The sequence below is a fragment of the Haemorhous mexicanus genome, chromosome 8, assembly GCF_027477595.1.
Source record: "Haemorhous mexicanus isolate bHaeMex1 chromosome 8, bHaeMex1.pri, whole genome shotgun sequence".
In the NCBI taxonomy this organism is placed as follows: Eukaryota; Metazoa; Chordata; class Aves; order Passeriformes; family Fringillidae; genus Haemorhous; species Haemorhous mexicanus.
The window spans coordinates 15,673,548-15,932,488 of record NC_082348.1 but is presented as its reverse complement, the minus strand read 5'-3'; the positions used below and the strand labels follow the sequence as shown (position 1 = coordinate 15,932,488).

General features: G+C 58.2%; 19 protein-coding genes across 39 annotated transcripts; 11 read left to right on the top strand and 8 right to left on the bottom strand.

Annotated features, from left to right (window-relative positions):
• Positions 1-39,044: 39,044 nt before the first annotated feature.
• LOC132330291 (rac GTPase-activating protein 1-like) lies at positions 39,045-43,545 on the top strand. Its single transcript, XM_059852355.1, has 15 exons — positions 39,045-39,129; positions 39,253-39,455; positions 39,535-39,671; positions 39,871-39,949; positions 40,148-40,201; positions 40,829-40,906; positions 41,261-41,381; positions 41,607-41,797; positions 42,008-42,169; positions 42,313-42,408; positions 42,479-42,680; positions 42,757-42,862; positions 43,007-43,139; positions 43,214-43,316; positions 43,424-43,545. The coding sequence occupies exons 1-15, from the start codon at positions 39,045-39,047 to the stop codon at positions 43,543-43,545; spliced, it is 1,872 nt and encodes a 623-aa protein (XP_059708338.1).
• Positions 43,546-44,569: 1,024 nt separating this feature from the next.
• Positions 44,570-49,579, bottom strand: GMPPA (GDP-mannose pyrophosphorylase A). 2 transcript variants are annotated; one of them, XM_059852918.1, is made up of 12 exons: positions 49,263-49,420; positions 49,097-49,194; positions 48,905-49,008; positions 48,312-48,504; positions 48,085-48,144; positions 47,813-47,943; positions 46,954-47,088; positions 46,663-46,760; positions 46,482-46,528; positions 46,292-46,384; positions 46,032-46,200; positions 44,570-45,943 (listed from the first exon to the last, which is right to left on the bottom strand). In XM_059852918.1, the coding sequence occupies exons 1-12, from the start codon at positions 49,303-49,305 to the stop codon at positions 45,843-45,845; spliced, it is 1,272 nt and encodes a 423-aa protein (XP_059708901.1). In that variant the 5' UTR covers positions 49,306-49,420; the 3' UTR covers positions 44,570-45,842. The 2 variants fall into 2 exon arrangements, with proteins under 2 accessions (XP_059708901.1, XP_059708900.1); XM_059852917.1 differs by lacking the exon at positions 48,312-48,504 and having other exon boundaries at positions 49,263-49,579.
• Positions 49,580-50,349: 770 nt separating this feature from the next.
• Positions 50,350-88,618, bottom strand: SPEG (striated muscle enriched protein kinase). The gene is made up of 41 exons (XM_059852915.1): positions 87,804-88,618; positions 76,218-76,307; positions 75,576-75,957; positions 73,009-74,534; positions 71,928-72,071; positions 70,909-71,091; positions 69,008-69,219; positions 68,661-68,749; positions 68,283-68,464; positions 65,934-66,194; positions 64,517-64,675; positions 64,187-64,376; positions 63,812-64,041; positions 63,515-63,634; positions 63,014-63,118; positions 62,696-62,902; positions 62,447-62,570; positions 61,878-62,050; positions 61,030-61,142; positions 60,677-60,845; positions 60,499-60,592; positions 59,952-60,152; positions 59,743-59,803; positions 59,466-59,543; positions 59,134-59,306; positions 59,002-59,028; positions 58,535-58,687; positions 58,273-58,315; positions 58,110-58,178; positions 55,782-57,975; positions 55,524-55,676; positions 55,335-55,451; positions 55,088-55,255; positions 54,713-54,835; positions 54,361-54,525; positions 53,506-54,178; positions 53,175-53,414; positions 52,879-53,102; positions 52,320-52,395; positions 51,913-52,062; positions 50,350-51,682 (listed from the first exon to the last, which is right to left on the bottom strand). The coding sequence occupies exons 1-41, from the start codon at positions 88,210-88,212 to the stop codon at positions 51,475-51,477; spliced, it is 10,458 nt and encodes a 3,485-aa protein (XP_059708898.1). The 5' UTR covers positions 88,213-88,618; the 3' UTR covers positions 50,350-51,474.
• Positions 88,619-90,618: 2,000 nt separating this feature from the next.
• DES (desmin) lies at positions 90,619-96,029 on the bottom strand. Its single transcript, XM_059852916.1, has 9 exons — positions 95,378-96,029; positions 93,870-93,930; positions 93,599-93,694; positions 93,348-93,509; positions 93,136-93,261; positions 92,235-92,455; positions 92,051-92,100; positions 91,688-91,770; positions 90,619-91,566 (listed from the first exon to the last, which is right to left on the bottom strand). Exons 1-9 carry the CDS (start codon positions 95,926-95,928, stop codon positions 91,525-91,527), a joined length of 1,392 nt encoding a protein of 463 aa, XP_059708899.1. The 5' UTR covers positions 95,929-96,029; the 3' UTR covers positions 90,619-91,524.
• A 6,204-nt stretch (positions 96,030-102,233) lies between these two features.
• DNPEP (aspartyl aminopeptidase) lies at positions 102,234-107,343 on the top strand. Its single transcript, XM_059852914.1, has 15 exons — positions 102,234-102,262; positions 102,394-102,469; positions 102,546-102,634; positions 102,709-102,822; positions 103,145-103,270; positions 103,401-103,531; positions 103,891-103,975; positions 104,403-104,510; positions 104,738-104,815; positions 105,145-105,228; positions 105,516-105,676; positions 105,829-105,868; positions 106,214-106,315; positions 106,665-106,832; positions 107,228-107,343. Exons 1-15 carry the CDS (start codon positions 102,257-102,259, stop codon positions 107,276-107,278), a joined length of 1,419 nt encoding a protein of 472 aa, XP_059708897.1. The 5' UTR covers positions 102,234-102,256; the 3' UTR covers positions 107,279-107,343.
• A 765-nt stretch (positions 107,344-108,108) lies between these two features.
• PTPRN (protein tyrosine phosphatase receptor type N) lies at positions 108,109-119,721 on the top strand. 2 transcript variants are annotated; one of them, XM_059852908.1, is made up of 23 exons: positions 108,109-108,261; positions 109,906-109,956; positions 110,148-110,261; positions 110,496-110,601; positions 110,721-110,919; positions 111,078-111,402; positions 111,613-111,729; positions 111,856-111,890; positions 112,011-112,297; positions 112,763-112,849; positions 112,957-113,036; positions 113,258-113,322; positions 115,603-115,815; positions 115,945-116,154; positions 116,247-116,394; positions 116,560-116,633; positions 116,934-117,011; positions 117,145-117,264; positions 117,377-117,543; positions 118,627-118,680; positions 118,793-118,857; positions 118,946-119,019; positions 119,120-119,721. In XM_059852908.1, exons 1-23 carry the CDS (start codon positions 108,165-108,167, stop codon positions 119,189-119,191), a joined length of 2,838 nt encoding a protein of 945 aa, XP_059708891.1. In that variant the 5' UTR covers positions 108,109-108,164; the 3' UTR covers positions 119,192-119,721. The 2 variants fall into 2 exon arrangements, with proteins under 2 accessions (XP_059708891.1, XP_059708890.1); XM_059852907.1 differs by having other exon boundaries at positions 111,856-111,935.
• Positions 119,722-119,888: 167 nt separating this feature from the next.
• DNAJB2 (DnaJ heat shock protein family (Hsp40) member B2) lies at positions 119,889-125,408 on the bottom strand. 5 transcript variants are annotated; one of them, XM_059852912.1, is made up of 10 exons: positions 124,968-125,125; positions 124,354-124,442; positions 123,107-123,216; positions 122,617-122,670; positions 122,354-122,473; positions 122,089-122,178; positions 121,860-121,965; positions 121,655-121,725; positions 121,207-121,428; positions 119,889-120,277 (listed from the first exon to the last, which is right to left on the bottom strand). In XM_059852912.1, the coding sequence occupies exons 2-10, from the start codon at positions 124,416-124,418 to the stop codon at positions 120,267-120,269; spliced, it is 849 nt and encodes a 282-aa protein (XP_059708895.1). In that variant the 5' UTR covers positions 124,419-124,442; positions 124,968-125,125; the 3' UTR covers positions 119,889-120,266. The 5 variants fall into 5 exon arrangements, with proteins under 5 accessions (XP_059708895.1, XP_059708896.1, XP_059708893.1 ...); XM_059852913.1 differs by having other exon boundaries at positions 122,354-122,470; XM_059852910.1 differs by lacking the exons at positions 119,889-120,277; positions 124,968-125,125 and adding an exon at positions 125,290-125,408 and having other exon boundaries at positions 120,284-121,428.
• A 10,451-nt stretch (positions 125,409-135,859) lies between these two features.
• On the top strand, positions 135,860-139,817 carry LOC132330501 (tubulin alpha-4A chain-like). The gene is made up of 4 exons (XM_059852904.1): positions 135,860-135,965; positions 138,075-138,297; positions 138,431-138,579; positions 138,763-139,817. The coding sequence occupies exons 1-4, from the start codon at positions 135,963-135,965 to the stop codon at positions 139,732-139,734; spliced, it is 1,347 nt and encodes a 448-aa protein (XP_059708887.1). The 5' UTR covers positions 135,860-135,962; the 3' UTR covers positions 139,735-139,817.
• Positions 139,818-141,563: 1,746 nt separating this feature from the next.
• Positions 141,564-145,486, top strand: LOC132330500 (tubulin alpha-5 chain). Its single transcript, XM_059852903.1, has 4 exons — positions 141,564-141,691; positions 143,307-143,529; positions 144,073-144,221; positions 144,433-145,486. The coding sequence occupies exons 1-4, from the start codon at positions 141,689-141,691 to the stop codon at positions 145,402-145,404; spliced, it is 1,347 nt and encodes a 448-aa protein (XP_059708886.1). The 5' UTR covers positions 141,564-141,688; the 3' UTR covers positions 145,405-145,486.
• A 1,073-nt stretch (positions 145,487-146,559) lies between these two features.
• On the bottom strand, positions 146,560-149,445 carry STK16 (serine/threonine kinase 16). Of its 2 annotated transcripts, none has more exons than XM_059852905.1 (7): positions 149,128-149,445; positions 148,014-148,233; positions 147,808-147,941; positions 147,613-147,733; positions 147,443-147,538; positions 147,251-147,372; positions 146,560-147,162 (listed from the first exon to the last, which is right to left on the bottom strand). In XM_059852905.1, exons 1-7 carry the CDS (start codon positions 149,286-149,288, stop codon positions 147,024-147,026), a joined length of 993 nt encoding a protein of 330 aa, XP_059708888.1. In that variant the 5' UTR covers positions 149,289-149,445; the 3' UTR covers positions 146,560-147,023. The 2 variants fall into 2 exon arrangements, with proteins under 2 accessions (XP_059708888.1, XP_059708889.1); XM_059852906.1 differs by lacking the exon at positions 149,128-149,445 and adding an exon at positions 148,935-149,081.
• Positions 149,446-149,492: 47 nt separating this feature from the next.
• GLB1L (galactosidase beta 1 like) lies at positions 149,493-154,797 on the top strand. 2 transcript variants are annotated; one of them, XM_059852902.1, is made up of 16 exons: positions 149,493-149,703; positions 150,106-150,278; positions 150,589-150,739; positions 150,988-151,048; positions 151,308-151,402; positions 151,792-151,972; positions 152,055-152,113; positions 152,238-152,359; positions 152,526-152,566; positions 152,848-152,966; positions 153,069-153,143; positions 153,222-153,311; positions 153,444-153,557; positions 153,809-153,940; positions 154,271-154,486; positions 154,563-154,797. In XM_059852902.1, exons 1-16 carry the CDS (start codon positions 149,650-149,652, stop codon positions 154,779-154,781), a joined length of 1,902 nt encoding a protein of 633 aa, XP_059708885.1. In that variant the 5' UTR covers positions 149,493-149,649; the 3' UTR covers positions 154,782-154,797. The 2 variants fall into 2 exon arrangements, with proteins under 2 accessions (XP_059708885.1, XP_059708884.1); XM_059852901.1 differs by having other exon boundaries at positions 152,830-152,966.
• A 191-nt stretch (positions 154,798-154,988) lies between these two features.
• On the bottom strand, positions 154,989-161,801 carry ANKZF1 (ankyrin repeat and zinc finger peptidyl tRNA hydrolase 1). Of its 5 annotated transcripts, none has more exons than XM_059852898.1 (16): positions 161,661-161,801; positions 161,273-161,398; positions 160,873-160,982; positions 160,381-160,483; positions 159,798-159,982; positions 159,405-159,520; positions 159,140-159,293; positions 158,700-158,922; positions 158,419-158,520; positions 158,076-158,231; positions 157,886-157,984; positions 157,212-157,476; positions 156,632-156,743; positions 156,357-156,524; positions 156,177-156,247; positions 154,989-155,597 (listed from the first exon to the last, which is right to left on the bottom strand). In XM_059852898.1, exons 2-16 carry the CDS (start codon positions 161,391-161,393, stop codon positions 155,477-155,479), a joined length of 2,106 nt encoding a protein of 701 aa, XP_059708881.1. In that variant the 5' UTR covers positions 161,394-161,398; positions 161,661-161,801; the 3' UTR covers positions 154,989-155,476. The 5 variants fall into 5 exon arrangements, with proteins under 5 accessions (XP_059708881.1, XP_059708880.1, XP_059708883.1 ...); XM_059852897.1 differs by having other exon boundaries at positions 161,273-161,422; positions 161,661-161,792; XM_059852900.1 differs by lacking the exon at positions 161,661-161,801 and adding an exon at positions 161,584-161,654.
• A 118-nt stretch (positions 161,802-161,919) lies between these two features.
• Positions 161,920-172,042, top strand: ATG9A (autophagy related 9A). Its single transcript, XM_059852895.1, has 14 exons — positions 161,920-162,072; positions 162,299-162,342; positions 163,682-163,746; positions 164,036-164,197; positions 164,301-164,442; positions 165,333-166,081; positions 166,379-166,532; positions 166,749-166,928; positions 167,716-167,961; positions 168,253-168,473; positions 168,892-169,009; positions 169,182-169,404; positions 169,525-169,667; positions 169,774-172,042. Exons 1-14 carry the CDS (start codon positions 161,970-161,972, stop codon positions 169,777-169,779), a joined length of 2,556 nt encoding a protein of 851 aa, XP_059708878.1. The 5' UTR covers positions 161,920-161,969; the 3' UTR covers positions 169,780-172,042.
• A 512-nt stretch (positions 172,043-172,554) lies between these two features.
• Positions 172,555-179,240, top strand: ABCB6 (ATP binding cassette subfamily B member 6 (Langereis blood group)). Of its 4 annotated transcripts, XM_059852885.1 has the most exons (20): positions 172,555-172,634; positions 173,276-173,807; positions 174,350-174,487; positions 174,762-174,951; positions 175,159-175,251; positions 175,506-175,698; positions 175,787-175,908; positions 175,992-176,101; positions 176,169-176,234; positions 176,375-176,500; positions 176,589-176,665; positions 176,770-176,833; positions 176,926-177,011; positions 177,101-177,158; positions 177,327-177,431; positions 177,834-178,008; positions 178,290-178,402; positions 178,494-178,588; positions 178,767-178,835; positions 178,925-179,240. In XM_059852885.1, the coding sequence occupies exons 2-20, from the start codon at positions 173,292-173,294 to the stop codon at positions 179,049-179,051; spliced, it is 2,523 nt and encodes an 840-aa protein (XP_059708868.1). In that variant the 5' UTR covers positions 172,555-172,634; positions 173,276-173,291; the 3' UTR covers positions 179,052-179,240. The 4 variants fall into 4 exon arrangements, 3 of the variants coding, with proteins under 3 accessions (XP_059708868.1, XP_059708869.1, XP_059708867.1); XM_059852886.1 differs by lacking the exon at positions 172,555-172,634 and having other exon boundaries at positions 172,703-173,807; positions 175,787-175,890; XM_059852884.1 differs by lacking the exon at positions 172,555-172,634 and having other exon boundaries at positions 172,705-173,807.
• A 1,227-nt stretch (positions 179,241-180,467) lies between these two features.
• On the bottom strand, positions 180,468-185,362 carry ZFAND2B (zinc finger AN1-type containing 2B). Of its 4 annotated transcripts, none has more exons than XM_059852891.1 (10): positions 185,213-185,362; positions 184,372-184,466; positions 184,035-184,126; positions 183,812-183,965; positions 183,070-183,221; positions 182,522-182,629; positions 182,283-182,352; positions 181,668-181,744; positions 180,985-181,066; positions 180,468-180,718 (listed from the first exon to the last, which is right to left on the bottom strand). In XM_059852891.1, the coding sequence occupies exons 1-10, from the start codon at positions 185,265-185,267 to the stop codon at positions 180,680-180,682; spliced, it is 924 nt and encodes a 307-aa protein (XP_059708874.1). In that variant the 5' UTR covers positions 185,268-185,362; the 3' UTR covers positions 180,468-180,679. The 4 variants fall into 4 exon arrangements, with proteins under 4 accessions (XP_059708874.1, XP_059708875.1, XP_059708876.1 ...); XM_059852892.1 differs by having other exon boundaries at positions 180,985-181,063; XM_059852893.1 differs by lacking the exon at positions 184,035-184,126 and having other exon boundaries at positions 183,812-183,943.
• Positions 185,363-185,759: 397 nt separating this feature from the next.
• On the bottom strand, positions 185,760-199,917 carry RETREG2 (reticulophagy regulator family member 2). The gene is made up of 9 exons (XM_059852889.1): positions 199,617-199,917; positions 197,309-197,415; positions 192,531-192,561; positions 191,660-191,795; positions 190,246-190,330; positions 189,354-189,491; positions 188,945-189,039; positions 187,930-188,065; positions 185,760-187,217 (listed from the first exon to the last, which is right to left on the bottom strand). The coding sequence occupies exons 1-9, from the start codon at positions 199,829-199,831 to the stop codon at positions 186,493-186,495; spliced, it is 1,668 nt and encodes a 555-aa protein (XP_059708872.1). The 5' UTR covers positions 199,832-199,917; the 3' UTR covers positions 185,760-186,492.
• A 100-nt stretch (positions 199,918-200,017) lies between these two features.
• On the top strand, positions 200,018-205,715 carry CNPPD1 (cyclin Pas1/PHO80 domain containing 1). Its single transcript, XM_059852890.1, has 8 exons — positions 200,018-200,260; positions 200,443-200,545; positions 202,184-202,265; positions 202,828-202,948; positions 203,033-203,161; positions 203,342-203,403; positions 203,654-203,771; positions 204,284-205,715. Exons 1-8 carry the CDS (start codon positions 200,192-200,194, stop codon positions 204,914-204,916), a joined length of 1,317 nt encoding a protein of 438 aa, XP_059708873.1. The 5' UTR covers positions 200,018-200,191; the 3' UTR covers positions 204,917-205,715.
• Positions 205,716-205,860: 145 nt separating this feature from the next.
• On the top strand, positions 205,861-211,167 carry SLC23A3 (solute carrier family 23 member 3). 2 transcript variants are annotated; one of them, XM_059852887.1, is made up of 12 exons: positions 205,861-206,759; positions 207,026-207,186; positions 207,608-207,702; positions 208,037-208,110; positions 208,407-208,588; positions 208,742-208,865; positions 209,181-209,328; positions 209,409-209,662; positions 209,856-209,961; positions 210,036-210,203; positions 210,406-210,501; positions 210,669-211,167. In XM_059852887.1, the coding sequence occupies exons 1-12, from the start codon at positions 206,652-206,654 to the stop codon at positions 210,998-211,000; spliced, it is 1,848 nt and encodes a 615-aa protein (XP_059708870.1). In that variant the 5' UTR covers positions 205,861-206,651; the 3' UTR covers positions 211,001-211,167. The 2 variants fall into 2 exon arrangements, with proteins under 2 accessions (XP_059708870.1, XP_059708871.1); XM_059852888.1 differs by lacking the exon at positions 210,406-210,501.
• Positions 211,168-212,549: 1,382 nt separating this feature from the next.
• On the top strand, positions 212,550-254,878 carry NHEJ1 (non-homologous end joining factor 1). 2 transcript variants are annotated; one of them, XR_009487327.1, is made up of 8 exons: positions 212,550-212,846; positions 213,411-213,596; positions 214,417-214,662; positions 217,070-217,208; positions 218,676-218,734; positions 253,903-254,097; positions 254,265-254,368; positions 254,652-254,670. XR_009487327.1 is itself a non-coding variant. In XM_059852883.1 (8 exons), exons 2-8 carry the CDS (start codon positions 213,411-213,413, stop codon positions 254,730-254,732), a joined length of 933 nt encoding a protein of 310 aa, XP_059708866.1. In that variant the 5' UTR covers positions 212,555-212,846; the 3' UTR covers positions 254,733-254,878. The 2 variants fall into 2 exon arrangements, 1 of the variants encoding a protein (XP_059708866.1); XM_059852883.1 differs by having other exon boundaries at positions 212,555-212,846; positions 253,903-254,020; positions 254,652-254,878.
• The last annotated feature ends 4,063 nt before the right edge of the window (positions 254,879-258,941 follow it).

Sequence of the window (258,941 nt, the reverse complement as noted above, 5' to 3'; positions counted from 1 at the left end):
CAAAGAACAAAGCATGAGCTAGGAATGGCTGGTGCTGTCTGCAGTTGTCAGTGTTTGCTGACACGTCTGCAGGTCCCCAAGGTTCCACACTGGAGCCTCTCACCTGTGTCTGAGTGCCTGCACGTGGAGGCATGAGGCCACATGGGGGGACTCGGTGGTGTGTAGTGGGGCTCATCTGCCCCTTCACATGGCCACATGCAGCTACAGAGTCTGTTCACCCCCAACAGTCCCTCATCCAGTCCTTGGATATGATGCTAACAGTCAGTAGAAGCACAATGCCCTGGGCTCCTGTGGTGACTTCACTAGCCCCCATGCAAGCAAGCCAACAGGATAGGAGAGCCAGCCAAGGGCTTGCCAGCAGTCTGGGAAAGTGGAGTCTCTCTTGGTTACCCTGTGCCCCCCAGACAGGGGAATGCTGATTGTCAGGGACTTGGCACAGGGCCCATGTACTACACTCAGATGATGGGGGGAGGCTGCGGGTGCCAGGGAAGACAGGACTGGAATTCGAAATGATGTTGACAAATTGGAGAAATGGCCTGAAAACAATCAGATACAATTCAAAAGGACAAGAGCTGGGCTGGGGCGGGAAGCAAATCTGCCCGGAAAGCAGAGGGCGAGCGGCTGTAGGGCAGGGCTGCCAAGTGGGCAGGAGGGCAGGACAGAGCCTGGCTCAGCAGTGGGCAGCAACATCAGCTTGTCTGAGTTTAACACCAGACCCCAGGACAATCCCAGGTGGATAAACAAGGTATGCAGAGGGGTGAAACCCTCAGGCAGGACATATTCTGCGGGTGCAGTTATCTGTGTGAGCAGGAGCTGTTTCCAGATGCCCAGCAGCCAGGCAGATGCTTGGAAAAGCAGCTGGGAGTTTGGAGAATATAGGAGAAACCTCCTTCATTTGGGATATGGGATCTATCAGTTTAATATGGGATCTCTGGCAGCCCTGCAACTGCACTGAACTCAGTGAAAAGGACAATGTTGCTCATGCTGCGTGAGAAGGAGAATCATCGTGAGACATCTGAAGCGTTTCCTGGCAGCAAGGCCTTACTGGGAGCCCTGTGTCAGGTCTGGGACACACATCAAGAAAAATCCAAACTAATTTGTAAAGAGTTTAGAGGATGGCAGTAACAGAGAGCAGCGATGGAGACTGGCTCTAGACTCTGGAAGTTTGGGTGGGAGCAGAGGAGGTTAAGAGGCTGTATCCATGGACCAAATAAAAGCACAGAAGGAGGGGGCTTTCTACAACATCAGGGCTCTGACACACCCACAGAACACAGCAGGAGACAGGTGAAGCCTACACATGGCAGAAGCTGGCCCTACAGTCTGGAGGGATGCTTGGTGAACCTAACCCTGCTGTGGGCACTCCAGCGCCCTCATGGTGATTCATCCCCTCCAAGACACAGGCACTGGCTGTTTCTATTCTTAGCCCAGTCCTGAGGAGGGTTTGGATGTGATTTCCCTTTCTTGTCACCCAGCCGAGGGATTGACTCTTCCATACCAAGACCCAAACTCCCACTGCACTCCAGCACTGGTGCTGAGCCATGGTGAGCTCACCCTCCCAGCCAGCCTGTGGGACTGCAGCTGCTCAGGAGGGATGCAGGGGATCAGCTCAGGGGACCAAGAGTGAGTGGCAGGGGCAGTCCTGGAGGGTGGCAGACATGGGTGACCAGACAGTTACAGACCTGGGTGGTCAGCAGGCAGGTGTCCAATGGGAGATCCCCATCAGGGAGCTCCCACCTGATACTCTGCTGGCCAAACTGGCCAGGATATGGATGCAGCTTGCTGAGTGCTTCTGCTGCCAGCCCAAGCCCATGAGCTGGCTGCTGCATCTTCCTCGCCAGCTCCTCACACTCCAGAGCTGGCGCTGGCCACGGCCCCATGCCCAGAGGGAAGTGGATCTGGGGCAATCATTACTTTTGATCTAATTGAAGGGAACGTGACTGCGGAGCCCAGCTGGCCGCAGCACTCAGCTCTGCCTCATGCAAGTTGCATCCTCTGAGACCCTTGCAAACACGTTGGCTTAACAAGAACAGCCTCCTTCCATGGCCTCCCCGGCACGCTGCCGGCGCCTGCCCAGCAGGTCAGGCTCCGCAGCAAGGACGGCAAGTGCCTCGGCTGTGGGGAGATGTGGGATGACAAGATGTCCACTCCAATTACAGGAGAGCAGGGCTGGCGACAGTGTGATGAGCTTTCCAGGCATCAGTGCCTGCTGTGGATCTGCTGGGGGGTGGGGGGGGGCACAGGAGCAGTAATGCTGCCTGCACCCCACTTGCTGAAGCCTCTGCAGCATCCTCCTGCACCCACTGGGATTGGTAGGGCTGGGAATAGTGGGAAGGAGCTGTACGCACCAGGGTAGGAGCAGAGCCATTGGTTTGAGCGCTGTTACCAGCTGTATTGTGCTGGGACGGGGAAGATGGCAGCTCCAGTGCTGCACACCAGCCTTACCGGTGGCCCTGGTCCCCAGTTTGGCCCGCTGTGACAGATGATGGGCCCGCCAGGGTCAGCAGACACATGGGAGATGCAGCACCCCATTAACGCACTGACCCTATTTACGTAAACTACCCCCATTAAACACAATACCTTATTAAATGCTTTACCCCAATTAAGTGCAATACCTTAATTAATGCAACACCCCAATTAAAGACAACACTCCCATTCAATTTATTCCTTCATTAAGCACAAAACCTCAATTACAAAGTCTCTTTTGTAAGCTGTGTGCATGAGCTCACACAAGGTGCCCTGGACACCTTTTGCTGCTGCTGGGAAAGCAACACTGAGTTCATGTGGCTTTTGAGGTCCTGCCTCCAGAAATTTAAGGAGTGGGTTTCAGTAGGATCTGGGTGTAGGAACTTCTGTTTGATGGCTGAGAGGACAATGCCTGCATCAGAGCTAGGTTAAATCCCATGGACACTCAATGGGATGATGGGTCCAATCCCTGCCTGATCATGGGAGAAAAGGGTTTAGCCCAGGCTGATTCCATTTATCCTGGTGAGCAGTGAGATCTCACTTGTCACCCTCCTGAATTCCTCTTCCCAGAAATGCTCACTCAGCCAGCTCTTGCCCCAGTGCCCAGGAAGAGACACCAGGCAGTGGACACTGTGGAGTTCCCACCCATGTGCAGCAGCCCCTGCTTCTGGTCTCCCCCTGAGACACCCCACATGCCACGGACCTGCACTGCCCTGGCTCTGCCAGGCTGAAATCCAGCACCCCTGTCCATGTTTTTCTTTGACCCTGTCAGTACAACCACCCCCAAACTGAGCCAGCCACTTGATCGCACTGCACAAACATTCTCACAGAAAGAAAACAAATCTAAAAGACTCCCAAATCTATGCAGAGGAGCAAAACTGAGTATCCTCCCCAGGAGGATGCCCAGATGTCAGTACAGAGGGTGTTCAGCTTCCCCAGGAGGATGCTTAACCCAGCACCCATCTCCTGACTCCGGATCTGGCAATGCTCGCTGGCCCGTGACCAGCAGGAGGTCAGGCTGGGCTGACGCTGCCCTCCAATCCTGCGTGGGAGGAGTGGAGGAAATGGCCTCATCACCCTCAGAGCATCCCCCACGGTGGGAAGGGCTGTGGCAGACGTGACCAGGGAGCGGCTGCATGGCAGCAGGAGCCCTGGCTCTGTGCATGGGCAAGGGGATGTGCACAGTCCCTCCTGCCCTCAGGACTGCTAGGAAGGGGAAGACAGCCTGGGAGCCATCACTGCAGTGTGTAGAGACAGTCATTTGGTTTTACAGCCTTTTATTGCTGCAGCTGGTTGGTCCTCCCTTCTCCCTGCCATCTTGAAGAGGGCGGCAGGGCAGGCTGGCACATGGTCACACTGTGCTGAGCAGCTCGGCAGTGGTGCACCCTCCTGGGGTGCCACTGGGCTTCCACTGCTATCAAAAACACCAGCACAGCAGGGAACATGCTCAGCACCTTGCTGGGACAGTCCCCAGCACTATTTCCCTCACAGCCCCTCTGTCCACAGCCTGAGACCCCCCACCTCCACCACTTGTCACCTGCCTGGCGGTTTATAAAATTTTAAAGTTAATGGTGTCATAAAACTCCAATAATTATATTGCAGCTGCAGCGGGGCATCCTGGGATGAATACATTATGGGAGCTGCAGGAGTTGGGCAGAGAGGGCAGCACTGGGAGATGCTCCAGCCAGGCAGCTGGAGATGGACAAGCTTCACCCAGGTCCTCCTGTGAGCGGGGCAACCCCTTGCTTAACTCCCTCCCAAGTGACAGCTGAGCAAAGGTGACTGGAGGGTGGGCAGAGTGGAAGGGTGATGAACACAGCAGTGTCAGGAAGCCCATCACCAGGTTCTTCACTGGAGAAGTGCAGCCTGCAAGTAGCCCCAGTGCAGGGCACAGGAAATGCTGGCACTCCAGGAGCACTCACACTGGGCAGCAGGGTTGCACCCCACTCTTCCATCCTGTCTCTGGCCCTGAGGGATGAGAGAAGCTGGATGGGAGCATGCCCAGCCAGCAGAGCATGTGGATCTGCCCTGAGAGGCATCATTCAGCCACTCCCTCACGCTCAGCTGTGCCTGCAGGACCCATCCTGCCCCAACCCCTGCAGTCATTGGTATGCAGTGCTGGGTCAAGCACCCTGTGGCTCCTCCTGGCCCTGGACTGCTCCTCCTGTACCATCTGCTGTACTTCACCAAGGCAGCTCCTGCTTCCCATTTGGCTTTCCTAAAAACAACAGAGTCATAAACTGCCAGCAGAGCTGCCTCAGCACAGCAATAGGGCTGAGGTTTTAAATGCACCCAAGTCAGGAGGCTGGGAGTTATGGTTCCCCAGACAGCCATAGCTCAGCTGCATGGTGCCCATGACGGTCCTGCGCGTGCACAGCCGTGCGCCACGGGCAAGGGGCAGAGTTAGTGTTACCATGGGAACCATCGCTCCCCATTTTCCAACATCTGTGTGATTAAAACCTCAACCTTAATGCCATAGCTCCACTGATGGCATATATGGTAGGGGCACCCTGCCTGCCCTCTCCAGGCTGCTGGGCAAAGGGGCTGTGAAGCCCAGGAGTGCCCCTGTCCCCTGATGGCTGATGCAGATGTGATAGACAGACTGGGTCTGCAAGGTGAGTGGGAAGCTGGAGACAGTCCTGGGGAAGAGGACCCTGGACTGAGTACAGCATAGGCACAGCACACATGTGGCCACTGAGCACACTGCATGGGCCCTACACTGGTCATGAGTGCTGAGGGCAAGGCAAGTGCCCACCTGGCTGTAGAGCACATGGCAAACATGGCACATGCGCTGTGCCAGGGACTGAGGAACTGGTGCCTTCATCACCCTGTGTGCTCCAAACCCCAGGCACACTGCTGGTACCAAGTGCATGTTGCAAACTCCAAACACCTCATTGGTCTTCATCTGCAGTATTCTGCAAATAGGGAAAACATCCGACTGTGGAGCATCCTGGAAACATCGACCTCAAAGGTGAGCTGGGCCATTGCAAACATGTCACCATCAGGCACCAAGTGCCATTTCCCTGCAGACTGGCAGTTGCCTCCGACCACAGAGGGCACGGCTGGTGCCACACGTGCCATAGACACTGAAAACTGCGCTGTGAGCATGGGATTCATGATGGACTGTGAGCTCTGAGTGCACTGGAGTGAGCCTCAACAGGGACAGCACAGGCTGGTGGCACTGCTGATGCAAGAGCTGGTGCTAGCAGTGCACACAGACTGTGCAGCTGCTCCAAAGCGGGCCAGTGCCCAGCACCAAGCACAGGCTGGACAGCAGGAACACCACTAACACTGTGCAGCAAGTTCTGTAAATGGCAAAAGCATCAGGAACCTTGCTGTCCTGATGCAAAAGCATCAGGAACCAGTGCAGCCCATGATGTGCTGACCACATCACGGGCTGCACTGACAGAGCATGCTGCGAGTGAGCAGTACACTGGGCACTGGGGCGGGATGCAGGGCACGCGCTCACACCTGCGGGAGTGAGCAGAGCAGCAGGAGCATGCTGCGGGCACCCCACAGCGGGCATGAAGGCTGAGCCCACCGTGGGCACCAAGGCTGAGCCCTCTGGGGGCACGAAGGCTGAGCCCCCTGCAGGCACTGCACGTGCACTGGGGCTGGACACCAAGCACAGTGCCAGCAGTGTGCTGTGAACACCGATCACACCACAGGAACCAAAGCAGCGAGCACAGCGTGGAGAGCCGGCTGGTGCGAGCACGGGCTATGCCGCAAATGCCAAATCGAACAGACGCAGGGCACACCTTGCATGGAGAGATTGCTGAGCACTTGGCAAACACAAAACCGCAGCTGACACCAGATACTGAAGGTGCTGCAAACATCATCAGCCGCGGGGTGCACATCCTGAGCACACTGTATGCCGAGTGCTGCTGACACTGAGTGCAAGGGCTGTGTAAATAACAATGATGCCACAGGTATTAAGTGCTGAGCACTCTGCAATTATCAAGCAAACTGTGGGCATCAAGCGCTGCACACGCCATGACTGTAAACACACTGCAGGCACCAATTTGACAAATACACTCCTGATAACAAGCATGTGGCTGGTGCTGAGGGCACCGAAGAGCGTGCGAATGTGGGTACAGAGTGCCACGGGCTATTGCAAACACCAAATCTGGCACAGGCACTGGGTATGCTGCACACATCAGCTCAGGCATTGTGTGCGTTGCAAATACCCAATATAGCACGGGCACTGAATGCCAACCAAATCCTTCACTGGTTCCCAGCTATGTGCTGTGCTATAAGAAATGTGCCAAGTCACCCCCCTCTAAATGCTAGTGCAAACACCAAATGGATGCAGACACCACACAGTCTCACGCTGACCATCGAGAACTGGTCATGCTGCAGCCAGACCTCTTCCTGTGCCAGCCTCAATGCCCACTGAAAGGAGAAGCCTCCCCAGGTGCTCCGAACACCACAGTTGGTAGCACCTGGTGCTGACCACATGTCACAAATCCACCCCAGGTTAGCACCAGCAACTACGGTGAAGGCAGCTCAGCCTGGAGGCTGTGCCAGCCCTGTGGTTCTCCCACACCAGGGTGCGTGGGGTCCTGCCTGTCTCTTGGGGAGCGACAGCCATGCAGTAGTGCCAACAGTGCGGCGTGTGCCGGTGTGCTCAGGGCCTGTTATTTCATTTTCACTTGTCCCATCCCATTAGCACAGCTGTCTGCCACCAGAGAAGGGAAAATTGATGCTAAACGGGATATCAATTTATCATGGAGTGTGTCACCCGCCGCACGGCTCTGCCAGCCGAGCAGCAGAGACGCTGCACCAGCCAAGCAGCACCTGTAATTAACAGCTCGTCAGCCTCCCCCACACGCTGCAGCCTGGGCACCAGCTGGTGGGTGTGGTACGGGGAATCCCAGCTGCGGTGCCACCCTCCACCCCTGGCCGGGACCCGGCATCAATCCTCGGGGCCGTGTGCGCCCACCTCCCAGCCAGGGACAGAGGCAGTCAGCAGGTTGCATGTGGATGTACCGGGGATGCCAGCCTGAGGAATGGCTTGGAGAGCTGGCTTAGAGAGAGAGGTATGCCCCCTGCCCCAGCCCTGCCTCAGCCGTTTTCACCCCTGCCCTGATCCCTCCCAACTGAGGTGTCCCAGCACAAGGCAGAGCTGCAACTCAAGTGGTGACAGTGCCCAGTGAGTAACGAGCCAGGAGCCTGGCTCCCGGGCATGAGTTACAGCCGCTGCCTGTGCTCAGTGAGACATCAATCCCGTCGGGTGGTGGGGACAGAAATGTAGAGTTCAGCGTGCCGGGAAGGGGCAGCAGGATGGGCCATCAATTCTGGGCAGGAGGGTGAGATGCCAGCACAGGGAAGGCTGGAGGGCACTCACTGAAACAGCCTCTGCCCACATCTCCATATTTACCCCTGGTGCCCCTGGGTGCTCCCCAGCCCCAGGAGAATACAGGCTGTTGTGCCCAGTCCAGACTGCCCAGCTGAGGGGCCACAGCAGGAGGGATGGGCCAGATGTGGCTTCCCCCAGCCCGGGGATGCCAGTGGCCATACTGTGGGAACAGAAAGAGGGGAGGACCCACTGGGACAGCCTAGTGCAGAGCCAGCAATGGGGTCCCAACCTGGTGCCAGAAAAATCTGCAGGTGTTTTTGTATGAGCAAAAACATCTCCATCTCTGCTACTCCAGGCTGCTCAGCTGTGCTTCCACCTCCCCTCAAAGCCCCTGCCATAGAGGGGTGCAGCAATCACTCAGGCCCTTCCCCACTGGAGATGGCAGGAGCAGGACCGAACCCTACCCAGTCTCAGCTGGGCACTACTACCCCTGCCCTGCACCCTGTGTGCCTGACTGGCGCAGCAGTGGCAGTGGCAGTGTCTGTGGCTGTGGCTGTGGCATGGCGGGAGGCAGCAGGCGAGCACGGAGGCCAGCTGAGCTGAGGCTGTTTGCAGCTTTGATGTTAAACACCCAGAGATGAAATGCATGGCCCGGGGCTGGGTCCCTTGCAGCCAGCCGCTGGCCAGCCTCTGGCTGCGAAGCCGCGCCAGCAGCGCTGGGGCCGATAATTGGATGCATGTTTCTTCCAATGAGTTTGTATCATTTTTATGTAAATTTGACATTTTCCTGATGTTCTGTAATGTGCACAAAGCAAGTGCCGCTCCTGCCGTCGGCAAAGCCTATTTCCTTCCTGTCTGAAGTGCTGTGTTGATTTAAGGGCCTGCTAATACGCACAGCCAGGGCCCCCCCCTCCGTGCACACACACGTGCTTACACGTGGCTCGTGGCTCGCTGGCTCCGATCTGTCTCCACCAGTCTCACATGCGGCTCCCAAGCACCTTACCTCGTGTCCAGCTCAGGGCTGTCCTGCACTGGGACACCATGGAGCTGGGATCCCCAGGAAAGCAAAGCACCTTTATCCTTCTCATGTGCCACCAAATGATGCCACTTGGCTCATCCTCATGGAGGTGAAGAGGTTTCCCTATGCCCTGCATGGAAGAAATGCCGCCAGCAGTCCCTCAGGATTCTTTCATCTCCTGTTAGAAAGTAGGAGGAGTTCCGAGCCCAGGAGCCAGAGCAGGAGGAAAGGAAACAGTGACCAAGAGTCACCTTTCTGCCAGCACAGGGAGGTGCTGCCAATTAACCACTTTCAGGGGACCGTGTGGTGGGAGCTTTGGACATTGCTGCTTGGGAGCTGCCAGAGGGGCTGGGTGCATCTGCCCAGGCATCCCATGGCACTTCTGGGCAGGGCTCCCATGTCCGGGCCACAGACCACCTGCCTACGGGCAGCAGCTGTGGCACTGGGGGTGCCTTCCTTGGGGCGGGGGCACCCAGCTCCCACATTCCCGGTTTCTTGTGCCGCACACTTTTCCCGGGCTCTGTCTGTGGCGCAGGCGAGTGGGTTTCAAAGGCAGTGCTGCTATTTAAAGCCCTTATTGTTCGCGTCCTTGACACCGACAGCTACATCCTGCTGTCGTTCGATGTGAGCGCATCCTGGCCCGGCCAGCCAGAGGAAGGCAGCTAATGAAGAGCAAGTGCAAAGACGCCTCTTCTTTGTCCTGTTCACAAAGCAGCTTCCCAAACAGTCCCCCTCCGCCCTTCACTGAGCAGCTATTTATAGTTCCCCTTCCCCAGGGCATGCTGGGAGTTTCCTCCAGACAGTGATGCCCTGGGATCCCTTCAACGGGCCGCAGGGATGAAGGCTTTGTGACTCCTCATCCCTGAGAGCTGATAGCAAATCCCATCCCATCCTTGCATGTTCCCCTTCCAGAGGCAGCCATGAGGACAGCTGGGTCAGCCAGGGCTAAGGAGAGAGTGGGCTTCCCACAGGGTCATCTCCCTACCCAGCCCTGGCAGACAGTGGTCCTGGGGGAGCTTCTCCATCTGGGCAGCATAGCTGCCTCTCTCCTCTTCATTCCTGTAGGCAAGCACACATCTGCTGCTGCTGCTCCCCTGCCTTCCTCAGGCACAGGGCTGCGCAGCTGTGGGACCCAGCGGAGGGCTGAGTGCCCCACCTGAACCCTCCGTGCCCGGGGCAGCCTGTCTCCTGGCCCCCCATCACAGCGGGCAGCTGCTGTACCCCCGTGCCAGGTGCTGCTCTCTCTAGCGAGAGGCTTTGACAGGAAATTAAAGATTAATGTTCCCCGCGGCACCTGTGCCAGCGGCACCCACGGTGCTGAGGACGTGCCCAGCATGGCAGCCTGGGGGCTTGGGGGAATGGTGGGCAGGCAGGGGTGCCTGGGGCATTTGACCAGAGAGCAGGGGGGCTATGCAGGGGGCAGAGGTGGGATGAGGAGGGAAAGGATGTGCCCTGTCACTGCATTGAGCATCCAGAGCCAGCCAGGGAAATGTCCCTCTGCAGGCAGGGTAGCGTAGGGGTTGAAGGGGCTAGAGAGGCAGCTGCAGAGTATCACAGGTCTGGAAGTTCTTTGCAGAGCCCCCAGCCCCTTCCCTACCTCCTTCAGGGTGGGGAGCCACCAGTCCCTTGAGGGAACACCTCAGGGCAGGCCAGGGGATCCAGCATGTAGCTAACTGGCCACCTGGCACAGTGAGCAGGCCATGCAGCTGAGCAGGCAGCACGATGCCAGGAGCATTTCCTCCCTCCCACTGGGAGGGGATTAAGCTCAGCCAAGCTCTGGCTGGCAGTGGCCATGCCCGCACAGCTGCATGTGTGGCTGCAGCTGCCTCCTCCACTCCGGGTGCAGCCGGGCATCGCATCCTGCTGCACCCACTGCCTGCTTCTGGGGCAAGCCCTCCCTCTGCTCCCAAGACACCAGTCTGTGCCAGATCCCATTGCATCCTGTACTGTGCTCCCATGGGCACATACTGAGGTCCACAAGGGTGGTGGCACCTGGTCCCCCACTGCCTGGCCTGGACACACACCCACCACAGCCATGGGTCTCTCCCCGCAAACACCGGGCACCTTGGTGTGCAGGGCTATGGTTTTGTGAAATATGGCCCCTATAAATCCCATCGTGTGCGTGCCATAATTCTCAATATATTTTCAAATATAGTTCAATTATTTTTCCCATATATCATGGGGAAATTGCATTGGCGAGTGGCGGCACTAAGCAGGGAGCGCGTGGCGGGGCGGCATTAATAGGATTGTGCATGGTATTATGCATGAGGTCGTTCAGGACACAGTGGGGAACCTCCCGTGCTCCAGAGAGACGGGAAGGAATAAATCAGGCTATTAGCCCAGCACCTTGCTCAGGTCTGCAGGGGATTAATCTCCACAGCGTGTAGAGATCCCAGCTGGGCTGTCTCCCTGGGAAGTCTCCCTGGGCTGTTCTCAGGTGCTCTGTCCCACTCTCTGCCCATGTCTGCCCAACGCACCAGGGAGCAGAGGCAGTGCTGAACGTCTTGGACTCACCAAAGTGGATGTGACATCTCTCTGGGGAGCCGTTTGCCATGACCACATGCAGGGCAGTCCCTGGGCTGTGTGTGAAGACTGGTGTGACACTCTGGGAAAACCCTGGGTATCTTGGGACTTCTCTGGAAAAGCCTCATCCTTGGCTTGAGCTTGCAGCCCTTGTTCCAGCCCTGTGTGAGGCCCTAGCAGCCTCGTGCCCCACGCTGCAGGTGGGCACCATGGGCACCCTTGCTGTATCTTGCCGTAAGGCAGCAGCTGGGCCAGCAGTACCTGAGAGAAGCCGCAGCCTTCAGGACAGGCGCGTATAATCAGCCAGGACAGTCACATTTCCTTCAGCTCGCCATGAATATTTATGCAATTTGTGCAGAGCTGCCAGAGCTGATCTACTGAGCCAGAGGGGAGATGGCAGCCTGGGCCCCCAGCTTCCCCTGGGTCCCATGGGAGCTCCCTGGGGCTGGTCCCTCTTGTCTGGGCTGCTGCACACATGTCCAGGACACCACTGCCAGCAGTGAGATGGGACGTGAGGGTCCTGGGAGCAGTGTCCTTGGGAATGGATGTAAGGAACCTCAGTGTCCAAGGTGGAGCTGGACACTGCTGTGCTGGTTTTGCAGAGGGAACATTTGAACTAGCCACTAACGCCATGAACAGCACCAAAAACAGGTCCTGATAACTGGGCTTGTGGACTACTCACCTCCTGCCTGTTCATCTGGGAGAGCCTGGAAGCATTAGCACCACATGAGCTGCTGCCAGCTGAGGGGGAGCCCAGCAGGCAAGCAGCAGGAGAACTTGTTTCTATCTCTCCTGGGTGTCTCTGTGTGAGGGCAACTGGAATTACTACAGGGGCCAGACATCCAGGGCTGCCTGTAGCTACTCTGGTAGCACACAGGATATCCATTCCTGGGCATAGGGTTTGGCCCATTAAGAGCAATGAAGAGGTTCCTGGTGCTTGGCAGATGCCACCCTGGCTGGATCCTTGGGCGTACCTGGCCCTGCAGTGGGGGCCCCAGAAGAGGCAGGAAGGTGAAGGACCTGCAGGGCCAGGGCATGGGTGCTTCCCAGCAGCGACAGAGCTGGCAGTGCCAGAGCAAGCAGCGAGTGCAGGTGAGGTTTACAGTAAAGGGAAAAACAAATTATTAATCATGAGAGCAGCCCCAGCCGGGCTGTCAGGGCCGCATGGGCTCATGAATATTCAGCATCGGGCTGAGCACTAAATCTCATTTAAATGTCAGGGACCATTAGGCAGACAGTGAGGGGGCTGGGATGGCAGCTCCCCACTCTGTGCCAAGCCCTGCATCAGACAGAGGGGCTGGGACTGGGGTGCTGGCACCCTGCTGGCATGGCTCACACCAGTGCTTTGTGTGTCCTTAGTCCAGCACCTGAGTTCTCCTTGGGGGTGTCTGAGACCCCCTGACACCTCTGTTGACCCCACATATCTTCTGATTTCTGACAGGGGCTGAAAATGCACGCCAAACACCCTACAGATGCAGACACTGTGAACTGCATGCTCTGCTTCCTTCTGGCAGAGGAACAAACCCTAAAGGATCAGCAACCAGGTCAGGTTCAGCCTGGCAAGACAGTTTCCTGGCCCCTGGCATCCCAGCCAACCCTCCTTACTCCTCAAAGCACACACAGGAGCAGCTCCATGTTCTTTCCTGGACACAGAGCTGGTGGGTGTTGGAGGGATGCCAGAGGAGCATCCAGAGGGATGTCTGGGAGGACTGAGGCCATGCCAGGGAGGTGCAGGCAACACAGTCAGGGCTCTGCACTCTTGAAATTCTCCTTTGGAGCCCATTCTTTGTCAGTGCCTGGGCACCATCTCTCTCAAGCCACCTGCCATCCATACTTAGGGTGGCTGGTGGCTCTCGGTGGTGCCCGCAGTGGTGACAATGGTAGGAGGCAGCAGCAGGCAGCAGGAAGGAGCAAGCACGCCTGGGCACTGCCTCCCTGTGCTGGCACTCACACTCTCTCCAGCTCAGCAGGGGCCTGGCAATTACACGGATACGTTTAAGCTCTTAATCCCACTGAAGATTATTCCAAGGTCGGGGCACTAGACAGGTCCCCATGCACTTCCAGGCTGCGACGCATCCTTGCTGCCATCTGCCGGGACAGCCCAGCTCAGGGCATGCTGGCACCCTGGCACAGAGCAGCTCTTCCCACGCCTGGGCCAACAGCATCCCTCCATCCATGGAACTGGCCAAAGCCTTCATTCAGGAGATGCCAGCAGCCTTGAGCCTGCTGGCATCTCCTGAAGGCTGGTGTGGGTGACCCTGCCACTGGTACCTCCCCCGGCTCTCCAGCCTCCCAGCTCCGTCAGCTCCCTGATTTTGTCTCATGGTGCTCCATGGGAAGCATGGGTGGCCTGAAGAAGAGATCTCTCCAGCAGGGCACAGGAAACATCTTGGACCTGTCATGGGTGCGGCTGAGGATCCAGAACTGCTGTGTGCCCATCCAGGGTAATACTAAAGATCAGAGCTGCAGAACAGTGCCTTAGCCTGGGTCTGAAGAATCTTGGCAGCCAAAGAGATGGCTCACAAATTCTAAAACTTTTGTAATTGCTGGCATTGGCAGGTGATGTTCTGAGAGCAACAAGAGGCTCAAAGATGATGCAAACAAACCTGGGAGCAGATCTGAAGCCCACTGCAGAGCAGGACCATTAACTGCAGCAGTTCATGGCCCTTGCTGGGGTCTCCCCCAGACCCCTCCAGATGAGCAGGTATGCTTTATGGGGCCATGGCCCCAGGCCCAGGCAGGTAGTGTGATTAACTATAACTAAAAGGAGGGAACGTGCCCAAGACAGGGAATAGGTACTCAGCCTGGGCACTGGCACACGGGATTCCCCCTCCTGCCCTCTGCATGGATCATTGCAAATCAGCACCCACTACTCAGCATGGCCTCGATTCCTTCCTGCCCACTGCTGACAGCTGATGGAGCCCTGCAGGACCTGGCATTTCCTCCCTGGGAAGAAGTGTAAATGCTGCAATCCATCACTGTCCCATCTCCTGTGTCAGGCCAGCTGGCCAAGGACAAGGCTCTGGGATGGGTGTGGTGTCTGGCATTACCAGCTGGAGACAGTGGGACCCCAGGAGACAGTGAGAGAATGATACATGCTGTTTGTTTGGGTGCTGTGTGGGACCAAACTGCACCATTTGGATCCACAGCTGACATCAAGCTCACCCTGCTGGGCAGGGGCAGAGCCCAGAGCAGCATTTTCTCTGACTGTAACCTCCAGAATCACAAAATCTCCTCAGCAAGGTGCTTCTCCAGCTTGGCACTTGGTCCCTCCCACTGCGGGGTGTGCTGGTGGCCAGGGCTGGGTTGCCCTGCTTTCCCCTCCCAGCAGGGCAGCCATCCCACACACCACACACAGACACAGCATGGCACACACACTGCACCCCCTCCTCTCACACCCCCAGCCCCTGCAGCTGCTGCGCCCCAAAGCCCTGCATCTCCTCCTACCACTGCTTGGGAAGGTAAAAGAAAATATTAATGATTATTAGGAAGAGCTAAAGCAGAATTGCAAATGTTATTTCTCTGGTAGATGGATGATAGCAGGATGGATGATAGATAGCTGGATGGATGGATCTCTTTCCCTCCAAGCTGTAACCCCCTTCCAATCGCTCCCTCCGGAGCGCTGCTGTCACCTTGTCTCTGCTCAGAAGGGCTTTTACTGGCTCACTGGGGGATGCACGAGAACAGGTTATTAATACATGGAGAGGGGGATGGAATCCATTTGACTTGAAAATAGCTGAGAAACTGAACGGCACTTCTAAAATCTGCTTTTAATCAGAAGGAAAAGAAGAGAAGTTTGAACAATTAGGGAGTAATGAAGAGCTTTGGAAAAAAAAAAAAGCTCTCTGAAGATTAGCTAAGATTTTTACAGCACTTCAAGCATTTAAAGAGCTATGCTGGTATTGAGCAAAACGATGCAAATATTCCCTGTGAAAATCAGAGGTGGTGGGATTGACAGCAAGTGCCAGAGCCTGGATGTCCACAGGCAGGCACAGCACTGGTTTGCTGCAAGCAGAGATACTGTGCTGTCTGCAGGGCACCCAGGGCAGGACAGCAGGTGACAGCAGCAGGGCTCACCTGTGCCACTGCCCGTGAGAGGAAATGGGAGCGTGGCCAGGAGGCAGCCCCAGCTTGGCTGTGGATGGAGAGCCATGGTGGAGTCTCAAGCAGAAGTGCAGCCACCATGGCAAGGCTGGACCCATCCCAAGCCCTTGGCAAGAGTAGGAGGGGTGATCCCCTATGGGTTTGGCTTTTGTGGTCCAAGGATGCCATGGGTAGGGACTGCTGACAGCACATCCCTGAAGGAGAGCACGTGGAAAAGCTGCCTCAGGTGCTCCCTGAAGCTCAGAGAGAGGATGGGCAGCCGTGACACCGTCATTCCCTGCCCTGAGCCAAGCCCTGGCCTCCGGCACGTGGGGAAGCCGCCAGGCAGCCCGTCCGTCCCAGCCGAGCTGGCGGCTGCTCCTTGCCAGTACCTGCCAAGGGCCCGTCACCAGGAGGTGAGCGCGGGGGCTGCACAGCCGTGCAAAGCAGCAGCTGGGTAATTTTCATGCTAAGTGAAAAGTAAAGTGCACAGACTCTTTATTAGAGCGAGCACGGTGCGGGGAACAATGAAGGCAGTGATGATCGTTAACTTTCTAATCGGAGGAGAAAAGTCCTCAATGCAATTTTTATGGTAATAACATCGACACTAAAGATAATTGCTCCCCGCGTCGCGCTTAGCGCCAGGAAACTGTTTGGGAAAAAAACATTAATTTGCAGGAACTGAGCCAAAGTTTCCTTAAGGCAGCTGTTCCCTGTGCCACCCTGTCCCCAGCCTGGCCGCTGACCGACCCCTTGCCCTTCCAGCTCTGCCCGCGGTGACACCCCTCATCCCCTGTGCCAGCCAGGCTGGTGCTGCCTTTTACAGCACAGGTTCCTGGGGCTCAGCTCAGCAGGAAACGCTGGAGACGGTGCAGCCCACCTCTGCGGTGGTGGAAGAGGGCCAGAAACATTTTGGGTGATGTGATCGAGCAGCTCTCATGCTGCAGTGAAGGGGACGGGCAGGGCTGCCCCGTGTGCCGGGACCACCGCGAGCAGGGAGGAATGGGAGCTCGCGCTCCCTGGGGAATAATAAACACAGGAGAAATTACAGCCAGGTGACATTTTAACGAGCTGGCGTCCTGTGTGGCATTAATATTCCAGGGGCTGCAATTCCCTCGTGGGTGTTTGAGAGATGAAAAAAAAATCCCAGCCCAGTAAAATCAAATAAATAAATCTCTGCCTAAGCGTGGCGTCTCCCCCGCCCCCGGCACGGAGCGGGTGGCACGCGGTGTGATTTCCCCTGTGATCCCCTGCCGCCGAGCAAGCAATCGTCTCATCTTTGAGCGTGGCGGCAGGATGATTTATCCCGGCTCCTGGCGTCCCGGCTGGGGCGAGAGCGCGGGGCCGGGAATGATGCATTGGGCAGGAGCAGAGGTGGCAGTGGGGGGAAGGCAGGAGAGCAGGGTGCGCACACAGGCCACCACTCAATTCCAAATTAATTTTAATATTTGACAAATCAAATCTACTTAGGTGAGCCATGGGCCATGCAAAGGAGATTTATGAGGGTTTGGGGCTGTCGGTTGCACGTGCAGCCCTCATTGGCCGCTCTGCCTGATGGGGTTCCAGCGCTCACAGCATCACTAGCTCCCCCCTCCCCAGGAGCGGGGATGCACACAGTGAAACACCATAGCAGTGGCGAGAAAAATGTCCCAGAATCTAAGTCCTGGCTTACTAGGCTGGCAAGAGTGACAGACCCTTTGCCTGCTCCAGCTCTAAGCTGGCAGACAGGGCACAGTCCTGGCTATAGCTGGATGTGGTACCTGGTGCCCAGGATGTCCCTGGGAACTCCAGCTAACCTAGAGAAGAGCAGCCAGTTCCAGCCTGCCGGGGAGGATGCTGGAGCAGTTTCCCATGGGTTGGGGGGACTATAGGTCTGCGGAGGGAAGAGCCGTGCAGGGAGCAGGTGGTGGTGTGCAGGGTGTGCAGAGCCATTCGCCTGCAGGACCATTTCAGTCCCAGCTACATCAGGCCCACAGATTCATGGGCCCTGGGAGGTGACAGGAAACCTGATAGGTTTTAAGACAGCAACATGCCCTGAATCTGCAAGGTGCCTGAGCAGGCGAAGCAGGGAATCCAAAATGTTTACAGCCTCAAGGGACTGTGGAGCAGTGAAGGCAGGCTGGGCTGCCTGGGATGAGATTTCCATGCTGGGGACAGACTGCTGCCATCCCTAATGTGCTGTTGGAAATCTCTCCCTCCACATGGGCAACCCTTCAGCAGCTCTGCAGAACTGGTACCTGATGTGAGACCAGGGGAGACTCAGGGAAGCCCATTGCCCCTGAGCTGAACCCATTGCTGTGGCAAAACCCCGGCATGGGAGCTCCCCTGGATTGCAGAGGTCTCTCACAGTGGTGCTAGAGAGGGGTTTTTAGTGCTTTCTGCCCCAGAGCCCCTCACACCTGCCTGTGGGCGAGGACCAGCCTGTACTTGTTTCTTCTTGCTGGTTACTTGGCACAGTCGGGCAGTCATGCCCCAGTGCTCAGGCAGGGAGATCAGGGCTGTCCTCCACCAGCCCTCTCATGCAGTATGCTATTACAGAGATGCAGCACTGGGCTCAGTGCTGCAGACCAGCCCCATGTCTGGCTGCAGCCTCAAGCTGGAATATCTCAAGGGACCTCCAGCATATCCCTGTATTGAGGGACACACAGTGGTCCATAGCCCGTGGCAGGGCAGGCAGCCTTTCCAGCTCCTCCAGCAGCAAAGAGGCAAGTGGTGCACAAAGCTCAGGCCAGCCCAGAACGCCAGGTGGCTCCATTTCCTGTTCTGCCTGAGCCTCCCCCAACTCCCACTCTAACAATGGCAGAGCCCTCCAACTGCCCCAGGTCTGCCGGAAAACAGCCAAGGGCCAGGGCAGAGATGTGAGGTAGAGCAGAGACAGCCTGTATGCAAGGATGACATGTACACCTACACCTTGCAAGTCTTACAATATAAAACAGAGACCACAAAAGTCTCAGAGGACTTTAAGAAATCTCTGCAAGTTGCCTGGGCCAGTAGGGACCAGCTTTAAGAGGTGATGGATGTAAGGAGAAGGCAGTTTCTAGCCCCTGCTGGCCATGTGCTTGGTCAGCCTCCCAGCTGGGCATAGGTGGCAGCTGCTGCATCCCAGCATATCCCTGCACAGTGGGATGAAGAAGGATGGATGGGAGGACCATGCCTCTGGGGCCGTGAGCTTGCAGTGAGCTTCATCCCCACAATGGCACACAGTTCCTGATGGCCCTCTACAGCCCACCTCCAGCCCTACAGCTGCCCCATCCACAGCAAACAGTGCCAGCCCTGGTGATGCACAGCCCATGGGAAAGTGGGCACTGTGTTACAGCTCCAGCTCTTAGCAGAAGCGTATGTTCCCATAAAATATCTACATTTGGATGCAGAGATTTTCAGGGATCCGAGAACGCTGTGCTGATAATTAAACATCTGCTCTGCATTTGTCTGTCTTCCTGCCACAATGTCGCTCCAGCCCTCATTCTCCCCTCCCTGTCCTCTGGCAATCAGTCTGGACAGCATTCCCTGCTCAGTGCTCTGTCCTGGCCCTGAGCCACAGCATCCTGGGCCATGGGTGCTGGAAGAGAGATGGCAGCTCTGGGCACCCTCGGAGCAAACAGCAGCTTCACTGCCAGCACCCACAGTCTTTGAGAGGCTGCAGAGCCAACAGCCTTCTCTGTGGCTTGCACCAGCCCAAACAGTTTCTCCGAGCCCCACCAAGCACTGCCAGCCAGTGCTTGTCCATGCACAGTTCCCCTGGGCTGAGCAGGCAGCTGCCACCGCCATGCTGCAACAGGAGAGCATCAAAACAAGCTCCAAATTGATCCAGAGATTCTCCTGCAAGCCCCAGTCATGTCCTGCTAGGAGCAAGCGTCTGCTCTAGTTACTGTCTCCTAGGAGAGCACCAAGGCCTTCAGGCTGTCACAGGAGGAGCAGACCCAAACATGACATCTCCATGGAGCCCGGGCTATGGCAGGCAGGGCCACAGCACTGCTGAGCAGATGGCACCAGGACCTGGATCGATGGGAGCTGGCTGGGTCCCATGGGGACTCTACCAGCTCCTACAGGGCTGGGCTGGTGGTGGAATGAGCTCGGGAAGGGGCTGGGTCCCTTTCCTAGCTGTGGTACCCGGACCCCAGCTCTGCCCCTGCCTCTGGCCAAATACCCAGCAGGGCTGAGCTGAGGCAGCCGTCCCTGCCCACACTGAGAGCTGAGAGCTGCATCCTGCCTGCCCTGACTGCACTCCCTGCCTGACCACTGGTGGCAAGCTGGGGCACCTGCAGTGCCGTGCCACATGGGCACTGCCAGCAGCCACGCCACCACCTCTGCCCTGGCACCCAGAGCCCTGTGGGGTGCTAGCATCTGTGGGGACAGCACCCTGCTCAGCGTGGGGTTCCAGAGCCGAGGTGGGCACAAGGATGGGGGAGGCTGTGGGTGGTGCACTGCAGAGCACCTGGTGCAGCACTCCAGCCTGTGCCAGCAACACGCCCCCCTTCACCAGGGCTGTCCTTCCTGCCATCCCTTGTCCCCTGCCTGCTCCCTGCCCTGCCTCCCGGCCCACACACTGTTTGTCACACTTGTCACCATGGCAAGGGAGAGATTAGCTGTGGACCCTCCGCTCCTGCCCCAAGCCACTGATTCATATTCATGAGACTTCAAAGCATCTCTCTGGCTCTCCTGCACCAAACCTAATCCTCTACTGCAGCACTGTGCCAGCAGCCCCAGCCCTCGCTCTCAGCTCCAGGCTGGGAGCTGGCAGCTCTAGGCTGGGAGCTGGCAGCCCCACAGCCTTCCTGCCCTGGCTGGCCATGGCCATGTAGCCACCCACCAGCCCACAGTCATGGGGGAATGCTCTGCACCATGGGGTTGCTGTCATGGGAGCCACAAAAAACAGGGGTTAGGAGCACAGAGGCAATAGCTTTTGTGTCCTCACCTGCTCCTGCCCATCCCTCCACCCCTCAGGGCTGTCCCTGCAGTACCCTGGCTGGACCGCCAGCCCAGCAGCATCCCTGCATGGACTGCAGTCATGCCAACAGTCCTCTGCAGGGGATGGTTGATACAGGTGCTCCACAGCCCCCTACAAACCTGCCACAATCAGCAAGCAGCAGGCCTCGGAGGGGCAGTGCTGAGGGGCAGCTGGGTATTCAGAGCACAGCCTTGCTGGGCAGTCTTCCTGCACCCACCTGTGACAAATCCTGCAGCCCTGTAAGAGCAGAGAAGTGGCAAGGAGCGTGCTGGAAGCATTTGGAGGTGCAGGCAGGACCACAGTGAGTACCTGCTCCCAGCCTGCCCCTGCAGAGTCGTGGGGCACAGGATGGGAGGAAAAGGCACCCAGGAGTGCTCTCCCCCACTCACCCCGCTGCGGTGTGGGGGCAAGCAGGGCTGCAGGGCCACCCTAGGGCTAACTGGGCCACCTGCAGGTACAGCTCATGGGCTCCACAGCAGGATCACATTGGGGTCAAACACGGGCAGCCCCACACACAGAGCCAGTGGTACCATGGCACCTGCAGGTGCTGGCAGCCCCATGCCAGCCCTGGTGCTGGTGCTGGGAAGGTTCTAGTTCTGCGTGCAGGTCCTGGCTGTGGGCGGGCAGCGGGCGGCAGGTCCCCCACGGAGCCATCTCCTCCAGATGGTGAAGGCCATTAGAGCCGCTCTCATGCGCATGGAGCCATAAAGTTTATGGGGCTCATCATTTAGCTGTAATGGAAATAGTTAAATCTGTCTCTGTTTAAGCAAACTCTGCCCTCCTGGGAGCGCTCGGCGCAGGCAGGCAGAAGCCTCCAGTGGCCAGCGGGTGCCTCCGCTCCCATCCGTCACCCGCACACCTGGGACATCCAAGCCTGGCACTCCCACCTAGCACCTGGGACATTCCTGCCATGTCAGGAAGGGGACAGGCAGTGATCCCTGCACTACCAGCCCCGGTGCCTCAGTTTCTCCTCAGTGCAAACAATGCTAGAACCAAATTTGGGGTGACCAGGCAAGATTTGGGACTGCATAAATTCCCTGAGAGCAGAGGCTGAGAGGTAATGTGCAGACAAGCAGGCAGAGAGGGCCGGGAGCTGCAAAAAGATGACGCCTGTCTGCTTCAGGCAGGGCACCTGCAGCTGTGTCGGGGTGAGCTGGATTTGGCCAATGCAGAGCTGCCCCACAGGGCTTTGGCCCAGGAGCCCCCAGCAGGACTCAGAGCCTGCCAGAGCACACTGCACAGAGCAGAAGAGCAGGTGACACACCAGAAGCCACTTTCCATTCCTCACAGGCACCCACAGAGTGGGCAAGGAGATATGACCCCAGCACAGCCCAGGTTGTGAGCCTTGAAGCAAGATCTGGTCAGTGAGAAGGGTGAGAGCAACTCCTCAGTGTGCCTCACAGCACACCTCAGCCCTGGCCTGGGGATGTGGGGCTGAGTGCCCAAATATAAGCTGTCAGTGTGTTTATGGAGGGCCAGATTCCCCCATGGGGTGGGTGGGGGTGCTGACCTGGCATGGGGTGAGACCCTGGGGTTGCTGCCACTGCTGGAGCCATCCATACTTAGCCAAGGTGGTGCTAGGAGCTGCCCCCCCAGCATGCAAAGCATGATTAATTACAGAGTAAGTCATTAATATTCACAGCTAATTAAAGATCCTTATCATGAATAATGGAAATCACTCTCCAAATTATGGGACAAAGATGGAGGAGGGGGGAAAAAGCCCTTTGAGGGGGTCTACAGAGTGGCAAAGCTCTCAGGCAGGGGCATATAGGGTAGGGGTCATACCCTCCTAGTGAGATGCGTGGGTCTGGCAGTGCCCTGGTTGGGATGCAGTGGTGGGCAGAGGCCAAGGCAGTGGGCACTGGAGCTGGTAGAGGATTCAGCCACACTGGAACAGGGCCCAGGAGGCCCCAGGGGCACCAGGCAACCCTGCCTGTGGATCTCTAACCTGCCAACCCATCATGTGCAGGACCCAGTCTTGCACACTTTGTGCTGGCCCAGTGTTGCACATCTCCTCCTGGAGCAGGGATTGTCCTAATCCTGTCTCATACCATCTCCAAGCCAGCTGGCCCCAGCAGCTGCCCAGAGTGAAGCTGGGATGGGGCTGCCCGGTCCTTGAGGGGCAGGTGGGAAGGGAGGGCACCAGCACTTTGCCTGAGCTCCTGTTATACAAATGAAAGGTTTTTAGTGGGAAAGTCTCTGGGAGAGTAATACATCTCCCATATTGATCGCAGGCCAGGGACCAAGGCACGGCTTAAACAGTAATTGATTTCTAGCCGCCGAGATGTGTTGGGGAGCATTGATTTAACAGCACTGCAGACACACTGCTACTAATCTGATTAAAGTATTTAGCAGAAATGTTATTCTTTTAAAAAAAACAGAGGGAGGTGACGGTGCTGCCTGGGGCTGAGGCAGGCCCGTAGAGCAGGGACAGCCTAGCACCCTGCCAGCAGGGAGCTGGGGACAGCTCTGTGCCTGCACCCTGGTGGGGGTGGCACTGCCTAGGCACACATCCCCAGCCAGTTGTGCTTGCAGCCATTCCTGACGGAGCTGCCAAGGATTCCTGTGAGCCTGGCAGGATACAGGCAAGGCAGAGCCAAGGACGTATGCTGGGAGTGTGGACAGCACATGGACGAGCGCCAAGCCAGTGACCCTGCCAGTGCAGCCACCAGCTGTGCTGGGGACAGGGCAGGAGTGGGAGGAAGTAGAGGCAGCCTGCAGAGGTAGCCCTGGGTGCAGGCATGCTTGGCTGGTGGAGCAAACACATGGGCCACACCAGAGCTGCAGCAACCAGGGAGATGCAGGAGCCAAGGCCGAGCAGAGCCTGGGCTTGGAGGAAATGCTGAGCAAGGGGGACCATGAGGGGATCTTGTGCACTGCTGGCCTACTGGCCATGCAGCACCCCCATGTTCAGCTTTTCCCCACGTTGTGCCCTGCCACAGCTGGTCAGGCCATCACCAAGAGCTCTTGCACGCTGTCCCCTCCTGCCCCTGTTCTGCCCCACTGCTGAGGGTGGGGATGGATGCTGGGCTACTAAGAATGGAACTCCCTCAAGCCATTCCCAGCCCTTGTGGAAAGGTACCAAATGAGCAGGTGGAAGGGTTCCTGCCACTCCCCATCACACTCATCAGCCCAGTTAATTAACAGGCGATGTCAAACAAATAAATTATTCCTGCTTCCTATTGATTCTAATTTACTGGCCCCTGGAGAACCCAGGATTGTTTATCCCACCTGTCACCCCTGCACAGCAGCTGCACTAACATCTGCCCTGCTCCCTTCACCTCTCCTGCCCATCTACCTTCAGGGCAGAGCTGGGCACAGCCATGGGGCCCATAGTGCCCCACATCACTGCCTTTGTACCCCAGAACACAGCTGAAACCAGGTCTGCTTCTTCTGCTGGGAATGGCAGATAGACCACTGCCAGGAGCACGGCAGAGAAACTGTCTGCCTATTGTTGTGGCACCCCTGCTTGCCTGGGGTTCAGCATCATCCAGGGGTTCCCTGGCTCCTGCCAGCCCTTTCCCCTCCCCAGCAGCACCAGAAAAGGTGTGGGTGTGGGTTGTGGCTACCTGAGCATCCAGGCCCGCAGCCCAGGCCATGCCCACCAAGACAACAGCAGGATTTCCCAGTGTCCCAGAGCGGGGTCCCTGCTGCCCACACAGCAGCCTTTGATGCCTGTCTCCTCTGCAGGAGGCTGATCAAAGCCTGAGCCCCTCCTTGCTGCCACCCCTATGGATGCTGGATCAATAAATCAATGCCAGCTCAGCTGCTGACTGCACAGTAAGCTTGGTTGGGAGATCCTAGTGAGGAACCTCCTGGCATCCACCCCTACCTGCTTCAGGGCCTCAGCTCATGGCTGATGTCACACTGGGCTAGTGATGCACCACACCAATCCAGGCTCTCCAGCAGGATGGGGATGGCTGCCAGCCCTCGGCAGCCAATCCTGTCTCCTGCTGGGGTCTGGGCAGCACCCAGTGACACGTCCTGGTCCTGCCCTGGCCAGGGCACCACTGCCCAGTGCTGTCTGCAGCAGGAGGCTGCAGGAGCCTCTGGGCTCACAGGCACTGGTGCACAGCGTATATGCCCTTCTCTGGCCATAGGGTCATCAGCTGGCTCAGCCGAGGGATGCTCTGGGCTGTAGCCTGCCAGCACAGAGCAGCCCTGGCCTCACCACACTTCCCATAAATGACAGGCCACACTGTACTGGGGCAGCTGGAGCCTGGCCAGGGTCATGGAATGGCATTGTGGGTGCAGCCTGCCTACCTGCCCACCTGCCTGCCTGCTGCTCCAGGAACTGGTGCTTTCCAGATCTGGATGAGCTGGATTTCCTTGGATTGGAGAGATTAAATTGATCCCGGCCAGACGCCAGTAGCAGGCTGCTTGCCACATGCCTTTAGTCTGAGCCTGCCTGGAGCATTTGCTGCTTGGATGGGGGTCACCTGGCATCTGGCTTGGGAAGGGACACACAGGGCACTGGAATCACTATTGGCAACCCTGCCATGTGTCTTGGGCTGCCTGTTCTTCCACAAGCCCTTGGATATCTCCTTGCAGCTCTTCCCTTGCAGCAAGAGCCCTGCCGCTGTGCCAAGGGGAGGGTGAGGAAGTGTAGTGGATGCTGCTGCCAGGCTCTGCTGCCAGTGTGGCCAAGGCCAGGGGGCTGGCAGATGACTCACTTGCCCTGGGTGATTCATCTCAGGTGGCTGGCAGGAGCAGCAGGAGAGCCAGGGTGGCTTCAGCTGTTTCAGGATGTCTGCCCAGAGCCAGTCCATCATCCTGGCCTCCAGCCTTTGTCTGAATCCGCATGCCTGCTCCCGCAAAAGTGCTCCTCATGGATGCAACCGGGCTATACCAGCCCTGGTAGGTGCCAGCCTCTCCATCCCTGACCCAGCCCTCACCTGGCGGGGCGGGGGCGCAGCTCCCACCCGGCCGGGCTGCTCCCCCGGCAGCGCCTGTCGGAGGAGCGGCTGGCAGCCCCGCAGCCAGGAGATGAGCTCCCTGCTCATCCTCATCGCATGTGACGGGAGGGAGATTTATGGCTCCGAGCCGCGATTTGTGCGCGGTTCCAACACACCGTATTGATCACTCCTGGTCGCTCCTGCTGCTCCCTCACCTCCCAGCCCCTGCCTGTTAACTCTTGCAGACCTGCGGGACCCCGCGGCCAGGCACCCTTCTGTGCTGCAGCAGCTGGTGCAGCAAGGAACATCCCAGGTCCAGGCTGGCTGGGATGCCAGGGCCCATCTCCTGGGAGAAAAGCAGAGGTTTTCCTGGCTGGGGCACAAAGCAGAGCAGGCAAGGGGAGTCTGGCTGGGTCGGCAGTTAGGACCACCCCCTGGAAAGGAGAAGGGCCAAAGGGGCAGAGAGGTGCTGGAGGAGCCAAGGGCACAAGGATGGCAGTCAGTGATAAGGGAGCAGTGCAGAGGGGATGAGGCATCGTGCCAAGTATTAGTGCTGAGCGTACGGGGACAGCAGGTGGTGACAAAGGAACGGGTCCCAGGGGACAGCATGCGATGGCCATGGGCAGTGCCAAGGGCACATGGACAGCAGTGTGCAGCAAGCGGTCCCAGAGCCAGCTGCGGGGCTGATGCCAAGGGGATGAGGATGGGGGCAGCCGGGGGTGGGGGGGACGGCGATGGGGCTGCAGGTGGCTCTGCAGCAGCAGCAGGAAATGGTGTGTGAAATGAAGAGTTCCTGCCCAGTGCCCAGAGGGAGCGTGCAGCATACTGAGCAGGGCTGGGGCTGGGGAGGGGGCTGCAGGGGGGCGCACAGCTGAGGGGGTCCCCAGCCTCGTGTGGGGACAGAGAGGGCTGACAGAGGGGGCTGCTCTGCAGCACGGGGCTGCGTCCTTCCTACAGAAGTGGGAAGGGGGCTCTCGGCACGGGACTGCTGAGTAGCTGCTGTGGGGCTGGAGGCTGCGTGGGGCACAGCCTTGCTAGATCAAGCCCTCACCGCTCCCCTGCTGCGACGCCCCAGCACCGTGTACCCGCCACCCCCTCCCTGCTCGCTGGTTTCCCGCTGCTCCGCGGAGATAATTAAATCCGCTATTTCGGCAGGTTCCGCATCCCCTGCCAGGCGGATCTGCAATCAGCCTCGAGAGGGCCGGGGGCCACCCACCTGCGTCCCTCCACCTCACCGCCCCCACACTGGGGCACCTTGGCTGGGCCTGACACCTCTGCCTGCCTCGGATCCCTGTCTGCACCCTTGGGGAGAATCCTGGGTGTTGTGGGAGGGGTAACACGCTCCTCTCCTGTGTTAGTCATATCTCCTCTCCAGCTCCAGGGCCGCAGTCCCATGCCAGCTGCTCCTGAGGGGTGACTCCTGTCCCCAAGGCCAGCCTGGCTGCAGAGGGACGCTTCCAGGGGTGCCACAGACCCTAAGCATGGGCAGGAGCTGCTCCCCACCAGCTGTCCAATGTCTCCAGCTTCCCATTCTTCCCCAGTTACGATGTTATCATCTTCCTGCAGCACCCGGAGAAGCTGTAAATAATTCACGGAGGTGAGCTGGAGCACAGGTGCTCCCGCAGGCAGCTGGTGCGAGGGGCAGGCACGGCTGGGTGGCAGAGATAGCGGTGCTGTCCCCGCCGGCTGCCCAGGGCCTGCTGCCACCTGCCAGCTGGGAAGGAAGGGCTTGAGCTGTTCACGGAGGAGAAGCACTGAGCGTGTCATTGTGAGAGAGTTTAGCAGAGTCAGGAGGTGAGCAGGGCTCCCAGGCAGCCCCACACTGTGCTGCCCCCACCCCCAGCCCCACGCCATGCCCCCTGCCTGGCTAGCTGTCCCTTCTGCCCCCAATCCACTATGCAGGATGCCAGATTGATTCCTGAAGGTGGCAGCTCTGGCTGTAAATTTTAATCAATAATTTAACGGGGTAAAACTATTAATAGAATATTAAACTATCTGCTCTTGAGTGATGCATGAAGGTGGGAGTGAAGCTGAGGCTACCTGGATGACCTGCACAGCTATCTCCTGGTCCAGCCAAAAACCCCACCACTACCTTTCCAGTGCAGTGGGGAGAGTGGCAAGCATTGCTGTAACTAGTTGTGGGCCGTGCCAGGAGAGGGGAGGGCGGCATCCATCAGCGAGTGCAGTTATTGATGGACTCCCGGGCTGCTATTACCTGCCAGCCCTGCTATTACACACACCATCACTCAAAGCGCGGTTGCGGCCACCACGCCCGCCCCTTGGTGGTGCCTTGCACCGTGCTGGCCGGGAAAACCCCTGGAAGCAGGTATAATTACAGAGACAGTGCCCACCAGGAGTGTTTCCAGCTGTAGCTCCACTACCTGTGCTGCTGGCTACACGTTGCATTGATGCCGTTCAGTGCTGCTTGAATTTTCCTCTAAGTCTTGTGTGCCCAGCCCCACAACAAAACAGCACCGTGCAAATCCCATGGCACATATCTGCCCCACCCCAGTGCCCTCTCCACCTTTTGCAACCAGGTTGGCCCCTCACACACAGCCTGGCTGAGCCACGGAATGGAGGCAGCCCCTGCCATCCTGGAGCGAGGAGCTGGCCGTCCCCACCAGCAGGTGATGCCCTTGGGAGCCACCGTGCTGTGATGCCGAGAGCCCACCGCAGCCTGACTCATTCCGGGAGGATTAGTCCCTGATCCCCCGCTGCCCAGACCCAGGGAGGGCAGCTCCGGGAAGCGAGGAAGTGAAATCAGGGAGATTAACCTTGTTTCCCAGTGGGATGGAAAATGGAGGCACATCTACTTATCTGGATGGAAGGAACAGCTGCCCTAAGGGGGAGCAGATAAAAATAGGCTGACATTTACCTGCCAGCCCCAAGCAGGGCAGGCAGAGGGCACCACGATCAGCCTGTGTCCACAGAGGGATGCAGGCATCCACTCAAGTGCCAGGCACTCTCAGCCTCTGTCCTGCTCAGGCTGCAGATACAGCATTGGGCATTCAGCAGTGTGGCTGTGTGACAGCAGGACGGTGGCCGAGGGCAGCACCAGTGATGGGGAGTCCTGCCAAGGCAGGAGTGCCACACACAAGCACGGATGCCGGGCAATGGCACAGCAGGTTGTGTGAAGAGGACTTGGCGTGTTCAGTGCTGCCTGTGCGTGGAAGTAGGCAGCAGGGCAGCTGGCAGTGAGGTGGGAAGCTGTGGCATGGGAAGGGCAGTGAGCTCAGACCAGGCTGGTGCCTGAGCCTGGAGCCATTGGGTACTCTTAGGGGTGGTGGTGAGAAGAGCAGGCAGAGCTGAGATCTACAGTAGAGCTGCTCAGGCAGATGCTCAAGGATGTTGAAGGAAACCTTTTACCTGGGCATCCTTCCCTACAACCAGCGGGAAGAAACCTTTTCACCTGTCCAAAGCCCTACAGTCTGGGCTGCCAAGAAGGACTGATGGCACTCTCTGCTCTCCTACGCAGCCAGGGGATGCTACAGCATCTGTTAGCACCTCTGCACTTGCCTGTAGCAGCTCTGTTTTCCCATGCACAGACCAGAGCTGGGCATCCTTCTACAGTGGCTTTAACATTTCCCAGCAGTGCTGGAAGCATTTCCTTGGGATGACACTTGCCTTTTCACAGCCATCTCCAAGCAGCAGCAGCCACCCTACAGTCATAGAGGTCAGGATGCCTCCTCCAGTATTGCCAGCTTGGCATCACCTCTGACAGGGTTTTACCTTGCTGTGTGCCCAGAGGCTGAGTGCTTGCCCAAGCCAAGGCACAGCCCCATCCAGCCCAGCCACAGTGAGTCCAAGTCGAGGCACCAAGAAGCCAGTGCCTGGGTGGGAAGGGTTAACTGCTGTGAGAGCAGAGCCTCCCCTTCCTCCCCCTGCACTGTGTTTTACAGGCCGGAGCTATTACCAGGAAATGTTCCCATCAGCACCATTGATCCCCTTGTTTACAGCCCAGTAATCCTCCGATGTTGACTCAGGAGCAAAAAGGAAAGAAAGGAAGGGATGGCTCCCACTAGGGCATTGCCTCTGCCCTGCCTGCATCCCTCCCAGCCCGCCTGATGCACTGGGCTCACCCAGCCACACCCGGCTGGGCACCAGAGTCTCTGCAGCCAGTGGGAAGGCTGTGGAGGGTGGCACAGTGGCAGGAGTCCTGTGAGAGCAGGCATGGCCCCCGTGGCTCACAGGGGCGGCTGCAGGTCCCCCCTCACAGCATTGCCCTCCTGGCACACGGCTGTGTCCCCCGCTAGCTGCCTGACACCTGGTGGAATGGGCCAGTGTGACAGCCCCGCTTAGTTCTCATTAGGGTGACAAGGAGAGGCGTCATGCTAGAGACCCTCCCACCTCACAGCTCTGCATATGCCAAGCTGGAGCAGCTGCCAGCTGGGAGAGCCAGTGGCAGTGGGCACTCATGCACAGCCAGGAGAGGCTGCAGCCTCCAAGGTGCCCACCAGGCAGTGGGATGGCAGGGCCGGCAGGACTCTTGGTGTGGGCACTGGCCTTGCACAGTCCTGCCCACTATTCCCCTGTGTGCCAGCTCTCCCCAGCCCAGGAGGGCTTGGAGCCCTAGGCCAGGGCTGTAGTTCTCCCTCACCTTTGGCCCCACCAAGATCCCACAAACCTGTGCCAAGTGTCTGTGCCAAGAGCACTTGCGTGGTGTCCATCAGTGGGACTTCCATGAGCTTTTTACTTCTAGCTCTGATAACACCAAGGGCTCAGCCACCTCCCTGTGCCCACATCCCAGACACGTCCCAATTATGACTGGAAAGGCAGGATTGTGCCTTCCTCTGCTCACTTTCACTATTGCCTGGATTCAGCCCATCTCCTGGTACCTGCTCTGCCAGGAGGGGATATGCTTTGTTCCCTTCTAAAACCCTCTGGGCCCGGATTTACCTCCCCTCCCTGTGCAAGCCCTCAGGAGCCTGGCTCTCCCCCAGAGCCCATGGTAGAGGTAAGGAGCCAGGCTTGCCAGGCAGGCTGGTGAAGGCTGCGGGTCACAGCCTGCCTCTGCTGGGGCTGATCCAGTTTGTGCTAATCCCAAGGCTGGGCCCCCAGCCCACCCTTTCTTGGTGCCTCTCAGCCTGGCTTCATAGCACAAGCACTGCCAGAGCCCAGCCCAGCCTAGTGCACCCCAGCTCTGCACGGGGCTCTGCCCCAGCCCCAGCAAGCCCACCAAAACTGGTGCCTGACATCTTTCCCTTCCCTGATCCCTGGTCACTGGGGGCTAGGATCTCCTTATCAGCACCACAGCAGTGCAGTAGGCTGTGGGTGCCAGCCCAGGGGCCATGCCTAGCCCTCCCACCCCCGGAATGTCCCACCCCTGGCCACTCACCGTCTGGAATTCGCTGCTGTTGCAGTCCTCCTTGGCAAATGTGCAGCGGACAAGCATCTCGCCCAGCTCCAGCTGGTGGCCCACACGCTCATAAAGCTCCTCCAGGTGGAAGGGACGGCTCTTCTCCTCCTCACTCATGGCCAGCGCCCCCAGCAGAGCCTCCAGCCTGCTCCTCTCAGGGCTTTCTGGCACCCCGGGCCGGCCAGCGCTATCCAGGAGCCCCAGCATCTCCCCTGCCCAGTACAGGTCGTGGCTAGAGAGCTGCGAGAAGCGGGCAGGGTTGACGTTGCAGATTGTAACGGCGGGGAAGATCTTGTTGTGCTCCGTCTCCTCCTCCAGCTGGGTGCTGTGGGGGTACTGGAAGTACAAGTCCACACATTTGGCATAGGCGTGAATCAGGAGGGCCAGCGAGCCCAGGAAGGCCAGCAGCCACAGCAAATTGCGGACGGTGTAGCGCCGGTGCCGGAAGATGTGATGGATGCCGTGGAGGGTGGAACGGCTGGCAAACTCCTCCAGGCTGCACGGGGGCTGCCGTGGGGCCGGGGCATTGCGTGTTGGCTGCCTGTCAGGGCAGTCCCCAGCAGGAAGGGCTGCAGAGGGCCAGGGATGACCCCAGGTGCGTGCGGGAGGCCTCTGAGCTTCCTCCAGCCACATGCTGCCGGCCGGCGCTGCCTCTCCCCGCTGAGTCCAAGGTGCCAGACGAGGTTCGAGGCGTGGGTGACCGTCCCAGCCCCGGCGGCCGGGCTGTGCGGCTGTGATGTGCAGCAGAGCCGGGGCGGGACTGCTGCGGGGTGGTGCCGCCCGCACCCTGCCCCGAGCGGGAAGCTCGCTGAGTGCCGAGATGACAGATGTACTTAGCGATCACCACATCCTGCAGGAACTGGAGCCAGAGGCTGAAACATCCTGGAAAGCTCAGGGCACTCACTGCCTGTCCCCCGGGGTTGTGGGCAATTACTTGGAGTCCTGCTCTCTTCCACCCTCTCCGTGCACTTAGTGTGGGTTCCCCAGGGAAGGGGGAGACAGGCAAATTCCTCATTTTCCCCTGCCAGGACATGTAGATGCCACCTGGGCAGGGAGGCGTGGCCCTGGGCTCAGGAGGGATGCCTGGCCAGGCATGTGTTGGGGGTCAGCCTGTCTTTGGCATGGAGATGTGGGAGAGCCCCAAGCTCTGCACCAGCGTTGCAGAAGCACAGCTCTGAAGCACAGCTCGCCAGCCTGGCCGAGGAGTAAAGATGTGAGGTGTCACTCTTGCCGCAGCTCCTGTGCCCTTGGACTCAAATACCTCCTCTGGGATCCCCAAAAGCTGAAAGGGCCCAGGCTGCCATGAACACAGGCAAGAGTGAGGGCTGGCAGAGCACATGGGAGCAGTGACGTAGACCTCAGGGGCGTGCCAGGTGCTGGCACCACCTGCATGCCACCACAGGGATAATGCCAGGCTGTCTAGTATGGTGCTACCTCGAGGCCAGGACATCTGACATGGTGGAGGGGACAGCACCACTCAGCATCCCTCACCTTCACAGTGTACAGGAAGATGCAAAATCTTTTATGAGGCCAGCGTTGAAGCTGAAGGAAACAGTTGCTTGTGAGCGCTGAGAAGCACTTGTGCACCCAAAAGCTTGTGTCCCTTTCTGAACAATCTCAGTTGGTCTAGTAAAGAATGGTGCTTTCTCTTACTGGGCTCGCCACTAATGGGCCTGTCTGAGCAGATCACCCAGCCCCAGTTTGCTGACAGGAGGCAGAGCAGAGGCACAGGGCAGAGCTATGTCTGTGAGGCCAGGGAGGGCACACAAGCTGGCACAGCAGGGTGTGCTCTCCAGCCTCCCAGCAGAGATGGTGGGGAAATCAGAGGTAAGGATGCTCAGGTGCAGGGAAGAGGTGTTTCGCAGGCCCAGTGGGGCTGGAGGGGAGCAAGAGGACTGGGCTCTCTCCTGTAGATGTTTGGCCCTGGCTGGGCACCCACAGAGCTTCAGAGTGCAGCAAAAGGCACTACAAGACTCTGGTGGTGTCTGTAGGCACAGGCGGGCGACACTGGCCCTGCCCAGCTGTGCTCCCCTGGCCTGTGCTCCCCAGCACAGCTTTAAATCCATTAGCTTTGCATAATTAGATTTTTCTCAATTACCAGATTATGATAATTAACAGCTCATTTGTAGGAGGCAGTGCCTAATCCCGGCATCATGCCTGGCTGGATGCCAGCCTGGCTCTTGGCTGCTGGTGCTGGGACAGTGGGCAGCAAAGCAAAAACCAGGACAGAGGAGCCTCAGGAATGCTCCCAGAACCCCCAAAACCTCTCAACCACTGCTGACCTAGACCTCCCCTTCACTGTCTGGCCAGCACAGGCTGCATGGAGGGATTGGTCTCCAAAAACAAGGAGAATGAGAGCCCAGGCTTGAGCAGCATCCTCTGGCAAAGGCAGTCAGCAGGGTTTTAGAAATGGCTCAGTCACCCACATGGCTCCAAAGATGCAGAAAACATCTAGAAAACATCCTGCAATGCCTCCTCCTACAAGCAGCCACCAAGGCAAAACATGGGAGAGGTTAGCATTGTGGGCTGGGCTGGCACGGCTGCAGTCATTAGGAGTCTCATTAATGAACTTTCCTAGTCAATAATGTTGTGATGAAGGACAGGAGAGCAGGGAGGCAGCTGCTGGTAAGGTACCAATCTTCATCACGGGAAGGCAGGGCAGTTCAGGCAATTACTGCCCATCAACAGAGCTTCATCCCTGGTAACATAATAGAGCAAATATTAAGAGAAAAATGCTGCTGAGGACCTCGAGGGCAAGGGAACAGGGAGCAATAAAGATATGCTTGGAGCTCCCACAGAATAAATCTACCCAGTCCATCTTCATAGCATTTTTTTTTTGTAAAATTGCTAAATAAATGGATAGTGAAGAGACAAGAGGTATGAAATATCAGGCTTTTATTAAAGCATTTGATATAGCATCTCAGGGAACTAATTCCAGTTGGTGGGGACAGCCATCCCCCACTTGGGCTGGGTGCAGCTGAGGAGGCGAGGGAGATGGGGTGGCCCTGGGCACAAGGGGAGCATGGTGGCATCCTGTGCAACCAGTGATTGCAGTGCCAGCAGGGGAGCCCCTCTTCTCCCACCCAGGAGAATGTGCTGCATCTTCTGCTCCATGCTGTGCCTCCAGGGGTGGCTGTGACAGGAGCACCAGTGTTACATATGGATAATCTGGATGCATCCCTATGGCACAGTGACCATAGCCAGCCCAGTGCCCCCACTGCACTTGTTTAGGGCCACCATCTCCCCACGCCTGGGGCTGCTTCAGGGCTCGTCCGCCCCTGCCATGGGCTCTGCTTGCAGAGCTCTGGCTGGGAGGAGGCACTGAGCGTGGGTAGCAGTCATGCCCAGCCAGGCATGACTGGATGGGATGTCTCAAGCTGTTCCCATGTGTCTACTATGCGTGGCATTTCTGCTGTTCTGCAATGAGCCTCTCTAGGCAGGGGATCTGGTCCTGCCTCTCCCCCCCAGCATGGACTGCAATTTTGGCTCATGCAGGGAATAAATCAGCCTGCTTGCCCTGAGGTGGCTGTGTGGCCCCTGCTGCTTCAGCTCGCATTTCCCAGCCTCAAATTACCCCAGGCTGCCAGAGAGCTGGATGATTTTGTGCCGCTCCTTCAAACACCCCCTGCTCTGTTTTTGTTGCCAGATTTTGCCAAAGCCCCTCGAGTATCTGCATGTCCAGGCACAGCATATTCCAGCACATGATCCCAATTGGCAGTGCTTCTGGGGAGCAGAGCTGCACCAGCCCCGACTGCTCAACACCATGGGGAGTAAGATGAGCCTCGGCAAGGCAGCTTCATTCAACCACAACGGCATTTGCTTCTCGACTAGATCAGGGTCAGAGGTCTCCTGCCAAATTTTGACATGTTTTTCTCAGTGGGGGAGCAGCCCAGAGTGCAATTTTTGCTGGAAACCACCTGGAGCTTTTCTTCTTTAAAACAGTTTTTCTCAATGGGGTTCCTTTGATGCTCACACTGGGAGCACCACATGCAGCAGTTACACTCCCAGCTGGAGTCTCCTTTCCCCTCACTGACAATGGGAGGCGATGGCAAGCTCTCTGATGGAAAAAGCCCTGCCATGGGGCGGTGAGTGAGAGAATCCTTCTGCTGGCAGCACTCACAAAGTGTTGGAGATCATGAGATGCTGGGGCAATCTCGTGGAGAAGGGGGTCATGACAGCACAGCTCACCCCAGTGTCAGGCCAGCCAAGCTGCCCCATAAGAAAAGCACTAAATCCATGAGACTAGTCAGACATCTCAAGTGGGTGTAATGAACAAAACACAGTGATTCAGGGGCCAAGCAGAGAGGAGATCTGTGTTTGTGCAGCATCAGCAGATTTCCTCACAGCCCCCATTTTTGGGGCAACAGAGGAAGCTATTAAATGAGGCGAATCCACAGTGGTCCCAGCAGGATCTGCTCCCCTGCCTGCTATCTCTTCCCTCTCTCTACAGCCTGGCTTCTTCCCACACCAGCATTTTTCCAGCTCCTTGCACTGGTGCTAATCCCCTAATCTGTGCAAAGCAATAATTTTCTGCATGGCACAGTGGCTGCTTTTAGATCTGCATCCCTCCTCCTCCAACAGCCAGTTCTCTTATCAGGAGCAGGTATCAGGTGAGCCAGGCACCATCTACTTCTGATAAACCCATGTTGTATTTTGCCCTATTTCCATTTATCTCCAAGCTCGTAATTATCCCTCATCTCGCAGCGCTTTGCGCTGCCTTGTGTGCCGAAGCGCGGAGGTGATGTGTGCTTTGCCGGGCAGCCCTGAACCAGAGCCTCCTGCCAGCGGGGTGCAAGAACCCCGTGGGATGATACAGGGGGATGGGTCCTGCCCACCATGCTGGCTGCAGATCTGTGCTTCCCTTTCTCCACAGCCGAGCTGCCTTGCCTTTCATCTCGCACAGCGGTGGAGATGGATTTTCTCCCCGTGAGCCAGATGTGTTGCACGGAGCATAAACACCCGCGACAGTTGTTGTGCTCCTCGGTGCGAAGGCATCAGATGTCTGCATTAAAACAAAGCTCTCCACTTAATTACTCAGGCTGATAATTCAGCGCGTGGAGGCGGCTCTGGCTGAGAGCAGAGGGCTGGATCACAGCTGGGACTGGAGAGCCTTGGAGTGCACATTAATCCTGGCTCTTGCAGCCCTGATTAACGGTGCTGGAAACTTGCCCGCCCCATACATCCCCAGGGGAAGGGTCTGTTACTGCCCCACCAGAGGGGGCCCAGAGTCGTGCCCAAGAGGCCCTGCTGACCCTTCACCGGGCCAAGACACCGCCCTCCCAGTGCCTTCAGGGTGAGGTGGCTTAGGATGTGAGGCACCATTCCTCTGAGGGTACTGTGCTGCCTGGGGAGCACCCACCCACTACCTCTGAAGGCCACGGAGCTGGGTCCAGGACAGTGAAGTTCAGGCAGGATCCGAGGATCACCTTGTGCAGGAACCTGCTGCCAGAACACAGCTGGAGAGAGCTGGAGACAGACCACGACTGGGCTTAGAGCAAGTCCAGGCAGACCACCCACGGCTTTCTCTTTGTGGCCAAGGCTGCTTGCTCCTGCTAACCTGAATTTCTCCTTCCAGGACCAGCAAACACCTTCTGCAAGTTATCTTTGCTCCCCTAAATGATCACCAGGGCCTAGGGGGACTCCTGGGGGAGTTCTTCACACAGCCATGTGCCCCTGGCCCATGAGCACCCATCTGGCTCTGCCAGTCTGTCTGGATGTGATGCTCCCTTGGACCTCTCTCCCTCCTGCCTGTTCTCCAACCCAGCCCCTCCCTCCTTCCATCTCTCTATCCCTCGCAGTGCCTGGGCATCCCTCTCCCAGCAGAGCCCCAATCCCAGAGCACCCCATGGATCTGCCTGTGGGGTCCTGCCTGTCCACAGAGACTGATTACTTCCAGCCCAGCTAGAGCCCTCTTATCTCTCCTCCCTGGTCTGCACACTTTGCTCTGTGGCTGGGCTGAGCGGGAGCGACAGACCGCATCCTGCCTGGGCTGAGCACCCATGCTGGTGCTGGGCACGCAGAGCAGAGGGGCCCAAAGCAGGCAGCGGTCAACTGCAGGCAGCACATCCCAGCGGGGCCCCAAGAGTTAAATTGTCTTGTATTCAGGGCCACGCGCTGGCCAGGAATTACACTTTTATCGGCATGCGGTGCTGCCGCCACTTGAATTGGGACTGGGAACTCTATTTCCGAGCTCACCCAAATTATTCTCCAAGAGATAAAGCGCGGTGCAGAGCAGCGCCGGCGCTTCATTAACATTCCCCAACCCATTCAGCTTTAAACGAAGATTGCCTGCCTCAGAAAATGATAAAATTGAACATGTGAAGCAGGGCATTATGTTCCATCAGCCGATATTATTTCCCACGCAGGGGCCGAGTGGAGACACAAACAGCTATTTATGCAGTACCTGGCCAAGCCAGGGTGGCTTAGGAGGGGGTAGCAGGCAGTGACGGGGACAGAGGATGGGTGGCATGTGCCCCCCACCCATCCCTGGGCATAAGAGGGGATACCTGCCTGTTGCCAAGGCCACTCTGCCCTCCTGGGGGTTCTTGTGCCCAGGGTCAAGGTGGGTCCGGGACCACAGACCTGCTCTATGCTTTCAGTGTGGAAAAGGGTTTAGGGGTGTGTGTGTGTGTTCCCATGGGCATCACTTGCAAGGCTGGGGCATCTCCATCTGCTGCCCTGCTCCAGGAATGCATGTCCCCTACTAGGGCTGAGCAGGTCGGGTGCTGGCTCCATATGCAGGATGGGATCTTACCCCCCATGGCTGGGTGCTGGGCCAGTGGGATTGAGGAGCATCCACAGAGAGGGAGCACGTGCCTCCCCAGAGGCAGGCAGGGAGGGCTGAGTGGGCAGGAAGGGCTGAGCAGGCAGGCCCCCGGGGCTGCAATTGGATTTTGCTCGGCCATGCTGAGCCTATCGATCCAGTAGTAATTAAAGTCGCTCCAAAACCTGACTCATATTCAACCTTGGGAGGAAGGAGCTTTGCTGAGAAGCACCCTCTGTTCCCCATAGCCTGGCACAGGATGGAGCAAAGCCTTGCCAGGGTGCTCCCAGCCTGTCACAGGGGTCTCTGTCCCAAAGGGGGACCGTGCCTCGGCACTGTCTGGGGCCCAGGCAGCAGCAGCCATCCGGCAGTATCCTGGCCAGTGTCACCAGTGCCACACAACCTCGGTCACAAATGCTGATTAGCTTCAGCCCTTGGAGTGACACGAGCCCTAAAGTTTTTTTACAGATCCCAGCTATTTTCTCACCGAGTGCCTGAGACACATCCCTGGCATGTAATAGTACTCTCCCATACCCCTTTCTTGTCACTATCTAGGCTTTCATTGAGGGACTGGCACACAGAGAGGAGCATGTTGAGCCCACAGCCACTCCTAAGAGTCACCGAGGTGCTGGGATGGACCTGGTGCTGGGCGTCCACAGCGTGCAAAACCTCTTCTCCAGGTCAGTGTCAGCCGGGGAGGTGTGAAGGCCCGCGAGGATTCTACGAGCTATTCATGTGGATTTGTATGTGTGTGTGTGCCTGTGTGCGCAGGGACTTGCACGCCCAGCCCTGCCGCCAGCCCCGCTGCTATGCCCGGTATTCGTAGCAGGTCGGAACAGGCACCGGGGAGGGGGAGCTGCCTTTCAGCGGCGCCCTCCGCACCCTACCCCGACCCTCCTGCGAGAAAAGGGCCGGGGGCTGCGGCAGGGAGGGGGCACGGGCCGGGGCAGCCCTGGGCACTCCCGGGCAAGGGACCCGGGGGCAGAGTACGGGCAACGCGCGCAGCGACGGGGCTTTGCTACGGGGAGGTGGCTCCATCTGCAGGACGCGGACCAGGCCGGGAGACCCGGCGCGGGGGATCCCCGCCGCCCCCGCCCGCCGTCGGCATGCGGGACACAGCGCTGGGGGACAGCGGACAAGGACATCGGCTCCTCCGGCCATACCCGCGTCGTTCCCGGGATGCGGGCGTGGGAAAGCGGTGCCCCCTCCAGCATCCCTGCAACCCCAGCGCCTCCCACGCCCGCTGGTCCCCTCGATGCCCCGGCAGGCCCCGAACACCCCGCACCTACTGCCCCTGCACCCCTTAAGTGCTCTCATCAGGTACACCCAGAGCCTGGGCATCCCCCGCCCCCAAAGGCAACCCTCACCCGGCTCCGCAACACTGCAGCCAGTGCTGCCACCCGCACCCCGGGGCATCCCACGCCCTAAGATCCCGGGAATGCCGCACCGAGCCGGCAGCCGCCGGGCCGGCGGGTGGGACCCCGGTGGCGGCGGGAGGCGGAGGCGGGGCCGGGACGGGCTCCACCCCGGCCCCCGGCCCACATAGGCCGGCCGGGAGAGCCCCTCGCCCCCTCGCCTGCGCCGTCCCGGGGCCCCACGGAGTATCCCGGCGGAAAGCGTGGGGTAGGAGCTGCGGCTGGAGACGTGCAAAGGGGGTTCCTGGCTGCAGGGGCCCGGCCCCGTCCCGGGCGGCGGGATGCTGCGGCAGCGTTGCGGGCGGCTCCTGGCCCGGCTGGAGCAGGGGCTGCAGCTCCTGGAGCTCGGCGGCAGCGTGGAGGAAGGTGGGTGTGTGTAACCCTTCAGCCCGGGGCACACTGGCACTCTCTCTCTGCCGTCGGCGTGGTCCGGGGAAGCTGAGGGCTGGCCCCCCGACCCGGCTGACCACCCGCTGCTGTTGTGCCTAGACTGCATCCGGATCGCTCGGTGCTTTGAGGCGACGCGCCAGAGATGCTGCCGGCTGGAGCAGGATGGGCGTCGTGCCCGCGAGCAGCTGGCCCGTGTGGAGGCCGAGCGGGCAGCACTGGAGGTGAAGCTCAAGCACGCCCGAAACCAAGTGGAGGTGGAGATGAAGAAGCGGCACCGGGCAGAGGCTGAGCTGGAGAAGCAGGTCAGGGGCTGGCTGCAGGGGTACCCTGCGAGGCTGGCTGCGGAGCCCTCAGCCTGCTCACCCCCAGTTTCACTTGCAGGAGCGAAAACTTCAGCTAGTCCTCGAGTTGCTGATGCGGGAACCATGGGGCAGCGAGGTTCTGAGCAGAGAGCAGTGCTCTGTTCTCAGTGCCCTGGCTGGCCGGGGCCTTGGGGCAGCCTTGGCACCCGTCAGGAGGTGAGCAAGGGGTGGCAGTCCTCACCCCGAGCCCTCGGGCAGCCCTGGGGTCGGCTGTGCCCCTCTCCCCCTCATCCCTGCTGGGCTTGAGGGCTGGCTGGGCAAGGAGGTGCCTGGGCTCTACAGAGGCATCAGCTGTGGGTTCCCAGGAGCAGGTGCTGGCTGGGGGGGAATTGCTCCAGCTGAGCTCACTCTGCAGGTCATCTGCAGTGGACGAGTCGTGCCAGTCCCTCCTGTCCCACTCGGATATCAGCTATGACCGCACTGAGGATGATGTGGTAAGAAATGTTCGGCTGTGAGTCTTGGTGTTTACCCCAATAGTGAGGGGGTCATTTTGCCTCACTTCTGCAGAGGCACAGCCCCTTTGTATATCCATGGTTAGGGGTGGGCTGCTATCAGACCTGGAGATGAATGCTGGGGATTCATCTGGGAATGCCCCAGCCTGATGCAGCCCCAGACTCTCTGCTGCCTTTTAGGATGTTGATATGACGGCGGTGCGGACCCTGAAGCGCAAAGCCCCGGACAGGCAGGTATGAGGAAATGCTGGATGTGGCAGTTTTGGGGGCTGGTGTTGAGGTGGTGTCTGTGCCTCTGTGTGGGTGAGGATCCCCCAGCTCTGATCACACTCCTTCAATGTGCCCTTTGGGTTCCTCTGCCCACCCAGGTCCCAGTGTGCATCCCAGACTGGGCTGCTGGCCCTGTGCCATGCAAGGTGAGGACACGCAGATACATTTCCATCCCAGTACAGGAGGCTGCAAGGAGCCTGGCAGGGAATTTAATTTATTGATGCTGTGTTGGGAGCATCGTCTCTCGGCAAACCTCCCACAATCAATAGAAACTCCATTACGCTCCACCGTCACCCAGCTGGGCTCCTCAATAATTCATCACCATGTGCGGGCACCCCGCACCCCACTCTGCTCACACCTCTGCATTGCAGGCCTGACCTGCCTTCCCCCAGCCCCAGGGCTGGCTCTCACCTGGTGGAGAAGCCTCAGTCCCCATGATGCCCAGTGTGGGGCAGGTAGTACTTGTGGAGTAGGGTGAGGCTGGGACTTTTTGTTGGGCTGACGCCACTTGGCTTGGGTATTCTGGGGAGTGGGGAAATGTCAGGGAGGGGAGCATCTCTGCCTGCTCTTCACGCTGTCTTCTGTTTCCAGCGTGTGTCCCTGGCCCCTCAGGTTGGCCCTGTGGTGATGGCAAAGCGGCACCGTTCTTCTGTGGTACCCCATAATGCCGTGAGTAGGGACCCCAGAGTGCCCTGGGCAGGGATGGGGTGCATGGGCTTTCCCAGTGCCAGAAGGCAATGCTGCAGCCCTCAGTCCTGTGGATGCTGTGGGGACAGTTCTCATCTGTCTCCTCTGGGTGCCTGTGTCCTTCAGCCTGTATTACCTTGATCCCAGTGGGGACAGCATCCCTGGCTATGCTGGACCACTGTCCTGAAGCCTGCATCCCCCTGTACCCATGGTGACAGCATCCCTGGCTGAGCAGGACCATAGGGATGGGGATCAAGTGGACCAGAGATCATGTGGGAGATGCTAGAGAACTGTGGGGCTGCAGTCACGTGTCTTATTGGTCTCCCATTTTGACAGATGAGTGTCCCCTCTATGCCCCCTCCTGCTGAGGTCCCAGGCCCTGCTGACAACCTCCTGCCTGCTGTTCTGGTGCCTCAACGCCGCTCTCGCCAGGGACATCGTGTCTCCACACATGCAGGTCACAGGAAGGGCTGAGAAGGGGTTTGATGGGTAGTATGGGACCAGCCTCAAGGTGCTGCTGTCACAGGGGAGGGAGGGGATCTGTTGGGGGATGCTTGTTCCCACCGTGGAGGTACTGGGGCCCTCTGGACATGCCAAATGCCACTGCCTCATGTAGAGACTCCCTGGGAGATGGGAAGCCTCCTCACATCCTAGCTGGTAGATGGAGTGGCTTGCCTTTCAGGTCTCCCTCCACGGCCTCCTCCCTCTGCAGAGCTGACCACTGTTTGGGGCACCAATGAAGGTCTGGGCTGCCGTGCTGCGGGGCAGGAGAGCCACACTGAGGGCAGTTCAGTGGGACAGCCAGCACCAGCTCCCTTCCCCTCACCCCCCCGGAGTCTCCCACCAGTCCAGCACAAGTTCACCTCCAAAACAGTGAGTGACCCACCCTCTCTCTCCTCTGGGGAGGTGGGCAGGGGAGAGAATTATGGGGTCAGGGGCAAAGCTGTCCTTCATTCCCTAGCCCCTTAGCTCCACCTGCAAGGGGAGTGGATGGAGACAGTGGGACCTGGCTGGGGGAAAATAAAGGAGTGTTACTGGGTATCTGTAAGAAGGGGAGCCCCTGATACTATTCTCCCTCTCCAGGTGATCCGCCCTGAGCCATGTGGTGTCTGTGGCTCCCGCATCCGCTTTGGGAAGACTGCCATTAAGTGCTGCCAGTGCCAGCTGCTGCTACACACCAAGTGTCAGGAGCAGTGCCCCAGCCTCTGCACACCCAGGCCTCACCACCACGCCTGGCCCCAGGAGGTGAGGGGGCACAGCAGTGCTTGGGGGGCCTCTCCATGTCCTCATGAGGCTTCAGGGCTGCTGGCTCTAGGATGCTGAGCCTCTCCCACCCTGGCTACAGGGCTGGCTGGTGGCACAGCGCAGGTTGGCATTGTTCTCCCCAGGGTGTGCTGGCTGACTTCGCGCCCTCCACGCCACCCCTGGTGCCCACGCTGGTGGTGCAGTGTGTGACTGAGGTGGAGAAACGAGGCTTGACAGAGGTAGGGGCCAGGATGGTGAAGGTGGCAATGCTGTGGTTCCCAGAGCTGAGCCCTTTTCCCTGTGCCCCAGACAGGGCTGTACCGGGTGCCAGGCGCGGAGCAGCTGGTGCGGGAGTGGAAGCGGAAACTGCTGCGGGCTGGGAGAGTGCTGCCTGCCCTCAGCAGTGTGACTGACATCCATGTGGTGTGTGGGGTGCTCAAGGATTTTCTGCGGGGACTCAAGGAACCACTGGTCACCTTCAGCCTCCACCCTGCCTTCCTGAGGGCTGCTGGTGAGCAGGGGTCCCAAGGTGAGGGAGGGGAAAGGGACTGCTTCTCCCCTGACACTGCTCCCTGGTGCTGCCACAGACATCCCTGATGATGCTGCCAGTGACACAGCCCTGTGCCATGTGGTGAGCAAGCTGCCCCCAGCCAACAGGGATACCCTGGCCTTCCTCATGCTGCACCTGCTCAGGTGAGTGGCTCATCCTGGCACAGGTCTGTCCCCATATCCCCATCTCTGCCCCTCACCCAGGCTTTGTGCCTTAGAGCGGGGAAGCTGCAGATGAGGAGCCCCTGGGCTCAGCAGCATGCTCACACCCTCTGTCCCCCCTTGCAGGGTGTCACACAGCCCTGACTGCAAGATGGATGTGTTCAACCTGTCCCGTGTGTTTGGCCCTACGCTGGTGGGACACAGCTCAGCCAACCCCACACCGCTCGCCATCATGGAGGACACGCCTCGGCAGTGCAAGGTGAGGGGTCTCTGAGGCGTGGGGTGTACCCTGGGCACTGCCAGTGTCCCCATCCTACACCTCTCTCTGCCCAGGTGGTGGCTCGTCTCCTTTCACTGCCACCCAGCTTCTGGAGAGGCTTTGTGGAGACAGAGCAGGAGAACCTGGTGCCAATGCCAGCCCTGGGAGGTGAACGTGGTGAGCACAGGAGCCCCAGCCCCCACCCAACATGGCCTTCGGCATCCTTGAACGGTCCTGGTTGTCCATGGCTGGGGTGAGATAGCTGTCCCCAATTTGTTCTGCAGAATGCTTCTTCCAGCCCATTGCCTCTCTGGAGCCCAAGTCAGGCCAGCTGAGCCCAGCTGGTACCTGCTGCCTCCCCAGTACCCTAAGGAGCTGCGTGGGCAAGGCCAGCCGGCCCCCGTGAGTGCTGTCGGGCGTGGGTGGAGCCCAGGGGAGCTCGCTTTGTACCCCTGACTCATCTCTCCCCACGCAGGCAGGGGCCAACCCCGAGGAAGGTGGGCCGGTTCTTCCCTTCTCCTGTGTAGCCTGCAGCAGTGGCTCCCTCGGGACGCAGAGCTGGCACTGGAGGAGGAGCAAACACTGCAAGACCAGGCAGCTGCCTGTGGGATGACAGTGCCGAGCTCAAAGCTCTGCTCTGCTTCCCTGGGAACTGGGGAGCAGAGCTGGCTCTGTCCAGCTGTGGTGGCAGGGACACTACACTAGTGCTTGTACTTTGAATCAGGTTTGTATTAAATGTTTGCAGCAAAACACACCTGTCTGTGGCTGCTGTCTGTCCTGCCCTGCTGCTGCCAGGGGTTGAGAGCCTGGCTGTGCAGCAGACAAGAGCTGAGCAATGCTCCACAGAACCTGTGCTTTGGGAGGGCAGGCATACCCCCTCCCACTCGAGCTGAAGCCCTGTTCTTCTGCTCTGGAGCCCCGGATGTGGGAGGCCCCTCTCTGAGCCCAGATGTTGGCCTCAAGTAATTGGAGCTGTTGCCGCTCAGGGCAGGACAACCTTAAAGTGTTTCCAGACTTCCTGGCACCTCAGTAGAGGCCTCTTTAACTCCTTCCTCCCCTCCAGCTCAGGCAGTGCTAGAGGTGCACAAAGCCCAAGCAGGGCTGGAATGTACAGCTTTCCCTCCAAGAGAAGGAAGCAGGATCATGCTGTAATGGAGCAATGTCCCAGGAAGGGCTTGCCCTCCTGATAACTCTGCAGAAGGGGCAACCAGTGCAGAGGGAGTTTAGGGAAAAGAGGCATTACACAACAGGGATAAGAAATGCCCCTGTGCCACATCAAGCAGCCAGTAAACCTTTGTCCCTCCTAAAACCCAGACCAGATGGGGCACATGAGAAAAAATTCATGTGCAATACTGAAAGCAAGTACTTTGGCTCAGTTTTCTCCAGCGCAGGAGTGTACACCAGAGGGCAAGGAAATTAACACATCCAAGGCAGAGGCAAAACTGAAGGAGTTTAATGTGCTTAAAGCTAGGGAACAGCTAATCCCTGCCCAGGACCACAGGAGAACTGGCACAGGAAGGCACAGGGCTAGGAGCAAGGATTTACTCCAAATCCATCAAATTGGGATGGTACTGGATGGATGGAGAATACCTAATACAGTGCCTTGCTGAAAATGAGAGGCATGATGGGGCCCTTGGTGGAGTGCAGGGCTTTAGCACAGAGTTCAAAACCAGGGAGGTAAAAGGATAAAGGGCAGCATTGGTTACTGTAGACAATCTATACCAGGCTCAGGAAGAAACTGCCTTCCATAAAATCAGGTTTTTGAGGCAAAGTGAGGTGCTAAATCTCTGCCACTTGCACACATGTAAGTTGGTTGCTCTGGTGCCCAGTGGATGTGGCTGGTGATAAGAGGAGATATGCAGTGAGCCCCTCCAAGCTCCAGCTATGCTGGTGTGAAGGAGGCTGTTGGCCCACCAGGGTAGCAGGGGCTTGCTGCCCTCACTCTGAGCCCTGCCTAGGCAGCAGGCACAGGTCTCAGCCTGACAAGAGACCTTGGTAGGGCTGGCAGCTCTCCTGGCATGCACTGAGCCCAGGGGGCAGAGGTGGTACTGGGGGAAGGGGTGTTCTTGCAGCTCCCTCCAGGGCCAGCAGGCTGCTAGTCTGACCCAGCCCTCATGTGTGTGCCAGTGCCCTTAGCACTGCCTGGCACTGCTGTTTTCGCAGCAGTAGGCAGGAGCCCAGCTCAGGCTGTTGCAATCATACTGAAATCAAGAGCCTCAATCTGTTCCTGTGGGGTGAGCTGCCTACACATGACAGGCACATTCAAAGCTCCCAGGTCTTAGAGATGGGCCAAGACCTTCCAGGGAGTTGCAGACAGCAAATAGTGCAGGGATAGCCTTGTGAGGAGAGCCAAGGTGGTGCTGGTAGTGCCCTTTGGTGGAGAAACACACAAAGTTGGACCCAAGACACTGCAGTCAGCATGTGCTCCCTGCATATGCACACAGGCTTGTACCAGGGTCACATACTGTCCCCAAAGCCTTCACCCTGGCCCAGGGCTGGTCCCTGGGCTGCAAGAGAAGCAGCATGCAAGGCTGATGCTCATCAGCTTTAATGTCTGTCTGGAGCAGTAGTCAGGCACTTGCAGGGCTCCTGGCCTGCACCTACCCCTCTGGGGGTGCTGAGAACCTCCCAGGATGTGAAGTCTCAGTGCAGGCTCTTCTTGTGGGGCACAGCAGGGAGCAGGGGGCTGGTGCTGCCCATGACTCACAGGATAATCTGGTTTTTGTAGCTTCGGCTCAGCTCCTTGTGAGGAAGGACAATGGAGTTGAGGATAACAACCTCAGCCGGAATGGTGACACTGCAGCCTGGGAGGGGAACGCAAAGGCTTTAGCTGGAGGGGAGAAGCTGCCTCGGTGAGCAGGCCCAGGGTGATTCCATACAGCAGACACGTACCCAGGATTGTGATGGATGGCGTGAGGCGCCCGTCCCGGAACAGGGTCTCGCTGTCGATCTTGGCATAGGGATCGTTGGGGTTAGGGTCGCTGGGTGTCCCCTCAACCCGCGCCCAGCGCCCAATCGTGCTGTCCCAACCCACAATGGTATTCAGGACACAGGTGTGATCCTTGGATGAAGGAGAGGAGAATGCAGGGTGCTGCTGCCTCCCTGCACGGGGTGGGGCTCAGCACGTACCCCCTCAGGCAAACCCCACTTACATGGAGTGAGGCGCCGTGCAGGACGATGGACTCTCGCACGCGCACACCAGCGCCCACCGTCACACCCTCCCCAATGGAGACGTTGGGGCCCAGCTGTGAGGACAGAGGTGGGTGATGAGGACAAGGACAGTCATGCCGTTGGCACCCCTGAGCACATCCCTGCCCCAGGGCCCCCCCAGCCTGCACTCACCACTGCAGTGCTGTCGATGGAGGCTGTCGGGTGGATGTACACATTCCCTGCAACACAAGGCAGTGGATTCAGGGGAGGCAGCCCACAGGAGCACCTGCCTCTCAGATAAAGGGGAGTCCCACTCATGGGTCCCACTGCCTCCCTAGGCAGCCCCAAAAGCCTTAGTGTGTTAGAATGGTACCTCGGATGACAGGTCCTCCAGGTTTGTTCTGGGCCAGTCTCTCTGGGTGGCTTTTGCTGTACTGGTTCAGGTAAAGGCGGCTGGCATAGATAGCAGAGCTGGGGGAGGAAAAGCAGAAGATTGTTATTGTCACTCTGGCACTACCAGGGCAGAGGAGGATCCAAAATCAGCACCGCCCACCCACCCCCACGGCTCTGCCTGATCACCCTGCACTCCCAGCCGTGATACTGATCACTCCCATCCCTGGTACAGATCACTTGATGCTCCTGCCACAGCAGCTCCAGCACTTACCCAGCTGACTTGATCTGACTCCAGAAGCCATCAGTTTTGTAGACATAGAGTTTGCCACTCCCAGCCAGGGCTGTGAAAACATCCTGCTCTAGTCGGATCACTTCTGCACGCTGCCAGCCATTGGAACTTTCCTCTCTGGAAGCAAGAGTCCTGTTAGACACCCACCCCAGCCATGGCCTCACCTAAGGACCCTAGAAGACCTACCCTCCCCAAATTCAGGGACTCTGACAATCCCAGATTCCTACCTAGCCATGTGCTTCTCCCCAAAAGTGGGGAGAGGGCCAGCTGCAGGCTAGGTTGGGACAGCCCCCCTGAGCAGCAGAGGGACAACCAAAATAAGCTCTGAGCCAGAAGCTGATGGTGTAAGAGCCCCACCTAGTCCAGGTGGGTGTATGATCCTGTCCCCAGTCCAGAGCCTGCACAGCTGGATTTTGACTTGGGTGGTGGCAGAGAGGTGAGGTGACAGGCTGGCTGGTGCAAAGAGCTGGAGAGGGGAGGAGAGCATTCCCAGGTGAAAGGCTTGCTCAGCCTCTAGTCCAGAGCTGAATGAGAATGGGTGGGAAGAGAGGAAGGGAGAGGGAAAGTCTCAAGCTGACCAGGAGCAGAGCAGAGGAAACAGCAGCCTGGAGAAGGGAGGGAAAGCATGCATTATCACTAGGATCAATCCAGCCAAGAGAGCAGCGACTGCAGACACAGAGGGAGACTTACCCAAGGTAAGGACAGCTGGTGCAGGACCAGGAAACAAGTGAGTGATGGCAGAGGAGGAGAAAAGACAGAGAAAGTATGGAGGATGAGCGTGCTGCTGCAGCCCCAGGAAGCAGGAGGGTGGGAGGGAAACAGAGCAGAGTCAGGCACTCACAGTGCTAGCTCCTGTTGGTTCCTCTGGAAGACTTCACCAATGTGCTGGAAGATGGCAGGTGTGAAGAGGTAGATGCCACAGTTAATGATCTCACTGACAAATGTGCTGGGCTTCTCCACGTAGTGCTGAACCTGGAGGCGAGGGAAGAGATATGAATCCCAGGGTGCAGCCCCTCCCTCCAGCACCACACCCTCTGGGGCACCAGAGACCCACGCAGGCAACACAGCACCTGCTGCCCACAATGTGCTCCACTCCCCAAGGCCCTCCAGTACCTCCTGTGTGCCTGCATTCGCCACGATACAGCCATAATTCAGTGCCTGTGTCCTGTTGGCCTAGGAAACAAGGACAGTGTTAGCGATGGCGGAGCAGTAGGCACAGGGAGGCAGAGCAGATGAAACCCAGACCTCACAGTCTGGGACCCACCCACCACAGGAGCTGCTGGCTTCTAAGCCCACGGCAGAGCACTGCAGCTCTTCTGCTCCCCAGCACTGCCACTCACTGTGGTACCCAGAATGACAAAGCTGTGCATGTCCCCATGCTGCTGCCAAAACTCCAGCATCTCCTGTAAGGGGAACTCTGAGCACACGTCTGCGTTGAGGACAAAGAAGGCCTCAGCACCACCTGACAGGATCTGGTCTCGGAAGTGATAGATGCCACCACCCGTGCCCAGGGCTGCGTACTCCTGCAGATACCTACAAGCCAAGCAGGAAAAAGGGAGCGCTTAGGGAAGCAGGTGTCTAGTGGCACCAAGCGGCAGCAGGGCTGGGAAGGGTTGGGAAGGACTGGAGAGACATAATCCTGCCATCCAGTGATGAATTTCATGCACACATTGCACAGTAGGAGGCTGTGGCAGCTTAGAGCTGTGCTAGAGAGGCATCTCTGGAGCAGGAACCATCCAGGGCAGGGGCCAAGGCAAAGGAAAGGTGGCGGAATTAATGGGGGAACCAGGCTGTGCCCATCCACGGTAGGACAGAGCCCACCTGCCCAATGCCAGTGCGCTGACTGTGGGCTGCCAGTCTGGGGCAGGCAGGTGAGGGCTAAGCCAGGCTGTGCCACCGTGGGCGCCCTAGGGGTGAGACAGCCACTGCCCACCTTATGGGAACCTTGAACTCTTGCTGCGCCGATACGAGAAAGCGGCTGAGGGCCTCGTTGGGCTGGTAGAAACCCATCAGCAGGATCTCCTTCATGCCGGGCACCTGGGGAGGGACGCAGGAAGGGATCAGAAAGAAAAGGAATGGCACTTCTCCCTTGGCTCCACGGCCCCAGCCTCCCGGCCTCCCGTACCTTGGCGCAGGCCTCGATGTGGTGCTGCACCATGGGCACTCCGGCCACGGGGAACAGCGGCTTGGGCACCTCGAAGGACAGCGGCCGGAACCGGGTCCCTGCGGAGCAGAGCGGGGTCGGCCGGGCACTGCGCCGGCGGGACACCCCGCGGGCCCGGCGCACTTACCCTTTTGCGGGCCCCCGATGAGGATGACGGCCTTGAGCGGCATCGCGGCTCGGCTCCTCTCCGGCTGTTCCGCACCGAGCCCCAGCTCCGTAACCGAGCCCCGCAGCCCGGCCCGGCCCGGCCCCGCCGCCACTTCCGCGCACGTGGCTAGGACACGTCAGCGCCGGGCCCTCGGCCGCCCGCCCGCCGCCAGGGGGCGGCCGCGCTCGCTGTGAGGGCCCGCGAGCCCGTGGGGTGGCTGCGGCCGGGCGGAGGCCACAGTCCGGGCGGGGGCCATGGTTAGTGTGGGGAGCCGTGGTCATTGTATGGGCCATGGTCAGTGTGGGGAGCCGTGGTCAATGTATGGGCCATGGTCAGTGTGGGGGTCCATGGTCAGTGCGGGGGCCACGGTCCATTTGGTTGTGCGGGGAGCGGCTGTGGCCGTGTGCGTCCGTGCCGGGCAGCGTGAGCGCGCAGAGCAGGTGCTGTGGCTGTGTGTGTGTCCCAGCGCTTCGCTGCGCCGTGCGGGGTCACCACGGGCTCTTGACACGCCCTTGGACACAGGGCCTGCGACAGGCACGGGCCTGCAGCTACGTGTGTGTGTGTCGGGAGCGTGTGACTGCCCGCAGGCACCGGGCGGTACGCGTGTGCCCCTGTCCGCCGCGGCGGGCGCGGCACCGAGGGGCTGGGGGGGCAGCGGGCTGTAACCGGAGCGGTCCCTGCCGGCACGGCACGGCACGGCCTCTTAAGGATAGCAGATATTTTTAGCTAGGCATCAGGTCCCTCAGCGGCACCTGCCATGCCCGCAGCAAGAGCCCTGCCCTGCTGTCCCGCTGTCCCAGTCACCATCGGGCCCTTTGGCACTTCGTATTTTCACTCCATGACGTGAGAGCCATGTGAATCAGTGAATCAGCCCTGTTGCACCCGCCCCAGTGCTTCACAGCTTCTCTGACTTTTTCACCAGGTTTCCAACATGGAAGCCCAGCCTCACATGGAATCCTTCCTGGACTCAGGTCCTTAGGTTTTGGAGCAAGGACCCTCCCGAGATACCAGGGGCTGCATTTCACACTTGTGCAATTCCCTCCCAGGAAGGCACTGAAACTGGAGGGGCTGCTCAGGGTCTTTATTGCTGCTCTGGCACGTTGCTTGCTCCAAACCATGGGGACATTGGCAACTCCAGAGCCCGGCAGAGAGGAGGGGACAGGAATGGGGACTGGAATGAGCAGACGCCTTCTCCCCAAAATCAATAAATAAAGCCCTATCACTACAGCAGCATGAGGAAGGTGAGTGCCCAGCCGCTGTTCCTGTCTCCCTGCTCAGGGCACCCTGCATTGTGCCACCAGCCAGGGAGGGCTGAGGAGGGGGCACGGGGCAGGGCACCTCGGGGTCAGGTGGGAAGAGTGAGGGGTCTGGGACAGGTGGGCAGGTGGGTACTGGGGCACAGGGCAAGGTCTGGAGCTGGGTGGACAGAGCACGAGCAGCGTGGGCCTGAGCAGACACAGGAGGTGTGCATGGCACCTGGCTGCCCCCCTGCAAAGAGGGGGTGCCTGCCAGTCCCCCATCCTGGCAGGGGGCACAGCCGACAGCCCCAAGGAAGGCACCGGCATCGGTCCTGGAGCCACAAACCCACTTGCCAGGACCAGGGCTGGGAGGAGTGGAAGGTGGGAGGCTGGCAGCCCCCCCTCCCAGCTGTAAGGACTGGGGCTGTGCTGGCTGGCAGGGGATTGTGAGCAAGCCCCTCTCTGTAGGAACCTCTGGAGCAACCTCAGTCTTCTGGTGCTGGTGTGCAAAACCAGGGGGAGCACGAGAACTGCCACACCGTGGCCAGGGGCAGCTGCAGGCTGCAGTGTAAGGCACACGGCTGATGGGACCCATGTGGCCAGGGCTGGCTAGCAAACTGGCAGCTCTTCCCCTCTCACCAGGGGCTTCCCGTGCCCCTCTGTCTGCATCCCATTCTTCCCCCGACCCTCTGCCACATTCTCTGTTCCTTGCAGCAAGGCTTCCCATCACCCTCCCACTGCCGGACCCCACTGCTGGTCTGGCTGTGGCAGCACCTCCTCTTCATCGGCACTGCCAAAATGATGCTGCTGGCCAGCAAGACCCCTGACAGCAGCATGTGAGGTCCATGGAGTCATCCTGGCGCGTCCTGGCTCCTCCTCAGCCGCCCTGTACTGCGGCCCATGGAATGTTCCTCTGGCTCCCCGGCCCCTGGTGGCCGTGGCCAAGGCACCAGTTACTGTGGCCCTGGTGGCTGGCAGCCCTGGTAGGAGCGCAGTAAGACCTTGTGCTTTGTGACGGCCTCGCCGCGGCGCCTCTGGTGATCCACCAGGAATTCCTTGAGGCGGTTGGTGGTGAAAGTCAGGGTCTGGCGGCGCAGCTTCATCAGGTAGGCGTCCTGGAGCCAGGCATTGGCGAAGCAGTCCTTCACCGTGGGGCGGCTCCTGGGACAGAGCCAGCTCTGAATCAGGGACTGTCGGGGGTGCTCCACCCCCTAAACCCAGCCACCACCCTTGCCCTGCAAGACCCAGCGGGTCCCAGCCCTCTCCAAGAGCACTGATGGACTCCAGGCTCCCACTGATGATATCTGGAGGGGTCCCATGTGACAGGGCCTGGCTCAATCACATGCACAGTCTGGTGCCATGTGTCTTCCCTGGCTGGGCCGGGCACTCACCAGGGGTGGACAGTGAGGACCTTGCGGATGAAGAGGGCAGCAGTCTGTGAGACATTGGGGTACAGCTTGAAGGCATCAAAGCGCCCTGCCAGGATGCGGTTCTCCGTCTCGATGGGGTCCAGTTCAAAGAATGGTGACCGCCCGCTGAGCCTGTGGTGGTGGAGGGGGGTGATGGGCTGGGGGGACAGTGATGGGAGGGTAGTTTCTGTCCCACTTCCTCCCCATCCCTAGTTTGAAAAGCCACAGCTACCCAGGGTGTCATCATCTCCCCGTGTCCAGCTGGGAAGGGTCTGCTGGGCAAACAGCATCCCTCAGCCCATTGTTAGCTTGGTGTCCTCCGTGGCACCAAGCCCTGGGTGGGGCTGACTACACTTCAAGGTTCTCATCCCCCTGACCCCTTGTCTTACATGATGTAGGTGAGGACGCCAACACCCCAGACATCTGCTGCAGAGCCCACCGGGTCTCCCTTCACCACCTCTGGCGCTGTGGGCAGGGGAGCAGGTCTGTCATACACACAGAGACAACCAGCCCCAGCATCCCAGCACACACAGCATCCACAGTATCCCCAGCACTTACAGAAGTCCCAGATCCCCAGGATTCCCAACACCCACAGCATTCCCAACACCCATAGCAGCCAAGCACCCCTAGCAGCCACAGCACTCCACTGCTGCACCCTCCAACACCCCTCCTTGACACTGCAGCACCCCGACAGAGCCCAGCCAGCCTCCAAGGACATCACAACTGTCCCACAGCACCCGGACTCTCCTGCTGACCCCAGCAATGCTATAGAAATTCACAGGCACCCCCAGCTGGAGGCCCAAAGGCCTCCCACCTTCTCCAAGGACACAGTTCCTCCCCATTCTCAAGTCCCCCAGAGCATAGGCATACATGCACACCTTTGGGAATAAGCATGCCCCAGTTCTGTCCCTGTCCCCCACACCACTACACCCGTGGTGCCTCACTCACACATGTACTCCAGGGTGCCAGCACGCCGCCCCAGCTGCCGCAGCACAAGTGGGTTGTAGGTCTGGGCACTGCCAAAATCGATGATCTTGAGGGCATTTGTGCCTGAGACGATGATGTTGTCAGGCTTGATGTCGAGGTGCACAATGCGGCGGCCATGCAGGTACTCGAGGCCCTGCAGGAGCTGCATTACGTAGCTCACCACGTCGTCCTCCGAGTAGCGAAACCTGGGGGCAGGTGCCATCAGCAGATAGCCCCATACTAGCCACTGTACCCGGTGGCCCTGTGTCCCCCTCTACCTGTCGACGATGCTGTAGAGGATCTCCTTCCCAGCACAGTTCTCACAGATGAGCACCAGGTAGCGGGGGGTGATGTACGCCTCATGCAGGGCCATGATGCGCTCATGGTGCAGAGCCTTGAGGATCTCGTACTCCTGCAGCACGCTCTGCTTCCGCTCCGCCTCATAGGGCACAATCTTGGCCATGAAGTGCTTCCCTGTGGCATTCTCCTTGCATAGCCGGATCACCCCAAAACGGCCTCTGCAGCATAAGGCAGGATTCAGCATCCCTGGTGTGGGGTGCTGCAAGAACACCCCTGGAAGAGAGAGCATCTTGTCCTACCACTACTCACCTTGCTTTCTCATCCAAGAAAGTGTATGGCTTCTGGGGGACACCCTGCCGCAGTGCTGTGCTGTCTTTTGCCCCTGGGACCCCACCAGCAGCTGAGGGCTCCTTGGAGGGTAGGGGAGTGGTCGTGGGCTCCAGCGCAGGGGGTGATGTGGGGGGCATGGAGATGAAGGAAGTTACCATGTAGGGAGGCATCTTCCGTGAAGGTGTGGTGTTGGGGGTGGGAGATGGTGTGGGGGCTGAGCTGGGCGTGGTTGATACCGGGGTAACGGTGGGGGACTTGGAAGGAGACAGAGCCTGGGGCGGGGGGGAAGTGTCCATGGGGGGTGCAGGGGAGCCCGGAGTGGGGGTGTCTGTATGAGGAGAGGCAGCAGTCCGAGGAGGGGTGAACATCAGCTCAGGAGGCACATAGACAGTGATGTTGGGGGGAAGCTCAGGATCTGGTGACACTCCCTCTTCATGGAGGGCAGGAGGTGGAAGGGCCCCTGTGGGGGCACCCTCCTGTTGCGCTCCAGCTGCCTTCTGTATCACTCCCTTGTGCTTGCGTGGTGGTGTGGTGGGAGGTGCTCCTGCAGCCACTGGCTCCAAGTGCTCCTCGGGTGTCTGGGTTGACCGGCTGGAAGCCACCTTCTCAGGAATGGGGACAGCAACATCCTTGGCTGGGGCAGCTCCAGCATCTACAGGGAGCAAAGGGAGGTGTGAGCCAGGTGGGGGTAAGCTAGGAGTGGACTGTAAGTGGAACCTCATTTCCCAAAGCCCTGGGGGGAAGATGCCATGGGACTCAAGGATCCCCAAAGCTCCTCAGAGGTCACAGATGGCCCCATGGACACCCCACACCCATGGGACAGGGCTTGCTCACCTGCTGCCTCAAGATGCACCTTTACTGAGGAATTGCTGTAGGGTCCCTGCCCAGCTTTGTTGACACACGCCACACGAAACTTGGCAGTGCTCCCAGGAGGCAGCTCAGTCACATTGAAGTAGCAGTCAGTGATACCAGTGCTGACAATCTTCCACTCGTGCTCCCCTGCCAAAGCAGAAATAAGGTAATGAGAGGGCAGAACAGGGACAGGGGCAGCCTACTGTCCCCTGTCCTTGATTCTGCCACGCCACAGGGGACAACGAGGACATTGGGCACTTTTTTCCTAGGTGCCCCTCCATGAGCCCATATTCCTGGCTGTGGCTCCCAGAGGATGGGAGGCAGCCCCACAAACCTTCCAGTCTGCGCTCCAGTGTGTACGTGCAGGGGGCTTTGCTCTCAGCGGGCTTCCACAGAACCAGCACCGTGTTCTTGTACTTCTGGGGGATCTCCGGGGTACCTGGCCGCCCAGGGAGCCCTGCAAGGGTACAGACAGGGTGGGCGGGTGTCCAGCTAGGGGCAGAGCAGAGCAGCTGCAGTGAGAGGGCATAAAAACACATGGGTTCAGAGATGCTGGAAACGCTCATGTAAAACCAGCCTGTCCTCTTTTAAAAGCCCCAGTCTCTTGCAGATGTGGAGAGCAGTACTCTAGTGACCTGCACAAACTGATCCCCAGCCATGTGCCCGACTTGTGCCCTTCCTGTCTCCTGAGGACCCCCAGCCTCCTTACGTGCCACAGCCAGCGTGCAGGAGCTGATGGCTGTGCCCAGGATGTTGGCGGCTGCACACTCATACAGCCCTGCATCCTTCCTGGAGACCTTGGCAATGGTGAGCATCTGACGTCCGTCCTTGCAGGAGACGACGTTCAGCCCACTGTCCGGCTGCAGGGACCTCTTGTCTGTAGGGGGAGAAGAAGAGTGGCATGATACCGGGCCTGTCAGAGCCCACCCACTGAGGCAGTGCGGGCAGCGCCCCACCTTTCATCCAGAGGATCCGTGGGGTTGGGCTGCCGGCAGGAAGGCAGCAGAGGGTCAGCGCCTCGCCCTCCAGCAGCACCTGGTCCTTCAGCTTGATGTGGAAAATAGGGGGAAAATCTGGAAAGCAGAGTGGGGGTTAGGTTGGGGTGGGGATACACACCCCCCATCCCGTCCTGAGGCTGCACCTACCCGATTCACTGGGTGTGTGTGGCCGGCCGGCGGCGAGTCCCTCCTCCCGCAGAAGGCTGGAGGGGATGCTGGGCTGTGAGGCCATCTTCTCCTTCTTGCCCCGGGAGAGCCCCCAGCGCTCCCAGCGGGACCTCTTCTGACTGTCACCCCCACCTGTGGGCACCCAGGGCAGGTGAGAGAGCGGGGCCAGGCCAGGGCGGCCGTACCCACAGCGACTGGGCCGTGGGTTGCCCGGCGGGATCGCCCCTCATCGCTCACCTTTGGCAGAGGCAGAGGAGCCTGTGCTGGCCTCGGAGCGCAGGGACTCGGAGGAGGGCGCGGGGGCGGGGGCGGGCCCCGGTCGCAAGCTCTCGCCCTCGGAGCTGGCGCGACGGAGTTGCCGGGACCCCTCGCCCTCCGACCGTTCATCCGACACGCTGCGTAGCCGCGCGGAGACGCGCTCCATTGTGGCACTGATCTTCCTCCGCACAGCCACCGCCGGTGACTCGCTCGCTCCACCACCCCCCGGCTCTGACTTGAGGCTCTCTGAGTCCCTCCGCTCCCTGGAGCTGGCCAGAGCCATGCTCCAGGAGAAGCGGCGCCCACCAGGTGGGGTCTCAGTGCCCCCGTCCTCGCCCATGCTCTTCTTCCTCTCAGCAGGCGGGGTCCGCTTGAGGAGTATGGACATCCTCCGGAAGAAGCCCCCATCCTTCTCCACCTCGTGCAGGTCCTGTACCGACTTGGACTTGGCTGCCAGCCCGGTGGGCCGGTCCCTGCGCAGCTCCAGGGGCACGCCGGCCGGTGTAGGACGGTAGATGCCCTCGTCAGAGGCTGGGGGGCCGGCCAGGTGCCGATCCTCGGAACGGGAGCGGGTGAGGAGCTTCAGCCCCCGGGTGAGGGATGATTCGCGGCCCCGCTTGAACTTGGCCTCAAAGACCTCCTCCGAATCGATGTCCTGGATGACCAAGGAGCTGGAGGAGCCGGTGGGTTTCACCTCCCTCCTTGCTGCTGGTGCTGGCGTAGGGGGCTTTGCAGGGCTGGCTGGTGGGGTCTCCTTGATGTTTGGTGGAGGCTCGTTGGTGGCTGGTGGGGGCTCCTCGGTGGCTGTCTCCCCACCTTGAATACCTCCCATGACTTGCATCATTTTGGCATAGGAAGACTTTATGTGGGTTTGGGGAACAGGGGTTGTGGGCTTTGGTGGGGTGGGAGCTCCTGTCCTGGCAGCCCCCTCCCCACTGGCTCCAGCAACCTTGGTGGGTGTCTTCTCTTCCTGTCCCCCGTCTGTGGGCTTCTTCCCTGTGGTGGTGGCAGCCTTGCTGGTCACAGGTGGGCCATGTTCCTCATGGATGTGCCTCCTCCCTGAGGCAGCCTTTGCAGGGCCGGCCTGGGGAGCAGGGATCTCTGCTGGAGGGGGTGTTGGTGTGCTTGGAGTGTCTGGTGGCACTGTGGGCCGAGCATCAGAGAGGGCAGAGAGAGAGGGGGACTCCTTGAGCCGTTGGGCTTCCAGGCAGGCCACTGGGATCTCCAGGGGCGCACCGGAGCGTCGGTGCCGGATGACAGGCTCCGCGTCCCCATGGCTGAAGGAGCTGCTCTTCTGCAGCCGGCACTCAGCGGGGAGGAGGCGCGGTGAGGTGGCTTCACTGGAGGCTGCCCGCACCAGCCGTGGCACTGCTGGAGCCTCCAGGCGGGCTGACTGTGAGACTTTCTTGTCAGGGCTGACCCCCAGGGTCTCCAGGAGGGGACCCCGCAGACCACTGACCTTGCTGTCCCCAGAGCTTCCCCGCAGCAGCCGCTGGCGCATCAGCTCCAGGCGCTGGGCATGATTATCCTCCCCCCAGACCACCCTTCTCCTTGGCAACTCCATGGAGGCTGCCTTGGCTAGGGCCCCACGGGGGTCCCGGGTTGCCTCAGCCCCCTCCTCAGTCCCCAGGAGCTGTTGGAGCAGCAGGGCGCTGTCAGCAGAGCTGCCCCTCTTCAGCTCTCCCCGACGGGCACTCCCTGGGGACTCCAGGCTGGAACCCTTCCTCATGGCTTTGCGAGGATACTCCGGCCGCTTCTGGGCTTCGGGGGCTTCCTCATCAGAGGAACCAGGCGCCTCCACCTCTGCGCATGGTCGCCGTGGCCCAGCACTCCTTGGCCGCTTTCCCAGGGCCACCCCAGGCTTCCCTGTGCCCTGGCTCTGCCACTCCATGGCAGAGGCATCCCCCTCTGGCTGCAGCCCCTCGGATGTCCCAATGGTCTCATCGTCTGTGGGGATCTCATTGAGTGACATGCGGGAGCCAGAGAACTCCACCTGGTGTGGCATGGGGATGAAGGGCAGTTCATCCAGGTCATCTGAGTCTGAGGAGGATGACAGCGCTGGTGACTCTTTGAGATGCCGGGGCACAGCGATGGAGAGGTGGTTGGACGTGTCCTCCAGCAGCTCTGGGATCGGCCGCAGCACCATGTTGCACTTGTAGCTGATCTGTGAGCGCTGCAGCCAGCAGAGAGGGCTGGGTCAGGCTCAGGTGTGTGGCATAGCATCATCCTGCCATTACACATCCCCCCATTCTGCCCAGGACACAGTCCCACCTGCCCCCTCCGTCCCTCCCCAGCCCCTGCCTTCACCTGCCATTTCCGGCGGGAGATGAAGAGCTTGAGGTGGTCGGTGCTGATGACCTTCCCCTTCGCCAGTGTCTGTGGGGTGAGGGAACAACGGTGTCCCTTGGAGCCTGCAGCAGGCTCAGGGAACCCCGTGGCCTCTTCGCATTAGTTCCAAGCCCAGGCTCACCTTAAACCAGGGATGCTCCAGGGTCTGTTCTGCATTGGGTCTCCTGTGAAGCGACACCATTGGGTGAGAACACTCAGTCTTAGAGGCTTTGGCCAGGGGAAAAAGGGCAGGAGAGTCTGGCTGCCCATGGTGCACCCCAGCAGAGTGGTGCAGCTAGCCTTTCCCTTGGGCACCCCGATGCATGGGGGTCCCCGTCCTCCCTTGAGCACAAAGCTCATGCTGAAGGGGCAGAGGATGGGGAAGGGGACCCTGCAGTACTCACAGCTTGTCATTGACCAGCACTTTGATGACAAAGCCCTTGGCTTCCCGGGTGAGCCCCTGAAACATCCTCTCCTCAAAGGCCACATTGTAGTTGCGGATGTTCATCAGCGTTGTCTTGTCATTCTCCCCCACGAAAGGGGAGATCCCTGTCAGGCTGCCAAGGAGGAGACACTGTCACTGGGCCATGGGGCCATGAAAAACAGCATGGAAAATACAGAGAACTGAGGACATGACCCCAGACCCCACCTATGGGGTCATGGGGACATGAGAAACAGCATGGCAAGTGTGGGAGACTGAGGACAGGACCTCAGACCTCAGCCCTGGTGCCATGGGGAGGGCAGAGGTAGGAGCAGCCGGAAAGGAGGCTGAGTCTGTAAGGAGTCATGTGTATGGTCACAGCCTCAGCTCTGGAACTGGTGAGGGGGTAGAAAGGGTGTCCCTTTTGTGAAGACACACCAGAGCACTTACCAGAGGTATGCGATAACCCCCACAGGCCTGCAGAGAGGAGAGCACAGTTACTGCACATCACAAGCCCTCCAGGGTGCTCAGTCTCTCCTGGCATAGCAGGGAGCCCACCGACCACTCAAGAGCCACCCTTACCAGATGTCAGTGACGCTGGTGACAGGGGTCTGGTTGACAATCTCAGGGCCCACAAACTCAGGGGTGCCATACTTGCAGTACTGTGGCTCCTCAGACGTCAGCTCCTGTGCATTGCCGAAGTCACAGATCCGGACCTGCTCGCTGCTCAAATCTGCCATCAGGAGGTTTTCTGGCTACAGGACAGTGCAGAGCAGAGGGAAGCTTGGCAAGACGCAGGGGTTTTCCTCAGGGAATGAATGTTCCCTCTCAGCAGGACCACTCCCTGCCCAGTGCATCAGGAGCCCTTCACTGGAAGCACTGGGCAGGAGGAGTCTGTAAAGACTCTCACTCACTTTGATGTCCAGGTGCAGGACACTGTTCTGGTGCAGGTAGCAGATCCCTTCCAGGACCTGCCGCATGTACGAGCGGACCTGCAAGAGATGGAGTGAGGAGAGTGGACAGCCTGAACGAGAGTCAGTCACATAGTGGCCCTGTGCAGAGGAGAATGTGGGCCGTGGCCGCCTTAGTAGCCTGATACATGAGCACTACACATCTCTAGGCTGGGACAGACACCACTGTCCCCAGGATCCCTCCCTTCCGCATCACTTTGCTCCCACAGCGTTCACTCACCTCCGACTCACACACTGAGGGCTTCCTCACCATCCTGTCCAGCAGCTCTTCTTCAGAGCAGCTGGACCCCAGTCAAGGAGCATAAAAATTCCATGCTCCATTGTGCCCCACACCCAGCTCCTCTGCACCCACTCTGCCCACCTGTTCCCTGCAAAAGCCTCCCCTCCTCCCCTGTGCTGTGCACCCATGGAGTAGTGCCCAGAGGATACAGCTCCATGACCATGATGACAGCATTCTTCTTCTCAAAGGCATCGTGGAAGAAGACGATGCGCTCGTGGTCCAGCTGAGAGAGAATGTGCAGCTCCCGCCGCGCTGACTGCTTGGCCTTGGTCCTCCCAGGGATGAACTTGGCGGCGAAGTCCAGCCGGGTGCTCTTCTCTGTCACCCTCCGCAGATAGGAGAAAGCCCCCCTGCAATTCAGCAGTAGGGGTAAGGGAGGATAAGAAGGTGCGTGAGCAGGAGACCTCCCCCTTCCCTGAGCAGCTGGCACAGGCACCCACTCTGCAGGGAGCTGCTTGCAGCCTCAGCTGCCTGTGTTACAGAGGCACAGAGACCCCAAGCCTGGCTTTCCTCTGACCACGCCAGGTCCCCACCCTAAGCTGGCACAGGAGCATCCACTGACAGCTGAGAGGAGCCCCAGCACACCAGGATCTGGCATATAATGGAGCCTATGTCGGAGCCCCAGGGTGCAGCCTGGCTCCAGTGCCCCAGTCCCTGCAGTGCCCAAGATGCCCCACCATGCCAGCAGCCACCTACCTCCCGATCTCCTCGTGCACATCATAGTAGTCAGTCAGGCGTCGTGCCTTGTGCAGCGCATCCTCCTCCATGGTGGCATCAGCAGTGGGCTGGGCTGGGACAAGGAAAGGCGCTGGCAAGGGGCAAGCCAGACATCCAGGCTCTACCCTCAGGGGCTGGGGAAGACAGTCAGCCATACCTGCCCGCACCACCAGCTCTGCTTTGCAGGAGACCTCCCCAGCCAGATTCTTGGCTGTGCAGGTGTAGACACCACTGTCAGGCTCAGCAGCACCCAGCACCACCAGCGAGCACTCATTGTCTTCATATACGAAGCTCAGGTGGCTGCTCTCCTCCAGCAGCTCCCCATCCTGGGGGAAGCAGGGGTATTGGGGGCGTCCTGTCCCATCCCTGACCAACTCCCACCACCCTTTCCCCATGAGTAGGGCATAGGACATATCCTTTATCACCAGTGCAGCAACCCCAGTGAGGCTGTGAAATGTGTGGGTCTGGTGGGAATATGGTTCAGGAAGGGGCTGGGGGCTCCCAGCCCACCTTGTACCACATGATGTCCGGCAGCGGTTTCCCCTCTACCACCACAGCGAATCGTGGTGTCTCCCCTTCCTGGGCATCGATGTCCTCCATGATGGACTCAAAACGCGGTGCCTCTGCCGAGAGATTGGACATGGGGCACCATGGGGCAGTGCCAGCCCCCCGCCAGTGGCACAGAGTGTACAGCTGCAAGGTGCTGCAAGTAGGGTAGGGGCATGGAGTGACGTGGGGCAGTGCCACTCCAATGCACGTGGAAGTGGGACACCTCTAGAGGGCAAACCACCAATGGCATGTGTCTGCAGCAACATTCGGCAGTTCCCCATTGGAGTGGGGCACTGTGGGACAGTGCCACTCACAGCACACAGGCATGGGGCACTGTGGGAATCTCTCATTACATATGGATGTGGAGTACTGTGGGGCACTGTGGAGGTGTCCCTTATGGTTCTTGCCTATAGGGCACTGGCAGCAGTGCCTCCCAATTATACTCAGGGACGGGACACCCTGCAGCAGTGCCACCCATGGCATCCATGGCTAAGGGACACCGTGAGGCACTGCCTCGCCATATACGCAGTTATGGGACACCTCTGCCCAAGTCAGACATGGGTATGGGACACCAGGCAGCAGTGCCAATGTTCTTGGTTTATCAGTCCCATGATTGCCACCCTACAGATCGGCATCGCCACGACATACGAGTGTGAAGGACTGAGGAGCAGTGTCATCCTATGGGGCAGTGCCCCCATGGCACATGGGCATGGGGCACCATGGGGCAATGTCCCCCCAGCATATGGGCCTGGAGCACAATAGGGTGCCACCCCCGCAGAGGGACACCCTTCCCATGCGGGGGCACATACCTGCGAGGCGGAGGCGGAGGGTGCAGCGGGCAGTGCCGTGGCGGTTGCTCACCTCACAGGCCAGCAGCCCCCCAGCCCCCCGGCCCACGCGCAGCAGCTGCAGGCAGTGCTGGTCATCATCTGGCATCATCATCTCGCATGTGCCCTCCAGTTCCCCCAGCACCTGCCCACCCCTGCAAGCACACAGCTGTCACATCACAGCTCCACAGGCAGAACCACTGCCCCATTGATAGATCCCACCCCACAGCCCCAGGACCACCTCCTCACCCACAGTCAGCACCAGTTCCCACCCCGCAGCCCCCACAGAGTGCTCACATCCCGTTGCTAGCTCTGCCTCCTCAATGGCTCTTGCCCCATAATAGCCTACAGATAGCACCCCACAACCTGCCCCCATAACTCTTCAGAGCCCTGGACATCATCCTTGTGTGCACACCCAGACCAGCCCCAGAGAAGGAGCTCCCCCCAACACACACAGTGGGCTGCATGGAGAGGTGGAAGTCCTTCTATATGCATCCTGTGGGGTGATGCTAGGCACAGGGCAGACAACAAGGCACAGTGCCATGTCCTACCTCTTCCAGGTGACAGTGGCCTCCACGTGGTTGATGGTGATGGTGATGGAGGCTGGCTGGCCTTCTACCACATACACCACATCTGGTTTGTCCAGGATGACTGGGGCCTCCTCCAGGTAGGGACCTGCCAAATGCATTTTCACCAACCCCTGCCCACTCCATGCCACCCAGTCCTGGGCAGCTTACCACCGAATAAGGGACAGAGACGTCTACCCCAGCTACCCACTCCCTCCCCACTGCCCTTCTCACCCCGGTCCAGGAGCTGCACGGGCCCCACAGGTGGGGAGGGCTTGCTGTTGCTCTTGGGAGTGGCAGTGATGACACGGAAGAGGTACTGGGCACCCTTGGTCAGCCTGTGCACTGTGTAGGTGGTGTCCTGCACGCCAGTCACCAGCACCACCCACTGCATCGTGCCCAACACTTGCATTTGCACCACATAGGTCACTGAGTTAGGGTCTGAAAGGGGAGAGGGTCAGTGCAGAGCCCCTGGCATGGAGCTACCCCAAGCACCCCATCATGGCACTGCCCACCCCCTGCCATCTTCCTGCCCACAGCCTGCCCCCTTACCTATGGCAGCGTCCAGCCACTTGGGCTTGTTCCAGGTCAGCGTGATGGCTCTGCCAGTCACTGAGGCCACGGTGGGGGGCCCGTCTGGGGGGGTTGGCACCACATCTGCAGGGGGAGGTGGGCAGGGATATAAGCATAGCCACCACCCCAGCTTATCAGGGCATCTGCTCTGGGAGACACTGGCTGAGGGGATGGATGAGATCAGTAATTCTTTTTGGTTTCCTGGTGGGGGCTCAGCCCCCACTGTCAGTGGGCCTGGCACTGCCAGCAAGCTTCATGCAGGACCTAGTGGTCCAGGGATGGCTCCTGACCACACAAGATGAGAACTGCACTGCTGGCCCCACTTTTAGGTTGGATTAAAGACATCCTGAGGTCCCCTCCAACCTAAACTGCCCTGTGATCCTATTCCCCTAGGACCTCATGACGATCCTGGGTCACAGCCTCGCAGGGCAGCTGTGAGTGAGTGGCCACACATCCCAAGTGGTGTCTGCTGCTGCTTACCGGTGACATAGAGGTGTGCATAGCACGTGGCCTTCCCCACTTTGTTGGCAATGACACTTTTGTAGACACCAGCATGTGCGTGGCTCACAGCCGTGAATACCAGACGATGGATGTCTTTATCTGGTGGAGAACAGGGGGACACAGGTAAGACCCTACCAGCTAAGTGGCACAGAGTTCCCTTTCCTGCCTCATGTGGTGTAAAGGTCTGGGGGGTGATGCCTCCTCCAAAGGTGTTTCCCCTTCTCCCACCCCATGTAGAGGGACCCAGGGGATGGGGAAGGCAACAAGGAGTCCTACATTGCATCATCTTGCGGTCATCAGTGCTGTCAATTCGGGAGCCATTGTGGTACCAGGTGATGGAGGGGTAGGGCATCCCGGCCACCTGGCACTCCAGCACGGCCTCCTTCGACTCCACCACATCCAGGTTGTGCAGTGGCTTGAGGAAATCAGGCATGGTGAAGCACTCTGTCTCTGTCTCCACCTGCTCTGGCTCCTCTGGGATGGATGGCATCTTCTCCAGCTTAGAGCTGCAAGAGCCCACAGATGCTCACGATGGGAGCATGGTGCAGTGCCCCCAGCTCAGCCCCAGGCCTAGGCTTTGCAGAAGCCTGTTGTATACCCAGAGGGGAGCAAGCAGGGGGAAGCAGATGACAGTGACCATCCAGTTCTTACATCTGGGAGGCTGCAGATGGCCGTGGCTCCTCCACATAGAGCTCAGCAGAGCACTCCACATGGCCATGGATGTTCCTGGCGGTTGCCTTGTACTGCCCTTCATCTTCACTGCCCACATGCACAATAACCAGTGAGTGCAGCCCTCCATCCTGCTGAATCCGCACGTTCTCCCCCTCCTGCACTGGCAGGCCTGTGCAGAAACATACACCACCATCAGCAGCAGCATCCCCTCCAGTCCCAGCCAGGTGCAGCCTTAGGGTGCAGCCCCAAGGAGAGGAGGAGAGGTCTCCCTGTAGGGCCCTTGGCAAGCTCTCTGAGCTAGGGGGTTACCAAAGTGAGTCCAGGTAACCGTCGGAGGGGGAGTCCCACTGATCATGCAGACAAAACGCGCTGTCCGCCCTTCCACCACGTCCACATCCTCCAGCTTGCGGGTGAAGAGCGGCTGCACAGAGGGCTGCACCGTCAGCCGGGCACTGCAGGTCAGCTCATCTGCGAGGAGAGCAGGCACTGCTGAGCCCCCACAGCACATGCCTGTGCAGGGCAGGAGGTAGCCCATGACACCCCCTGGCTGCAGCCCAGCAACCAGTGTGGCTGTGGGTGAGCATACCCCACACATGGTGTGGGTTGAGTCCGGGTGTGTGGGGTTCCAGGCTCTGTCCCTGTGCAGGGCAGGGGGGCACAAATGTGTGCAAGGTCCCCATGCCCAGAGCTGGGGCTCTGATGGCAGCAGGCACCTCTTTCCTTTCTGCACAGTACAGGTACCAGAGCGAGCTGGGTGGGAGGATGGCCTGTCCTCCTCACAGGGCAGAAGACCACAGCTGGCCTATCCCCTTGGGAATGGGGCAGCAATGCTTAAGCAGGTAGTGCCAGCACAGGCAGCATCCAAGGAGCAGCGTGGGGACATGAGTAGGCTCGATGCTCCAGGTGAGGGGATTTCCAGCAGGGACCACTTTGCAATGATGGTGTTGTCACCCACCCTGGGTAAGGATGGGCAACACCATTCTCAGGCACACCCTCACCTGCCTGAGCCCCAAACTGCTGCTGCCTGCAAAGCCCCATGGGAATACAGCCTCCTTCATGGAGGATTGCACAGGCACCAACCGCAGGGTGCAGGGAGTGCTGCTTCTCCCTGCAATGCCCCCCCAGCCCTGCTGCCTAGGTGGGCAGGAGAGTGGACTCCGTGTGGGTCAGAGCTGCGGGCAGCATGCACAGGTGTATCAGAGTCACGGGACAGAGGCCCATGCAACTCTTGCTGAGCCAGTGATATTGGGAGAGGTTGGGAAGCCCTGACTCCCTGCCCATTTCCCCACCACCTCCCAAGCCAGCAGAGACACATCAATACTGGAGCAGGATGCCCAGAAGCTTTGAAGCCAGGGGACAGGGACAGCTGGACTTCAGGCCTGCATCCACCTGGCGCACCCATGGAACAAATGCATCCTCCCATGTCTCAGGGACCCACATGCATGCTAGCAGAGGAGCTGAGTGGAGTGTGGTGGGACAGAGCTGCAGCGCTTGGGGTACTGGAGTCCAAGAACTAATGCACACCATGTCTCCCTGAGAAATCTTCCCAGCACCTGGGGCACCACCCACTCCCTATCCCCATGTCTCCCTGTACCCCGTCTCCAGCACTCACAGCTACATCCCTGGGAACAAAAGCCCTGAGCCCAAGGTAGGGGGGTCTTTCCCCCACTAGGGCCAAGCCCTGAGTGAGAACCCCCCCTGGGGGAGCTGCATGCCTACCGCTTACCTTTGGCAGTGCTGAGCTTGCAGGTGTAGATTCCGCTGTCATCTTCATGCACAGAGGTGAGCAGCAGCTTGCACTTGCGCCCATCAAAATGCATCTTGCATTTGAGCAGTGCAGGCTGGAGCAGCCGGCCCCGGGACAGCCAGTCTACGTCCATGTCTGGCGGGCCGGCCACCATGCACTCAAAGACCGCCAGCTCCCCCGCCCCGACCACCAAGTCCTGCAGGGGAACCACGATGGCCAGGGACTGGCACTCGGGGCGAGCTGCCCGGGGAGGGGGGAGAGAGAGAAAGAAAGAGAGAGATGCATCTCAGCAACTGAAAAGCAACCATGAGAGGTAGCAGGGATGGAATGGGAGTACATGCAGGGCAGTGGTTCATGCAGGGAGGGGGCCTGGTGCAGCGGGCAGGGAGTGCAGCAGGGAAGGGTGGGATGGGAGGCGAGATGTGGAAAGCAGAGCTGAGCAGGGAGGGGCTGGGGGTGAAGGGGGGGAGGTGTCCGTGCGAGGAACACACCACACAGCGCTTTACCAAACAGATTTTATTAGAGCTACAAAAAAAAAAAGGGTCACGGCCTCGCAGCCCGCCCCCCCATCAAGCCCCCTCCCTGGGAAGAAGAGACCCACAGCCACGGGATGCTCCTGAGGGACCCAAGCCCTGGGGCTACAAGGGACGTGTCTTGGTGGCCAAGCTGGCACCTGAGTGGCCACCGTGAGCCGAAGGGGCCAATGATCGCCCTCCCGCCTGCACCTCACGCAGGGTGTTCCCCTGAGGGGTCCCTGGGGGTCTCCTGTCGCCCGTGCTCCAAGGTGACTGTCACAGAGCTGCCACTGCACTGCAGCTCCTTCCCTACAGCCCTGGCCGGCCCGGCAGCAACCGTGGGCTCAGCTCCCTGCTCCCTTTCCCTGGGCAGCAAGAGAAAGGCAGCAGAACACACAGACAGGGACAAACGGATGGAGCAAGAGACAAGACCGCATCATATGGGCACCCTGGCCCCGCAGAGGGGGCGCCTGCTGCTCCCCTGCTGCTTCTCCCGCCCCGCCTCAGTGACGCCTGCCCCGGCCATCTGGCGAGCCCCGGCCTGCAGTCGAGGGCCCGCGCGTCCCCGCGGTGCGTCCAGGACGAGGCGGCGGATGGAGAAGGAGGTAATAACACAAGGTGAGGTCCACTGCCTAAGAGGTGTCCAACTAAGAGCCCCGCAGCGGCGGCTCTGAGAGATGCACCCCCTTATCGTACTCCCCCTGCGTACAGACAAAAACCGCAGTCAGCAAGCCAGAAGGGTTAGTGCAGCAGCGACGGGACCGGCACGGACACACATACCAGCGCCAGCACGAGGGGTGCGAGTGGGCAGCAAGGCACGGAGCCATCTGCTGAGCCCCCCAAGAAGGGCTGGGCTTAGGCCATCACCCCTGCAGCCCGGCTCCTGCCCGTCGTGGGACACTGGGACGGCTTCCGCTCCCGCCCCCGTGCCGCCGCGCTTTGCTGTAGGCTGGGAGCATTATCCCGGCAGCGTACAAGCAGCGCAGCCAAGGCCGGGATGGGATCGGCACAGCTCAGGGGGGCTCAGGCAGCCATCAGCAGGGAGGGCTGGGGGGAGCAGGGCACACACAGCAAAGGGCAAGAGGAGGGAGGCAGCATCATTCATCCCCACAGACCATTTCCCTGGCCTTGGGGATACCAGGCAGAGCCTGGCTATCAGTCCCAACTCCCCCCTCACCCCCTCAAAACTGCACACATACTTTGGGGTCCTAGGAGGACCACAGCAGGGCTGGGGAGTGATAGCAAGAAAAGGGGAGTGGACAGTGAAGTCCCATGCATATGGGACACTGCTGGAAATGGGCAGGGAGGGACTCCTGCAAGTTGCCCTGTGGCTGGTACAGATCTTGCAGGTAGCCTGGGGCAAGGAGGGAGCAAGCTGCAGGGCATGAGGACATTTCCTACAGAGCCCCCAAGGCCAAGGGGGCCCTGGTCAGCCAGGGGCAGCACTTCGCCCCATAGGTGTATGTGGGGGGACATGGGGTTAAGCTGGGCTGTGAGAAGCAGTTGGGTCTGGGTCAGATCAGTGGGGCTCTGGAACAGCAGGCAACAGGTGTGACCCAGGGCTGCACATCTGGATGAGACAGCAATGCAGACTGCCTTCTGCTGCAGGGCCAGCCTCTGCAGACAGCCCCAGGCACACAGGTCCACCTTCCTGTTCCCCAGTTGTGCCACCACAGGGGGAGCTGGCTTGTCCCCTTCTTATGTCACACCACCAAGTGGGGGGCCTGCAGTGGTCCCTTCCCCCCAGCTCATGCAGGGCACTAGAGCCAGCTGGCCTCTCAGGATCTTGGGTGACATACTCAGGGAGTTTTACCTCTGACCTCCAGCTTGGCCTCGCACTGCTTGGTGCCATACTCATTGACGGCCTTGCAGGTGTAGAAGCCAGTGTCAGTGTGCTCTGCCGCCAGGATGTGCAGTGTGAAGAGCCCCCGCACTCCCTCTGCCTCCTCCGCGTGGTGCCGGCGGCCATACTTCACTGGCTGCCTGTTTCTCAGCCTGCTCCAGACAGAGGCAGAGCATCATGGTCACACCTGGCCCTGCACACACAGCCTGGCTGTCCCCAAAAAAAACCTTCTCCAACACTCTCTGCTCAGGATCAGAGCTCCATGCAACCATCCCCAAATGGAGAGGTGACTGTGCCAGTCCCCTCCTTTTCTGCCCAGCTGTGACCCCAGAGAGCAGCAGGACTCACCAGTAAATGATGGGCTTGGGCTCCCCACGGACACGAACGCTCATGCTAACATCCTGCCCCTCCAGCACCGACTGGTCCGACAAGGATACCTAGGGAAAGAGGGGTCAGAGAGCAGCAAGCACCATCTGCACACAGGACCATGCATCCCCACCACTACACCCAGGGCTGTCTGACCCCTATCACAACAGGAGCACCAGGAAAGATGGTGGGGTGGAGCCTGCCCAGGTGCTGCGAGGACCCCTCATCAGGTCAGGAAGACCTGACCCAGCACCTCCTGGCACCAAGGACCACGGTACAGGAGTCACAGGGCACTGTACCCCTCTACCCAGGGGGATTTGCTATCTCACCTCAAAGGTGGGTGAAGCCTTGAAGGTGGTCTCAGGGGAGCCGCGGGCAGCCCCATGCTCGGCTCTTGGCTGCAGCTTCATGGCCGGTCGGTGCTGGGGGGTGCTGGACTCGGGGAACTCTTCCAATGGGCTCAGGTACTCCTCGTCAGATGTGATGGGGCTGGCCTGGCCAACGGTGGGGGGCAAGTTCCCATGCCGCTCCACAACGGGTGCTAGCACAGGAGAGGCTGGATAAGGAGCTGGCAGCAACCGGAGCCGGACAGGCGGGTTGGAGCACCCCTTTCCACTACCCTGCATTACAAGGGTGGACACCCACCCCGCGGCACATCCTCGGCAATGGCCAGCAGCGAAGGGGTGCGGGGCCGCGCCGGGGGAGGGGGTGAGCAGCAAGCACGCCGCGGGATGATAAGGGGACGCGATATTCCGCAAGGCGACAGCAGGGCTCAAGTGGCTCTTACGCAGCAGCCCGCGCTCCCATCCTTAAGCCGCCCGGATTCCCGGGATGGCTGTCCCTGTCCGGGCCGGCACGGCTGAAGGTGACATTGGCAGCTGCGCTCCCCCCTGCAGCCCGCCCGCCCGCCGGTCCGCGCCATCGGGGGCCGGACTGGGGGACTCGCGGGGTGCGGGATACAGGGGCCGGCGGGGGACGGGATGGGGAGCGGCATAGCCCAGGGGGGACTGACACAGCCCAGTCGCCACCATGGGGGTGCCGGTCCCCTCCGGCCGGGCGCCGGAGCGCCCTCAAGCTCCCTCCCCTGCCCCGGGGGTGGCGGGCGGCCTTCCCGATACCGGGCAAGGGCTGTGTCCCCGCGCCTCCGTGATACCCCCGGGCAGCTTCCAGCGGACTGTTGGGACCCTGAACCCGACTTTCCCCTGTCCGCACCCTCCCCCCGCCCCCGAAGCACCCCGCACTCACCGGGGCCACGGCGGCCCCGCGAGCCGACCCACGCCACACCGCCGAACCGCCCTCGGTGCCCGCGGCGCTGCCGGTGCCGGGCGCCTCCAACCCGCAGCGCCGTCGGCCCGCTGAGCCCTCCCCGCCCCAGCGCCGGCCGGCCCCCGGGGCTGGGCCAGCAGCGCGGGGGAGGGCCCGCGGCGGGCCGGGGTCTGCCGGGGCCCCTCCCGGCCCCCCACCGCTGTGCCCAGGTGGCCCTGCCAGGCCGTGGCTGCCCCTGGGTGTCCAGTCCCGCCTAACGACGGAGTGGGGAAGTTTTGGGTCCTTCCAGCCCTCGGGGCGGCTCTGAGCCTCTGCCTGCCGCCCAGAAACACTCTCTTGGAATGGGGAGGGCTTTGGGGCTGCAGCGGACTGGCTAGCCCCATGGCCAGCGGGGGGGGGGGGGGGGGGGTCAGGGGGGTTCTCCCCGTCTAGCAGCTTGGTGGGCAGGTAGGGTGTCCCCGCAGGTAATGGTTTGTGGGGCGGGGGTCTTCCCGCGGCTAGCCGAGTGAAACGCAGGGATATACCCACAATTTGCGGGTTGGGGAGCAGGCTGGGATATCCCCACGGTGCACGTCATGGAGGTAGGAGTACCCACATGGTTTGCAGGCTGAGGGCAGGGGTACCCACATGGTCTGCGGGTGGTAGAGCAGGCTGATGTACCCTCACGTCTAGCGGGACACGGGGCAGGTGTGGGGGCCGGACACTGGGCTGCTTGCTGGGCGCCAGGGGATGCTCACAGCCTGACCCCGCTCCCCCCACGGTAGGATCCTTCCATGGCTGTCGGGAGCACGTCAACTGCTTTGGTTCAGACAGAGCCTTGTAGGGTAAGGAAACCGGTTTCTTCCCAGTGACAGCAGAGGCAGAGCTGGCAGCCAGCCTGCCGCGGCGCCAGCCCTCGCTCCCTCCCTGTCTGCCTCCCTCTTTCCCTCCCGGCGCCCCTCCATCCGCCGGCCGCGGTACTCACCGGGCCGCACGCTGAGGATGGCACTGCAGCAGGTGGCCCCCACCTCGTTGGCCGCGGTGACAGTGTACAGCCCGGCGTCGGCCACCCGGGCACTACGCACCAGCAGCGTGTGGCGCTCGCCCTCCGCCTTGATGGGGCGCGTCGTGCTGCTCCGCAGCGGGACCCCGTCCTTCCTCCAGGACACTGCCAGCAGAGGCGGGGGTCACGCGTGGGCAGGACAGTCCGAGCTTTCCCGGGGCCCTCGCAGGGGCTCAGGGAGGCCAGGCGCTCCTTTGCCTGGCCTGAGGACCCATTTGCTATTGGGAGCAGCCCCGGGATCCCACGGCCCTCTGACGGAGAGACCGTCGCTATCTGGTCCCTAGGGACCGTGGTCCCTATCTGCTTCCTGACATCCTCCTGCCCTCCAGTGGAGGCTGAAATAGGGAATTAAAGTGGCTTGGCTTCTGCCTGGTTTTGGCGACCGGCCCTGGATGCCCAGCTGCCTCCGCGCACTTCCTGGATACAGCGTGCCCGGAGGCCGTCAGCCCTAAGCTTCTGGCCCCGGGAAACCACCTGAGCTGCCTCAACAGCAGCCCAGAGCATTAGAGAATCATAGAATGGTTTGGGTTGGAAAACACCCTGATGATCATCTAGTTCCAACACCCCCCCCCCCTCCCCCCCGGCATGGGCAGGGACGCCACCCACTAGATCAGGTTGCATCACCGTCCCTGCCTGCGCAGCGCTCAGTAGCCCTTCTCCCACTTTCCCAACAGCCCTGCCCAGAACTGGGGGACAGCAGGCAGCCTGTCCTCTGCCCCCTGTCCTCTGCCCCCTGTCCCGGCTGGCAGCGCCCAAACACTTCACTCCTGTCTGAAGGGAGGAAGGGCTGAAAGGGTGCTCCCAGGGAGGGCACATGACCTCCCCTGAGATACCCAGCTCTGCCTGGGTGTCCCACTAACTCCGTGCAGGTGAGACATGGACCTGCAGAGAGTCCCTCTGCCACGCCCGTGCCCCTGACACCCCGTTCCAGGGCGGCTCACCTTCTGGTGGGGGGTTGGCCGTGACAATGCACTTGAGCAGCACCTCTGCCCCCACAACAACGGCCATGTCCTGGATGGGGATCTCAAAGATGGGGGCTTCCAGGGGGTCTTCACCCGCTGAGACATAGGAGTCATCTGAGGACTCTGCACAGGGAGAGATGGGCCCCGTGGCTGTCAGCAGGGTGAAGTGGGTGGGTGCTGTGCCATGCAGGGCTGCATGCAGGCAGACCATGGGTCTCCCAATCCACTGCTCAACCACACCCTCTCTGGGGCATTAGCAGGTACCCTGCCCATGCAGTGGATGAAAAGGACACATCAGGATCCACCATGGCACAGAGCAGGAAGTAGCGACAAGACAGGGGACCAGGAAGGGGCAGGACGCTTTTTGTACATCCCCATAGGGCATAAGAAATGAGGTGACAGTGGGGTGTGGAAGAAGGAGGGTCATGTAGCCTGCTGCATCCCCTGCCCTGAACTTCCACAACCCTCTTGGGATGGTGGCTGCTGCACCCCAATACATCAACAAGCACCTCCCAGCTCCCTCCCCTCTCACGGCCCCAGCACATGCACAAAAGTCCTGGGGCTGTGCCAGGAGCCTCAGATATGTGGGCCTGCCATTTTTCTGGCTAGAGCAGAGCCTAAAAGCTCCCAGTCCAGGTATAGTCTGGTCTAACTGCTGCATGCTGGGATGGGCAGGACACCTGTCGCCCAGCCAAGCCACCTTCCCCTGGGGAAGCTTGGGCTGCATGCCCTGCCTGGGCCACTGAGCATGGCCCAGACAGGACAAGTTGCAGTGGGTGCCCTGTGCCTCAGACCACAAGTCAGTGTGCTGTATCTTTCCTGTGCCAGACAGGAGGTATGGAGAAGATAGCAAGCGTTGTAACCTCAAGCCCCGGCAAACTGGCAGCCAGGCTGGTCTTATGGCACTGCTTGGTGCCAACTACCCCAGCCTCCAGAGTCTCGTCCCTCCATCCCTGGGCTCACCACACCTCCCAGGGGCAGGCTGGAGGTCCCCCAACCCACCCAGGGGCTTGCCAGGCCAGCTCTGTGCCTGCAGGAGGGCAGAAAGCCATGCCCATACCTAGCTCTGGAGAAGTGGGCCTGGCTCGGCGTCCCTTCCCCTTGCTCCGTGTGCTCCTGCCTTCTTGAGCCATCCGGCCACTCTCCTTCTTCTCTGACACTTTCATCTGCCTTCTCTCCACCTCCCTTCCCACACCGTGCTGTCCTGCCCAGCTTCGTTCCAGACGAGCTTCCTGCTCCATCCCCGGCTTTGCCCAAGGCAGGAACCGCACTTCTGTGGGCGTCTCTGGCCGCCGGTACAGTCCATGGGGCACAGCTAGCCGGGCAGCCAGAGCCTCGCTCAGTGCCCCCGGGCCACGGGCAGGGCCTCCATCTGGGTACAGACTGCTTTCGGCAGGCCCTGCCTGCGAGAGGGCCACCCTTCCCTGCGGGCTGGCTTGTGTCAATGGCCACTGCTCCTTCTTCTTCACTTCCCCAACGCCTTCTTGATGCAGGTGCAGACCCTTCCTGGCACCTGCATCCTCCACTGAGCTGGGCTGTCCAGCCGCCCCACCCCCCCCCACCGGGGCTCTCTTCCCCCGCTGCCCCCCTGGCAGTGGCTCCCCATCAGGTCCCACCAACGCCACGCTGGAAAGTGCCAGGTGCTGGATGACGTGTGTGCTTTCTGCTGGCGGGCAGCTCTTGGGTGGCAGTGCCTTGCGTCCGCCGGCACCCTGAGAGGAAGAGGTGCGGGGGGCACGGGGTGCAGGGGGCTCGCTGGTCGCTGGGGGTGAGGGTGCCGGGGGCAACCCAGCTTTGCAGAGCTCCTGGGAGCGCCGCAGCTGCTGCTTGGACACTGTCCGCTTGATGCGGGTCAGCTCCTCTGCAAACTTGTGCTCGATGGCGTAGACGCGGTTGGCGAACTTGCCCCGCTCGTCGAAGGACGCGGCTTTCTGCCGGAAGGCCAAGCGCCGGCACGCTGCCGTGCTGCCCGGCTCCCAGCGGCCGCCTTCCCGCAGGTCCTCCCGCGAACCACCCGGAGTGCTGGCACGGCGCGTGCCGGTGCCGGGCTGGTCGAAGGAGCGTGTCTTGCGCAGGGGCAGGTTGGAGCGCGCGGGAAAGGGACTGTCCTGCTCCAGGCTCCTCTGCCGCTCCTCAAAGTACTGCAGCCTTTCAAAGATCCTGGAACCAGCACGCACCAGCTTGGGGGATGCCCGGACAGAGATGCGGCCAGAGGTGTCGCTCATGGGTGTTTGCGGACGGGAGTCCTGTGTGCTACCCTGTGAGTACCCAGAGGACTTGGGCTTCTTGATCTTCTCCTCGTACTCCTCAGGAACGATGTCCTGGTACTCTTCCGGCACTGAGGACTTCTTGCGGGGGGTCACGGGTGTGAAGGAGGGGACGCCAGGGCCACGGGCAGCAGGCTGGGATACGGTGCCAGTGGGCGGCTGCAGACACGTGCCAGCACGAGGAGATGGTGAGCGGATGATGGGTGGCTTGGCAGTCAGTGGCAGAGCAGCGGGGGATCTTGGGGGCTCTGCACCAGGCTTTGGAGAGACAGGGCCTCTGTGGAGGTCATCTCTCCGGTAGCCTCCCTGGGGGATGCTGCTGTAAGGGCAGAGACAGAGGAGCGTGGCTTAGAGAACACCCTTGTACCTGCCTGGCTGCATCCCAGCTTCCAGCCTGCATCACAGTGCCCAATGGGGCATGGCAAAGGGGTCAAACAGTCAGGGCAGCCTGGGAGACTCAAGGGGTCCCAGCAATGGCATCTGGTCACCCCAAGACCACTGGGAGCTGGCTGGGTTAGGTGGGAGTCCTGGGCTGCTAGGACCCCTTGCCCAGGGGTACTCATGTGAAGCAGTAGGGTGATGCTGGGTTACCCAGTGAGTCCCCTCCCCAGGGCCACCATGCAGAGAGGACCAGGGGCTGGGGGGGTGCCCCAGTTTCCTGGGGTGTCCTGGTGTGTTGAGGCAGTGCAGCCTGGCCAGAAGGAGTCCCCAAGGCTGCAAGCCCTGCCTGTGCACATGCTGCTATGGGCACATCTTCCTATCCCACTGCCCCCAGAGGGGCTCAGCAAACGCAGAGTGGAAATCATAAGGTGGAGATGAGGTTCTGGTGGAAGAAGCAGCCTTAAACAAAAAATAGAGCAAGATGGAGGTCAAAGGAGCAGGCCTGCAGATATGGGAACCAAAGGCGGCAGGGAGGGACAGGGGCTCTGAGCACATCAGCAGGATCGGGGGAGGCAGCACCCCTGTACCATGAGCAGACACTGGCCTATATGTGTCCCAGGCTACTGTGCACCTCCAGTTCCCCACACTGTGGGCTGCACCCCACCATGGTGGGGTGGAAGAGGAAATGCCCATGGTATAATCTGCAGGTGGGGTACTGCAGCTGAAGCAGTGGCACAGGGGATACACCCAGCCTCAACCTGGCCACAGCAGAAAGGGACCCCACTCTACATCACCCCCAGGCTGTGTTGCTCCCACCTTCTCACAGAGAACAGGCTGCTTACTGCTCAGAGTCCCCACTCCTCATCGGGGAAGATAAAGGCAAAGAAAGCCCGGGTGGAGGGAAGGAGATGGCTGCAGGGGTTGGAAGGAGATGGCCCCAGCGCAATGTCCCCTCCGTGCGCTCCCCCGGGCTACTTACACGTGGAGCGAGAGCGCCCGTCCTCGGTACAGGCTGAAGGCGCTGCCGTACGGGTCGCTGGCCACCGAAAGGCTATCCTCTGACCCCCAGCTCGTGCCCACCAGATTAGCCCGTGATGCCCGCACCAGCGGCTCCACGCCCAGGTGCCGGACCTCGGCGCCACGCGGGGCCGGCGTGTTTGCTTGCCTTGGGGTTCCCTGCGGTTGTGGCCAGGCAGCGGGACGGAGGTAGGGTCCCCGTGCAGAGAGGCTGGCATCCGTCTCCTTCTCCACCACGGTCTGCTGGCTGCCTGACCAGCTGGAGCGCTCCTCTGCCTGTGACAGGGCCAGCACCGAGGTCGGCGTTGTGTTCATGGAGGCGTCCACGAGGGTGTCAGACCCACCTGAGAGAAGAGGGATGAGCCAAGACTGGGTGCCTGTGGGACAAGCTCAGCATCCTGCTCAGAGAGGGCTGAACGACCATGGGATGTTCCAGCATGTCCTGAGCAGCACCCTGCTGCCTCAAGCCCTCCCCCCTTTGTATGGGTGGATCACAGCTCCCTCTCCACATACACCCCCAAAGCCTGGCCAGCAGAGGCCTTGTGGGGAGTCATGGCCAGCAGCCATTGTCAGGGCTCAGTGCCAGCCACGTGTCCCTGCTCACCCGTGGGGGTGCTGAAGGCCGTCTCATCCTGGAGATCACTGCGCTGTGTCACCTGGGGGTCGCTGGATTCATCCTCACCTGTCTCCGAGTCTGGGGTGGGAGGGGAGAGTAGGGAGTGAGGGTACAGACAGACAGCAGACCACACTGCTACTGCCTGTTGCAGACCCATTGTCTCCAGAAGCATAAGAGCAGTGCCCAGGCAGCTCCAGGGCAGGAGGCATGGCTGTGACCTGCAGGGACAAGCTGCTAGTAGGGAAAGGCAGGACTAGGAGTGGGAAAGTCCAGCAGAGCAAGGGCAGGCAGGAACAGTGTTAGATGATGGGAGGAAGGGAGGCAGTGCCAGCAGTGGGAACACAGCTGGCAGAGGTGGCACGGGGACAAAAAAGCAGAGCAAGGGGACAGTGGAAGTGACAGAGCAGGGTGGCAGGCTGGGGCACAGGGTCCACTATGAGGACAGTGATGGCATTGGGAAGGCGTCTTCCTACCGTAGCTTTGTTTCCTGCAGGAGCGGAAAACTTCGCTTCCATAGGGGCAGCAAGAGAGAGAGAGACATCAACACCCGGTTATCGGCCCGGCCTGCGGAGACGCGGGGGGCAGCCGGGGGGGCCCTTGTCCCCAGCACTTCCCCACCATGTCTCCACTCTGCATCACAGTCACTGCACACCACTCCAGCGCTGCACACAGACCGTCTCCTCGCACACACCGTCCCACCTGTGAGTGCACAGCACCATTCCCTCCCTGTGCCACAGCCACATCCGGCCCAGCAGGACAGCCACCCCCTCATCCTCGGAGCTGCTGGCCTCACTGCTGCAGTATCCTCACATCCCTCTGTGCCTGCAGGGCATCTCAGCCTGGGGCTAGACCCTCCCAGTCTGTGCCCCAGCTGGGCACTCCTGGGGGTGCAGGAGCACACGGACACGTGTCCATGTGCACACAGCCTCCCCCTGGCACGTACAAGTCCATCCTCTGTCCCACCAGTGCAAGTGCTGTCCAATACAACTGTGCTCCACAACACAACTGCGGTTGAGAAAGCCAAAATTCTCAGGGCAGGGCATCACTAAGAGCTGCTCGCCACCAGGTAGGATGTGGCAAGGCCATTTCAGTATCACCCTAATGTCCCATTCCAGGAAAACTAGTGCCATGCTTCCAAGGAAGGACTGACTTTCCTCCTTGCCACTGCCCAAGTCCTCAGCACCCACAGCAACAACCCCTGCAGTGAGAAACATGTCCCCAGCCCCACCACTGCTCCTCTCCATCGCACTCTCGAGGTGTGTGGGGAGCCACACTGCTTCGCCCCACTCCAAGCCACCCTTCTGCAGCCCAGCACACAACCAACTGCTTCATGAACTGCTAGTGTATCAGATTCCCAATCCTAGGCACAACAGTCTGGCAGCCCCTGAGCAAGTAGAGCTGCAGGGCCAGGAGCAGACCAGCTGCATGGGGGACACTGTGAGCTGCTGGCTGACTGGGACCCTATTTTGTGGCTGGCAAGATGCAATCCAGCCCTGCCCAGCCTCTGCTCACTGCCCCTTGCAGCATGGTGGTGGGCCCCATCCCGGCACACTTGGGGCAGTGGGGGGAGTCGGGTCCTGGTAACTCAACGCACCATGCGTGAAGCGCCCGAAGCGCCGCGAGTGGCCGGTCTTCTGCAAAGGAAAAGAGAACAGAGCATTACCCGTGGCATGGTGTTATATACCTGCCGTGCACTCACACCGCTGCCACACCACGCCTCACACTCACACACATACACACACACACACCCCCCCCATCCCAGCACACGCAGCAATGCTTACACCCACAACCTCTCACACGCACTCTGGCATCACATACGACATACTTCACCCCACTCACACCCTCCCACAGGCAGGGCACACCTGCCAGCGCTCACATGCACCCCCGCTGCACACCCACGGGCCCCACAGGCACACGCCCCCATGCACACTCAGAGATGGATGGCTGTAGGTGGGCACGTGCAGCGCATGCCCGGCCACGCACGCTCACACACCTGTGCGCACGCGCGCACGCGGAGTCCCCTCGGTGATGGCACTGTGCACCCCAGCCCTGTGTTGCAGCCCAAGCCCAAGAGTGACAGTGGGGCACCCCAGATGCCCCAGAATTGCTGCTTGCACCTGGCATAGCCGGCACTGAGTCTTTGCCTGGGCTGCTGCCCAAGCACTCTGCAGCCCCTTCAAAGCCACCCAGCCAGCATGGGGATTTGGCCAGCAAAATGTCTTCCAGGCACTGGCCCAGACTCCACCATGGCCACTGTCCCAGCACGGGGACAGCATCCTTCTTCCCCTGTTGAGGCCATGCCAGTTGAAAGAGAGGCTGCTTGGCGGCAGGGGACTGGCCTATGGTTGCCGGGTTGGAGGCACAGGGGCTGCGCTCACCCATGCCGTCTGGGCGGGCAGGTGGGGACAGAGCACGGGCTGGAAGCACCAGGAGCTCCCTGCCAACTTGGCTGCCCTCTGTCCTGCAGCCCAGGCCTGGGCACTTGCGTGCCAGGGAAGGGACCAGCTGAGGGCAGCCTGTCTGCCAGACCCAGTGTGCACTGACGCCATATCCCAGGAAAGCAGAGGGATGGGGTGATCTCCAAGGCAGGCAGGAGTGGGAATGTGGAGTGCAGACAGGCAGGGTTGGGCTGCCAGGACTGAGCATCCTTCCCAGCCAGTCTGGATGACAGGGTCTCCCCAGTACACTGATGGCCCATGCCCTGTCTCCCCAGTGGGGAGCCCAGGGCTGGACACCCAGCTGTCTCAAAGTCTTTTGCTCCACCAGCCCCTCCTGCCCCACCATCCCTCCAGCTCCAAAGCAGGTCACGGACAGCCAGACCCCAGGGACAGCCAGCCACCAGGGATGGACAGCCAAGCATGGCAAGCAGCTAGTTGCCCTTGAAGGGCAGCAGGCTCATTTCACAAGCCCCAAAGCTGCTGCCACTGCTGTGGCAGACCCTGCACGTGGGCAGCACTAGGGTTCCCACCAACTCCCCTGCCTGCATGCAGTGCTGGCCAGAGGGCAGCGGCTGCACGAGACACATTTGTATTCAGGCTGAGCCAGGCTTCACCTCCCCTTCTCGGCTGACTCTGCTGGTTCTGGCTGGCAGCCCATCTTCCAGGCCAGGGAAAGATGAGTGATTAACTGCACCATCGGCGGATAATTCCCCCATTAAAAAATGAAAATGCAATTGAGTGCCATTATCGGGTACTCTTGTGGCTTCCCCAGGGACAGGCGCCATCGGCTCCCCATCAAATATGGTGAGTGTACCCAGAGAGCTGGGCTGCATTGCCCAGAGCTACAGAGGGGCTGAGCCCTCTCCCCTTCACCTCTCAACAGGTCCCTACAGGATCAGGGCACCCTGAGGGATCAGGGTACCTTGTAGGATCAGGGCACCCCAAAGACTGGACCCACCTCAAGCACAGCCCACTAGGGAGCAAGTGCTGGGTGATGCAGGGTCAGCCCCAGGCCAGGAGATGGAAAGGGGGCAGAAGCAGCTCAGGGCCTTGTGTGGGATCAGAGTCTGCACAAAGGGGACAGACAGAGAGTGGGGGTAATCCTCCTGCATGGGATTTCATTTGCATGTTGGGAAAAGGGGTGGAGGAGCCCCAGGAGCACACTCTGTGCCACCCAGCCTGGAGTAGAGAGAAGAGCTGGCTGGGATCCACACCCAGCTTCTGCCCTGCACTACGAGGCAGCTGGGTGAGACCTGGAGGTGTTTCCTTCCCCTATGCCAGGCACAGATCCACCTGTCCATGTTGGTGTCCTGTGCTGGCCCAGGCATGGGGCATCTCTCACCATGGCCACGGGGCCTACAGGGAGTGAAGGATCTCCTGGGACTGTGGAACTTGCCACCACCTAGCACATGGAACCCAGCACCACATGGCACTGCTGCCTATTGTGTGAGACAGGCAGACAGGAGCAAGGATGGAATGGGGTTGAGAGGGAGTGAGTAACTTGCCTGGTGCAGATAGGCAGCCTCTGTGGCTGTTCTGATAGCCCTCCCGTGCTCAGCCAGCGCTGCAGGACCTTGCCCTGCCACACGGGCAAGCCCCTGGACTTGCTGCCCCCAAATGCAGAAGGGGCAGCCAGGCTGTGCAAACCACCCTGCCCCAGAGGGACCCTCAGCACCTTCTCTCCTTAGGGACCTATGTCCCATCGTGCATCTTCCACCCCTGGGAAGGTGCTGCGCGTGTCAGCCCCTTCCCAGTCCCCTCCGGGCCACCAGGCAGAGTGACGGCGGGGAGGCTGTGCGTCTGCATCAGGCTCGTGTGCCCCGGGGAACTGGGGGCGGGGGGCTTCCTGGAAGTATGCTCCCCATCCTCCACCACCCGCTGAGGCCAAGTGACGTCCTTGTTCCTTGCTCGGCAGCGGAGCGTGCGGCGGGCCCGCGAAGGAGCCGTGCCTGTGCCAGGCATGCTCCTGACGCGGAGGGGATGACGCATGCAAAGCCTCGTCTCCAGCTCCGTGACCACCGGCAGCGGGGCTGGGGGAGCCATGCAGCAGCCTCCATTTGCTGCCCCGACTACAGAGGGAACAGAGGGCCTAGGGAAAGCCCCAGCGGGGGTCCCAGCCCGGGTGTTGGCACAGGAGGTGCTGAGCCCCTGCCCTCTGCCCCTCCTGCCAGGGCTGGCGAGGCCAGGCAAGCAGCCGGCAGCTCTGCAAGCGGGGCTGAAGCTGGCGCTGTGCAAAGCCCCGGGTAGCCCCAGGGGGCAACGGAAGGGCTGGAGGGACACTCCCATCCCCATCCTTATTCGCATCCCAATTCCCGTCTCCATCAGCATCCATTCCCATCCCCGGCCGCTCTCGGCACTGCTCCCTTCTTCCGGCACCCGCCGGCACAGCAGCCTGGAGTCCTTACCTGGAAACGCTTCTTCACCCAGATCTTCTTCATGCTTCTGCAGAACCCTGCTGGCCCGGTGACACGGACTCGGGCCCGGCAGGACGGAAGCCCGCTCCCGGCGGGGTCCCCGCTGTCAGCACGTCGCGGCAGCAAGCGATGCTCCGAGCATCCTTCACCACCGGCAGCCGGGAGCGGTGGAGGGAGAGGAAGGGGCTCGCCAGGTTGGGCTCTCGGGAGGGCTGGAGCTGTGAGCCTGAAGCATCACTGGAGTGCTCCTCCCTCCATCCTTCCCCCGCCTGCCTCCGCCTCCGCCTCCCCGCCAGCCCTGGCACACAGTGACAGCGGTGGGGGACAGGCAGGGCACAGGTGGTGGGGGGCGAGGACCACCGTCGTAGAGGGGAGGGAGGGGGCGTGTCTGAGGCGGGTACGTGGTTTCTCCACCTCTGGCTTTGTCTACACGGCTGGCAGGGGTCCGAGTCCCCTGCCAGGCAGTGCAGCTGTACCACTGTCCCCTGTGATCTGTGCATCCTGCCCCACTGCCCAGGACAGGGGTTGCACTCCCCTCTTAGGACACAGCTCCCCCACCACAGCCCCCACATGCAGACCAACTGGGATGGAATCAACACAACACAGCCATGCTCTGTGTGCTGTCCCCAAAGTGCTCTCAAACAGGGCAGACTCAGTGCCACAGCTGCCACAAGCCTGCACCCAGCAGCAGGTTTGCAGTGTGCCATGGCACTGCCCAGCCAGGATACAGGCTCACCATCACTCTGCCAGCCTCTGCTGGCACACCTTCCCCAGCTGACCATCCTGAGCCCTCCTGCCTGTCCCAGTTTTCTGGGTGATGCTACAAATAAGCCAGAGGGCAACTCCCAGCCTCACAGCCCCAGCAGATCCTGTCTTGCATGCCATGCCCCTCACAGCTCTTGGTGCCCCATAGCTTGATACCTTCCCTCATCAACTCACCAAGCCCTGCAGCATTCACCAGACCCATTTCCGGGCCCTTGGAGAGGCTGCCAATGTCCTGGCCTCATCATCTGTTTGAGCTGCCCCATCCCACTGCAGAGCATCCATGGAGACCCTGCTGGAGGCCTCCCCACCCGGTGCTTGTCCCCATGCTGCTCACCTGTCCCCTGGGGAGCCAGCTGCTCCACAAGGAGCTGCTCACAGGCATCACGCTCCCCATGGTGCCTGGCAGCCCTGGTAGCTTTTCTCTGCTTCCCCGCCCAGCTCATGACTCCAAACGTGAGGCTTTTCATGGCTCCATAATAACTTGCAAATTACCCAGTACAAAAGGAGCTGTTTATACAACATTTCTGTCAGTCCCACAATTCGAGTGATGCTGCGGGGTTTCCGTGGAGACCCTGCACGTCAGACAAGTCCTACAAATGCTACAGCTGGCATTAAGGGAATCTCCTGTCAGAGACAGAGGTCTCTGCTGTCCCCCACCAGCCCTGGGTGGGGACAGAAATGGGTACCCTTGAGCCAGAGCTAGGTAAAGAGGTGAACTGTGGGGGTCGTGTGTGTCAGGGTGCCTACACCCAGGGCTTCCCTGCCAGGTACTCTCACCCTATCTGTGCATGCCTGTGGTCCTGCTGCAGCCTGTGCACTCTTTTCACACTCAAGTGGGATTAAAATACTCATCAGAGATGCTGGGAAGAAGCACCAAGGTTTGGACGTGTCACACAGTGGTGCCAGGGCAAGGATGCTGTCACCAAAGCACCCACAAGGACAGCGTCCTCCAGCTATCCTACATCTGCTGCCCATTGGTCACAGCTCCTGGCTGGCTGGGCACACAGCTCTTCCCAGCAACTGTGTCTCTGTGGCCATTCCTCAGCAAAAGCTTCAGGAGTGACTCTGGGCTGTCCCAGAGATGCTGAACCTCTGGAAACAGCTGGGTCACCTCCAAGAGGCTGTGCCTATTGCAGGCACCAGAATTCACTGCAGAAGGTGGGAGGTGATGGTCACCTGCAACTAGGGCTGCCCTTCTGCCCTGCCCCAGCCCAGGGGCAGCCCTGACAATGCCCTGCTCCTCTGCAGGTCAGGGACCTAGGACAGAGAATGGCAGCCAGTGCAGCTGTGGCATGGACAAGAAGCAGACCTGGAGTGGGTGGCCCCACTGCCGCCCAGCTCCAGCTTTGCCTGCTGGACACACATCAGCCTCAAGCAAAGCAGACAGCAAACACTTGCTCAAACTGCAGCATTAATTCCACCTTTCCAAGAACCACAGCCCTCCACACCTTGCTGGCCTCCTGACTGTCCTGCACAGATCCTGACCGGTCCCACAGCTCTGGCCTAGCACCAGCCCCCTGCCCCTGGTCCCAGGCAGCAGCCCCTTGTCTCAGTGCTTGAATAATTGATGGTGGTGTGTGCATGCGGCGCCGCAAGTAGGAGGAGGTCTGGCCATGAATCTTTCATGCGTTTGCACCTCCTGGAGCTGCTGGGGATGGTCGGCGGGAGGTGGGGATGTGCTGGGAGCCTGGGTAGGTGGCACCTTCCGTAGCTCTGTCCCCAGGGAAAATAAATACAGCAGCAGAATGTCCCTAGTCACCCAGCAGGGCAGTGCCACAGAATCCTTGTGAGCCTGTGGAGGAGCAGTACTGTGCTGTCCCCCCTCTCCCAGGGGCTGGGACACCCCAGTGCCCTCTCCAGCTCTGCCTCCCTTTGCTGCCACAAGAAGGATGCCTGAGCACACAGTGCTCACTGCAGGCTGAGAACGCAGGGATGCAAAGCAGCAATGTGACCTTGGGCGTCTGGACATGGAGCGGGATAGCACAAGGCATTACATACATCCCTGGCCTGCCAACCTCTGGCATACCCCCCAGCTGGGAGAGGGACTGCATGCTGTGGGGGAAAGAAGGCAAGAGTGCAGGCAGCAGGGTGGAAGCAACCAGCCCCTTCCAGCAGCCTGGTGTCAGGAGGCAGGAAGGGCAATGGGAGTGATGGTAGCCCTGGAAGGAGGAAGGGGCTGTCGTCCCCTCATGCAGTCCCGAATATTGGTGCTATATTTACCCAACTGCAGGCCTGGGTTTCAGCCTCTTGCCTGTAACACAAGCCCTGCAGGCTGCCAGAATCCGAGGGGATGGCACATTCCTCAGCAAAAATAACCCTCCAGCAGCAGGCGAGAGGGCAGGGGTGGAGGTGACTGACTGGACAGCTGCACTCACCACCCCGCTCACCGGGGGCAGCCGTCTCGCTCTGACAGACCCTGGGATGAGAATCTGGCACATATGGGCACCACAGCAGACCCCTGCCCAGGTGGATGGGGGCAGAGGTGGGAGCCACTCTGGGGCAGCTGGCATTAAACACAGGCACAGTGCTGCAAACTATGGGACTAAAATTAGGCACTGAGATAAAATGGCCAGAGATGCTGAGCCACCAGGGACACTGTCAGCACAGCCATCCCCAGTGGGCTCCATTGTCACTGCCATGTACCATCAGCTGAAAAATTATGCCAACGTCCCCACACGGTAACTCCTCGCACAGCAAGGGTTTGTGCAGGGCCACCACACACCGGAAGTCTCTGCCCCCTTTCCTGCCCCAAATCCAGGCAGGTGCAGGCTGTTTCCTGGACAGAGGGAAGGCTCCAAGACAGTTTGATTGCTGAGTGCAGGTGGAGGAGAATGGAGCAAGGCCCTGCACTGGGAACCCAAGATGGACACATCCAACCTTGAAATGAGAGGCAGCCTGGGTGGGGAGGATCAGGCAGTGCTGGCACAGTGAACGAGGGCTAGGCTCTAAAAGGAGATTAGCTCAGGTTCTTAAGAGGTGATTTAATCCAGTTTACAGGGAAAAAATTCAGGAGATGCAGCTGAGAGGTGATAAAGACTTTAGCAAGTCCAGGAGCGGTGGAGCTATGGTAGGGGCCAGGGCTCTCTGGAAGGATCTGGAGGTTCCCTGGGAAGCCCCTGGACTGGCCTGGTGCTGCTGGGAGAAGGGTCAATGCACTCTACCTGCACCTATGGAGCTGGGGCATTAGGGAGGGCCTGCAGCAAAAGAGGGGGCAGTGCACTGGGACATGGGGGGACAGCATGGGACAGTGGGGATGGTGTGCCCCAGGTAGCACCTGCACCAGCCTGGCCAGCCCCACACATGCTCTACCCACTCCCCTCAGTGAGCACTGACGCACTCAGGGAACCTGGGAGAAGAGCAGGAGAAAATCATTAGTGGGGTGGAGCGACAGATTCAGGGCAAGAGATTAGAGAAGCTAAATCGGGCTTGTGTGAGCAAGGGGGACTGCTGAGCTGGTGCAGGAGGAGCTCCCCAGGTTGAGTACAGAGACAGGCAGCATGGAGCCCCCCCAGGCCACCAGCAGGGACCTGAGTCACCCTGGGGAGAGTCAGTGCTGGCCCCACAGAGATCTTCAGCCTGGCAGGGCATCAGGGAGAAAAGGGGCTCTGTGCCCACCAGAGACCACTACCGGAGAGAGGCAGATGGAGCAAGGACAACACAACACCTCCAGACACAGAGAACCAGGACCCCAAGTCCAGAGAAACAGCTGATCTTGCCAAATGGTGCAAGGGCATTCCAATACCTCCAGACACAGGGGCCTGGGATGCCAAGTCCAGAGACAGACTTTATCCTGCTCAGGGACCCTGCACACATCCCTCTTGCCCTAGACGTGGCCGATGACCTAGCTCAGAGTGCCCCAGTGAACAAGGATGGGGTGTCCCTTCCCCGTACAAGGATGGCAGAGCTATGAGTGGAACTTCTGTGATCCCTGGAGACCTGTCCAGCACCTGGCAGGATGTGGCACTCTCTTGGCACTACCACAGCACACCACAAAGACAGCTCTGTGCCACCAATGTAACAAAGCCACTCCAGGGGCTGTCCTGCTCCTCACTCAACTCAGTGCCCCAGAGCCTGCACATCTCCAGAGGTGTCTGGCCCAGGGATGCCTTTTTGGGAGGCTGTTTGCTCAATGGCGGTGCATCCATGGCCAAGAGCCTGCTGGGAGGAGTGCCCAAGGCAGGGTGACATTCACACTGCAGGTTAGGCAATCCTGGCTGCTCAGTTCCTCCCTCAGCTGCCCCAGAAAGGCGGTGGTGAGGGCTGGCAGCTGGGAATTGGGAGCAGGGAAGACTGCGTCAGCACAACGGGAACGGGCACCTGGGGAAATCAGACTGTGCTGGTGCTGGGCAGCAGCAGTGGGGCTCAGACTGGTGTGGCCACAGAGAGGTGCAGCTGCACACCAGAGCATGGAAACAGGGTGACCCAGCTGCTGCCTACCCAGGACAGTCTGCCCCTCCCCTGAGGCAGTGCTTGTCCCCCATTCTGCACACACTTCACCCCACACCCAGCTGCACCAAAGGTGAATCGTCCCCAAAGGACCACTGTGTGATGCACAGCGACTCCACACAGACTCACTGCAGGGCAGAACCCCTGCTGCACACTCCTCTGCTCCTCCTGTATCCCACCAGGCTCATGATCTGCACATAAACCTTCCTCCATCCTCCAAACACCACTTCTCCAGACTCCTGGCTCAGTGCTCCCCTTCAGCGTTGTGAAGGCTCCTTCTGACCTGCCACAGTCATCCAGCCCCCTGCTCAAGGTGCAGCATCTCTGGTGTGCCTCCTGTGCTGCAGAGTCCCAGGTGCAGCTCCTTCCCTGTAGCCTCAGGGCTCAGTGTTGCCTCCCTCACTCCCTGTCCTCACTGTCCCATGCAGACAGCACATCTCACATCTCAGAGCAGTGCCACCCGCCTCCACACTCCCCAACACTCAGGCCTTCAATGTCCTAGGGAGGGGGCATCCATCCTCCACGAGGAGGAATTTGTTCACCAAAAGGGTTGTCAACTACTGGAACAGAATGACCAGGGAAGTGGTGGAGTCGCCATCACTGGATATTCAGAAAACACAAAAATGTGGCACTTAGGGAGATGGTTTAACAGTAGGCTTGGCAGTGCTGGGTTAAGGGTTGGATTGATCATCTTAGAGGTCTTTTCCAACATAAATAACTCTATGATTGCATGATTCCATGATGATGAGGCAGAGGGGGCTGAGCCCCAAACCTGCAGGAGGAAGCCCACCCATGCAAGGGCAGCAGCCCCCATGCACTCCCTCTCTGACTGCTACATCTAGGGGTGATGGTGATGAGGAGAGAAGCTGCCACTGGGATGAGCAAATGCTTGTCAATTTGCCTTGGCTAATTAACTACCTGGTCTCGCACATTGAAGGGGCACAGGCTCCACCTACTTGTCAGCCCCACCTCTCACATTAGGCTCCTCCTCCTAGGCCCATCGGGGTTCCAGTTCACCCAGTGCATTTCCAATGCCTGCTAAAGCTATTATGGTGACCCTACGGGTATTCTGCCCGTGGGCAGCTGGTGGGGGGGTGCTGAGGACCGTGTTGGTGACTCTGGTGGGTGGTACTACCAGTACCATGTGCCCAATCCCCATCTCTCTCTCTCTCGCTTCTCTCTTCTCTCTCTCCTTTCTCTCTCTCTCCTCCTGCCCGGAGCAGGCTTGGCATCACATGCTCCCAACACCTCTGTGCCCAGTCCTGGCACCCAGCCTGGCCTGGCAGCGGGTACTGCAGCCACATGCTTGCTCCAGGCTGGAGAGCCACCCCAGTGCTGCCGGCACCGGGCAACACAGCCGGCAGCAGGGTGGGCACAGCAAAGCCCAGCAGCCCTGTCTGGCCCCAGGGCATGCACTGCAGCAAGAGCCTGCAAACACTGCTGCTACGCTCAGCAAACCTGTGCCAAGGTCTGTGCCAGCACGGCTGTGCTGGTGGCCACGTCACCCTTACCTTCCATGTCAATGATGGCCAACACAGCACTGGTCATGGCCTCTCCCTGCTCATTCTCAGCGATGCACGTGTACACACCGGCATCCTCCTTCTTGCTGTCCCGGATCCAGAGCGTGCCATACTCCTCCCCACCCTGGGCCAGCTGCTCCTCGTTTCGGTACCAGCGGAGGCTGGGCCGGGGGTTGCCCACCACCACCACTCGCAGCCGGATGTCACAGCCGGTGCCGATCGCTGCATTCTTCAGTTTCCTCACAAAACTCGGTGCTGCCAGGCGAGCTGAGCCCTCCTGGGGCGGCCCCGGCTCTGCTGTGACCTTGGCGCGCTTCGGGGGGATGCCGGGGCTCGGCGGGGCTGCCCGAGGCTCCCCAGCAGCCCTACTCGTGCCGCTGCGTCCCTGTGCCCGGTGCATGGTCTGCAGCTCCCCCACCACCACCCGCGACCCCTGTCACCCCAAACCCGCACGTTGTGCCCTTCTTCTCCCCCTGCCTGCAGTCTGGGGGTGCCGGGTGCCTGACTGGGGCGCTGGGGCAGTGGCGACCCCCCAGTCCGAATGCCCTCCGGTTCGGTGCCTCCCCCCACAGGCTGCAGCCCCAAAGGTCGCAGCACTGTGGGCAAGCGAGGGACTATATTTAGGCTGGGACTCGGGTTCCTGCTCGCCCAGACGCCACTCACCAAGCGCCCGGTGCAGTGTGGCACTCACACCCCGCGCTCTGCTGCAGCCCCAAGCCCGCCCAGCGCCTCGGCACCTGCTCCTCGCCGGCCCGGGTGCGAGTCCCGCGGGTGCTGCCCGCTCGCTGAGCCGTCCCCGTGCTGGGGCCGTGGCGTCCCCCCCCTCACCCGGCCCGTCCCGTCCCGCGCAGCCCCCGGCGAGCTGCGCTCCCTCTGCCCCCTCTCCTGAAGTGGCAGCTGCCTCTGATATGTCACATTCCTTGGCTGAGCTCCCCCTCTCTGCGCCTGCTGCCCCGTCCCTGCAGCCCAGCTCCACTTGCAAAGATAGAAAAGGGCCAGCGCCTTTCCATATTAGCTGAGAGGCTCGGGGGGGACCCAGCCTTCCTCCCCCGCTTCCCCTTCTCCGGCAGTGTCATTGGATCGGGGCAGAGAGAGACCCTGACGGCATGTGGAGGGAAAGGACACCGTCATGCTTCCTGCAACGCAAGACCCGGGGCAGGAGCCAGCCCTTCAGGGCCCCTTCGCTCCGTTCCCGGCAGACAGCAGAGGTGGGGCTCCCAGCATCCCTGACCACCACAAATCTTCCCTGCCCGGAAGGCTGCAAACACAGCAAGATTCCAATTCTCTTACTGGGCCCCTACCTCTGCCCTGGGCAGTGTGGCTCCCGCCAGCCCTGCTGGAGCTGCTCGGCCTTGGGGCATCCTGTGGGAGCTACCACATGGCGGGCTCCGGGCAGTGAGCAGTCAGGCACGGTCTGTGCCAGATGCTGCCTGGCCACCCCTGGGCATGGCAGGGCTTCCCCATCTCCTGGAGCCAGGCAACGCCTCGGCACCTGGCCTCAGCCGCCTCGCCAGGGGCTGTAAATCTGCGTGAGCAGGAGGCCAGCGACATGACACAGTGCTTCCCAGCTGCAGGCCAGCCCCGGCGGCTTTGGCACAGCCCACTGCCACCAGCCTAAGGGTGCCAACATCAGTGGAGCATCACTAGCAAGGAGAAAATCCCAGGATTTCCCGGCTTGGATGGCTGCGGCAACAATGGAGTGGGGTGCCTTGCTAGACCCACAGCCTGGCTGCAGAGTGGCTGAGCCAGCCCCAGAAGAGGCCTGGGGGCCTCTTCCCTGCCCTGCAGGCAAAGGAATGTTTTGTCCCCAGCCCGCCCCCAGGGGCTGAACTCCTGCACTGCCTGAGCCAGCCTGGGCCGGCAGGGAGGGAGGTGTCATCCCAACACAAGACAACCTGGGGACTGTCCACGATGTCACAGGGCCACCTGCTGGAGATATCCCCTGAGATCTAGCACCTCTCAGCTGGGGTTTGCCACGCTGGCCTCTCCATCAGGGACACCCCCAGACCACTCCCCACTGCTGGCAGTAGCACATGCCTTGTCCCTAAAACATCATCCCGCGCCAAGTCCTCTGCCCCCCTGGCATCTGCTGCCTGGCAGAGTTTTGTGGACCCTCCAACATCTCCCAGGGCAGAGCAATCCTGAATTGCTCTCCCACATGGGATGCTCAGCTCTGGGCTCCACTGCTGCATCCCCCATTGCTGGCATGAAGGAGTGAAGCCAAGATGCCCAACCTGAGCACAGAGAGAGGGGCATCTGGTGTTGGCAGGCTGAGGCTGGAGGCTTTGCCTGGGATATAAGCATAGGGTGGTGGGTCTGATGCTCACAGGGTATGGGTCACTTGGGGATGAGGATGGCTCTGCTTGCTGGTTGGTGACACTTGGAGGGGCTTGGAAAAGACCCAGACAGATGTGTATTTGGGTAGGTCCCAAGCTGGGGTATAAAGGAGGTGGCGGCTGTGGAGCTGAGCTTCCAGGTCATGGTATGTGACCCCGGTTGTGTGGGGGAGATACAGGACCACCACCCAGAGCCCCTTTCTACCCACTCAGGGCTTAGCTGTCACAGTTCCCCATCCCAGCAGGACTTTGCCACCCAGTGCCACTGGGAAACCCACCACCCCAAGCAGCAAAATGCTCACACCTTCAGTGTGAGAGACACACAGCTTCTGGGGGCCCCAGCAGCCTAAGGAGGAGACAGCCCAAAGAGCTGCTGGTTTATCCATCCACCTGGCTCTTGTGATGCCTCCCCCAGGTGCTGCTCCCCCCCCACCCCCTCTGCCCCAGAGATGCACTGAGACGACAGGGTTATGCTCCGCTGTTTATTTCAGCCGCCTGAAGAGTCTCATACACGTGGTGGGGTGGGGGTGCATTGGGGCAAGGGTTGGGGATGCCTGCCCTGGCCCCCCGGGCCTCTCTCCGGCTCCTCTCATCCTCTCCCCCCTCTCTCCCATTCACTCACTCCTCCTCTCTCCTGTGTCCACCTACGGGTACCCTCTCGGCTCATGAGCCTGGCCCCGTGCAGCCTCCTGCTGCCGGGGGTCCCCGCCACGGGGAGGGGCGGGCACTGCCCTCCTCTGCCCCACGGGGCTGCCTCTGGGGCCGGGGGGAGCGAAGGGCCTGAGCCCTCCTGGGCTGGGGGGGGGACACGCAGGTTGGGGCCCCCCTCTCTGAGCTGGGCAGAGAATAGGGGGCTCAGCCCAGAGCATGCCTAGCTTCTCCCCATCCCTAGCGTCGCCGCCGTGCACCTGGAGAAGTGCCAGCTCCAGGGCGGCCGGCGGTGCCGGTGGAGGGGGATGGGTCCCCACTCGTGTGGGATGAGCCCCAAGCCTGTGCCCATGGTGGGAAGGGGACTCTGGGGGGATCCAGAACCCGCTGCTGGGACCGTCCGGCTCTCCGTGGAGCTGGCCCAGGCCACCACCTGCTCCCCCCAGCCCCTGCCACCTGTCCCGTCCCTCCCTCCTGCCGCCCCCCCGGCCCTGGCCTGATCCTGACGCTGGCGTTGCTGCTGCGAAGCTGCGAAAGCAGAGCGAGCCTTTAGAAGCCGGAGGAGAGAGCCCAGGGGGTGCGGGGGGCCCAGAGGCAGTTGCATGGGGGAGACTCCTCAGGCAGTGCCGGGGGAGCGCCGAGAGGCGAGCTGGGGGGCAGGAGGGGGCCATGGCGGAGGGACGGAGGCAGGGACAGAAGGTGCCAGTGGGCTGCTGGAGCAGCCTCCTCTACAGCACTTCATGCTGCTGCTGAGTCGCCTCACTCACCACCTGTGGGAGAGAGGCACCGTGAGACGTCATGCTGTGCCACACCAGAGCCCCGGGTGCGGGAGCAGGCGCCATCCTCGGTCCCCTGCCTCCCAAGCACCCTCCGGAGCCACCCTGCGCTCACCTCCCCGTCACGGGTTTCGATGGTTTTGATCATCACGGTCTTTTTGGTGTGCACCTCAGAGCCCCGCTGCTCTGGGCTGGTCTCTGCAGGGGGAGAACACAGAGATGGCACCATAGGGACATGTGATGTGGGGACACAGCTGTGGGGTCTGGTCACCTAGGAGCTTCAGCAGCCTTGGTTTAACCCCCCCTCGGCTCACAGCAACACCCTAACAAGTGCCCCATACCAGGGGGGCTCTCTGTGGCGCCTGTGTGTCCCCAGCCTACCAGCCTGGCTACAACCCCCCAGGAGGGACATTCGCCCCAAAAGTGGGGAACACAGAGGGCTCATCCCAGGTCCCCCTCCTCATGGAGTGATACTCACCTCGGAAATTGAGTGCAGAAGCAAAGGTCTGGTGCATGGGAATGCTGATCCTGTGGGAAAGCAGAGGGGAAAGCTTAGTTCCAGCCAGTCCTAGCCCTCAGATGTGTCCTCACAAAGTTGGACCCCCAAAAAACTGCTGACCCTGCCGATCCCCCCAGTTTGTCCCACCCCCCCTTCCACTCACCGGTTCTCCTCTCCCTCCAGCAGCTTGCGGTATGTGGCAATCTCCACATCCAGGGCCATCTTGACATTGAGCAGGTCCTGGTACTCACGCAGGTGCCGAGCCATCTCATCCTTCAGGTGCCGGATCTCCTCCTCCAGGCGGGCAATGGTGTCCTGGTACCCACCGGCCTCCCCTGCAAAGCGCTCCTCCATCTCCCGCATCTGCCGCATCAGCGAGTCATTCTGGAGAGATGGGGGTGCTCAGTGAGGGGGAACCCAGAGGACACAGGGGTCACCTGGGGTGGGAGCTGGGGATGCCAGGGTATCCTGGGGAGAGCCCTGGTCAGCCCTGTGCTGGGTTCAGCTGACGTGGGACCATATGGGTGACTGTAACCCTCCACCTGCTCAGCACTAGGCACCAGGGACTCACAGGTCAAGCTGGGCATGCACTGGGCAACCCCAGCACTCTGGTGCCCAAGTCCCCCAGAAAAGCCATCCTACCCCAGCAAGAGGGCATGGAGAGCTGCAGAAGCACTGGATAGCTGCCTGGGTGAGGCACTGGTAGCTGCTGGCTGGCTCCTGTGACCATGACTGTGCCAGAATGGGACTGTTGGGCCCTGTTTGTTTGCAACCACCTTGCCAGCCTGCAACCAGACACCCTGAGCCCTGTGCCCGCCTGCCTGGAGCCTCCCAGGCTGGGTCACATTTTACAGTCTGCACTTTGATTCCAGGACTCTGCCAAAACAGGAGCCCAGGCCACTGCTAGGGGAGGTGCAGCCCAAATGTGGGGTACAAGGCTCCCTGCAGCAGCAACTCAGAGAGCTGGGAAGAGCCCCCCCAACCCAGAGATCTCCCTGAGCAGCCTTGGAGCAGCAGGTCCCTGCAGGGAAGCTGGGGATTTCTCAATGCTGCCTTTAGCTCACCGTGCCCTTGAGGGCATCAATCTCGCAGGTGTAGGACTGGATCTGGTGCCGGTACTCCAGCATCTCCTGTTTGGCCTGCCTTAGCGCGTCGTTGTTCTTGTTGGCCGCCTGCGTCAGGTCAGACACCTGGGGAGAGAGCAGGGTCAGTGGGGATGGCTCCCGAGGTGGAACCCGCTGTGCTGGGGCCAGCCCGAGCCCGCTGCCTCCCGCACCTTGGACTTGTACCACTCCTCGGCCTCAGCGATGTTCTTGGCAGCAATGCTCTCATACTGAGCACGGATGTCCCGCAGCGCAGCTGTCAAATCAGGCTTGGAGATGTCCATCTCCACCTGGATGTGCTGCTCCTGCAGCTGTGCCTGCAGCTCCCGGATTTCCTGCGTGGACAAGGTGACATCTCAGGGCACCCACTCCATTTTCGCTGCCCCATGAGTGCCATTGGAAAAGGCTGCCACTTCTGACCTACCTCTTCATGCACCTTCTTGAGGAAGGCAATCTCCTCCTGCAGGGACTCGATACGTCTTTCCAGGTCAATGCGTGCTAGTGTGGCTGCATCCACATCCTGGGAGGGACACGGAATGAAGGATAGTGAGGGGTTGCTGGGAGAGCACGAGGGCTGGAAGGTGCAAAGCTGTGTCTGGGGCCTTGCCCTGGTGCTGGGGCCAGGCTGCAGGGGGGAGATGGGGGTGGGAAGGAGGGTAGGGTTCCCATGCCACACTCAGGGGACAGGTACTCACAGCTCTGAATGCAGCGAGGTTGTTCTCAGCCTCCTCCTTCAGCTGGATCTCCTCTTGCAGCCTGTAGGCAGAGAAGGGAGGCTAGGGGGGGTCTGGAGGAAGCTCCCTCCCTCCGTTATGATGTCCCCCCAAGCTGTCCTTAAGCCTAGCATGGCCCGGTAGGAAGAAAACAGATTGTCCTGTGTTCCCGGCAGGCAGCAGGGGACTGGCGGGGGGCCAGGGGCTCTTCCTCCCATTCCCTATTATAGTCAACACCAGAGAGATCACAAAGACATGAGGTCAGCTCAGTGCCACGCACACTGCCCTAGCCCTTATAGGGGAGAGTGACCAGCAGCTGGGGGGACAGAGCGCAGGATCCGACACAGGGAGTCCAAGAGATGGCCACCAGCTGAGCTATCCCAGGGAGAGCAGGAGCACAGACAGGTTTCAGCAATGCTCTGGGATGGGATGTGAGGTGGGGACTGCTGTGTGGGAAGCTCAGGTCAGGGCTGGAGATCCAGGCTTGTGTCAGGGAAGGGAACAGTACTGCAGGCTGCATGTCAGTGGAAAGGCAGCGGGGAGGAGATGGAGGCGCCCAGGTGGTGCTGGCACATGAGGTGGCAGAAACCCAACACCCGTTTGTTCTGGGCCCTGCTCCTCCCCTGTCACTGAGAGTTCCTCCATGCCACCACCCCCAGCTCCCCAGCATCAGGGAGGACCCCAGCGCTGACCGTCTGTGGTGGTGGCTGGTGTTACAGAAAGGAGCAGCAGGCTGTGTCACGCCGAAGGAATGGTGTCCCCAGGGCACAGGGTCCAGGAGGCAAGGTGCAGACCATCATCAGAACACACAGGTCCCCTTGAGTACCTGCCCCTACTGCCAGGTTCCCCACACTCATCAGTCCCTGGGTGTTCCCTCAGCCTGGCCACCCTTGTGGATAATCCCCACTCTCTTCCCCAGCACCACCCAGGTCCACAGCATCTCTGGGGTGTCCCACTGCTCACAGGGCACCATGGACACTCACGCAGGCCTGGAGCATCCCTGGCCTGCGGACGTGCAGCTGCTTCCTCCCCTACCTCCTTCACTTCTGGAGCTGATGGAGCACCTTCCCTGAGTTGTCCATCTCCTCACTTCTCCCTGCCTGACTGCATCTATCTGTCTATCTATCCCACAGAGCTCAGCTCACCCATGGGCCCAGCAGCCCTCCCCCGTGTGAGCAGAGATGGGCACCCCAGGGTGAGGTGCACTTTGATCTCCCAGTCCTGTGGTGTTACACCCCGGCTTCAGCCTCACTGCAGGGGACAGCATAGGGGACATCCCTGCTATGGGAGCCACTCTACCCTCTGGGTGCTGCCCAGAAAGTGGTCAAGGGGGAGAGTACTGTGGTCATGGTGGGCTCTGAGCACGAGACACGAGCATAGCAGAAAGCACCTGAAAAGCTGCCTGGGCAAGCTCTGCTCCCACCCACCCCTAGGGATGGAGATGCACAAAGCGATGCCCATAGGAACTCTCCAGGGCCCCCCCTACTCACTTCTGCTTGAGCTTCTGCAGGTCATCCAGCAGGTTGTCACGCTCCACCTCCACACGAGCCCTCTGGCTGGTGAGCACGTCGATCTGGCGCCGGAGCTCCCGCAGCTCCTCCTCGTACATCTCGGCCACACGGGTGGGCTCCTTGCCCCGCAGGCGGTTCACCTCGGCCACCATGAGGGCGTTCTGCTGCTCCAAGAAGCGCACCTTTTCGATGTAGTTGGCGAAACGGTCATTGAGCTCCTGCAGCTCCACCTTCTCGTTGGTGCGGGTCTGGAGGAATTCCTGGTTCATGGCATCAGCCAGGCTGAAGTCCAGCAGCTCCCCAGAGCCCTGGTAGGCACTTTGGTAGGTGCGCAGGGGCGTCACACGGGTGGTGCGGAAGGTGGACAGGCTGGGGACGGCCGAGGTGCGGGACACCTGGTAGACGCGGGAGGTGACGGAGCTGCCGCTGCTGCCCTTGCTCCCGAAGGAGGCACGAGGGAAGACCGGGGAGCCGCCAAAGGTGCGGCGGTAGGAAGAGACCCGCTGGCTGGAGGAGTAGGACTGGCTCATGGTGGCGGCGTGGGGAGGCGAGGCCGGAGCAGGGAGCAGGCAGAGGGCTGGCGAGCGGCCGGCACAGCTCGGAGAGGCGTCGGGAGGGGACCGCGCGCCGCTATTTGTATCCTGCTGACATCACCCGCCCCTCCTGCTGCCGGGCAGCTGGGGGATGCTCCCGCGGGGGAGATGGCCGGCAGCCCCCGCCCACTGCCCCTCACCTGCACACACCCCCCGGCAGACGAGGAGCCCTGGGCACCCCCGGAGTTCCCTGGGAGGCCTCGACACCGGTCCCCACTGCTCTTCCCCGTCCCTGGGGGTGCGAGGGGAGGAAGTGGGGCAGACTGGTGGAGAACCCCCTGTCAGGATGTAGTGTCACCCAAAGGGGGGCCCCGGACAGACAGACAGAGAGCCTAGGCTGACGCCTTGAGGGGAAAGAAGGCAACCTTCACTTGACCCCCCTTGAGCCAAACTCCATGCCATGTAGCTGTGGTCCCCAAATTGGTCTTGAGCACCCCAAACGGCCCTGATGATGCCCTGACGACCCCCTGGCAAGAGCACCAGGCTCAGATCTCCATGTGGGGCCTGACCCCCATCCAGAAAGTGAGCAAGGAAGGGCCTGGAGAGGGGCTGATGTGGGGGCACCTCTGCCATGAGTGTGCTTGTACTGACCCACCACCTAAACCCTCTTTTTGACATGGGGGGCTGAGCACTGGCCAGGGTCTGGGTGCTTTTGGAGTGCTGCTGAGTGACCCCGAGCAGGTGCTGGGTCCGAGCCCCAGTGACGGTGACGTCAGCCCCTGTCCTCGCTCCGGCACATTCCCAAAGCAGCAGGCACTCAACCAAAATAGCCTTCCCAGCTCATACTCGTGGGGTGTGGGACATACAAACGTGGTATTTATAGTGGGGGAGGCACTCTGTTAACCCTTCTTGCTCCAGGCACATGGAGAGCACAGCTGGATGGGGACCCTGCCTGGAGCAGCCCTAGCCCCTCTCTGATCCCCATCACCCTAAGAGCAGAACATGGTCCCCAGGTTATCCCAAGGCACATCAGGCTCTGCCCACGACAGCTGGAAAGGACATCCTGAGGGAGGGCACCTGTGTTGGGGGATACCCTCATGAGGGCTCCCCTTGCCTGGGCAGCACCCCCTCCTCCCCAGACCCCCCAGCACACCTGGTGACCCCCAGCTCTGTCCAAGATGGGCTGTTTTGGCTGACGTCAGCTGGCTCAGCCCCAGTGCCTTTGTCCCTGAAGGCCCTGGTGGAGGGGACCGCTGTGCCACTGGGCACAGGGTGACTCAGCAGCAGGACAGCACTCAGACCTGCCTGGCCCTGCACCTCCCAGCCTTCAGTCCTGGCTGTAACACAGAAGTCAAGCAATGCCATGGCTCACCCATGGCAGCATCAGCATCGGGCAAAGGCTTGGTCTTCTTCATGGAAGCATTCTCCACTGCCCTGCCTCTGGGAGGAACTCCCCCCCGCTGCCTCCCTGCTCCATGTCACTTGGGCAGCCAGCTAAAGTCTGGGTCCCACAGACAGGCAGGTGGGCAGATGCTCAGTGCCCTGCATCCCTCCTGCTCCTCCAAGCCCCCATCCCTGGAGCCTCTCCCAGCCTCCCAATTGCAGAGTGATGTAGCGTCTTCCCAGAGAGTACAAGCTGCCTGGAGGAGCCTGCCTTTAAAAGGGAAGGTATTTCCAGATGAGGTTGTTTCATCCCAGCTCAGGGAGAGAATGGAAGAAAGGGGGGGCTTGTGGGGGGAGAGTAGATGGAAAAACAGACAGCATCCTTCCTCCTTCTGGCCCCATTCCGAGTATGCCCTGCACATCCCATAGCCCTGCACGTGTGCCCTGCCCGTGCTGCAAGTTCCAGCAAGCGGCCCTTAGCTGGTGTGCAGAGGGGCAGGTGGGTACCCTGTGAGGGGGACTCGGGGCAGCTGAGACAGCACACCACCAGGAACAGAGTTCAGCCATGCCTTTACATGACCCCACCCCACTGGTGTGCCAGCTGGGACTGTGGGGAGGATGGACTCCTCAGGAATACTGTGTCCAGAAGTGCCTGGTAGGTTTCAGGTAATGAAAAGATGATGCAAATCCCATCTCAGGCCTGGGTAGCCCTTGTTCCCATCCTCATCCCACAGAGCAGGTGGGGACAGTGTTGGAGTGCTCCAGAGAGGGGAAATGCACTCTTGGGCACTGCTGCTTGGAGGGGAAGCAGCTCAGAGGGGTTAACTAGGAGTATCCTCCTGACCCTGCTCTAGGGCAGACTGCTTGAAGTGGCCTTTCCTTAGCTGTGGTGACAGCCTTCCAGTACGGCTCTGAGCAAGCAGGGGCCCCACGTCTCGCAGAGGGTGGACAAGCCTCTTAGGAAATCCATGTCTGCTTGGGGGACCCAGCATGCCAGGAAGGAGGGGTGAAGAGCAGGACCCAGAGACCCTGCCTGAGTCCCAGGGACAAGATGCCAAACATTCTGTGCCAACTAAAGACCCAGAGGCTGCAGAAAGTGAGAAGGCTGCGGAGGCCAGAAGAGCAGGGCTGCCTCCTGTCCTGTCCAGCCCGTGCAGCCTCCCCACAGCTCCATCCCAGGCTGGGCTGACCCAGACCGGCGGAGCCTGGGAAGTGGCTCCTGAACCCCCGCACTGGCCTGGTCCCAGTTTCCAGCAAATCTTGGATGAGACTGCTGCCGGGAAGGCATTTGGAGCTGGAATGTCAAACAACTCCCTCTGGTCATGACATCCCCGTGAGCAAAGCCAGCTGCATCCTGCAGCTGCCCCTCCTTCCTGGCCCTCCCTCCCTGTCGTTCCCCCAGGATTTAAACCCAGCACAGCTTCCCTGGGCTATGGGTGTCTTGGGGCTTGAAGCTAGACAGGCTGTGGGGACAGGGTGCTGGCCCTTCCTTGTCCCTATGCCCTGCCACCAGGACCCAATGCCCCCTTATGCCTGGTGTTAGCTCAAGGGTGAGCTGAGAAATGGGAATGAGAATGGGAATGAAGCAGCGGGGGTGTCCATTCCCCTCCCTCCTGACCCCTGGCTGTCTTCCTTCATCCCTCTCCTTTTACAGCCATGAGCCTCCCAGGCGCCTTTACCCTAAGAGGGAAGGACTGTGTGGCCCATTCCCCAGTGCTGACGGATCCATGGTGCACGCTATTGTCTAAATAGGAGGTGGATCTCCCTCCCTGCCTGGACCAAGGCCCAGCATGGCCTGCTGGGGTCCCAGGAGCTGGTGGATAAGTCTACAGTCCCCCCACATCCACTGCTCATCCCAGCTGCCCCCATGTCTTTGCCCATTCCAGAGCTCAGGACTAGGGGGTGCACAGACTGTTTGTTTGCTCCTGGTCCCCCCCGCAAAGTCCCCAGGTGATGGGGATGCTGAGGACATTGTCCTGTCTGTGAGTGGCACAGAATCCTGGGGGTGCCTGGATGCCCCCACGGCAAGCATGGATGCCAGGGGTGTCCAGATACAACCTGTATAGATGCTGGGAGGTGTTTGCTCACCTCCCTCAGTCTTTGTATGTCCTGTGGGCAAGTTGTTGCCTCCATGTTTCATGAGCATGCTGGGGGTGAGCTGTTGCCCTGAGTTGTGTAGGTGATGGGCAAGACCAGCTACTTCCATGTCCATGCGGTTGCTTGACGCATACCCCTGCCCCATCGCTCCTCTACAGCTGGCCCTGTGGCCCATGGGGATGTTGGGGATGTTCCCCCATCCCTGATGCCTAGAGGCAGGCTAAAGCGTGTCCTGCCCTTGTGGTCCATGGGGACATTCACCTGCCCAGTGGTGTGGAGATGCTAAAGTTTCCCAGCTGCCCTTGTGATCCATGTGGACGTGGGGATGACGGAGTGGCTGAGTGTCCACGAGGATGCTGCAGGCCTCGATAGCATCAGCCATGCCAGTGAGATGAGGTAGCAGTACTCGCTGCATCGCTGGTGGCTCACGTAAGGCATGGCGGCCGCTCGCTCAGCCTCCAGCAATTCCTGGGTGCTGATTTCACTTTCCCATGCTCAGACACGTGGGCCGGGATGTGGGGGACCGCCTCGATGGATGCCATCCCTTTGCTCATCCTGGCAGGGCTGGCAAGGGGGGGTCCAGGCAGCCTGGCAGGCAGTGGGAGAAGGGGGTGGCACTTCCTGGATCTCTGCTGTGTTTACAGTCTTTGTCCTGGGCCATCTTTCCATTAACCCCTTCCTGCAGGCAGGGCTAAGCACTGCCTGCCCATCCCCAGAGCCTGCTGCTAGCAGGGAACACTTGTCTTACAGAGCCTGCCCAGAACGCCACCTGGGCTGCCAGGGGACGTAGGAAGGACCACAGTGCCCTGTCCCTACTGGCCCTTCCCTGCCAGGCACCCCTGGGCACACACATGAGCCCAGCAGCAGGGTGCATACATGCGGAGGAGGAGCTGATGCCGTTGTGAAAGGGCTGCCTGTGGCTCCCCGCTGCACTGGATGATCTGTGGGGCAGCACGGGATGGGGGACAGAAGCACTCTCTTCCCAGGAGCACGGTGATGGGGTAGGGGGCAACTATAGCAGGTGCTGTGCAGCCCTTGGCACCCAGCCAGGGGTGAGTCAGAGCCCACCCGGATATAGCCATCAGGAGCTTTTTCTGGAAGTCCCACTGTGCCGGGAATAGCTGTGGCACGCCAAGGCACTGCCCTTTGCTCGCAGCAGCAGGGCTAGACTGAGGCCACACCCGGCCCTGCCACTCACTCCTCCTCTGACACCCCCGAGCCCGAGCCCGGCACACCCTGCTCCGCACACACGCACCCTGAGAGCCACCCACCCTGAGCACCCACTGGGTACCCAACTGCTCCGGGCATCTGCCGACTGGGGAGCCAGGGCTCTAAATGTCCTCAGACGTCCCTCAGGCACAGCCTGGGAACCATTCAAGAGCACCTGGCCCTGAGCTGGGTTCTGGCAGCAGGGGGGTGATGCTGACAGGAGGAGTGTGGGGATGGTTGCCTGGCATACAAGTCCCTTTGACACACATATCCCAGCTCTGGGCTGGAGTGCTGGGTGCTCCCAGCCTGGCCCCAGCCCGGTTCCAGCCCTGTGTTGTGCTGTGGTTGACATGGAGACCCTCCAGCTGTCTGCTTGCAGGGTGCCAGGCAGTGGGAGTGCTCGTTCCCATTTGGTGGTGGGGAGAGGCAGGTGCTGGGGGCTGGGACCATAAACCCAGAGCTGTCAGGAGCTCTCAGCACGACAGGTCACAGGGTCAGGGGCTACAGGATCACCAGTTTCCAGTTGTCAGAACACGGACAGCGTCTCCACCTAACAGGGTGCCCACACGGGTGACTCAGGGGCTGGGAATCCAGCTGGAACCCAACACCTGGGCCCCGTGCAGCACTCACAGGCTGCCACGTCCAGCTTCCAAGGCCACATACCCATTGCTAGGAAGAAAGGATCCTGCTGGGAAATGATGCACGACAACTGATTGAAACCCATAACCTTGCTGCTGCATCCAGCCCATGAAGGGAACCCAGACAAGGGCAGGAGGCATCCTAATCCATGCAAGGCCAAGGGGTCCTATCCCTTGGGAGTGCCCCTGGGGCTTACAGGCAGCTGACAGCCCTGCCACCATGCCAATTCTCCCAGTACATTGCTGTCACTCAGAGGCATTTGTCTCCAACATGGCACCACGGGTTTGTGCCTTGTTTCCTGTGGAGGCCAGGCAGTTCCAAGGCAGGGGAGCAACAACAATGGGGGGGCTGCAGCTTGGTGGTGATCCATCCCACTCCAAATATACCCAGTCTTGGGGAAGCAAGTGAGTTTTCCTGTGCACCTGCACCCCTCTGCAGGCAGGCCAAGCCCCATTTTGGGGCAGTTCCTGCTCCCCCAGTTAGTCCTAGAACTGTGGCACACCGAGGCAGGATGGGTGACCATTGCTGTGGAGCCTGTCCCTGCCCCTTGCTTCCCAACCCCGTCCCTCCTGGCTGCATCCCTCTTCCACCCACCCTTAATTCAGCTGTACCCCAGCCTTGTCAGGCTCTGTGTTTGCCTGGCCTGGACCAGGGTGCGGGGTGAGGGGTGTATGGTGTGGATTGCACAGTGTGGGATGCGGGGTGAGTGCGAAGTGCATGGCGGGGATATCGTGCAGGAGGTGCAGGGTGTGGGTCGTGGCGTCGCAGGGTGCACATTGCCGATTGCGGGGTGTGGATTGCGAGATGCAGGGTGTGGATTGCGAGGTTCAGGGTGTGGATTGCGGGGTGTGGATTGCGAGGTGCAGGGTGTGGATCGCGGGGTGTGGATTGCAGGGTGTAGATTGCAGGGGGCAGAGTTCGGAGTCCGGGTGCAGGCCGCGCGTTCCTCCAGGCCCGCAGGGGGCGCTGGGCGGGCCGGCGCGGGGCGGTGGCGGCCATGCAGGTAGCGGGCGGGCGGCGGGCGCGGGAACGGGGTCGGGTTGGTGCCGCCCGGGACGGGGTCCCCGGTCCTGCGGGGGTCCCGGCCTGGGGCGGGGTTTTGCCGGCACTGTGCGGTGACGGAGGTGCCCACAGGCGGCGGCGCAGGGTTCGAAGGCGGCGGCGCAGGAACTGGTGAAGTTCGTGAACCGCAGTCCATCGCCGTACCATGGTGAGCACCCGCCCGGTCCCCTCCCCGGCTCTCTTCCTCTTCCCGCGGGCGGCCCTGACGGCTCTTCCCCCCGCAGTGGTGGCCGAATGCCGCAGCCGGCTACTGCAGGCTGGCTTCCAGGAGCTGAAGGAGACGGAGCACTGGGACGTGCGGCCGGCGCAGAAGGTGGGCCCGGCTGGGACGGGGCAGCGGGAGCCGGGGGTGGACGGGGCATCTCACCTCTACCCCTCTGCCTCCAGTACTTCATCACCAGGAACTACTCCACCCTCATCGCCTTCGCCGTCGGCGGCCAGTTCCAGCCCGGGAATGGCTTCAGCCTGCTAGGAGCCCACACCGACAGCCCCTGCCTCAGGGTAAGGTCACTCGGCTGGGTGCTGAGTCTTTCTCTGGGGTCCTCCAGTTTCATGCCACAAGCAAAAACTATCCTGACTACCCCTGTGCCCTGCGGCATCATTGCTGGCTCCCTACACCTCCCAAATCTGTCACCCAGAGCAGCCCCTGCATTGCTCTGCCTCTGCTGTCTCCTCTGTGTCCCCAGTCCTGCAAAGCCCCTCACAGCACTGTGTGCTGGCAGCATCAGCAATGAGGCTCTGGGCATGAGCTGCCCAGTTCCCATCAGCTGCCCGTTCCCCAGCGCTTCATGGTGCCAGCAGTGACACCTCTGCTATTGCCCAGGTGAAGCGTCGCTCTAAGCGGGGACAGGTGGGCATAGTGCAAGTCGGAGTGGAAACCTATGGAGGGGGCATCTGGAACACCTGGTTCGACCGTGACCTCACCGTGGCCGGGAGGGTGATCATAAAGGTGAGTCTGATTTAGGGCATGCATGATCGGGTAGCTGTGTGTCTCTGGCACTGACCCCCACACAGAGTGGGACCTGCTGCAGCCTCTCAGCTCTGCAGGCCTGGCCCCAGAAGTCCTCCTTGTGTTTCAGGACCAAGCCACGGGGCGCCTGGAGCAGCGCCTGGTACATGTGGAGCGGCCCATCCTCCGCATTCCTCACCTGGCCATCCATCTGCAGCGCAGCATCAATGAGAACTTTGGGCCCAACACCGAGCACCACCTGTAAGGCCTGGCTCAGCCCCGACTCCTGGTCAGCCCTTGGGAGGGCTGGGACCCAGCTAGAGCAAAGCCCTGCCTTAGCTCTCCCTTTGGCAGCCACTCATTGCAGTGGGGAGATCTGCAGTGGCTTTGAGCCCCATAGAGTACTTCCAGGAGATGCTTCCATGCATGTGGGAAAGGACACTGGATTGTCCTGAGGTGGCACAATAGATTTGTGTTTAAAATGTGCATTCTTCCTCCATTTGGCATATCAGTCATTCCCTGCAGGAGCAAGGCAAACACACCAGGAAGGGTTGGCATTGTGTGACCCAAGCAGGTGAGGTGAGCAAAGCTCCGGGAGCTAATGTTGCTGACCCCCACAGGGTTCCCATTCTGGCCACTGCAGTGCAGGAGGAGCTGGAAAAGGAGGTGCTTATGGAGTCCACACCCTGCAGTGCTGCAGCCCAGGTGAGCTGTGTGCCAAGGATCAGCAGGGACACTTGCAAGGACCTCAAACTTGTCACCTTTGATTTTGAGTCCTCAGGAACCTGCCACCAGGTTCCCCTTCTCCCTGTGGACTGCTGGTAACCTTCCACTCTGCCTCACAGCTCTGTACATGGCACATCTGTTCAGCCATCTCTCTCTTCTCACCCTTCTTCTCTCTCTAGCCAATGTGGAAGGGGTGCATCTCCCTGAGGAGGCAGGGCAGGGAGTGGGGCTAGCACAGGGCCACAGAGCTGTCCTGGGTGAGGTGGGGGCTTGAACATGGGAGATGTTAGAAGGAGAGGGGACTCTGCCAACATAAGCAGAGTCAGGCACAGCTTTGCAAAGGGAAGCCAGGAGTTTCTCCTGCCATCCACTGCCTGCCCTGCCCACAGCTCTGCTTTCTTCCCAGGCAGAGCGGCACAGCCCTGTTCTGCTTTCCCTGATCTGCCCCCAGCTGGGGGTGAAACCAGAGCAGATTGTGGAGCTGGAACTATGCTTGGCAGATACACAGCCAGCGGTGAGTAAGGGCAGGAACCTCCCTCTGCACACAGCCTATGGGCTGGCACTACACAGGTGTTATCTGCTGCATGTCCTTTGCCTGGGACGTGCCAGGGCTGGGAGCTGAATGGAACTAGAGGGAGCTGCTCCTGAGGGGCAGAGATAAGGGTACTGAAATGGGAACCCAGTGGCAGGTACTTTTTGGTGACCCAGAACTTGTGCCCTACTCCTCTTGGCTCTCTGCAGACGCTGGGTGGTGCCTTCGATGAGTTCATCTTCTCCCCACGTCTGGACAACCTGCACAGCTGCTACTGCGCCTTGCAGGTGAGAGGGGAAACAACCTGGAGACTGCAGCGTGGCTCCCATGCACCCCATCTCAGCTTTGGGCTGGCCAAAGGCTCTGCAGGGAGTTGTGTTCTCATGAAACGTGTCTAGATTGTTGGAGGACCTGGGGTTGGCTGCCCCCTTTGCTAGGTGTGTGGGATTCCCAGCAGTTCCCAAGGGTTACTGTTGCTGTCACTGGGCAATGTGTGTGCCCACAGCCTCTTCCTCATGCTTTGGGCTCTCCTGGGGTATTTCCTGATGGCTCAGTCCTGAGATTCCCAGGATGCAGTGGCACTCATGCTGGTGTCCATTCCCTCCTAATCCTGCAGGCCTTGATTGACTCATGTGCAGCACCCTCGTCCCTCTCCCAGGAGCCCAATGTGCGTCTCATCGCGCTCTATGACAACGAGGAGGTGAGCGAAGGGCACAGCCGTGGGGTGGCTGGCACCAGAAGGTGCTCGATGTTCTCTGCTCTTCCCCATCAGTGCTTAGCATTGGAGAGAGCATCCTAGCAGGAGAGAGATCCCACACCCCAGTGAAGGAAGCAGGGATTTGCTTACAGCTATGTGGAGCATGGCCCAGGCAGGAGTGGGAAGCACTGGTGTGGCAGGAAGCTGCTTTGCTGGCCTTAGGGAGCACCCTTGTCACTCCTCTGGCCCCTGTGGTGCTGCGGGCTTGTGCTGATGGTGATCCTTGGCAGGTAGGGTCAGAGAGTGCACAAGGTGCAGAGTCCTTGCTAACGGAGCTGGTGCTACGCCGGATCTCTGCATCACCACACAACCTGACAGCCTTCGAGGAGGCAGTGGCCAAGTCCTACATGATCAGTGCTGATATGGCCCACGCTGTGCACCCCAATTATGTGTGAGTAGTCTGAGCCATGCCACAGGCCTGACAGCCTGCCCTGCCACCTGTGGGATGTATCCCCATCACTCCCCAGGTAGTACAGACAGGACAGTCCTTGTTGCAGCAGAGTGGGAGGGCTATAGTGTGAAACTCTTAGTTCTCTTTTGCAGGGACAAGCATGAGGAGAATCATCGTCCAGCCTTCCACAAGGTGAGGGCAACCCTCTGCTTGGGTCTAGGATGGTTGCTGTCTGTCTGTCCTGCAGCGCTGCAGCCCAGCATGCAAATGGAAAGCATTTATCCTGCAATGGCATTTGACTATGCCGCATGTGTGATGTTAATCATTGGGATCCCAGTCTTGTCCATAGAGCTCCTCCCAGCTCTGAGCTGGGGCTGTCCCCATGGAAACACTGTCCCCATCCCCATGGGCTCACCCAGGAAAGGGAGAATGGATGATATGTTGGGGTGGTACGGCATTGCCTGGGCATGGGTGTTTCCAGGGTCACTGACTATTCCTGGGTCCCATCACGGGCCTGCGGTGCCTTCCTTTGTGCAGGGCCCTGTCATCAAAGTGAACAGCAACCAGCGCTACGCCTCCACAGCTGTCACTGAAGCTGTAATCCGGGACATTGCTGCCCGCGTGGGTGTCCCTCTGCAGGTGAGCAGGGCTGGGTGAGCCCTCCTTGAACATCAGGAGTTTGGGCTGCAGCTGGGTTCATCAGAGGGAACCTCTGCCAAAGCTCCCACCCCTGTTACCATGTCTGACCCCACTGGGGTCTCTGTTCTGCCTGTTGCTCTGGAGCTCCAGCTCCAGGACTGCCTCAGGGAGCAGGCTGGTGAACAGAATGGAGCTTGGCCTGAGTGTGTCCTATCTCTGTAGTGTTCTTTGAAACCTAGCATGGGTCAGTGCTGCTTCCCTGCCCCAGGTCACCTCCCTTCTGGGCTGAGGGCCATGTGGGAGGCCGTGGGGTAGCATGTAGAGCTGCTGAGGTCTTGCCCCCATGCAGGAGTTCATGGTGCGCAATGACACACCCTGCGGCACCACCATCGGCCCCATCCTGGCCTCCCGCCTGGGGCTGCGTGTGCTGGACATTGGCTGCCCACAGCTGGCCATGCATTCCATCCGGGAGATGTGCTGCACCTCGGGGGTGCTTCAGAGCATCACCCTCTTCAAGGTGAGCCCTGTGTCCCCCATCCTGTGCTAAAGCTCACTCCCTGCTCCTCTACATCTCCCACATCCCCATGTCTCTGTCCAGTCTCTGCTCTGGGGCTGAACCCAGCCGTCCCACAGAGCTCCCTAGCTCTCTGGAGCAGCTCAGGTACTGGCTGCTTCCGGAGGTGCCCCCTCTCATCCCAGCCTTCCCCAGTGACTGCCATTCCTATGTAGTTCCTATGGCAACCAGTGCTAGCCTTGAGTCAGCGATGGGTTACTATGGCGACGTGGTCCTGCTCTCTGCAAGTAGCTGCCTACTATGACGCTGTGACAGGGAGCTGCTGCCTTCCCCCACTGCCTGTCCCCCCACCCCGCACCGCCTTGCTCAGCCCACCCTGACAGCCTCTCTTCTTCCAGGGCTTCTTCGAGCTCCTGCCGACGGTCAGCAGCAGCCTGGTGGTTGACTGAACATGGTGGGGAGGGAGTAGCAGTGGATTTAGTCCTGAGGCCATTAAAGCATTTCTGTCTCACCAGCGAGTGGTCCATGACTTTGGCTGGGGCTGACGTACATGGCTCCCCCTGGGGACTCCCATGGCTCCCACCTGTACTCTCCCCTGGAAGCGTGAGCGGGACCTATTCACCCATCCACAGTCCCTTGTCGAGCGATGCTGGGGCTCCCAGCTAAGGGGCCGAACAGGGCTCGGCTTTTGCTCAGGGAGAGCTGGCGGGAAGATGTCCCAGTCTCGTGCAGCGCTGGGGCCATCCGTTTCCCCAGGAACGAGCCTGCCGTGTGCGCAGGGATCTGCCGGCACCAGACCTGAAGCTGCTCGCCGAGGCCGGAACAGGGGGTCCCTGCCCGGCCCGGGGGCTGTCTTCCGCCCGCGGCCAATGCCCGGGCGGTGCCGCCGGGCGGGGTACGAGGGTGCGGCTCCGTGCTCGCCGCTCATTGGGCGGCTCTCAGGGGCGTGTCCCATGTGGGAGCCAGTGCGGCCGCAGGGCTGGGAAGGGGCGGGCGCTGATTGGCGGGTGCACTGCTGGCGCTGTGGCACACCCCCGGGGGGGCGTGACTCGCCCCCGGGGACGCAGCGATTGGCGGGGCGCTCCACCGCCTCTCCCCGGAGCGAGGCGTGATTGGCCCCGCTGGACAGCGCGGGGCGTGAGCGCGGCGCTGAGGGCAGCCGCGAGGGTCCCTGATTGGCGGCGGCGCGGAGGGGCGGGGCGCCGCGGCAGCGCGCAGAGCGCCATTGGCGGGGCTGCGGCGGCGGGCGGAGCGCGCGGCGCGGCGGGGCGCGGGTTGGCGGCGGCGGCGGGGGCGCGGCCGGCGGGTGCGCCATGGTGCGGCCGTGAGCGGAGCATGGGGCGGCGGCTCCTCCGGGCGCTCCTCTGCCTCCTCCTCCTGGCCGGCCGCGGGCAGCTGCGTGACGGCGCTGCCGCCGCCACCGCCGCACACGGTGAGATCGCGACCCCGGGCAGGGAGGCTTTGCCCCGGGCTGCGCGAGGGCCGGAAGGAGATTGCCGGGGAGTGGCGGGGCACGGGACTCCGCGGCCGGGGCAGTCGTCGCCGCTGTAGCGTGCTGTGACGGAGTGCAGCGGCGAGTCCGGCCCCTGGCGGATAGCGGGACTGGGCGGCCCGGGACCGGCACCGCGGGTGCGCCATTGGCACCGGGGGCCCCCCTCTCCCTGGACTGTCGGGCCGGTGGGTGTGCTAAACTCGGGGCACCCCGCCGGCTGTAGAGGTGCCGCCCCGCCGGGCCCGAGAGCCAGCAGCTACGGGATGGGAGCAGAACGGTTATTGCTCATACCCGGGGCAAACCGGTGGCTGGTGCTGCCGCAGGGATGGGGAGCCCGGGCCAGCGGCCCTGAGCGTGGCTTGCTCCCTAGATCACGCCGCCCTTTAGCCGCCCTCCGCCTGTAAGTGCGGCCCGCCCGGGCCGTTGCACCCGCTCTTCCCCAGGTCGGTCCGTGTGGTCCGTGCTTGGGGCTCTCGGGGACCCGAGTGTCACTGTCGATAGCAGGGCTGCAGCCCACCGGCACGGCACGGCCCCGGCTCCGCTGACTCACTACCGGGCGCCGGAGGCTGCTGCGCCCCTCGTCCTCGAGCGGCCCGGGAGTGCCGGGATGGATCCGGCTGGACCGCGGGGGCCTGCTACCCCCGGGAGCAAGCAGGGAATGGTGCCGGTGCGGCTGCGGCCGAGCACCGTCCTGGCCGGGGGAGCCTCCCAGATCTGGGGCCACCGCCCCTCCCGGCGGAGCGCGGCGTCTCGGCGGGAGAACGCTGCGCCGCTTCAGCACCGCGGACAGCGCCGGCCTTGCCGCCCCGGCCCGGCCCCCGCTGCCGCCGTCCCTGGGGTCTCCCCCGGCAGTGGGGTCCTGTGCCCCGTACCTGCGGGGCCTCCGCCCCTGGGGACGGCGGCCCGGGGGTGCCGGGGTTTCGAGGACCCTCATCCCCACTAGCCCCCTTCCCCCGCGGCGGGCTTGACGGGCCCCTCCCTCCCCTCCCCCCGGTTGTTTTCTCGTTCCTTCCTTGCCATCCGGGGCTGAGTCATCGCCTGCTGCCGTCTCGCTGCTGACGGTCTTGGACCGAAACGGGGGGGGAGAGGAAGGGGGAAGCCGCCCCCTGCCCAAGTACTGCCCCCCGAAGGGATTGGAGAGGTACACACCCCACACCCCCAACACCACTACATCCATGCTTTGGGGTCCGCCTCGCTAGGAGAGTGGATTCCTGTGTCACTGGGTTGCATCCCTGCCTCGTAGTACCACATGTAGGAGGGCAGCAGATGTGGTTTTGCAGGTCTCTGCTGCCTCAGTCTTACCTTCCTAACTGCCAGCACCCCAAAAAACTCTAGGCCTTCCCCACTCTCCAGAGCCAAGGGCATACTTTCTACACAGCCCTCATCTTGTCTCTGAGGGGCAGAAAAGACTGGCACCGAGCCTCTGCCTCGGGCTACAAAGCTGTGTCCCCTCCCACCATCACCACATTGCATCCCTGTGCTGCTTTTCTGGAGCGTAGGGATCCCCCAAACAGCTGGTGATGAGCAGATTCCATTGGAGTCCCCCTTGAATGCTGTGCTGACTGGTCTGTCTGTCTGTCCCAGGCTGCCTGTTTGACCGAAGGCTGTGCTCCCCACAGGAAGTGTGTGTGCAGGGTAAGTGGCTAGCAGGGGTGCAGGGATCCCCTCTCCCTTCCCAAGTGTGTGTGAAGGATACAGGGATGCCTTGCAGGGGAACCTAGGGTGCAGTGCAAGGAGGCATGGCAGGAGAAAGCTGGGGCTGTGCCTGGAGAGCCTCACATCGGGGTGTTTGTTCATCCGGTCCCACTCTCTTCCTTCTCTGGCAGATGGGCTGTTTGGGCAATGCCAGGTGGGCTCCGTGCAGGACAGACCCTACTTTCAGGTCACATCTCCTGTGCTCCAGCGTCTGCAGGATGTCTTGCGGCATCTCATGGCACAAGGTGAGCGGGAGAGCATGGGAGGCGTCCCTGCGACCCTGCAGGGAGGGGATGTCAGGTAGAATTGCCTAGTGGCTCTAGAGCTGTCTGTGGTCCTGCTGGCCCAGGGTGGGCTGAGGAGGAGTGGGGTCAAACCAGGCCATGGGACACAGGGTCAGAATACCAGGACGGCATCCCATGCACTCACACCACAGTTCCCATGCTGTCTCCATGTCTCACAGCCTCTTCCCATGGCAGGGCTTTCGTGGCAGGATGGCATCACCCAGTACGTGATCTCTCAGGAGATGGAGCGCATCCCCCGCCTCCGCCTGCCGCCCTCACTGGAGCCGGTGGCCAGGGACAGGTAGGACAGCGCCGGCAGAGCTCAATGGAGCAGCAAGGGCTTTGTCCCTCAAATGGGATTTAGGGGAGGGACCTCCCCCTTTCCCCAGGTGAGTTACCCCAGCGCTGTTTGCCTTCGAGGTTCCTGCCTCTCCGCAGCGAGCCCCGGCGAGCCCCACTAGCCCCCGACCCTGGCCTGCCAGCAGCTCAGCATTTGGAGCAGCCCCCACCATTGCTGCTTTCCCCTCTGGTGCAGCGGTACCTGGAGCACGTCCTGCTGCCCTCCCCACCCCAGCTGGCCTACGAGGAGGCTCTGCTCAATCCCTACTCCTACCACAAGGTGAGCTGGGGGGTGAGCACCTTCTCCTGGGCAGAAAAGTAGGGATTGGCAGGGAGCTGCTGCACTCCCAGCACTTTCCTGCTGGTGCTGGCGTACCCCCTGCCTTCACCATGGGGTGACAGGGGACCTGTGGGGTTTGACATGTGTTTTGGTTGCAGTTCGGCTATCAGGATGGTGCTCACCAGCATCCCAGCGCCTCAGCCAGGCAGAGCTCTGAGACCTCCTCGCTGCTGGGCCGGGTCCCTGCCCAAACCCTTTTTGGGGCTGGCCCTGTGCCCTCCTATGGCGGGCAGCCAGGAGTGGATGGGGGGCATCTTTTCCAGGACTTGGGCATGCTTTCCCTGCCCAGAGAGAAAGCTGGCCGCCCGGACCCTGCCAGCACCAGGCTCCAGCACAGCTTGCGGCTCCCCAGTGACTACAGAAACATAGAGGAGAGGGAGCAGCAAGCACCCCTGGCTGCCCAGCCACCCTCTGCACAGACGGGTACCTTGTTCTCCAGCCAGGCACCAACCCTTGTCCCTGTCCTGTGCCCACAGCCACGAGTTCCTCGTGGCTCACACTTTCCCTCCTCTTTGGGTTTATGCCCATGGGCAGAATATACCCGCAACCCCACCTGCTCCATCTGCTTCATCCCTGGCCCCTGGTCTCCCTGCAAATGCAGAGCATCCAACCTGATGCTACATCCTCTTGCAGATGCTGCCCTGAAGAGATTGGCTTCTCTGCTGGCCAGCTATGGCCTGGGGCTGCCAGAACTGAGTCCCCAACAGATAAGCAGCCTATCCACCCTCCTCCAGCTGCTCCAGAGCTCTGGTGAGCTGGGTGCAGGGATGGGACAAGCAGGGACTGGCAGCAGCAGATGCTAGCATGCCCTGTTTCAGGGCAGGGAGTGTTACCTTTCGGGGTGGTGCTGCAGGACCTCTGTCTCTCTCTTTCCAGGTATTACTGGCCCTGAAGTGCCCACAGTGAAACGGGTGGGTTTGCAGCAGGGTGATGCTGGAGGAGGTGCCATGGCACAGGTGGGATGAGAGGGAGGAGACATTTCCCCAAGGCTCTCCTCAGAGATTCCAGCTTCTCCCTTTTTCTCCCTTCAGGTGATGGAGGGGGACATGCAGCATGGAGAGGAGCCAGTGCCCCCTTCTTCCACAGTGCCACCCCCCAAAATCCCAGCCAGCAGCTCCCCAGGGAATGGAATGAAGGGCAGGGTAGCATCCTCACCAGCTCCCCGGACTGAGCCACAGCAGGGACACAGTGGGGATGCCCTCAGCCCTGGAAAGCACATTGTGGTGGAGAAGAAGAGCTACACAGAGATGAAGGACAGTGGGGCACACCAGGGCATGCGGCCACTAGACGAGTATGGCTACATTGTCACAGACCAGAAGTGAGAGCTGGGGTCATGCAAGGGGGTCTGCATGTGTCAAGGGTCTGTATCTCCCCACCAGCAGCTGTCACAGCTTCACATGCTTGACTGAACCTGTTGGGTCTTTGGTAGGGTCGGGTTTCTATGGGGTCAGCTCCCACTGATCCATTGTCTACCCACAACCCTTGTTCCACCCCAAAGGCTTCCTTTCCCAGCCCACACCAAGGCCAGAGCTCGCTGTTGCAGGATGGAAGGCTGGGAGTGTGTGTGCACGAATGTCTCTATGCACACTCGTGTGCAAAGGGGGTCAGCTCACCCCCACCACCACACATGGCCATACTATCACCTCCTGCCCAACCTGACACTTGCTCTTGCTGTGTGCTTGGGACTCCCTGAGCCTGCCTGTCCCTGTTCCCTGACTGTGGGGAGCACCGGGCTGTCCTCTCACCCCTGCCACCCCTCCTCACCCTGACACTGTCCCCACAGACCCCTGGGGCTGGCTGCTGGCGTGCAGCTGCTGGAACTCCTAGCCAAGCACCTCCACCTCTCCACCGCCAGCTTCATCAACATCAGGTGAGGGTACTGGTGCCATGGGGACAGGAGGGACTGGGCTCTGGTGAGGGTGGGTAGGGGGTCTGCATTTCCAGCTCTCACACTGTGTCCCCTCCCATCCCTGGCAGTGTCGTGGGTCCTGCACTTACCTTCCGCATCCGACAGAACCCGCAGAACTTTTCCCTGGCAGATGTGGCCAGCCAGACTGGTGAGTTGGGCAGCGCCCCCTGATCTTGTTCCTCTCTTCCCCTCCCGGTTGTGGGGTGCCCTTCCCAGGGACCAGGGAGAGAGGGCTCCTGCTGTACATGCCCCTGCCTTTGGCTGCAGTGGGGAGCTGCAGTGGGCAGCTGTCAGAACTATCCCTGGCTCTGTTTCGGGGGGCTTTTTTATGGAGGGGAAGCATGCCTCTGACCATCTCCCTGTCCACAGAGCAAGTGAAGGGAGAGCTGGAGCACGAGCTGGGCCTGAAGATTGTGCAAACAGGAGTGGGAGAGGTAGGAGTGAACAAGGATTCCATCCCTTGGGGCTGGGGGGGCAAGGGTAGGGGAGTGGGGATGCTGCCACTGGGTACAAGCCAGGAGCCCCCAGCCCTGGGGTACAAGGGCCTTTGTGAATGAGCTGTCCCTGCAGGTCTGTGGGGCAGCTGGAGAGTAAGGAGACTGGGCAGTGTTTGGCAGTGGTTGCTGTGTTGGAGATAGACTCCACTCCTGTGTCAGAGTACTCCTGTTGGAGACTGCTCCAGTTCTGTCTGTCCATCATCCCCCTCCACTGCCTGCCAGCACGATCCTGCCCAGGGCTCTCAACTCCTTTCAAAAAAAAAAAAAGTGTTTTAAGGTGGTTTGAGAGGGATTCCCAGAGGCTTTTCTTCCCCCCAAGACCAGGGGGCTGCAGGCTGTATCCCTCAAGGCTCATTCTCACCCTTGCCTCCCTCCAGCCTGCACACCCATCTCAGTTGTGGCCTGGGCACTTGAACACTGGGCTGTTCCCAGGGCACCCCACAAACCATAGCTAGGCAGGCAAAAAGCCATCATGTCCCCAGAGAATGGCAAAGCAGCTGGAGGCAGAGATGTAACAGGAGCCATCTGTTTGGAGGGGGGTTACCCCTCCTCATGCTCCTCTGAGGAACGACAGGAACAGTCTCCTGGGGTGGGGAACAGGGATTGGAGATAGGGACCAAGCCTGGCTCCCATGTTTGCAGCCTGAGGAGGAAAAATGGTGTAGCACATCCCCAGCCCAGTGTTCCCATTTCTCACTTGTCATGCGGCTGTAGTTGTGAGCAGGGAGGAAGGGAGGAAGGGGGAACTTTGGAGGAGGCCATGAAGAAGGGGTGGACTGGCCACTGAGGGAGCCTGTCTCTATCAGCAATACGCAGAGTGTGTCTATGGCAATGCCTTTTGATGAGGCAGGTGGCAGGAACATGGATAGATGTGAGAGATGACAAAGATGGAGCTCAGAGGAAGCTGAGGCAGCTTTGCAAGCCCCCTTCTGCACTGACCTTCCCAGTTCTAACCAGCTTGTGCTTTTCCTTCATTCCCTCCTGGCTCTGGACTTGGTGGAACTGGTGCAAGATTTGAGGAAGAGGGATGTAGGGAGGCGGGGAGACAGCAGGGCCTGGGCAGGCCTTGGGAGAGAAATCCCTTCTGTACCCCCTGGCTCGGCTGACACCTCCAGCAGCTGCAGGGCTGCTCCTGCCCTAGGGAGCTGGGAGGTGCTGTGCCTGGTGGGTGCCCTGGCTGCAGGATGGGCTGCACCCTGATGGCAGTCGGGTGCTGGGGGGTGGGTGGCAGCAGGGACACCCAGGCTGGGGACATCCCCAGGCGATGACGAAGATGATGATGATGTAGTTGATGATGGTGCAGTGTTCCCTCGGTAACCTCATCAGGCTCATAGCCAATGGGAGGCTGTGGCAATGAGGTAATGCAGAGCTCTGGCAGCTCATTGGGCACAAGATGTTTGAATTGGTGATGCCCCAGTATCCCTATGCTGCCCTAGCTGGACCTAGGCAGCTGTGGCATTGACAGGAGGGTCTTGTCCAGCAAGGCCTGAGCAACATCCTGTGCCAGCATGGGACTGGCATGGATTGGGGTGTCTCCCACAGTCACAGGGAAGGAGCCCTAGAGACACTAACTGCAAGGTGTCAGGGGCTGCTCTGTGTCCTAACTGAGGAGGGCAACAGGGAGGACTTGTCCCCTAGCTGCTACAGCTGGGATGGTACCGGCAGTGCTGGCCGTGCTATTGCCCACCCTGCCTCCCTCAATGTCCTGTTGTGGAGCAGTGGCTGCAGGGGACAGCCAGCCTCAGTTGGGAAAGTCCCCTGGGAGTGGCACACCCAGTGCTGCAGTTGCCTATCCAACACCATTAACTCCTTGGGCTGAATTCAGCCCTTGTTGATCTCCAGAAGGAGGTCACGGAACCAGAGTTCTAAGGGGCTACTGCCTGCCTTGTAGAAGAGCAGTCCGGGCTAGGTTTGCCTCAGGCAGCAGCCCTCAGTGCTGGAAGCAGGTAGTCACTGCTACCTGGACTTGGCCAAGCTCCTCCAGCTCCAGGGACACCTTTATAGCAGTTCCCCATGTGACATATAGGTGGATGCACTGTTTCTCACCCCAGTGACATCAGCTCTGCCCCAGCTGAGTGTGCTGGAAGAATCAGCACCCTCAGGAAGGGAAGGAAGAGCCCTTGCTCTGTTTTAACCCCCAGCAACCCCAAATGTGCAGCAGAATAGGGTCTCTGTCCCCCCCAGCCCCATGCTAACTAACCCTTGGCTTGGTCCCCAGCGGAATGAGGCTGCTGCCTACTCACGCCCGTCCCGCTTTGGGGATGGCTTCCACTCGGTGCTGCTGACCTTCATCGCCCTGGCCTGCGTGGCGGTCCTTGCCATCGCAGTGTCCGCGGCACTCTGCCTCCGGCGCCACGCCAAGCAGCGGGAGAAGGAGCGCCTGGCTGCCCTGGGCCCGGAGGGTGCTGCTGACACCACCTTCGAGTACCAGGTAGGGCCCTGCGGGATGCGGGACCCTGCGGGATGCATGGCTGCCACGTGTCAGCATCGCTCGGGGTGCGTGGAGCCACCCCGTGGCGGCGCGGTAGCCAAGGGACAGGACTCCTGCTGCCTTCCCCAGGAGCTGTGCCGCCAGCACATGGCCGCCAAGTCTCTCTTTGGCCGTGCTGACACACCGGCAGCACCAGCGGAGACTTCGAGGGTCAGCAGTGTCTCGTCCCAGTTCAGCGACGCGCCGCAGCCCAGCCCCAGCTCCCACAGCAGCACACCCTCCTGGTGTGAGGAGCCTGTCCAGTCCAACATGGACATCTCCACAGGACACATGATCCTGGTGAGCCAGCCTGGAGGGAGGGGTGCCAGCCCCCTCCCCAGCCCTCCATCTGCCCCTCTTCTGCTGGGCTGACTTCCATCCCTCTGCCCCAGGCCTATATGGAGGACCACCTCCGCAACCGGGACCGGCTGGCCAAGGAGTGGCAGGCACTCTGTGCCTACCAAGCTGAGCCCAGCATCTGCTCCATTGCCCAGAGCGAAGCCAACCTGAAGAAGAACCGCAACCCCGACTATGTGCCCTGTGAGCATCCCAGCCACCCTGCCCCAGGGATCAGCCCCAGGGACCAGCTGTCCTGCTAGAGCAGGGCATGGGGCATGGGGATGCTCAGGGCCACGGCTGGTTGCAGTATTACCGTGCCTGCAGCTCCTCTAGCCACTCAACAAGTCTCCTGGCCTGTTCCCTCAGATGATCACGTGCGGATCAAGCTGAAAGCCGAGAGCAACCCATCCCGCAGTGACTTCATCAATGCCAGTCCAATCGTGAGTGATCACTGGGGGCTCCTGCCCTGCCACCCTGCTTCTTGATGTGCCCCACCCAGGTGAGGTTTTCAGTCTGGGATAGAGCTGGATTGAAGTTACATTCCCTCAAGTCTACGGATGTGAGATTTGTGCCTGCCCCATTGCTCAAACAATTATTAAATCCCATTTTCATCCTGGCTGGGGCACCTGACTCTCCCTTCCCAACCTTCCTATCACCCGTGGAGTAGCCCCCTACTCCTTCAAGTGTAACTAACCCCTGGCCAAAGAGTGTGAAGTTTGATACCCTCTTTCCTGCTCCAGATTGAGCATGATCCACGGATGCCAGCGTACATTGCCACGCAGGGGCCACTGTCCCACACTATTGCTGACTTCTGGCAGGTGAGTGTCATGCAGCTGTGCCAGCACATTGGGGTCCCTTTGTGTGCTGCCCACAAAATGGGTCACAGGGGCTTTACTGCCCTCCCGCCTGGGCTGTCCCCCAGCAGTGAAACCCTCCTTGCCTTGCCCACAGATGGTGTGGGAACATGGCTGCACTGTCATTGTCATGCTGAGCCCCCTGGCTGAGGACAGTGTCAAGCAGTGTGACCGCTACTGGCCAGACGAAGGCTCCTCCCTTTACCACATTTATGAGGCAAGTGTGACAGGTGGCCTGGGGCATGGAGCATCCTCCAGCCTCTGTCCCCCTGAGCATCAGTGCAGCACTTGCCTGGCACTGATGCCCACGGTCTGCCTCGCTTGGGCAGGTGAACCTGGTGTCAGAGCACATCTGGTGCGAGGATTTCCTGGTGCGCAGCTTCTACCTGAAAAACGTGCAGTCGCAGGAGACCCGCACCCTGACGCAGTTCCACTTCCTCAGCTGGCCTGCCGAGGGCATCCCCACCACCACCCGGCCCCTCCTTGACTTCCGCAGGTGAGCATCCACCTGGCACTGTGCCAGCCCTTGGGGAGCCGGCGGTGATCCCAAATGCAGGCCACTGATGGGCGAGGTGAGGACATCGCTGCCACAATGATGAGGGTTGGGGCCATGGCATGGACCAGGTGCAGGGACTAGGAACTGCCGTGGATGGGAGGGAGCAGAAAATACAGGTTTTGGCTAACTTGGGATGAGGCTCAACAGAGTTTGGTGAGCAAGAAACCTCTGGCTGACATTGCCAGGGCTCTCCAGCCTTTACAGTGAGGGTGGGAAAAGTGCTCTTCCCCTGAGCTGGCATGGAGGGCAGCATTGACTGGCACCTTCACCAGCCACGGGTGCAAGAAGAAATCCCCAGAGCTAGCCCTAAACTGGCTGGGACCCATTGCTCCCAATGCCCTATAGCCAGTGGTGGATCCCCAGCTAGCCCAGAGCAAGGGCTGCGGGACTGGGACTGCCCCCAAGAGACTTGCCTGCCCAGGTCTTTAGGTCCCTGATGGTGGTGGGCTCTTGGCAGGCACAGGCTACTCACTGTCCCTGGGTTGTGTGGGGCAAGGGACCCAGCCTAGGGCAGCGAGGGGGTCTCTGAGCATGTCGCCCTCCTCTCAGTCCCGCTCACGCTCTCTCTCTCTCTCTCTGTCTGTCTCTGTCTCTCTCTCGCAGCTGCCGGCGTCATTTTTGTGATTTGCAGCTAGTAATCTGGCTCCAGTTGCATAGTCACAAAAGTGATCGTTGGCAGCCGTGCCTGCTGCATGGAGCATGCCAGGAGCCCCACCGGCGCCTGGCCTGCAGCTTCACGCCCCACCGGACCAGAGCCGCTCCCTGGGGATCCTGCCACTGCTCCCCTCCCCAGGCTGGGCACCTGAGGAACTCAACTCCTTTCCCTGCCCCGGCCACTTTCCACTCGTGGTCCCCATCCCATGTCCAGCACCATTGTGGAGGCAGGAGGAGCCATGAGCAGGACCCCCAGGGCCACATCATGGTGTGCTGCTGCCCTGCCCCACTGAGCACAGCAAGGGACACCTAGCACAGCCTTGACCCTGGCACAGCAGGGCACTGATCTGTTCCCTCTTATCCTTGCAGGAAGGTGAACAAGTGCTACCGGGGTCGCTCCTGCCCTATTATCGTGCACTGCAGGTACTGCAGGGGATGGAGGGGCATTTGGGGGTGACTGAAGGCTGGGGGACCTGCTGCCCAGGACCCGTCCCATGGAACCAGCTCCCCTGGACCAAGCATCTGTGTTTTGCAGTGACGGTGCAGGCAGGACTGGGACGTACATCCTTGTCGACATGGTCCTCAACCGAATGGCCAAAGGTAGGTACAGGGAAGCACCATTTCTGCCCCGTCCGTGAGCTTGGCCAGTGAACTCCCCTCCTAGCACCCCTCTCTCCCTCTGCCCTAGGGGTGAAGGAGATAGACATAGCTGCTACACTGGAGCATATCAGAGATCAGCGGCCCGGTATGGTGCAGACCAAGGTACGCCCCTAAGTGGGGATCCTCTCCCTCCACATAAGCATACATAACCCCTGGGGCTGAGGTGGCAGGGACCCTCATGTCTCCTGCTGTGCTCCTGCAGGACCAGTTTGAGTTTGCACTGACGGCCGTGGCCGAAGAAGTGAATGCCATCCTGAAGGCACTGCCGCAGTGATGGCAAGGAGCCCTCCCTCCCCTTCTGTCTGCTCCCTGCCCTGTGCTTCGCACTCTCCTCACTGGCCTCTGGGGCTGCTCTCCCTGTAAAATGGTGTCTGTGCTTCTGGCTCTGCTCCCCTTGCCCCCAGGCGCCCCTTCCCACTTCCCCAAGGACACTGACCTCAGGTCCTCTGTGTGCAGGAACCCCATCACACCCACTGTCACCTCAGAGGGGACAGGGCTTGGTGGCCTTTAAGCCCTGTGGAGGGGGACACCAGGTGGTGCTGCCGGGAACTGGCAGCGGGACTCTCCAACCTGTCAGTTCTTTGTCAGCCCTCTTCCTGTACCCATGTGGGGGGCAGAAGTGGGGGCAGGGGTCCTCCACAGTTGGGGGGAGCATGGGGTGCAAGGGGGCCTGGCCCAGCCCTGCTCCAGGTCCCCTTTGTGTGCTCCCTGCCTAGTCACTCAAGCAGAAGAAAAATTTCTAGAGAACTATAATTTTGTATCTTGATGTGAATAAAGTTCTTGTGTCACGTTCGTGCAGCTGCAGCCAGGCCTGGCCTCTGACTGTGTGTATTGGGGTGGCATAGGGAGGAAATAGGACGTTCATCCATCTCTATCCCTGCATTCTGCAACTGCCATACAAGTACAGCTCACCTGCAGGCAAAGATGAGAACGCTGCATCCCCAGCCCAGGAAGTCCCCACAGGCAGAAGCTACTGCAAACAGGTTTATTGACAGCTGTTAGCAGAGGGGGGGTAGAGGGGGGGGCTACAGCGAGGAGGGGGGCAGAGCCCAGCCCTGCTGGCTGAGCCCAGCCATGCTGCCCCTCGCTGCATACAGCCAGCAGCCTAATCTACAGCAACCCCCATCACCACCCTCTCCACCACCCTGTGGTGCCCAGGGCCTCTCCCCCCAGCCCCAGGTATTGCTCGGCCACAAGCCCTGTCATGCCCCCCCTCACCGCATCCCATGGAGCCAGAGGGTGCTGGGGAAGGGGGTGGCAGGGGGTGGCCGTGCAGGGAGAAAGCGGAGTCCTGGCTGGGAGAACCTTCGTGGGCGAGTGGGCGTGCGCGGTCCCCGGGCGCAGCAGCCTCAGAACACACCTGGGGAGACAAGCGGAGGGGGGTACACAACAGCACCTGTGAAATCCTCCTCGGCCAAGGGCTGGGGAGAAGCAGGGATGGAGGGAGGAAGGTTCCAGGCAGAGGAGGAAAGCAGCCAAGGCAGAACTACGGGCAATGAAGAGGGTAGAAACACTTGTGAACAGCATGGAGGGTCACTGCTGCTGTGGGAAGCAAGGAGGGACAGTGCCCTGGAGAGTGTGCAAGGCATACGGAAGGGAGTAACCAGGCAGAGTCTGCAAGGAGACAGAGGAGGAGGGAGTACAGGCAGGAGAAACAGCATCCAGAGGGAAGAGACAAAACACAAGGCACCAAGCAGAGGCTATGTGCACAGCCCTCCTTGCAAGGAGGGGAGCTCAACTCAGCAGTCCCTGCAGCCTGGGCAGGGGCAGACTGCAGCCAGGGAGGCACCTGCTGGACCCCTGCCCGCCTGCAGGGCTGGCAGGGAGAGAGGGGTGGGCACAGCCAGACCATGCCTGCCCATGGGCCCCCCACAGTTCCAGCAGACAGGGCAGGGAGCTGCCCCTCTTCCTGGGACCCCACCAAGGGGACTCATCTTCAAGCCACTACCTCCAAGTCTGGGAGCCTCCAATGCTGGGATGCCACTAGCCATCCGCTCACCTGAGCAAGGAGGCAGGGCAGAAGAGACCCCCTCCCTTGCTAAGGGAGGCAGGAGCTGAGTTCCAAGCAGTCAGACTCCAGCCCTGCTTTCCTCTCCCTGCCTCACACTCAGAGCAGGGGACAGTGCCACAGCTTCACTTTGGGGGCAGGTTCGTGCCCCACTGTAGCAGAACTGCTGGCCCCCCGTGGCTCCAGCTCCAGCCCCCCCCGGGCACCACGGGCTCTGTGGGCGGAGGACGGGCTGCTGTGGCTGCCCCCCGGTGCTGACAGGGAGCTGGGGCTGTGCCCACCTGCTTGGTGGTGCCCCGCAGCTTCCATCTCAGAGAGGCTGTAGGCCATGGCCAGCTGCAAGTCCTCATCCTCATCCTCGCTATCCGTGTAGAGGCAGACAGGTGAGGAGCTCGAGGTCTGGTGTGGGGCCGGTGCTGGCGGTGAGGGGGGCCGTGGCCTGGGGAAGGCTTGGTGCTCCCGCCGGCTCAGCTCCAGCCCCAGTGCCATGTCATCAGGAACGCCTGTGGGGACAGGGGCAGGGCTGGGGGACTCATCCACTCCAGTTCCCCAAAGCTGGAGTGGGGCCCTGGCACCTCCAACCCACCCCACCAATCCTTCAGAGCAGAGCTCCAAACCAGCACCAACGAAGGCTCAGTCCAAAACAAAGCCTGGATGCAGCACCTCCCAGACACCCCAAAGGGAAAGGGTGCAGATCTCAACAATTCAGTCTGCAGTGCCCCTTCTCACCATCAATGTGGATCGACTTCAGCTCCCCATCCTCCTCCACTTCCACCCGCTCCCGCCCGTTCTCAACAATCCTGCAGACAGACAAACAAACAGATGGCTGGTCAAGGGCCACGCAGCCACTGCACCAGGGCAGGAAGTTGCATGGTCAGAGGCCTGCTGATGGAGGGAAGTCTGTGGGAGCAAGGTGGGCTGGCACTGCCCTCACCTCTTGGTGGTGATACGCCTGCCGTTAACAAAGGTGGTGGAGGTGGAAACAGAGCGGAAGCCCAGTCCTGCATCTGCACCAGAGCTGAAGGATGAGGCAAAGAAATCTAGAGAAAGAAGCAACAAGGTTGGTGTCAGGGTGGGTAACAGGAGGGCAGGGCATAGACTCTGCACAGGGGAACATGGTGCTCTAGGACTCCCCTGCTAGGAGGAATGGCAGCATCTCCTACCTGAGGATCCTGGGAAGGGGGAAAAGAAGTGGCCTCCCCCATGGTGCCGGGGGCCAGGTCCTCGCAGGTCAGAGAAGGGCATCATGTCATCTGAAAGGCAGGGATCCTCCCATCAGCATTACCCCACCAGCTTGGTGAACCAGAAGCAGGGCACTGATGCAGGGACCCTCTGCCAAGGCCAGCCATGAGCTCTATCCCCAGGCTCAGCAGCTGCTCCACAGACAGAGAGATGCCCAAGAGCCAGCCTCCCCTGCCCCACACACACCAAAGAATTCAGCAAAGGGGTCTCGTCCACCAAAGAACTCCCGGAAGACATCGTGAGCGCTGCGGAAGGTGAACGTGAATTCGGGGGCTCCAGCACTGGCCCTGGAGCTGCCTGGTCCTGCTGGAGAGAAGACACTCAGTGTTAAATGGAGCCCTGGGTGACATCTCCCCTGAAGGGTGGGGAGCCCTGGTGGCACTGACCCACACTGGGTCTTCAGACAGGTATGTATGCAGAGCTGCACTAACCCCCACGGTCCTACTCACCTGCTCCCATGAGTCCATCCTTGCCATAGCGATCGTAGATGTCACGCTTCTGCTCTGGAAGAAGAAAGGGGGCTGCAGGGAAGCTGGCTGAAAGGTGGGGACAGGAGCACTGGCACTTCTCCCAACTAAGGGAGGTGCAGAACAGCAAGGGAACAAGAGGAGGTGGTTGGCACAAGCCCCTGCCAACCCAGCACTGCACCCAAACCCAAGTAAGACCACTGGGCAAGAATGTAAAAGCTTCAGGCCCACTGGGGAGAGCCCACTGTGGATGTCAACAGCTCAGCGTCTCTCCCAAGGGCTGTTTTGGGATACGTAAGGAAGTAACCAAGCCCCAAAAGCTGTGTGGTAAAGCTCTAGGGACCCACTGCCTCCTGGGGACAGCCAGGGATGCAACCTGGGTGAGCCCAGAAGCAGAACATGCCAATGTGAACAGTCCCAAGGGTGGACACACACACACACACACACACAAGACATCACTGTGGCCTCTTACTGTCCGAGAGCACTTCGTACGCCTCGGCGATCTCCTTGAACCTCTGCTCAGCATACTCCTTGTTGTCTGGGTTTTTATCCGGGTGCCATTTCAGTGCAGCCTTCCTGTACCTGCACACAGGGGCAGTGATGGGCATGCAGCAGCCCTTGGCCTCTTGGGCCAGCAACCCCCACCTGAGCATGCACCTCCTAGCCTGTGGGCAGGGGCACCCCAAGCTGCTTCACCCAGCATCCCACAGCCTCAGGCACTGAACAGGAGCTCCTGGACTAGTTCTTCCTTCCAACAGTATGTGTTTTCATATTTGAATATATACACACACACACACACACATATATATATATATATATATATATATATATACATATTTATGCATACACACACCAACAGACACAGACTAAACAAACAAACAAACCAGAAATTACCCCAGAACTGCAGCACAACCACAGCAGAGCAATGTGTGCCCACCTCAGCTGTCCTCATCGACAGCTCTGGACAATGCTCACAGGTTTGTTCTGGAGCCTTCATGGGCTCCACTGTGAGTGTGCATGGACCAGGGGTTGCTAGGGGCCCCCTGGAGCCAGAAGATCACCAGCAGCTCTCTCCTCTCCACTGCAGCTAGCTAGGGTTAACCCATGCCTCTCAGCTTCTCCCACTCCTTCTTGGGAAGACCCCCATGGGGACCTCTGCCACCTGTTGGCAAGTCAGCAATCTGCTGGCATTCCCCTCGGGTGATGCCTCACCCCAATGAGAGCAGCAGCACCTGGGCAGGGCACCAGGAGTTGCAGACACTCAGGAGGCTCTGTTAGCTCCCCAGTAGTACCTGAAGCACAGCACCCACGTGCCCACATCCCTAAAAGAGGACATGCTGCTCTTCATTCAGTGACCTCCGGTCCCCTGACTTTGATGCCAGCAGAGTCCCTGTGCCCCAATTATCTGCCATCCCTGCACCCTCTGGCAGAGAGAGAGAGGGAGGGAGGGGAGCCCCCAAACACCACTGAAACTTGCCTCTAGCCCCAGGCTGACAGTAGGGAGAGAGGAACCAAACCCCACCAAAAGATGCCTTTGTATGGCAGCAAAGCCCAACCCTTCTCTGGCATCCATACAAAGGAAACAAAGGCTGAATTGTCACCTCTGGAGCTGGGCCCTGTCCCCACCGCCCCGAAGGGAGCCCCTGCCTCACTGGCACCAGGTGGGGGTGGCTCAGGGGACTCTGGCCCACAGGCGGAGGCACGCTGCCATACACTTACGCTTTCTTGATGTCCTCAGCGGTGGCATTGCGGCCCACCCCCAGCGCTTCGTAGTAGTCGACCATGACGTGAGCTGTCCCACGGGGTCACTGCAGGGGGAGAAGGCAAAGTCAGGAGCCCACAGGCACAGCCTGGTAGTGCTGGGTGTGGAACAGCAAGGGCAGGCTGCTTACCCTCTCTAGCGCCCCGGTCACCCCACTGCCTCCCGAGAGCAACTCAGTGTCATGCCATGCCCAGCTCCCCAGCACCCTGCCCACTCCTCGGCCACCTGGGAGCACCGACAGCCCCAGTCGGGGACCCTTTGCTGCTGACGCTCCGCCGTCCCGCCGGCGACACCCCAGCGTGCCCAGGCAGGGGGAAGGGGTCCCCGCTGCCAGCGCCGCTCCGTGCCCGCTTCCCCCGGGGCTCAGTGGCGGGGCGGGAGGGGAGCGGGAGGGCGCAGCCCGCTAAGGTGCTTAGCGGCTGGAGCGGATTAAGGGCTCAGCGGGGACCGTTCCCGGGCACGCCGGGACACTTCCATCGGTCGGCCCGCTCCGGGTAGGGGACAGGAGCAGAATGCAGCCGTTGCAGCCCCCCGCGACCCCCCGCGGTACCGTCCCGCCCCCGGTACTCGCCCCCGGCCCGTGAGTCCCAGCTGACGGGAGGGCGGTGCTGGCGCTGGCACCGGCACCACCGCGGCACTGGGACCGCCCCCCAGCCCGGCCGTAAACACGGCGCTCCCGGGGCCACCCGCTGCTGCTGGAAGTTTCCGCACCCCGCCCCGCCGCCACCGGCGGGCGGCCCTGGGCTGCGGCCAGCGGATCTGGGGCACCGGGAGGGGCGGTGGTGGCAGCACGGCAAGGGACAGCACCGGCCCCGCTCCCCTCGTGCAGCACGGGCCGCCTCTCCCCGGTGGACCCTTGCGCCCCGCTCCCCCCGTCCCGCCCCGGTGCCCACCTGAGCGCCGCCGCAGAGCCCTCCCCGCCCGCCCGGGCCGCCCGCGGCCGGTGTCGCGCGTCCCCCGCGCCCGGGCCACCGCGGGCCTGGAGGCGGCTCCGCTGCGTGATGGGCGGCGGCCGCAGCCAACCACGGCCCCTGACGTCACGCCCTCGCCGTTCGCCGGGTGACGTAATGGGAGGCGCGTGTGGGCCGGGCTCGCGGCAGCTCCACCGGTCGGGCGCCCCTCAGCTTCGGTCCGTCCTCATCCCGGTCTCCGTCCCCCGCCTGCTCTTCCGCTCCCAGGGCCGCGCCTGGGACCCGGACAGCGCCAAGGTGCGGGTGCGGTGGCAGCGGCCTGTCCCGCCGGTGCTGACAGCGCACCGCAACGGGGCACGGCTGCAGCCCCGGGGCAGCGCCCGGCGCCGCGTGCCGCTGGCTTCCCGCCGAGTCAGCTGCCCGGCCGGTCCCGCTGGGAAGGAGGAGCCGGCCGGGGGGGACAGCTGAGGTGACTCAGCGCTTTGTCGGAGCGGGGGACGTGACGGGGCGCAGCTTGCCGGAGTGGCGGGCGCAGCTCCCTGCCAGGACCCCGGGCCGGCTGGCACCGCTGTGGCACTGGCAGCCGGGAGCTGCAGGCCACCCGAGCACCAGGGTGCCTGGGTCCCGTGGAATACACCAGGGGCTGCGTTGTTGGCTTTTCCCGCTCATGGCCCCTGCTCGGACAGCTGCTGCAGAGGGGCTGTGCTCACCCATTCTCAGGGTCCTGGGCGGTCTCGCTCACCTGCACCTCTGAATGTGTCCTCGGCACGGGGATTTATGATTCCCTCTTGCGGCCTGGATGGGAGAAGGAGGGAGCTTGATCTCTCTGCAGGGTCAGAGCTTTTGGATCCACTGCCACACCTACACCACAGCTGGAAGCTTCCTCACCTCCCATATATTCCTAACTGGGAAGCCTGGCAGAATGAGGAGAGCTGAGTCTGAGACAGGCCATTCCCAGCACTCCTCAGGGACAAGTTCCAGGACAGATATCCCCGAGAAGAGCCTTCCCCAGCCATGAGTCTGGCGCTTGGGGTGGATGAAATGCCAAGGGCATCATCTCACGTGCCAAAGACATTTCTCTCTCCAAGGGATGGTGACCGGTCCCCTGCCATCAGACAGCAATTTGATGATTTCCTTGAACAACGGCTTGGAGTACTTCCTGCCCCCGGGGATTTTTCCTCTGGATGCCATTGCAGCACTGTCCTCCTGTACCTGTTTGCCCACGAGCAGGGACGGGCTCCCTGGAGGCCGCCTGCAGCCAGGCCGCCCTTCCCGGCTGCCGGGGCTCTGATTTGGCCAATCTGCCCAGCAGTGGGTGCAGAGCCGACTTGGGCACTAGATGGAGCCACAGGTTGCTTCGCAGGGATCCCTCCCTGCGGCGGGAGGGCGAGGAGGAGCCGCCGGGGCATAGCCGAGTCTTGGCGCCTTGCTTTCCTTTCGCTGGCTTTTGCAGCTGATGTGAGGACTAGGAGGCCCCTGAAGTGACAGATCTCAGCTCGCTCTGTGCACACCGGTGGGGAGGCCTGTGTGCTGGGATAGGAGAGAGCTCCACATGCTGGCTGTGAATCTGGAGCCAGGGGAGCACATTGCTAATGCCTTCGTGGCAAAAGTTTCCCTCACACCTTGAGGATTTGGAGCGAAGAGGACTGACACCTCCCCAATATTCTTAAGGGAGGCAGCGGAGAGTTGGGCAGTAGCCCACCACAGCACTGGTAGGAGAGAAGATGTGTATCAGCCACACCTCATCCCAGACTTGCCACAGTCATTCTTCTACTCAGACCTGGCAGCAGCCAAATAAAACAAGCCCATTGCCCACTGGTGCCTCACACCTTCAGCTGCAGCACCCTGCCCTCTTTACCTGCCCTTTCCTCCTAGGTCTGCCTGAAGTCCTGATGCTCACATCAGCTTTGAATCAAGCACAGACATCTTGAGTGTGTCTCAAGAAGACTTTTATTTCTTAACAAATTTTGAGGATCGCTGTGTTGCAAGCTTGTTTTCAGCTTTCCACGGTCTCCAAAATGCTCATGAAGTACTCTTGGGACTTTCTGAGGAAAGAGGTTTTGAGTGAGCAAAGCAGGATGCCAACGGACCAAATGTTTTCATCCTGGTTACCCAATCTCTCAGGAAGCCAACAGAATTGCATCATAAACCCATGATATATTATTATGCAAACCACAAATTAAGCTATATTTTTTTTTTTCAGCACTGCACAACATTTCAGCTTTTGATTTCCACATGAAAACACAAGCCCTTTCACAGCCTTAACAAAACTGGCAATTATGTACTGAAAAATTGTATTCTTGGCAATTTTTGAGCTAAGATGTGCTCAGCAAGTCGTGTGCCTGCTGCTCCCCTCATCACATGCAGCTGACTCCCTTCCTCTTCTCCCCATTCCCCAAGGGAAGGTCCCCATTCCTTGCAGTGGAGCTGCAGCAGGAAAGGAGCAGGAGCCAAAGCCACTAGAATGGAGTGAGAGGGTTTGAGCAGAGTGAAACAGGCTCCTTGGTGCCCTTTCTGTGCCACCTTCCTCTGCCTGGCTGCTTCTAGGATAGATGGCAATGCAAGCCATCTCTTGGCATGGCCCAAAAAAAGGGTCAGTGGGAGCTCCAGGGCTTGCTCACCCCTGAAAGGGCTGCATTAGATTGGAGACCCCCAAGTACAGGGGGCTGGTGAAGACATTGTGTGAGCAGGACCTCCATTTTTTAAAATCTGCATTGGTTCTTTTACTCACAGTTCTGCTGTCTCATCTAAAAAGCCCTGTCCACCCTGCCTAACTTCCCTGCACAGCTAATTCACACCTTCATGTTTTTGATGCTCTGCATGTTTGTCTTGGAGGCCAGGCTCTCAGCCACCTGCCCATCTCCTTGTCCACTCTGTTCTCATCTCAGCTGGCTGCTTTAGAATTGTACCTTCTAGAGACTGGGGACAATCCTGGGAAGCAAAGTCATGCAGCTGCTCTTAGTTTGCATAGCAGAACAGAGAAGTGAGAAACAGCAAAGTCAGGGTGACTTTCGTTCAGGCAGGGTGATGACTTTGAGGCAGATTTAGCAATATGCCAGAGTCAGGCTGTGTGTCCCAGGCTCTACCTTGCAGGGATGCTTGCATGTGCTGACAATGGGGATGCTGGCCCAGCCAAAACCCAGGCAAAACTGAGCTGCTTGCAGATTTTAAATCAACAGAGTCAGAGGCTGGCAGAGATGGCAGAAGCCCATGACTAAACAGGTTATCCATGATGAGCAGGCACACAAGCCCAGGGAGCAGCTGAGCCTCATGGCAGCAGGGTTTTGCCCACATCCCTGGCATGTGGTTGGTGACAGGTTGGGCTGCATAACCCTGTGGGGCACAGGAGCAGAACACCCCAAACTCATCCACGGGGAAGCTGGGAGCTGCCTGGGTTGGATCACATCCCAAGGGAAGGGAGATGAAAGATAATGAATAGACTGATAGCACACACCCCTTCCATATGCTAGGGAGCCCTCCAGCTGCAGAGGGGAGCAGAAGCTGCAGCTGACACTGGACAGGAAGGGATTCTGTTGTGAAGCAAAACCTGATTCTGCTCATGCATGCCAACATGTCTGTGCCCATACTCTCCCAAGCTCCACATCCCTCGTGTTCATCTGGCTTGGCCAGGATTTTCTGCAGTGCCTGGTAGGACTGGGGTCAGAGGCTGGCTGCTCCTCACTGTCCCCTCCAGCTACATGCCCAGCCTTGGCCCATTGTCTTCACCTAGGCATGGCTCAAAGGCAAACAGAGAACCAGGCAAGGACAAGTAGAAAAAGATATGGAGCAAATGCATTTGCATGAGAAGAAAATGAGAAAGAGGAAAAAAGAATGCCAGAAAGCAGCTTTCTGTGGTTTTTCATTGCCCTTGGTGCCTAACTACCAGTGCAAGAGTGGAACCTAGGAGAGAGTGCTGTGGATGCAAAGAGAAGACTGCAGTTGGGATGCCATCTGTAACATACCCACCTGTAACGCATTACCTGCTGAAATCAACATTTGCAGTTCATCAGGCCCACACTGAGAGCATTAGTGGGCCTAAGTGAGGGTCTTGCTGAGCTGCTGAAGGCAATTTTTAACTGAGCTGGCGAAACTGGGGTAATTCCAAAGGACTGAAGGAATCACTCTAGTCATTAGAAAAATAAACTGGTCAATCCAGAAAACTCTAGATTACTGATAATATCAGAAAGAAATAACAGAAAAATTATTTTTTATTCTATCAGCAGAGAATTAAATACTGGAAAATGTATTTACTACTGATATCCTTGTTTCAGGTAAGGAAAGTATTGCTTTGCAAACTTGTCATCACCTTCAGCATGATTATGTGTCTGGCTGATTCAGATCAACACCACTGGTATGACATCCTCACTTGGAAGCTGGCAGGAGATAATGCTAACAGTATTTGCATAAATCATAGCGTTGCTGCTAGGAGGGGTGAAACAATCAGTTTTCCGTGTCCACAGATGAAGGAAGATCAGAGCTGCTGCCAATGGTCTTTCCAGTTCTACTTTTTGTGTTGCCCCTATGTATATTTTATTTGAATATTTATCTTGGCATGCCAAGCTAGTGTGTTTTGCACCAGAGGCATCAATAGCAAAGGTGTTCTTTTTGGCCAGGAGCTGTATTGCTGAAGACCTTTGCAGAGGGGATCCCCAGGGCTGATTGCAAGGCCCACCATGATAAGAAATGTTTACTAAGAAAAATTTGGGATAATGCTAAGCTTGGTAGGGTAGAAACTATTGAAGGGGACAGTTAAGTCTTAGAGGTGGTTAAGAATTGTCTGATTAAAAGGCCACATTACAGTAAAATTGCTTGAAGTAATTAATTTGAGAATTTTAGGAAGGGGCAGTCTTGTTACTTTTTACTCTGCACATCCTCTTGCCACCCTTACTCTTTATCAGCAGCCGTGTGGGATTCATTTCAGGACCATTGATCAAACCATGGGAGCCAGGGGTGCCTGGCAGGCATCCCTGCACAATCCCAGCAGCTCTTTGCTGATGATTCACTGTTGCAAACCAGCACTGGGTTCCCCCGGCTGGGCACCACACCCTCCTCACAGCAAGCAAGCCAGTTACATCCCTGCCTTTTTTCCTGACCAGACCTGTCATCTCAATAATTGAAACCAGGCAAATGGGTCTTCCATGTTAATAAAGCTGCTTAGGGTCCTCCAACATAGGCAGGAGTGCTTGATATCCAGCTCTTGCCAGACTCTGCATCCTCCTGCCTGGGAGGTGGCAAAGCTCTCCAGAATGTGTCCAGTGCCAGGCTATTAAGTGGCAGAACAAGAGCCACGCTGTCCAGGCCACGCCATCACAGGGAAGGGCACAGCAGCCCCAGTTGTGCTCAGGGTGCCTGGAGGTGGCTTGTCCTAACAAGGAGGGCCACATTAAGCATGAAAATTCAGCAGATTGGTGCTCCGAGACCTTGCAACAGGGAAATTCTGCCAAATAGCTGTTATTTCACATGCACGGCCTCCCATCATCTGGCTTAACTCTACTAGGAGGATCTCTGATACGAGTTTGAGCCAGGCATCCTCAAGATGCCCATTGAACTCAAGGTGTCAGTCCAGTGACTTGAGGCTACTGGCTTCCAGACCCCAGGCTCTGGGAGGAGCAGGAGGACAGCCCTTGTTTCACAATATCACACTCTCTCTGCACACATCAGCTCCCTGCAGGAGCACTCTGGGAGCCATTGCCCCGCAGAGTTATTAAATGCGTCTTTTATCACATTAACTGTTTCTCTCTGACATCTAACAGCGCTTGGCCAGCTGCCAGCACCTCCTTTCCACTTTTAACAACTCCACAGCAATCCCCAGGACTCCAGCTAGTTTCTCCAGGGCCAGCTCTGCCCTTGGCTTGCCCTGGGCCCCACAAGGTGTTTGCATTATTATACATCTCCCTTCCACTGTAAAACAAAACACCTTGCATACATCTCTCCAGCCACGGGATGCTCAACTGCTCTCCAAAGGCCAGGGCACAGCAGGGCCTTCATAAGGAAGCTTCTGTGACAGGAATCATTTCCTTTCCCAGTGGGTGCAGGACTGGCCCACCTGGCTGTGGTTTATGTACCTCAGAGGAAGGGGTGCATCTGCAGAGCTGCCCCATGTGAATCTGCCATGTCCCCTCTTCTGCCCAGGGGCTCAGCTGTTGTCCCACAGGCAAGGCATGAGTCCCTGGGAGCAGGGGAAGTGGTAGCTGCTTCTTGCCCCATCACTGCCAGCTCATGTCTTTGGCATTGCAACAGAGCTGGCCACAGCTTTCTGAGAACTTGTAAGACAGGAAGGCCTAAAGGGCTCGGCATGAAGACATCACCATGCCTACACTTCTGTCTGGTGTATGGAGAGCCCCTTCAGCCTTCTGGGGTAACCCATATTCCTCCAGGAGTTTCTACCATCACACAACCTTGCAGAATTCATTGCACTTCTATTTCCAGGTATTCCTGCACTCCTTGTGCTATCACCAGCTCTGAGAGCTGATGGAGAAGAGGAAAAGCATCACTGACACCTCCACAGAAGCCCATCAGCATGGCACACTGGTATTCCCTGAGAACATGGAGCCACCTCAACAGGCTCAGTCCCTCTGCCACCCGCCTGGAGGCAGATTGTTCACACCAGACATGCTCAGACCTCTGACATGAAGTCACTGCAATTAGACAGGTGAGGTTTTATTTTGCTCCCGTGGGTGTGTTGCTACCTTTCCCAGGACATGAAGAAAGGCAGGTGACACCGGCAGCCAGGGCAGCTGGCTCTGAGCCAGGAAGGCTGCTCCACCAGGGCCTGCTGTGCCTGTGGAAGAGCTCGTTCCAACTTGCCCCACAGCCCCTTTTAGCCTCTCAGGCTGGGGCTTGGCTTGTGGGGCTGCCTGTGTCCCAGGGAGTGCCTCCCCGCTCCTGCCACTGCCCTGTGATTCAGGGCTTAGGACTGTAGCGAGGTCTGGAATTAGCTTTATTGTTTCTGTACCGGGGCACACGCTCTGGGCAATGCAGCAGGCGTTGCACAATTGACTTCATTATATCTGAACCAGCAATTATGCTGCTGTTGCTCTGCTGCAGCAGAGAAAACTTCTGTCAGATCACTACTGTGCCCTACATCCCAGCAGGTCTCTAGGGGTAAATGCCACATGTGGGTTGATGAAGATGTTCAGTGAGGCCTTTATTGAGTCTCTGCTTGGTCTTCTGATACTCCCCATTCTTTCCTTGCAGCCTGTGGCATCTAGCCTTCCTTCTTTCTCATCTCTGGATCAGCTCTACCTACTCCAGATGAAGGATGAGGCCCTCAGAGGGCCCTTTCTGACCTAGACAAGGCATGCATATCTTAAAGAATGGCAGAGGGAGCATTTTCTGCCATCTCCATGCTCTGCTAGAATTTTTCAGGGTGGCAAAGTATGTCGCAAATGCTGCCATAGTAGAACCTCAGCAACACTGGGACATATGATGCTAGGCCCTCAGCAGGAGCCAGCTGTGCTTTAGGAGCCCTGCACAATGCTCAGTGGGATACTGCTGAAGCAGTTAGCATCACAAGGGCATGGCTAGAACTCACATCTGCAACATGCAGTCGAGCTCCATGCTTTCAACAGACTTATTAGTTTCACCAGCCAACCTTGTCCAGCCTGTGCCACTGCTGGAGAGCAAACTGCACAGGGCACTGATGGGTTGGAGGTACATCCTGGCTTCTCCACCTCCCCACCTGCTAAGAGGATTAAGGGCAGAGCAAGGACAGAGTGAGGGGTAAGCAGGGCAAGCACGGATACAAGCTCTATGGGAAGCTCCTGGCTGAGATTAGACAACCGACAGGAGCCCTGCTCCTGAAGCACCTCTCACCATCTGGTCTTTCCTTTAAAGTGGAGGGCACACTGGGCTTTCTTGCCAAACCCACTGTGCAACTGTGCTCTTTTCCACCTTCCCAAGAAGGCCATGTCCCCAAGCTGCCCCATGACATTGTTTGCTTTGCCTGGAGCAGGCAGGGTGGAACTGAGGTCTGAAAACTGGGAGCAATAGTTTGGGCTTTCCTCAGCAAAGAGAGCAGGGAGCTGGGGTGTGGATGGGAGGCACCAGGCTGGGCTCTGAACTCATCTCCTCCCCACTTTCAGCTCTGGGTACTTTAGGTGTGGCAGTCTTTAACATACTTTTGGAAGACAGCTATAGAGAGAGGCTTTGTTTGGGTAACTGCAAGCTCTGCTCACAGGTGTTCCTGTACCTGCAGGTACCTGCCAAGAACTGGCTGGTTTCTGACAGTGGCAAGTAGGAGCTTCCCCTGCAGTGGGCAGGGCTCTGCCCCTCAGGTATCTTCAATGTTTTTCCCATCCTTCAGTAAAGAGATGGTTGAATTCTGACTCTATAGCCTGGAATTTTCCTTGCTTGCTATTTGCATCTCTCTGGCTGCTGATGCAGGGTCTAACTATGTTCTGAGCATCGATGAAAATGTTTCCTGAGCAATTCCTGTAATCGTGTGGCTTCTGATGTTGTCTGAAAACATTTGCAGGGCCTTCTTAGATGTGTGGGTAACATCTCTGTAAGAGAGGGGTCGCCCCAGGACAAATCCAGCCTCGCTGCGTGCTTTCAGGCTGCTGCTACCAGCATCTGGCAGGCTGCTGAGCAGTTAGGCACTGACAAGATGCAGCTGATTGGTGCTCCCTGGATTTAGCCAGATGTTCTTAAGCATTTCAAAAAAGCTTAGACATCTGTTTGGGCATTTGAGATCAGAGGCACGTGGGGATGCACAGCTCCCAATGACTCATGGCTCTCTTGTCAGTTATTCCCACTGTGATTGTCCAACAAAACAGCATCTGAGTGGGTATCTTCACTGTGAACACGCATTTGCAGCATTGACAAATCAGGGACATTTCACTCTCAACCCTCCACCACCATGGTACATAAACTGATCCACGATTTTGCATCCCTGGGTACCACCAGATTGTTATATGAATCTTCAGAATTTGGGTGAACTGTACAGCCTGAAATGCTGCTGGCTGCCTAGCTCTGTTTCCAACCACACTGAAGGCATTCATGCTATAAATGCCCCAGAAGTAATCGGCACAGTGGAATTAAGGAGGGTTCCAGGACACACCCAGTGAGAAGTGATTCCCTGGCATCCACTTGGTGTTACAATGAACACCTTGGTGAAGATTTTCACAGGGAAGATGATGCCATCACTCCTTTTCACACCAATTTACTTCTGGGGCTCAAATTTTGATGCCTCAGTGCTACCAATTACTCTCTCACACTCACAGACTGTCTGCATCAGCATGGTCTGTGTTATCTAGTGATCTCTGAGGTCACTCAAAGGACATTTATACCACAGGGAGGCATTTCCAGAGTTATCCAGTCACTACAGAATCTTCTGCAGGTTCAGCAGCACTTACTACCTGGGGCATCTCTGTGGAAAAGAAACCAAAAAACAACACAAAACTCAATATTTTCCCATCAACTTGATTAAACCCACTCCGATCCTCTGGCTCAGCCATTTCTGCAGGTCTCAAAAATGTGTTGCTTAGACACCAGCACAGGCTTTGCAGCAGTGCTCTTGCTTTCAGTCACTTTTCACATGCTCATCAGTGAAGGTGACACTTTCCAGGTGACTCAGGCACAAAGAAAGGCTATTGTGGGTGGATAATTTAGGTCCAGCTTTCAACTTTCAGATCAAGCTGAGAGATGACAGCACTTTTCAGTGAAAAATCATTAAGTCAGAGTCCTGAGGCAGATGCAGGGCTGGTTCTGCACCACAGTGGATGCTTTGAGTATTTTGGAGGGGATAGGACACATTATTCATTGTAGTAAGACCAGACATCAGTGAAATCACCGTAGATTCCAATAAAACCCTTCCGTGGTGCTCCAAGTTCTCCCTACACCCTCACTATTCATTTCATAAAGCTTTGTGAAATCAAATCAAACCAGTGAAGGTAATGCAGAGCCAGGATGAAAAAGCAGCCCTTTGGCAGGCAGGGCTTTCAACGCAGTCCAGGGGCACAACTGTGCTTGAGGGCCTTAACACAAAGGACGGGATTTCGTTTTCCTGCTTTTTTTTCAGTGATCTCCAAAGAGGTTAGGAAAGTTTGGGCTCATATCTGGAGGGTTTCCTCCACCAATGTTTCTTCCAGAGATTCTCCCAGGTGTTTTTCAAGAAGCCTTGGGTGGCTGCCAGAGACCTGGCTCACTGCTTGCTCAAGGATCACATCAGCACCTAAGCCCACCAGGAGGGAAGACCTGGACCAAGCTCTTTGCCAGCTTTCCTGCTTCAACCCCCAAAGTCTCTCCTGGTTAGCACCTGGGTGGTGCCTTTCACCAGCAGGACACCAAGCTGGAAGGTGCCATCTCTGTTCTTCAGCAGAACCCCTCTGCCAAGACTGGCAAGCATAGCAGGAACAACACACCCCACTGCCCTTTCCTCGTGGGGATCCTCGGGTGCCCCACTCAGGGGATGCTGCTCCCCGAATGCCCCACCAGCGCACCCCGCCACGCAGCACAGCCCCATCTATGCAAATCTATGCAAATATGCGCAATGCACGCAAATCTATGAGAGCGCTTGGGGCCGTCTCGGGCGGGGCGGCCCGCCCCGGAGCGCCGGTGCCGCCCCCGGTATAAGGCGGTGGCGGCGCGTCCGTCCCGGAGCGCGGAGCTGCGGCAGTCCGGGGACAGGCAGGTCGTGCGGCAGCGGCGGCATCATGGTGAGTGCCAGCCCCAGCCGCTCCCTCCCTCCGGTCCCGCCGGTGCACCCCGGAGCGGGCTGGGCTCTCCGCGCCTTCCTGGGAGGGCTCTGCCGGGAGCCCAGAAATGCAGTCAGCTGGCGACGGGAGTGCCCGCTGTGCTCTCCCTGCCTTTGCCTGGCTTCAGCCTCTTCTTGAGCGGCTCCCTCCCCGGCTCTCAGCAGCCTCCCTTCTTTAAGCATCCCCTTGTACCTGTGGCAAGGAGGCCACCAGCGAGCCCCCCGGCTGCGGAGACGGTGGTCAGGCGGACACGCCACGTCTCATCCCTCTCCCACTTTTAGTAGTGTCGGTTCTTGCCCGTGTCCCGCAGTGCCATCCCCGGCTGCGGGGAGTTCGCCCCGTCTGCCAGCCTCCCACACTGCCAGCCCACAGCTGAGCTCCGGCAATAAGCTGTGGCTTCCTTCACCCACTGCCCTGCTCCAAGGGTGGGCATCACTGTGGGTGGGCTTCCAGGCTGCCCTGCCGCCGTGGTCCTGCGACGATCTCTGGCTCATGAGCTCTCCAGCTGCCCTGGAGAGCATCCCAGCCCCAGGATTTCCCTGGCACCCTGCCTGCTGTCCCCCGGAGCCATGCTCCCAGCCCTTCCTGTGCCAGTCTTTGCCGTGAAGAAGGCAGAGTCTACTGGCTGGTGACCAGCACTGCTGCGTTCTGGCGCTGCTGGGCTCTGCCCAGCCTGTTGTCAGCACTGAGTCCCAAAGAGCCGGTCCTGGCTGCTGCTTGTTGTTGGGATGAAGTGCAGTGAGCAGCATAACCCTCTGCCACCCCCACGCTTCACGAGGTCCTTTGCCAGGGAGCAGTCCTCTCTCATCTCCTCTTCCTTGAGGTGCTTGCATCTGTGCCAAGTGTTTTCTGTGTCCTTCTGTAGAGGATCTTGGAAGACTTACCTCAGGTCTTAAGTCCTCAGGTCTTACCCTTGGCTCCTTGTGTTACACAACATTTATGGACCTGCTGGGAGGGATAGGTGGGGTATTGCTTTGCTCTTCTTGCGCCTCAGCTTTGGGAAAGGTGAGGACATGAGCTTCTGCCTCTCACCATGGCTATCAAGGGCTTATTTTTTTGCCATCCCTCACTGTCACTGCTGCCTCTGAAAGGCAGCACTGAAATGGTTACCGCATGAAAGTACTTTAGATGCAAGGAGCCAGGACATGCTGCATCCTGTGCAACTTTCTGGGACAGCAGCCATTGCCCTGCTCCTGCAAAATGGCTGGTTCCACCGGCTTCCTGCCAGCTGACTCATCGTGGGGCACCATGGCTCTGGAAATCCGCCTTGATTTGGATGCTCCTCTGACTCAGTTGTGCCTGATGACACATCCAAATCCTTGGCAACAGCAGATCTAAGGCACTGAATACTTTCATTCTTACCAAAAGAACTGCACGCTCTGGGGTGCCTCTGAAGGGAGTGAGGTTGTAGAGACCCCCTTCATCTGGCTTCTCCTGGGGGACCTGAGACTGCCCTTGAAGCTGTGAGCTAGGAGGACCCTCCCACCTCAGCCTTTCTGTTGACTTAAGAAGTGCAGCTAACGCTTCCTCCTCCTCTAGAGCTAATTTAGGGAAGCTGAGCCTCAGAACAAGGCAACCATTCATGTTCGTAAATCCCCCCTCTTGGTGGGCACCCATCCTGAGTGCCCTCAGCTCCCAGCATCCTGGTGGTTCTCTGCCATCTCAGCCTTCAGCTCTGTTGTTGGAATTGCAACAGGGGCTGTGCCAGATGCTGCAGGGCCTCAGCTCTTAAGCCATATGGATGTCTGGGCAATGGAGAGGATGCTCACTGGATGCCATCCAGGGCTGTGGATGAGGCCAGTCATGGGGATGGGTGGCCTGATATCCTGGGCTGCTGCAGATCGGTCTCCATCTCCTTGGGCCCCTGTGGTGGTCAGTGCAGTAATGAGAGGCAGAGCACTAGATTTGGGAGAAAGCAGAAAACTGAAGTGGACACAGGCACCCAGGCATGAGGGCAATGTGGCTTGCACAAGCAGGCGAGGGCCAGAGCTGCCTTCCAGGGCTGTGCATTTCCTGCACTGATTGCATTTCTGGTCTCTGCTGGGATCTGACCCTGCATCCCCTCCCCAGCGTGAGTGCATCTCCGTCCACGTCGGCCAGGCCGGCGTCCAGATGGGCAACACGTGCTGGGAGCTGTACTGCCTGGAGCACGGCATCCAGCCCGACGGGCAGATGCCCAGCGACAAAACTATTGGCGGAGGGGATGACTCCTTCACCACCTTCTTCTGTGAGACTGGAGCTGGCAAGCACGTCCCACGGGCCATCTTCGTGGACCTGGAGCCCACTGTGATTGGTGAGTGCACCCTAATTGGGCTCTGGTAGTGGTCATTATTTAGGGAACAGCCCATTGTGGGACACTCCAAAGAGCGCTCCTGCTACCTTTCCCCAGATCCAGTTAGCAAATCTATTTTGTTGCTATCTCCTAGATGAGATTCGGGGAGGAGTCTACCGGCAGCTCTTCCACCCTGAACAGATGATTACTGGCAAGGAGGATGCTGCCAACAACTACGCCCGTGGGCACTACACCATTGGCAAAGAAATCATTGATCAAGTGCTGGACAGGATCCGTAAGCTGGTAAGTGACTGCAGAGAGGGGATGTATCTCCCTGGACTGGGGTCCAGCATCATTCAGAGGGTGGGAGCATGGTGTGAGCTCTGCTGCACCTTGGGAGGAATCTGCAGCTACACAAACAAAAGTCTGAAACTTCCCTCCAACCAAGTCAGTGCTTGAGGGAACCTTACTCGTCTCTCTCCACAGGCTGACCAGTGTACAGGCCTCCAGGGATTCCTGGTGTTTCGTAGTTTTGGAGGTGGCACAGGCTCTGGATTCACCTCCCTGTTGATGGAGCGACTCTCTGTTGATTATGGCAAGAAGTCCAAGCTGGAATTCTCCATCTACCCAGCACCACAAGTCTCCACTGCCGTGGTAGAGCCCTACAACTCCATTCTTACCACCCACAGTACATTGGAGCACTCGGATTGTGCTTTCATGGTGGACAATGAGGCCATCTATGACATCTGCCGTCGGAACCTGGACATCGAGCGCCCAACCTACACCAACTTGAACAGACTCATCAGCCAGGTTGTTTCATCCATTACAGCATCACTACGGTTTGATGGAGCTCTGAATGTGGATCTGACCGAGTTCCAGACCAACCTGGTGCCCTACCCTCGCATTCACTTCCCCCTGGCCACCTATGCCCCTGTGGTTTCTGCTGAGAGAGCTTATCATGAGCAGCTGTCAGTATCAGAAATCACCAACTCGTGCTTCGAGCCGGCTAACCAGATGGTGAAGTGTGACCCTCGCCATGGCAAGTACATGGCCTGCTGCCTGCTGTACCGTGGGGACGTGGTGCCCAAGGATGTCAACGCCGCCATCGCCACCATCAAGACCAAACGCAGCATCCAGTTTGTGGACTGGTGTCCCACGGGCTTCAAGGTGGGCATCAACTACCAGCCACCCACGGTGGTGCCGGGGGGCGACCTGGCCAAGGTGCAGCGCGCCGTCTGCATGCTCAGCAACACCACGGCCATCGCCGAGGCCTGGGCTCGCCTGGACCACAAGTTTGACCTGATGTATGCCAAGCGCGCCTTCGTGCACTGGTATGTGGGCGAGGGCATGGAGGAAGGGGAGTTCTCTGAGGCACGGGAAGACATGGCCGCTCTGGAGAAGGACTACGAGGAAGTGGGCCTGGACTCCTACGAGGATGAAGATGAGGGTGAGGAGTAAAGAAGCTACAGGCCTTAAAAGGACCATGCTTCCTACCCGTGTTACCTACAGAAACCCTTTGCAATAAACCGTTTCAGAACCTCCATGTGTCCCAGTATCCCCCCAGCTGTATCGGTTTCTTGCCAGGTCAGGTGTGTGGTGAGTGCTTCAGCCCTGCTACTGGTGCTGCTACGCTTCCTCTCAGCTCTTCTCCAGATGAAGATCCCCCCTTAGGTAAGAGCCCCATAGCAGAGGGATATGCCCAGAACACATGGCAGGCTCTAGGAAGGTGCTGGAGCATGTCCACCAAAGGGATCTGCAGGAGTGCTGCTGATGTGATAGGAGAAGTACCAAACTTAGGCATGGGATCCTCTGTCTGGGAGTACCTCTGCCCTCAGTCTGCCCTGCTCTGCTAGAGCTCTGCCTTCCCCCTGGGGCATGTGGCCCCACTCTACCTGGCCCAGATCATCTTCTGCACTGTCCCCATTCTGAGTCCTCTCACTGCCCTGCCTGGTGGTAAGGAGTCCCAGCATCAGCTCCTGGCTCCAGCTGCAAACTGGAGATTTCTGTTACCCATTATCCAGTGTGCTGTTTCCAGAGATTAATTTTCCCTGCTTACCACTAATGCTCCAGCTATATTGACCCACAGGGGCTGTCCTCCCCTGCCCTTCTCCTCCCAGCATGCACCCGTGTCAGCTGGAGGGGAGAGTGGGGGCCAGCTCTGGCCGCTGGAGCACAGCCAGGCACTCATTCCTCTGCACAGGGCTGCTGGCACTGCTCTGCTTGCCTGTGACTGGAGCGCCAGGTTCAGACTGAGTGGTGCCTGCTGCTGCTATGCCAGGGCAGGATTCACTGCCCCTCACATCAGGTGCTGCTCTGATCCATTCCTTATGTCTCGTCTGATTCTGGGGAAAGGAAGGAATCTGCTCCTTCAGAGTAATTTCATTGCTGATATCTCCCTATGTCTTCACAGACATGACTGCCACCAGAAGGATGTAGGAGATGGAATTGTGTCCTATAGCTTTTTCTAGAAGTTATCGTACATCTCTGTCCCGGACAAGGGACCCAGTAGTGTCTCCTGGCATGCTGCTGGGCAGCAGAGGCTCATCCATCCCCACGGCCAGGGAGGGGTAGCTACATGACCCAAGGTCCTGACATCAAAGACAGAGCCCTCTCCCTGCTCAGGCAGCATTCAAGGCTGATGGTCCAGGCATCCTCAGTAGCAAGATCAGCCCTGGCCTTGGCAGGGGTGGCTGCACTGGCCAGGGCTCAAACAGAGCTGCTGCTCTGAATGTAGTCACAAGTTATTAACGGCAAGCAGGCTGCAATGACCCTTTTTTGGCAGCCCAGATTTGTCATGCAGATCTGCAGCCTCACAAGGTTGTCCAGGACTGCCTGTCTGTCCCCACCGGGAGAGAAGGGCAAACCTTGGCTGGAGCCTCCCAGAGCATCGATGGCAAAGGGAGGTTTGGGGGACAAAGTGGGCTCCTGAATCTGATTCGTGTCTCTATCATGTTTCTCCTCCTTCATCCTGTTCTAGAGGCCCAGGTGGACTCGGGGTCTCCCCACATCCCTGGGGGAGCTGGTAGCAGAACAGGTTAGGGACTGTTCTACCAACTCTGCCTCCGGTGCTGGCGGCTCAGCACTGCCCGTCACCCCTGAGGGCTGGTCCCCAGCCCTCCCGCCGACACCCTGGCCCCCTGCCTCCGCCTTCCTCCCGCCAGAGAAGGGGGAGCAGCTTCGGGCCCAGCACCTCGGGGTTCCTCCGCAGCCGGGAGGACCCCGCCAGGCTCCCCCGGCCCCCGAAGGGGGGACTCCCTCCCCGCATGCAAGTGTACCCAAATAAGAGGGCGTGGCGGCGCCAAGCCCCTCCCACCTATAAGAGAGCTCTGCGGCGGGGATTGCAGTAGCTGCAGCTCCGCGCCGAACCTCGCCGCACAGAGCCTCCGGGACAACCCGCACCACCCGCCGCAACATGGTGAGTGCGGGCCGGGAGGCGGGCAGGGCGGCGGGAAGGGCGCCCGGCACCCCCCGGCAGTGCCCCCGCAGCACCGTGCCCGCTGGAGCCGTCGCGACGCGCCCCCTTTTTCCCCGCCGTGACCTTGGGCAGCGCTACCCGCCCCTGCCCGGGGGCAGCCCGCCCCCATCGCGCTGTGCCCCCCTCCCTGCCGCCAGCGACACCGGGGCGCCTGCCCCCCCACCGCCACCGTCGGCGTAGCGCGGGGGGGCGCTGGGGACAGAGGGGGGTGACCTCTCCGGCGGGGAGCGGTGGCCACGGATGGACGGGGACAGCTGCCGAGGGCGGAGGCTCCCGCCGGGCACCGGGGGCCGGAGCGAAGCGTTCGGCGAGGCTCTCCCCGCGGCAGCGCTCGCCCCGGCGGGGCTGGCGGCGGGGAACCTCTGTGGGGGTCCCGTCCCGCGGGCGTCTGGCAGCGGCGGAGCGGGCTGGGGACGTTCTCCGAAGCGGGCAGTGGCCGCTGCCCTCGCCGGGGCTGGACCTGTCTATATTTAGCGGCTCAGGAGTGGGCCGGGGCCGTGCCAGTAGGCGCAGCGCAGCGCAGCGCTCTGCCCGCCGCAGCGCTTACCGGCCCCTGCCGGGGAACCTGCCCCCGGCTGTCCTCCCTTCCTCTCTGTGGCTGGGGCTGCTCTTAGCCCTCCCGCGGGAAGAAGGAGCCCTTGTCCTACCCGGGCGCTGGACCGGGGCACGGACCCCATCACGGCTAAGGGCGCTGTGCACTCGGGGAATGCAGGACAGAATTGCTCCAGGACCTCGAGGCTGAGTCGGGGTGTCCTGCTCAGGGAGGCAGGGATGCCGGGAGCAGTGAAACAGGGATGCTAGGACTAGCAGAGGCGGGGTGCCAGGGACAGCAGAGGAGGGATGCTGGAGTAGCGGAGCAGGCCTGCGCCTCCTGAATGGAGTGCATGAGGCTCATCTCCAGCTCACAGCCTGCTCCTCAGCACTTCTGCCAACACGGGTTTTGCAGCACAGGGTTGTGGACTGTGTAGCCTGGGGAACCTGCGTTGCCTCAGAAACTGCTGGTTTTCATTGCCAGCCCTTATCTGGCTGCCATCTACCACCCTTGCATCCCCAAGGCCACTGACCCCATGATACTGCTTATCTGGCTCTGGAACAGCAGGCAGAGGGGTTTGACCATGCTGATTCCCCCCCCCATGGATTAAATGTGTGTACCTGTCAGCTCAGCTCCTCAATGGACTGCAGTTGCATGGGGAAGGGGCTGAGGCTGCCAGGGACCCTGGCAGAGTAGCTGGGTCAGGCTCTGTTCCCCTCCCCCTTTGCTGGAGGACAGGCCCAGCCAGAGTCCATTGAGCTGGTGGGGGCAGGAGCAAGAGGGATGCTGAAGCTAGCTCTTAATCCAGCATGGTGCCTGTGAATGGCTGAGAGCGACACCAGCTATGGGGAGTCCCTCAGGGTGATGCAGGAGGTCACCCAAAGGAAAATGTCCTCTCTGGGACCACTGACCAGAGAGCAGGTCCGGTGTGGGTGACTGTGTGACACTGACACCAGCTAGAGCCATCCCTGGAGCAGGCATGAAAGAGCTGTGCCAGGATCTGACCCTGCATCCCCTCCCCAGCGTGAGTGCATCTCCGTCCACGTCGGCCAGGCCGGCGTCCAGATGGGCAACACGTGCTGGGAGCTGTACTGCCTGGAGCACGGCATCCAGCCCGACGGGCAGATGCCCAGCGACAAAACCATTGGCGGAGGGGATGACTCCTTCACCACCTTCTTCTGTGAGACTGGAGCTGGCAAGCACGTCCCACGGGCCATCTTCGTGGACCTGGAGCCCACTGTGATTGGTGAGTGCACCCTAATTGGGCTCTGGTAGTGGTCATTATTTTAGGGAACAGCCCATTGTGGGACACTCCCTGGAGTTCACACAGCCTGAGGTGCCCCCAGGGGTGGGTAGCAGGCAACTTGTGCTCATGGTCTTCTGACAATATCCTGCACTGGGTTCGACCCCGAGGGCCCTTTTTTTCCCCAGGAGAAGCCACAAACCTGAGCACCTGCTTTTGTTCTTGAAGTGTCCTAGAGTCAGGGCGCTTGTACCACAGGTGCACCGAGAGAAACCAGCCCAACCGGCACAGCAGCTCCTGCTGCGCTGTGGGCAGGCAGCTCCAGAAGAGTGGGAGAAGCTGAGCTGCGCAGGGAGGTGGCAGCCACCTCCTCATGCCAGAGAAACCTGATGCTGATGTTGGCTCTGCTGACGTGTGGGTCCTTGGCCATGCCACGGGGGCAGGCGGAGCCAAGTGAGGGATGGCTGCTAGCACCCACGTGTCTGCTTGGCGGCCAGCTCAAACCAGCAGCCTCCCCTGGGCTCAACCTGCCCTATTTTCTCCTAGATGAGGTTCGGGGAGGAGTCTACCGGCAGCTCTTCCACCCTGAGCAGCTGATTACTGGCAAGGAGGATGCTGCCAACAACTACGCCCGTGGGCACTACACCATTGGCAAAGAGATCATTGATCAAGTGCTGGACAGGATCCGTAAGCTGGTAAGTGACTGCAGAGAGGGGATGTATCTCCCTGGACTGGGGTCCAGCATCCTGCTGGGGCTCAGAACAAACTGCAAGCCATGCTGCGCCCTGGGCGGGATATGCAGCTGACCAGGGCAGGGATACACCAGGTCCTGAAGGGATTTGTGGACAGCTGGGCTGTCACCAAGAAATGTATCTCAGAGTAATCTCTCCTCATCTCTCTCCACAGGCTGACCAGTGCACAGGCCTCCAGGGATTTCTGGTATTTCACAGTTTTGGAGGTGGCACAGGCTCTGGATTCACCTCCCTGTTGATGGAGCGACTCTCTGTTGATTATGGCAAGAAGTCCAAGCTGGAATTCTCCATCTACCCAGCACCACAAGTCTCCACTGCCGTGGTAGAGCCCTACAACTCCATTCTCACCACCCACACTACACTGGAGCACTCGGATTGTGCTTTCATGGTGGACAATGAGGCCATCTATGACATCTGCCGTCGGAACCTGGACATCGAGCGCCCAACCTACACCAACTTGAACAGACTCATCAGTCAGATTGTTTCATCCATTACAGCATCACTACGGTTTGATGGAGCCCTGAATGTGGATCTGACCGAGTTCCAGACCAACCTGGTGCCCTACCCTCGCATTCACTTCCCCCTGGCCACCTATGCCCCTGTCATCTCCGCAGAGAAGGCTTATCATGAGCAGCTGTCGGTAGCCGAAATCACCAACTCGTGCTTCGAGCCGGCTAACCAGATGGTGAAGTGTGACCCTCGCCATGGCAAGTACATGGCCTGCTGCCTGCTGTACCGTGGGGACGTGGTGCCCAAGGATGTCAACGCCGCCATCGCCACCATCAAGACCAAACGCAGCATCCAGTTTGTGGACTGGTGTCCCACGGGCTTCAAGGTGGGCATCAACTACCAGCCACCCACGGTGGTGCCGGGGGGCGACCTGGCCAAGGTGCAGCGCGCCGTCTGCATGCTCAGCAACACCACGGCCATCGCCGAGGCCTGGGCTCGCCTGGACCACAAGTTTGACCTGATGTATGCCAAGCGCGCCTTCGTGCACTGGTATGTGGGCGAGGGCATGGAGGAAGGGGAGTTCTCTGAGGCACGGGAAGACATGGCCGCTCTGGAGAAGGACTACGAGGAAGTGGGCCTGGACTCCTACGAGGATGAAGAAGAGGGTGAGGAGTAGAGAAGCCTCAGCCAAAAAAGGACCACGCTCCTTCCCTGTGTTACCTACAGAAACCCTTTGCAATAAACCGTTTCAGAGCCTCCATGTGTCCCAGTATCCCCCCAGCTGTATCGGTTTCTTGCCAGGTCAGGTGTGTGGTGAGTGCTTCAGCCCTGCTACTGGTGCTGCTACGCTTCCTCCCAGTGCTCTGCTCCAGCTCCAGCTTGCTAACTGTGCAGGTAAGAGCCCTGGGGTCTAGTCCCTGGTGCCATGGCACACATCCCACCCCACTCGTTGCTCCAGCCAGGGGTGGGTACCGCTTCCTCATGTGATATATGGCCTCGTGTTGTATCCTGGAGCTCAGGAGAGCATATTTAGTCTGAGCAAGAAAAGAATGGCAGCTTTTGTGTCTTCTCCTCATGTGCAGCCCAAGGGTAGGTGGGCTTGCCTGCAAAGATGGTTGAAGCAGTGGGAGTTTTCTGGCAGCCCTGCCCCTGTGGTCACCCTCCAGGGCAAGGAGTGTGCCTGGCTCTCTGGTGCAGTGGGTGCACCCTGCAATGGCACCCAGCATGGCACGGACCCCGGGCTGCTGTACTGCTGTGTGCGGTGAGAGGATTAAAGGAGGGCAATGCTCCCTGTCAAATGCTTGTCTGCATCTCATTTTTTACCCCCTGTCTTTGGGTAGACCACCTGCTGGAGCCCCTCCAACCAAGGCTCCCCCCTGGGCTGGGGGTGTCCTCAGTGCTGGGGTGATTGTGTTGTCCCCATGCTCTGCATACCCCCACCAGAGCAGAACTACTGATCCTGCCTCCCAAGGTCTGGCAGCTTCCCAGTCTGGGCATCTACCTCCCTCTTCATGGGCAGCAGAGAAGTTCTGCCTGTACCCCTGCCACTGCTGCCTGCCTGTGCTGATCCCTGTCCCGCAGTGCCCAGCTCTGGAGGCTTTGAACAGCAGTGTTTGGCTCCAGCTGCAGTTGTGTTAGCTCCCAATAGGAGCATTCTGGGGCCAGGGATTAACTTTCCCTGCTTACTGCTAATGCTCTGGCTATGCTGCCCCGGCTGGCCTCCGCTGCCCTTCGCCTCCAGCAACGCTTGGCTGCCTAGCTCAGACAGTGTGCCCTGCTCTTCCCATGCCCTGGCAGAACCCCTCCCTGCAGACAGGGACACAGCCACAGCTCTGCAAGAACATACTTTACTTCAAACACAAGGCAACATCGGTGCCTAGAGCAATGGCAGAGTGGGCACTCCCTCTGCCTCCCTCCAGCACAGCACCGGGATCCGGCCCGCAGCTCTGCTCCGGGCAGCAGCAACCTTCCTAGGGCACAGAGCTGCAGGACAGCAGCTCCATCCCCAGGAGGGGTCCCACAACATCCTCTTCTGCCACCCCCAGGGAAGGCAGCAGCTGGCAAGGGACCCATGTTTAGCAGCATATCACATATCCACAGCTCAGGGGCACAGACCAAGGCCCAGGCAGCAGCATCCAGGGTACAGGACACTCCAAATCCAACACACCTCCAGCACAGAGCAGCAGCTCTCCCCCAGGGCATCAATCCCTTCTGCAACAGGTCTGCAGGGCAGCAGGGATTAGGGCAGCTGCTTTTCCCCTGGCTCAGCCTCGGGATGTGTCACCACTGGAAGGCTCAGATCTGTGTAGTGTCCTGCCCCGCTGGTGCTGGCTGCAGCCCCTCCAGTTGGTGGAGGATTTCATTTATGCTGGGTCTCTCCTGGGGGTTCACTGTCATCATGGAGAAGAGCAGGCGTTGCAATGCAGCCGAGTATCTGGAAGAAAGACGGCGAGGGGAGGACCCATGTGGTGCACAGGACAGGGGGCCACCCCGGAACAGGGTCACCCTCTCCAGCCCCTCACCTGGTTGTGGAGGGCAATGTGAGGGGGTTCTGAACTGCCAGAGCCACACTGTCACCCTTCTGGAAGATGGCATCATAGGGGCCCTCTCCAAACATCATGCAGTACAGCACACAGCCTAAGGACTGGAGCGAGGTGATGTCAGTGCAGCGCTGTAGCAGTGGGATGGGGGAGGTCAGAGGGTTGGATCCTTACCCAGATATCCGTACGCTCGTCTATCACGCACTGGCTCGGCACTGTGAAGAGCTCGGGGGCACGGTAGGAGATGGTGCAGCGCTGGGCAGCCCAGTCCTGCAAAGAAGAGGATGGGGATGAAGGGACTGGAGCAGGGACAGGCTCATGGGGTGACATCCCAGGCCACCCACCTGCACAGCCATGGCCTCCCGAGAGCTGTTGACTTCGATGCGAGCTTGGTTCATGGAGCCCAGATCCATCAGCACAGGCTGGTCATCCTCATCCAGCAGCACATTGGTGGGCTTGAGGTCCCTGTGGGGATGGACATCACTGAGTGCCCACCAGGGCCCCTGCCAATCCCCCCAGCCAGTGCTGCCACCCCTCACCTGTGTGCATAGCCCTTGCTGTGGATGGCCTGCAGCCCACGGCAGATCCCATGGAGGATGAGGAGGATCCGCTGCTCTGGCATGAAGGTGCCTTTTTCTCGCAGTGCTTCCACCTCTCTCCAGAGGGTTCCCCCCTGGAAAACACAAGCAAATGGTCACCACTGTTGCTTCTGGGGTGGTGTGGCAGCCAAGAAAGACCCCCTCACCTTCACATAGGGCAGGAGAAGCCAGGCTTCGTGCTTGGTGCCCTTCTCCACCATGCAGTGAGCCACCAGGCGCAGGATGTTGGGGTGGTCGAAGAGGCCGTGCATCTCCACCTCGTGCAGGGCGGCCTGGCGGTCCTCCTTGTCGTGGCACAGGATGCGCTTCAGGGCGTAGAAGCGCCCGTCCCGCAGCCCCTCCACCAGGTCCACATAGCTGAAGCCCCTGCAAGGAGTCAAGAACAGCATGGGCCGGGGGCTGTGACATTCATGCTGGGGCCCGGTGTCCAGTCTCATCTACGAGCACCCAGAGGAGGGGGACAGAGGGCAGCATAAATTCCCCCAGTATGCACATCTCCCCATCTTGCAGGCACCTGTGAGGAACCCAAAGCATCCCCTCTCTGTATGAAAAAACCCACTGGCTCAATCATCTGCACTCCCATGGCCCCAAGCACCCACTTCTGAGAATGACCAACCCCTCCCTGTCACTCAGCAGGAGAATCATCTGTCATGCACAAGCACCCCCAGTGCTGAAGCATCATCCCTCAACAAGTCCAAGTACTTCCCCAAGCCCCAAGGTGACCTGGGCTCAAGCATCTCCCCACCCTGCCCGAGCATCCCGTGCCTGAGTGCCACCCCAAGCCCAAGCATGTCCTCATGCACAACCACCCCCCCCATACCTAAGCATGTCCCCACCACCCCTGAGCATAACCCCAACGCCAAGTCATCTCCCATGCACAAGAACCCCCGTGCCCAGCATGCCCCCCCACACCCAACATTCCTCCTGTACAAGCACCTCCATGCCCGAGCATCCCCCCCCACGCCCGAGTACGCCCTCGGCCCGAGGACGCCCCCCCTTGCCCGAGCATGCCTCCCGGTGCACGGGGACCCCCGCCCGAGCCCCCCGCGCCCCAGCCCGCCGCGCACCCCTCTGCCAGGCGGTGGAGCAGGAGGTACCGCGCTCCCCCCAGGCTGACGGTGCCGCGGGAGCAGACGCACAGCGTCTGCCCCATCGCCCGTCCGCGTCATCGCCCGAGGCCGCCGCGTCACCGCCCGTCACCGCCGCGTCACCCAGCGGGCGGGGCCGCACCGCCTCCCGCTGCCCGCTGCCCGGCCCTACCATCCCTCCGTCTTGCGGCGGGCTCGTCCAGTCCTGCAGCACCTCCCGACACCCCTGTCACTAGCTCTGTCACCAGCTCTAGCCCTCGGCCCGGGGACGTTTTCCTTCCGCTCATCCGACAGCAGCAGCCCTCCGATCAGAGCTACAGCCGAGCTTTCCATCACCACCTCTCTGATAGAAAAAGCGGGCTAAGTTCAATGGAAAGGCTTCTGCCTGCTGGTGACGCTTTTACGAGGCTCCTTGTCCCCTGACTTTGATTGTGACTCCCCACCCCACTGGGCACCAGAGGTGTGCCCGCCGGCCGGAGCTGCACACCCTGCTGGGGTGGGCTTTGCGGGGCTGGCCCGACGTGGACGGTCGGAGCCGCCCGCCCCTTTCCCGTGGTCCCGCCTCAGCTGTTCCAGCTGCCCGCACTTAGGACCGGGAGAAGGAAGCGCTGGCAGGGATCCTGCCCGGCTCACGTGATGGTGGAGCCACGTCCAACCTCGTCTCCATCCCGGGCCTGCCGAGCCCCCGGCGAGGATGGGACTGCCGGCCCTCGGTCTGCTACTGGCAGCGGAGCTGCTGCACACGCAGGTTAGCAAACAAGGGTGGAAAGCACTGAGCTGTGAAGGAGCGGGTGGGACGCCTCCCGAATCTGCCTTCCCGATCCGTCTCCCTGCTCGTCATGCTATAGCTCCCTCCTGCAGCAGCCCATGTCCTGCCACAATGTCCCAGCTTGCATTCCCAGCTCCTTCCCTGCCCTCGCAGCACCCACCCCAGCAGCGCCGTCCCCGCAAATGCCACCAGCCCAGCCGGGGTGTTTGATTAGCGGGGAGGCTCGGCTCCTCCCTCCTGCTCTCCCGGGACAGTTTGGCATCCCCTTCGGGGTAGGGCACCTCCAAGAACCAGCCCCGTCAGTGCCTGACTCGGGAAACAGAGGGGGCGGCTGGGCTCGGGGAGGTTCTGCAAGCCTCCAGCTCTTCCTTTTTCCTGCAGGCCTCCCCTTCGGAACGCTCCTTCCAGCTGGATTACAACCACAACTGCTTCCGCAAGGACGGTGCCCCTTTCCGCTACATCTCGGGCAGCATCCACTACGCCCGCGTCCCGCGCCCTGCCTGGAGGGACCGGCTGCTCAAGATGTACATGAGCGGGCTCAGCGCTGTGCAGGTGTAAGCCGTGGCGACAACCCTGATGGTGCACAGCCCACAGCCACCACGGGCTTCCTGGGATCTGTAGGAACAGAGACGAGGGTGTTGTCTGACCACAGGGACCAAGCACCAACAATTGCACTTGGCTGTGACCTCCCGAGGTCACCCCTTCCAGACACAAACATGAGTGTGGGCTAGTTCCAGTCCAGCCTGAGTTGCCATACTCAGCTCAGGCCAACTCCCAGAAGCAGAGGGACCAGCTGGTGGGATGGTTCCCTTTCATGCTGGGGTGTCCTTAGCTCCTGCATGCTGATCTCCCCTCTCACTCCAGCTACGTCCCCTGGAACTACCATGAGACACTGCCAGGAGTTTATGACTTCACTGGGAACAGGGATGTGGAAGCCTTCCTGGACCTGACAGCTGAGCTGGGACTTCTGGTGATCCTGCGACCAGGGCCCTACATCTGTGCAGAATGGGAGATGGTGAGCCCCGGCCCCCAGCCTGGCACAGAGGGGTGTCGGGTGGTGTGGGAAGGGCACAGCAGGGTTGGCCCTTGTGGCTGTGGTGCTGACTCCAGTGCTGTGCCCGCTGTGCCCAGGCTGCTGCCCCAAAGGCCACAGGCCGTGCTGGTGCCAAGTACTCGCATTGCACTGGCTGATTTCAGCAGTGTGCAGGCCCAGGCTGCTGAGGAGTTTCTCTGCCTCCCTCTCTGCTGTGTGTGTTTCTCCAGGGTGGCTTGCCTGCCTGGCTGCTGTGGAAACCAGACATCATCCTGCGTACTTCCAACCCTGGTGAGGCTCAGCACAGAGCTCTGGGCACCACGTCCTTACAGCCTGGTGCCAGTCCTAGCATTGTCTCCACACACCTGCCAGATCCGTCTTTGTGGTCTTTCCCATCATCTTCTTTATCCTCTGAGAGCCCCATAGTTTGTACTCCATCTCCATTTCCCCATCTCTGCCCCATCTGCTGTGCCTTCCTCCTGGCAGGCTGGCTGCAGGTGGGCTGGGGTGGATGTTGCAGCCAGCCCCTGCCCTGCCTCTGTCCCTCCAGCCTACCTGGCAGCTGTGGACTCCTGGCTCCATGTCCTGCTGCCCAAGATCAAGCCACGCCTGTACCACCAGGGAGGAAACATCATCAGTGTGCAGGTAAGGTGCTGTGAGGCCCAGTCCTGTGCCCTGCTCTGGGTCATCTTTGGATGTGCCCCAAAAAGCCCCATTGTGTATCCCCTACACAATGACCTTACCCAGGCAAAGCTCAGATAAGTCCCTCCCAACTTCTGGACCTAGATTTAAATCCAAGGGCTGGGAATCTGAGGTACCTGCCATCACCACAGCTGTGGTTTGAGGGACACTGGCAGAGCTGGAGCTCATGCTGGGACTGGAAAGTTATGCTCAGGATCTCCTGGGGGGTGGTCAAGACATCTGATGATGTCCAGAGGAAAGGGGGGAAGTTGGTGCTCATCCCAGTGGGCAGTGGGACCTGTCTGCAGCCCTGCCACGTGCATACTATGTGCCAGTCCCTGCCTCGCTTGCAGGTGGAAAATGAATATGGGAGCTACTATGCCTGTGATTATGGATACCTACGGCACCTGCTGGGCTCTTTTCGGGCACTGCTGGGCAGCGAGGTGCTGCTCTTCACCACTGACAGCACGCAAGCTGAGGAGCTGCGCTGCGGCACCCTGCAGGGGCTCTACGCCACCGTCGACTTTGGGCCAGGTATCCCTGTGGGGGAGGAGGAGAGAGAGGGTGTGGGTCCCTTCTCTGTCCTGCTCAAACCTCCCCCTCTGCACCTCCACAGGATCCAATATGACGGAGGCATTTGGTGCCCAGCGCCGCGTGGAACCGAAGGGGCCCCTGGTGAGCTTGGCATGGGTGCTGTGGGGGGAATGACACCACGGCTTTGGGGAGGCAGAGGCGCCGGGCAGTGAGGCAAGGAGGGGCGCTGGCCCAGGCTTCAGGTGACAGTCTCTTTGTCCTCCAGGTAAACTCTGAGTACTACACAGGTTGGCTGGACTACTGGGGCGAGGCACATGCCAGCACCAGCACAGCGTTGGTGGCCCAGGGGCTGGAGGACATGCTGCAGCTGGGAGCCAGCATCAACATGCAAGTAGTCAGCTGGCAGAGGGCACAGCCACCAGGGCAGTGGGCATCACCTCTTGCCTTCATCCCACTGGGATCAGGCCAGCAGGGACTGTGGGTGCCGGAGGGAAGGGGCAGTGCCTGCTGGGTCTGTGGGGTTGCTGACCAGGCTCTCTGGGGTGTATCATAGGTATATGTTCCACGGAGGGACGAATTTTGCCTATTGGAGTGGTAAGTAGAGCCTTGCTCTAGGGAGGGAGGGGCACACTGCAGGGCTGGAGAGCTTTCCTTGGCCATCCCTGAGAAACCTGCTTCAGGCTCTTTTCTGTTCCATGGAGCAGGCTGACACATAGCCAAGGGCCCTTGAACCCAAGCTTGTCTTCTCCTGGGGACTCCTTTCATGCCTATGCAAGGGCTCACAGCTCTGGGTCATGCCCCCCCACATTGCACTGCAGCCAGCCTGGGGCTGGGTTCCATGCCCTGGGCTGTGCCAGAGCCCCTTCCTTGGCCAGGTGCTGACTACAAGGGCCAGTACAAACCAGTGACCACCAGCTATGACTATGATGCCCCCCTCTCGGAGGCAGGAGACCCCACTGAGAAGCTGTTTGCCATTCGCACAGTCATCAGCAAGGTAATGAACCTGGCAGGATTAAGGGGAGAGAACTGGACACTGCTGCTTGGGCAAGGGACATCTCCCTGCTGGCCATGGGGCAGCTGACAGTCTGCTGTTCAGTTCCAGCCCCTTCCAGCTGGCCCGATGCCACCTGCCACTCCCAAGTATGCCTATGGCTGGGTGACCCTACGGAAGGTGAGTGCCCATCCTGAAGGCCATACTGCCCCAGTGTGGCACTACTCAACTGCCCAGCACCCATCCCTCTCTTTGCAGTATGCTGACCTCCTGGATGTCTTGGATGTGCTGTGCCCCTCTGGGCCCATCCAGAGCCAGTTCCCTCTCACCTTTGAGTCCCTAAAGCAGGTGAGAGGCTGGGTGTAGTGGTGGACACTTGCGGAGACGCTCCTGTCTGCCTGGCCCTGGCTCTGGGGCAGAGGAGCAGAGGTCACTTCCAGCTCCATTTGCCTTCCTGTGCCACTGCACTGTGTCCTGCAGGTCCATGGCTTTGTGGTGTACCATACAGAGCTGCCCTGGGATGTCCCAGACCCAGCCACGCTGGGTGCTCCTCCCCACAGCATCTGTGACCGTGGCTATGTGATGCTGCAGAAGGTGAGGCTATGGGAACACACCAGTCCCTGGGACAGTGCGCCAGAGGGCTGTGCCATCCCAGGGTCTTGGGGACAGCAAGAAACTGTACTGAGCCTTTGCGGGGTGGCTCTTGGGCCCAAATTTGCCTCCTTTGAGGGCAGAGAGCAGCTCTGGCTCTGGTGGGCTGGCAGCAGGATGCTCTGTGCCTGCTGGCAGTGTTGGGGGTGGTGGGATCCAAACATGGGCTAGCAGCACTGACTTTGTGGCTTTAGGAGTACCAGGGAACGCTGGAGAGGGATGGGCAGACAACACTGCAGGTAACAGGCAAGGCAGGGGACACCCTGGACATCCTCATGGAGAACATGGGCAGGATCAGCTTCGGGGCCAACACCAGTGACTTCAAGGTAAGGGGAGAGCGCCCTTAGGCTCCAGAGGGAATGGCCTGGCAACCCATGTGACCAAACACCCTCTACTGCCACCTGAGACACCCTCTACCCCACCTGAATTGGTGGGGGCAATTCCAGTCCTGCTCCCTGGTTCATCTCAAACCTGCCAGGACAGGGCTCAGAGACTAGCACCCCTCTCCCACTTATGCTGCCACAGCTGCCAGGGCCCTTCACTCCTTAGAGGGCATCCCATCCCACCTTCACTGCTGCCAGAGGGACACAGCCTGGGGCTGCCCCAAGTGTCCTGGCAGACACTGCTGCTTCATTTCCCATCCTGTTCCATCTCAGGGCTTGCTGGGAAACCTCTCATTGAACTCCAGGCCTCTCAGCAACTGGCTGATCTATCCCCTGGCCACAGACACTGCAGTCCAACAGGGCTGGCCCCACGCTGCTCAGCCAAAATTAAGCAGTGGGGGCCGAGTGGGGCCAGCCTTCTACACTGGGACCTTTGAGACACCTGGCATTGCCTGGGACACCTTTGTGAAGTTACCAGGTTGGAGCAAGGTAAGGCAATGCATAACTGGGAAAGGGGTAAGAGTGGACCAGGACACAGCTCAGTCCCATCTCCATCATCTTCCAGGGACTGCTGTGGATAAATGGCTTCAACTTGGGGCGGTACTGGAGCTGTCGTGGGCCCCAGCAGACCCTCTTTGTGCCTGGCTCGGTGCTGCATGCTGGCCGCCCCAACAACATTACAGTGCTGGAGCTAGAAAGGGCACCTCCCACTCCTCTCTTGCTCTTCCTTGACCGACCCCTTTACAACAGGACACTTGGCTGCAGCACCATGGCCACAGAATAAACACTGCTGGGCACTGGCCTTGCCTCTCACTGGGGCTGGGGAGATGGCAAGGGGCTGATGAAGCACAGGGGCTAAGGAAAGTGGCACAGGTCCTGGCACAGACATTTGGGGACAGGCAGGGCCTGTGATAATGAGTAAGGGACCCAGGACTGAGCTTGATTTGCATGTCAATGCCAAACTCATCCCAAATAATTTCAGTGACCATGCTGATTCCCCCATGGCCAGGGGGTCAAGGCACCTCTTTATTGATAATGTAGGCAGGGGAAGTAGCTGCTAACATGATGGCTGAGATGCTGACGGCAGCCAGCAGAGGAGAGGTAAAAGCACAGCCTTGATGGTGTCGACAGGCATGGCTGGAGGTAGCTCAGGGCTGCAGAGTCTGTATGTGTCAGGATCTGTCCTTACACCCACAGATAGTAACCTATGAGGTAGCCATGAGAAAAGTCGGCAGCAGGGCCCCTGGCTGAAACCAGGCCACTGAACAGTCCCAGCCCCTCACACTAGCACATGCAGACCTCTCAGTTATTAACTTTGCCAGAGTCACCACCCAGAGTGATGTTCATGCCCAGAGAGTGACATGGCCAGCTCAGTCCTTCTGACCATCGCTGCTGCACAGGTTCTCCCTTGCTGCACAGCCAGTGCTCAGCCACGTCCCCACCACACTGGTCCTTGGCAGGTGGCAGCAGTCTCCAGCGTTAGGTACGGCCAGCCTGGGCCCGGCGGTGTGTTTGCAGGCAGGCCGTGGAACAGAAGGAGAAGTCAAGGTAGTGGAAAGGGATCCGTCCCAACAGGGACTCTCCACAATGCCAGCAGCGGCTGCAGAAAAGAGCAGAGCTGCCCCTGAGCAAAAGGGACACTTGCAAAAGAGTTAGTAGAGGAAAGGATTCCCTGCCTGGACTGTGACACAAGACACCAGCAGCCTGAGGGAGCTGGAGCTCCTCTGCTCTCACAGGGCTGATGTGCTCACCCAATGGCCTGACCAAGACATACTCCCTGGGGGACATGCTCTGTCTGAGCATGATGTGAGGTACTTTGAGGCAGAATGAACATTTAGGGACTTGGCCCTATAAAGGTTGTAAAGCCCCTGCCCAGAAAAGCATGGGGAGTGCTGTCTGCCAACAAACCTAGTCGGGTGGCAAAGTAAACAGGGACACAGGAGTGGCTGGGGCATTGGCTTGCTGTATATCTGGCTGCAAGTGGACCAAGTCATCCTTAGCAAAATATTTCAGGGGAGCAGGGCAAGAGAGGGAGGAAACTTTTACACAAGCATTATCAGGAATTGAGTGGTCAGGAATAGCTTTGAACTAGAAATGAGAACTGGAGGAAGAAAGGCAGGGAACAGCTGTACTGACATGGGAGAATTTGTCTTCCGAGCCAAGCTGCTGGGATGGTTACCTGATATTGGCAAGAGTTGTGCCGGTGTCCTGCAGCTGGGCAGCCAACCTCCTCTCAGCAGCCAGTGCCCTCTGGGGAGCAGAGACAGCTCAGCCCCTGCAGCCCCTGGGAGCTGCTGTGCCCAGAGCCCATCACATCAGCACTGCCTTATCTGGGCTGGATCCCCTTCCCAATCCTCACCTTCTCCCTGTCAGACAGGGCTGCAAACCACTGCTTCCTTTCCTGCTCCTGCTCCCAGCGGTGCTGCTCCTCCCGCTGTGCTTGCTCCCGTTGCTTCCGCTGGGCTTTCTGTGCCCGCTTCTTCTCCAGCTTCTTGGCCTCCATCTCCTGTGTCAGGGGCCCTGGCACCTGAGGGCAGGCAGCATCTCCCACTGAGCCGGGGCAATGCACAAGTGGGAAAGGAGAGCTTTGCTCTGGGGCTCCCCTGTGGGTGAGGGCAGTGGGCAGGCATCCACCTTGGCACGGCTGTAGTCGTATTTGTCTGGATGGTCCACCATGAACTTGCGGAAGGCATTGCGGGTCCGTCTGTCAGCAGAGGTGCTGTATGGAGTCCTCTCCTGCCTGTCCCTGTGAGACAAGGGAGAGCAGCTCGCTCACACTGCCATCTTACTGTCTGCATCCCACTGGGCTGTGAGCCCAGTGACCCCCCATGAGCAATGTGTACTTCAGGCCACAGTATCACAGCCAAGGAGGGGAAAGTTCCTATACCAGAATCCTTCATGTCCTCCAAGTTCTTGCCTCTCAAAGCCACTCCATGGGGCTTTTGTATCATCCTGGCCCTTGGGAATGCCTACCAATAAACCTGGGTGCACTTTGAGGCAGTGCCTCCTGCTGCCATGCCAGACCAGGCAGGCAGAGAGAAGGTTGGTTCAGCTCCTAGGCCTCCCATAAAATCCCCAGACATACTGGGTTACAGAGACCAATACTGGCTGTCCCAGGACAAGAGTAGCATCAGTTTCCTGTAGCTGAGACAGGAGTGAATTGCTGGACTCTCAAAGCAGGGGTTGTGAACCACTGGGTGCCCTGCAGCCATACCTGAGGGCAGGGTCTGCTCCTGCCTCCAGCAGCAGACACACAGCCTCAGCCCTGCCAGCCTGTGCTGCCACATGAAGCAGGGTGCAGCCCTGCTCATCCACGGGCTGGTTCAGCAGGGAGCGGGCCATATCCAGAGACTGCCCATTCTCACTGTGCTCTGGCAGGCTCCCATTCTCTGGCACTCCCAGGAGGTGCTGCAGTGTCTGCACATCCCCTGTCTTGCAGGCAGTGAACAGAGCATTGCAGAGCTGGGTCTGAGGGTCTCCTGTGAGGGAAGAACAGGAGGGGGGTCCGATGGGCAGACTGAGCAGAGCAGCACTCTGGTCTGACCAGGGAACACACACAATGCATCAGCTTGCTATCTCGATTTGGGCACTGCAGGATCTCCACCACCTTTAGAGTCTGCGGCCATGTCCTATGGCATTGCTAGGCACTGGTGTCAGCAGCCAAGTCTCCTCCTGAAGTAAGACCCACTCCAATCCCCCTAACACACCTGACTTAGCCAGGTGCTGCCTGGCCCCCTTGGCTCCAAACACACAGCTCACTCAAAGACACATGACTGCACTGAAGACTTCTCAGACCCAGGTGTTCTGGGCATCTGCATGACAATGTGCTCTTCACTCGACTGAAAAGCCACCAGTAAATGGGGCAGGCATCCAGCCAAAGCCACTCACCTCCATTGTTCCAGGGAAGCAGCCCAGCCTCAGCCTCCCCCTGCAACTCTGTCACTGGCTCCAAGCCAGGCTGTACACCAGTCTCTTTAGCACAAGGCCCTGCACAGGCAACATGTGAGGAAGAGGGTCAGAGTCAGCCTGCATCCCATCCATGCCTTCCTACACTGCCCCTGCCAGTTCTTCCCCTCACCTTTCTCCACCTTCTTGTCCCTCTTCTTTCTCCTTTTGCGGTTTCGCTTGGGCATCACTTCGAACTCCCGGAGGTCCAAGGTCCCCAGTGTCACTTCCACAGTCTCCAGTTCCCCTGTAGGGCTTTCTTCCTCTTCTTCCTCCTCCTCCTCTGGGGCTGAGGAGGGTGATAAGACTGGGGCTAAGGCTCCACACACAGAACTAATCACTCAGAGCTCTGAGCCAAGAACACCCTGTCTTTCTCCTGTCCAGCCACACACTGCCAATCTGGCCCATGCCCATGCTATAACATCAGAGCCCTCCTGCTTGCTCAGAGTCATATCTCCCTCCATGGTTCAACTCACCAGTTGTGTCCTCCTGCGGGGGATCCACCTCTGCCTTCTTCTGCCTCTTCTGCCAGACCTTCCGGGGGGACCCAGTGATATCCTCCAGTGGTGTGTCCTTCCCTGGGCAGCAAGGGTGCTCCCGTCATTGCCTGAGGACAGGGAGCACCCCATGTCTCCAGGGACTGAGGGCTGAAGAGCAAGCACCTCCACCCCATAGGGTAGTGTCCCTTAATGTCCCTTAAGGGACCATGTCACGCCACCTGCCCTGACCCACAGGCATGAGGGCTGGTCCAACTCACCATACACCTGCAGGCTGGCCAGCGTGGCGTGGACTCGCAGCACCTCTCGCAGGGTGGCCCTGCGGGTGCTGAGGGGGATGTGGCAGATGCGAGGGTCCCCTCGGGTGAGGGGTGGGTTCCTGCCACCGAAGAGCAGTGCACGGTTGTGATGAGGGGCCCGGAGGAAGATGCGCTGAGCTTCACTCAGGTGCTGTGCCCAGGCTGCCAGGAGGTCCTGAATATCCTGGGGAGAATGGAGAAGCTTTATGGGATCCTGAGCACACTATATGGGCAAACATAGCTCTGGAGGAGGGACAAATCCAGAAGAGAGTAACCTCAGTTGGGCCCTGCCCCTTTTCCAGGGCCCACCGCCGCTGCCATGCCCTCCAGCAGCAGTGTGGTACCACCTGTCAGAGGCAGCAAGAGCACTCCCTGCCAGGAGCCCGGTGCTGCACCCTCACCTTGAGCAGCGCAGCCTCATTGTAGCGGCGCAGGGAGGCCCCAGCCGATCTGGGGGCTGAGCCCGGGGTCTGGGCGTCCCGAAGGCCCTGCGCTGTGCCCCGCCGTGCTCGCACTGTGTACCGGTGGAAGGTCTTGTGCTCCTGCACCTGCAGGCTGTGGAGAGGGGCAGGCATGAGCCACAGAGCTTAGTGTGTGTGGCATTAACATGCAAAAGCAGCTCCAGCTGACTGTGCCCAGACAGTCCTGCTGTCGCCCTGTACTCACCCCCGGAATACCGCTCCTGCGAAGTGCCCGCCACCCATCATCAGCACAACCCAGCACGTGCTTGCACCGAGGCTCTGCAGTGATGCTGTCAGCTCCACCGACTCCTCAATGTCACCCTGATACACAGACACCCTTGCTAGCACCCATGGCATTACCTCCTTACCTCCTGCTGTCCCCAGGACAGAGACCAGCCTCTCTGCTAGCACCAGAAGCAGGTTTCTGGGAACACCCCAGAGCCAAATAACAGGCCGCCAACAAGTCTGGGGCTCTGACCTGGCACCAGAGTCCACCCTTCCTAGCACAGGAGGTAGGAGACTATCAGAGAGACATCTACACCCGAGTGCCACCACCTTTTCTTGACTCCCTCTCCCAAACAGCTGGGCTGTGACTTGCCTTCCCAGTGAGCAGCACACAGCGGTAGGCGGAGATGAGCTGGCCCTTCGCATTGCGAAGCAGCACTTTGTGGGAGCGGGGAATCTGCGGGGTCCGGCCAGTGTCACTGACAGAGGGCAGCAACTCTGACTCACTGCTCACATCAGAGCTATCTGAGTCAGATCCTGAGATGCTGGAAACATCACCTGCAAGGAAAAGAAAGATGCAGTGAAATTAAGCAAAGATTATTGAACAGCCTCCCCAAAACTCTCGAGGTGACTTCAAGGGCACTTGCAGAGTGCCCACGACCCCAGAAATGTTCTGTCAAATAACCCTATATATCACAAATAGGCTGTGACCTGGGGACATAGGAGTTTGGAGCTCTGGATCCCCAGATAGGCTTAGGCAGGGGCTCAGTTAAAACATCCCCTTCTGCCTATAACAAATCCTAACAGCTCAGGAGCAGTGCTGGATCCTGAGAAGACCCCACAGGGACAGAAAAAAGGAGCTCTGCACTAGCAGAAGGCTTCATCCCTGTACAGGAGAATCCCAGTGAGGTGGCTGACAGCCCCTGAGTTCCAATGCAGACAATCCAGCTTCTCACCTGTGCGGGTTTTCTCCTCAAACACTTCCTCAGGCAGTGTCCGGCGCCCCTGGAGTCGCTGCTTCAGGTTGAAGCGGTGCCAGTCAAGACGGTAGTGCTCAGTCTGTGGAGCAAAAAAGTATGAGCTGGCAGCATCTTGGTGGTCCATGAAAGCCATCACCACCAAAGGGCATGAGGTGACAGACGCCAAGGACTAAACTGATGCCGGGCTCCTTCAGTGGTCCTGACTGGAAAATCACAGTATTTTAAGGAGTTACCCATGAAACAATTAATCTGAACAAGTACAGGCCTGTGCTGCACTTACCCTTACTTCCAGTAAATGATACCTTTAATTGACAACATACAAGGTTTGAGTGCCAGATCCCAATAGGTCGTGAGCAGTGAGCAAACAGCCAACACTGGGCTGCACCATGCTGGGGCTGAGCTTCCACAGCAGGATCTCACCAGTCATGCCAGCCACACTCCCACTTCACACTGTTCAGCCCTACTCACCTGCTCCTCCCGGCTCCCAAACACCTGCCCGCAGGTCAAGCAACACATCCTCTCTGGCACCTCAGCGACCCCATGGGCCTTCTCCTCACAGCTGGCTGCTGCAGGTTTCTCTGGAAGAACAAGGGAGGGCTGTGCACAGGCAGCCTGCAAGCTGCACCGCAAGGAGTAGAGCCTCCTCTGTCCCTCCTCAGCCAACCCAAAGAAACCTATGGTTGAAGGAGCTTCGGGGACCTTGGGGAGTCACCAAAAAAAAGCCCATTTACCCACCCACCAGGCAGCTCCTATGGCCAAGCTCCGAGGTGATCACCCAATCTGAGTTGGGGAAAGAACATCAATCTGTGGCGGACACGAGCTTAGTCAGATAACTTCCCTCCCGCCGTTCCCGCGGAGCCCCACGCACCGTGGCTCGCAGGTGCCAGCTGGGCAGCACCCGCATCCGCAGCAACTCCGGTGACAAGGCTCAGCCCGCGCAGGAGTTCAGGGTCCTGAGCGGCCTCAAACACCGACCTGCTCTCCGGCATGGCTACTGCTTCCAGCGGACGGGACATGGCTGAGGAATGGGCCCGTCGGGAGCCATCCGCCAGTGATCGCCCCGACACCGGCCCCACCGCTCTGGCCCCGTCCGAGCCCTGCCCCGCACCGCACCCGGAGCCCGTGCGCGATCCCCCTTCCCCAAGCCGCCGCACCCCCATCACCCCGGGGCCGCCGCACCTCCGTTACCCCCAAGCCGCCGCACCCCAGTCACCCTCGGGGCCGCCGCATCCCCGTTACCCCCGAGGCCGTCGCACCTCCGTTACCCCCGAGGCCGCCGTACCCCCATCACCCCCGGGGCCGCCGCACTCCCGTCACCCACGAGGCCGGCGCATCCCCGTCACCCCCGGGGCCGCTCCCCCGTGCCCGCCCCGTCGCTCACGCGCGGCCGCCGCCGCCGGGCCCGGAAGCACCTCTCGTCACATCCCGCGCGCCCATTGGCCTCCCGCGTCCCACCCCCCGCTCGCCATTGGGCGCCGTGCCCGCCAGTCGCGGGCGGGGCCGAGCGGGCCGCGCCGGGCCGGGCCGCGCCGGTGGCGGCGGCGGCGGCGGCGCGGGACCCCGCCATGGCCCACTTCGAGACTCAGTACCAGCGCCTGGAGAGCTCCTCCACCGAGTCTCCCCCCGGTGGCGGCGACTTGCTCGTCCACGTCCCCGAGGGCGCCAAGTGTGAGCGATGGCACCGGGGGTTGGGGCCTGGCCGGCGGCGGGGTCCGGAAGAGGCCGGGGGCGTAGGGGAGAGGCTGGACACCAAGGGGAGCCGGGGTGGCGGCTGCGGGGCTGGTACGGGGCCTCGGGTGCCAGGGGCAGCGGGGGAAGGGGTAGGTTGTGCTGGTCACAACACCAAGGGTGGGTGTGCTGAGAACCCCTCACCCTGTGCTGCTTCTTCCTTCAGCTCCGTGGCATCACATCGAGAACCTCGACCTGTTCTTCTCTCGCATATCCTTTTGCAGGGCGAGGGTCAGGCGGGATGTATTCCCCTCCTCCCGGCTCTAAGTATAGGGAAAACATGGAGATTTGTATAACTTGGAGCATGTGCCGTATCAGCCATCCCTATAGGACACTACACAGCTCCAGAGGGGCTGACAGAACCCCCCATGCCTTGGGACGCTGTCTCTTGACACAGGGTCATACAGGTGCTTCTAGGAATTCTTGGGAAAGTGACGAAGATACTGTTGTCGTTACAATTAATGTGTTATATTCTTAACAGTATTTTATTGCTAGCATGGCATTTACAATTAGGGTAGTACAGGATTTCTGTAGGCAGAATCAGTGTAGTACAATTTTATAAGTAGCATAGGACAGAATTTTATAGTATCTCTTAGTTTGTGGTTTCTAATCAGCTGGACTCTTTACAGATCTGGACATATCTTAATATATGGTTTGCTATATCAGTAATGAACATAATGAAGACTCAAAAATCACGTAAAAGAATTTGAGTCATTCACTTAGTCCTCATTGGAAGCACATAACAGCAGGGGTATCCCTGGCTGCTGAGGGGTCCTGGGTCTTACTGTCCACCAGCAGCTGTGATACAAGTTCCCACTTAGGATTTGTAACTCCTTGATTTTGTGGATAGTGCTCTGGGTGCTGTTAGTACTTCCCTCTTCTGTGATGGGGTCATCACCTCTGTTGGGTTGGCCAGGTGCCTGGGACCTTCAAGGACAGCACGGAAGAGAGTAATCAGCCTGGTGCCAAGGAATCTTGAGGCCCATGGCGAGGGAAAGCAGAAACCTGTTTGATTTATCTACTTGGTTCACAGGACCTTCAGTGCCTGATAACTGGGCAAAGGGTGACCCACTAATAGGTGACACCCTCGGTGACACAGAAGGGCTGCTTGCCTTATGAAATGGTGTTAATTATGCTGACCACATTGCTGGGGGCAGGAGCAGGTGCCAGGTGCCACTAAATGCATTTTGTTTGTCTGTCTGTCTTGTCCTGCCCTACCCTGCCCTGCCCTAGCCACCGATGTGCAGACTGAGTGCAGGCTGAGTTTCTGCTCTGTGCTGAACAGACCCCTACTATGGGTGGTGAGTGCAGGAAGGAAGGAAGGAGCATGAACGAAGCCAAGTCCCTCTACCCCAGCTGTGTTACCTGGGCAGAGTGTGTTTTCTTGCGGTGGGGAACCAACTTGTTGATGAGTAGGGGTTGGAGAGATTTTTTCTTGGTGGTGAAGGGAGACTTGGCTGAGGAGCTGTGGAAATCAGTGGGACAGAAGCCTCTTCATCCTTCATCAGAAAGGAGTCTCCATGCTGTGTTCCTTGACTGTAGCTTTCACGTCTATAACCTGCATCAGAAGAATGGCTTCACTTGCATGCTCATTGGAGAGATCTTTGAGCTCATGTAAGTGCAGGTTCCCCCCTGTTGTGGCTGCTGGGGAGCAGCCACAGGCACTCGCCAAGCCCTTGCAGCTGTGTAGGTGGAAGGGCTCCTTTCATAATTATCCTGTCTCCCCTTCATCAGGGTTTTCCATGCCCCAGACCTACGTTTCACTTTGAGGAACCGTTGCCTGTGAGCGTTCCTGCTGCCCTGGCTGTGGGATTGCATCTCCGTGGCATATGACCCTGGCTGCTTCACATTTTGTGGTGGAGCAGAAGGGTGATTCCCTCACAACACTTCTCTTTTTTCACAGGCAGTTCATCTTTGTGGTGGCATTCACCACCTTTCTTATCAGCTGTGTTGATTATGACATCCTCTTTGCCAACAAAGCATTAAATCACAGCCAGCATCCCACTGAGCCCATTAAGGTGACTCTGCCAGATGCCTTCCTGCCTCCAAATGTCTGCAGTGCAAGGTAGGGGCAGTGGGGGGCATGTTATCCACTGCTCTTGTTTTCCTACATACTCAGGGCTCCTGTCTGGGCCTGTGTCCCACTACTTGCCTCTTCTTGCTCTCAGAATCCAGGCAAACAGCTTCCTCATCTGCATCCTGGTGATAGCTGGGGTTTTCTGGATCCACCGGCTCGTGAAATTTATCTACAATATTTGCTGCTACTGGGAGATTCATTCTTTCTACATCAATGCCCTGAAGATCCCCATGGTAAGTCGCTGAGCCAGGGGCTGCACACAGGGCTGCCGAGGGTCATGGGAGGCATTTGCTGGTGGTTGCAACTTGCCTTCATGCCTCTCCTCTTCTCGGTCAGACTGAGCACTCTTCCCTCTGCTCCATAGCCACATGATCTCCTTTCAGCCTCTTCTCAAGCAGCCAGTTTATTCTGTGTTAACCTCTCTGTGCTCAGTCTGCCTCTCCGCCTGCTGGCGCACGCCTCTGCCATATGCCACCCAATATGCGTATCCTTTAGCGGTGGCCTTTTCTGCAGTGCCTTCCACAGAGGAGGCATAAGCGAGGATATCCTCGTACCTCCCTGGGATGTGAACAGCCTCAGCTTCCTTGTTTATTTGGGAGGCTTGGAGCTACTTAGTTGTGAAGGTCACACAGCAGATCAGTGTGTCACAGATGGGGTTTGAGGCTTGCATAGACTCCTAGTCCAGAGTCGTTGCTCTGATGAACAACATGAAAAGGCATGTGCTCGTCCTTTGGAGGGAGAAAGTAGCTTGAGAAAGGTGGGGTGAGCTGAAAGGCTTGGATTGTCCCCAGTTTTTCCACAGACTCCCTCTGGGACACTGCTTAAGTCCCTTCCGTGTTTGTTTCTCCCTGCTGACTCCAAATGGCAGCTCTGGGAGGCACCACAGAAGCCTGGACCTGTGTTTATGCCTCTAAGGAAGCTGGTGCATGCGTGGCTGGGAAACAGTCATCTGTGCTAATCTAGGGGGTAAAGGGCACCTGGGGTTTGCCTGCTGCAGGCTGAAGTAGTGCCAGAAGGTGCCTCACGCCCTGGTGTTGCATGCACTTTGTCAGCACCCTGAGGTGTGTGGCTTCTGTCCTTGGATACTTCTTGCTCCTAATCTTGCTGCTTGTCCACCTTCCAGTCCACCCTGCCCTACTACACCTGGCAGGAGGTGCAGGCTCGCATTGTACAGATCCAGAAGGAACACCAGATCTGCATCCACAAGAAGGAGCTGACAGAGCTGGACATCTATCACCGCATCCTCCGCTTCAAGAACTACATGGTGGCCATGGTGAACAAGTCACTGCTGCCCATCCGCTTCCGCCTGCCGCTGCTGGGAGACACTGTCTTCTACACGCGTGGGCTCAAGTACAATTTTGAGCTCATCTTCTTCTGGGGTCCCGGCTCCCTCTTTGAGAATGAGTGGAGCCTGAAGGCTGAATACAAGCGGGCCGGGAACCGCCTGGAGCTGGCTGAGAAGCTCAGCACTCGTATCCTCTGGATTGGCATTGCTAACTTCCTCCTCTGCCCCCTCATCCTCATCTGGCAGATTCTCTATGCTTTCTTCAGCTACACGGAGATCCTGAAGCGGGAGCCGGGCAGCCTGGGTGCCCGCTGCTGGTCTCTCTATGGCCGCTGTTACCTGCGTCACTTCAATGAGCTGGATCACGAACTGCACTCGCGCCTCAGCAAGGGGTACAAGCCAGCTTCCAAGTACATGAACTGCTTTATCTCCCCGCTTCTCACCATCGTGGCCAAGAATGTGGCCTTCTTTGCTGGCTCCATCCTGGCTGTGCTCATCGCTCTCACCATCTATGATGAGGACGTGCTTGCGGTCGAGCACGTCCTGACCACGGTCACCCTGCTCGGGGTGGGCATCACGGTGTGCAGGTGAGGTGGGTTTGTGCTGCCCCCGTGCTCCTGGCAGTGTTGTAGGGAGCAGTGTCTGGCAGCAATCCATGTAAACATGCTCTTTGCTTGCAAATGGATGTGAATCTGTGTGGATGAGGGACATGGCTGGGCAGAGGTAGTGATCCTGGCTGCAGTGGTTGTATGGTATGAGCGGCTGGTCTGGTTGGAAGGTTACAGGTAGAGCTGTGATATGGGCCAGTCACCCTGCCCTCCCAAGATGACATCTCCCAGGAACAGGGGTGTAATGCTGTGATGTTTCCCTGTCCTGTCGTGCAGGTCTTTCATCCCTGACCAGCACCTGGTCTTTTGCCCAGAGCAGCTGCTGCGAGTTATCCTGGCACACATCCACTACATGCCTGACCACTGGCAGGGCAATGCCCACCGCTACGAGACCAGGGATGAGTTTGCCCAGCTCTTCCAGTACAAAGCGGTGAGCTTGGCTTAACTGTGGGGCTGGGGACTTACCCCCATCACAGGATGGAGAAAGTGCTTTAGAGCTCAACAGCTCCTGGGCTCATAGAGGAACAAGGCAGCATCCTCAGAGAAACCCTGCTCCAGAAGATGGAGGGCTATCTCTGGGGTCTGTTTTGGGATTGTGGGTTTTTGACCCTCAAGTTTGTGCTGAACCCATCATTTCTGTGCTTAGGTCTTCATCCTGGAAGAGCTCCTGAGTCCCATCATTACGCCTTTGATCCTCATCATCTTCCTGCGGCCCAAGTCCTTGGACATTGTTGACTTCTTCCGTAACTTCACTGTGGAGGTGGTGGGTGTGGGTGACACCTGCTCCTTCGCCCAGATGGACGTGCGCCAGCACGGCCACCCTGCGGTAGGTCCTGTGCTGCCCACCAGCTTGTCTGGTCCTTCAGACCCATGAGATGCCTGAACTCGCCACTCCTGGCAGCCCATGGCTCAGCCACCCACCTCTTGGTAGGGTGTCTGGGTTTGGCACCACAGGTCATCAGCTCCAGAAGGCTCTTGTGGCCCAGCTGTGATTATTGACCAGATGCTTCGGGAATCAGGCTGTGTCATGTCTTTGATGTCATTGCCTGTTTTCACAGCCAAGGGTTCTGTCTCCTCCGGAGAGTGAAATGTGGACATTTAGAAAGTGTGATCACTTCTCTCCTGCTTGTGCTCAGGAGAGAAGCAGTCTAGAGGAAATAGGAAGCATTTTCCATTATGGAAAATCTATGATGGAGGGAAAAGGGGTCCATCTGTTTTGTGTGCCTTGGAATTTAGGTTACTTGCTAGGGAAAGACTTCCTAGTGAGACAGTCATCAACTAGGAAGGAAGTGAACTCATTGTGGCAGGAAGTTTTAAGAAGAGTTATTTGTTGACTCTAATTGTTCCTGTCTGTGTGACTGTTCCCAGCTCCCCAGTTCCCTTGCAGCAATTCATGTTCTGAGATGGAGTTGGAACAAACTCTGTTTGTTGCTTCTTCTCCTGAGATGGCTGAATGAGTGTGGGGACTTCTGGTGTAGCACCTGCTACATAGGGCGCCATGGCCTTGCTTGGGCTGGGTGTTGCATGCTTTGCCCAGACTGATTGCAGGATTCCCAGGGCTGGCAGGGTTGCAAAGCAGATCCTGTCTCTCATTACTCGTCTCTTGTCCACAGTGGATGTCAGCAGGAAAGACGGAGGCCTCCATTTACCAGCAGGCTGAGGATGGCAAGACGGAGCTATCCCTCATGCACTTTGCCATCACCAACCCCAAGTGGCAGCCACCCCGCGAGAGCACAGCCTTCATCGGCTTCCTGAAGGAGCGGGTGCACCGGGACAGCAGCGTGGCCCTGGCTCAGCAGGCTGTGCTCCCTGAAAACGCCCTCTTCAGCTCCATCCAGTCCCTGCAGTCAGAATCAGAGGTGCCCAGGCTCAGGGCATGTGGGTTGTTCTTGGGGTGCTTGCTACATGCTGGCAAATTCATCATCAGGCCCTCTGGGTAATTTTGCCCTTGCCTGGATGTATCTGGGGATGAAAATGTGGTAGATCAGCACTATCTGGGACACTTCTGGTTTTCTAGAGAAGGTAATAGGCTGTCCTAGAGCCCTGTGAGATGGGAGAGGGGCCAAAAAATAGCCCAGCTCTGTGTGTCTGGTGAGATCAGTCCTCCAGCTCTGCACAGGACAGTGACTTTTTCTCTTTCAATTCTGCAGCCTCACAGCCTGATTGCCAATGTGATAGCAGGCTCCTCAGCACTGGGCTTCCACATGAGCCGGGACGGACAGGCTTCCCGCCATCTCTCAGAAGTGGCCTCGGCTCTGCGTTCCTTCTCCCCACTCCAGTCTGCCCAGCAGCCTTCCAGTGGCTTCCAGGCCTCGGGAAGGGATGGAGAGGGAGCCCAGCCTCGTGGTGCCAGTGCCATGACAGCCTCTGGGTAAGCTCCTGGCTGGAGAAGGGCAGCCAGACACCTTGGACATTCCTTTACCCTTTGCCCAAATGCCATCCTGTTGTCCTAGATGCATGGTGGCATTTATCTCTGCAGTCTGGACAGCAAGGGACCTTGACAAGCAGAGTTAGACTCAGGTCTAGGTGCTGGTGCCAGGTGCTAAGGCTGGCCCCAAAGGATAGTGTCAGGATCCAGTTGTTCTGTAGGTAGTACAGTGGTGAGAGACCCCTCTGTAGGAAAGAGGCAGTGCCATAGAAGGGCTTATGTATTTCGGGAGATGCTGCAGAGGGGCCTCTTCATGCCCAGTTCAGGAGCAGATCTCTGTGAGCCTGACATTAGAGTGGAGAGGGGCTGGGCATTGTGGGGGCACCTGGGCAGGAAACACTACTGGTGTGTTCTGTGGCAGTGCTGATGCAAGGACCGTGAGCTCAGGGAGCAGCGCCTGGGAGGGTCAGCTGCAGAGCATGATCCTGTCGGAGTATGCCTCAACTGAGATGAGTCTTCATGCCCTCTACATGCACGAGGTGAGCAACCCAGAGCTGGGCTGGCCAGAGGGGCATGGAGCAAGGCAGGCAGGACTGGGCTGCCCTGTCCATTGTGACAAGAAAACCACTGTGTATGCAGTGCTGCGGAGAGGGTGTGTTTGGGCATCTGGTTTCTCCCACGCAGCTGAGTCACTCGTGTTATGGCTTGCAGTTGCACAAGCAGCATGCCCAGCTGGAGCCCGAGCGGCACACTTGGCACCGAAGAGAGAGTGACGAGAGTGGGGAGAGTGCCCACGAAGAGCTGGACACTCAGCGGGGTGGCCCCGTCCCCATTCCCCGCTCTGCCAGCTATCCCTTCTCCTCACCACGGCAGCCTGCCGAGGAGACAGCCACGCTGCAGACAGGCTTCCAGCGGCGATACGGTGGCATCACAGGTACGGAGCTGGGCAGAGGTCTGAGTTCAGGTCAGAGCTGTGTAACTGATGTCCTTTATGGACTGGCTAGACGCTGGCAGTTTGCCAGGTAGCTAATCTAGTTTCTTGTCTCTCTTGCAGACCCAGGCACAGTGCACAGAGCCCCATCGCATTTCTCCCGCCTTCCTCTGGGAGGCTGGGCCGAGGACGGGCAGTCAGCGAGGCACCCAGAGCCTGTGCCAGAGGAGAGCTCGGAGGACGAGCTTCCGCCACAGATTCATAAGGTAAGGGTGATGGTTGTGGCTGAGAGGGGCAAGGTGTACTCTGATGCCAGGTTGGGGTGCTGGCAGCTGGTCCCAGTAGGTGCCACATTCTCTCTCTGTCTTGCAGGTATAGCCTGGTAGACTGGGGATCTCATGGGGCTTGCAGATTGGGAGCCACCTGGACAGCAGGATGTGGCATGGGCTTGATTCTTCTCCTGTACTGAGTGGACATTTTGTTGCCATCAATTGCTGAAGAGACAAAACTTGCCAGGCCAGCGTATTTGCTGTGGCACCTTGTGTCTAGCCATGTGTCAAGTCAACGCCACTCTGACTAGTGGGGTGAATGTGTGTGTGAGTACATACCTGTGTCTGTGTTCACATCTGTGTCGTCCGTGTCGGAGGATCTCTGCAGAGCCTGTGGAAACTGATGTGACGGGACTAGCAGTGAGGAGCTGCCGGTGGACTGGTTTGGAGATGGCAGCAGCAGCTGCTCCTCAGAGGGATGGGAGATGGCATCAGCTCCATCCAGATGTACGCCCGAAGCTGGGACCTGCCATCCAAATGAGGGCAGGAGTTGTTGAGGGTGGTCTGAGTGAGCTCAGCCTGTAGCACCACACTGCCCTGCCTGCAGCTCTGAGAAAGTGCCTAGGACCATGTTAGTTCTCCCAGAGAGGACCACTGTTGTGCCTCTTAGCCGAGAGCAGGACAACAGTGGGGCAGTCACCCAGCCCTCTGTCCCAGCATCCTGCAGAGGGATGGGTCCTGGTGGCTGCTGCTGGTATGACTACAGGTGAGATATAGAGCTGGTGGGAAAAGCTCTGGTTCGATCCAGGATGCTGCAGCTCTTCCCTGACTCATGACAGCTGGCCCATTCCCTGCATGCAGGAAAGGGTCATTGGAGTGATGCCTCCATGCCAGGGCAGCAGCATTGTCCCATGTATGGCACCTATGGGATGTGGGCTACTAGTGGGCCCTCCTGCAGTGCCAAAGAGACCCCAGTGTGGAGCAGCCTGTTATCTTCTGGGAGTGCTCACAGCCCACTCAGAGCCCACCCTGAAGGTCTTGTGCTCTGTGTGTTGGTTCCTTTTCTCCAGGCACAAAAAAGGCCTTTTTCCCATGCCCAGGTGCTGTTGTATTGTTTCTGTCCCTCTGATGCAGCTGTTCCTGTGGAACTGGGCCTTCCCTCTTCCCTGGCAAAGGGTTTGGTTCTTCTGAAATCTTGCCCAGAGGTTCCCAGCTCCTCCTTTCCTCCTGAAACCTTCCTTTTGCTTACAACATGGTTTCAGCTGCCGTGGAGACCATGCAGCTGTCTCTTGCCTGGCAGAGCAAGGAGGGGCATCCTGAATCCAGAAAGGAGAGGCACACCTCAGCCCAGACTTGGGATGGTGGTGGGGAATCAGGATCCTAGCTGTGCAATATAGCCTCAGACAAGACCTTCCCACCATCCTCCTGTTTTCCCTCTTTTCTCTTTGCAGCTTCTGGGGAATTGCATCCCAGCTAACTCCTGCCCATGACTTACTTTCCATTCCCCTTGCCTCTGGCAGGGGCTGCTAGCTTTTGTCATGCGCTCTGCGAGCACTGCACATCCCCCTCTGCTGTCTCTGGAGTCCAGGGCCATCCCTCTTCTCGTGCCAGGGTTATTGCCCTCTGCCCTGTGAGCCTGAGACAGCTCTAAGCCACCTGCTGCCAGTGCTTCTGCACCCAGGTAGCTGGGCATGAGCAGGCCCAGGGGGCTTGCACAGGGGCAGGCTCTTTGGGGTAGCAGATTCCTTATTGCCATGGGGAGGGCTGGGCAGGGCTGGAGCTACAACTGCTCTGGGGTCTGTATGAGATCAAACAGAGTGTTCTAAAGCAGAGCTCAGGGCAGGGATCAGCTCTTCAGTGCTAGGGTCAGGGCTCTGTGGACCTGGTGCTGCTGGGGTCCTTCCATGGAGAAGTGGCTGCAACTGCTCCACAGCAGCTTCAGCTTGGGGCTGTCATGGCTTGATGAAAGAAAACAGAAAGCAAATCTCCTAGGAACCCAGATTTTCCAGTGGCTTCTCTTGGTGCCCAGGTTGCTCCCTCCCCTCTCTGGTCCTGTGGGACACTGTGTCTGGGCTTCCTAATGGAGTTGTTGCTGGTCTGTACAGCTGAACAGCCTGAGGCAGTGCCCTGGGGCAGGGGGAAACTCTGGATCTTTCCCTGGGCTGGCAGGAGGGAGAGGCCAGGCATAGCAGGCCCAAGTCTTTGCCGCATGTTTTGCTTGTATCGTCAGTGTTCCATATGCATGGCGAGCCACTCTTCCTCATCTCCTCCTGAGATGTGCGGGCACGGAGGTCCCTGGGGAGTGCAGTATCATACCCCGTGCCCTCGCTGTACAGCTGTATAGCCGTCTAATAAAGATGGGGTGTATCATCCCTGCCTGTGTCCGAGTCTCCCTTCGCTCTGTGGTACCGTGCAGCCCACCTGCGCCTGGCTTGCGATGGCAGCAGAAGGCTGGGAGGAGCCAGCCGACTGCTCCGGCGGCACAGGGAGCTCCCCGGAGCGTAGTCGCAGCCGCGGGAGGAGGCAGGGGCTATTTTTATCGCCGAGAGGGCAGTGCCCCGTCCTGCCTGACCTCTGTGGAGGCCCAGCTGGGGCTCCTGGGGCTATCGCGGCACCGCAGGGCCGGGCTGGCGTCGGCGATAAGTGAGAGCGGGGCGTCTCACGTCGGAGGCGGAGACCCTCCGTGGCTACCGGCCTGGGAGTGTGCTCCACGGCACCGACCCCTCCCCATCCCCGGCGCTGCGGCGGACGTCCGTGCCGCCTGGGGCTGGGCACGGGGGTCCAGGGAAGGGACACACGCGGGGGTTGCGGTGCCGGTGTCGGGAAGGAGGCGGGCGGGCAGGAGCCGGCGGTGCCGGCACGGGGCGGGGAGCGGGGCGGGGCGGAACGGCGCCGGGGCCCGGCTGGCAGCGGCGGGCAGCGGCGCGGGGCCCGCACCGGGCCAAGGTCGGCGGCCCAGGGCAGGTGAGCGGGCGCGGCGGGGCCGACACGGCGGCCGGTGAGACGCGGCGGCAGCGGGGCCGCGACCGCCTGTACCGGGCCTGAGCGGCGCTTGCACCGCCCGGGCATTCATCCGGCGCGGCCTTTGCCTCACCCTCCGCGAGTTTTCCCTTGATGCGTCCCTGTCTTTGCCCTTGCCTTTCCCCTGCACGGCCCTGCGGTTCCCCGAGCATCCTCCGCATCCCCGCCCGCTCTCCCACCCGCGCCACTGCCGCTGCATCACCGCCGTTGCTCCCTCCCACTTGAGACCGTTCCCACCTTCATTCTGCCTTCCTGTCCCTGCGGCTCCCGCTGTTCTCGTGTCCGAGGGCATTCTCAGGCGCCCGGGGGGCTCTGGAGGGCACAGTCTAATGTTATGCCCCCGTCCAGGGCACACAGCAGCTGTGGTGCTCATGGCCATCCCCATGCAAAGCTGGCCCTGCTTGCATGCACTGCTTTGTGTGTGCTGCATGCAGCGTGTCACGTGTGTCCATGTCCAGTGGTACTTGCCCCTGCCCTGTGAGGGCCCTTGCTGCTTGGCCATGCCATCCCACTGTGAGTCCCTCTGTGCAGGTGGTATCACAGCCCATCCTGAAACCTTGCCTCGGGTTCTCTTCTCTCCACAGCTGGTGACCTGTGAGGATGGCCGTGCTGGGGGGTTACTGTGAAGGCAACAACTCCATCACCCAGGCCTGGGTCCAGCAAGGCTTCCAGCCCTGCTTCTTCTTCACATTGGTGCCATCTGTGCTGCTGAGCGTCTGCCTGTTGCTGGGTGCCCTGCAGTATGCCTGCTATGCTCGCTTCAGCCGTGCCATGGAGCCCAAGTACATTCCCCGCTCTCGCCTCTACCGTGGCCAGGTCCTGCTGTCCCTGTTCCTGGCCCTGCAGCCCTTTGGTGGGCTGCTGTGGCAAGGAGTGGGGCTGAGACAGCTCTATGGGTATATGTTGCTGTATGCCTGCCTCTGGGCCCTCAGCTGGGGCTGTGCCATTGCCCTTCTGCAGCTGGAGCATACCCGGGTGCTGGCCCATGACCGAACACGGGGACATGGCACTGTCCTCCTCCTCTTTTGGGCACTGGCCTTTGCTGCTGAGAACCTGACCCTGGTGTGCTGGAGGAGCCCTCTGTGGTGGTGGGCACTGGAGAACACCAACCACAAGGTGGGCTGGGGATCTGTGGCCAGGGAGAGGGGGCAAGGTACTTTTGGGGATGGGAGGGGCTGCAGCATTATGGTGTGGGGCTGGAGTATGCATGTCATGATCTGCCATGCCCAGTGTGTTTACAGTTCTGGGTTGCACCCACATCTGCCAGATATTTCAGTCCCAAGCTCAGTTATCACACATCTCTCCATGCCCCACCCAGCTCTTGTCCAGCTTCTTGCCAGCCCAGACTCAGTTGCAGAAGTAGGCGTGTTTCCCTGCTTCCCACAGCCCTTTGCCCCCATGTACCCCTTAGGGCAGGTGCACTTTGAGCCAGAGGGCATGGAGCCAGATGATGCCAGGAGGAAGGAAAAAGTCTGGGTGCTGCATGAAGTGCTGTGCTCAACCAGGGTCTCTCACTGAGCTGCATGGGGCACTGCACACTGGCACACTGCACCCCCATCCCCATGCTCTGCTCATTGTCTCTCTCAGATCATACCCATCCTGTGCTCAGGGTTGTTCTGAGGGCCAGCTGAGATGCTGAACTCTCATTCTCCATTCAGGTGCAGTTTGGCTTCTGGCTGCTGCGTTACATCTGCACATTCATGCTCTTCATCCTGGGCATGAAGGCCCCAGGGCTACCCCACAAGCCCTACATGCTGCTAATCAATGAGGAGGAGCGGGATGTGGAAAACTGCCAGGTGAGTCCTGGGACTGAAGCAATTTTAGGATATGGCCAGCAAGGAGCTGGGGATAAAATGGAAATACAGCTGCCCTGGGATCAGCATCTTCATGAGGAGGGCCTTCTCTTAGGGCTGCCCAAGCTCCCTGCTTGCTGTCACTAGGATGCAGCCCTGTTTGGAGGATGGAGTGGGCACTCTGGAGTGGGACTGGTTTTCTTGGGATGTTGCCCAGGACCATTGCCAGCTGGATTGGCGTGCCAGGGCAATGACTCCTTGGTCTGCTCTCCCCCAGCCACTCCTGACTGATGCCAGCAGGACCACCTCCACCTGGAAGGATTTCCGGAGGAAGCTGCGGCTGCTGGTGCCGTACATGTGGCCGAGTGGCAACCACCTGCTGCAGGGGCTGGTGCTGTTCTGCATGGCACTCATGGGGCTGGAGCGGGCCATCAATGTCTTCGTCCCCATCTACTACAAGAACATTGGTGAGGCACCTGGAGCTTGATGTGTGAGGCTCACCACAGCCTCACCAAGTACAGGGGGGTGTTGAGATGACCTGGAGGGCTGCAGGGCTTTGGCAGGAGCAGAGTCCAGGGGGTCAGGGTCCAGCACTGGCTGCTGGGTCTGGTTCCCAATGGCACCCTGGGATACTCCCTGTCCCTCCGTCCTGACCCTTGGCACACTTCCCACAGTGAATGAGCTGACAATGGGTACTCCCTGGCACACCCTGGCCTGGACTGTCTGCAGCTATGTGGGACTGAAGTTCTTGCAAGGTGGAGGTGCTGGTAAGGACGATTGGGAAGGATGGGGCACTGACGAGAGATGATATTGGGCACATCATACCAGTTCTGGGGTGGCCAGGGAAGCCCATATGCCCCATCACTGCTGCTCTCTTGGAATCAGCAACCTGGGCTGGTCCCAGGTTAGGGACAGTGAAGGGGCTTCATCCCAAATCCCCCTTTCCCAGCTGGACTTTGGGAAGTCTTCTGCATGCCCCAGTGGGGCTGATCTTGGTTGACCTTTCAACGTTGCCCTGCAGGCTCCACTGGCTTTGTGAGCAACCTGCGGACCTTCCTGTGGGTGTGGGTGCAACAGTTCACCAACAGGCAGGTGCAGGTGCAGCTCTTTGCCCACCTGCATGGGCTGTCCCTGCGTTGGCACCTGGGGCGTCGCACTGGCGAGGTCCTGCGTAGCGTGGACCGGGGCACCAGCAGCATCAACAACCTGCTCAGGTGAGAGTGTGCCCGTGGTGGGTGGGGGGGTTGGCTGGGCAGCCTCACCGAGCTGGGCTGATGCCCCATTTCCCCTCCCACCCCCCAGCTACATCATCTTCAGCATTGTCCCCACCATTGCGGATATTGTCATCAGCATAGTTTACTTCACCTCGGTCTTCAGCGCTTGGTTTGGCCTCATCATCTTCGTGTGTATGAGCCTGTACCTGAGTGAGTGGGGGAGGCTCAGAGTCCAGGGCTGCCTGGCTGCAGGGTGGCAGGAGTCTTGCAATGCAGCTTCCTCCTGTCCACAGCTCTGACCATCTTCATCACTGAGTGGAGAACCAAGTACCGTCGGGACATGAACACACGGGACAACGAGGCCAAGTCCCGGGCTGTGGACTCGCTCCTCAATTTCGAGACGGTACTGTAGGAGTTGGGGGGGGTCACTGAGGACTGCTTGGGTGCTGATACCAGCTCTGCTCCTGCAGGTGAAGTACTACAATGCAGAGAGCTATGAGGTGAACCGCTTTAACAATGCCATTGTCAAGTACCAGGTACAGGGTGCTCAGTACCTTTAGGGGCACCAAGGGGGAAGAAGACAAACCTCACAGGCACCTGTGGGGATCCACCATTATGTGGATCACCATGGGTCTGGTTTTGAGGCAGCAGCATCCTACAGGTCTTTCTCTTCCAGGTCTCAGAGTGGAAGGTCAGTGCCTCGCTGGGCCTCCTTAACCAGACCCAGAACCTGGTCATTGGCCTAGGGCTGCTGGCAGGTTCCCTGCTCTGTGCCTACTTTGTCACTGAAAACAAGCTGCAGGTAAGGCTAGTGCCAGCTTGTGCAGACCTCTGCTGAGGTGGGGCCCTGGGGCTGGTGGTTACAGACCCCTATACCCTGTCCCTTCCAGGTGGGGGATTTTGTCCTCTTTGGCACCTATATAATCCAGCTCTACACGCCACTCAACTGGTTCGGGACTTACTATAGGTAATGCTGGGAGGTGGGGAAGTGCCTGGTGTCCCCCTCTCCATGGGTGACTGGGTCGGTATGTGCTCCCCCAAACCCTTTTCTCTGGTCTTTGCCCTCTTCAGGATGATCCAGAATTCCTTTGTGGACATGGAAAATATGTTTGAGCTCTTCCACGAGGAGCAGGAGGTGGGTGCCACCTTTCCACCTTACTCCCTCGCTGGGCCTGTGGTCCTGCCCTGGGATTTGCTAGCTCTGAGCCTGAGCCTCTACTTCAACAGGTGAAGGATGTGGTGAATGCCAGTGACCTGCGCTTGGAGGCTGGGCGGATTGAGTTTGAGAACGTGCACTTCAGCTACATAGATGGGTATGGGGTACTGGGCACAGGAGAGGACCTGCTACAGGAATGTGGGGCCATGGAGTGGCCCTGAGCCCCTCTCCCTGTCCCTCTTCCAGGAAGGAAATCCTGCAGGATGTCTCTTTCTCTGTGATGCCTGGGCAGACCCTGGCTCTGGTGAGAGCGGGACTGTGAGTTCACTGTGGGAGGGAAGGATGGGGATAGAGAAGGTGGAAAGTACGAAGGTGGGAAGGACAGCCCCCAGCAGGACCAGCCCTTTCCTGTCCAGCCCCTGGCCTCCAGCAGCTGGGAATTGGCCATCTTTAAGTCCCTTTTCCTTTGTAGGTGGGACCTTCAGGCTCTGGAAAGAGCACCATCATCCGTCTGCTCTTCCGCTTCTACGATGTACGGGGTGGCTGCATCCGCATTGACGGGCAGGACATCTCCCAGGTGAGGGGGAAGGGCCTTCAAGGACCAGGGAGGACACACCAGCTCATCTGGGCCTCACAGCACTGCTCAGTGCAGGCACCAGCACCTCCCCAGGGCAGGGGTAAGCATGCAGCCCCAACAGCCTCTTTGCAGGCTGACGGCTGTGCCAGAAGTGGCAGAATGGCGTGACTCCAGGACCCCAGGCTGAAATGCTGGGTACTGACCACGGTTCCCTGGGAAGGTCCAGGGCACTGTCAGGGTCCCCCACTGCAGAGTGGAGATGCAGCTGAGCCTGTGGTGCAGGGCGACCCTACAGCACATAGCTTTCAAGGAATGGGGCTCATGGCTGAGGGCAGCATTGGGTTTTGGAGGGACCTTTGCATTTGGTGTGGGTCTGCCTGAGCCCTCTCCTCTGCCTCCCAGGTGAAGCAGGCTTCGCTGCGTGCTCACATTGGGGTGGTGCCCCAGGACACGGTGCTCTTCAACGACACCATCGCCAACAATATCCGCTATGGACGGACCCTGGCCACTGACCAGGAGGTACAGGAGGCAGCCCGGGCTGCTGACATCCACGACCGTATCCTTTCTTTTCCTGATGGTGAGACCCCTGCCATTCCTGCCATCCCATGGTCCCCTAAGATCTTCTAGCTGCCCTCACAGGTATCCTTGGGAGACATCTCCCACAGGGACACCTACATGATTTTGTCTTGCTTTGCCTTTCCCTGCCTTCTTTCCAGGGCTAGATCAGCCCCTGGGCAGGGATAAGCTGAGGTTCCACCACATGGCTGTGTAGTTGCAGCAGGACCTCCCAGGGCAACAGGTCCCTATCTCCATTTCAGAGAGCACCAGCACTTCATGTCTCTGCTCTTGTGGCTGCAGGATACAACACCCAGGTGGGAGAGCGGGGGCTGAAGCTGAGCGGGGGTGAGAAGCAGCGCGTTGCCATCGCACGCACCATCTTGAAAGGTCCCCACATCATCTTGCTGGATGAGGTAACAGTAGCGGCCCCAGCCCAGCCTTACCCAGCTCTGCAGCAGACCCCACAACCTCTGTCCCTTCCTCATGTTGTGTCTCACCTTGCAGGCGACATCTGCACTTGACACAGAGACTGAGAGGAACATCCAGGCTTCTCTGGCCAAGGTCTGCGCCCACCGCACCACCATTGTTGTTGCACACAGGTACGGACAAGGGGAAGGGGCTGATCTGAGAGGTGCTGGCCAGACCCTGCAAGAGGGGCACACAGACCTGGCCCCTGCTCAGGAGGTGAGAGCCCCTGGGGTTGCATCTCCTGGCACCGTGCAAACCCTCAGGAACCCTCTGCCACCCAAGTCAGGGTAACACCTGCTTTTCCTGCAGGCTCTCCACTGTGGTAGGTGCAGACCAGATCCTGGTGCTTAAGGATGGACATATTGTGGAGCGAGGGAGGTGAGCACAACAGGAGGCCTGGGGGAGGGAATCCCCTCCCTGGCTCTGGGGCCAGCTCAGGACCCTGCATCCCTCTGCTCTCCTCACAGGCATGAGGAGCTGCTGCAGAAGGGTGGTGTGTACGCTGGCATGTGGCTGCAGCAGCAGACTAGGGATGAGGGTGAGAACAAGGAGCACATCACTGAGAAGCCCCAGAGCAGCAAGAAAGCATCATGAACATGACCAGGAGTTCTGCTGTGACGCTGACTTGGGTCCAGGCCCCACACTGCCTGGGAGTCTTTTGCTGGGGGCAGGCAAGAGCCCTGCCTGCCCTAGAGCTGCAGGGGCTTGACTGGACACTCCACTACATTTGTACATGTTTATTTTGCTGTTGTGTAGTTTCTTAAACCAGGTCCTTCCCAGGTCCATGCCTGTGTGCTCTGGGCAGGGTACGTGCCTCTTGGTGGGGGCAGGCAGGGTTAGTGCCTGTGCCCTGGGGTCAACCGGCAGCTCTGCCACGAGGTTGAGCTCCTTGGACTTAGGTGGGCAAGGGGTTGAGCAGGCTGTAAGCACCTGCCTCATCCCCACTTGAAGGGCTGAGCTTGGCAGGGGACTGCACCCCAAAAGCAATGGAAGAGCAGGGCAGCTGGTGTCCTTTCACCCCTATGTGCCCCCCACTTCAACCACCATCCACAGAGATGTGCAACTCTGGGCTGGACACCAAGTGATTGCTCCCTCAGGTACCTCTGTACCTTGTGTTATGCTTTTATTTTCTCCCAAGCAGCACTTTGACAAGTCTCAGCATTCCCTGGACCCAGCCTGAACCCCCCCCCCCGCACCCCCAGCTGCTCAGAGCAGGACAGCCCAGTCCTGTGCAGAACCAGGCACAGCCCTGCAGGCAGGAGGGGCTGCAGCAGCAGGTGGGAAAGCAGCACAGCTGTACATGGCTGCAGACCGCCTGCAAGAGGCCAGCAGGACAAATCCCCTCCACCCATCCAGGCTCTAGGCTTTGTTTGTAAGGAGGCGATCACCAGCGACACAACTGGAAGAACAGAGGCATTCCTACCCCAGCAGCATTTAAACAGGGTCCTGTTTAAGTTTAGGGCAGCAGGAAGGCAGCTGCAACCATCCCATGTGAGCGATGATGCCATTCAAGTCACTGCCAAGGTTACTTACTATATTAAACCAGAAAGGAAATGCAGCTCCATTCAGTCTCAGAGAGGTCTTGTGCCCCAGCCGAGCAGGGTAAGGCCCAGCGTGCTCCTGTACATGCAAACAGCAGGGAGGCACCAAGGGTGTGGGGAGTGGGGAAGGGGCTGCTTTCACACTGCCGGGAGGCTGCGCATTCAGCCCTGCCATGTCCAGGCAAGAGACCATCCTAGCCACATTTGCTCTTTGCTGAGGGGTTTGGCACAGCCCTCCCCAGAGCATGGAATCCAGCCCCCCACTACAGAAGGCAGGTACATCCCAGCTGTATGTCTGAGCATGCAGAGATGTCCCCACACAGCTCTGCCCTCGCCGCACAGTCCCAGCAGTATTGGGACATGGCTGTGGCAACTGCGGGTAAGTGCAGACCTGCGCTGCTGCTTGCTTTGGTCAGTGTGTACCCAGCCCTGTCCTGTACACTCTTCACCTCCCCAGGAGCATCAGCAGTTTGCTGCACTAATTTTATTTAGGTACTAGGGCTGAAGTGTCAGTGTATATTTGGTTGCTTACAGCTCCCAGGGTGATGAGCTGTCCTTGGCAAGGGGCTCTTGGTACCAGTGTCCAGGCCAGAACTCCCCAGCATCCATGTGGGAGGCCAGAGCTGTTCCTCGGGTCACAAGCAGGATCCTATGTCCACTGGCACAGCCCACCTCCCCGGCCTACGACATGCTGCAGTTGGATGGCTTTGAACCACGCGCCTGAAATGGAAAGCAGCACACAGTGAGCAAGGGCAAGCAGGCTTCTTCCTCTCTCCTACAAGAGGGCACATCTAAAGCTCAGATTCCTAGACATGAGTGCTCAGCAGTGATGCTGCCACTGCTCCAGGCTGGGCTGCCCTTCTGGTGAGGAAACCCAGGCTAGACAGAGCCCAGAGTAAGCAGAACCCAGGGAGGCCCCCTCCCTCAAACAGCTAGGCTAAGATCAACCCCACAGCAGTGCAGAGCCCATAGCCAGCCTCACTCACCTGCCGCTGTGACTGCTGGTACTCAGCTTCGCTCGCTGACAGTGCCTGGGCCAGTGCCAGATCCTCCTCTTCCTGTGTGCTGCTGGGACAGTGGTGCATTGTGTGCCTCAGCCTCCTGCAGGCTCAGAGGCTGAGTGCTCAGAGCCCTTGGGTTTCAGCATCTCACTGCAACCCCCAGCATACCTTACGGCAGGAAGCAACTGAGGATAACTTTGAACAGGCATGGGGCTGGGGAGGGAGGAGAGGATCCAGCTGGGGCTGGCAGCCAGGAATTTGGGCCAAGGAGAGCCACGTTAAGTCCAATCAGTAAGATGGTGCTTTTAGCAGCATTGGGCACTGTGCCTGGGGACATGAGCTCCTGGGTGTCCTCCATGAACACCCCTACTCCACCTATCCATGCTCCAGCCAAACCCATTAGCTGACAAGTGGTCAGACAATGGTTTGCCCAACTCTGTGTGTCAGTCACTGTCCCCTACCAGCACCCCTAGGGCTGACAGCTTGCTTGCTGAATAGTTCTCTGTTGGCTCTGGACTCTTCCTTTTTTCCCCTGTCAGCCAGAGAGGCATCATACGGAAACACGTGCTGAGAGGAATGTGATCCCAGAGCCACATGGTGCTTCCCCAGGCACCTTTCACACACAGGGGAGAGCACAACACACCACACCACATGCTTTGGGGCTGTACCTGGGTTGCTGTGCTGAGCTGTGTGCCGACTCTGCCAGGGACATCTCCAGAGCTCGCTGCAGTGCCTCTTCCTCACTCTGAAACAAAACACCTTGTCACCAGCTTGGCCAGGGTAGGGGGCAGGAGGCAGCCCTGAAGCACATTTAGTAGGTACAGTCTTTCCTGGCCAAGGGTGGGCAAATCTTCTCTTTCCAAGAGACCAGACAAAAAAAGGTGAAAAACTGGGGCTATCGACAGACCAGTAGTGCTCTCCCACTGCCTACGGGGACACATCCCTAATGCAGGAGTATGCCATGAGTACCAGTGGAAAGCAACTTCCAGTCTCCTCCAGGCTTTGCTTGTACTGCAGAAAGACAACACCCAAGGAAAATGGCTGGTGCACTTTGTCCCTTTGGGGAAAGCTAAGCACGAAGTGCAGCTGAGAGCTGTCATTCGCAGGCACCAAAGCAAGCTCTGATTTCCCACAGAGCACTCAGGATCACTGTCTGCCAGGGAACACACAGCTGAGAGCACAGCCACCTACAAAGTGTGGGCTAGAAAGTATTTGTTGCAGTCACATCCTGCAGTTCTTAGAGGCACAGAAACCATCCCAAATGGCCAGGCCAAGCCACTCACCAGCCCATTCTGCAGCATGACAGCTGGAGGGGAGGTGCTGTGAGTCTGCGACGCAGCTGCTCTGCCTCCCCTGCAAGCAGAAGAAAAGCTGCGTTATTGTCAAGGCAGGGAGCCCTAGTATGACTATCAGCCCTGCTGAGGCACAAGAAGAAGGGAGCTGTTGCTCTGGTATTCCACAGAGAGCCAAGATAAGCCTGGTCATGCCCACCTCAGAATTACAAGTCAGGCCATCACCTTACCTGGCACAGGCCAGAGAAGAGGAGCTGTCTGCTGGCCTGGCAGCTCCGCTGCTTGATGCAGTGACTATTTTGGAGGAGGATGCCTGGGCTCTGGTAACTGCAGCATGCCTAGGACAGACAGGACACCTGTGAGAGACTGTTTACCATCATGAGCAATTCCTAGGCATTGAACACCTTGGGATATCAAGCTGGGTAAGTGAGACACCTCCCTGGCTCCTCTTCCTCCCATGTTGCGGCTGTTATTCCCAAGAGTTTGAAGTACTATTTCTCTCCCTAAAACCCTGTACCAGGACAGGCAGAAACCACTGGCTACAGAATAAGGGGCTGGGAAAAGAAGCAAGAACAAAGCAGTCAGCAGGCAGTACTGACAGCTTTTGCTGCAGGACAGACTGTGTATACTGGTGTGCTTGGTGCTGCAGGAGGACACCCTGGCACGCAGGGCAGGGAGTGTCAGAATGCAGCGGTCCCAGACAATGGGCTTCTTCCCTGTCACCAATCTGGCAAACACAGCCCCACCCCTTCAGGCTCCTCTGTTCTCAGACCCTCACTCTGCTTTGGAAAGGGAATGTCCTGCCCCACTGCAGTCATGGTCCAGGGGGTGCCGGTGCTTGAGGCAGTAGTTCTTGTGGCACTGGTCACAGATCACCTTCATCATCTCCTTCTGTTTGCAGCCAGGCTTCAAACACTTGTTGGTGAAAATCTGAAAGATGACATGGCAGTGCTGAAAAGGAGCACATGCTATGGGGCTGTCCCTTCTCTCCATGCCAGGCCCTGGGTACTGACCAGCCTTCCCCACCAGTGTTATTTTCTGCAAGGCTCTGAAATTTGTCTCATTAGTAATTCACTGGTGCCTCAGTCTCCACAACCACAGAACGCATAACAGGAGAAAGAGTGCCCTGCCCAGGGACTCTTGCCTTCCATACCAGAGCAGTGATAGCCCAGGGCATTCCAGCTGCTGCCAGGCTGAATTCCTGCAGGGCCAGCTCCCTGCAGCAATTTCATCTCCTGGCAAGATGGGGCAGCTAATTGCCAATTGCATTTTCCTAGCAGCAGCATGCAGTTTACCATCCTTATGTCCCAGGTGGCTGCCCAGCCCCACTCCATCACCACCTTGCTCCCCCAACAGCCTCCACAAGGCCCTGCGGATGTCTCCAGCTCACCAACCCTCCCTGGATCAGCCTGTGCCAGATACAGCAGCAGGCAGGGCTGAATCTGTGTTGTTTTCATCCCATTGCCAGGCTGTGCCAGAGACCTGGCAGAGCTCACCTGGCAGAGCCCCACAGTACCTACCTTGCGCTTGCGTTGTGCAGGGTCAGACTTGCAGTCACGGTCAATGTGCTCACCCACCACAACATCAGGCATCTCCCCCCGCCTCACAGGGACTGGGGTGTTGCAGAGGGGACACACTGGGACCTGCACATCCTGCAGAGACAACGGCAGGGAGCTGGGAGCAGGTAGCTGGGCAACCTTGAGCTCTGCAGAGTCATCTCTCTCCCTTTCAGGACCTGCCTACCATGGCTTCCACAGTTTCAGCTGCAGTTTGAGATCCTGCTCATGACCCTCCAACCAGCTTGCACAGCAGGTGCAGAGGCACAGACATACGCTCTGGGAAGGGAAGATGGTGTGGCTGGGAGATGCCCAAACCACTTCACTCAGTGGGAGAGGGAGGGTTGGATGTTTGTGGCACTGAGATGCAGATCCTGGCTTTCAGGTACATCTTCAGATTCAGTACACATCCCAAGGGTAACTACTCAAGTGACCAAAGTCACCACAGATTATTATGATCGGTGGCTAGAAAAGCTCAGTAGATCCATTCAGGAGGGTGGATGAGATCTGCTCTCTGCACTTACCTTCTTGTAGGCAGAGGTGCAATCGTGCTGGGCATAAGCGATGTGGTCGGTGCAGAAGATCTGCTCGCAGGCATCGCACTTCAGGGGAAGGAAGTCTAGGAGCAGGATGTGGCATGGGCAAAGAGCATGGAGATCAGCACTGCCCACCCTAGCCCGGGGGCCTCCCCGACTTCCCAAAGACAAAACAGTGACCCGCGGGAAAACCAGAGCCGCATCTCTCATCCCCCAGCACGAAAACAAAAGGGCTGTAGGTCCATAGCCACGTCTTCAGAAATACTCAGGGCTCTTCCTCAAAACGTACGGTCCCCGAGATTAGGAGTAGCATCCTGAATCATACCAAACTCCCCGCGGGCTGCCGGCCTCAAACCGGTGGGAAGTGATGCTGATATCCCGGGCTTCACCCACCGGGATAACCGGGGTATGGACGGGTCCCAGGGGACCCGCCGCGTGCGGCTTCCCCAGCCTGCAGCACCCAGGTCCGGCAGGGGAGTGCCCGTCCGGGCCCTGCCCCGCTATCCCCGGGCAAGAGCCGCTGCCCACCCGGGTAGAGCCGCGTACCCGGACAGAGCCACCGACGGAAACCCGGTCTACAGGCACGGATAGCCAGCCCCGCCCTAGCGGGGTGCCCGCGGGCAGCAGGAAGGATCAGGGACCCCTCCGCCATGAGCAGCACGGGAGACACGTCCTGCCCTTCAAGCCCCGCTACCGAGCGGGAGTCCGGCACCGCCCCGCCGCCTCCCCGCAGGCCGGGCTGCCCGCTCCGTGCCGCCCAGGCCCAAGACCGCGGCCGTGTCGCCGGCGTGCGAGCTGCGCCCACCCCGCGGGTTCCCCCGGCGCTCACCCAGGCGCTGGCAGGCGGGCCAGGAGCAGTGCGCGCCCAGGTCCGGGAACTCCATGGCGGCACTGCCGCCACCGGCACCGGCGACCCCGCCGCGCCCGCTTCCGGCGGGGCGTCACGGGGCGGGACCGGGCACAGCCCCGCCCCGGCGGGCCTCGCCCCGCCCCGCGGCGCCCTCACCCTTCCGTATGCCCTTCCTCCGGGAGCACCGCTGGGACCCGTGGGAACACCAGCTCCAGAGACCTGCCTGGCGCCGGGGGAAGGTTCAGGGCAAGGCGGAGTCCACAAGGGCCATCGCCAGAACCATCCTGCCTTGCCAGGCCAGCAAGAAGTGTCTGCCGCCACGGGACAGCTTGAACTTATCCCTCCATCCTTCCTCCCCGCCCCAAGGGAAACAAGCCACGGATCCGGCCGTGTAACAAAGTTCCTGGCTCTATTCCGGTCACCTAGGAGACTCCAGGTGCCATGCTACGATGCCCAGCAGAGCACAGATGGGGTGCTAGAAGGGTCAGTGGTGCAGAAGGCAAGAGATGCCACAGCAGCAAAAAACTGGAGTACTGAACAGGGCCAGGAGTGAATTTCATTGATTGCAAAAAAATCAACTCCACAGCCACCCAGTAACAGAACTCAAATGAGATAGGGGAAAAAAGCAGGTATCACCCAACACCCTGTTCCAGCAGTGACACAAAAGACAGTAACAGTCTGCAGAAGAGGTCTCTTTGCACAACGCCCGTCTGCCCTTCCCCCTTTACTGCTACCCTCTGCTCCAAGGACCCCTTTTCCCTTTGCTTGCCCCTGAGAGCCACATTTGACTGTGCACCCTTATCCCTCCCCCCAGACAAAACCAATGAAAGTTAAAATTATTTACACTTTTAGCCATTTAAAAACCCAATAAAATAAGATTGCATATGTCCTACTGGGGATGTGGGTATTAGCAGCAGCTACAGCTAGCTTGGTACTCAGCGTGCAAAACGAAAGACAAACAGAAGACAGACCGAAATACTGCACCATTACTAGGAAGCGTTTGCTGGGGTTGGTGTTTCAATTGTGGCATAAGGCTTCTAGGAGCCGGCTCCTCCCCAGCTGCAGGGCCTCCTGCTCAGCCAGTGAAGGCCAGGCTCTAGAAGGATGGAAAGGATTCATTATTCCAGACACAGCACATTAACACTGATGCATTTCCATCCCAGTCAACACAAACATCTAAAAACCCACTGCACATTCACTCTGTGAGTTTTTCCTTCTTTCCAGTGATGATGGAGGAAAAGGGGGAGCACAGGTAAGACCTAAGACATAGATGTTGCTGTCATCACTGCCTCCTCCTCATCTCCCTGCTTTGGCAGCTCAGCAAGCATGGGAGAGGAGGGAGATGGAGCAGCCTCTTGTGCCTCCTGCTCCTCTCCGAATCCCAGCTCTACATCCATTTGCTCCAGCTCCCCCTGATCCAGTAGCTCAAAGTCATCTGCTTCCTCCTCATCCTCCGGTGAAGCTTCCGTCTCTGTCTCCACCACTTCGCTCTCTGACAGGTGTGCTTGGAAGCTCAGTTTCTCTTCAGGCTCCGTGGGGAGGAACTCAGAGAGTGGGGGTCCCTCACTGGCCTCTGAGGACCGCAGGAGGGCAGAGAGGGTATTCTGCACCGCTGTGGTGATGGCAGTGGTGACGATCTCCTCGCTCAGCGTGTTAATGCAGATGCCCAGGCCAGGGGCAGGGACAGTCTTTGGCTCTGCATTGCCTCCTGCCGCTTGCCCGCTCCCATTGAAGTGCGTATTTACAAAATGGAGAGGAGACGCGAGGCGAAGGATGGAGAGGTCAGAGTCCGTGGCCTCTTTGTCTGCTGAGTCCAGCTCACAGGCAGCGTGGGCAAGCTCAGGACCCAGAGGCACACCAAACGCGTCATCATCACTCTGTGGTCCCAGGTCTCTGGAATGATATTCTTCCACAGATGGAAACTCTGCCAGGTCCTTGGAAAATGACTCCTCTGGCTCACTGTGCAGGCTCTGCTGATCCAGGTCTGAAAGGCACCAGCATTAAGATACATGTTCCCTCACCTTGACCTCCCACCCATCTTCCCCAGCTAACACAACACAGCTGACTTTAAGGTACCTTCCCCATCCTTGGAGGACAGCAGGAAGAGGTCTGCAGTTATTCCCTTCTGCCAGTGGCATGATTAATGTGTAATGTTTCTTTTGTGATCCTGTTCTATGTGCTCTGTGCTTAGAGAGAACTTCCTGCTCCAGCTCACGCTCTCTGCATTTAGAGTTTCCCACTAAAACTCCCAAGGGTCAGGGAAATTGTGCTTACATCACCTGCCTGCTCCTTCCCAGACACCCAAGTGGCTACTGAGTGGTTACCTCCATGTTCTTCACCACCAACCAGTCTTTCTCTAAGCTAGTAAGTCTGACCTGTTTCACCCAACATCATACATGGGTGCATGACTATTCTATTCAGTTATTTCTGTGGGACTTTGTGAGTGGCCTTACCCCCTTTTTGGAGTCACAAGATTGCATTGCTTTGTGGAGCAATAATTAGAGGCTGATATACACTCAGGACCTGTTTATGATCAGGCATGAAGTCAGCGTATGCTGCACTGCTTTTCCTTCCTCCTTTCAATACTCTTCCCATGCAAATAGCTGGGTTCTTTCCCTGTCCTCCCATTTGTATGACCCATTGTTCTGGGCCAAAACACCAAGGATAAGGGGGCAGCAAGGTGTCCCATTATGTACCTTCAGAAACGTCCGTCAGCTGTGGGGTGGTAGCCCTTGAAACAGAAAAGCCCCCACTCTCCAGGATAGAAGCCTCCTCATCAGAGAGCTCAGAATCTGTGATTGACAGTGCCAGGGCAGTTTTCTTCACATCCACCTGCATGGGATGAAGGCAGAAAGACAAATTCCTGTGTGTCTAAGTACCCATGCTGCCTACAGGCACCTTCCAAGCAGAAGTCCTCGCTGGAGGGACAGTATGCTGGCAAAGTGCTCCCTGCACTGGAAGGAAGGGTAGCCTCAGCTCACTGGCTTTCCTGCAATAAATCACTGCCCTAAGGTTTGCCTGCTCTCAGTGAAGAACACAAAAGAGGCAGCACAAGATGGGATGAGACTGTAGGAGTCTCAGAAGGCTTTGATCCTTCTTCTCCTGAGATCACCAAGGAGAACATCCCTTCCCTTTTGCATTCACACAGGGCAACAAAGCCTTCTACAAGTAGCAGTGGTTCAAGTATCCACATTCCTTTGGAAACAAACTTCCCACCTCACAGCCCAGCTACATGCCCAGAGCTGCTGCTTGGTTTGTTTCTGTGGTGTGAATATAGAAAGGTCACACACAATCTGTCTGAAAGCAGAGAACTGTGTAAGAGACACTAGAGCTGCTCAACTCCCTTTTCCGGTTTTGAGGAGCCCTGCACATTACAGCAGGGAAGTTCATTTCTTCAGGAGACACTCACATTCTCTGAGCATGAAGGATAACCATCAAAGTAATTCTGAGGTCAGCATGAGGCTGGGGCATGGCTGGCCCTGCCCTACTATAGCATCATCAGCTCTGTGGCACCAAATTCTCAATACCCAGATTGGAGACAATGGCCTTCATCAAACACATGACCTTTTCCTTTTTCCACTTCTGCAAAGAAGTGATTTATTGCTCTGCTGTGTGTTATTATTGTTGCTGTACTCAGACCACCCTTGGCTCTCAAGCTGCTATAGACCAGAGAGGAGGGACTGGCTCCTGCTAAGCTCTTTGAGCTCTTACCACTGGGGAGAAGCCTGACAGCTCTGCTTCACTCTCACTCTCTGTCTCTGCTGTAGGCTCATCACCTGCTGCAGGCTCGCTCTTCCCTTGTCGTTCTGTGAGAAAGAGAAGAAAGGCTTTACATGGCACTGAAGGAATTTTCTGCCTTTATACACCACTATCCCCTACTTCCTCTGTGAAAGTGCACAGGGATCCTGGAGACAAGCATAATCTGTTGCTCTCATGTGCTGTTCTCAGGATCACCTGGGAGCACACAGTTGCTCTCTATATAACCCTTAAGTTTCTACCTCTGCCCCCCTGCAGCCTGTCACCACACAATGTTGGCAGACACGGTCTCCTACTGTCCTTCTGCAACGGCTCCATCCTAGGAATAAAGCACCAAAAAAAGCTAGAGAAAGTGGTTCCTTACTCTTCTTCTCATGCTTGTGGTGCAGTGTCTCTGCCTTCATACTGTAGTCCAGTTTCATCAGGACAGGCTCCAGACGTGTGTACATCCTTTGGATCAGCTCATGGTAGACCACCAAAGGCCACAGCAGAATGCTGAGCACTGTGGACATGGAATGCAGCAGTGTGAGAGATAGATCAAGCACAACCTGACTCTTCCTGTAGTGCCACTGAGAAAGTCTTAAAGGGAAACACATTTCAATGGCATGTTCTTTCCCATCTGAATGCCTAAAAATCCTCACCCATGGCTCTTCTTACTCATTGCAAAGCTGCTTGATTAACCAGGTTTTATTGCCAGATCTTAGATAGAATATAGATTTACGTTAAGATGAAGCATAAGCCCTTCTCTTCAGCCACTGCACCCCAGACCCAACATACAAAAAAAAGCCCTAAAATGAGCTAAAATGAGAATTAAAACTAAGTATTACCAAAATTTTTATATAGGTAGCTGCACTCGCAGCAGAGCACCAGAACAGAGTTATTAGGGACTCATGATGCAGTGAAAAAGGTCTATTTTACCCAACATGCAGCTTTGTTAACAACACTCTCGATATGGATTTGTCCACCTCAGGAACTGAGACTGTAACTTCCTGCTTCCCTTGAGCCTCGGCCAGCAAGCCTCAGCAGTAGGGAACAGAGAGCATCAATGTTTTAGTCACGGCTCCCTCTCCTGCCTTTGCAGTCGTACTGCATGCACGTGCTTACAGAGACTTCCTGGAACACATTCCCTGTAAATTGATTGATCATCTAGCACAGATTCCCTTGAGAAAACTACAAATCTGCTTTTACCAGCCTATCAACAGCACAGTTAGGTCATGTCCCAGCTTAAGTCAGACAAGAGCGCTGCTTATACTCACAAATGATGTAGGAGATCATTATGCCTGGAACATAGTGTCCAACTACAGCCAGAATCAGGCAGCCTGAACAGACACTCATGCAGAACTGAAGAAAGAGAGAGGAACAAACAGAAGTGACAAGAGGCAGAGATACATCTGTGCAACTCATGCCAGAAACCCATTTAGTGCAATATGAAGGATGGCCCTAACCAAGTCAGTCAGCCAGCTCTGCACCAAGTACATTCAAGTGCTGACAGTCAGAACTCGGACAGCTTGGTTGGGTTAAGCTGGAAGCATTAGAGGTTCAAGTGCTGGATGACCAAGGAAACCCAACTCCCCAATAAACAAATCAAAACCTTATCAGACAGTTCTTTATGAAGTAAATTATATTCCTTAAGGATATGATGGGATATTGCAAATTGCCACTTGTACATCTCTCTGTAGAGCTCATAACTTCAGGAGAAAACTGTACTGTCCTGACAGAGACAGGAACCTGTTACAGAGTCACCAGATGCTGTGCCACTGCTGTGCCATAAACCAGCTGGCAGAAACATTAGCAGAGCCCACGCTCCCATTAGACCAGGATTCTTCTCCTCTGGAAAAAGTGAAGTATAATGGTGCAGCCCTTGGCTTGTCTTACATTTTCCTGGGGGCAGGTGGGGGGAAATGAGAATAGACAATCTGCAAACCAGGGCATGGGTTCAGATCTGGACTGTATCGTGCAATTAAGGGTTCAATTCATAATGGAGAGGATCTGCAAAAGCTAAGGTTCCTCTATGGGCTTTGCTCCCAATGAATTCATTCTTTATGGGCATTTTCAGACCTGGTCTGCTACTCCCTGTGGCTGGGGCAGAAAAGGAGCAATAAGCAGGGTTAGAAACCCATTCCGTTTGGCACACTGGATGCCAGGAAGCCTGACACAATCCTAGTGGTTGGTCTGTCCTACTTTTTGTGATGCTAAGGCAGTTCCTGTCTATAAATCCTTTCCAAACCACATACATCACAGCCATTATAACATGTTTAATGACATGTTTCCATGCACAGAGAAACAGCGCTGCATTTGGACTTTGCTAGCAACAACCCTGGCTAGTGAAATAGGACCAGCTTAAGAATGGAACTCATGAAAGGGCCAGAGACTGTAGGCTTCCCTTTTTATCTCCCCAGTTCCAATCTAAGAGCTTCCCTTGCACACTAAGAAGTGAAATCAAATATAGCAAGCCATTCACAGGAGAGGTTCAGCTCCAGTTTACAAATACTAGAAGTCAATTACTCATTATTTAAACTTCCCATGGCACAGAATCTGCAAGAAACAAACAGCAAATACTGGACAGGGATAGAAATTGTAAAACTATTGAATTTATATTCTTCCATTTCTTAAAGCACAAGTAATGGAAATAAAAGCCCCTGCACAGAAGAGTAGGTATCTCCAGCTTACCTTGGCAGGATTTTGCCTCTTGTACTGTAGCAGTTCCCGCAGGTAGAGCCTGAAGGTGACCCAGCTCTCTGCCAGACAGTGGCACAGCTCAGGGACACTGAGCAGGTGAGGTTGTGCCCCTGAAGTCACCCCCTCACTAGAGACAGACAAGAGCAAGAAGACAATCTTTGAACATGGTCTGTTTTCCTGGGGGAGAGGAACAGCTGCACCAGGAAGCAGAGTTCCCTACCAAAGCTTGACAATACTGACTGCATTTTCAACTGAACTACAGAAGATGCTTGATTTGGTGACAGTTTTTCCCTTCAATCAGGAAGAAAGTCAAGAGACACCTGAGCAAAGCAGCAGCAGATACCATGCCACAGAATCCCCATGCCACAAGCCCAAGATGCAAAGCAGTTTACTCAAAGCCACACAGACAGAGGCACTGGAGGTGGAACTAGTTATACAGCCTCCTCTGGCACCAGGTCCAAGGTAGGCAGAATGCGTGCTCAGACCTACAACCACAGCCAAGGATGCAAGCCATGCCACCAGAGAGAGCACGTTCAGCCTGTGGAAGCCAGTCTCAGTGATCTCCTTCTCTCTGGAGGACTCTTAAAATAGCTCAGGACAGATCCAGGGAAGAAACCTAAGAACTCCTAATATCAGAAGTACTTGAGCTTTATTGCTACTGAAAGAACTCTAGCTTTCCCCAGAGTCCCAAACTGTGGCTCCTGAGCTGATAAGCAGCTAGCAGTGCGGAAGTCACCAGCAATGTTTCACAGCAGGAGCCATGCAGTTTACTGACAACAGGAAAAAAGGACAGGTGAGATCACCATACTAAATTAAGGCTTCCCCACTCTCCCCACACCAGGGAACACATCTGTGAGCTTACCTCTCTCCTCCTGGCTCCTCTGATGGCTGTGCTGTAGAGAGAACAGAGCAGATTAGTCAGCCAAGTAAAAAATACAACCTGACATTTTTACCAGTTGAACAGAGCAGAGCTGCAGATGTATCATCCTTAGCTCTGGATGCACCCTGGGGACCCTCTTTGTGCTCTCATGCAAGCAGGAATCACTGGCTTGGAGCCTGAGCTGCGAAGGCTTTAACAAAGCGTGCCTGGAGACTTAGAGCAGCAGAGCCACTGGTCTGTGGGCACCCCACCACACCTTGCAGCCCAATACACACACAGCAGGGCACTCGTATCTGAGGTGTACCGTGGTGCTTACATGGGGCTGTCTGCTCCAGGGATCATGCAGCTTTTCCTGGTGTCCTACATGTCTGGGCAGTGCCATTCCCACAGCGGGTGCCAGCACTTGTCATTCAAAGGGGGCTGCCAGCACAGTTTTGGAGCTGGGCAAAGCTTCAGCTTCCATTTCGGAGATAAACATGGCACCAGGAGGTCTGAGCTGCATTTCCCACTGACTAGGCCCAGTCCTTGGCAGAATGCTATGTACAAATACCAGAGATGTCCCTGTTGTCTCCATCCTCTCCCATGGAATTAAGCAACAAATAGCAGTCTTGTGCATAATTTTCTAATTTTAGGGCTGTTTTATGTCCCCTGACAGCCTTTTGTCCCAGGCACAGATACAACTATACTCCTAAGGTCTGTCACTCTGGATAAGGGGAAGGCTCTCCCATTCCCCTCAGCACTGAACCCAGTGATGAATAAACAGGAACTTAGTTAATGCAGTACTGAAAAGAGGAGTGTTGTTTCAATAGCAGAGGTCACGTATGATTGTGCTCTGCTTTTAGATACACTGAGAAAAACAACTTCTACAACTAAAACCAATTTCAACAACTGAAATTCATCAGCCTGGTTGCTCACAGATTTGGATATCTGTGATATCAAGCTGACTGGTATCTCAGGATGTACAGGGCTCAACCAAAGCTCTTCTATCAACACAGTCTTTGTAATTCTCCTGTGTTTAACAATGCCCTGTTCATGCTCTGATAGCTCATTGAGTTCTACCCTCCTGTACCAGTCCGCCTACTGTCCTAGAGCTGGCAGGGACTGATATATCTTTGATGCTGTCTGACCAGCAGCAAATTTGGTGCATGAGGTTATAACCCTAAGCCTGTCCCCTAACTGCACGTCACCATGTCAACAGAACTAAAATAAAGGAAGAGAGTTTAACCTCAGAGACTAGGCTTATAGTTAGAAATGGGCTAAAGAAATGCAACGTGTGCAAAAAGGGGTTGGAATCCTCCCTGGAGTCACCAGCCAGGCACAAAGCCCAAGAATGGCAGCAACTCCCTCAGGGAAATGCACCAAAGATGTGAACAACTATCACTGCAATCACCCAGGGAGACTTCAGACTCCACACAGCAGAAGCCACAGAAGAAACCAACTGCTTGTAGCAGCCCTGCCACTGTTCTCCCAAGACACAGGGTGTTGGGCCAAGTCTGCCAGACTCCTCCTCCCGCTGCAGGCACTGCACCAGCCGGCTCGCGCAGTGGAGCAGGAGGCCAACCACCCAGGGAGGAGACGATTCTTTGAGAGCGTGACCCAGATTTCCAGTAATCAGGCCTGACAAGAGGAGTCAACTGCTCTCAGACCGGGCTGCCCATTTGCTCCTCTGCCCCTGAGCATTTGGCATGGCGGCTGGGGCAGCTCACAGAGTGAGCCTGAGCTGCAGTGTGAATATGATGGAGGCAGTTCCACCCCCACAGGGCAGCTGTTTCCCTCCTGCAACCGCCATTGCTGTGTTTTGTTATTGTGCTCAGGAATCTAAAGCTGCTTAACTGCAGCACGCAGAAATCCAGCTCTATCTCTAAGCCTCATCCATTACCTGCACTAAATCACCAAATACATTACATCTGGCACTGGCCAGCCTGTGACGTCTGGCTACACCAGTTGTACAGTGTACCAAATGAGGAGCTGGGATGCTCTCCACCTCTGCTGGACAGATGTGCCAGCAACACAGTAAGTGGGATGGCACAGGAACCCCACTCCTCTCAACTGGCTGCAGTCATCCAAGCCATCCAAAATACACCAGCAGAGGGAGCGAAACAATTCTGAGGTGATCCTGAAGGTTTCAGAGACACTTTGGGGAGCAGAACATTTCAGCAGGCTGCAGGGTCTTCACATGATTTCAGCTATCTGGCAAAAGACAAGCTGTCTTTAAGATCAACAGTATGCTGCCTCCTGTAGTAGAGCAGTCTGCCTGCTGGCCATCTCAAAGCATTGGAGTCGTAGTCCAGTTGTAAGAACAGCACAATCCCAAAAAACCTAGAGCATTTCCAACAGGAAATGTTCCCTTAGTTAAGGCTTAACTCCAACCAGTGCTGAAATACTGTGAAGCACCAGTATAACTAAGTTGTCAAGCAAGACACCCAGAGCTGGCCTCAGATTATCAATAACTGGCTGAAATCTTTCTGTCAGCAATTCACACTGGACTGTGGATTAATACAAATCACTTGACATACACCAGACTCTTCTGAGAGATCAGACAGCCATGCAGGAGTTTAGGTTACGTGTTGGTACTGACAAATTATTGTTGATGGATTCCTTGGCTCTTACAGGTTTTCAACACTTTTCCAAGAGACATTCTTCATCTGTGTGTAAACTTCAGCTAGAAAGCAGGGGCCCTTCTTAAAGAGTACTAGCATTCAATTGCAACACAACTTTTGCTAGAGCTCTTCCACACTGCACTATCCTGCACTGACCAAAACACAGCTGCCAAACAGTGATGCTACCAAAACATCCCTACTTGATACCCATTTCAGGTGAAACTGGAAATGCTTCCTAAGTCCTTAAATAGTACCTAAGTAGAACTCCATGTAGATATTGAGGAAATACCCCGTATGGGAGCTGAAAAGACGCAGTCCCTTCTGAAAGGGCCTAAAAAAGTTGTGCATCTTGGTGTTGTTAGTGTGACCCTCATCACAGTGTGTGAGTAACTGCAAAATACCTGCTGAGGTTTCAGCATTCCTTCAGAAGTCACCTTATAAGTAGTCATCTGAGACATATACAACTGTCACAAGCTGAGGTTTGTACGTACATGCTGACTCTTGAAGGTATGGTACTGACCCATCTCCCAGAACTCCAGAAAAGACTTATAGGAAGCACTAAGGAGGTAAGCCACAAAGGTACAGCTCTGCTTCAGCAGGAAGTGGGAGTCAAACAAGAATCCCTAAGTGTTCAGGAGTACCAATTCAATGGGAAGCCCCTCAGGAATGGAGGGCACCAGTCCTTCCTTGTGGAAGCAAAGGAAACACGGTCCAGTGGACCACATCAAAATCAGGGCTGTGACCCAAACAGGCAGATCAGAAAGGTGTCCCTGTTCTCCGCAGCAGAAAAGCAGGAAGGTGTGAAATATCTGAAGAACACTGAGGAGAGGTGCAGTAGGATGTGCATCGACCTCTAGCAGAGCTGATAGCATAGGACGAGCCTAATTTCTGGTGTTGCTGTTTTGTTTGCTTTTCTTTTTTATTCTTCATGGCTCTGCTTCATATAAATTGATTTCAGTATGAATTTCCTATTTCTTCTATGACAACACAACTTTAACAGGCCAAGTACTTGCTGGAATGATTCCGCCCCCACCTGCCTCAATGACACCATTCTGTACTGGACACCAGGCTTTTGCATTTCTGGACACATTTCAAGCAAGGTGGTTTGGGTTGGCTTTAAACTATTCCCTTAAAAAAACAATGTGAATAAGCAGGAAATTAAATTGGCCAGTCCAGTTTAACTGCCTGGTTACTTGAACCACACAAAGCAAACAGTTTCAAGACTACAGCTGTAACATACTAATCTTATCAGGATTTCTGTGAAAGCACCCTTTAAGTCAGTACCCTTTTAGGTCAAATAAAGGGCACCTTACAAACACACATATAGAGGGGCTTTCATTCAGAAACTCTCCCTAGAGTAGACAGGCAGGGATGGAGGGCCCTGAGCTGCCTTTGAACAGTAGCAGTAGATGCAGCAGGCAGGTCAGGGTTCCGTCATTTAATAAACTCCAAAGAGGGAGGCACTCAAAGCAGACAGCAGCCAATCCATGTCTACCATCTTTATGAGGCCATTCCTCTTGCTGCTTTTGTGTCTAATGTTGGCACAGACCCTTCAATAAAAGGGAAAGATAAGACAAGTGATCAGACTCACTGATTAGCTGGAGATGAGATGCTGTTCAATACAGGTACAATACACTAACTGTTGCTGCTGTCAGACTTCATCATCCATTCTGCTATCTGTCACAAGAAGTGGCTCTCATTTGCTCTGCTTCTTTCAAGGTGGAAGCCCACACCAAACTTAACTAAAACCAATCCACTTCCCTCCCCTCCTTTCCTTCCCTCAGCTCAGCTGGCCATAAGTGCTTAGACTTGAAATGATCTTTTTGCTGTATTTTCAGGAGAGAAAGGACACAGCAGAAACACATCATCCCTGTCATTAGCTTCCCTGGTAAGCTACCTGGGCACCTTAGTCACTCTCAAAATTAGCCACTCCCAGAATTTCTCAGCACTGGGAGCAATTCTCCATGCCCAGAGTATTAGGATACATCCTAATCCTCTGACACAAAAGGATAAGAGGCAGCACCAGTACCTGGGCCTGCAGTTAAAGTAGGAATGGGGCTTACATGACTGCTGAGAGAGCCCAGGAAGGGCCAAAGCCATAGCCCAGCAGATGGCAACACTAGAACCATGTCACTATCTACACTGCTAATCATCACATACCTGAGAAATCAAACAGGAACCTGGGTTTCCACTTCTCCAACAAGAGGATGCCAAGAAGGGACATGCTCAGGAGAAAGAGGGGTCTCAGGGAGGTGGAGGAAAACAACCTAGAAATGAAACAGAAATTGTTAGACAGGCAAAAAGCTGTAAATTACTGCTCTTGGTGAGCAAATAGATACAGCTCAAAGCAGAAATGCCCAACTGCTATGGGCCACTGTAGCAGGCATTGTACTCTGCAGACACCCACCCACACTACAGCACACTCTCAAATGGTGCCTTTGCCCACCACCAGACAGCTGACTCCCTGCCATCTTCCAGTGCTCTCCTCCCCAAGTTGCAAAACAAAGCTAATGCTCACTTGTACAAGTCCCTCCAAAGCCTCCAGGTGGAGGCTCTAGATAACATAAAGACAAACTGCTGTAGCAGAAAACTGCTTGCCCCTCAGCCTGTTTGCTGAAAACCTACATCCCATTTGCCATGGCAAGGTCCAGCACAACATGCAGGTAATGCATCTTGCCATTCTAGATGCCCATTCTCTTAACACAAACCTCTTCCTGTTTGACCAGAGCCTAGCTAGCACTTAAATGGTTTAGTTGCTCACTTGACTTTATCATAAAACTTTTCATGTCCCACATCCACACACTGGCTCAAGCCACTTGCCAGCTCACACAATACTACTCACACACAGCTGTGCAATGACACTCAAAGAGTTTATCTGTCCACTCCACAGAGATTTGACAGCAAAGGTGCCAGGGTGCCACCTGTGCCAGCAGTGGCTGTCTGCATTCATCCCTTTCTCTAGCTCAGAAGAGCTGCTTTTAACTCATTCAGAAAAAAAAATACGAGGGAAATGCATTCACCTTCACTTCTTTAATGAATATTCCTTTCCAGAAAGGAGGAGCAGTTTTGCTTTTTTACCCTGCTCGTCTTCAGTGACTGTTTGCCAGTAGCTAATGACAAATACACTGAACAATGACTGTAGTCAGGGAGAGTCTCACAGTGCAGAGCAGAAGGAGTCCCCACCAAGTCACAGGTGGAGGACTGGAAGTGAAATGTGCCTCACTGGGCACACAGAGAACAAAACCTGCACTTTCCATGGGCTTACAGGACTTTAATGACCTAAACAATGACATTTCTATTCCTCTTCATTGAACGGCAATTCTGTACCTTAACACATCATTTCTAGAACTTCCTATTCCATCTCATTTATGTATTTCAGTAAAAAGATGCTGGGTGAATCCTCTGTGAGACCCTAAATGATTTTTCTTCCTCTGTTTAAATCTCTCTCTGCTGTCCCATATTTTGGGCACTCTTTGATCTTCTCTATCTTTTCACACGGTCTCTGGGCTGTCATTGCCTACTATCCCTGCCATCTCCCCTACCACCTGCCCCTCTCCTCCTCCGTCTCACTTCATAGCTCTGCTTTGACTTTTCAGCTGGTAGAGTAGTTCAAGAGTTTACATCTGGCTACCACGTACACTTCTGATAATCGTACGGATGAGAGAACAGAACATAAGCTGCCTCATCAGAGAGACTTCAAAGGTTGTTTCATCACTTATTTTTCCCTCCTCTAACTCCAGAATCTGCCCCTTCCTATTTCATCTGCAACCAACATTTAACTCTATCCCCGGCCACTTCTGACCTTTCCTGCTGGAAAGGCCACTGGCTGAGAGCATTTTCACCAGTAAAACTGACTCACTGCTTATACAAACAAACAGGATGTTTTTCATTCCCATCCACAGCTGGACTCTGCCACTCACACTCCCATCTCCCCATGCTGCTTCCCTGCCGAAGAGGCAGAGAAGGGAGAGCAGGAAAGGGGGAATGTTCTCGCGCCAAAGCAGAGTGAAAAATCAGCACCTCCCGGGAAAGATTAACGAACAGAAGGGTTTAAATAAAATGCCCCAGGGCAGCTGCCGATGCAGGAGGCCATGGAGCTCTCTGACCGCAGCTACCGAGTGAAACGAACTGATAAAAACACGGATGCAAAAATTAAGCAGAAACGTGCCTGGGCGAGGCTCCAGTTGGGCCCATCTGCATTTTATTATCGCGGGACAAGGCAAATCCTGCTGGCACTTTCTCCCTTCAGGGAGGTGCCTGTTTATGCCTGTCAGAGGAAAACAGAGCGGCTACTCCCGGCTGTGCATACCCCACGGCGTGCGGGCTGCGGGAACGCACACCGTCGGAACCCAGGGACATCGCCTCGGGCCCCGAAGCCGTCGCACGCTACGGGCACGGGCACGGGCACGGGCACGAACCAGACGGGCGGCACCGACGATTCCCGGTTCCCCTTCCCGCCCCAGCTCACCAGAGGGCCCCGCCGAGCGCGGCCGCGGTGACCAGGCTGTGCAGCGGCCTCTCCCACACCAGCAGCCGCTGCGCCGTCGCCAGCGCCGCCTCCCAGCCCCGCAGCCGCTGCCGCAGCGCCGCCGCCAGACGCGCAGCCGCTGCCGCCGCCGCTTCCTCCTCCTCCTCCTCGGCCGCCGCCGCCGCCGCCGCCTCCTCGGCGCGGCCGCTCGCCATGGCTGCGGGGGGGGAAGAGGGCGGAGGTGCCGCTGTCACCGGCCCGGGCGGGCGGCACCGCCTGAGGGACCGGCGGCCGCTGCCGCCGCGCGCGTGCGCCCGGGGAGGGACGAGGAGGGGGGAACCGGGTGACACCGGCCGCGCGTGCGCCCGACAGGGGCGGGGACCGGCCGCGCCCCCGCGCCGGAACAGGAAAGGCGGAAGGGCGGGCGGTGGCGGTCAGGCTGGGAGCGGCTTTGAGGGCTCGGCTCCCGACGCTGCACCGGGCCTCGGCCTCGGAGCGGACCGGCCCCGCGCCCTCAGAGCTGGCCCCGTATCGCCGGAGGGGATCTGTCAGCGTCCGCCCTGTGAGCGGGCAAGATGGAGCTGGACGAGCTGCTGCTGGACGAGGAAGGCGCCTTCTCCCTCAGTGGGTTCCAGGAGTTCACGGTTAGTGTCCGCGGCCCAGCCCGCTCGTGGCAGGCCCTCGGGGTGATCCCCCTATCCCTCGCTCCCGGGGAGCCCCATGAGGTCTCACGCTCCGGCCCAGTGTAGCCCTGAGCTGGGTTGGGGTGGAAAGCGCGGTATGAGGAGTGCTCTGGCCTTCCTCACGTTCCTCTGTGTGCCTTCAGTTCCTGCCCAGGCACCAGCAGCTGAGCGAGAGAGTGCGGAAGCGGCTCTATTATGGCTGGGACAAAGACTGCAGTCTGGATAATCTCTCCAGCCCTGTGGCAGGTGGGTTGCTGATTGTCACCAGATGGTAATGCTGAGTCAAAGGGGTTGGAAGTAGCCCAAGAGGCCGAGACCAATAGGTCACCTGCTTCCTCCCCAGCGCCAAATCCCACCCCTGCCCAGCCTTTCCCACTCAGTACAACACAGCAGGGCAGGATGCCAGAGCCTCATGGTTTCTGTTCTCTGTTTTGTTGCCCTGTCTGGCTGTTGCTGCGTTTTTAACATCGTTATACTGGTGTATAAAGTCCATTACATTGCTTGTGAATTCCTTGGCAGAGCAGGTTGTGAACTTGTTCTTGCTCAGAGCTGTCTTAGATAATTGCTTGTGCTCTGCAAAACACTCAGGGCTTTGTTCAACTTCTAGTTTTGAGCAGCAAGGTGATAAGTTCTTGCTTGTTTGTGTGAATCACTTTTTTTTTTTTGCCTGTCAATTCAGCAGTGTTTTGGGGAGCAGAAGGACAAGGCTGGGTTAAGGCTGAGGAGCTTGTGCAGGTGATGGTGGAGAGGAGTGGAAAAGGGCATGCAGTGGTTAGCTAGAAGGCCTTCGCTGTGTGGAGTTCTCAGCCTTTCCATGAGCTGCTTGCTAGGGAAATGGTCTAAAGTTGCCAGGAGGCTGTGTGTGGTGTGCAGCAGTGGGAGACGCTGAGCATAACCAGTGGGTGGCTGGAGCTGTATCTGCCTGGCTGCACATCGTTGTAGTGGTGTGGCCTGAATGATGTAGGGAAGTTCCTCAGAGCAGTGTTTTCTGAGCTTGGTGGCTGCTCTTTGGGAAAATCACTCATGTTAATACAGGCATTCTCTTAGTTGCTGGAGAGATGTAGAAAGGAGGAATGTGGTGATGCTTCCCCTGGTAGCTGGAAATGCAAGGCTGCTGGGATGAACTCTGCTCTCAATTCTGTCAGCCAGAGGCTCAGAAACAAAATGAAGTTTCCTGTCTATAGCACTTCTTGCCTAGCATCACACTGTAGTGCTGCTTGGGGTGCTTCAGCTGGTCCTGTTGTGTAGGGAAGTGAAATGGGAGCTGCTGGAGCCATCTGCCAGTATATGTCAGTGTCTGTGCTTGAATGCTGAGGCACATCCCTGAGTGCAGGGAAAGCAGGCTGGGCTGCAGTTACACCATATCGGTGCTTTGGTACCTGTTGGTGCCTTCAGGCTCCTGGTCACATGGATACCTCATACTCCATCATCTCAGGGTGGTGTAGGGTGAGCTGGATCTGTGCTGATGAGATCTGGAGGGGGAAGATGCTGGTGGTTGGAGGGGAGCAAAGGGCCATGAAGATGTGGTGTGACATCAGGCCCAAGAAGCAAGAAGGCCTCCAGAAGGGCTGCCTGAAGTTCTGCAGGGTGAGGGCAGGATGACCCTCTGCAGCTGACTGCTGGTGGTTCTCTGTGACACAGACCTGCTGATGTGGCACTGCCACAGGGCCTTGGTCACTCACATCCTCTTCCTGCTGTGATTTGCCTGCCCTGCATGTTTGTTTGTTCCTCACTTGTCCTGACCTCTGATAAGGCCTCATAGTTTAATTTAAACTTGAAGGGCTGAGCAAACACCAAGACCTGATGGGCTTGTAGGGAGAAGGGGAAAGGTAGGCATGGGCTGGACCACACACGACTAACTCTTTAGGTGCTTTTCTGTCCTAGATATTGCTGTGGAGTTGCTGCAGAAAGTGGCTCCCAGTCCTATCCGCAGACTCCAGAAGAAATATGTGTCTCATGTATCTCGGTAAGAAGCAAAACTTGTCCCTTTGTGTCCTGTGTCAGAACTTGGAGCTCTCGTCTTACCTGTGACTCACTTTGTCTCCTGGGCCAGCCACTGGCTTTGTGCCTAGGCCTGATTAGTGTCAAAGAGAAGCTGGAGGCAGGGATGGCAGGCACAGTGACTTCCTGATGCAGCCAGCTTCAAGTTTATCCTGCTCTCTGGGGTGCATATGTGCTCTTGTTACTGGGAATCGGTATGGCTGGATCTGCAGCTCCCTGGATAACCAGATCTGAACCTGGGGTCTCCTTGGCAGCTGAGCCCTCACAGCATGCCTTCCTGCAGGCAGGGCTGCTCAGTTTGGAGCTGACTGTGCCTGGGAACAGTAACCAGGGCTTTCTGCTCTCCACCCTGCATCCCTGGCACTTTCTGTTGCTGCAGCTCAGGACAACTGGCACAGAGCTGGCAAGGCTGTGATCTGTCTAGCGATTTGCTAAACCTTCCTACTGTCTGCCTGGGGGGGGGAGCAGCCGAGTTGTGTCCTGGTGCCTGGGACGTTTGTAGCATTGGCTCTTGTCCTGTCCTGCAGGGAAGCTTGCATCTCGCCCTGCTCCATGATGTTGGCCCTGGTTTACATTGAGAGACTCCGGCACCGGAACCCTGAATACCTCCAGCAGATCTCATCTTCAGACCTCTTCCTGATCTCCATGGTGAGCAGTGGGCAGGGGCGTAACTGGGCTGATGGGAAGTGAGTGCACTGGAGGCTGAGATCCTATCCTTTGTGCTACTTTCAGATGGTTGCAAGTAAGTATCTGTATGATGAGGGTGAGGAAGAGGAGGTGTTCAATGACGAGTGGGGAGCAGCAGGGAAGGTGGACGTCCAGACCATGAACACACTGGAGATGAACTTCCTGAGCGCCATTGTAAGTGAAACTGTAACTGCTGCCAACTGTTTCACAGAGCAGGGGAAAAGAGACATCGAGGGGGGGGGTCTGGATTTCTGTTTTTCTCCCACATGCTCCCAGGAAGGGATAGAGAAGGATGTATCTGGGTGCTGGGTGACCTGCCCTGACTGCACTGACCTTTAACTGCTGTCCTGGCAGGACTGGAGTCTCTACACAGATCCTCGGGAGCTGTTTGAAGTGCTGAGCTGGCTGGAAGGACGGTAGGTGTCTAGGGTGGGGTGATCCCTTTATCTGTGTTGCAGCTTAGCTCTGCCTCTGCTTGGAGATAGCCCTGGTGCAGTGAAATAAGAGGTTGGACATCTCTGAGCCTTAGCTAGGGTCTGTAACTCCCTTCTACAGAGCTTAAGCAGGGTCTTCTCCAAGCCTGCCTGGGCTGAAGCTGCTTTTATGGGTAAGGTCCATATCATGTCCACCATTCCTTTTTTTCTTTTTTTTTTTTTTTTCTTGTAGTGTGGCTGAAAAACAGGGCATGTGGCGTGGCTGGTTCACCTACACAGATCTGTGTGTCCTCATGGAGCAGTCCATGTGGCAGCATGTGCTGGGCCAGTTCTACCAGCAAGTGGTGAAGGTAAGGGCATAGGAGAGCAGCTAATTGCAAGAACATGAGACCCAGCAGGCTGTGGATTTGGAGTAGGACCCTCTTTTCCACCGAGAACAGCACCTTGGCTTATTCTCTGTTGAAAAGGGAAACTGTCAGCAGATGCTCATTTGCAGCTGCACTGCCTGAGGCACTGCAGCCTTGTGCTGGGTAGTGTGCCCTGTGCCAGACCACAGCCCCATAAGTCATGGTGCAAGGACATGGTGGTGGCATGGAGGCAACTGAGTACCAGCCAGGGTTTTGAACAAGAACTGTTGGCTTTTAGCTGGGGCATTTTGGTTTGTGATATTTAGGCCCATCTTTGGGCAGACTGTGTGCTGCCCACCATTAGCAGTGTGGCTGCCTGCTCTCTGCATCTAGCCCTGGAGCTGGTGATGCTTTTTCCTATCGTGGCTGCTAGGTTGATTGTGGCCATGCTGCATGATGGCTGGCAGCGGAGCTGCTGCTTGGGGTGTCTGGGCTAACATTTGGCTTCTCCCTAGCTGGCCTGCCTCCTGGGTGTGGTGTACCTGACGGGCTTCGCAGCCATCTTCGCCTCCATCACCGTGGTGCACCGGTCTGTGTGCATAAGGAGTGTCAGCACTGCAGCCCCACGACCTGTGCTGTTCCCCGAGGAGGGGAGGTGCCAGCTGGGTGCCCAGCCAGCCCCAGCCCCTGGCCAACCCCAGCCCGAGCTGCCCAATGTCTCCTCAGCCAGCTGCACCCGTTGCCTGGGGGAGAACGAGACGACCAAGGAGCCACATCGTGGAGGTGTCACAGCAACTGCACTCTACCTGTGGAGCAGCATGATGACAGCCCTGTCCTACCCAAAGGCACCTGATCTAGCCCAACACAGGCACCTCCCACAAGGTCCTTTCCGGAAAGTGCCCACTGCCTGTGAGAGATCCAACTGTACCAGCCCCACCGCAGCCCCCAGCCAGCCTGCCCCTTTTGGACTCGCCGTGCTCCCGACTCCTCTGGTGCTGCACTGCCATGCTTGCTCAGCCACTGCAGGCCCCACATGGGATGTAGCCCCCAACCGTGAGGACTGGCTGGACCCCCTGGGGCTGAAGCAGTGCTTCTTGCATACTGCAATGGATCTCAGTAGAATCAAGAGCTTCATTTTTCCCAGCTAGGAATATAGGACAGCAGCCCCTTTCCCCTTCACTTCTGGTGTGGCACAACTCACTTCCTTGCACTTCTGGGACCCCTGATCCCTGGAACTGCATGGGGCTGAAGGCCCCTATAGTACTTTCAAACCAGCACTTGTGTCCCCCCATGTAGGGCAGGGATGTTCTTTGCTAGGGGCTGCTGGGACAGGTTGGCATAGAGCTGGCTTACTGGGTGGGAACTTAATAGCTGGAGGGTAAATATGGGTTGCCTTTGGGCTGGGGTGCTTGTGCAAAAGGGGTTTTGTACCTCTTCCTGTAGTGAGTGTTGTTGGACAGAGTTGGCATATGGGATGTTGGAGGCTGGGACTGTGTGTGCAGGGTGGAGGGGCTAAGGTGGGGTGCCTGGGGTACGGGAGAGGAGGTTGAAGGAGGTGGGAGTGAGCTGGCTGGTCATAGCAGTTTTTACATTTGGGGGCTTTAAGGCCACTTCTTGGAACTTGCAAGAGTGACACCAAGCAGGTACCTCAATGTGGCTGTGCCCCAGTGGGCTTGGTGGGGATAAGATGTGGTTAGGGCTGAACTTCCTTATCCTTCTTGAGTTGGGTGTTTTGAATCTGGGGTGCTCTGTGACCCCATCCCAAGCCCCAGCTGTCTGTGTCTGTGAGAAAATAGTGCCTGACTGCTCCTCAGAGTGGGAAGAAGGCACCTTGTCTTGCTGACCAGGCCAGCTCATCATGCCCCTTCTTTCTACTGTGGATTTTACACCTGTTTTTCACTATTTTGTAGATGCAAATCTCTTCCAATAAAAGTAGTTCTTGCTGTGTGCCTGCCTTGCCTACTGAGCTGCTCTACAGTGGCAGCATGCCTGCCCCAGAGCAGAGCCATGTCCCTGCAGCTGTGCCTGCTCCTGGAGCTGCTGTGCTCCAGGACAAACCCTAGGTGCTGCCAGTGAGCCCAGGAGACCTGCAAGGCTTGTCCTGCAGTCTCTCCTGACAGGAGGGATATCGGATCTGGAGCAGGCAGGGACAGCAGGAGAGAGGAGGATTCCCATTCATGGGAATGTGGGGAGTGCATGTTTTCTTCATTGCTCTTTGCTCTCCAAAGCCTTACCTGTTAATGAGTGAGCCTTGAGCAGCACAGGCTTGACCAGGTCACTGACACAGCCACCTTTGCCCCCATGTGACGAAAATATGAGCATCCCTTTCCAGCCAAGCAGCCAGCTCCTGTCCCTGGCATCTTTGTCCAGTAGCACAGCTGTAGGCAGGATTCAGTACTCTCCTAGGAGAATGGGGGATATACTAGACCCCCACTAGAGACCAGGCTGGACCAGGAGAGCAGCAGATGCCCTCGCAGATGCTGGGGCGAAACAAGCATGAGCAGGGCATACTGAACCTGGAGGATGCTGCTGGTGGGAGTAGTCTAAGCACATGGAGGAAGAGGTGTCAAGGCTGTGGCCTACCCAGTGCTTGCCCACAGAGGCAGTGATGGGACCCAGGCTGTGGGTAGTCGGCATTGTAATAGTGTCTGATGGCCTCCTTGTGGCTGCCTGTCACCTGACCCTCATGGTGACAAACCAAGGTGACACATTCCTGGTCACAAAGGCAGATAACTAACCAACTCAAGTTAATGGCTAACCCTGGGGCAGCTCCTGCAGAAGGTGGAAGTTCAGCCATGTGAGGATTTGGGAGGAGCTCTTGGGGGTGGGAGCCTGCCCACCCTCTGCACCGAAAACTGGGAGCAGTGTGGGGAAGGCAGCAGCATGAATGGGGGCTGTGGCAGAGCACCTGGAACTCGGAGCCCCATGCTCACATCCTGCTCCTCCCAGAAGATGTGCTCCTGGATGATGAGCTGCTGCTTGGCCCTTCAGGTAAGGGGAGACCATGGTGAACAGCCAGAGATGGGAGGATGAGGAGAGAGCTGGGATCCTCTCAGATTGCCTGGCAGGATACAGCCCCTGCCCTGCAAAGGGTGTGTAGGGCTCTGGTCAGTGTGTGCTGGGAGAGGAGTGGGCACTAGTGAGTGCTACCCAGGTGGTGTCAGTGGGCATCCGTCCTCTCAGGGGGCCTGGGCATGGGGAGCTGCAGCTCTGGGTGCTGCAAGGAGTTATGACTGCTCCATCTCTTCCCGGCACAGCACCTGGCTGTGCAGACCTCCTTGCTCTGCATCTTCCACCTCCTCCTGCTGCCCACCCTGCCTCAGGAGCCACCTCATGCCCAGACCACCAGCAAGCTGCTGGCACGAAGCCTCTTTGCCTGTGGCATCTCCACAATGCTGCAGACCACCCTGGGGAGCCGGTGAGCAAGGGAAATGAAAAGGGTCACAAGAAAAACCTTTGTGCTGCATCTCTGCACAGTTGTCACAGAGGTCCCCTCCCTCTCACACACACCTCTAGAAAAACTTTCCCTCTAGCTCCTCACTGCCTTGCTCCAACATCATACACAGCTCCTTCACACCATCTGCCATCCTTCAGACCTGCTGCCCACACACGCTGGGTATGGGATTCAGCAAAGCCTCTGACGGCTGCATCCACTCCATGTGCTGTCACTTGGGATGTAGTAGGGCACATGTAGAATATAGGGTAACCTCCTGCCACTTTGGGGTTCTTATCTGCTTCCCTTCCCACCCCTGTTCCTCTGGCAATCTGGGCTTTTGGAGCAGCCCTGTTCCCTTCCCTGTCCTTCCTCCCTAATGTGCCATTGTTTTCCTCTTCCTCAGGCTGCCACTGGTTCAAATCCCATCCTTTGAGTACTTGGTCCCTGCCATGGTGCTGAGCTCCCACCTGTCCCCTGGTGCCAGCACACACAGGAATGGTAAGCACAGCCCTGGAGCCTGTGTCCCTTGGGGCCTGGGCCGTGCTGGTGCCAGGGGAATGGCAATGAGGAGGTGCCTGGTAGGTGGAGTAGGGAGGAGGGGTAGCAAGGGGTCCTGCCTGCTGGCCCTTCTGGTGAAGGTACACAGCACCCTCACTCACGTCTGAGTGCACTTGCAATGTATCTGGTCACTTCCCCAGGGCCAGGGCTTATGGGGATGGAGATACTGGCGCACTTCTTCTGCAGCCAGCAGTCACCTTCCTGCATCCTCTTGGACACAGCTCCAGGAGCCCAGGATCTATGTGTATCCCATCCTTCCAAAATTCCCTTCCAGGCACAGCCATGGCCAGTACATGTCTTGTACCTCATTGCAGAGACACAGGGAGCTGGGCTGACTCACTGCAAGAGGTGAGTGCTCCTGTGCTAGAATGGTGGTCCCAATCCCTCTCCATCAGTTTTCCACTTGCCACCTATATCCTTGTACCCCCAGTCTCTTTTCCTGGGATTTGCCATGAAGAGAGTTGCGAAGGCAATGGGGATCATGATGCATGTTCACATATATGTTTCTCTGTGCTTGGGGTGAGCAGAGCACATGAAACAAGTGCTTGTTCCCAGCTGCTGGGGCGGTGGTAATGTGGCCAAGGGAAGGTGTTGGACTGATCTCCATGTATCCTGCCCCACAGGCCCATCCTTTCCTCTTACAGGTCTCTGGAGCAGTGCTGATCTCTGGGCTGATTCAGCTGGCACTGGGAGTGTCTGGCATGTGTGGATGGGCAGCAAGGCACTGCGGGCCCATGGTCCTGGCCCCCAGCCTCTCCATCATCGGGCTGTCCGCATACAAGGAAGCTGCTTTCTTCTGCTCCACTAACTGGGGAGTAGCGCTGCTGTATGTGAGCCCAGGGACTGTAGCAGCAGGCAGCTTCTGGGCCTTTCTTTTACCAGCAGGACAGGAATGGGGCACCCCTGCAGTGCACGGTGCACATTTGGGGCCCCATCACTGACTGTGATGCTGTGTGTTGACCTGTGCTCACTCTCCTAGGTTCATGCTCCTTGCTGTCACCTTCTCCCAACACCTGCGGTCCTGCCGCCTGCCTTTCTGTGCCTGGCCCCAAGCCTGGGAGGACTCCACAGAGTACTCAGCTCCCACCCTGCGCACATTCTCGGTACTGTGGTTTGTCTGCTCTCTTTACCGTCACCAGGCTTCTCTCTCCAAGCCTGGCTCTTTGTTGTGGGGTTAGGTGAGACCTGGAGCACAGGCAGGCATGAAAAGCTCTGGTGCAGCTCCCAGAACATGGATGCTTCTGGGGAAGTGTTGGGTACCTAGGGTGTTGGAGCAGAACAGCTTGGGATGCTTCCTGCAGGGGTAAGGGGAGATGTGGCATGACTCCTCAGGAGATGTGACAGGACAAGGATGGGGTGCTAGCCAGGGCAGGCAGGGGAGGAGGGTCCCCTGCTGAGGGTCCCCTTCTGCCTTGCAGGTACTGCTCCCATTTGCTGGTGTCTGCGTTGTCTGTGCCATCCTCAGCTACTTCCACATTCCCTGGGAATCACTGGATGTGACCATGGCACAGCTGTCCTGGGCCAACAGTACCTCCAATGCCCCTTGGATCCGCATCCCCTATGCAGGTGGGGGGCAGCAGGGTTGAGTGCAGACATCCAGGTTTAGACAGGATTGCTATCACCTGCCCCTCTTACCTCTGCTGCAGGAGCGTGGAGGTGGCCGCTGCTCACCCCCCGGGCACTGGCAGTGGGCATTGCCATGGCCATCAGCTGTAGCATGAACTCTGTGGGATGCTACGTGCTGTGCGGGAGGCTGCTGCGAGTCCCCCGGCTACCCCCTCACGCCTGTAACCGGGGGCTCTGCATGGAGGGGTTGGGCAGCCTCCTGGCGGGACTGCTGGGCACCGCAGGGGGCACGGCCTCCAGCATTGCAAACACCTGTGCCACCGGCTTCACGCAGGTATGCCAATGTAGGGGGAAATGGCAGGGTTGGCACGGGATAGGGAGGGAGTCGAGCAGGTGTGTGGGACTTGTAATTGCCAGGCTGTCACCGAGCCAGTGCTGGGAAAGGCAGGTGTGTGTAGCAAAAGGGGGTGGGAGACAGAGCAGGGGCTGATGCTACCCATCCTCACTTTCCCACTCTTCTTTCCCAGGCTGGCTCTCGCCACTCGGTGCAAGTAAGTGCCCTGCTGTGCATGGTGCTGGGCCTGTCCCCAAGGCTGGCAGGGCTCCTCACCTACATCCCACTGGCTGTTCACGGTGGGTACCCTGCCCTGCCCCTTGCTGCAGTGTCTGCAGCCTGCCTGGCACCTCCTGACTCCTGCCCCTCGCAGGAGGGGTGCTTTGTGTAACCTACGCCGTGGCCGTGGGCACGGGGATCTCCTACTTCCAGTACACAGACATTGACTCGGGGAGGAACATCTTCATTGTTGGCTTTGCCATGTTCATGGCACTACTGGTACCGCGCTGGTTCGACACGGCTCTGGCTCCCCTGGCTACAGGTATGAGGGACATTCCCCAGGCAAGGCAAAGCCTTGAGTCCCATGGCATGGTGACCACACATCTCCAGTGTTCCGGAAGCCTGGGTCAGCTCATGGCAGCAGGCAGCTACCTCTTCAATCCCTGATTCTGCCATGGCTGCTCATGCCCCTTTTCCCTGGATGGGCTGGGACCTCCTGGCTGATTCTGGCACTGTCCTTGCAGGCTGGGTGCCACTGGACCTCCTCTTCCTCTCCCTGCTTATGGTCCCTGTCTTCTTAACTGGCTTCTTGTCATTTTTTCTGGAGAACACGGTCTCAGGTGAGGTGCTGCCCTAGGTGTTCTGCGTATGCCCTGCTCTGAGGACTAGATCTGTCCACGGGCCAAACCACCACCTCTGCCTTCAGGCAGTCCTGCTGAGGGTGCTGGCGCTGGTGTGAGCTAGGAAGAAGGGGCTTCTATTTCACTGCCTACCTTCCTGCTTTCAGGAACACTGGAGGAACGAGGGCTGCTTTCTGAGCAGCCATGGAAAGCCAGAGCTGGAGACTGTCACCTCCATGGAGAGAGAGGGGAAGCCAGCCAAGCATATAGGCTCCCTGCTGGGCTAAGGAGGCTGCTGCCATCTTCCTGCAAAGCCTTTCCATGCTGCTTCCTCTGCCCGAGGAGTGAGGAAGAGGAGGAGGGCAGCTGTGCCACTGAGGAGGAGACTGCAGGCCCGGGGGAAGGGACACACCTGCTCCCCAAACCCAGCTCTGGGGAGCTGCAGCCAGCAATAAGGCCAAGCCAGACAAACATGCCTGCATGGCACACTGTGGCCTGACCCTGTCATCTAGGGGTGCCTTGTGTGAAAACAGGGCTGTGCTCTCAAGGCAGCTAGTGAGCCACTTTGCTCGTCATTTCTGAAGCCCTCGAGGACCAAGCTTCCACCCTCCTAACACAAACCTAATTTCCCTGCTTGAGAGCAAGATATAAAAACCTTCAACCATCTTTGCCTTTTCCAGGGGTTTTCTTTCCAGATGGGATTTACCTAGGGGCTCCCCTGTTGCCCTGAGGACTGTGACAGGAGGGCGGGGCCACCTGGTGCCACTGCGGCTGAGGATGTGGGTACCTGTAAAATCTACCATCACCCTGTGGACATGACATGGGGAGGATTCAGTGCTTTGGCCAGCCCCAAAGGACTGTCACCCTGGCTATGCTCACCTGGTGACACTGTGCTCCGGAACAACTGGCCGTCCATCTCCTCCCTGCTGTGTCCCAGTTGTGCCTATGGCCCCTCAATGCCCATGGCACCAGGTATATGCACCAATGCTCTGGCACTCCAGGATGCTCCAGGCTGGTGGTGCAACTCAGCTCAGTTTCCCAAACAATGAACACTCTTTCACCTACAGTCAGATAGTCCCAGTAGTGCTCACCATATAAATACCCCCTAGGCATTGCCCTTGTGACTACACTGGACAATAATGGGTTTCTCTGAAGAACATCTCCCTCCACCTGGTCCCAAGGGGAAACACCGAATGTGGATGCAGGGTGGGAGGGATGAGGTGGCAATGTGTGTGCAGATCCCTAGGTGTGAGCTCTCTTTCACCAGCTTGCTGCGACTCCCACAGCTGTACACAGCAGGATAATGCACAGCTCATCCTCATCCAACCAGCACCTCCCACCTGACCTTAAATTTCAGCTGTGCCTGAAGTCCAACTGGGTCCTGCACTCCAAACCCGATGATGCAAGCTAGTCTGCCCCGCACTGCAAAGTCCTGGCCTATTCCCATGTTCCCTGACACCTTGTCAGGATGCAAACCCTGTGCAATGGCCACACTCCCCTGGGACATGGCTGCAGCCTGCATGCAGGGAGAGGGGTGAGTGGAGGGGTGTGTGCAAAGTGTAAATGGGAGACTCAGGGGCAGTGCATCAGGAGCAGTTTGTGGGCCCAGCCTGGATGGCCTCAATGCATGGCATGCTGGTGGGGAATCACAGTCAGAGAATGGGTGATGAGGTTTGTAAATCAGGGCCTGGGGTAAAGGTGGACCTCAGAGTAGAGGGAACTAGGGTGTGTGGTGTGTCAAATTGGCCAAACGCTGCTCTGTGCGCAGGCATGGGGACAGAGGCACCTGCAGCCCCAGCTCCGCAGGGCTCACTGTGCTGCAGCAGCCGAGTCCCCGCAGCCCCTGGCAGGGCAGCGGGGCGGGTGCATGCCCTGGCCGTGCCTGCCTCGGGACCCTGGGACTGAGGAATAGACCCGAGGCCAAGGAACTCCAGGAAGAGCTCCGCGCTGCCGCTGCCTCTCTGGCTACACAGGGCCCTCTACGCAGCTGGGCACTTGTGCCAGGACATTTCGCGGCAGGCGCAAGCGCAGAATAAAATCCTATAGCATTTCGGTCCCCGTCAGCATCTCAGCCGTGTCACCCGCTGCCGCTCTAGAGGGACAGCCAGCGCGGTTCACTGTCCTTAGGAGCAGGCAATGGAACACCAGCGTGCTCCCGGGGGCTGAGAGGAAGGGACGGCAGTTCCCAGAGCGCAGGGAGCCGCACATCCCGGCGTGCCCCGGCCCCGCACGCCGCGGAAGAGAGCAGCATGCCGGGAGCCGTAGTCCGCCCTCGCCTCCGGCCCGGCGCCGCTCGCAAGCCCGAGCCTCTGCATCCCCCGGCCGGCTGATCCTCCTGCCCCCGGGTAATGCTGCGGCTCCGCAGAGCCCAAGGCCTGCGGGCAGCCGTGATCGCTGGGTCCCCGAGTGTTTTGGGAGGCCTGGAGCCCGTCCCAGGGAGGAGCGGGAAGCAGCAGTGCTTGCCGGCACCCTGCCGGTGTCAGTGCCGGCAGGGCTCGCCTGGAGCGCAGGGATGGGCTGCCCCAGCAGGAAGAGGGTGCAGCACCCAGCTCCCCGCCCGGTGCCGGCGGGGCAGCCTCAATGCTCATTTGGGCGTAGAGGTCTTGCCGTGTTAGCGCCAGCAAGCAGCGGATAACCTGGGGAGGCAGCAGTTCCACTGCCGTGCCCCTGCTGGTGCGTCTGGGGTGCTTATTGTGAGCTGCGGCAGGACCTGCCCTGCAGCAAGCTCCCAAAACACAAGCCCCAGCTCTGCTGCTTGCATGTGTGACCAGATCTGGCTGAGTATCCTCACTTCTGTGCTGTCAGGTCACAAATGGGCCAGCCGGGACCGACTGTCCCTGTGAGGCCACCCCAGGGATCAGCTCTTCCTGGGTGGGGGTTGAGGCAGTGACCTGGTTGCTCTCTTGCAGATGGAGGGATCGGAGGAGCTGGAAAACAGCCTCCTGACCCAGCCCTGGGCTTCTGTTTGCTTTGGCGAGTCCACTTTTCTTGCCAAAGTGTGCTTCAGGGATACTGGCTATATCCTGCTGATCTCTGACCTCACCAGTGTCTGGTACGAGAGTGCAGATGCCGAGGCTGTGGGACAAAGGTCCAAGGTGAGTATCTGAAGAGGCCAGGGGCCTCTTTTTCTCCTCCCAGCAGCTGACATTCCAGCATAAATTGCTTGGTGACAAAATGGCTGTTGGGGGCTGACTGGGCTCGAGTTCAAATGCCCAGTCTGGGAAGTCCCTGTGTGGCTCTGCCTAAGCCCTGTCACCCCACTTGGCCAAGCACCCTTCTCCTGGGAGAGTGGGCCACACTGTTTAGCATACCTGGGGCAGCCAGGTGGGTCTGCATACAAAGGCTGGCACAGTCTCTTCACTTGTGGGCTGGATGGGCAGCTGGTTTCCCCAGGGTCAATGTACTAAAGAGGAGCTGGAAACAAGGCTGCCTTCTACTCATGACAGAGAGATTCTGTTCATATTCATAGCTAGTAGTCTCTCATGGGGCATCCTGTCAGCTTGGCCTCCAAAAATGCATGGAGCTGTGCCTCATCTCCTCAGCCCATGTGCCCAGGCCCTCATGTGCCATTGGAGTGGCACGTCCCTGTGTCACATAATGCTGAGTGGCTGGTGGCAGAAGGGGTGGGCAGATGGCTGCAGCCATCCCCAGCTCTGGCAGATTGTCCTGCTGTGGGCTCTCAGCCAGGCTATGGTGCTTGTGGTGGCATGCAGAACAGATGTGCTAGTGCAGACTGTTGCACCCTGCCCATCCCGGACTGGCAGGATAGGGGAATCTTCCCAGCATGGCTGGCTTGAGAGAATCAGTGAGGAATGTCATGTCAGCTGGAAGCCAAAGCCCAGGGATGACTTTTTGCTGTGGAACATGCAATTGTTTCACTCCTTTGATGCTGGGATTTCTGCTGTTTTTCCCCAGTGCTGTGCTGTGCCCCCTAACCTTGCCTTTTCCCAGGAGCTGAACAAGCGGCTGACAGTCCACGTGTCCTCCTTCCTGAACCACTTGTGCAACTTGATGTGCCCCTTGCTGGCAGGGCAGCCAGGTGCCACCACTGCCTTCTCCTGCCACCGCTCTCCCAGTGGCCTCAGGCTGCATGTGAAAAGCGAGCTGTCAGGACTGCCCTTCTGCTGGGACTTCCACTGCTGCCCGGCTCCCTTGGACATGGTGAGCAAAGCTGCAGAGAGTTCAGGGAGGGGAGTGCCAAAATTAAGGATTATCTCCTTAGCCTTAGAGGCTTTTGAGTAGTCTCGAGCCACTTCTGGGGCATAAGTGAAATGTCCTCGTGAGAGTCCATCTACAATTCTGCATCCAAATATGGGGTGTTTACCTCAAGAAAAACATTGACAGCTTAGAGGGGGTCCAGAGGAGAGCCACAAAGATAAGAGGGCTGGAGCTCTTCTCCTACAAAGACAGGTTGCAAGAGATGGGATTGTTTGGCATGGAGAAGAGGCGGCTCTGGAGACACCTCATTGCAGCCTTCCAGTACTTGAAGAGGGCTTATTAAAAAGAGGGAGAACAGTTTTTTACCTGGGAAGATGGCGATAGGACAAGGGGAAATGTTTTTCAACTACAAGAGGAGACGTTCAGATTTGCTGCTAGGAAAAAAAGTCTTCATTATGAGGGTGATGAGGCACTGGAACAGGTTGCCCAGGAATGGATGTTCCATTCCTGAAAGTGTTCAAGATCAGGTTGGATGGGGCTTTGAGCAACCTGATCTAGTGAGTTATATCAAAAATCCCTTCCAAAGCAAACCTTTAGATAATTCTGTGTCCAGTGTGGGGTGATGCCCTGCCAGCACTCTGTAGAGCAGAATGATGCTGTTCTCTTTAGGAGCAAGCCATGAAGCGGGGCACAGAGCACCGGGTACCCCCGAATGGCCCGCAGGTGGTCTGTCACGACGGGCGGAATTATAGCGGATTCTCCTGGCTTTTAAGGGTTTACTCTTTCACGGGGCTGCCCGGCACGTTGCGTTTGCAGAGGCAGCCCCTGCGGACCCCTGCTGGTGGGGCTCCCCCCGGGACCTGCGTCCCTGCGCGCACAAGAGGGCGCCCGGCGCCCGCGAACCGCCCGGCTGAGCCCCGTCCCCGGGCCGGCGCTGCGGCCCCGCCGCCGGCGGGAGGCAGCGCCCCGGAGCCCCGCTCCCGCCGGCGGCAGGCAGCTCCCCACAGCCCAGGAGCCCCGCTCCCGCCGGCGGCAGGCAGCTCCCCACAGCCCAGGAGCCCCGCTCCCGCCGGCTCCAGCTGCCGGCCGCGGTTCCTCTGCCCCCGAACGGCTCTGCTTGTGCATGGCGGAAGGACAGCCGCGCTCCCCAGCTGCTGCGGGGGCTGTTCTCACCGTCAGGGTTGAGCTGGGGAGCAGGTGATCGGGGTCCTGGCTGGGCTTACCCCGGGAGCTTGATGTCCCTCCTCGGGCAAGACGCACAGAGGCTGAGCTGAGGAGGTGCCAAGCCCCTGTTCCCGGCTGCTCCTCTACGTTATCTTGGACACACACTGGATCTCTGCAAGACTTCATGGAGGTGGGAAGCAGCTGGGATGCTGAGTGTGGCTGGTGTGGATGCAGCGATGGGGATCAACTCTTCCCCAGCCAGGGGCTTGAGGAAGGCATAGAGCCTACCTGGCTTGGCCCATTCCACCTGCAGGTGGTGCACTCCAAGTGCTCCAGTGGGTGATGGCCATCACCTCTGGGCTCATATCTGGGGGTGGGCAAAGCACAGAGACCACTGTGGGCTTGCCATAGGAGTGAGAATGCTTCAGGAGCAATGCTGGGTTTGCTGTCCTCTCAGCCATGGACTCAGTGGAATCAGCCTGGCCACAGAAACAAGGGGCACAGTAGGTTGGGGGATCTCAAATACCCTTCCAGAGACTGAAGGAGGTGATAGGAGAGAGGCTGCTTTGTGTGCCTGCTGGGCCAGGATGGCCCAACTGGGCCCCGAGACAGAGGACATACCCAGGGCTCTGCATGGGGCTTGTGTGTTGTAAGCTTAGAGGGTATACTGGTGGGCTGCAATGGGGAGCATGCACAAGTCCTGCATGTTGAGATCTGTTTTGGTTTTCATGTTACTTCCCTGGGAGTGTGTCTCCTGTTCATCGACCCACAGTTTGACACCTTGGATCTTTCTGGTTTCTCACCCAGCCATGACTGTTTCCTGCATAGGAAACGTGCCATGAGGTGTGCAGAGCCATGGGCAGGTTCTGGGTGGCACATGGGGGGCTCTCTGTTTCGTGTTGCACCCCAGGTAGTGGGTGAAGCACTGCTTGTCCCTGCACTCTGTTTCCATCGGGCTCTCCCACCTAAGCTCTCCCCTGCTGCAGCCTCAGCTGTGAAAGGATGGGGCTGGAATGGAGGGATGAGTCTCACAGCATCTGGCCTGCCTTCTCCCAGTTCACATCTTTTAACCATTTCCCACTGGATGTGGGTGAGATGTGCGGTATTTTGTGGAGCCCTGTGTGACCTGGGCTGGGCTGCAGCTCTTGCTAGGACCTTGCTGGGTGCCCTGCTTTGACCACTCTGTGGACAGCTGTGTGCCTTCCTGGACCTGGACCTTTCCTAGAGCACCCATCCTCTGTTGTAGGTGTCCCGTCACCTCGTGCGGCCCCTGATTCAGATGAACCTGGCGCTGCAGTGCCAGGTGCAAGAGCTGATTTCCCTGCTGCTGCAGAAGGATGCTGAGATTGAAGATTACAGAGAGAGCGGGGCCACTCTCAGCAGAGGTGAGGAGGGATGCCTGGGGCAGGGAGCAAGTTTCCTCCTTAGCACTGGGCTGGCGTGCTTTGCTCCCTTTGGCTGTTACCCAGCCTGGCTTGTGTTTCATGTTTAGGTAAGCCAGCAGCACAACAGTAGCCAGAAGGCTGGGAGCAGCCTCTGGGGTGAGCTGGGGGAGGAGCAGCCCTTGACCGATAGCTGTAGGAGTTGGGGAGTGGCCAAGGGGCTCTCTACTACTCTGAGAGCACCTGGCTGGTCCCCAGGAGCCAGCGGGGAAGCCAGCAAGGGCTGGCAATGCAGTGGTGTCCGGCTCCCTTCCCAAGTGCAGTAGCTCACTGAGTGCTTGGACAGCACCCAGGGGCTCTGGGCTCTCCCACATGTGGGAAGTGCAGCAGAGCTCATGGGCCCTCCTCCAGTGCCTACCCCACTTTGCCATTGGTGTGATCGGCAGACAGCCCCCTTGGGCAGGACATGGGGCAGGGGGAGCCACCTTGGGGGGTGGTTTGTTCCCCATCTATGGAGGTTAGCTGGGCGCTATTTTTCGGGTCATCCCTTGCTACTGCCATGCTTTGTCCTGCTGCCACAGGTGATACCTGCACTTCTGCAGGAACATGGTGCCCTGAGCATGCAGAGACTAATGGGGGTCAGCCCAGGCTTGTGTATCACATCCAGGAAGATATTGTGGTCCAGACCCTGTCCCATGACTGGTGCCCCACCGCAGGAGCCTGGATCTGCCCTGTAGGTGCACTAGAGCTGCACTGGCCAGCTGCACTTCCCTCTATCCTGCTGCATGCAATCTCTGCAGGGCTTGGAGCAGCCTGGACAACCTGTCTTGGGTCCAGGGACTGATGCTGGTGAGCAGCTGGCCCCTCTTGTCCTTTACTTGGTGCAGGGCAGAAAGCTGGGAGGAAGCATTGCACCCTAGTGGCTGAGCAAATCCAGCCAGCTGCTTCTCCAGTCCACATCTTAGCAACAATGTGGAAAAACTAGTGTTTTGGGCAAGGTGCAGAGCAGAATATAACAGGGGTTTGTCCCTGTCCTGCAAGAGGAAGACTCAGGTTGGCTTACCCCTTCAGATGAGCAGCTGGACAAGCAGTGCCCTGCCCCACAGACTCAGACAGCTTGTTCCAGCTGGAAGGTCTGGGAATGGTGTTGAGCATGTCCTGCCACTGTTCCCTACTCCTCAATGCGGAAGTGCTGGGACAAGTGTGGATGGACTATTGGCTCTGCCTGGCTGCTGTCTGCTTCAGCAGGCTCAGCCATGCTTTTCCAACTTCCTTGTGGTCCTTGCACCTTCTGCTAACCAGGTGATGTGTCCCTAGCCCAAGAGGCCTGCTGGTGTTTCCTGCTGATTCTGGGAAGAGTGTGCTGGAGCTTTTCCCCTGCAGCATCCTCACCCCACAATCAGGGAAAGGGGAAGCTGGGGTGGGAGGTCTGGCCAAACCTGCCCAGGCTGATCCCTCTCTCTCTTGCAGACCGCCTGCGGACAGAGCCCTTCCGGGAGGAGATGTTTCAGCAGAACTTCATGGCCGAGGTAAGGAACGGTGCCAGCCCTCTCTCCTTTGCCCAAGGGTTGGTTTCATCAGCAGCTGCAGTGTGAGGTGTGCCAGGCTGGATGGGAGCACTGATGGGGATAGCTAGACTTGCCTAAAGAGGGGTCATGCCCTCTAGCTCTCTCATGGCCCTCTTTGTGTCCTTGCACTTCATCTGTAGGACTAGCAGAGCTGGGAACATGCCTGACATGGCTGTATGGGGACTGCCTGGTTGCTGGGTGCTGCCAGAGGTGCGAGCCAGGCTGGCTGCTTCACGGGAGTGTGCCATCACTGGGGCATATTTACCATATTCACCTGCCTCTCAGACTTGCTCTGGACCTAAACATTGCTGCTGATGGCAGGCAGGGATCAGTTGAATAAGGAGAAGCCATCTCTTTTTAGTTCACCTGTTGCTTTTAGAGGTGATTTTGCAGTGACCCATTGTGGGGACAGGAGATTTCCAGCATTTTATCCATGCTCTGCCTATCACTGTCCCCTTGGCACACTCAGCTCTAAAATCAGACATGTGCTTTGGAGAAACTGGGACTGGAAGGAGAGAGTCTTTGATCCTTTTGCATTACTGGAAATCATCACAGAAGCACTAAAATGATTCAGACTGATGTGTCAGGGTCAGAAATGTTTGATGCCCATTGATGCAAAAGGACTTGAGACATTTCTGAGTGTTCCTGTGCTCGCTCTGAAGGCACAGGAATGGGGGGCAGTGGTACCTGCTGGGGACCAGGTAGTCAGCCAGGGTGCCAGTGGTATCACACGGGCTTTCGGAGGGTGTTGCTTTATGAGATGAGCTGATGTTCTTTTGCAGCCAACAACAGATGATCTGCAGAGTTTCTAAAAATTAGAGATGATCCCTCTTTTATATGTGAGGCATTGCTTCCAGTGCAGACAACTTTCCCCTGGATTGTGAAGGATAGAGATGAATTCACTGCTGGACTGGAACTTGAAGGTTGCCTAGGGACCAGTGATCATGACCAGATTACATTCACCCTGGGCACAGAAAGGACATTCCTAAGCAGTAATTTATATCCTTCATGCCTTGAAAGAGCTAATTTCCCAAAGCAGGGGGAAAATTATGAGTGAAATCAGCTCAGAGGAAACATTTAGATAGAAAAATGTGAATGAAAATGGTGAGCTCTTTCAGAAGAATTTCAGAAGCCACAAAAAGCCACAATTCCACAATCAAGAAAGAGGGCAGCGCTGGCCCAGAGCCCGTTCTGGTTCAGCAGCAAAGTGAAGGCAGCAATTAGAAATAAAAGAGCAGTTTATAACAAATGGGAGAGCGGGAGTAGATAGCAATCAATATAAATTAGAAATTATGAAGTGTAGAAAATGGGTAACAGAAGCTAAAGACATCAGGGAAAAATCATGGCTATGAACAGAAGGAAAGGCTTTTATTTAGTGTAGCAGGGGAGAACCCCAAACTCCCAGCAATAGGATAAGCTTATTAGTAGATAGAGGTGGTAAAATGATTTATACTGGACCAGACATGGCAGAAGCAGTCAATAAATGTTTCAGTGCTGTCGCTGGAAGGGTGCAGGCAGATGTGCCAGGATGGGGGATGATGAAGTGTCTTTGTAGAAGAGTTATCCGAACAGCATCTGCTAAAGATGAACATCAGGCTTGAAATTCAGAGTCCTCCAAGAGCTGGTAGGGTCTGGGACATGGGGGAAGGTGCAGAGGAGGCAGGAGGGGAGTGAGTCAGAGCCTGGCAAAAGCAGCTGGTGTGGAGCACATCTGGCACAGGCTGAAAAGATGGGATGGTGGTTGGTGTTGTGTGTCCCAAGAGCAGTCCAGGAACAGTGTCTTGGAGCCAGATAGGGAATGGAAGGCTCTGGAAGATGCTTTCTCTCTACATCCTCTGGTAGCCAGGTCTGAGCCCTGGCTGAAGGGGAGAGGTTGGTGGAAGGGTGCAGTTGTGCACTTGGTCTGCTGGGAGGGTGTGTGTCTTCTCTGAATTCATCCCATTCTTTATAAACCAGCGGATGATGCCATCCTGCAGCAGTGGCTGTGAGATGCAAACAGCTGCTGCCTTTGGTTTGAATGTGGTACCCTGTTGTTCCTCCTGATGTCTCCTAGGTCTTGTGTTAGTGAGAAACACCAAAAATGCCTTTTCAGCTCTTCACCGCCAAAACTGGCTCTTCAACCCAGTCTCTCCTCTCACCTTGCAGCAGAAAGGTGGTCTGGGTGACCTCATTGTCTCTGTGCAGTTACTTCAGAGCCTCCAGGCAATTTAATACTCTGTTTGTCAGCTCCTTAAAGGAGCAGCACAAGGAGCTGGGGTCCCTCAGGACATGCTGTGGGGAGCTGGGTATGCAGTGAGCAACTCCTTTAGGTTTTCAAAAAGATGCTGGACAATCAGCACAGAGTCTCAGGAATGAACTGAGGACTGGGGAGAGAGCCTGGCATTGAGGGACTTGGAAGGGAAGAGCTCTGTCTAGCTTATCAGGGAGAAAATTGAGAGGTGCCTTGATTGTAGTGTGTGTGGGTCTTTACAAGGAGAAAAGGCTGGTTAGTGAAGGGCTCTCTTTAATCTTGCAGAGAGCACTGGAGCACAAGCCAGGCACTGGGACATAGAGCCAGGGAATTTCAAGTTAGAATGGAGGCGCTTGGGTTTGCTCCTGCTAGTGATCAGGACATGGTCCCAAGGGCAGTGGTTGATCCTCCATCTCTTAATGTCTCCAAAAGTGGGCTAGGAGCCTGCCCAGAAGAAAACCAAGTTGCTGGGTTTGGTCCTGGGATGTGCAAGGTTGAACATCAGTGGGCAGGAGGTCAAGAAGAGAGATCTATTGGTCCTTCCAGTATCTCCATCTGTGAAATGGGGCTACGGGTTGTGGATGTTTGGTTGTGGTAAGCACCTCTGGGCTGGAAAGGGATTGTGATGATGTGGTACAGGGCTGGATGTGGGCAGGTGCTCCACAGCTTTGCTCACTTCCCAGATATTTGCTGCATCCTGCATGGAGAGGAAAGGACCTGTCAGTCCCCAGGGCAGAGCTGCAGAGCCTCTCAGCTTAGACATGCCCTTTATCTGGGCTTGTGTGCACTTGGCTGTCCAGGGCATTTTAACTAACCATGGGGAGTTTTCCAGCAAAGCCCTGGTAATATTTATACGTTTAGGAAATGATGCTTTCACACACACAGTTTTTGGCAAGGGTTCACTGCTGAGCAGCTGCCTGGGCTTGAGCAGAGCTGGAAGGAGAGCAGTGGCTGTGCACAAGCCGAGGCGAAGCTGGTGGCTTTTATTGGCAAGCCCGGGGAAGGAGAAGGCGGCTGGAGAGGGCTCGGTTCTTCAGGGCTTCCCCAGCACCATTCCCAGCAGTCTAGGAGCCAGCAGGCTGGGGATATTTTGTCCCCTGGTGTCCCTCTGGGTTACAGAAATGGCCCCACAGGGCAGGGTGGGGTGGCCACCCATGGGTTTTGAGGGCCTGCTCCAGCTTGGCCACAGTCAGCGTTTCATGACACAACTTATTCCAGAGTCTGCACTCTGACTTAGAGGGAGAAGGGTGAGCAGGTTCCTGCAGCGCCGTGCCCCCTGCTCTGAGGAGGGCAGGGACAGGTACACCGAGGACAAGCTCATGGATACCATCAGTGCAAATATAGCCCCCGTGCCCCAGGATGCTCTGCCCTGTGTATTTTTATCTGCTGTGGCTGGCCGGGGGCAGCTGCTCCACACCTCCGCAAGAGGAGCGCGGGACCTCGGCAAACAGGACGCGGCGGGTTCACGGCTCGACCCTGGGGCCCGGCGAGGAGGAGGAGGATGTACCATCAAAACAAGCAACGCTGCAGAGGAAGATAAACAAACAGGCAGCTTCCAGTGTGGCCCCAGCCGAGGGCGAGTGGGAGCCCCGGGGCCAGGGCTGGCGGTGGTGCCGGCAGCGGTGCTGGCTGACGTCAGGGCGCCCGGGGGTCAGCATCCCTCTCATTGTTTCCCACCGGGGCTGGGACCAGGGCCAGGCACCCGGCCCCCTCCCGTGTGGGGACACAGGCCAGCGGGGCAGGTGGAGGGTGGCCAGGACGCGCTCTGCAGCCACAGGCCATTGCCACTGCGGGGTCCAGCCGGGTACCTGGCTGCTCACTGCCTGCCTCCAGCACCCGCTCTCTCCTTTTTAACAGTAACTAAAAATAAGCCCTGGGTAGCGGAGTGGCCACGGTCTGGCCGAGGACAAAGGCGGTGGTGGCCTGCGTATTTTGCAGGGTGGGGACGGCATCCCTCAAACCCACGCCAGCTCAGTGCAGTGGAGAGGAAGCAGCCCTTTGGCTCCTTCAAACGAGGGATGTTTTTAATTAGCGCAAGGTAGCTGCGGCTTTGCAGCTGCGACTGGGCCAGAGCGGGGCCGATGGCATGTGTGTGACATGGACTGCGTGCACACAGGGTGCAGGGCTCGGGGAGAACGTGCTGGGGGTGCTCTGCTGGGCTGGGGCTCCTTGCTGTGGGGCTGGGAGCTGTGGCCACAGTGCTGCTGCTATCAGGGGTAAGCGGTGCAAAATTTGAACAGCCAATGTGCTTAGGGCAGAGGTGGCAGCATGGGGCTGGCTTGTGGGGCAGCTTGGATGAGCAGAGCAAGCTCTTGTGTGCTGCCAAGCATTTGTGCTGTGAGCCCCATGGGTGATGGTGTCTTGTTCTGGATTGGGGCCACCTGGATGGTCCTTGCTTCATTCCTGAGCAAGCTTTGGTCACATTGTCCCATCACTGCCCTGGGGTCTGAGTTGCACACTGGAAATGCAGAGGGCCATGGCTGTGCTCAGCAGAGTGGGACACACAGTGCCCTGCAAACACGTGGTCTCAGGGAGCTGCACACTGCTGCAAGCAGGAATGGAGCAAGGGCTGCTTGTACTCAGTGTGAGCACATGTACCAGAGCAGGAGCGTGAGAGCAGCACTAGGAGTGTACATGCTGCTATTGATGGGAATAATGGGCAGAGTGCCACATCTGCTGGCTGAAGAGGACAGGGGACAGGGGCTAGCACTTAGTGTCCACAGTGGTGCACCTGGGGAGATGCACTGGTGGTCATCACAGTGTGTGTGCTGACCACTGCCTGGGCACAGCCCCCTGCAGTGTTTGCCATAGAGGCCCGTGGTGGTCGGTGTTGCGATGTTATTTATTTATTTGCTGAGGCCCCGTCAGGTGGGAGGCACCCAGCCAGGATGCACTTTTGGGGCTGCCACTGGCAGCCACAGGCCGCTTGCACAAGCAGTGAGTCAGTGGAGCTACATGCTGCTAAAACCAGACTTGGCACAGGCACTCTGGAGCAGCAGTCTGCCCGAAAGTGCCCAGACCATGGGCAAGCAGTGAGTCCCTGGCTGCTGGACCAGATCTAGGCTGGCTGTGATTGCTCTAGCCCTTGCCTCTGCCAGGGATGTGGATGCTGTCCCAAGAGCCCTGAGGGGACGTTCCTTTTGGGGATTTGGGGGTTTCACAGCTCAACCCCCTGTGACTGTGGCTGTGCCGCTCTAAAGAGTGGATGGCACCTGGGCAAGGAACAGACAGCTGTCTGCTTGGTCCCAGCCCACTTCAGCCCAGCATCACCCAATGGTTTGTCTGGGGATGGAGGGATGGACAAGCACCATTGCAGCCATCCTCCCTGGGGTCCTGCACAGCCCTTGTCTGGCACATGTGGTCTGGCATGTATAGAGAGCCCTCCTTTACAGTCGGGGTGTTCCTCATCTTCTCCATGCCATGCCATGCTGTGCTGTACCATGCAAAGCTGTGCCACACTCTGCTGTGATGTGCCAGGTTGTGCCATGCTGTGCCATGCACTGCAGGCAGCAAGAGGGGCGTCACAGATCTTTTGGCAGAAGGGGCCAGACCCTGCTCCTGTGGGAGAGGCCCCAGCCTGTGCATGGGCACTGGCTGTGCAGTGCTGCTGAGGAACAGCTCAGCTCGGGGGATGATTGATCTCGTGTCAGCAGGCGGTGGTTTGAGCCAGTGCCAGGCCTCAGCTCAAATGGGAGCATTGAAGGGGGAGAGCCCCTTCCCCCTCCTGAAAGCAGAGCAGCAATCCCCCTGCCACCAGCCCCGGCTCTGCTCCCACATCTTGACCATGATCGGCCCAGCAGCTGCAGGCAGTGCCCAGCCCTGGGGAGCGTGCCAGGGGCAGCAGGGAGCACGGAGGTGTCTGGGGTCCCCGCCCCACCATGCTGGGCTCTGTGGCTGTGTTTGGGCTAGAGGAGGGCAAAGGGGACATGCAGGGATGGTTGGCAGGGGAGAAGGTGTGGAGCATGGTCTGCCCCTCACCACTGTGCCTTGCAGCCACCTGTCCCAGCTCAGGATGTGGCAGCAGCTCCTGGAAGCAAAGGACCTTTTGGGGAGGAAAACAGGGTAGACTTTGATGAGGCACTAAAGGTACTGCTCTGTGTTAGCAAGAGATGTGGCAGCACCTCTGTCCCCAGCTGATAGGGTTTGGACTGGGGTGTTGCCATCCCCACTGCCTCCAAGGGCAGGGGAACAGTGCTGCCTGCAGGCCTGGTGCTGCCCTCCGTAGCTCCCAGCACCCCTTCTGTCCTTGAAATGTCAGGTTTTTTCACCATGTCTGTGTGTCCTGAGCCCTTCACTAGCTTCCTCCATACCCACAGCTGCATCCCTTCTCCAGTGGCATCCTCTGGGAGCTTTTATTGGTGTTTCTGAAAGCTGATCCCTCCCTATCCCATGGGCCAAAGCCTCTGTAGCCTCCTCCAGTTGTGCCAGCCCATGCAGAGGTGATACTGAACAGCTGAGACATCTGGGCAGACAGCAGCACCTGGGAATGGGTTGCTCTGCTCCCTAGGGGATACAGCCATTGGATTCCTGAGTCTGCCTGCTCCCACTCTGCTCAGACCTTTGCACTCTGTGTATCTGTGTAAGGAAACAGGGCCATTCATGTATTTCTCTCTCTATTTATACCTCTCCCTTTCCGTATTTAGTGTGTGCACAGGCAGAGGAGGCAGCAAATGCCGGGGCCACTGATGTTCTTGGCTCCAGCACCGGCTGGAATTTCGTCCTGGAATGTATCCTGAACCGCTCTGAAAACACGAATAAATCTCTGTGTGTTGTGTGCATGTGTGTACACAAATACATAGACAACGTATAGACATGGAGCCATATAGGGCATTTGTGAGCTTTGCTATTTAAAGGAAGGAGTAGTTAGAGGGTTCTCAGCAAGGCAAACACCTCTGGATCAAAGGGATGCAGGGTGCTCTGCTAGTGACCAGGCATCTGAGAAGATAGCTGGCACTCACTTTGTCCTCCCCGGGGACCTGAAGCCAGCCTGTTGGTGACATGCCCAAAGTAGCATGCCCTTCAAGCACCAACCAGTGCTCTGATTCCATGGTGCCTACATTTGATTGAGATCTCTGCTTCCTGGTCTCCAGCCTCTCAGTGAGAGCCCCAGAGAACCAGCTCCTGTGCTGCTAATAGAGGCTGCAGAGCCTGATCTGGAGCTGGATGATGTTAGGCAAAGATATCAACCCCTCTGTGGCACAGGGTGGGCTTCCAGAGCATCAGGGGTTGTCTCCTGAACATCAACTTGTGCTCACAGCTCTTGAGGAGAGATCATGTGGGAAAAGAGGAAATAAATGCTGGGTAACAGGTCCTAAGAAGGTGCTGAGCTGGGCATCTCCTTGGGATGCTGCAGCATCTGGTGCTCATGCCTGTCTGGGAATGACAATGAAAAGGGGAAAAAAAAATTTGGTACCAGATCTCAAACAGGATGCTTGGCCATGCCAATTCTTCAGGAGGTGTTGGCAGCTGCCTTGCTGTGGATCCTGGATGAGGCCCTGTTGGGAGCACCACTGGATCTCCCAGCACCTTTGGGCAGGAAACAGGCATCCTTTTTTTAGCCCAGCTCAGGGTCACGGTGGCTTCTTGTCTTCTGGATGCTGAAAAACCTGATATCTTGGGCTGAAAATGCCCACATTTGGTCTCTGGCCAGAAAGGCGATATGTTTGTGGGTGGGGGAAATTGGAGCAAATTCCTGCTGTGAGTCCTGCACGTGTGCACAGGCGTGCAGATAGGGGAAATATAGTTTTCCTTTTGAAAAAAAAACCCTGCTTATTTTTATACAGAACTCCAGAAGGGCTGAAGGTGGAAACTTCATCTGTCAGCAGCTTTCACAGGGGAGCGGGTCCCTGCCTGAGTTTGGGGGGAAACCACAGCTGGGTGTTAATGGGACTGTTAATGAATTAATGTTGGCTGCTGGGGGCCAGCGGGGAACCTGGCTCGGTGCAGCCAGAGCACATGGAGCCCTGCCCGCACATGGGCTCCGGCACAGCTGCAGAAAGCCCCAGCTCTGGGAGCCTTGCACTTGGGAGGTGTGAGTCTCTTCAGTCACTCTCTGGGTTGTGGAAACACTTGGAAATGTGGCTGCATTGCCAGGGGGGAGAGGGTCCTACACGCGAGAGTGTGGGTGTGCTACCTGTGGGCATCTGCTGCCTGGGCTGGTGATACCATTTAAGGCTGGGTCTATCTATTCAGCTACTGAAACCAAACCTTTAAAGCAATTTAAAGTGAAGTGAAATCCCCCCAGGTTTATTTATGGGTTGGAAGCCTGTGTTGCTCAGTCAGTAGCAGCACTGGTCTCTGCACAGCACTGCCTATCTGCAGCCCTTCTCAGAGTTATTTCTTTCTCCCCAAAATGTGGAGGAGCACCCATGTGAATGCAATAAGCACAGCCATGCCCCATGCTGTGGACTTAGCAGTACCTTTGCAGATTTTTCACAGCTGGTTTGCTGGGAGCAGCTCTAGAGGACAAGGAGGAGGTCGTGCTAACATGCTCACCTGATGCCAAAATGGTAGCTTGCAGTGAGGCTGAGTAATAGCATTGTATCCTGCTTAGACTGGAAATAAGAGGGGGAAATGCAGAGACCATCTGGGAAAGAGAGAGTAAATTCTTTTCTGTAGACTTCTTCTGCTGTGTCCTTCAGGCTCTGTGAGTGAGATCTCAGCCTGTGAGATCTGGGCAAGCCTGTGGCATCTCCTGGGATTTCTCCCTCCAGTATCAGACACCTGGTGAACCAATGGGAAAGACTGGCCATCCTGAGGGGCAGATGACTGTGCAGAGCAAGGGGTGACAATGCCAAAGAAGTGATTGCCATGCTGAGGAAGGAAAGACTACACCAAGGAAGGGATTGCTATACTGCAATCTTCACTACTGGAGAAGTGAAGACCATACTGAAGTACAAATGACCACACCCAGCAGGGGACTGTTAATGGACTGGTTCCCCCGCAAAAGATGCTGTTATGGATGGAGAGAGAAAGAGACAGAGTCTCCTTCTCAGCTGAGAGGAAGGCTGAAATAGCCTGAGTTCTTGGGGGCTCTGCTTGCTTCCCGGGGACACTGTGCTCGATGCAGAGGCCACTTGGTTAGACAGACTCTCACCTCAGTAAGGAAACCTCCCTGGGTATTTGGACATGGTACCTTTGATGGGACTTTGTGCTGGTTCTTCATAATCAATCTCCAAGTATGTAGCCAATGTCTGCTATCCAGTGCCAAATCCAGCCAGTGGGACTCAGGGCCTGGAGAGGGCAGTGGCTGGGCCCTCTGGCAGGACTGCTCTTTGCAAGGGTGGGCTTTACACTACTTGCTCCCCAACATTGGAGGAGGTCTTTCAGAGGATCCCAAATTCCAGCTTGGAGGGACTCTGAGGCGCTTCTGTGCCCAGCTGCCCGCTCTTGCAGTCCAGCTCTGGCTCCAGTGGGCCTAGAGCCCTTCCCAACCCTATCTTAGACAGACGGATATCCCAAAACCCACTGGTCCCAGGGGCTCCCACTCTGGGTCCCTCTGGCTGAATGAGGTGGTGTGCGTGTGCCCAGACTGTCCCCTCCTGTGACTGTACAGTACACACAGCTAAATATATGTCCGTGCAGATACAGGAACTCAGAGAGGCTGAATGATGCTCCTTTTCTATACCTCTTTTCATGGGGAGAGTTAATGAGATTCATGTCATTAAAGGGCTGATGTTTTGTGGGATGGGAACCTTTTAAACGGGATGTGTCCTGGCTTAGTCATGGCAAATATTTACCAAAAAAAAAAAAAAAAAAAGAAAAAAAAAAAGAGAAAGAGGGGAAAAAAAGGGACATACCGTATAAAATTAGAGTTCTGAAAATAGTATTTAGACCAAGTGAGAGAGAGGAACCTAAAAGAGAAAATACAGCCCAGTCTGTTCAGGAGTCAGGGGAAGAGAGAGTGGGGAGGCGGGGGAAAGCCAGAGATAAAACGAGAGAAACCTCGGCAGTAAAAACAGCATCTTGGTAAATAGACTATTAAAAAAATTCTGACCCGCTTTATAGCTTTTTTGGCTGCCGTTCAGCTGTGCTGCCCTGGCCGGCACGGAGGGAAGGTAGCAGGAGCCGGCGTCTGTGTGGATGCTCAGAGCCCCAGGACGCGGCTTCCCTCCCCACCCCCGCCCCGGAGCAGCCGCACAGGGCGTTAAATTTAGCCACATAATGATGGCCCTGAGGAGGCAGCCTTTTGTAGCCACACTATAATTACTGCCTCGCTTATAAATTTTATTTTTCTTATTATGTTTCCTCCTCCTCCTCTGCTGGGGAAGGGGTGGAGGGGTCTCCCACACCCCCGTCAAACCCACAGCTCTCTGGAGAGAAGGGGGTACCATGGGATATAGGGGAAGCTGGGCATGACTGCCCAAACCCTGCGCTGCTCTCCTGCCCCAGTACGGAGCTCAGCCCTGCCTTTAGGGGTGGGTGAGGTGTGGAGCTAAGCCCAGTGTGGTAGGGTCCCTAAAGCCTGGGTGTCCTGTCTCCCCTGATACTTAGCCTCTCCCTCTCAGGCTGCTTTGGAGATCGACTTGTGCAGGCAGGACCAGGGGATCTCTGGTGGGGCTGTGAGCCCATGTCACAGCCAGGCAGCCAGGATCCCTGCCAGGCTGTAGGGGATGCAAGGAGAAGCCATCCGGCCCTGCTTGGCAAGTCCCCGGTTCCAGCCCTGCTGCTGGCAGAGGTGGTAAAGGCGAAAAGGGCGAGGGGTGGCCCCGGCCACCGCCCGCCAGGAGCGGGCAGAGGGTACGGCTCCTCTCCGGGCCAGTGCAAGTGGGGGACAGCTTCAGGCCGGGCAAGAACGTGCCAGAAAAGATCTCGTTCCCCTCTTGTTTTCCCAAAACAAAGGAAACAGCCTTGCATTGCTGGAAGTCGCGTGCTTGGGCTGTGCTAGCTTGTTATCATCCGATAACCTGGCGACCTGGGAGCTGCCCTGCTCCTCACCCGCCGAGCCTGCACTACGGGATGCGAACAGCTTCCGCATGAGCTGCCCTTTGCAGAGATCCGTTTTCCGCTTCCTGGGCTGGGGGGAACAGAGGTGGGGGCACATGATGGCCCTGGCTGGCCCCAGGCTCACTGTGTGCCTCATGCCTGGGAGGAGATCTGCCCCTGCAGGTGATGATAGATGGTGAGGGCAGAGGAAATGCAAGTGCCTTGGCATGGCCCAGGTGCTGCCATCCCGTGTGCAGCATGGAAGGAGATTTGCGACTCTGCTGTATTTTGCTTTGTCCCATGCAAATTCCCTGAGAGCACTGTGACCAGGCAGGATGGGCGGTGTGCAGGGCTGGGGGTGGCAGGGGTCCCTTGGGGCATACAGAGATGCCCTTGAGGAAAGAACCCTTGCAAACTGCCAAGGAAGTCTGTAGTCTGTCCAGCACCAGGACTGCCTGCTTTCCCTTCTCCCAGGCTCTTGCCTTGGGGAGGATGCAGTAATGCCAAGATGCCCTAGTGGACTTTGATGGGATGGGTGGTCACAGTGGTGTTCATCTATCACTGTGGGCACATGTGTGGGAGATCATCTGCTTGGCAGAGCTGTGTATGGGGCACGTGCAGAACCACAGCAGTCTCACCCAGCTGTGCCCAGGGGAGCCGGCTCATCCCAAAGCAGCCCCTTTCTCCTGCCCTGTGCTACAACGGCTCTGTTCAGCACAACGATGACCTGAAGCAACCTCCATCCCTTGCTCAAGTATCCGTTTCAGGGCAGGTAGGACAATACTAAATCAACTCCTTTAAAGCCTCCTGACCTGCAGCCCCACAGACGTGCCGGTCTCCATCCCTCCCTCATCTCCTGCGGGCATGCTGGGTCTGGTGCGCTGGCCAGCTGCCCGGGCACGGGGCTGCCTCGGATGCTGGCCAGCAAGCTGCTGGCCTGGCTGGGTCTGTGCCCTGACCCTCCACCCCACTGTGGGGTCCGTGGCTTGCGCCAGGCGCCAGGGATTCATCACTGAGGTGGTCGCGGGAGTCCCCAGGGACAGCAGCCACCACCTCACTGGTGGTGGCTTGGGAGCCTGGAGAGCGCTGTGGAGCAAGAGACAAAGTGCCCTTTCAGTCTAGGCCCTGGAAAGGTGTCTGTGTGTGTGTGCAGAGGGTAATGCCTTTGGCCCTGGGGAGGGGAGGGGAGAGGAGGGGAGAGGACAGGAGAGAGGACAGGAGAGAGGACAGGAGAGAGGACAGGAGAGAGGAGAGAGGAGAGGAGAGGAGAGGAGAGGAGAGGAGAGGAGAGGAGAGGAGAGGAGAGGAGAGGAGAGGAGAGGAGAGGAGAGGAGAGGAGAGGAGAGGAGAGGAGAGGAGAGGAGAGGAGAGGAGAGGAGAGGAGAGGAGAGGAGAGGGGAGGGGAGGGGAGGGGAGGGGAGGGGAGGGGAGGGGAGGGGAGGGGAGGGGAGGGGAGGGGAGGGGAGAGGAGAGGAGGGGAGGGGAGGGGAGGGGAGGGGAGGGGAGGGAGAGGAGAGGGGAGGGAGAGGAGAGGAGAGGAGAGGAGAGGAGAGGAGAGGAGAGGAGAGGAGAGGAGAGGAGAGGAGAGGAGAGGAGAGGAGAGGAGAGGAGAGGAGAGGAGAGGAGAGGAGAGGAGAGGAGAGGAGAGGAGAGGAGAGGAGAGGAGAGGAGAGGAGAGGAGAGGAGAGGAGAGGAGAGGAGAGGAGAGGAGAGGAGAGGAGAGGAGAGGAGAGGAGAGGAGAGGAGAGGAGAGGAGAGGAGAGGAGAGGAGAGGAGAGGAGAGGAGAGGAGAGGAGAGGAGAGGAGAGGAGAGGAGAGGAGAGGAGAGGAGAGGAGAGGAGAGGAGAGGAGAGGAGAGGAGAGGAGAGGAGAGGAGAGGAGAGGAGAGGAGAGGAGAGGAGAGGAGAGGAGAGGAGAGGAGAGGAGAGGAGAGGAGAGGAGAGGAGAGGAGAGGAGAGGAGAGGAGAGGAGAGGAGAGGAGAGGAGAGGAGAGGAGAGGAGAGGAGAGGAGAGGAGAGGAGAGGAGAGGAGAGGAGAGGAGAGGAGAGGAGAGGAGAGGAGAGGAGAGGAGAGGAGAGGAGAGGAGAGGGAGAGGAGAGGGAGAGGAGAGGGCATGGGCTGGCTCCATCCCCACCGGGATCCATCCCTGCACATGTGCCTGTGCATGTGCTTGCGTGTGCCTCTGTGTGCAGGAGGCTTATGCATTCCCGTCTCGGTACATTTACATACGTCATGTGTGTATCTTACTCATCACCGTGTTTTTGTTTCCTTGTTCTTGGGTCTTTCTCTCACCCCCGCCATGGATATATAATTCTTATGGCATTTTATTCTTTGCATTTTTTTTTTGTCCAAATCTACAGTTTTGGGAGTTGCTGTCTCCTTAGGAAAATAAACTGTATTTTTAGTGCCTGTCTGCAAGGCTGCTGATGCTGCCTCCCCCTGCTCATCACTTACTCACTACTTGTTTAAGCTTTTATTTACCCCTTTGCCTCGTGCTGGGATGTGGGGGCAGCCAGCAGTGTGCTGGGGCTGAGCAGCATAGCAGGAGACTGCCAGAGTTGTCAATGAGTGAAAGGGAGCTCCAATCTGGCCTTTATTGAGGTCTGGGTTTGCGTAGCTCGGGAGCAGCCTGCCCTGTAATCAGTCAGCCACCAGAGTTGGCCAGCCTTGTAATAAAGTAGCTCTATATTTATTTGTTCTGTTTATACGCTGCTCTGTAATAAGTTGGGAGTCTTCCCCACTCCCCCCATTTTCTTTGGGAAGTTCCTCTGGGTCTCCGAGGGGATCTGCCATCCTGTGTGCAGTGGATGCTTGGGGCCCTGCATCCTGCCAGCTGCTCTGGCCACATCTGGGCCATGTGCCTCCAGTTCTCTGTGCCCCATACACCCCAAAATCCAACTGTTCCCAACCTCTCTCCAGCATTCCAGCCCCATTGCCCAATGCAGAGAGCCCCAGTGGCTCCCCTGGTACCCCGTATCTCCCCATGGCCCCTTCTCCTCCATCCCTCTTGCCCCTAGCGCTGCCTCTGTGAGTCCCCCTCCCTCCCTCTCTGTTCCAACCTTGGGTCTTTTTATAATTCATTAAAGGGAGCTCAGTTGCCCTTTCCCCAGTGAGGCTGGAACACTGACAGCCTGTTCACCCGCGTGTCTGTAATTAGACTCAATCTCTGGGTGAATACAACAATGTGACTGCACAGAATAATTCCTGGAGATCCTGACGCCGAGGAGGAGTGTGGCCTGTAAGCAGCCCATTCACGCCTGGCTTTCTATAAATACTTTACTATGTGGCATTAAGAAAACTTCAAGCCCTTTCTCCCCGCACTCTTTTTTTTTTTTTTTTTTTTTTATTAGTGCTACATAATATAGTAATTGTGTGACTAGAAGGTCCCCCCTGTGCTTGCCCGGGTTCACAGGCCTGGGTGTGACCTTGCGCTGCACTGGCCGAGCACGGGAGCCATGCCCAGGGACTGCTGTGCCCAGGAACCTGCCAGCCTCACCAAGGGGATGCAGGTGGCCTGCAGAATCCACCATCCCAGAGCTCTGCCAGGATAAAAGGCTTACATCCCTAAAACGCTTCCCAGTGGTGTCCCTGCTGGCAGCAGTGCTTGGCTGATACATGTTCTGTGGTCCTGGGAGCTGTGGCTGCTGGAGGGAGGTACTGATGGATATTGGGGAGGAGGGATGAAGCTTCTAAACTTGTCCCACAAAAGATGCCCAGTGCCTCTGGAAGCCCTTGGGCAGGGTCTGCATCTGGCGGTGCAGAGCAGAGTGCCAGGAGAATTTCAAGTGCCTCCCATCCCCTCCATCTCTCAACCCCCTCTGGCTGCTTTGCTGCTGAAGTTCCCCTGCATGGCCCCCCACCTGCCCCACTTTATTTATTTTGTGGGACAGCCCAAACTGTCGTCCCCCCCCCCCCCCCCCAGCCCCAGCACTAGGGGCCTGGAGCCCAAAGGAGGAACAGCTCTGCGGCATTTGCATCCTCATCACTGGCGCACTGCTGCAGACTGGATGCCCTGGATGTCAGAGCCACGGAGATGTGGTCGCGGTGCGTGACAGGGACGCGGCAGATGGCGCCCTGGCTCCGGTCACCGCCTGCCTGATGGGCGGCGGCGGCGGGGCTTGCGGATCCGGCACTGCACCTCTGCACCTCGGGCACTGCATCCTGCATCCACAGCACTGCATCTCTGCAGCCCTGGCATTGCATGGCCCTGGCTGCAGCCTCTGTGACAGGGAGGCTTCAAGGCAGCAGGGCTGGTACCCACATTGTGCTGTCACCCTGGTCAGTGGTGCAGAAGGAGTCAAGCAGGCTGTCATGCAGCCGAGGAGCTTTCCCCCATCACTACAGCATCAGCCCCATGTGGGTTAGGAGCAGGGGTGTGCCTGCAGCTGGTCTTGCCCTGCTCTCCCTGCTGCAGAGGTCCCTCCATGCTTACTTTTCTCAGGTCAAATGAATCAGGGCAGATGAGTGAGGTTAGGCTCCAAATTCAGGGGTTCTTGTCATGTTTTTTCCTTTAAGAAGGCTACAAGAAGTGAAGGGTTTTGGTGGGAATAGCAGAGAGCTGGGGTCCCAGCTCCCCAGCCCCTGCTGAGGCAAGGCAAGAAGGACTGGAGCCAGCTGAGTGCTGCCCAGCACAGTGTGGGGAGCAAACAGCATCAGTGGCCACAGCACACCTCCTCTCATTATTTATTGCTTACTCCTCAGAAAGGGCCTCTGTTTGCCTATTTATGATTTTGCTGCAAAACCTGTTGTTAGAGAGATCAGAAATTTTACTTAAACCTCAGCTCTTGAAGTGATGGTACTGCTCCATCGACCATGCTCAACCAGTGCTGGCTCTTCCATTCCAGCTGGGATCAGCAGTTATTCTCTCAGACATCAATAACACTGTGGGCTGCTGCCATCCAAAGAAGAGACCTTTGTCCATTTCCCCTCCCCAGCCTTTCACTTGTCACTTTGATAGCTCATCTTCAAGCTGCCTCCAAGTTCAGGGGTACTGCCGGGGTCTCCCCACAGCCAGATCTCCTGCCTCTGCCCATAGTGAAGGCTTGGGCTTCTGGGAAGCTCTGCAAGGCTTCCTGAGACCTGCACAGTGGTCTGTCCCATGCAGCTCCACAGAGATGTCCCTCTGTTCTAGAGGCTTCCCATGGGCTCAGGTCTCAGCAAAGCTGCACAGTGTGAGCCAGGGTGCCCTTCCCCTGGCTCCTTTCCGTGCCAGCCTGTCTATGCAGCTCCCAGTGCTGCTGCCTCCCCTGCCTTTTACTTATGTGTTTTTACGGCTCAGAGGGAGCCGTCCTGCCCCAATTCCCTGCATGCTCCTAATTTCATAGTTCTCTCCATATATCCATATATATCCATATGGCATTTGATACAGGTTTTATGGGCATTTCCATACATTTTACAGACACAGCCATTACAGAGCCAGGTTTCACCCGAGAAACCTCAGGGGAGCAGAGCACTGAATCGCCTTAGTCTTGGCCCCAGAACAAGGCTCTCTTCTCTCCCTTGCTGGGGCTGCCGCTATCAGTGCTGCAGAGGGCTGGGGGATGGCTTGGGGCTGGTGTGCCAGCCTTAAGAGCCAGGATGCTGCCTGCAACCTCATCCATCCTGCTTCTTGCAGCCTCATGCTGCAAACCCCAGGGCTGTCACTTCTGCCCTTTGCTCCCTCTCCAGATGGATGCTGCTGGCAAGGGACTGTTTTGAATTCAGGACCACAGTCTGTATGGTTGTGGTGCAGAGAGTGATGCCATCCCAGCTCTTGGGGCAGGGACACTGACACACAAGGCCCTGAACAGCAGCTGCTGCAGTGCATGCAGGACATCCGACCTCTGACACAGGGGCTTCTGGCTGCTGGAGGGGCAGAAAACACATCCAGGTGCGTGCAGCTCTCTGCACATATTTTGGCCTGCTACAGAGGCTGCCAGCACTGCTGAAATGCCCAACACTGCACAGGGGCTGACTGTGTTCCCTGCACAAGGGAAGAAGCCTCAAATCTTGTTTAAAAAGAAGTTGGGTGACATGTATCTTCATCTTCACCGTGGCCAAACCCTAGAGCAGCCTGAAGTGCAAATCTAAGGCATCCCCATGACATTGTCTCTAGGTGCTGGGCTGTTGAGCACTGTCTGCAGGGGAAGATGGACTGGGACAAGTGCATGCAGGGTTGCATGCACTTAGCAGCCCATAGCACCCCCACAACCTATTGCTACTTGACAGGGCAAACATAGCAGCATCTGGCCTCACTTCAGGACCCCAGTTCTCCTGGTCTTGCTTTGGACTGATGGGATGAGGAATTTTCCACCCTGTATGTGAATTCCCATTTGCAGGGCAAATTCCCACTCCCACCCAGCACTGCCTCAAGGACTGCTCCTTGATGCTCAGCCATCCTAAACACGGCTGTGGCATCATCCAATCCAGCCCTGCCTGTGAGCAGTGCCCTGGATCAGCTATTAATAGCAGCTCCCATCTCCCCTTTTGAGGGCTGGTGGGAGTCCAGGGTACATCCCACTCTCTTTTCTTGAACAGATCCTGAAAGCAGTAACCATTTGTGGCTTCCCTGACCAGCATGTCTTTCCTTGGCCTCCAGCATGTTCTATTTTCTGTGCTGTTTACTGTTCTTCTGTGGGCTGTCAGCTTTCCACGGTGGGGAAAGGCTTGTAAATGGGGGGTGGGCAGCGAGTCCGGACGGAGTGGCTACAGGAAGGCAGGGATGGAGGAGCACAGACATGGCCTTTATCACAGCCTAGGGGATGTGTGGCTCATAAATCCAACCCAGGCAGATAGGGGATAAATCATCCCAGCTGGGACACTGGTGGTTACCCATGGTTAGAAATTAACTTTGTGTTGGATGGCTCCCAGGCTGTGGGATGGGAAGGGAAGGCTGCTCTGGGCAGTGTGCCTCCTGCCTGGACAGCCCTGGAGCCAGGCTGCAGGCAGGCAAGGAGATGCCCACTGCTCTGGCCCCGGCAGGCAGAGCTGGTGGGCACAATTAAAGCCAGAGCGATGAAGCAAACAAGCTGGGATGGATCCTGTGGATGAACCTGTGCTGTGGGTGATGATGCTTTGGCATGCATTCTGACCTGTCTGGACTTTGGCACTTCGATGAGTGTCTGTAGCCACTGCACTCGTCATTGTGGGGCTGCAGCACACTGGGCACTAGGACGGGTCTATATGGGAGGGGACAGGGACCCCAGGTGGGAGGGAAGGCAGCAGAGTGTGCTTGTAAGGCAGGAGCAGGTATGTGCTCACAGCAGGACTGTCACCTTCCCCCTGCAGTTTTGGCAGAAATGGAAGCTGCATCTGGTATCACAGGGACTTCCAGGCTGAGGCAGTCTCTGGCCTGGCTCTGTGCCTCTGAGATGGGAGGAGGCAGTGAAGCCCTGTTTCACTTTCCCTCTCCAGCTGCAGTATCCTTCTAGCCCCAGTTCCCCTTTCTCCTGTCCCTAGTGTTCCCTGCCCAGATCCATGAACATCCCCAAACTCTACTATGTGTAGGGCCAGGGCTTTCACGACAGCTTTTCAGGTGTGCAACTACAGCAACCTCTTCTTCTGCTCAGGTCAAGTGCCCACACCTGGGACCATGTCACTCTTGGAGTCTTAGAGCACCCACTGAGGAGGAAGAGGGGAAGGGGCAGGGGTGATGAGGACACCCCTCCTGCAGTGGGTCTCCAGGCATCTGGCTCCGCTCACTCCTGGCCAGCTCTCTAATAGCTCCCCAGCTTTCCTTTCTAATGAGGCTCTAATTGGAAGCCGGTTGTGCTTCCCTTCCCCTCCTCTCAGAGCTCTCCAGTCCCAGTGCTGCAGGGTGATTAAGCTGAGGTTTTGGGTTTTTTTAATATGGCAGAATTATTTTGGAAGGGCCAGGATCGTTACATGACGGGCTTCTTGAAAAACCCCAGGCTTCGCCTTTCAGACGAGGCCTTTTCAAGTGGTTTTGCACAGTACACGTCTCTGGGCAGCGACCGTCTCGAACAGTTACTGTTAATTATAGATGCCTCTTTCCCGCTCGCCCATTACTCAAAGGATTTTTGTGTGTTTTAACAGTGTTTTACATCAGCCTGAATAAGACTCTATTCAGTATTTCCAAGAGCTGGAACTTGGGCATCCCCTGCTGTATGTGTCGTGCTCTCCTCCCTGCATCCCTTGGGCCAGGGACCAGGCAGCCAGCATGGGCACAAGCCTTCCTCCCGCTGCCAGTGCATGCACTGCTCTGGATGCAGGAGCTGTGCCTGCTGCATGCACACTCCCTTGGCACCCTTCTGGTTATGTATGGTCTTGGGTCTGCATGCTCAGCTCCTTGGGCCATCTCCTGAATCCACCCTCCATCATCCTTACACGCTGAGGTCCTCTGCCCACTGGTGCAGGCTCAGCCAGACCATGTGCTCACATCTGTGTCATCCTCTTTGCCCAAGGATTCACAGTCAGCAACAGTCTCAGGCACAATGGTCCCATCCTGGTCTCCTTGGAATGCGCAAGGTCATCTTCTTGCTGAGTTCCAGGCCAGTGTGTTCCCCTTGCATTAACACAGTAGCTAGGGCTGTTCCCCAAGTCCTCCTTCATTGCCCAGCTATTCAGCAGCAACTTATTGCACTAATGTCTTTGACAATGCTCTTACCTCCCATGCCATCCTGTTTGTACCCTCTGCCTGCAAAAGCCACCATTTATTCCAGCTTGCCTCTTGTGTTACACCTTAGGTGTAGGCTGTGAGAACAGCTTGCATCTTCTCCCATGACAGCCAAGCTGGTTTAGGCATCCTTCTTGTGGAAACATCTCATCTTAAGCATTTTCCCATTCCCACTGCAGACCCCAGATGCTCAGCTGGTCATGCTGGTTCCTTTGGAGAGCTTTGGTGGGTTTGAGAGGGGTGATGTGCCTTCTCTCCAGCTGCAGGCTACTGGTGCTTCTGCTCCTGAAGCAAGGTGAAGAACCAAGCTCTGGTTCTCCCTTGAGAGATGGGAACCCCCCCCCAGGCTATGCTGGGCACTCGACAGAGGGGGCATAGACTTTTGAGCAGAGCCACCTGCCTAAATGCTGGGCAGCTAGGATTGACAGTGGGTGCCCCTGCCATGCTTGGGCAGTGCAGAAGTCTTGAAGGGTTGGAAGATAAGGAGCAGCACCAGGACTGTTCTGCTGACCAATTTTGCAAGGCCAGAGGTGACAAGAGCTTCCCCTGTGTCTTCTGTGAGTTGCTGGCTACTCCCCCAAGAAACCATAAGTTGGAGGGAAAAAGTGGAACCTCATGCCCACCATCCATCCTCCTAGAGGCTTGAGTGGGGACTGGGGACAGTGGCATTGTTCAGGGAGAGCTCCTTTAGGGAAGGGGGGGGATGCACCTTTTTTGGGCACCTCTGCAGCCCTTACCTCCTCCACCTCAGCATACAGGGCACTGTGGTCAGGCCCATTTATAAAGCTGGTAAATATATTGGCAGAGTTTGTGTCCCCTCCAAAGGTCAATATTTGTGCAGAGTTTAATTTTAACTTAACAAGCAGTTGTTTGCAGAGGCTGCCCTGTTTGTGTGTGTGTGTGTGTGTGTGTGTGTGTGTGTGTGCTTCCCCACTGGTGGATGCCCGTGCGGAGCAGTGTGAGTGCTCGGCTGTGTGCACTGACTCACCAGGGTGCACAGGGGGTCGGTGACACTTCCCGCTCCTGGAGATGCTCCGGATGCAGGGGCAGCACTGTGCAGTCCAGGAGATAAGGTCCAGGGTCTGTGGCCAAGTCTATAAATGCAACCCACAAACCTCTCCGGGAGGTGACAGTGGGCAACATGTGCCCTGTGAGGTTTCCAGGGAACAGCAGCCAATGGGCACTGTGGCGTCCCCAGCCTGTTCTGACCGGTGCCCAGGGCTTGCTACAGGCAGCCCTGCAACCGCACAGCCCCCAGCCTTGCCCCTTCTGAACCCATGTGGCTTTTGTGGCTCTCATCTATGTTCTGGCAACACAGGTCTCCCAGCTGAGCACATCGCTCAGGCCGGTTCCAGGGCTCTTCCAGTATCACTGCCCATGGGGTTTTATACCCCCTGTCTACCCTCCCACCCCACCAGGTAAGGCAAACCCACATCCCACATGCACCGGCAACACCTCTCCAAGGCTGGTGGCTCCTCTTTGGGAGGTCTAGAGCTGAAGTGCCCCTGCTCTGGCAGGGAAGAGGGGAGAGGTTCTGGCCTGGTCTGTGCCCAGACACACAAGGCTTTGGTTTCTGCTACACCCAAGGCTTCTCTAGCTGAAACCCCAGGCTGTGCTTTACCCAGAGGCAGGTACCCTGTGTGGACTTGGGGACAGGCTGTGACACTCATTCACTCCATAGCATCTCACCCTTAGAAGAGAGGCTGGGATCTCTCAGTGCCTGCAGTGCATCCTGACATCTTGGGGCAGGATAGGTCAACAAGTTGGATCCAATACCTCCCCCCAGCCCATCTTGCTCACAGTACAGAATGTGTTGTCTGTAGGAAAATGGGAGAGTAACAGTGGGAACAGCTCTGGCTTGCAGGAGTTTTTCCAGCATCCTAGAGGCAGGAAGGGGGGGTGCAGCTGGGGGAGGGACAGTGAGGACAGAGCCCACCATCCCCGCAGTGCGGCTGCTGAGGCTCCGTGTTTTGCAGCCTGCCTTGTGGGCGCTGAGGTTTGGTTTCCTTCTCTCTACTCTTTTCCTCGCCAGGCCCCGGGGCTGCTGACTGACCTCAAAGGGAAAAGCAGGCTCCAAGGGACAGCAGCAGGGATGGGCAGGGGTAAACACGGGGCTGGGGCCGGCCAGGCAGTGGGTGATGGAGGTGAAGTCATGCCGTGACGTCAGGCCTGCGGCTTTGGGGACAGCCGTGGTTAGGCTGCTCAAGGAGGGGTGGCTGTTTTCCTGCAGCTCTGCTGCTTGCTCCTGGTGCCCGTCTAACTTATAAACTTTAATGGCCAGTTTAAAAGGTTCCTGCCATGGGCACCTTGTTGCCAGATTTAGGTTTTTAATTTGGAAACTTTCCCCTCTGTGGTCAGAGGAGGAAGGACTTGGGTCCGCTCAGGGCCAGTCATCAGGACACGCGGGTGCCAAAGAGACAGTCCGAAAGGACCATGCTGCCGTCACTGGTGTCGGGACAGGGTTGGCCACTCGCGGGGCAGACAGGCTGGAGGAGCCCCCTGGTCCCCTCCCGCTGCCCACATATTGGTGGAATAAATTTAGCTCCTCCTCCGCCTCTGGCTGGGGGAGCACCGTCAGCTGCCACCTGCTCCTGATCAGCACAGTCCTACCCCTTAGCCCCAGGCGTCAGCTCTGGGCTGTGTGGGTAGCGTTCTCATCCTGCAGCCCTCGGGAGACACCGGGGGCCCACAGATCTCAGCTCACAGGGGCAAGCCTTGGGCTACAGCCACGTTTGCTTCTGCAGGTGCCAGCAGAGCTGGGGTTAGACACAGAGCTGGGGTTAGACAGAGCTGGGGTTAGGTACAGAGATGGGGTTGTGCACAGGGTCATGCCTGGATGTACTGCTTGGCAGGAGGATAGGATGCAGGACCAGCACTACAGGAGAACTGAGGGCATGGCACTGCTGCTCTTCCTCGAAGCCCTTCAGCAGCCCCTGTGAGGTGGGGGTTAGCAGAATCACATTTCCCTCCTGCAAACTCGGCTCTCCTCTGCCTGCAAAGACTCAAGAAACCCTTGCAATGCCCAGGAGTTGTTGGGTGCTGGGACATGGGGTTAGACCTAACCCTTGCATTCAACAAGGAAACCGGCCTATAAGATTGATGAGAGCCTCCCCAGAGTCTTTCCACCCAGCCCTGGTGAGAGTGGGGACATCTTAACTCCCCCCAGCTGCTGCCACTGGGGTTTCTAACAGTGGGGTTCCAAGGAGTGACCATGGATGGCTTGGCTGGGTCTCTTCTTGTCACTGGTGTGATGGGGCTTGTCCATGTGTTCGTGCTGTACAGGCTGGTTGTCTGAGAGCACTGCATGAGGACTGGTCCTTCCAGCGTGTGCTGATGAGTCCATGCTGTGATGGGGTGGATCAGAGCCCACCCTGGAGCATCTTAGCTACTAGGAGGGTCCATGACTTTGCTGGGGGTCTGGGGAGCTGAATGGCAGACAAGATGGCTGGCTTGGCAAAAGTCTGCACCCCAGGGGTTGAATTTCCCCAGGGTGGGCACCCAGAGCACTATAAATAGCACATGAAGCCAAAGGAGCAGAGGAGTGGCCCTGGTTTACCAGCACTTTCATACCATGGCTTTCAAGTGGTTCCCCTGCCTCTTCCCCATGAGCCAGTGGCACATCTGGGCTTCCAGCGCTGTGCCACGTGCTCTGCGGCCGCTGGAGCTGGTGCCACGTGCCAACCCTGGAGCAGCCCTGCCTTTGCAAGCCCTGTAATTGATTCCTGCTCTCCTGCATGGGTGGAGGCTGCAGATGTGTCCCCTGGTAGGAGGCAGTGGGCTGTGGGCACCAACTGCGGGAGCCAGCATGGACAGAGTGAGGAACAACCCAGTCGTCACCTTGGCTCTGATGTTGACTTGAAGAACTGCCTTTTGAGCTTCCAGGTGTTTGAAGAGGTTCTCTGCCAACCTCAGTTCCTGGAGACAGGGACTTTGAGGGAGCCCTGTTACCCACTTGGGGCTGCTGGAGGAGCTGGGGTACTGTTTGAGATGTGTCAGCTGATGGCAGTGTAGGGTGGGTCTGTAGAGCTCCCTTGTTATTCCCCCAAGCCTGCAGAAAAGCCTGGCCATGGTGATGGCAGGGGTTTAAGTTGAGGAGGATTTTGTAGCCTGGCACCATATAGGAGACAATATATTTGAGCATGTTATTGTGAATAAGGTTGAAGATAGATCAATTTTTAGACTGGAGGGTGATGGTGTTCCAGGAGAGAGGGACTGGAAACAGATGAGATTTTACATGAGCACAGAGCAGCTGGAATCAGACATCCTTGCTACCTTGTTTTCCAGTGCTGCTGATGACAGGTAGTGCTCAATGGAAGAAAACTCCTAGAAAAATAGAGATGAAAATGGTGAGGCTTTTAAAAAACACTGTATTTAGCCAAAGGGCATGGTTTTGCTGTCTGTAGATGGCAAGGGGTGGGTGAACCCTTCTGAGCAAGGCAAGCATGAATGGAGAGAGTGAGGTGATGAGTGGGCAGGGGGCTGGAAAAAGAAGCAGTTAGTTGTCAGAGCTGAGGAGGTCTTTGCTTCTCATTGCCCGAGGGGAAGTGGTGAAGCTCTCAGCATCTCTCCCAAAACAGGCTGGGATCCCCACCCTTGGAAGTGAGTAACTTGGGCTGCAGTGGCTGAACCTGGCAGGACAGAGATGGAAGAGGCTGCAGCAACAAGGGGAAATCTGCTTGCCCAGGTGGAGTGGCACAGCATGGGGCAGGGTTGGGGCCACAGCTCCCAGCTCCCCCAGCCCTCTGTGCCCCCCCCCCCCCCCCCCCCCAGGTAGCACTTCAGGGACCTGTCCCTCTCTCCAAGGGCTGAAAGGGCGAAGGTGCCCTGACAGAGTGTTTTATTTGCAGCAGGTGCCTGAAATCCAGCCGTGGTGTGCAGTGATCCCTCCCCTCACCTGGAGATGAACCCAGCTTGAGAGACATGGCTGTGCAGGGTCAGGCCCTGCTGGAGTTGGGATTGCCCCTGCCATAAGCAGAGTGTGTCCCTGGCAGCCTGATGGGCTGGTCCTGCCGCGGGAGACAGGCGCGTAATGCCTGATTTCACAGCACTGGCATGCTCTGTTTGCTTGTGGCAATGATCTCTCCTACCCTGTCCAACTCCAGCCCTTGGCCAGACCCCAAGCTGCAGCTCTGTCAGCTGGGATTAGGTACAGGATTTGGGCAAAAACATCTTTGCTCTTGGCTGGAGCAATGACAGAGGGGGGAAAAGTCAGCCTGCCATCTCTGGAGATGGAGCTCCTGCCCTGCCACCAGCCCATGTGTGGCATTCCCTCGCTGAACTGAAGGCAGTTGAACTGCCTTCAGCCCTCGCAGCCATCACTGGGGCTTTGCAAGCCCCACACAAAAGAGGAGGAGGAAGGCAGAGATTCCCTCATCTCTCTGATGCTGAGGTTGTTCATGAGATGGGCATAGGTCCCTGGGCTGTCTGGAACAAACCAAGGGAATACTTGTAAAGGAGAGAGGAACAGGAGTGGTCCGTGCAGAAAGAGTCTCCCATTCGCTGTGTGCTCCGAAGTGCTCCTTGCTGTGCCCAGCTTGTTCCAGCAAAGCCTTGTCTGAGAGCAGGAGCTGTGGAGCAGCAGCAGCCCCCTGCCCTCGATGCCTCCCGGAACAGGACTGGGGTGGTTTGGCAGCAGATAAGCAGTGATGCCCTGTGGGATGGCTGGCAGCAAAGCAGGATCTGTGGCACCCTGGCAAACTCCAGCCTTGGACTTACAGAAGCACTCTATCTATCTATGTATGTCCCTATTGCATAGTGCTGAGCCCAAGCCAAGGTTTCTTATCACCTCTTGGTGAGGTGCACAGCCCTGAGCAGCCCTCCGTGTCCCTGCAATCCTGCCTTCTCTCAAAGTGCTGCTTCCTGCTTGTCTTGCTGGACCCCGGCTTTGTTGGCTGAGCTTGCTTAGCTGTGACAAAGTTTATAGTCCTGGAATGCAGAATGGCTGCTGGCCTCGCTCCAGCCTAAACATCCCCGCCCCAGCGTGCGACAGGCGCTGATAAGGGGGAGTGCCACAGCGGGCAGGTATCTGGTGCCCAGCCCGCGACCTTTCAGCCACACGGCCTTGAAGGTTGTCATGGTTGTCATCTGTCTCACGCGCGTGTGTGTGTGTGCACGCGAGCTTCTCCCATCCCCAAGAAATGTTCTCCACATCCCTGGTTTTCTCTCCAGGCCAAACCCACATGCACGTTGCCCGAAACTGACTCCGAACAGGCTCCTTTGATGAGCAGGGCTTAAATATACATTTGGCATTCCAGCGGCAGCGTGCCGAGCGTGGCCAAGGGTGTGAAAGTGTTTGCTTGACAAACTCCGGGGGCTCTCGCCTCTCTGCTGGCTCTGGGGATTTGCAGGAGAGAAATATCAAGGAATTTTTCACCTCTCTGTTTTGTTTTGTGTTTTTATTTTGTTTTCCTTCTGCGAGTGCATTTTTAGCTCTGGTGAAAAGTGCCTGATTGACAGTCATAGAGACTGAGTCCCCTCTCTTTGCCGACACAGGGACAGCAGGAGCAAACACGGGAGAGGAAACCGCCCTGAGAGCCTTGCACTGAATGTGGGGGCTCCCATCTCCTTTCCACTGTCCCTATCCCCTCCAGGAGTCCGGTGCCGTCAGGGATCGACTGAGTACCAGCAGGATGGAGATGCCCCACATCCTAGGAGTCCCAGGCTGTGGTCTTCTCAGAGCTGGCTCTTTTGCAAAGACACTCTCCCTGCTGAGGACAGTGGGTTCCAGTCACTACTCAGCTGGCCTCAGAGAGCCCCAGCACCACACTGTGGAGACACCCATCCCAGCCAGTGTCCCCCCGTGCTGTGGCACCAGCCTGGGGTATGTGCTGCTCTCCAGGCACCTTTGGGGTTGCAGAGGGTCTCGTCACCTTCTGCCTGTGGGTGGGGAGATGGAGCAAGTGGAGCAGAAGAGTGTCTCCATGGGCAAGTTGCAGATGGACAGACTGGTTGCTTGCAGCCTCCTAAAGTGATGCATAGGAGGTGCTGGGGGCACGAAGTCACAACCCTGAGCTTCACTTGTCACTCAGCTCCTTTAGGGCTGCAGCCCGTGATGAGGCAGGAAAGGCAGCTCCATCACCAATTTCCATGTGACACAGGATGCATGGAGGGGCTGGGATGGGCAGAGCAGACCAATGTGCAGAGCTGGAGCCCTGGGCTTGGATGTGAGCCCAGACATGTATCCTGCATGGGGAGGAGGAGGAGGAGGAAGGTAAATCTTCCTCATTAGTCCAGCTACTGCATCCCGCACCCATGGGAAATGGGGAGGGGAGCCCTGGGCAATGGATTTGGTTTCAGGGCCTATGTCTGCAATGCCTGCCAGAGCAGACTGAGAACCTAGCTGACTCCTGGGGAGGGGGCTGAGGGGGCTGCATCTGTGTGTTCCCAGCTGTCCCCAGAGTAATCCTTTATGAAAGAGAACCCTCTGCCCTGCTGCATCCCCACTGTCAGGTCACAGTGCTGCCTGACCCTAAATCACCTGCCACTCCCAGCCTGATGGATCACCATGGAAAAAGGGGTGCTGCCCCCAGAACAGCAGAGGGAAAGGGTCTGGGGGTCTGTGGGGCAGAGGTCCAGACTCTGGAGGCTGCAGAGCAGGGATGTTGTTAGGATGTTGGTAGTCTATGGGGAGAGGCTCGGTGCCCAGGGATTGCAGGGTAGAGGTTGGTACCATTTTGCAGAGGGATTGGGCTGCTGTGAATTACAGCTGCTGAGAAGGGGATATGGAGGGATTGTGGAGCAGGGTTTGGGATCCTGGGGGGCCATGAGTTTAGGGGGCAAGCTATGTCCCTGGGGCAAGGGCAGGCTTGGCTTGGGCTCCTCGAGGTTTCCTTCCTGGCCCACTGAAGAATCGCTGGCTTGTCTGAAGGATCATTGACCTGTGGATTTCCTGGGCAGCAAGTCCCTTTCATGTGGCCGCTTGCAAACTCTCATGACATCACCACAGGCTGCTCCTCCTGGAGACAAACCCGGTGCTTTTTAGGGTTTTGCCTTCCCCCCCACCCCAGTCTGTGTGTTTTGGCCGGGGGGACCTGGCGAATCACATCCAAGAGCAGCCACTCTGGCAGGGAGATGGTGCACAGGGCTGGGGGGCAGGGAGAGGGCAGAGTGTCCCCCCCCCCATTGAATAAACATGGGCTGGCCAAGGATGGAGGGGGCTTTTCCAGCCTGGACCACACCCCGGGGGGCTATTTTTGCCATGAATGAAAGGGCTGTGTGCTCACAGGGCAGGCTGGCCTCCTGCCGCCGCTGCTGCGCATGGAGAGCTCTCCTGACACTCAATCCTGGTGCCTGGCTGGGGACCAACATCTGCACTGAGCACAGCTGGGCACGGCCCGTGGGACACCTGGGTACATGGAACAGCTGAGCACTGCCTGGGGGATACCTGGGCACCTGGCACAGCTGGGCACTACCCGTGGGACATCTGGGCACCTGGTACCAACTGGGCACAGCCAGGGGTGACACCAGCAGGCTGCCATGCCTGGGAAACATGGTCTGTCACAGGTCAAAGGGGAGTGATGGTGACTCAGTGGCTGTGCCAGCAGCAGTGCCAGGGCTGCTGAGGCATGTTGGACCCAGCCCTGCTGGGTCCATGTGCCTGGGGACCTGCTTGAGGCAGCCCAGCAGTAAGCCCTGCTGCCCCCCTGCCCCACACAGAAATGCTTCCTGCTGCAGTTTCGGGTCACAGTGGGGCAGCATCCCCAGGGGCTGCCCCTATGGCTGCACCTGTGCTTGGGAGGAACTGCAAAGCCACAAGGGTGGAGCAGCTGCCTCCTGCTCAGCCTTGGTCCTAAACACACCCAGATTCTCCTTAAAAGCCCCTAATCCCACCTGGCTCAGCACCAGCTTCCTCTTTGGGCCCTGTTAGCTCAGCTAATCCCTTGTGTACCAGGTTTATGGATGTACTGGGTGCAGTATTTCCATGCTTGCTCCCCTGTCATCCCCAGATTTTGCTTCTCAAGGAGTATGAGGGCTGCTTTGCCAGTTCCCAGCTCTGACCCACACTCCTGCTGCCTCTGCCAGCCTCAGTGCCCCAGAGGTCCCAAGGGACCCATGAGTGCTTGTGCCCATGAATGAGCGGCCTGTCCTCACTGGGTGGAGCCGAGGTGCTGGATCCCACCCATCACTGTTCCTTATCACCACACAGCATCCTTGTGATTCACCAGGTGTGGCTCCCTTTCCATCATCCCACTTTGCAGGAAGTTTCCTGGCCAGCCCCCCATGAGCTCTGTGCAATAATAACAAGCTGGGATGAGCTGGCTGGCCTTCCTGAGCAACCCTACAATAACAGAGCAGTGCAGTGTGTCCAGCTTTCCTGGGCAGACAATAATAAGCCCACATGAGCTGGCACACTTTGCGGAGGAACCCTACAATAATAAGCCTGGATGATGTGTCCATATTCACCCAGTCAGCCTAAAATAACAAGGCAGTGTGAGCCACCCAACTTCCTCACAGATAAGTGGGGTCTCTGAGCTGTCACTCTGGGAGAGGAGGCATGCTGGCCACCAGGTCTCCATGTCTTCTGCTCTTGACCCTGGAGGAGGCAGCCTGTGTCAGTGATGGGTCAGGCTGGTGGAGGTGAAGGCCATAGGTACTATAAGCCTGTGACTCTGCCTTCCTGGAGACAAATCCTCACTTAGTCCTGGCATGCTGGGACCTGCTATACTTCAGGGCATTCTCCTTGTCCATCTCCCTTGCCGAACTGGCACCCAGTGCCAGCTTCCTCAAAGGCTCTCCTGCTCTCACCTCATGGGCTGCTGGACAGCAGGACTAATGGCCACAGTCAAGCTGGAGCTGGGAGTGCCACCAGCAGCTGCCACCAGACCCTGCATGGCAAGGCCCAGCATCTTCCAGCATTGCCCAGTTGGGGAGGCAATGCTAGGCAATGCTAGTGCTGGGCACAACTCTTTTTCAGGGAGTTTGTTGGTACTTGGGCAGGGGGAGGGCTTGGATGCTCATGGATTTGCTTGGCAGCATGGCAGGAGGGCCTCTTTCCAAATGGGTTGGGGTAGGGACTGCCCACTGGGGCTGGAACCACTCACCTCCACCAGGGTCTGCCAAGCCCCAGGCTTGGGGCTTGCTCCTGGTGGGTTGGTCCTCACATGACTGGGGAGGAGATGCTGCAACCTCCTGCCCTACCTCTGCTCAGCCGGTGACCCTCCTTTCCCTGGGATTTATCCCTGTGGGGCTGCAGCAGTGAGTGGGCAGGGCAGATGCAGAAGCCCCGCAGCATCCCTCCCTCCCTGGGGGAGCCAGCATCCGCCCCGGCGTGGCGGCGGCACAATGCAGAGCCCTCCGCTCAGTGTCCGCGAGAAAGGCTGTAACCCAAGCCACGAAAACAGCACAAGGGGAAAAGAAAAGGGTATTGAGCGGCCGGGCTGCTGCGGTCGCCGGGCAGCATAGACTGCTGGTTGTTAAGCGAGTGCCTCGCTTGCAAAGGCTGCCTTGATGAAGTGTGAGACAGCACTTACGGAGGGACGCGGGCAGGCATTCTCGCTCCATCTTCCGCTCACAGTGCCGCTCTTTATGTGCCTGACATTTGCTCGCTGGAAAGGCCCCTGAAGTCAGGGGGAAAGGAAAACATTGCAGGCAGCAGGGCCAGAACGGTGCTGGGAGGAGTGCTGAGCCGTGCCGGGCTGGGCTGGGCTGGGCCGGGCTGGGCTGGGCTGGGCCGGGCTGGGATGCTCCTCTGTCCCGGCCTCACCACCCGCTCTTCCCCGGGGTGACCCCTTCACCTCTCAGCAGCTCTCCGGCTGCCTTCCCCTGCCGGCACCGCCACTTCCTGCCAGGTGTGCTCAGCCTGGCTGCCTGCCTGTGCAGCCCTGGCCATCCTGCCCGTGCCTGCTCCAAGGGCGGGCTGGCAGCACCGCCAGCTCTGCCAGCTGCTGCTGCTGCTGCTGCTGCTGCTTGTCCCCTGGAAGCGTATGACAGGGGGGATGGAGACAATGACAGTGTGAGCTCAGAGCTCATCCTTTAGCCACCTGCTTCTGGGGTATGCAGTGTCCCAGCGACTGCTGCAGGCTTGGGGGGTTGCAAGTAGATCTAAGGGCTGGAGGAGCTGGGAAAGGGCATCGGTGGTCAGTGTAGGGCACCTCGGGGTGCTGGGGGGTGGCTTTGTACCCAGGGAGAGGGTCATAAGGAAGCTGGGGCAGGAGACTGGGCTGATATAGCCTGCTTCATCCCAGGAAGTAAGCATCCCCTTTCCCTGCCCTTGATACCAGCTGGAAGGGGACAGTTCAAGCCTCTCCATCTATTTTCTTGCAGACAGATCCTCTGCTGCTGGCAGAGGATGGGTGAGCATCTATCTGGATTCCAGAGGGGGCCTCTCCCTAGCCTGACTGACATTGGCATAACCATGGGCAGAGATGCCTAGCACAGATCCAGCAAGCCATTCGAGCCCCATTCCCAGGTAGAGTGCCAAGAGCAGCCTGTGAATGCACCACCCACTGAGCCCTTCCCCTGCCCACCATCAACTGCCACAGCAGCACCAGACTACATCCATGCCAGTGTGGCAGTGGCCATGCCAGATAGCCAGTCTGCCATTCCTGGTCTGTCACTCCACCACGCCGCTTCCATGGAGCCCACTGGTGGGGGCAGCCTGGGGAAGCCATCCTCCCCCTTGGCACACACCCCTTGGCTCCAGCCCCGGCAGGAATTATTAAGTGTGCCCCTGTGGAGCATGTGCTGAGGCTGGCCACGGGAATGTGGGCAGATCTGACATACAAGCCACAGCAGCCAGGCTATAATTTCCAAACAGGCCCCATTCGCTCTGTTTTCCAGTTAAAAATATATTAAAAAATAGGAATGTGGGATTTGTAGTGAAGAATGTTGGTAACCACTTCGAATGTCTGGTGTGATAATGAAAGGGTCAGTCCCCAGCTTTGAGCATGACCGATTTAGACTCTGGTGCTTGGCAGTGCTGCGGGGGCCCATCATGATCCAGCCTGCCTGCAAACCATCCTGGGCCAGGGAAAGGTGATGCTTCTGTGCTGGTGTCATGGTGCTGTGCTGGGTGGTGTGCCCTTTCTGCTCATACTGTCAAGAGACCATCCAAATTGCTGTCCCTTTTGGCCCCTTGAGATGGGAGTCTAGGCAGGGGGCGGGGAAATGCAGAATGCCTTGGAGATTGATTTTGTACCCTGCTGCATCTCTGCGCTGGGGTGCAGCCCCATAGCAGAGCCCACTGGGTTGGGGGTCACTGAGTGGGGCTGCAGCCCAGCTCCCCCTGAGCTGCCCCTCCACACCATGGGCTTGCTCTCCGTGTGATGCCAGGCACCTGCCCCCTTTGGTGGGCACGCCTCTCCCCCCTTCCCCGCCCCAAGTCGCAGTTCAGGGTGTGCTGGGGAGTCTCCGTGCCGCTACCGCAGCCTTGAGTGCCTCCTGATACTGGGGCAGCCCACTTGGCCTTGTGGCCAGGTAGTCATAACAGGCCAGACAAGCCATGCCAGCTCCCGAGGCATTGCTCCCTGGGGCCTGGGGAGTCGTGTGGAGCAGCCCAGCCAGCACTCCCCCAGCTGCCAGCTCTCTGCCTCTGTGGCTCCCCGGACCTCAGACATCATGTTTATCCTGGAGATGGGTAATCAGGGAAAAACAAATCACCAGAGGCCAGGGCTGATGTTGCAGTGGGGGCAAGCTGTTTGCAGCAGGGTTCAGCTTCGGAATGGAGCAGTGGGGTAAGGAGGAAGGGGAAAATCAGCTGTAGCCAGGGCTTGTCCCCCACCCAGCCCTTTAGGGGACACTTCGTTGTCCCTCTCAGCCTTCGGGGCCATCAGGTGGCCGGTGGCTGGCACAGCATGCTCTGCTCCCTGCTGAGTCATAGCTCTGCAGGGAAACGCTTCCAGCTCTGGTTATAACCCATTTCCCTCCGGGGCTGTGAAGTGCAGCCTCCCAGTCCCGCCGCGGGCTAGCTCCGGCCACCCCATGGCCCTGAGCCCGCGGGCTCCAGCCGCCGGGAAGGGCAGAGGCAGGAAGTGGCTGCTGACTCCCAAATTCCACCCTGGGCTTGCTGGAGCTGAGCCCTTCCCGCAGGCGTGGGCAGCAGGTGCCCTGCACCTGCAGGCCCCTGTGCCACCCCAGATGCCCAATCCCCCTGGTGGCGCTGGGCACTCTGCTTCCAGTGCCTCCCCAAGGTGCCACATCAGTGGGGGTGTGTGTGCTGCTCTTGGGGACACTGGGTGGCTGCAAGAATGGTTTGCCCCAACCCCAGGGATATCTGGGCAGCTCAGCTGGGGCTGAGCACTGAGTGAGCAGCTGCTCTGCCCAGATCCTTGCTTGAATGCTGTGAAGTGGAGCAGCCTGAGCAGCCCTGGGGCTTGGGGCACATCCCAGGTGCCATCCTGTGTGGGTTGGAGCAGAGGGGATTGGGCAGCACCCTGCACCTGGATGCACAGCCTGCCCCATTGCCCTGGCATTCCCCAGAGGCCCGTTGGTGGCAGGAGAAGGAATGAGCACCCAGAGCAGTGGCACCCAGAGCTGGCTGGCTCTGCAGGGGACTCTCCTGCCCTCCTGGGGCACTGACCCACGCAGTGCTATCTAGTACACTTTGCTCACTTCACTGCCATTCCTGACTTTCCTGGGAGCTGCTGTTTGCTTTTCTCTGAATTATGACTCCAGCTTGTGCCTTTGATCTGGGCTGTGTTGGCCACCCGTGACCAGGCCCTCTTCTGCCTTTGAAGTGCAATCACCTTCCCAGCCTTGGATGCTGCTTTTGCAGCCTTGGCTGCAGCCCTGGCTCTGAGGTGAAACACACAGGGCAAGAGCATCCTTGGGGTGCCTGAGGTGCTCAGCATCCCTCCTCCTCTCTGGGACCTTGTGATGATCCAGCACAGTTAACACCTCAGAGGCTGGGCACTGAGGCATTGAGAGCTGTGCTTGCCCAGTACCAAGCAGTCCCAGGGATGCTGGTGGGATGCTGGTGGGATGCTGGCAGCAGAGCATCGCTCCCTCCGGTGGCAGTGGGCAGGGACGGAGGAGGTGACCTGTATAGCAGCTAGTCAAAAAGCAGATGCCAGTGCATTTCCTATTGCCAAACGGCCTTTCATGCCTGTGACTCCAGCAGAAGAGATGAGACCTGCATGGAAAGTGTCTGTCTGGGCAGCAGCCAACCCGTCTTGGCATCAGCCCTATCCTGCCACCCTGGCTGGCAGGGAGCAGTGAGGAGGGCTCAGCCTACCTATTCTGCCACTGGGAAGCTGGGGTCAGGCTTTGGACTCTGGCCTTGAGTGGGTCTGAGCGTCCCCATCCCCTCCCCACTATCCTGGCCCAGAGAGGATTCTACCTTATCTGTTACACTTTGTTCTCCTGCTGTCTGGGTGTGGAGCAGGGCAGAGATTAGTGTGTTTAGACCTTTGACACACACACACACACACACACACACACACACACACACACACACATAGCCACACAATCAGCCATGCATGCACCCACAGCCATGCTCATGTGCACACTGCTGCACACACAGTCCCTGTGCACGTCATCATGGCACACTCACCTGCACTTGTAGGCCCACGCTGTGCCCCACACCACCCCCAGCACCCCCTCCAGGGCACATACCCATTTCCCTTTCCCTGTGCATGTTTGTTTGAGCACTGTGAGCTATGTTACGTTCCCAGTGGAGTGTGGCACCTCCTAGCCTGCCAAGATCTCTCATGTGCATCAGCACAGCCCAGCAGGAAAGGTGGCATCCTGCTGGTAAGGAGTGCAGGCAGGAGGAGGGGGGCGTCCCGTGTCAAGTCTGGAGGGAACAAAAGTGCATGCAAGGAGGCAGGAGCTATTTTGGCAGACTGGAAGCAAACCTGGTCATCCCTCGTCACATTGTCACATCATTTTCACTTTCTGTGGGGCCACCAGAGATGCCTTGTGCTGGAGGCTGTGGTGGCAGGCAGGGACTACCTGTTCCTACCTCTTATTAGGTCACGTCCCTGCCCAAGGCTCACTGTCCATTCTCACAAGCTGCAGCCCATGCTGCTCCAGGCAGGGAAGCCACAGCCCTTCCAGAGCGATCTCCAGCATTTCATGAGTGACCCAAAAGCCTCTGCACAAGGCATCTCAATGGGAAGGCAGCCCACTGCCCAGAGCAGGTGTGTCACGGTGTGCACATGTGTGTGTGTCTGTATGTCTGTCTGTGTATGTCTGTGTCTGTATGTCCATGTGTGTGTGCACACCTGGGAGCAGTTGGGATTCCAACCAGTGCCAGAGCTGCCGATTCCCACAAACTCTGCTGCACTCCCGGGGTGAAACAGATGTAGCCTGACAGGCAGAGGGGGGCACAGCCCCTTTCTCTGCCCCACAACAGCACTGTGGCAGGGTGACCTGGCAGGTGATTTCCTGGCAGGGTGATGGTGCCTCTGCTTTCTCCTGCAGACCCTGCCCCGGATCTGCAGTGCAGGAGAAGGGCAGGCGTTTGCCTCTGCTCTGCAGCAGCTCTACACTGCAGTGACACAGCAGGAGGTCAAGCAGGCTCGGAAACGGCATTGCTCTGGTGAGGAGCTCCTTGGCTGTGGCATGGGGAACATGGGATGCAGCTGTCCCCTCGACTGCTGAGCCCCATATCCTGGGGTAAGGGAAATGTGGCCCCACGTGCAGCTCACCCCATGCAACAGTCTCCCCCTTGCTTTCCCTGCATGGGCTAGGCTCCCAGTCCAAGCACAGTTCCTGGAGTGGGTTTGGGTAATGCCCAGTGCTCCCTTATCTCAATCCCAAATTGCATCTTTTTCTGGTACCAGAGGATGATGTGGATACAGCACCCACTGCAGAGACCATAAAGCACCCCCATTCACCTGCTGCATCCCAGGAGGATGAAACGACATCTTCCAGTGAGAGAACCTCGGTGAGTGCAGCTCTAGAAAGTCTCTCTGTACCAAAGGCAGGATGGGGCCCACATCTCCTTTCCCTCCTCTCCTCCAAGCACTGTGCCCATCCACGATGGGCTAGGAGTCTCAGCTTGGTTCCTAGCCCATTCTACCCCATGCATCCTGAGTGTGTGATTGCACATGTGTATATATTTTGCACTTCCACAGCACAGATGACAGGAATGTCACTGCTTGCACACCTGCACACGTCCTGCATGACTCCTCAAGGAGGAACTGACACTGCTTCCTCTTTGTTTCCAGCCAGCCTCCTCCCCATCTCAGAAGCCCCGGCTACCTGCAGCCAAGGCCAAGCCAAAGAAGGCAAAAGGGCTCTTCAGCTGAAGCACTGCTGCCAACCCTGCTGAGGTCTCTGCTTCCCCCAGCATCCAAGAGAGGCAGTGAAGAGAACCCATTCATCAGCTGCTCATCTCTGCATCTCCTCATGGACCCTGCCCAGGTCATGGTCCTCTCCCAAGATGTCTCCAGCTGGGGAGATGGAGCTCCTTTCTTCAACACTGTTTCAGGAAACAGGTTTTCTAACTCTTCCCTGGTGCAGAGTTTGCCCAGGCTTCCTCTCATGGTAGAGCCAGTGCTGGACGTGGGAGAAGTGGGAGGGATGCTGCCAGTGGGTGTGGGACAGCTGGGGCTCTGGCAGAGCTGTGGGGTTTGGCTGCTCTTGAGTGGGTTTTCAATAAAGGGCTGTGTCTGGGTGAGATTCCCTCTCCTGCTCTGTCCCACCAGGCCTGTAGAGTCTAAAAAGGGATGTAACCTTTGGTGCTGCTGGGTCCCCCTCAGGCCAGTCCTGATGTCCCAGGGGCTTGCAGTGACTCTGGATAGTGAGGTGACAGCAGCTCATTGCTGTGGCACAGCACACAGCTCCCAGCCATGCTGTGCCTCACCCTGCGCAGCAGTATGTGTTTTGGGCTGTGCACAAGAGGATGCCCAGATCATGGGGACACAGCTGAGGGGGCTGGAGCCCATGTTCTTGTCCCATACCAGGATACACACCATGTGCTGGTGCCTGCAGACAGGCTGGCAAAGGCCCTGGATAGGCTGAGGGACACACTGCATTTGCAGGCACCTCCACCATAATTATTGGGCAGGTGATACTGGCTTGATCCATGCTTTGGACTCCAAGGAGCAGGAGACAACCAGAACACTAACCCTCTGAATGCTGCCAGGCCTGGGAGCAGCCCTGGAGCAGGTTACAGATGCTCCCTGGACACAAAACACCACTTCCATCCCTTCACACTCCATCCATCCATCCATCCATCCATCCATCCATCCATCCATCCATCCATCCATCCATCCATCCACCCATCCACTCCTGCTCTCCTCTTCCAGCCCCTGGGTCCACATGCTTCCTTCAGGACTTGGACCCCCTTCCTGTGCCCAGACCAGGTCCAAAAACAGCAGGCAGAGAGCCAGGCAGCAGGCAGGCTGCAGGCAGTGGTGCTGCTCTCCTGGACAGGGACCCATGGCCCCAGCTGCCCTAGTCCCTGGGGCTGGGCCAGCTGCAGTCATGCTGCCTGATCTCCTGGGCAGCAAGGGGGAAACAAAAACATCCGGAGCAGTCCCTGTGTCTGTGCAAGGGGAATTAAAGGGCCTTTGCTGGGCTACAACCAGCCAGTCCCAAGGCGAGTGCAACCAGTGGCTTTTTATATTTCCTTTCTGAGGGAGCAGCATGCAGGGCAGGGTGGGTGGTGGGAAGGGAAAGCCATGCGATGGGGAGCTTGTGCTGACTGTTGTAGCTTATGTATCCTGCATTTTCCCATCTGCAAACATCTTATCTTGGCAGCTTTGAGTCTGCCTGCTGGGGACTTGTCCCCAGGGAGGGTTGTGCTACTAGCTGAAGGGTAGGACCAGGGCAGCAGGAGCTTAGCAGCTTAACAGTTTCCTGTGTCTTCTGTCACCTGGTTATCCCTGGTGCAACCCCTGGTCCATCCATATGGACTCCATCTCTGAAGCAGGAGCTGCTCTGTTGTGAGCCTCATCTCTCAGCTCTGTGCTGGCTCTGGGGTTTGTGCTGCTCCCCCATGCCTGCCAGCACATTCAGGAGGAGTGCTTATCACCCCAGTGAGGGCATCTGGCTTGTCTATCCCCTTTGTGTCTGAGGAGACATCACAGGGAGAAGCAGGGCTGAAACAATCCCAACCTGGCTGTGCCAGTGGCTGGTGGACTCTGTAGGGGAGGAGTGGGTGCTGCAAACCAGCACCTCCATCCCTGGGTCATTCCTGTGAATTACTGTGTCTCTGCTTCTCCCTGGGGTACTCAGCTCAGGGGAGCCAGTCCCAGGGATGCTGCAGAGATGTTGCTCATGAGCCCTGTCCTGCTGCAAAGTCTCTGGAGTGTGCAGCAGCCCTAAAGACCCGCTGCAGGGACAGATCTTGTTCCATTCCCCTCTCTCCCAAGGCAAAGGGAGGTGGGGATGTGGGAGCATGGATGGGGCGTAAATAAAAGCAGGAGAGTGAAGACAGTAGGAAAAAGAGCTTTGCCAATGTCCCCCAGGGAACCACAGGGACCCTGGGCCTCAGGACTCCAGCATGGGGCCACCAGTTCCTCCCTGGCCCAGGTTGTTGCCAGCTCCTGGGAATGTCACTACACATTGTCCCATGCTGTCCTGCTGGGGTCTCCTTCACTGTCCCCACCCCCTCCTCCCTGGAGCCAGCTGGATTTGAGCTCCCGACACACATTAAAGGCCACAAGTTCGGCCTTGGCCTCCATAAATTTGATTCCATAAATATTAGTTTTCGCAGGGTTTAATGAAGCCGTTATGCTGGGCACGGCCCAGCACCCCGACCCGTGCCCTTAATAAGGGCTCTGTGGCCTCGATTAAAGGGACCTTTCAATCGCTGTCAAGTATTTTTAGAAAAGGAAAAGAAAAAAAAAGAGAGAGAGAGAGAGGGAGAGAGAGAGAAGAAGACGACCAAGGCAGCGAATAGGGAGAGGAAAATCCCAAACCCGTGCAGTGCAAAAATAGAGAAATAGCACCACCTAGACTGCCTGGCTCGGCTCCGCCGCCCGGTCACCCTGCGGAGCGCCCAGCTCCGGGCAGCCCTGGGAGCCCAGCAAGGGGCGTGCGGGATGCTGCACTGCTACTGGGGCAGGGACAGCAGGATGCGGTGGTGGGGAGAGCCGAAGGGCAGAGGAAAGAGGCACTGGTGCCTTCTCGGAATGCAGGCAGGAGCATTGCATCCTGGTGTTCAGGCCAGAAGTGCCTGAGAGTGGCCGAGTGTAGAGGGAAATGCCATGTGAACAAACGTTTCATCTCTCCCACTGCAGCAGCAAGGGTCCCTTCCCATCGGATGCCCAAGCAGGAGTGCCCCTCTCCAGGCAATGTTTCCCACTTAAACACTGGTTATCCCAACCAGTGACAGCCTCCCAGACAGCTCAGCGTCCAGCTTCCTCCCCATACACACACCTTGGCTACCCTATTGTGCCTGGTGTCCCTGTCCCACTCGGCCCTTTGTGCCCCAAAGGCTTTGCCTGGCAGGAGAACTGGCTGACGTTGGGAATGCTGCACGGAGAGGTGATGGACTCTGCACCCAGCCACAGGGCACTGCCACTGCTTGCTGTGGCCAGAACCAATGCACAATGCCACGGCCCCTGCATGGGCAGGAGTTGCTGTCACCAGCAAACCCAACTCCCTGTCTTCCAACCTGGGCCGCCACGGGACATGAATGCTGTCATCAGCAAGGGCAGGGCTAGGCTGCTTACTGTGAGCCTGGAGCTGCTGGGAGGGGGACAGCAGCTTGTGATGTGCACACTGCATGCTGGCAGGCTGCAGAGGTTATTTGGACATCTGGATTTGTGACATTGGCATTCATAGGGAACTTCCCCCAGGGGAAGTGCTGCAGCCTCCAGATGCAGTGCTATCCCAGATCATCCTGCTTCACAGTCTTGTGTTGTGCAAAGTGGGAAGCTAGGCTCCTTTGGTTGGGAGTACAAACCACCCTGGAGGATCCTGTGAAACTAGTCCAGGGTCCATAGGGTCTAATTTTCCTGTGCTAGTGAGGCACAGAGAGTTGTAACCCTTCTGCATCCCTGAGAAGCCAAGGGCAGAGGTGGAGAATGGTGCTGTGGTATGACCCCTCTGCTTTCTCTGCCGATGCCCTTAAGACGCTCCATTGGAAGGATCAGCCAAAGTGTAGAAGTGGGGTGGCCGGGGCTGCTGGCCAGACACCCTTGCTCCATCATGTGCAGGGACAGTGGATAGCTGTATTTCACCATCCTGCTCAGTGGCAGGTCTTCACAGAGGCCCTGGGCACTGGTTTTGGGTGTACAGCATGAAAACCAGTACAAAAACCTGATGGACCATGACTACTGAGTATGAAAACCTGATGGAGACACCTCTGGCCAGCTGCACTTTGCCTGCAGCTCCTGCAAAGGAAATGGTCTGCTGGAGGGATTAGATAGCAGCACCCCAAGTCTGTGGGTGATGCTGGCTCCCCAGCCTGCACCTTTCTTGCCCAGGCTGCATAGTCCTGCTGAGAGCAGCAAAGCCCTGCAGCCAGAGCTGGATGTCTGGCTGGGCTATTCCAGCCTGGCCAC

Coding starts and splice junctions, on each gene's coding strand:
- SPEG (XM_059852915.1), bottom strand. CDS start 88,212: ATGCACCGGGCACAGGGACGCAGCGGCACGAGTAGGGCTGCTGGGGAG. Junction 64,042..64,186: donor CCATCTGCAGCCTCCCAGAT/GTAAGAACTGGA, acceptor GGGCTCTTGCAG/CTCTAAGCTGGAGAAGATGC. Junction 52,396..52,878: donor TGGCACCCTGGAGTACATGT/GTGAGTGAGGCA, acceptor CCCTGCCCACAG/CGCCAGAGGTGGTGAAGGGA.
- LOC132330291 (XM_059852355.1), top strand. CDS start 39,045: ATGCTGCGGCAGCGTTGCGGGCGGCTCCTGGCCCGGCTGGAGCAGGGG. Junction 40,907..41,260: donor CTGTGGTACCCCATAATGCC/GTGAGTAGGGAC, acceptor CCATTTTGACAG/ATGAGTGTCCCCTCTATGCC. Junction 41,798..42,007: donor ACAAGTTCACCTCCAAAACA/GTGAGTGACCCA, acceptor CTCCCTCTCCAG/GTGATCCGCCCTGAGCCATG.
- ATG9A (XM_059852895.1), top strand. CDS start 161,970: ATGGCCCACTTCGAGACTCAGTACCAGCGCCTGGAGAGCTCCTCCACC. Junction 163,747..164,035: donor GGAGAGATCTTTGAGCTCAT/GTAAGTGCAGGT, acceptor CTTTTTTCACAG/GCAGTTCATCTTTGTGGTGG. Junction 169,405..169,524: donor GCGATACGGTGGCATCACAG/GTACGGAGCTGG, acceptor TCTCTCTTGCAG/ACCCAGGCACAGTGCACAGA.
- CNPPD1 (XM_059852890.1), top strand. CDS start 200,192: ATGGAGCTGGACGAGCTGCTGCTGGACGAGGAAGGCGCCTTCTCCCTC. Junction 202,266..202,827: donor TATGTGTCTCATGTATCTCG/GTAAGAAGCAAA, acceptor CCTGTCCTGCAG/GGAAGCTTGCATCTCGCCCT. Junction 203,772..204,283: donor TCTACCAGCAAGTGGTGAAG/GTAAGGGCATAG, acceptor GCTTCTCCCTAG/CTGGCCTGCCTCCTGGGTGT.
- ANKZF1 (XM_059852897.1), bottom strand. CDS start 161,420: ATGTCCCGTCCGCTGGAAGCAGTAGCCATGCCGGAGAGCAGGTCGGTG. Junction 158,923..159,139: donor ATGAGGCTGCGCTGCTCAAG/GTGAGGGTGCAG, acceptor CATTCTCCCCAG/GATATTCAGGACCTCCTGGC. Junction 156,744..157,211: donor GGAGCAGACCCTGCCCTCAG/GTATGGCTGCAG, acceptor CTTGTCTCACAG/GGACAGGCAGGAGAGGACTC.
- ZFAND2B (XM_059852891.1), bottom strand. CDS start 185,267: ATGGAGTTCCCGGACCTGGGCGCGCACTGCTCCTGGCCCGCCTGCCAG. Junction 182,353..182,521: donor TCTTCTCTGGCCTGTGCCAG/GTAAGGTGATGG, acceptor TTCTGCTTGCAG/GGGAGGCAGAGCAGCTGCGT. Junction 181,745..182,282: donor TCATGCTGCAGAATGGGCTG/GTGAGTGGCTTG, acceptor GTTTTGTTTCAG/AGTGAGGAAGAGGCACTGCA.
- DES (XM_059852916.1), bottom strand. CDS start 95,928: ATGAGCCAGTCCTACTCCTCCAGCCAGCGGGTCTCTTCCTACCGCCGC. Junction 93,510..93,598: donor TCAAGAAGGTGCATGAAGAG/GTAGGTCAGAAG, acceptor TTGTCCACGCAG/GAAATCCGGGAGCTGCAGGC. Junction 91,771..92,050: donor TTCTGCACTCAATTTCCGAG/GTGAGTATCACT, acceptor CTCCCCCTGCAG/AGACCAGCCCAGAGCAGCGG.
- RETREG2 (XM_059852889.1), bottom strand. CDS start 199,831: ATGGCGAGCGGCCGCGCCGAGGAGGCGGCGGCGGCGGCGGCGGCCGAG. Junction 191,796..192,530: donor GAGGAGCCAGGAGGAGAGAG/GTAAGCTCACAG, acceptor GTCTGTCTCTAG/TGAGGGGGTGACTTCAGGGG. Junction 189,040..189,353: donor CCACAAGCATGAGAAGAAGA/GTAAGGAACCAC, acceptor TCTTTCTCACAG/AACGACAAGGGAAGAGCGAG.
- DNPEP (XM_059852914.1), top strand. Junction 102,823..103,144: donor CCGACAGCCCCTGCCTCAGG/GTAAGGTCACTC, acceptor GCTATTGCCCAG/GTGAAGCGTCGCTCTAAGCG. Junction 105,229..105,515: donor CGCTCTATGACAACGAGGAG/GTGAGCGAAGGG, acceptor GATCCTTGGCAG/GTAGGGTCAGAGAGTGCACA.
- LOC132330501 (XM_059852904.1), top strand. Junction 138,298..138,430: donor CCTGGAGCCCACTGTGATTG/GTGAGTGCACCC, acceptor GCTATCTCCTAG/ATGAGATTCGGGGAGGAGTC. Junction 138,580..138,762: donor TGGACAGGATCCGTAAGCTG/GTAAGTGACTGC, acceptor CTCTCTCCACAG/GCTGACCAGTGTACAGGCCT.
- GMPPA (XM_059852917.1), bottom strand. CDS start 49,576: ATGGCCCATACAATGACCACGGCTCCCCACACTAACCATGGCCCCCGC. Junction 46,385..46,481: donor CCATCGACAGCACTGCAGTG/GTGAGTGCAGGC, acceptor CTGTCCTCACAG/CTGGGCCCCAACGTCTCCAT. Junction 45,944..46,031: donor GCCATCCATCACAATCCTGG/GTACGTGTCTGC, acceptor TTCCCCTCCCAG/GCTGCAGTGTCACCATTCCG.
- GLB1L (XM_059852901.1), top strand. CDS start 149,650: ATGGGACTGCCGGCCCTCGGTCTGCTACTGGCAGCGGAGCTGCTGCAC. Junction 150,740..150,987: donor TCTGTGCAGAATGGGAGATG/GTGAGCCCCGGC, acceptor GTGTTTCTCCAG/GGTGGCTTGCCTGCCTGGCT. Junction 152,360..152,525: donor CTGGGAGCCAGCATCAACAT/GCAAGTAGTCAG, acceptor GGTGTATCATAG/GTATATGTTCCACGGAGGGA.
- PTPRN (XM_059852907.1), top strand. CDS start 108,165: ATGGGGCGGCGGCTCCTCCGGGCGCTCCTCTGCCTCCTCCTCCTGGCC. Junction 111,936..112,010: donor GAGGAGGTGCCATGGCACAG/GTGGGATGAGAG, acceptor TTCTCCCTTCAG/GTGATGGAGGGGGACATGCA. Junction 118,858..118,945: donor CCTCAACCGAATGGCCAAAG/GTAGGTACAGGG, acceptor CCTCTGCCCTAG/GGGTGAAGGAGATAGACATA.
- STK16 (XM_059852905.1), bottom strand. CDS start 149,288: ATGGAAAGCTCGGCTGTAGCTCTGATCGGAGGGCTGCTGCTGTCGGAT. Junction 147,942..148,013: donor TTCTCCTGCCCTATGTGAAG/GTGAGGGGGTCT, acceptor TGTGTTTTCCAG/GGGGGAACCCTCTGGAGAGA. Junction 147,163..147,250: donor ACATTGCCCTCCACAACCAG/GTGAGGGGCTGG, acceptor TCTTTCTTCCAG/ATACTCGGCTGCATTGCAAC.
- LOC132330500 (XM_059852903.1), top strand. Junction 143,530..144,072: donor CCTGGAGCCCACTGTGATTG/GTGAGTGCACCC, acceptor ATTTTCTCCTAG/ATGAGGTTCGGGGAGGAGTC. Junction 144,222..144,432: donor TGGACAGGATCCGTAAGCTG/GTAAGTGACTGC, acceptor CTCTCTCCACAG/GCTGACCAGTGCACAGGCCT.
- DNAJB2 (XM_059852910.1), bottom strand. CDS start 124,418: ATGGTCGACTACTACGAAGCGCTGGGGGTGGGCCGCAATGCCACCGCT. Junction 122,474..122,616: donor GGATGGACTCATGGGAGCAG/GTGAGTAGGACC, acceptor TCTTCTCTCCAG/CAGGACCAGGCAGCTCCAGG. Junction 121,726..121,859: donor AGGCGTATCACCACCAAGAG/GTGAGGGCAGTG, acceptor GTCTGTCTGCAG/GATTGTTGAGAACGGGCGGG.
- ABCB6 (XM_059852885.1), top strand. CDS start 173,292: ATGGCCGTGCTGGGGGGTTACTGTGAAGGCAACAACTCCATCACCCAG. Junction 177,159..177,326: donor CTGGGCAGACCCTGGCTCTG/GTGAGAGCGGGA, acceptor TTTCCTTTGTAG/GTGGGACCTTCAGGCTCTGG. Junction 178,009..178,289: donor TATCCTTTCTTTTCCTGATG/GTGAGACCCCTG, acceptor TTGTGGCTGCAG/GATACAACACCCAGGTGGGA.
- NHEJ1 (XM_059852883.1), top strand. CDS start 213,411: ATGGAGGGATCGGAGGAGCTGGAAAACAGCCTCCTGACCCAGCCCTGG. Junction 214,663..217,069: donor GCCCGGCTCCCTTGGACATG/GTGAGCAAAGCT, acceptor CCTCTGTTGTAG/GTGTCCCGTCACCTCGTGCG. Junction 218,735..253,902: donor AGCAGAACTTCATGGCCGAG/GTAAGGAACGGT, acceptor TTTCTCCTGCAG/ACCCTGCCCCGGATCTGCAG.
- SLC23A3 (XM_059852887.1), top strand. CDS start 206,652: ATGAATGGGGGCTGTGGCAGAGCACCTGGAACTCGGAGCCCCATGCTC. Junction 208,589..208,741: donor AACTGGGGAGTAGCGCTGCT/GTATGTGAGCCC, acceptor TCACTCTCCTAG/GTTCATGCTCCTTGCTGTCA. Junction 209,663..209,855: donor GTGCCACCGGCTTCACGCAG/GTATGCCAATGT, acceptor CTTCTTTCCCAG/GCTGGCTCTCGCCACTCGGT.